The sequence below is a fragment of the Mobula hypostoma genome, chromosome 12 (assembly GCF_963921235.1).
Source record: "Mobula hypostoma chromosome 12, sMobHyp1.1, whole genome shotgun sequence".
Classification (NCBI taxonomy): Eukaryota; Metazoa; Chordata; class Chondrichthyes; order Myliobatiformes; family Myliobatidae; genus Mobula; species Mobula hypostoma.
Window position 1 is genome coordinate 100,553,009 of NC_086108.1, and position 288,358 is coordinate 100,841,366.

The 288,358-nt window shown below is 41.1% G+C and overlaps 2 protein-coding genes across 2 annotated transcripts; one reads left to right on the forward strand and one right to left on the reverse strand.

Moving 5' to 3' along the window:
- Positions 1–17,989: 17,989 nt before the first annotated feature.
- Positions 17,990–186,895, reverse strand: LOC134355034 (heparan sulfate 2-O-sulfotransferase 1). The gene is made up of 7 exons (XM_063064702.1): positions 186,459–186,895; positions 61,626–61,864; positions 60,133–60,218; positions 41,807–41,945; positions 35,997–36,094; positions 23,786–23,943; positions 17,990–21,024 (listed from the first exon to the last, which is right to left on the reverse strand). The coding sequence occupies exons 1-7, from the start codon at positions 186,580–186,582 to the stop codon at positions 20,798–20,800; spliced, it is 1,071 nt and encodes a 356-aa protein (XP_062920772.1). The 5' UTR covers positions 186,583–186,895; the 3' UTR covers positions 17,990–20,797.
- Positions 186,896–187,214: 319 nt separating this feature from the next.
- Positions 187,215–233,620, forward strand: selenof (selenoprotein F). Its single transcript, XM_063064703.1, has 5 exons — positions 187,215–187,369; positions 198,378–198,545; positions 222,437–222,500; positions 229,847–229,896; positions 232,992–233,620. The coding sequence occupies exons 1-5, from the start codon at positions 187,322–187,324 to the stop codon at positions 233,121–233,123; spliced, it is 462 nt and encodes a 153-aa protein (XP_062920773.1). The 5' UTR covers positions 187,215–187,321; the 3' UTR covers positions 233,124–233,620.
- Positions 233,621–288,358: the final 54,738 nt, after the last annotated feature.

Consider the following 288,358-nt stretch of genomic DNA (forward strand, 5'->3'; position numbering starts at 1 on the left):
AAATATCGTTTATATAAAAAAAAAACTAGATGCAGGAATATTGTAAACTGCTTGTAACTGTGCAAATGAGGCAAAGTTTCCATTAATATGTAGGCCATCTACACTACAGATGCCTCTGTTTCCAGGTATAAAAAAAGTATCATTTAGGCCAGGCAAAAAGGAATGATTGTCACAAATCGAAGTGTCAATATAAGTTTTTGGGGCCTTAATGTCTAGTTGAATCTGCTTCCAGATTCTTATAGTGCTGCCAACCACGAAGCTGTTACTAAAATGTGACTTATTAACTGCAATGGGTCTATTAAGAAGAGCTGGTAAGGAAGTCTTCTTACAAAGCATTCGCTCTTTGAGTAACCACGCTGGGCACGAGTCTGAGGTAGAGGGTGGGCCTTTTTTCCACCATGCAAGAATGGATAGGTGGGCAGCCCAGTAATACGTTTTAACATCCGGTAGGGCAAAACCACCTGCTTCCTTGGGCTTTGACAAGTGTTTTTTAGTATTTCTAATGGCTTTATAATTCCAAATGAAGGGTATAATAATTGAATCCAATTTCTTAAAATATGACAGAGGGATAAAACATGGAATTGACTGGAAAAGATGAAGAAATTGTGGCAGTACAATCATCTTGATTGTGTTAACCCTTCCCACCAAAGAAATTGGAAGGGTTTTCCAAAAGTCAATATTGCTTGCTTTTTGAATATGAATTGTCCTCTATGTTAGCACGTAAGATAACAACTAATGTATTACGGATTTTAACTTGCATTCCTAAAGGCCATGAATGCCAGCTTAGGCATACTGGCGCCGGTAGAATGAATTTAATCAAAAGATGTGAAAACTTCAAAGAATTGTCTATACTTGTAACTATGAACTGTCTTTTTTGTTTAGCAAATAAATACCAAGGCGGTTAGACCTATTCTGCCAGGGGTCTCTGCTTGCTGTAACCTTGTTTTGTCGAATAAAGAAACTGCCTTGTACCTACTGGTAACACAACGCTCTGTGATTTCATCCACGCCACAACAATGAAGATCTGGCAATGCTGTTTTCATTTCGGGGGAGCTGCATGCTGCATGGTACAGTATGCGTGTGCAGGCGTGGGTTGGCTCCTTGTTGTGTCATGGTGACCTTTGTGCTATCTCCCACGCTCCCAAGCCACTGCAGTGTGCGCGGTTACACTGCAATCTCCAGCAGCACCGCAGTGAGCCTGCGACAAGGGATGCGCGACTCAACCGTTTTATGTGACCCAGTTCATGAGTCCTCATTTTGGGTAGTCCAAACCAGTTCAGGAAAATACAAGATCGGATTAGACTGTGAGTTTCAACCTGTATTTCCCAATGGAAATGAGTTTCAATAAGCAACTAAACAGATAAATTTTAGAACACTATTCCGAGTTGGTTGTTGAGTTCATGTGATCCACACGCGCTCATAGCCACAACAGTCACATAAATTTGTTGTTGTTCACTAGTCTTTGTTGATGCCACTACTTAGCTTTTGTAACGTAAACTATTTGTTTTTAAATGCATATTTCATTATTTTTTTTCCATTGCAGATAGCAATGAGCAAATAGAGCCAGAGATATTGGACATCATTATGCTTCTGGAAGTGCAAAACATAAAGCAAAGGAAGAAAAAAAAGAAAGAAGAGTTCAACTTGTGATATCAAAAACACGTAAGTTCACAGAATATTTTGATGTTCATGGTGATGGTGGTGTAACGGCTGAAGCTGGAAATATAGGAACAACTAGCACTAGTGCGGCAGAAGGCATGATACAGCAACAGCCAGCATCCACTGAATGCGAAGGAACAAGTGAAAAGAACAAGTACTCTAATGATATTGGTGAATGGCCAAACAATCTAGATGATTGTTATTGTGAATATTGGATAACCAAGGGAAGTGGTGAATGTCAACATGTTTATAGTGACTTCTCTTCATCCATGCGATTGTATGACGATGAAAAGAATCCTCGGTGCTGTCAGAAGTCTTGTATTACATATGTTCATAAACCTACGAACAAGCAACATGCAAGAAATTGGTTATGCTATTCAGAAAGCAAAGGAAGTCTATTCTGTTTCCTATGTAAGGTTATGACTTCAGGATGTTTATCAAAGTTTATTGAAGAGGGGTTTAATGACTGGAAGAATGCAAGCAATCTATTACGTCGACATGAAGAAAGTTCCTCACATAGACAAGCTTTAATTTCACTGTCGATGCACAAAAACAAAGTTAAACGTGTTGATTCCCACGTTGTGAAAGAAATGGAGACTGAACAGAAGTATTGGAGCACACTTGTAGAGCGAATAATTGAAGTTGTAAAGTTTTTAGCAGAACGAGGCCTTTCATTTCATGGTAGTTGTGAAACTGTTGGCTCTCTTCATAATGGAAATTACTTGGGGTTGTTAGAATTACTGGCCAAGTTTGACCCTTTTCTGGCAGAGCATATAAAGGCTCATGTAAACCAAGGAAGGGGACATAAATCATACCTATGTGAGGAATTCATCAATCTGATTGGATCCAGCATACTGGATCATATTACCGGTGAAGTGAAGAAGTACAAGTATTATTCTGTTTCATTGGATTCTACTCCAGATATATCTAATGTGGACCAGCTGACTTTGACTGTGTGCTATGTTTTGCCATCTGGACCAGTTGAAAGATTTGTGAAGTTTTTGGATATGGAAGGTCATAGTGCTGAACAGTTCGCTCAAAGTTTACTTGACTTTTTAAAGGAAAATGACCTTGATATAAAAGACTGCCGTGGTCAAAGTTATGACAATGCCAGCAACATGAGTGGCAAGTATAGTGGCTTACAAGCACGAATTAAAGAGCTGAATGAGTTTGCGGATTACATTCCATGTTTTGCACATTCACTAAATTTGGTTGGAAAATGTGCTGCTGAATGTTGTCAAGAAGCATTAATTTTCTTTCAATTTGTAGAAAGCCTGTACACATTTTTTTCTGCTTCTACTTATCGGTGGGATCTCCTTTCTGCTGCATTATCTGATGGTGGTGCTCATTTGCCCATTATGAAAAGAACATCAGATACCAGGTGGTCAGCTCGTGCAGATGCAACAAAAGCACTTTTACACAGCTTTTCTGCAATAAAACAAGTCTTGGATGACATTTCAAATAACAATGATCAGAAGGCAGAGTGTCGACAACAGGCTCATGGACTACTTTCAACCATGATGAAGTTGGAAACAGGAATAATGGTCATATTGTGGGATCAAGTATTACAGTGTTTTCAAATGACCAGTGCTTTGCAATCTTCTGGACAAGACTTGAACACAGCTTGTGCACTTTATGAATCCTTGCATGGATATATTCAAGCTATGCGGTCTACTTTTTCAGACATTGAGCAAAAAGCCAAGGATCTGACTAAGTGTGAAGATTATCAACAGCAAACTCGAAGAAAGCACAAGCAAAAAATTATTGACAGCTTGCTTTCTGCCCTGTCAAAAAGGCAGAAAGCTTATCTAAAGGTAAAGGTAGTGCACCCGTGGCTGACAAGAGAAATTAGGGATAGTATCAATTCCAAAGAAGTAGCATACAAATTAGCCAGAGAAAGTGGCTCACCTGAGGACTGGGAGAAATTCAGAGTTCAGCAGAGGAGGACAAAGGGCTTAATTAGGAAGGGGAAAAAAGATTATGAGAGAAAACTGGCAGAGGACATAAAAACGGACTGTAAAAGCTTTTATAGATATGTAAAAAGGAAAAGACTGATAAAGACAAATGTAGGTCCCCTGCAAACAGAAACAGGTGAATTGATTATGGGGAGCAAGGACATGGCAGACCAATTGAATAATTACTTTGGTTCTGTCTTCACTAAGGAGGACATAAATAATCTTCCAGAAATAGTAAGGGACAGAGGGTCCAGTGAGATGGAGGAACTGAGCGAAATACATGTTAGTAGGGAAGTGGTGTTAGGTAAATTGAAGGGATTGAAGGCAGATAAATCCCCAGGGCCAGATGGTCTGCATCCCAGAGTGCTTAAGGAAGTGGCCCAAGAAATAGTGGATGCATTAGTGATAATTTTTCAAAACTCGTTAGATTCTGGACTAGTTCCTGAGGATTGGAGGGTGGCTAATGTAACCCCACTTTTTAAAAAAGGAGGGAGAGAGAAACCGGGGAATTATAGGCCGGTTAGCCTAACGTCGGTGGTGGGGAAACTGCTGGAGTCAGTTATCAAGGATGTGATAACAGCACATTTGGAAAGCGGTGAAATGATCGGACAAAGTCAGCATGGATTTGTGAAAGGAAAATCATGTCTGACGAATCTCATAGAATTTTTTGAGGATGTAACTAGTAGAGTGGATAGGGGAGAACCAGTGGATGTGGTATATTTGGATTTTCAAAAGGCTTTTGACAAGGTCCCACACAGGAGATTAGTGTGCAAACTTAAAGCACATGGTATTGGGGGTAAGGTATTGGTGTGGGTGGAGAATTGGTTAGCAGACAGGAAGCAAAGAGTGGGAATAAACGGGACCTTTTCAGAATGGCAGGCGGTGACTAGTGGGGTACCGCAAGGCTCAGTGCTGGGACCCCAGTTGTTTACAATATATATTAATGACTTGGATGAGGGAATTAAATGCAGCATCTCCAAGTTTGCGGATGACACGAAGCTGGGTGGCAGTGTTAGCAGTGAGGAGGATGCTAAGAGGATGCAGGGTGACTTGGATAGGTTGGGTGAGTGGGCAAACTCATGGCAGATGCAATTTAATGTGGATAAATGTGAAGTTATCCACTTTGGTGGCAAAAATAGGAAAACAGATTATTATCTGAATGGTGGCCGATTAGGAAAAGGGGAGGTGCAACGAGACCTGGGTGTCATTATACACCAGTCATTGAAAGTGGGCATGCAGGTACAGCAGGCGGTGAAAAAGGCGAACGGTATGCTGGCATTTATAGCGAGAGGATTCGAGTACAGGAGCAGGGAGGTACTACTGCAGTTGTACAAGGCCTTGGTGAGACCACACCTGGAGTATTGTGTGCAGTTTTGGTCCCCTAATCTGAGGAAAGACATCCTTGCCATAGAGGGAGTACAAAGAAGGTTCACCAGATTGATTCCTGGGATGGCAGGTCTTTCATATGAAGAAAGACTGGATGAACTGGGCTTGTACTCGTTGGAATTTAGAAGATTGAGGGGGGATCTGATTGAAACGTATAAGATCCTAAAGGGATTGGACAGGCTAGATGCGGGAAGATTGTTCCCGATGTTGGGGAGGTCTAGAACGAGGGGTCACAGTTTGAGGATAGAGGGGAAGCCTTTTAGGACCGAGGTTAGGAAAAACTTCTTCACACAGAGAGTGGTGAATCTGTGGAATTCTCTGCCACAGCAAACTGTTGAGGCCAGTTCATTAGCTATGTTTAAAAGGAAGTTAGATATGGCCCTTGTGGCTACAGGGGTCACGGGGTATGGAGGGAAGGCTGGGTTCTGAGTTGGATGATCAGCCATGATCATAATAAATGGTGGTGCAGGCTCGAAGGGCCGAATGGCCTACTCCTGCACCTATTTTCTATGTTTCTATGTTTCTATGTTTTTGAGTTCCTTCATCAGTTACAGCCATTTACACCTGAAGAAATCGTAAAGAGGTCGTCAAATCTTATTAAATCATATTGGGAGGATCTGGAAGGAAGTCTTAATGAAGAACTTAGGGAGTTTACTGAACTGTTGAAAACTGATCTTGCTTCTCATAACAACCAAACAAGACCTTGTAGAGTTACAGTTGTACCGTCTGATAACTGACAATTCTTTGGAGTCATGTTTTCCAAATGTAGAAAATGCCTTGCGCATCTATTTTGTCACTCATAGTTACCAACTGCAATGGAGAACGCTCATTTTCAAAACTGAAAAGGATTAAAAACGAACTAAGGAGCACCAGGGGTCAAAACAGATTGAACAATCTCACTCTAATGAGCATTGAACATGAACTTCTGCGTGAAATAAACATTTCCAGTATCATCAACAAATTTGCTCATGCTAAATCTAGAAAACGTAACTTTTAAATTGTAGTTGTTACTTTTGACATTTGAAATTGATACCTACAAGTAAGTAATATTATTACTGAAGTGTCAGACATTTGTCGTATTATCTGACTGTGTAGCAAATGAAAAAATTGAATTACTTTACTATGCAAGTAAATTTATGTTTTAATACTTATGTGCATTTTTTAAATTTAGGGCCCCTTTATAACATGCGCTTCAGGCCCCGCACTAGCTTAATCCGGCCCTGGAGCCACCATCCTATTTGTGCCCCTCATGATTTTGTTCACTTTTATAAGATCATCCCCACAGCTTCCTATGCTTCATGGAGTAAAATCCTTACCTGCCCAACCTCTCCCTTGAGTCCTGGTAACATTCCTGTAATTAAATTTAGAAATATCAAAACCAACCTAACCTGCAACTATATCTTTAAATGCCTACTTCAGCAAGAAATTAGCGTGGTTAATAATTAGACATTTAAGAGGATTTGCATTATCCACATGAACAGACTGTTCTTTTTGCTGTTGTTTCAATACAAAAGGCTGTTGTCTTTATTCTTATGTCAGGTATAACATATTGATGCAATTACAAAGAAGTCATGCCAGCAGCTATAATTCAGTAGTTGCTTGAGGAGATTTGGTACATCACCTAAGTTTCTAGCAAATTTATACAATCTTTGCGGGTTGAGTTAAGAAACTGCAATGGTAAAAGGACCCTGATCGGAGTAATGTACAAGCCACCCAACAGTAGCTGGAATGTGGACCACAGATTACAAGAGAAAATAGAAAAGGCATGTCAAAAGGGCAATGTTAAGACAGTCATGGGAGAATTCAACATGTAGGCCTATTGGTGAAATCAGGTCGGTAATTGATCTCAAGAGAGTGACTTTGCTGAAAGCCTTTGTAGCCCCCCGGCCAGCCTCAGGGCCGTGCGGCTCGCTGTCGTCTAGGGAAGTAGCCCTCGGCCCTGCCAAACTGGGGAATTCGTTTGTGTGGATGCTGTGTGATGTACCCCACCCCGCCCAAATAACACACAATACACCAGATGCAATTAAATGATTTACAGTTTATAGATATTACTGGAACTATATAATTGATAGAGAATAAAATATAAAAGGAAAATAAAAGGTCCCACACTTATTAAAGTTCAATCTCTTCATGTACATACAGTTGGAGCTCAGGACCCTTCTTCACCCTGCGACCCCTTGGACCACCTCGACCGGCCACCTGGGACCAACAACGGTGGTCGACCAGGCGCTCCACATGAGTCCATCTCCATCTCCTCTCCTCGCCGAACGCCCCGCTCGGGATCCGACCCCCGTTAGCAGACTCACAGCACCTGGTCCATCCTCTGTCTCTCTCTCCCGCCTTCTGCCCCAAAACCCCGTGATTACAATATCTTACAAATACACCAAAAACATAACTACCGCAATTGGTTCATAACATCTTAGCAGTAATGTGATTCAACAAACTACTAGCGGGAAGGACTTTCTCAGCAGTTAACATAACAAAGAAGCCCTTTCAATTATAACATAACAAAGAAGCCATTTTAATTAGACTACGCAGTGACATATAAAAAAAAGAAACCCCTTACACCTTCAAGATGGCTTTTTAGAGCAGTTTGGCATTGAGCCTACTAAGGGATCAGCTATACTGGCTTGGGTGTTGTGTAATGAACTGGAGGTGATAGGGAGCTTAAAGTAAAAGAACCCTTAGAGGACAGTGATCACAATATGATTGAATTCAACTTGAAATTTGATAGGGAGAAAGTAAACTCTGATGTAGCAGTATTTCAGTGCAGTAAAGGAAATTACAGTGGTATGAGAGAGGAGTTGGTCAAAGTAAACTGGAAGGAGATGCTGGCAGGGATAACAGTAGAGCAGCAATGGCAAGAGTTTCTGGGAAAATGAGGAAAGTACAGGATAGATGTATTCCAAAGCAAAGAAATACTCAAATGGCAAAATAGTACTGTCCTGGCTGACAAGGGAAGTCGAAGCTAATGTAAAAGCAAAAGAGAGGGCATACAACAAAGAAAAAGTTAGTGGTAAGACAGAATTGGGAAGCTTTTAAAAAACTACAGAGAGCAACTAAAAGAATCATTAGGAGGGAGAAGATGAAATATGAAAGCAAAGTAGCAAGCAATATCAAAGTGGATAGTAAAAGCTTTTTCAAGTAAGTAAAGAATAAAAGAGAGATGAGAGTGGATATAGTTCCACTAGAAAATGAGGCCAGAGAAGAAATAATAGGGGCCAAGGAAATGGCAGACGAACTAAATTAATATTTTGCATGTCTTCACTGCAGAAGACACCATCAGTGTACCAGATGCTGAAGGGTGCGAGGGAAGAGAAGTTCGTGCAGTTACTATTACAAGGAAGGAAGTGCACAAAAAGCTGGAAGACCTAAAGTTACATAAGTCACCTGGACCTGATGACCTGTGCCCTAGGATTCCGAAAAAGTAATGATCTTTCAAAAACCATTGCAAGAGAAGCAGAAAATTGCACATGTCACCCCATGCTTTAAGAAAGGAGGACGACAGCAAAAAAGGAAATTATAGACCAGTTAGCCTGACCTCAGTGGTTGGGAAGATGTTGGAGTCAATTGTTAAGGATGAGGTGATGGAGTATTTGCTGACACAGGACATGATAGCACAAAGTCAGCATGGTTTCCTTAAGGGAAAATCTTGCCTGATGAACCTGTTGGAATTCTGTGAGAAGGCTACAAGTAGGATAGATAAAGGGGATGAAGCGGATGGTGTATATTTGGACTTTCAGATGGCCTTTGACAAGGTGCCACACATGAGGCTGCTTACTAAGAGCCCATGGTATTACAGGAAAGTTACTAACATGGTTAGAGCATTGGCTGGTAGGAAACTGTGAGTGGGAATAGAAAGATCCTTTTCTGGTTGGTTGCCAGTGACTAGTGGTGTTCCACAGGGGTCGATGTTGGGACCGCTGCTTTCTATGCTGTATAGCAATGATTTGGATGATGGACTAGATGGCTTTGCTGCCAAGTTTTCAGATGGTACAAGGATTATTGGAGGGGTAGGTTGTGTCAAGGAAACAGGTAGGCTGCAGAGGACAGACAGATCAGTAGAATGGGCAAGAAAGTGGCGAAGTGTCATGCAGTTTGTTAGAAGAAATAAATGTGCAGACAATTTTCTAATCTGGGAGAAAATCCAAAAATCTGAGATACAAAAGGACTTGGAAGTCCTTGTGCAGAACATCCTTGCAGGTAGAGCTGATGATGAGGAAGGCATATGCAATGTTAGCATTCATCTCAAGAGGTCTAGAATATAAGAGCAGGGATGAGATGCTGCGGCACTGGTGAAGCGTCGCCTTGAGTATTGTGAACAGTTTTAGGCTCCTCATCTAAGAAAAGATGTGCTGGCATTGGAGAACATTCAGAGGAGGTTCACAAGGATGATTCCAGGAATGAACGGGTTAGTATATGAGGAATGTTTAATAGCTCTGGGCCTGTACTCGCTGGAATTCAGAAGGATTGGGTGGGGTTGGATCTCACTGAAACCTTTCGAATGTTGAAAGGCCTAGACAGAGTAGATGTAGAAAGTATGTTTCCCATGGTGGGGAGTCTAGGACAAGGGGTCACAGCCTCAGGATAGAGGGCCATCCATTTAAAACAGAGAAATTTCTTCAGCCAGTGGGTGGTGAATTTAGATTAGATTAGATTCAATTTTATTGTCATTGCGCCAAGTACAGATACAAAGCCAATGAAAAACAGTTAGCATCTAACCAGAAATGCAAAGAATAGTGTTATTTACAAAATAACTGAGAATAGAAAGTGCTACAGCACACAAGTATAAAAGTACTGATACAGTACAATATGGGTGCAATACTGCTTAGTGCTGTGACGTGAGGTTCAGCAGGGTCACAGCCTCAGGGAGGACGCGCTTCCTGTGCCTGCTGGTGTGGGAGCAGAGGCTCCTGTAGCGCCTACCAGATGGGAGGAGAGTAAAAAGTCCATGGTTAGGGTAAGACGCATCCTTGATAATGCTTTTCGCTCTGCCCAGGCAGTGTTTATGGTAGATGTTTTCAATGGTGGGCAGTTGGTTCTGATAATCCGCTGGGCATTTTTCACCACACGCTGGAGTGCTTTGTGGTCCAATATGGGACAATTGCCATTCCACACCGAGATGTAGTTGGTGAGTATGCTCTCAACGGTACAGCAGTAAAAGTCCATCAGTATCCTGGGACAGAGGTGAGTTTTCTTGATGCTCTGCAGGAAATAAAGGCACTATTGTGCCTTTTTGATCAGGATGGAGTAGTTCAGGGACCAGGTGAGATCCTTGGAAATGTGGACACCAAGGAATTTGAAGCTTGATACATGCTCCACTACAGCTCTGTTGATGTCGATGGGGACATGAATGTGCCTTCTATCATGCCTGAAGTCCACAACTATCTCCTTGGTCTTCTGGGTGTTAAGGGCCAGGTTGTTGTCGGCACACCATGTGGCCAGGTGCTGGACCTCATCCCTGTAGGCCGTCTCGTCATCCCCTCTGATCAGGCCAACGACTGTGGTGTCATCTGCGAACTTCATTATGGAGTTAAAACCATGTACAGGAACGCAGTCATAGGTGAAAAGGGAGTACAGAAGAGGGCTCAGCACACAGCTTTGAGGCACGTCGGTGTTCAGGGTGAGAGTGCAGGAGGAGAAGTTGTCTAACTTAACTGATTGGGGTCTGTTAGTCAGAAAGTCCAAGGTCCAATTGCAGAGGGATGAGCTAATACCAAGCTGGCGAAGTGTGGCGATCAGCTTGGAGGGGATCACAGTATTGAATGCCGAACTAAAGTCAATGAACTGCATTCTGACATAAGAGTTGGAGCTGTCCAGGTGGGTCAGGGCAGAGTGAAGTGCCGTGGAGATGGCGTCCTCTGTTGACCTGTTGGTGCGATAGGCAAATTGATGGGGGTCCAGGGTGGTGGGCAGACAGGATTTCAGATGTGATAGAACCAGTCTCTCAAAGCACTTTGCAATGATGTGGGTGAGCGCAACTGGGCGGAAGTCATTCAGGCCCGTGGCAGTGGAATGCTTCGGCACTGGCACAATGGTGGTAATCTTGAAGCTTGTGGGGACAACTGCCTGGGCCAGCGACAGATTAAAAATGTCCGTGAAGACCCCGGCCAATTGCCCTGCACAGACTCTGAGCACACGGCCAGGTATTCCATCCGGACCAGCTGCCTTCCGTACATTCACCCTGCTCAGGGTGGCGCAAACATCAGAGGTGGAAAGTGAGATAGGCAGTTCACCAGGTGGGAGATCCGCTTTGAGGGTGACCTCCTTGTTCTGTCGGTCAAAACAAGCGTAGAAGTAATTGAGCTCATCAGGGAGGGAAGCAGAGCTGGAAGGGGGCACAGTACTAGGTGGTTTGAAGTCTGTAACAACCTGTATGCCGTGCCACATGCACCGGGGGTCCGAAGAGTTGAAATGCTCCTCGATTCTGGCTGTATATGTGCTTAGCCTGAGAGATTCCCCTCCTCAGGTTGGCCCTGGCTGAGCTGTAAGCCAGGTGGGGGAGGGTAGTGGCTTTGTAAGCATCAGCCACATTTGTGTAGACATGATCCAAGGTTTTATTTCCTCTTATGGTGCATGATACATTTTGGTAAAATCTTGGAAGCACGGTACATAGGTTACAATGATTAAAGCCCCCAGCGACAATAAAGGCTCCATCTGGATGCAATGTCTGCAGCTTGCTAATAGTGACACTGAGGTGTTTCATGGCTACTGTAGCATTAGCATCCGGTGGAACATAAACTACGACAGCAATGATGCATGTAAACTCTCGTGGTTGATAATTGTGGAATTTGTTACCATGGCAGCTGTGGAGGTCAGGATGTTGGGTGTACTTGAGCTGGAGATTGATAGGTTCTTGACAACATGAAAGGCTACTGGGAGAAGGCCGGGCAGTGAGGCTGAGAAGGAGCAAAATAAGATCAGCCATGATTGAATGGCGGAGCATACTCAATGGGCCAAATGGCCTAATTCTGCTCCTATGTCTTGTGGTCTATCATCTTCTGTTCTTCTTCACTTTGCAATATCACCTCCCAGCTTCTGATGCTGTTCCTACACTCTGCATCCCTCCTCTGCCTATCACCCCCTCATCTGTATCCACCTATTGCCTACCAGCTCTTGCTCCACCTTTTCCACTCTATATTTCACTCCAGGTGAAGTATCTCCACCAGAAATATTGAAAGTGCATATCCGTCGATTGATGTTGCCTTACCGAAGTTCCAACAGCATTTTGTATTGCTCTGGATTCCAGCATCTGCAGTCTCTTGCACGGCAAACATTACAAATGTTTCCTTCTTCAAAGTAAGTTTATTATCAAAGTTTATGTCCATCACTTTAGTAGATTCATTTTATTGCAGGCATTCACAGTACAACAAAGAAATACAATAGAATCAGTGAAAAACTACACACACAAACCTAACAAAAAACAGCACAAGACAAACTGTGCCAATACACAAAAATAACTACTGAGAACATGAGTTGTAGAGTCCATGAAAATAAATCCATAGGTTCTGGAATAAGTTCAGTGTTGGGGTGAGTGAAGTTTCCACACTGGTTCTCGAGCCTGATGGTGGTAGGGTAATTACTTCCTGAATGCAGCAGCAAGACCAGCATGGCCTGGATGGTGCAGCCTTCACTTTCAACACTACAAACTTACACACTTCCAGGAAAAAAAACATTCTCAGCTCCTCTGATCTTAAATCTCCCTGATCCTTAAGCATGTAATTCCCAAATCCAAGCACGTCCCTCATGCAGCTTTATTTCTGAATCTTTCCAATTAAGCTGGTGTAATGGGTGCTGATTTTGCACATTTTCAAAGGATACCTTTTCCAGCTGCAGCAGTGAATACATCTTGGAAAAAAGATGATGCAAATATAGACTGTATGCTTTCTTTGGCTGCCTCCTGATAGCGAACGGAAATATCAATTTTCAGGACTTTTCTGACGATTCTTAATGACTTGCATCACTGCTGTTTTATCTCTGTAACCCAGTCCTCGGATCCTCCAAGCCTCAAATTTACTATATATTATGTAACACTTATACTACTGCTATTACAAAGCTCTTAAATAATAACCTGGACTTCTATGCTCATGCCATATCCCTGTCACCTTAACAGTGATAGAGTTCCTCTTATCCTTACCTACCACCCCACCAGCATCCATTTCCAACACATCATTCTTCAAGCTCTGCCATCTCTAAAGAGATTGTACCACTGAATCCCCCTCCCCTACACCCTGCTTTCTGCAGGGATCATTCTAGACCTCTTGAATCTGGTAGGAAAAGAAGATAGTGGATGGAATAAAGGGAGGGAGGTGGGGAAGGGAAGAAATGGTGATGGGGGTCAGATTGAACAGGAGGAAAGAGAAAAGAGAAGTGGGACGGTTGAGTGGGGGAGCAGTTACCAGAAGCTGAAAAATTCAATATTTATGCCTCCAGGTTGCAGACTGCCCAGATGGGAAATGAGGCATTATTACTCTAATTTTTTGTTTAGCCTTAGCTTGACAGTGATGAAGACCAAAGACAGATGTGGAAATTGGAGTGAGAATTTCAATGGTAATCTTGGACAGTATGGAAAGGAAGGTACCTGTTCAGGTTAAAGTGAATGTACAACTGTGCTAGAAAGTCTGAACCCTTTAGAATTTTCTCTATTTCTGCATAAACATGACCTAAAATCTTCACATAACTCCAAAAACTGGATAGAGAACCCACTTAAATAATGAACACAAAAAGCATTATACTTATTTATTGAGAAACATTATCCAATGTTACATGTATTTGTTAGAAAAAGTATGTGAATCTTTGTTTTCAGTAACTGGTGTGACCCCCTTGTACAGCAATAACTTCAACCAAATGTTTCCATTAACTGTTGATCTGTCCTACCCATCGGCTTGAAGGAATCTTAGACCATTCCTCCATACAGAACTGTTTCAGTTCATTAATATTTCTGGGATACCTTGCATGAACAACCCTCTTCAGGTCATGTCACAATATCTCAATCGGGTTAACATCTGGACTCTGACTTGGCCATTTCAAAACATGAATTTGCTTCTCTTTAAACCATTCTGCTGTTGATTTACTTTTATGTATTGGATCATTGCTTTGTGGCACCATCCAACTTCTTCAGCTGATTGACAGCTACCCTGAAACTCTCCTGTAAAATGTCTTGATACAATCTTGAATTCATTGTTCCCTCAATGATTGCAAGCTGTCCAGACCCCTCAGCAGCCCCAAACCGTGATGCTTCTTCCACCTTGCTTCACAGTTGGGATGAAGTCTTGTTGGTGTGTAGTACCCTTTTTCCTCCAAACACAACAAAGTGCATTTCTGCCAAAAAGTTCAACTTTTTTTTTCCCTGCCCACAGAATATTGTCCCAGAAACATTGTGGAACATCCAGGTGGCCTTTGCAAACTTGAGATGTGCAACGATGTGTTTTTTTTGGGAGAGCAGTCATTTCCTCTGTGGTGTCCTTCCATGAACACCATTCTTGTTTAGTACTTATAGTGGACCCATGAACAGATACTTAGCAAGTTCTACAGATTTCTGCAATTCTTTTGATGTTACCCTTGGGTTCTTTTGCACCTCTTTTAGTATTGCACATTGTGTTCTCGGTGTGATCTTTGCTGGATGCCCACTCCAAGGGACAATTTCTCTTTCTGTGGACTGATGAACACTCAGGTCTTTAGAAATGCTTTTTTTTTAAAAAAAAAAAGCCTTTTCCAGCTTCAAGCATCTCTACATTTCTTCTAAGGTCCTCTGAAAGTTGTTTTGATTGAGTCATGGTCTACATAGAGATCTTCCTTGAGAAATGCAGGCTGTCAGTAAAAAAGATATACAACACAGGTTAAAGGGCTGGGCACCTCTACAACTCACACCTCCAATCTCAATTTACTGATTGGAACAAATGGCTCCAAATAGCTTTTGTAGTAGGCATTACCCCAGAGGTTTACATACTCTTTTGAACCTAGGCTGTGATTGTTTAAACAGTGTACTCAGTAATGATAAGAAGTAGTACAATTGAGTGTGTGTTATTAGTTGAGGCAGATTGTGTTTGTCTATAATTGTGACCCAGACCACATTTTATGAGTAATTTATGCAGAAAACCAGGTAATTGCAAAGGGTCCACAGACTTCTTATTGTATCTGCAATCAAGGCAGTTAAAGCTGAGTCCTTATGAAATATCAGATGGCACAAAGGAATTTGGGACTGCTGGAGAAAGAATTGGGCCGAGAACTTTGGGAGGTTTGAGATGCCAGACCAGTGAGGGGAAGCATGTGTTGTTGAAAAGGAGGTGGCAGAGGAGAAAAGTTGAAGGATACAAGCTGCTGGTGGATGGAAGATTTAGGGGTGACATTTTTGCTTCTCAGGGTGATCTTCATATTTATTCCTCTCACATGGACTTACTTGGACAACACTGCTCTAAACCTTTCCTATCCAATTTACCAATTCCTGCTAACCCCTGGAGTGGCATGGTAGCATAGTGGTTAATGCAATGCTTATGGCACCAGTGATCAGGGTTCAATTCCCATTGCAGTCTGTAAGCAGTTTATATGTTTATCACATGACAGTTTGGGCTTCCTCTGGGTGCACAAGATTCCTCCCACATTCCAAAGGTGTATGGGTTAGGGCAGCCTTTCTCAACCTTTTAGCCCTGGAGGAACCCCTGCATAAAAATTATCATATCTACAGCTCACAGTATGTTATCGTGATCAGTAAGTTGTAGCTATAATAATCCTGGAATAATTGTCAATGGTCTTTTGAATAGAGAACAAATTTTTAGCCAACCTGTCTTGGGAAAAAAAAACAGGTAGTTAAGCTTATCTTACCTTTCTTGAAATTAATCTTTCTTTCCCTTTCATAAATTTAACTGGTGTAAGCCAAAAATGGAATTTAATTTTTTTAAAGATAGGCTCAGTAGATTTAAATTTAAAGGTTGTAAATTAGTTTTAGTTAATGCCATTTACAACATGAAAATTTATTGACAATGTTGAATAGTGAAGTTACTAAAAACCATTAAGCCAAAGCAATATGAATAAAAATATAGCCTAAGTTGCAATTTTATATAAGACTTTGAAAAAACATTTTCTTACCAAGTGATTTGATCAGGCTCAAATATAGGCCTAGTGTATGAAACTTCTGCTTGTTTTTTTGCTGCACAAATACTCAATTCTGTGTGAACTTGTGATAAGCAAACACTGGTTTCACCTTCAAATGAAAAGAGACAATTTCTGTTCTTGCTCTTGAACATTGCTAATCAAGAAAAAGCTTGTTTACACATGTAAGAAGCTGAAAACTGCAGCAAAATATTTATTGCTTTCCTATGAATGGCAAGAGACTCTTCTTTCACAGAAATCCGGAATTTATCTCAGGGCAGGTCAGTAAATCTCATTTTCAGTGCACGATCAAACTGCAGCTCACAAAGTCCTTCCTCTTCTCTCAAAGTCAAGTTCTCAGACTGAGCAAAAGATTCAGAGAAAGGGTTTCTCACCTAGTCAATACTTTTGCTGAAAGGGAGGAAAAATACTACTCAATTTTGTTCTGCAGTTCTTCCAGGTGGTTTTCAATAAGACTTGAGACTTTTTGATATCCTTCATCACTCTCAAGCCCATACAGCATTGGAAGTGTTTCAGGATTTCCTTTTGCAATGTGATTTTTTTTTCCTCCAAAAATTCAGTTTCCTTTTAAATCCAAGAATCTTGTCACTTGAAGTCAAAACATTTTCTCCAGGCCCTTGCAGAGACTTCATCAATCGGTTCATATGATGAAAAGTTTCTCCAGCCATTCTTCATCTTCAAAGCACTCAGCAAAATCTAGCCTACTATTTTCTTAAAAGTACTGCAATTCACTTTCCAGCTCAAACACCCTGTTGAGAACTTTTCCTCTGCTAAGCCACTGGATTTCTCTATGTAACAGGAGATTGGTGTTCTTTGCCCAGGTTTTCAGTTTAAAAAAAAATTCTCAAGTTGACTGGACTTGTTTAGTAAAGTCATCCATTTTTTGTAGCATCATCCAGAACTTTCTACATTTCATCGTAGAGTTTTTGACATCAGTACCTCTCTGTGAAGAAAACTGTGTTTAGACAATGTCAGGATTTTCTCCTCCTCTCCCCCCCCCCCACCCCCAAGAGAAACAAAATCTTTCATGGAGCCAACCATTGATGGGGCACCATGCATACAGATGCCAGAACAGTTCCACCAAGAAAGGGCTTCTGTTTCCAGATATGAAGACAAAACATTAGCTAGGTCTTGGCCTTTGCTTGATCCAGACAGCTCTTTGCAACAAAAAAAATTAATTTCACCATCATTTGTATATCTTGCAAATGCTACAACATGAAATGTATTGGTGAAATAAGTAGACTCATCAACCTAGATAGAGAAAGCTGTTGTTTTTTGGTTTATCACACACAACCTCTTCAGCATCAAATGACATGTCATCAGTATGTCAACTTATTGTATTGTATGAGTGTGAAACCTTTTCAATTTCTCATACTGCATCTTGTCCTGGCATTTTACCCACTATAATTTTACACAGTGGTATTAACTGGTTCTTATCAACTGTGTGACTTTCCTGGCTAATAAATTCTGCTACTAAATAACTTGCTTCCTGAACCTTTTTACTCTGTGACATTATTACCAAAAGTTTTACTCTTTTTGAGATTCCAATAGCTGTTTAAAATAATCAGCATTTTTACTTGTCATATGGGTGTGATTTGTAGTTTCTTTTCCTCATAAATGTAGAGACATCATCGTGACCTGTCCCCGTCATTCTACTCTTTAAACTGACCAGCTTTCCTCTAAACTCTCAATCCTGATGCAGTGTTATAACACAAAATGTCACTGTTTGACCTGTTGAATTCCATCAGCATTTGTTTAGTAAAATATTTGTGATAATATTTTCAAAACAAAAAGTGCAGTAAATATTACTCAGAAACCCCTTTAGGAGCTCTTCAGAAGCTGTAGAGTTACTTGCAACAAGTGCACATAAAATAAAATACAACACAAATATTTCAGATGGGTTTATTTATTAGAGCATTTGCTTCAGAAAAACTGAAAAGCTACAACCAAAAAGCCTTACCAAGGAGAAAACATAACGATTACCTCTAAATAATTCTACACAAAATGTCCAGACATTGGTATTGTTTATGATACTCAAATGAAGTAAAAATGTACACTTTTTACACCATGGATTGTGATGAGGAAGGCACTATTCTGCTGCTTGTGTTTTAAACAGTTATATAGAACACAATCCATATTTTCCCAGTATTTACATTCCATACCTTGTTTATTCATGCCTTCAGTTCCAACACTATGCTCTTTGCAAGTTGGGCACAATGCTGGGAATAACACCAATCAGACACTGGTACATAAGTTTAACTCCACCTCTAAATATACAGCAAACATCTAAAAGCTTAAAGTTCTAACACCAAATATTGAGAACCTCAGACCAGGCGTGTGTAAAATTTGAGACTTATTTAGTAGTGGTTAATTCTGAATACCCCCCACTGTTCCATATTCCTGGAAGTGTGCAGGGATTACAGCTGCTGAAAGATCAGTAGTATCATAACAGAGATAATATAATGATGTTTTTGAGGTTCAGCATCTGATTGAACAGGAGAGTCTTCTCAGCATTTAGAAAAGAAATCAAGTTCAGTCTTGGTAACACAGAAAATACAATTTTCCTGCTCCCACACTAACTTTGAAAGGACATTGAATGTTCACCCTTCAGATAAGCCATTTCCTTAATTCACATTTTATAGTGCTGATTAGGTAAAGATCTGAGAGGCTTTCCCTGCATTAAAGGGCAGGACATTCTTACAGCAGGTGTCTTGCAGGAGGTGTAGAAGCCATCACTAATCTGACATCTTTAAAGTCAACCTTGTTTATAAGCCCCATCCAAATTATGGGATGGATAGCTTGAAATAAGGCTACAGAAATAAACCTATTTTTATGTCTTCGTTCTGCTGGCTTACAGGTACATAGCCAAAAATATACCAGCTGAAGCAGAACTATCAAGTTCACTGAAATATTGCAGGGGTGGGGAGGAGCATAGTCATGGTTACTGTTTCCAATGCTCTGCCTCCCTCCCTCCCCCCACCACTATCAGGCTTGATGTAAGATCAGTCATGGTTATGTTAGCAATATGATACTTTTAGAAGATTCTGGCACATTTGTCATTTACTGCTAGTTTTCCCCAAAGTTGCATTGGAGTAGCCACTATTCTACATGGTTTTCTGGTTCATCATAGCAAACTGCTGTCAAACAGCATTACCAAGAGCCCATTCTGCAAATATTTATAGAGATACAGTGGAGTCAGCCCTTCCTGATCACTTTAGTGCTGGCCTAACCACGGGACAATTTACAATAACCAATTAACCTACCAACCCGCACAGCTTTGGACTGTGGGAGAAAACTGGAGCACCTAGACGAAACCCACACAGTCACAGTGAGAACATACAAACTCCTTACAGACCACAGCAGTAATTGAACCTGGGCTGCCTGTAAAGCATTGTGCTAACCACTACACTACCATGCTGCCCCAATATAGAGACCCCAACCACGAATAACAAGATGGATCACAGCAGAGCTTTGTGAGTAAATATCTCACCCTCTGTCCACTGACGTCTTACCACCCATTGCAAAATACAGCCAAGTGAGTCTAATAAATAGTTTTTGCTGTAACAGTTTTTTTTTAAAAATGTCTCCTAATCTTAGAGGCTAGAATGTTTTCAATAGAAACAAAATATAGTGAAGGTATCTGCACAAAAGAGAGTTTCTCTATCACAGATCACTGTGTACAGGGATTGGGGTGGCCACACTCAAATGGCAGCATGCAGTTACAAGGCTAAATATAAGGAATCTTGTTTTTGTGAAATTCAGCAGCACAATGCCCCCCCCTCTGAAAACATAGCAAGTTTATAGGACAAATCATTATTTCTGATAAAAAGTGCAATTAAAATGTATTTAGAAATGTAATACACTAGTCTACATAACTTTTTCAATTGGAGTTGGAAACAGCAATAAAAACCTAACAATACTGTAGGTAATTTCAATCAAACCAGGCTCTTAAACATTCTCCACTGGGGAAGCACATTTAGTTTTTAACTGCAGGTGCATGCAACCAAAGGTGCTAAACAAAAACACCTACAATGCCTTCCCAGTAACTGCCAATTTTCCATAGCACATTTGTACTTGGTTTTTGCAATATTATTTTTTCTTGATACAAATAACTGAGGAATAGTTTAATCTACAAATTCAAATTTACACAAGTATCTAACAAAAAGGATGTACAGCATGTTGAATGTGATGTTTTCAATTCCACCACCTGTAATAAAACTGGTGCAAAATAAATACTTCAAAACCTTTTGTAACTTTTGGTCCAACCACAGAAAAATGTGCAATATGTACAGCACTATTGTTTATCTTACTCTGAAATTACATTACTTTTGAAACACTTTATAAAGCATCCTAGTAAAAATAGTTCTACAGGTAAAAGTTTACAAGACACAGGAATCCCTAAAACATACCACAATTTGATTAGTAATCATGACAGAATGCCATCTACACATTTGGGATACTGTTTGTGTAAATGATTTTACTTGCTCATTTTCCCATTGATTCATGTAATTCTTGGCATTAAACCTTTACAGATTTAAGAGTCTCTTAGCAGATTTGATACAAACTGCAGTTTCCTTTTCTGGACTTATGGAGGGGGGAAATCAAAGGGCAGTTTTTCAAAATTACAACTGAGTCAGCAAAAATTGTTTCTCAATGCAGTTTTTCCAGGTTATTAGAGTAAAAACTGTTCAATTTATTTTCGGATAGATTTTTTCAAACAAAAAGTTCTGGGTAAGGAGGTAAAGTTCGCCATCTTTTTCTCTCACTGCGTGAGCTCTAATAAACTGAAATTGTTCCAGAGCAAACTCATAGAACTCATTTTCCATTTTCCAGATCTCAGACAGCTGTAGTTTAGCTATGGTTTCTTTAGTAGGCATTTTCTTCTCTGCTGTTTTTCTAAGATGAGATTTCTTTCCTGAATGAAGGGAAAGCAAAAAAAAAAGGAAAGGGCAACGTAAGAGCCATTACTTTCCAATATGCAATACATTGATCAACTTTGTAGGTTACACTGTAAAAGGTTTGTTAAACAGCACACAATAAATATTGAGCCATGTCAATAGAGAGGCATTGACTAGTAGGTGACCAGGTCAAAGCAGCAGCATTGCTGAGTGCATGGCCAGGTCAACTCCTACATAACTAGAATTTTTAATTACCAATTCACACAAAATGCTGGAGAAACTCAGCAGGTCAAACAGCATCCATAGAAAATAGTAAACGGTCAATGTTTCAGGCTGAGACCCTTCTTCAGGACGGCGGGGTGCGTGGAGATGTCTGAATTAAAAGGTGGGGGAAGTGAAAGAGGTTAGTTGAAAGGTGAAGCCAGCTGGGTGATTGGATAGCAGAGTGGACCATAGAGGAAGGAGGACGGGACCAAGGGGGAAGTTGTATGCTGGTGAGAAATAAAAGGTCAGAATGGGAAATAGAAGGGAGGGGGAGTGGAGAGGAGAATTTGTTCACCGAAAGGAGAAATTGATACTCATACCATCAGGTTAGAAGGTACTCAGACGGAATATAAGGTTTTGTTCCACCACCTTGAAGGTGGCCTCATTTTAGCACAAGAGGCGGCCATGGATAGACTGATCAGAACAGGAATAGGAATTGGGATTAAAATGTTTCGCCACCAAGATGTTCCTCTTGTGGTGGATGCTGCAGAGGTGCTTGATGAAACTTTCCTCCAATTTACGATGGGCCTCACCAATATAGAGCAGGCTGCATTGGAAGTACTGGACACAATAAATGACCCCAGCAGATTTGAAGGTGAAGTGTTGCCTCACCTGGAAGGACTGCATGGGGCTCTGAATGGAAGTAAGGGAGGAGGTGTATGGGCAGGTGTAGCTCCTAGGCTGCTTGCAGGGATGTGCCTAGAGGGAGGACATTCGCCCCCTCCCCACCAATCTCCAGGGCAGGATATATACAGTGAATGTCAGGGCCCAGGAAATGTTGCAGAACATAGGGTATACAAATTACATAGCTCTCTGAAAGTGGTGACATAGGTAGGCAAGGCAGTGAAACGGGCATATTTTATACTTGCCCAATGGACGGGCCATCGAGGACAAGAGTGGGAAGTGATGTTACTGCTGTAAAAGACGCTGGTGTGATTGTTCTTGGAACATTGTGTTGTTCTGGCTGACATACCATAGGAAGGACGTAATTAAACTAGAGGTGTAGAAAAGTTTGACAGGAATGTTGCCAGGACTAGAAAGCTTCACATAGAGAAAAAAAATAGGCCCTTTGACCTAAATTGTCCATGCTGACCAAGATGTCTATGAGTTAGTTCCATTTGCTATTTGGTCCACATCTCTCTAAATCTTTTCCATTCAGTTTTTGCACCTGCCTCTACAACAAACTTTTGGCAGCTCATTCCTTATACGCACCATCCTCTGGGTGAAAAATGTTGTCCATAGAGTTGCTTTTAAATCTTTCCTCTCTCATCTTAGACCTATGTCATTTAGTTTTACAATGCCTTACCCCAAGAAAAAAAGCATTTACCATCTACCACATACATGTTCCTCGTGAAATTATAAACCCTTACGGTCCCTCTTCAGTCTCCTGCTCTTCAGGGAAACAAAGCTCCAGCCTATCAAGTGTCTCCTTATTTCTCTAGCCCTCTAGTCCTGGTAACATCCTTGTGAATCTTTTCTGCACCCTTTCCAGCTTAATGGCATCCTTCCTATTGCTGGCCAGCCAAAACTGTGGACACTAACCTAATGTGGTTTCACCAAGACTTGTAAATTTGGAACGTGATATAGCACTCTCCTATACTCAATGAAGATAAACCGGCCAAATGGCTTCTTCATCACTCTGGTTTGCGTTAGAAGGAAACACTGGATAGGCTGGAGCTAATTTTTTCCTGCAAGAAGGACAACTGAGGTATGACCTTAGTATGATTTTGTGTATATAAAATCATGAGGGGCATGGATAAGGTGGATGACCACAGCTGTTTTCCCCCATGGTAGGTGAATATAGAGCTAGAGGGCACAGGGTTAAAGTGAGAGGAGGAATAATTTAAAAGTGACTTGAGGAGCAAACTTTTCACACAAGCTGTGGTATATATGGGACAAGTTGCCAGAGGAAGTGATAAGAGGCAGGTACAGTTACAATTCTTAAAAGACATTTGGACTGGTATATGGATAGGAAAGGTTTAGCATGATACAGGTAAGTTAGGCCAAAGGTCTTGTTTCTGCACTTAATAACTATGATTCAGTTATAACTTATTCTGGTACAACATAAGAACTGTTTAAACTACATATCAAGAATCCTGCCCTAGAAATAAAATGGGAGTATATTACTTATCAATAGCTCCAACTTCCACTGCACATCACTTTTTAAAATGCATCTATTCTTCATGACAGAATTTAAAGGGAAAAATTTAAAAATAAACATTGGAAATCCAAAACAAAATCAGAAATTGGTAGAAAAACTCAGTTCAGACATCATCTATAGAAAGAAAAACAGTTAATGTTCCAGGTCAAAGATTATCAGAAATGAGAAAGAGAAAACAAATTAACTGAGTTTTTCTAGCATTTTCTATTTTTTGTTTTCCACCCAGGAAAATTGAGTGTAACAGATGATTTTAAAGCTATCCAAAACAGGGTATTTAAATATACACTAAAATATGAATTTCTCTATATTAACAGATCAGTACACATCCATGCAAAAATCATTTTCTGACTAACCTGTGCGGTACAATTCTGTTGCTCCTCTAAAGAAGCGTGGCAAGACTGCCTCCAGGAGCATTATAAAGTCTTCTAATTCCTCAGTTACTCCGACGAGGAGATACTCATTAACAAGGTTGTATTTGGCTTGCTCCAAAGCCCATTTGCTTCCAACATTCCTACAATGACAAAGAGTAATGATTGCTTGTAGACTACGGACAGAAGGATTTCTGCAGATCCTCACCCACTTTAATTGCAGCTAGAACAGGACAGGTAATTAATCTCATGCTTTTGCTGTCACTAGGTTACAATCTTATTAAAAACAGAGGTGTTTAGGAACTAGGTCACAGGTGCCACTCTTTTCAACAAGGCAAATAACAAGCTTTATTTGCAGCCTTGGACCTTCAAACCAGGCAGGTTTACTGACACTCTACCAAATGATGCTACTGATCATCAGGGAGTCTATAACCTGTACTGGTCTCAGTCAGCTAGTCTTTAGCACTGTCAGTGGAAAAGCGTCAGTACATTCTGCAGGTTTATTATGAGAATATATCCCATGAGAACAGCAATTTCTCAGTTTTCAAAAAAAAAATGCAAGTTATATCCCAATGTACTTTGGAGTTGCACAAAACCCGGCCAAATTAAAAGTATGGAGATTCCTGGCCAGAAGCAAAATGTTACATGCCAGCAACAATAGACCACAGACACAGATTTTAATGTTAAACAAATATATTTTCCAATATCTACCCATAATATAGACAATTAAACAATTACTCCCCTAACCAAAAATTAACCGTGCAATGCATCTTAGCTCACAAATTGTGGCGGTCTGGAAACAGTTCCTCCCAAGTCTTACTCAAACAGAGTCCTAGGATGGCAATCCAGAAGGTTCCGGAATCCACGGGAACCGGCACAGATGTCTGTGAGGAAGGGTTCATAAATCCACATTAAGATGACACAAGGTGACCATCACGGAAAATTCCAGAGGACAAGTGATTGTCACATAACACGCTGGATCCACACAGGGTTAACGAGTGACAGTCACAGAAGATTCCAGAAGTCGAGTGGTCATCACTTGAATACTAGAGCCCACGCAGAGATAACGAAGTGACGCCTAAGTTTCAAAATCCACGGAGGGATATCACAAGGTGACGGTCACAGAATATTCTTTAACACAAATGGTCACCACATAACACACCCGAATCCATGTATGGATTAACAAAAAGTGGTCGCCACAGAATACTCTAGAATTCCGAGTATGGATCATACAAAGTGACAGTCACGTATCCAATATGCACTGTGTGCTGCAAATTATCACAATCTTCTGGACACAGAGAAATACTGGGAACGCCCACTGCTGTAGTGAGCTCTTCAACTAACTTAAGACAAGTCACTCTCTCGCTGGTAGCTCACAGTCCGTTGAATCGCTTAGCTGCAGAAATTTCCAGAAACCTCCCGAATTCCATAGAAAAAAGCCTACACTCGTTTGTTATATGACGCCATCTCCACACCTCGTCCAGGCATATACAAATATCAGATTCCATTCAATCCCAATATTTTCCAGGTAATTCAACACATTCAAGAGGCAATACAAGATATTACGTACAATAATCATCTCACTTCATTATCAAAAGTACATTGTACGCTAAACACCTAGAAAGACAATCTGCAATTATATTATCTCTGCCTTTAATGTGAGTTATCGTAATATCATACTCTTGTAAAATCAAACTCCAATTCAACCTCCTATTTTTGTTGTTCATCTTACTCAAGAACACCAGTGGATTATGATCTGTATATAAAACAAGTGGTTTCTGAGCTGTACAGACATAAACATCAAAATGCTGCAAAGTCAAAAGTCCAGACCTAATCAGTTCCTCTCTACCACCACTCTGCTCCGTCTAGCGGAATTAGTCCTTACTCTTAATAATTTCTCCTTTGGCTCCTCCCACTTCCTCCAAACTAAAGGTGTAGCTATGGGCACCCGTATGAGTCCTAGCTATGCCTGTCTTTTTGTTGGCTTTGTGGAACAATCTATGTTCCGTGCCTATTCTGGTATCTGTCCCTCACTTCTCCTTCGCTACATCGACGACTGCATTGGTGCTGCTTCCTGCACGCATGCAGAACTCGTTGACTTTATTAACTTTGCCTCCAACTTTCACCCTGCCCTCAAGCTTACCTGGTCCATTTCCGACACCTCCCTCCCCTTTCTAGATCTTTCTGTCTCTGTCTCTGGAGACAGCTTATCCACTGATGTCTACTATAAGCCTACTGACTCTCACAGCTATCTGGACTATTCCTCTTCTCACCCTGTCTCTTGCAAAAACGCCATCCCCTTCTCGCAATTCCTCCGTCTCCGCCGCATCTGCTCTCAGGATGAGGCATTTCATTCTAGGATGAGGGAGATGTCTTCCTTTTTTAAAGAAAGGGGCTTCCCTTCCTCCACTATCAACTCTGCTCTTAAACACATCTCCCCCATTTCACATACATCTGTTCTCACTCCATCCTCCCGCCACCCCACTAAGAATAGGTTTCCCCTGGTCCTCACCTACCACCCCACCAGCCTCTGGCTCCAACATATTATTCTCCGTAACTTCCGCCACCTCCAACGGGATCCCACCACTAAGCACATCTTTCCCTCCCCCCCCTCTGCATTCCGCAGGGATCGCTCCCTACGCAACTCCCTTGTCCATTCGTCCCCCCCATCCCTCCCCACTGATCTCCCTCCTGGCACTTATCCATGTAAGCGGAACAAGTGCTACACATGCCCTTACATTTCCTCCCTTACCACCATTCAGGGCCCCAAACAGTCCTTCCAGGTGAGGCAACACTTCACCTGTGAGTCGGCTGGGGTGATATACTGTGACCGGTGCTCCCGATGTGGCCTTTTATATATTGGCGAGACCTGACGCAGACTGGGAGACCGCTTTGCTGAACATCTACGTCTGTCCGCCAGAGAAAGCAGGATCTCCCAGTGGCCACACATTTTAATTCCACATCCCATTCCCATTCTGACATGTCTATCCACGGCCTCTTCTACTGTAAAGATGAAGCCACACTCAGGTTGGAGGAACACCACCTTATATTCCATCTAGGTAGCCTCCAACCTGATGGCATGAACATCGACTTCTCTAACTTCCGCTAATGCCCCACCTCCCCCTCGTACCCCATCTGTTACTTATTTTTATACACACATTCTTTCTCTCACTCTCCTTTTTCTCCCTCTGTCCCTCTGAATATACCCCTTGCCCATCCTCTGGGTCCCCCCCCACCTCCTTGTCTTTCTTCCCGGACCTCCTGTCCCATGATCCTCTCGTATCCCTTTTGCCTATCACCTGTCCAGTTCTTGGCTCCATCCCTTGCCCTCCTGTCTTCTCCTATCATTTTGGATTTCCCCCTCCCCCTCCAACTTTCAAATCCCTTACTCACTTTTCCTTCAGTTAGTCCTGACGAAGGGTCCCGGCCTGAAACATCGACTGCACCTCTTCCTAGAGATGCTGCCTGGCCTGCTGTGTTCACCAGCAACTTTTATGTGTGTTGTTACAATAATTCATTCTCTATTGTGGAATAATTTCTTTGATACTTATTGAATTTCTTTGAAAAGTAAGCCACAGGGTAGCCAATATCATCATGATCATCTCTTTGTAATAACACTGCTCCTGCAGCCTCATTACTGACATCCACTGCTATGGAAATGGTTTTGCAAAGTCAGGTGACCTGAGCACAGGTTGATAACACAAGATAGCCTTCAATTTGTCAAATGCCTTCTGGCAAGGCTCTGTTGAAACAAATTTCTCGCCCTTTTTCAGGGTGTTAGTCAATGGGAGGGCAGTATCAGCAAAGTTCTTACAGAACTTGCGATAATACCCCACCATTCCCAGAAATTGTCTAAGAGCCTTCTTACCAGTTGGAATGGGGAACACAGAGATAGCCTGAACCTTTGCCTGAACAGGAGCCAACCTGCCCTGACCTACAGCATAACCAAGTTAGGTCACAGTGGCATGGCCAAATTTGCTCTTAGCTAAGTTAACAGTGCAGGATGGATAAACGTTAGAATCCACCTTTGGATCATCAGTGATTGGCTTAGTCGTCAACTGCACTGCAAGGACAACTTTGCCACCTGCTAGATAATTCCCTAACAACAAAGGAACACTGTTCACTGGTAAACTGGGTCGTAGTCCTATCTTAACAAGTACTGAAACTAAGTCTGACTTCAAAATTATCTTGTGCAGAGGTACAGAAACAATGTCGCTCCCAATGCCTTGAATAAGATTCACCTCACAGTGGCAGTCTCATCACAAAACTCTAAAACATTGTCCAACAAGAGTGACTGAGAAGCCGCAGTATCTCGAAGAATTTCCACTGGCACAGAGGGTGACACTTCATTCACTGAAAACGATCCCTCTGACACAAAAGGAATGAATTTTTTCCTAACTGGGTCAAACGTCTCAGCCCTTGACAGAGCTTCATCAGGATGTCCAGAACCCTGTGGGTTCATAGGTGTTTCAGAGTTGAACACAGGCATCTGGAACTGCCTCCTTTCCCTTCTTCTTCCTCAGGAGGAAACAATCAGCTATAACATGACGAGGTTTCTTGTAATTGTGACAAATAGGACCAGAATATTTCTCCTTTGGTTACTTTCCTTCATCTTTACCTTTGTCACTATTCTGAGATTTGACTTCTGGTTTACCCTGATTATCCATGCTATTCTTCTGGAAGATCTTATTTGGGGCAAACTTAGACTTGTGGGTTAGAACAAACTCATCTGCTAACTTAGCAGCTTCTTGCAAAGTTGTAGCATCCTTCTCATCTAAATATGTCCTTGTATTAATTACGAATGCACCTTTTAAACTCAATTAAAATCAACTCTTTCAATTTGTTGTAATCATCATTCACATTTTTAGATGTGCATCATCTTTCAAAATACACAGACTTCTCATAAGCAAATTCCACATGAGTCTGGCTCACAGATTTTCTCAAATTCCTAAACCTTTGACCATAGGCCTCTGGAACCAGCTCATAGGCTTTAAGCACAGCCTGTTTTACTGTCTCATAGTCAGCTGCATCTTCAACTGATAGGGTAGAATAAGCCTGCTGAGCCTTACCTTTAATTATACTCTGCAACATGAGAGGCCAATACTCTTTTGGCCACTTCAGGCTCTGAGCAACTTTCTCAAAATGCTGAAAGTATTTATCAACCTCAGCATCAAATGGAGGGATCAATCTAACTTCCGAACTGGCAACAAACCTATCATTAAAGCCAGAAATTTGATTCCCAAGCTTTAACTTCTCTAACTCAAACTGCCTTTGTCTTTCTCTTTCCTCAAACACCTCCTTCATGGTTCTGCCACCTTCTACTACCCATTGTGCTTTCCCCTATTCCTTCTTCACCTTTCCTGCCTATCACCTCCCTGCTTCCCCTCCCCCACCCCTTTATCTTTCCCCTCACTGGTTTTTCACCTGGAACCTAGCTGCCTTCTCCTTCCCACCCTCCCCCCACCTTCTTTATAGGGCCTCTGCCCCCTCCCCCTACAGTCCTGACAAAGGGTCTTGGCCCAAAACGTAACTGTTCATCTCCACGGATGCTGCCCGACCTGCTGAGTTCCTCCAGCATGTTGTGCGTGTTGCTTTGACCCCAGCATCTGCAGAGTATTTTGTGTTTATGATTTGCTACTTCGTTGTGAAGTCTCTTCGAGGTATGCCTACCCTGAAGAAGTTTAAATCTTCCCTTCTACAGGAGTTCAGTGAGACCCTCTCTCACTGCTCCCCCTCTGTGATCTCCACCACTCTCCGACTCTTCGACCACATCCTGACCCAGACCCGCTACCACAGCCACGTCTCCTTCCTTGAACGCGTCTCCGCCGCCATCTGTTACCACAGGGATTCCAGCTCCAGTTCCAGGCCTCCCAGTTTGGACCCGACGTGGATCCCAGGTACCTCCGTTTCAGTGACCGCTGTTCCCACAGGATCTCCACACCACGCTCACTGCCAAGCAGAGATACCTACCGACCTTGTCCCTCTCTCTGCCACCACTCCGGGCCACGCTCTCCACTGTCTGCCATGGACCTCTCCTACACTTCATTCTCCGACAGATTCACGCCTCCAACCGCCGCTTCTTCTCCTCCCTCGCGTCCAAGGAGGACCACAAGCTCGCCCGCCTAGAGCCCACGACAACAACCGGCTCCAGCCTGGACCCCGAACCTTCGGACCTCGACCTCTCAGGCCTTCGGTAGGCTGAAGACCCATCCGCCTCTGACTCTGACCCCGACTGGAACCACAGCCTCCCGGACATGGGCACCAGCACCCGGCAGGCCATAGATTCACTCGCCTCCGACTCAGACCTCAGTTCTGGGGCCCTGCAGGCTACAGGTTCCACCACCCCCAGCTCCGGATCCAGCTCAGACCGAGGTCCCGACCCTCTCCGGACTGGGACCACTCTTACTGCCACTGGGTCCTACCGCTCGTCTTATTCCCCCACTGCCCTCTTTCCTCCCCACAACTCCTAACCTTCCCTCTACCCCTCATTGCCCCTCCATTCCTCTGATCCCTCATCCTCCTCTAACCCCGCTCTCCCTGAACATCCCAACCCCCCCCCCGAGACCTCTCACTCTTCAGCCTCCTCTGACCCCAGCCCTTGCCATGTCTTCACCATCCCCTCTGACCTTCCCCTCTCTGAGGCAGAACGTTCTGTCCTTAGCAAGGGCCTCACCTTTGTCCCCCTCCATTCACACCTCAGTGAGTTCCGTGCCCGCCATGACGCTGAACTCTTCTTCCATTGCCTACGTCTCCAAGCCTACTTCTTTGGCGAGCATTTCCCTCCACCTAATGATGGCCTCTTCTCCCGTTTTCAACCCTCCTCCTCCTGGACACCCCGCCCGGGCCTTCTACCTGCACTCGATCTTTTCATCTCCAACAGTCGCTGAGACATCAACCGTCTCAACTTCACCACTCCTCTCTCCTGTTCCAACCTCAATCCCTCTGAATGCACTGCCCTCCACTCTCTCCGCACTAATCCCAACCTCACCATCAAACCTGCAGACAAAGGTGGTGCCGTAGTAGTCTGGCGGACGGACCTCTACCTCACTGAGGGCTCTCTGACACCTCCTCTTCCTTACCCCTGGAACAGGACCCCACCAAAAAACATCAAGTCATTGTGTTCCGTACTATCACTGCCCTTATCAACTCCGGAGACCTTCTATCCTCAGCCACTAAACTCATAATTCCCACACCCCGCACTGCTCGGTTTTACCTCCTCCCCAAGATCAACAAACCGGACTGTCCCTGTAGATCCACAGTTTCTGCCTGCTCCTGCCCCACCAAACTTGTATCTGCCTACCTGGACTCCATTTTGTCACCCATAGTTCAGCCCCTCTCCACCTACATCCGGGATACATCCCATGCCCTCCACCTCTTCAATAACTTCCAGTTCCCCAGTCCTGACCGCTTCACTACCACTATGGATATCCAATCCTTATACACTTCCATTCCCCATCAAGACGGCCTCAAAGCCCTCCGCTACTTTCTGGACAGTAGACCTCACCAGTTCCCCACCACCACCACCCTCCTCCAGTTGGCGGAACTGGTACTCACACTTAATAACTTCTCTTTTGGCTCTTCCCACTTTCCTCAGACCAAGGATGTAGCATGGGCCCCAGCTATGCCTGCCTTTTCGTTGGTTATGTGGAACAGTCTATGCTCCAAACTTATACTGGTACTGTTCCCCAACTTTTCCTTCGCTACATTGACGACTACATTGGTGCTGCTTCCTGCACCCACACTGAGCTCGTCAATTTCATCCACTTTGCTTCTAACTTCCACCCAGCCCTCAGATTTACCTGGTTCAGCTCGGACCCTGAGTTTGGGCCTCATCATGGCAGTAGAGGAGGCCATATATGGACATAACTGAATGGGAATGTGAAGCAGAGTTGAAGTGGGTGGCAATTGGGAGATCCTGTCTGTTGTGGCAGACGGAGAGGAGGTGCTCGACGAAATAGTCCCCCAATCTGCATCAGGTCTCACCGATGTAGAGGAGGCCGCACTGGAAGCACTGGATGCAATAGACGACCCCAACAGACTCACAAGTGAAGTATTGCCTCACCTGGAAGGACTGTTTGGGGCCCTGAATGGTGGTGAGAGAGAAGGTGTAGGGTCAGGTGTAGCACTTACGCTTGCAGGGATAAGTGCCGGGCGGGAGATCCATGGGGAGGGACGTGTGGACCAGGGAGTCATGGAGGGAACGATCCCTGCACAGGATAATGTGCTGGGTCCGGAGGCTGGTGGGGTGGTAGGTGAGGACAAGGGGAACTCTGTCCCTCTTGTGACAGAAGGATGGGGTGAGGGTCAAAGTGCGGGAAATGGAGGAGATGCGGGTGAGGGCATCATTGGGAGACCACGATCCTTAAAGAAAGAGGACATTTGAGATGTCCTGGAACGGAAAGCCTCATCCTGGGAGCAGGTGCAGCAGAGACGGAGGAACTGGGAACAGGGAATAGGATTTTTGCATGTGGCGGGGTGGAAAAAGGTGTAGTCGAGGTAGTTATGAGAGTCAGTGGGCTTATAGAAGATGACAGTGGACAGTCTGTCTCCAGAGATAGAGACTGAGAGATCGAGAAAGGGGAGAGAAGTGTTCGAGATAGTGAAGTCGTCCAGGAACTGAACGTGAAGCACCTGAGCGAGATTTTCGCTGCAATTGATTAACTAGCCGGCATTGCTTAAACACGTGCCTGTGAGCAGCCATTAGCAAGATGAGTTCTAAGGTATCGGAAAAGCCTAAAAGAGCTCGTAAGGGTGTTACACTTACCGTAAAACTAGACATAATTAAGCGTTTCAATCGTGGTGAATGAAGTAAGGACAAAGTGAGTTTGGCTTGTAGAAGTTGAAGATGATGATGTTGAAGAAGATGATGTTGAAGAGGTTTGGCATCCCATGACCAAGAACCAATAGATGAAGAGCTGATGCAATTGGAAGAGGAAAGGATAACAGTCGCTGCAATTGACAACAATGATTGCAGAAAAGTACGACTTTAATTTTGAAAGGATACGTAGGATTAGGGCAAATTTGCAGGTTGGTTTGAGTGCTTACAAAGAACTGTATGATAGAAAAATGCGCGAGGCTAAGCAGTCAAGCATACTGTCGTTTTTCAAGCCTTCCACATCAGCCACAGAAGACGACGAACCTCAACCTTCGACATTGAGGCAGGCAGATAGATGATGACCTGCCTGCTCTGATGGAAAGACACGATGATGAGATGACACCCCCGTGTCCAACCACCCCAACCCCCGGGCCGCAGACCAATACATTGCCATGGAGAATGCAGCGGTAGCCAGGACGCACCCAACAAATCTTTAAGAAAAAAAGCTGAAATAAACAAGCTAATTAATTAGGTGCCGCCCGGCATGTAAATGTTAACCCAGATCAGAGGCGATTGCCGATTGTCACTCCGCTATTTAAGAAGGAGGCAAGGAAGCAAAAATGAAATTATAGACCTGTTAGCTTGACATCGGTGGTTGGGAAGTGGTTGGAGTCGATTGTCAAGGATGAGGTTACAGAGTACCTGGAGGCATCTGACAAGATAGGCAGAACTCAGCATGGATTCCTTAAAGGAAAATCCTGCCTGACAAACCTATTAGAATTTTTGAGGAAATTACAAGTAGGCTAGACAAGGGAGATGCAGTGGGTGTTGTATATTTGGATTTTCAGAAGGCCTTTGACAAGGTGCCACACATGAGGCAAAGTAACAAGATAAGAGCCCATGGAATTACAGGAAATTTACATACTTGGATAGAGCGTTGTCTGCTTGGCAGGAAACAGGGAGTGGGAATAAAGGGATCCTATTCTGGTTGGCTGCCGGTTACCAGTGGTGTTCCACAGGGGTCAGTGTTGGGGCTGCTTCTTTTTACATTGTACATCAACGATTTGGATTATGGAATAGATGGCTTTGTGGCTAAGTTTGCTGACGATACGAAAATAGGTGGAGGGGCCGGTAGTGCTGAGGAAACAGGGAGTCTGCAGAGAGGCTTGGATAGATTGGAAGACTGGGCAAAGAAGTGGCAAACAAAATACAATGTTGAAAAGTGTATGGTTATGCACTTTGGCAGAAGAAATAAACAGGCAGACTATTATTTAAATGGAGAGAGAATTCAAAGTTCTGAGATGCAACGGAACTTGGAAATACCCTTAACAGGATACCCTTAAGGTTAACCTCCAGGTTGAGTCGGTGGTGAAGAAGGCGAATGCAATGTTGGCATTCATTTCTAGAGGAGTAGAATATAGGAGCAGGGATGTGATGTTGAGGCTCTATAAGGCGCTGGTGTGGGCACGTGGCCAAGTGGTTAAGTCACTGGACTAGCGACCCGAAGGTCGTGAGTTCGAGCCCCAGCCGAGGCAACGTGTGTTGTGTCCTTGAGCAAGGCACTTAATCACACATTGCTCTGCGATGACACTGGTGCCAAGCTGTATGGGTCCTAATGCCCTTCCAGGACAACACTGGTGTCACGGAGAGGGGAGACTTGCAGCATGGGCAACTGCTGGTCTCCCATACAACCTTGCCCAGGCCTGCACCCTGGAGAGTGAAGACTTTCCAGGCGCAGATCCATGGTCTCGCAAGACTAATGGATGCCTCTAAGGTGCTGGTGAGACCTCACTTGGAGTATTGTGGGCAGTTTTGGTCTCCTTATTTAAGAAAGGATGTGCTGACGTTGGAGAGGGTACAGAGAAGATTCACTACAATGATTCCGGGAATGAGAGGGTTAACATACGAGGAATGTTTGTCCGCTCTTTGACTGTAGTCCTTGGAGTTTAGAAGAAGGGGAGACCTCATAGAAACATTTCGAATGTTGAAAGGCATGAACAGAGTGGATGTGGAATTTGTTGCCACGGGCAGCAGTGGAGGCCAAGTCATTGGGTGTATTTAAGGCAGAGGTTGATAGGTATCTGAGTAGCCAGAGCATCAAAGGTTATGGTGAGAAGACAGGAGAGTGGGACTAAATGGGAGAATGGATCAGCTCATGATAAAATGGCGGAGCAGACTCGATGGGCCGAATGGCCGACTTCTACTCCTTTGTCTTATGGTCTTATGTGCTGGGTGCATCCTGGCTACCGCTGCACCACTGCATGCTTTGCGTTTCGGTATCGGTCGGCGGCCTGGAGGTTGGGGACCACTGCACCACCCCAACCTCCGACGACTCAGCCTAACACACCACCATCAGTGTGCTCGGCGCTGTCTTCCCAATTCCGGTAAGTGATACTATACTGTACACACATTATTTCTACTTTATATAGGCTGTCTATTTTTATGTGTTATTTGGTATGATTTGGCAGCTTCATAGCTTAAAGGTTACTGGAGAGAGTGTTTCTGCCAAGAGTGCTTGCGCCCTGTTTCAGCCAAGAGCGCTTCATGAGATTTTGGCTACGGAAAACAGGGCGGCATTGATTGTAGAAAAATATTTCTACTTTATATAGGCAGTGTATTTATCATATCATTCCTGCTTTTACTATATGTTACTGTTATTTTAGGTTTTATGTATAATTTGGCATGATTTGGTAGGTTACTTTTTGGGTCTGCGAACGCTCACAAATTTTTCCCATATAAATAAATGGTAATTGCTTCTTCACTTTACGACATTCCGGTTTCATAGGAACACTCTACCTTCGGATGGCGGGGGAAACCTGTACTCCAGATGTAGCTTCAATACATCCAGAAGACTCAGCTCTTCAGATTTAACAATAACAGAATTAGGGTTATATATGAATGGCTTCCTACCTTAATCCAATCATGCTGGTGTGAACCAAAACTCTTAAAGAACATTAAAAACATAAGACACACTAACAATGTGCATTTCCCACCTTATCTAGCTACATCTGCACTTATCCATCATTACTGATGCCCTAACCTGCCATTTCACCCAGAATCCCCATTGTTCTTTTGTTAGTTTAGCCCCAACCTGTGGATAGCCTTCTGATCCAAGCACATTCTTATAAAATTTATCTGATATCAATATCCCAACCTCCACACAATGAAAACAGAATTCTCAGCATCATTAATCCAGGTTGTAACTCAAACGCTATTCTTTGTAAAATGAAGTTACAATGGATTTTTAAAAACATTTTCCATAAATTAGTATATCTGTAAAGATGTAGTAAACAATGTGTCAAATAAAACATAATAAATAGCAAGAATGCTCTTATTTACATTCATTAAATTTGAAAAATACATTTTTGCCATTGTACCTACCAACATTCTGAGCTGTGGCCACAAAAGAAAGGAATCTGAAGCCAAAGTTTTTCTGGAGCACAATCTGACCCACCAGCTGCAACACATTCATCAAATGTCTGGAGTGGGGGTTGGGGGGGCGGCAGGGGGAAAAAAGAAAAGAAATTGCTTTAAGCCAACAGTAAATCAGAACAGGCAGAAATAAATACAGCCAGTCAATGCAGGACAAGCAGTATTAAGTGCTGCCAGTCAATTCAGACTTTCAAACCAATACTTCAGAAACCTGATGATGTCAAAGTCAGTACTCCAAACTGAAGACATTTTAACACACAATCTTTAACACAATTACATTTCAACATGCTACAACAAACCACACATTGATAAAATCACTGCAATAAATGATTATGGTACCCAAAGCCTTTCAGAATAGAATTTGATTTTTCCCTATTAACTATTATTTAAATTAGAAATGCTAGCTGAAAATACTTCATCAACCTGCTACTCTTTTACAGAACAACAACAGCTTTACTAAACATTTTGGTAAGACTTATTCTAATAAAATTTAGCTTAAGAAATTCAAACACGAGGAAATCTGCAGATGCTGGAATTTCAAACAACACACACAAAAAATGCTGGTGAACACAGCAGGCCAGGCACCATCTATAGGAAGAGGTACAGTTGACGTTTCGGGCCGAGACCCTTCATCAGGACTTGCGTTAGTCCTGTACCTATAGATGCTGCCTGGCCTGCTGCGTTCACCAGCATTTTTTGTGTGTGTAGCTTAAGAAACTGTTGAGTTTATTATTGTACTTCATTTATACTAAGATCGATCATCGTCTTTGGATTACCCACAAGTCTTGGGTATGAAAGTTCAACAATTGTGGAAAAAAAGCTATAATTGTTATAAACTAATTAGTATCTATTCTCAATTATTTTACCTCCATGAAGAACCATCCCAAAATATCTACCCCTTTGCAATTTCCACCAGATCTAACATGACCCCATCAGTCTTCCCCTCATTGCACATCAGAGTCTGTTCACTGTTACCATTTCGTAACATACCAGCAGCAAGAGATGACAAATTGAGTCAGGTTTTAATATTAAAACCACGATATTTATTTACATCTACTCAAAAATATAGAAAAATTATATAAACTACTTCCTTAAACAGAAGTTAACAGTGTTATGCATCTATAGCTCCCTTACAGTCAAACTTATTCTTAACAAATATTACTCAAGCACAGTCTTAAAGTGGCAATTCAGAGAGCCCCAGTAATTCACAAAATAGCTGAGAGGAGAGACTTGCAGATTCACAATGCAGCGACGAGTTCCAAAGATTCCACGGCTAGCGAACGAAGAAACGGTTACCGAAGATCCCAGCCGAGGAATACGTTCCGAAGTCCATGACGAGCGATTTCACTAAGTGACTGTCACAAAATCCACACCCATGGATCAGACGAAGTACAGGCACGTCTCCACAATGCACAGGGTGCTGCTGATTAACCCAATCCATTGGGTATGGGTAAGCATTAGACTTTACCCTTCTCGATCGTAAGCTGTTCCGTGATAGCTCGAAGTGCAATCTTCATTCTCTCTCTCTTTCCTTCGACTCCTCCTCAGCACATTGTCCACATTTCTTTCATACTGTCGGCATACGTTATAAGGTAATGCTCACTGAAACAAAACTGTGGACTCCCAGTAAAACGAAACTGGGGACACGTGACACCCACAGTAAACAAAACTATGGACACGTAACATCACTTTGAGGCTCCCGAGTCTGCCCTTTTGCTCCCACCCTTCACAGTGCTTTCCCATGCAACCAGAGACACAATACATAGAATAGATAGTTATTTTCCAACAGAGGATCACAAGTGGTATAGATTTATGGCGAATGGAAGGAAATTTAAAGGTGAAGTATTTTGTTTACAATCAAGAGTGGCTGATATCTGGAACTCACAGTCAAAGGGAGTGGTGGAGTCAGGTATATCTCAACATTTAAGACATTTAGACAATCACTTTAATAGACATAGAAAGACACAGACTTAATGCTGACAAATGGGTTTAGTGTACATGAGCAAAAAGGTCAGCCTGGATGTGGTGGGGTGAAGGTCCTGTGTCTATGATCCATGACCTGTCTTTTCCCACCTTCGAGGCCCAAACAATTATTCCAGGTGAAGCAGCAATTCACTTTCACCTTTCTTCCAATCTTGTCTCCTCATTTGGGAAACCAGAGTGGGCACGCACTTTCTGGATCACTTGTATTCAGTTTGCAGGGGTGATCCAAGCTTCTTGTTCCATGCCACTTCAATTTTCAATCTTGCTACTGTTCCAACCTGGGCATTTTGCAATCTCCTAGAATGAAGACTGAATTTTCCAACTTCAGGTACACTTTTTTTTATTGTTTCAACATCATCACCTTGTGCTCCATATTACTTGATCAGTCTTAACCAATCTCCATACACCAATCTCTTACATCTCATTCCTCCCTCCAACCTACTCCGGTTCTGAGAAAAAATTCTTGACCCATAGCTTTAACTGGGTTTCTCTTTCCAGATGCTGCTAAGATAGCTAAGTTCCTGCAGCATTTTCTGATTACGGATTCCAGCATGAACAATTTTGTTTGTTTTGCCAAACCTAAAATAGTTCTACAATCTTGCTGTGAGCTAAATAGGGGTGACCTGCTATTTATTGCAAAATACTGGCTTACTTTCAGTACAAGCAGACTGACACTTTGGATATCATATGGTCCCTTTGCATACTGTGCACCAAAACAAGGATTTGTAATTGCTCCTTGTAGTCACTGCCCTGCTAGCAAACAGTTAAGCATTCCAGTTGGTTGTCCTTAAAGTGTTCAGACACAATTTTATTTTCACATAAAATATACAAATGCGTAGATTAGATTAGAACGTTGATTTCACCAATTAAAGCAGCAAAGCTCTTGAACTTCAAAGTGAAGGCTCTCCTTCAATGCAATAATTGAAGGCGGTGGAAAAACATGGGCAACATGATTTTTCAACAATAAATTTTCTAATTAAGGCACTAAGTATCCATCTGCATGAAATGGTGCAGGCTCACACAAAAAAAAACAATTTCTGTTGTGCTTGATTTGGAAAATTGTAGCTAATCCAAAGAAACACACAAAATTCTGGAGAGAATCAGCAGCTCAGGCAATGGAAAAGAGTAAACAGTTGACATTTTGGGCCGAGAGCCTTCTTCAGGACTGAAGGGCAGGGGAGAAGATGACAATAAAAAGGTGGAGGGGAGGGGAGGTGAAGGAAGATAGCTAGGTGTTAGGTGAAGCCAGCTGGGTTGAAAGAGGAAGGAATCTGACAGGAGAGGAGAGTGGACCTTATGAGAAAGGGAATGGGGGGGGGGGAACTGAGGGAAGTGATAGGCAGGTAAGAAGAGGTACAAGGGCAGAGTGGGGAATAGAAGAGGAGTGGAGACGTGGGAAATTTTTTTTACCAGACGAAATCGATATTTATGTCATCAGATAGAAGCCACCCAAGCAGAACATGAGGTGTTGCTCTTCTACTCTGAGGGTGACTTCATTGTGGCACAAAGTAGTTCTACTTTTGGCAGATGGACCAGAGGTGCTTGATGAAGCTAATCAAGCTGAGTCAGTATGGCAAAATGAAGGCTACATTTTGCTAAACAAATCTGTAGACTCTGGACTCAGTGCAGGAGCAGTAAATGGGGTTAAATCACAGTTATGAAATAGGAGCACCTTATCTCAGTGATATACCAAGGGAGCATTACCTTCATTTTGGTTAGAAGTTAAACCAAAATCATACCAGTAACCAGGAGAATCTAAGCTCCTCCACAACCATGGATAAAGAGAAGTGCTCAAGTTGTAATTATAGTGCTAACCAAAAGTAGATTATTCTGTTATTACATCAATAGTGTCATGTGTTCAGCAGCATGCAGAATGGTCCCCATATTACACTGTCTACATGTAAAATATTTTGGTATCAGTGAAGTGCTGTGCCACATTCCTTTGTAAAGAATGACACCAAATTTTACTATTACTGCTTCTTTTTCAGCCATAAGCTTTATCCAGTACCAATGATCATAAACAACCTATTTGACTTAAGTGGGAATCTTGGCCCATTTCAGTGAAAGCCTACAGACACCTTTTGATGGACTCCTTGGGTATCATATCATCGTTTTCTACGTACCAAAATAAAGCTTTTTAAAAGTTACTGCTAGAAAACAGCTACATGATTCCAGTTTCTTGTCCTAGTTAAGCAAAGTGTTCAGCCACAATTCTATTTTCACATGAAACACAGAAATGTATAGACTAGCATTGAATATTGGTTTCACCATCTAGAAGAGCAAAGCTCTTGAACAAAGTGAATGTTCTCCTTCAATGCAATAATTGAAGGTGGTGGAAAAAACAGGGGCAACTTGATTTTTCAACTCAGCAAATTTTCTAATTGAAGTACGTATTACTTTGTACCCATTCTCGTGAAATGGCACAAGCAACTTTCATCCAGAGACTTTCTGGAGAGAGGATTACTAATTTTCCAAACTCTAAATGGGTGCCTTAATGCAAGGAGCAGCATTTTCATCTCTGGCCTGGCAGATACGAGTTAATTCTAAATAAGCAGAGATCAAGTCTGGAACTTTCTGATCTATGTGACTGAACTGTTAGAAGTACTAAAGTCACAGTGCTTTCAAGCAAACCCAAATTTAATTTCCTTAATTTGTAGTAATATCCAAATGGAGTCATAAAACAAGTCATGTATTGCAAAGGAAATTAAAGAAAAACATGTCAAAGTATCAGATTAAGCAAAACATAAATATCTTCACCGTGAATGGATTTCTTCTCTTCAGAATTCCTCTTTACGCAATCAGTTCAGTAGAGAAAGCATAGCAAGCAATGATAGTTATACAAGACACATGATGGAAAAATTACTCTAGAAACAAATTAACTTGAAATTATAACCAGTAACATGATCAATGATACCTCTTAACTGACTGAAATGATTTTCCTTCCCTACAGCTCACTTAAACAAAACAGAAGTAGTTTCCAGGATGTCATTCCAGCAAAGGCAAAAGATAAGTTTATTTTATTGTATTGCATCATTCCCAAGGCCCACATCAGACCTGACTCTCAAGATCAGAACTGAATTTGCAGAGATGTGATCCACAAGATTGGAACAATATTCATTTTCAGTCAAGTGAAAACCATAGAAAGACTGCAGAGGAGATTTACAAGGACGTTGCCTGGATTTGGGAGCATGCCTTATGAGAATAGGTTGAGTGACCTTGGCCTTTTCTTCTTGGAGAAACGGAGGATGAGAGGTGACCTGATAGAGGTGTACAAGATGATGAGAGGCATTGATCTTGTGGATAGTCAGAGGCTTTTTCCCAGGGCTGAAATGGCTAGCACAAGAGGGCACAGTTTTAAGGTACTTGGAAGTAGGTACAGAGGAGATGTCAAGGGTAAGTTGTTTTTTTTTAAACACAGAGAGTGGTGAGTGCGTGGAATGGGCTGCCAGCAATGGTGGTGGAGGCAGATACTATAGGGTGTTTTAAGAGACTCCTGGATAGGTACATGGAGTTTAGAAAAATAGAGGGCTATGGGTAAGCCTAGGTAATTTCTAAGGTAGGGACATGTTTGGCACAGTTTTGTGGACCAAAGGCCCTGTATTGTGCTGTAGGTTTTCTATGTTTCTAAGTAACTAAGTAAATTAAAACATTCTAACAATCAAGTTTGAAAACATCAAGCCACAGTATTCCACTCTTGCCCATTATATTTAGCTTTTAAAAATATCGATCCTCTGTGCTACTGTAAATATTACATTCACTGGCCTAAATAATTTTACCTTTTTATCTCCTTGTTTTCTTCTCTTTAGTCCTGGCCTGTAGTCATCACCAAAGCGTAGAAAATAGTAGTAGGACACTAATCTTTCAATTGGGTCTCGAATTACATTTACATATATGGGCTTCTTTTTCACTCCATACCTGCAAGTAATGTGTAGGAGAAATATTACACTGATAATTCAGTTTTTAATGTGAAGTAAATCTTCTGTACAATGATGAATAGAGAAACCTTCAATATTCCTGATAGGGTATATGGGTTTCATGGTCAACAATTTTATCCTTGTGTAGCTGTACATGATCACAAAATACCACAGGTATACTCTTTAGTTGCTGCCAAATTACCCGATATTGCCTGCAGAACACTACAACTGTTATAATAGTCACCTGATCCCAAGTGATTATAATCCAGGTCAGATTTGCTCATTATACAGCCACAATGATAAAATGTCAAAACAGTTGGGTATCACAAATAAACAATGATTATTTAGTCAAAATATCAGTAGACTGAAAAATTATTTTAAACTAGAATTTTGCATCTTGAAAGTAGACCACAGGCAAGAAAATAAAAACAGGCATTTGCTCACTGATCAGGCAAAATAATCTGAATCTCTCACGGACAATAAATCAGGGCCACTGCAGGCATTTGCTTTGAACGGCATCAATTTCTAGTGTATTAGCAATACTTTCTCAAAGTATTCTAAAATTAGTGCTGCATGCTCCATTATAATTCAAAATACCACTGTACTCCTTCATGGGATTCAAAAATTGTTGGGTCTGTACTTCTAATAAGCATTTCCTGCAGTCTATCAGAAAATAAATTTTAGCAGATTAAAGACGTAATGAACTGATGGAATAATCCAAAGTCAAGTTAAAAAAGCTGCAGAAACAAATTATATGTGGCTCCCTCTGATTATTTTACATAGAAATGGAAAATCTCAAATGCATGCAGCATATAGCATCACAAATATTTCAAGGAAACTATGTGTCTGATACTCATTTCTACTGTATTACCCATCAGTTTTTGTAATCAATCCATCAACTGCAAAAATTGAAAGATATTTCAACTATTTGATGACAATAAGCAATCTGTTCAATAATCTGTTAAAACACTATCATCTACCCCCACTTCTCTACTACTTAACAAATGACTGCCTGCTTCTCCACCTACAATTGAGAAACTGGTCTGTATATATACAGCAGCCCTGTATAAACCTGTGAATAGATACTACACAGTAAATAGCAGAAGTACTTGGAATAGAAAAAACTAGGTTTCTTCCCTGTAGGAAATACAATTCTAAAAGAAAATTTGTGCTATTTTTAGATTTGGAATCCATTTTTGAATTTAAATTAAAACCGATAATTATTCCATTAAAATCAATGTCCAAGATATAGATTAAAAATATTAGATTTACAGAAATGCTGCGCAAGTTAAAGGTGAACTACAAAATCAGAACATTCAAAAAATATTCTGAATTATTAAAGGTAACTAAATCCAAAATGCAATGCTTTAGAAAGCCTAAGGAAAAAAACATTTGTAATAAGTTGGACAATAGTTTTAAAAACTATTGTGACAGATAATTTTAATAAAAACACAAGTTATAGGAACAGAATTGGACCACTTGGCCCATCGAGTCTTCTCCAGTATTCTATCATGGCTGATCAATTATCCCTCACAACCCTATTCACCTTCCTTCTTCTGTAACCTTTGATGTCCTGACTAATCAAGAATCTATCACCTTCCACTTTAAATATACCCAATGTCTTGGCGTCCACAGCTGTCTGTGGCAATGAATTCCACATTAACGAGTCACTAATATGAAGAGTCACTAAAATTACTATTGTCATGTGCTTCAATTAACTTTTTATGATTTTTGGGGTTACATACTTGGAAAATTCAAGAGACAGTTTATCCATTGTGATGACATCAGACCTAAGTAAACATCAATTTACTTTTGAGCTATATCAACTTAAAGCTAATGAACCCCAAGAGGTGGGATAGATTTTCCAACCAACATGCATTTTCTTCAATCATGCTGTATAATCACACTTAGAAGACTCCTGTGCAATTCTAAAGACTGTTCTTAGGGCAAGCCCCTGTTAAATTATCAGATCTACTTCCGAATAGTTTTATTCATGGGAGATTATCTAAAATACATGCAAGTTTAGAAAAAACATTTAAATTAGAAAACTATTTTCTATTTTGAGAAAGTGGCCATATGCATTAACTGGAAGCCTACCTTCTATCAAACTTATACCTACAGATCCCCAAATAATTTTTGCATTCACAGTGAAAGCAGCTACCCATGTTAAAAAAGATATAGTTAGTCTCAACACCAGCTATTTTATAGCTGTACAGGGAGAGTATTGATCAACATCCACTTGGATTGCTTACTAACCATTCCATCTGAAACAGAGCAAGACATTTTACAAGAAAACTGAATTTAAATTACTGTTGACCCAGAATATTTCATTAGTCAGGCGAATTGCACAACAATTCATAGCGACTTTAAAAATTACTATCCTTTACTAGGAAATTGCTTTCATAGGTAAATAATGTCACTTAGAATCACCAACAAAATGCACATTTATGTCCCATTTCTTGTTAGTCAAGAAGGCGGTCTGATATAATATAATGGAATGACAGCCAAGAACAACCACACTGGTTAGAGTCCAAAGTCACTCACCAGAATGAGATAAAGAGATTTGCTTTCTCGAAAACCATCAATGACCCAGATAATCACAATATTAGGAAAACATAGCACACACTTCTCAATTGCTTTCTTATGTACAGAAGTAAATTGACATGACAATATAAAATGATAAGAGTGGTTATGGAAGTAGACTATTTGGCCTGTTGTGCTCCTACTCACCGAGTTCCATGTTAGACAATATCACATTATTCCCTCTCACCAGGCCATGCACATTCTTTCCTTTTAGATTCTTTTGAATGCTATAATTGAAGCTCCACTATACCTCAGTTTGCAGCATCTGCAGATTTGGAAACTGTGTCCAGTAAACCCGAATCCGAACTATGAACAAATAGTACTGATCCAAAGAAACTCCAAATCATATTTCTCTCTGGTCTAAATAAAATCTTTCACTATTGCTATTTCTTGTTTACTCTGCAAATTTGCTGGCCATGTTAATGCTATACTTTTTATTCCGAGGGCTTCACCGTTGATGACAAGCTTTGTATGGGATAGTAAATCAAACACCTGTGGCCATTAACTCATACCCTATCAGCTGCATTTCACTCAATGACCTATTATTTCATCCAAAAAACTCTTACAAAATTAATTAAACACAACCACCAAGTCCATACTATCTGTCTCTAATCAATCCATACTTTGTCCAAACAACGGCCAATTCTGCTGTTGATTACTCTTTGTCTAATTACCACATTAAGGATGAACCAACTGGTCTGTAGTTACAGTATAATCTTATTTTTAACAAATTTTTTTTTACACTTTTTTTGCTCTTTCTGTGCCATCCCTGAATCTTTAAGGTGTGTGGAAGACTGAGTCTCGGCAATTTCCCTTCTATTTCCTGCAGCAACCTAGGATGCACCCCACTTATACTAGATTATTTATTCACTAATGTGTATACATGAACCTAGAAGTGAACGTAGGAGGTATAACTAATAAGTCTACAGACAAGAAAACTTGCGGCCTCAATGTTGTGGAATGCAATCTTTGGCTCCAAAACAGTGAGGAGTTGGTAACATGGGCTGAGCCACTGAAGGTGGAACCTAATCCCGTAAAATTTGAGTTAATGCACTTTGGGAGGATTAATAATAATTTCCACGCTGTAAAATTGAGGTTCAATTCCCACCGCTGTTTGCAAGGGATCAGTACGTTCTCTCTATGATCACGTGGGTTTTCTCCGGATGCTCCAGTTTCCTCTCACATTCCAAAGACGTATGATTGAGGGTTAGTAAATTGTGGGCATGCCATGTTGATGCTAGAAGCATAGTGACACTTGTGGGATGCCTCCAGCACATCCTCAATGCAGTTCACTGTATACTTCAACATACATGTGACAGAGCTAATCTTAAATCTTAATAAAGGTGGACATAGACATTGAGCCAGAATACCACGAGAAACAATGGGACCTTAGTGTACATATCCAAAGATCCCTGAGGGTGGAAGCATAGGAGATTAAGAGGTTAAAATAGCATACAGGAAACAAGGTACAGATACATGAGAAACATTGTGTGACAACTTTAGTCAGGCCACAGTAAGTACTGTGTGCATTTCTGGCTCTTAAGAGTGTTGGAAAGATATGTGTACAGTAGAGAGAGTGCAGAGAAGATTCACCAGATGATGGCTGGGATGAAACAGTTATGAGACAGCACTGGAGAGGTTGAGAATGTTTGCACAGTTAGAGGCAAGCAACACAGAAACATAGACCATGCTGACCATCAAGCACTCTTTTTCACTGATCCAACACTACTTCCATTTCATTCTCCCCATATTCCCAACTCCCCCTCACACCCCCCGCCCCGGATACAAGAGATTCTGCCAATTCTGGAAATTCAGAGCAACACACACAAAATGCTGGAGGAACTCAGCAGGTCAAGCAGCATCTATGGAAATGAATAAACAGTCAACGTTTAGGGCTGAGACCCTTCTTCAGGACTGGAAACAAAGGGGAAAGAATCACAAAAGTGCAGATGCTGGAATCTGAAGCAAAACATATTGCACAAACAACAAATTTAGCCAAGATGCCTTTGGTGCTTTCCTCCAAGTCCTCCATACATATGCCGCCGCAAAACAAATTCCATAAAACATGTGATCCAGTTATTATCAGGATTAATAAACACAATTCTTATAAACTGTAAAGCATTGAGGCCTTCTCAAAAATCCCTGTAACACGTTACTTAAAGTACTTCACCAACCCAAACAAAAACTCATTTATGTCATTCGGTTTCATGCTTGCTAACCAATCTTCCATCCACATTGCTTTGTTTCCTATGCCATGAGCTTTTATACTTTCAAATTATGCTTTGTGTGGCAAGTCCTATTGTAGTTACCAGTTCCTCTTTACCCATACCATTTGTTAACTTTTCCCCAAAGAGCTCCCAATAAAATGGTCAAACATAACTTCCCTTTCACAGAACTATATTGCTCTGTTAAAACACCTAACGATAGCTTTCAGCAGTTCCTTCATGTCCAAAGTTCACAATTGTCAAGAGGGAAGAAAAATCAATTGAACATAAAAAATAGAAACAAGAGTCGGCCACCTGGCCTGTCAAGACTGCTCTGCCATTCACCAGCTGATCTCGCCGTGGACGCAGTTCCACCTTCATGCCTTTTCCCCATACCCCTTAATTCCCCTATCATATGAAAATCTATCTAACTGTCTTAAATATATAATGTGGGAGAAAATATAAATGAGGAGAAAATTCAAACATCAGAGGTACAAAAGGACTTAGGAGTCCTCATGCAAGACTCCCAGGAGATTAATTTACAGGTCGAGTTTGTGGTAAAGAAGGTAAATGCAGTGTTGGCATTCATTTCAAGGGGAATAAACTATAAAAGCAAGGATAAAATGCTAAGCCTTCGTAAGACACTAGTCAGGCCACACATGGAGTATTGTCAACAGCTTTGGGCTCCATATCTCCGAAAGGATGTGTTGTCATTGGAGACAATCCAGAGGAAGTTCATGAGGGGTTAACATATGAGGAATGCTTGGCAGCTTTGGACCTGTACTCACTGGAATTTAGAAGAACACGGGGTCTATCCTATTGAAACCTACCAAATGTTGAAAGGACTAGCTCAGGTGGATTTGGAGAGGATGTTTCCTAAGTTAGGGGTGTCCAGAACTAGAGGGCACAGCCTCAAAATTGAGGGACTTTAGACCCTTTAGAAGAGAATTAAGGATGAAATCTTTTAGCCAGAGAGTAGTGAATCTGTGGAACGCTCTGCTACAGACAGCTGTGGACTGTGGGTATATTTAAAGTGAAAATTGATAGTTTCCTGATTGGTCAGGGCATCAAAGGTTATGGCGAGAAGGTGTATGGGGTTGAGTAGTATCTAGGATCAGCCATGATGGAATAATGGACCAGACTCAATGGGCTGAATGGCCTAATTCTGCTTCTATGTCTTATGGTCTAATGAGCTAGACTTTACTGCTTCTTGAACAGAGGTTTCTATAGATTCATTCTCTGGAAAAACCAGTTCCTCCTCATCTCCATCTCAAATCTTCTCCCCTGAAGCTGTAGTCTCACTGGCTAGCTGACATAACTTTCCAGCCTCTATCTTATCTAACTCTTTTATAATTTTATATTTTTCTATAAGAATCGCTCCCATTCTTCTGAATTCTAGCAAGTATAGTCCCAGGTGACTCAATCACTCCCCATAGACTAACGCCCCCTCATGTCCAGAATGAACCTGGTGAACCTCCTCAGCATCGCCTCCAAAGTCAGTATACCTTTCCTAAAATAAGGAAGCTAGAACTGCATGCAGTACTCCAGGTGAGGCCTCACCAGCACCCCTTGTACAGTAGCAGCATAATAACCCTACTCTTAAATTCAATTCCTCTAGCACTGAAGGCCAACATTCCATTTGCCTTCTTGATAACCTGTTGCACCTGCAAACTAATCTTTGGCAATTCATGCACCAGCACTCAAAAGTACTTCTGCACAACAGCATGCTGTAATCTCCCACCATTTAAATATTAATTCAATCTATTTCTTCTTCCAAAGTGGACGACTTTCACATTAACCAACATTGTATGCCATCTGCCAGACCTTTGCCACCTCACTTAACCTATCTATATCTTTTTGCAGACTGTACACACCTGCTGCACAATTTGCTTTCCCACTCAATTTAGTATCATTGGCAAACTTGGATACACTGCACTCTCTGTGTTCTCTTCAAATCGTTAATGTATATTGTGAAAAGTTCCAGGCCTAGCAGTGGACCCTGCTGCATTCCACTCAGAACTGACCACCAACTAGAGAAATGCCCATTTATCCTAATGCTCCCTACCTTGCACAGGTTAATCAATCCTCTATGTTAATATATTAACCCCAACCCCACAGCATCCTAATCTTATGGATAAGTCTTATGAGGCACCTTTATCGAATATCTCTGGAAATCTAAGTACACAGCATCCACCTGTTCCCCTCTATCTTATGAATTCCTTATGTCTGCAAAAAAGTCAGGTTTGTCACACAGAACTTGCCCTTCCTGAAGGAGTTCTGTGATTACCTGATTGGACTATTTCTATCCAGATGTCTCATTATTTCTTCCTTCGTGATAGCTCCAAGCATTTTCCTGACTACAGACATTAAGCTAATTGGCCTATAACTACCTGCCTTTACCCATGTCCTTTGTTAAGCAGTGGCATGATACTCCTGTCTTCCAATCCACCAGGACCTGCCCAGAATCCAGAGTGTTTTGGTAAATTTGCCTTGAAGAGGTATCCTCCTTGATAAACAGAAGGTCTCACCTTGCAAATAAAGAAATGCAAATAGAATTTTACATTAACACTTTTTGGGAAATGGGACTTCAAAGGACTTGCTCCAGGCCATTGTCAAACTTCATCCCTTCATGAATGTTTACAATAATGACCCTCCTTCTCAAACATCAAGCTCTATAAGACCTACCGATGCTCACCACTAAAATTGAGGCGAGAAGGCTGCAACTAGCGGAACACTGTCTATGCCACCCCGAGCTACGTGCCAGCCTGGTCATCATATGGGAGCCCAAGCACGGGAGGATGAACCCTGGGCGCCCTCTCAAGACTATGGTCAACACACTCCTAGAAGACAGCGGCGTGGCTGATGTAGATGAACTGAACACACTGATGAGGGAGAGGGAGAAGTGGAGAGTCCGTCATCGTGCCTGACGCCGGCCCCCTAGGCCTGAGTAGACGAAGTAGTAGTTCTCAAACACTTAAGCATCTGCTCCTAGAATATCCGATACTAAAAATTACTTTGAGATTTCAGTGATTAATACCTGTAACAATAAAGTGCACATGAAGGACGTTCTTCTTGGAATGAGGCACACATTCCTTCAATATATTTTAACTAAGGATTAGTTTCTCTTAAACATTTCAGCATTCTGCAGCCTACAGCATACAGGTGCACCAGAAATTGCTGATAAAAGATGCTTTCCTTTAAATAATCAAGCGACTAATTTTCTTAATTAAACCTCTCATTATTAAATCATTGAATATTTGGCTGAGTCACAGCAACATAATTTTCTCAAGTTCTTGACCCCAATCAATCGACTATTTACTTTTCATAGATCAGAATCAGGCTTAATATCAACAGTATATTTTGAGAAATTTGTTGACTTTGTGGCTGCAATACAATGCAATATGTAATGATAGAGAAAAAACTGAATTACAGGAAGTATAATATATATATTACACAATTATATAAATATTATATAGATCAACTACAAGATCCAACGGCCAAGAAAGCAGTGCTGCAAAGCTTCATGTAGAGCGAAGGGTGTGACAAGACACAGAAGGCATTATGGCTCTCCACTGCAGCCAAGGAAGTACCCAGTCGTGATGATTTTTTGTACCAAGATTTTGGAGGGAGAGGGAGTGGAACTGCCCCAGTGCAACGGCCTTTTCACTATACAACTCGTCCCACTCAGGTTTTCATCAGCGTCGGAAAATGACAGACAACCAAAACATACACACGTTAAATAGTTAAATTAAATAAGTGGTGCCAAAAATAGAAGTACAAAAGTGGTGAGGTGGTGTCCATGGGTTCAACGTCCATTCAGAAATCAGATGGTAGAGGGGAAGAAGCTGTTCTTGAATCACTGAGTATGTGGCTTCAGGCTCCAGTACCTCCTTCCTGATGGTAGCAATGAGAGCAAGGCATGACCTGGGTGACGGGGGTCCTTCAATGATAGATGATGGATGTCACCTTTTTGAGACCTCGCTCCTTGGATGTCCTGGATACTATGGATGCTAGCTCCGAATCCATGACTGCCACCAGCAAGGATAAAATCTGTATGGTTTTATTGTGGATTTGTTGGGTCGGAAGGGTGCATTACTCTTTTTTGGTTTCATTTAGATATATGGCAAAAATCAAAATGCACAGCAAGCCTCTGTGGCCGGATGTTGACACTGTGGTCCGGTCAATAATCTGACCCCACCATACTAAATATTATTGGTACAGTCCACAAATGGCAGCGTTTCAAGAGGCTGGGTAATAAACCCCCCTTCTCAGGAGCAGGGGAGTGTAACTACTGTTTGGTTCAATGAGGTCAAAGTCCCACCTGATGATTAAGTTCTGCTGTAAATGGCAAACATTCCAAGAGTTCTGCTTCATAACTTAAACTTCTCAAGTATGTCACAGAAATATTTCATAAAGTTCTTAAAAGGGATAAAGAAAAAAAGATCAGACGACATGCACAAAATGCTGATGAACTCAGTTTTACTTTTTGCAAAATGATCAGACAGGTTTTTCTTGGAAGATTTTCAGTGAAATCTATTTTGTTGGTCAGTAAACAGGATCTCCATATAAACACTGATATTTGAGTATGCAGCAAGGGAACTGACTCAGACTTTTCATTACCATGTTCAATTTTATTGGAGCTCTTACACTTGAGCTGTTGGTGTCAATCAGCTCTCATGAACAGATCGGGAATGTCAAAATAGCTGGCTCTTCAAAAGCTACTTTGAACTGGTCACTTCAGCATGATGAAAATGGCTCTAATCACCCAATGACTGTCAAAGCCTGCAGTTCTCAATTACCCTGTCATCAACTGAGCATAGCCTTTAAATAAAGTAATCCTCAGACCTTAGGGCCACAGTAACTTCAAACTCACACACTTTCAGGGCTAAGTAAAGATCTGAACTAGACAAGCCCAGAGTGCTCCAAGGTTGGGTTATTTTTGACCAAATCATTGTGAACCCAACAAATGTAGATAATTCAGCATAATTACCTGTCCGTGGCCAATCCTGAAGCCTCTATTGCTCTTCCTACTGAAGCACTGGGCTGGATGCCGGTTTGATTTCAATATTTAAGAGATTTCCTGATGTGTTATAACAACTATATGCGTTATTACAACACACTATGTGGATTGTTCACAATGCAACCCATGTACAGCGAGGCTTAGGCTAGTACCGTTAATGACAATTGACCAGAATATGGTTGAGTTCCTTGGGCACTGTTGTAGCTGTGGAATATCCTAAAATATCAGCCTCAGCAAATGCATGGCCAATCCATGCATAAATCAGTGTCCATTTTCTAAGTTATGGGGATCCAAGAATTTGAGATATTGATAACAGTGCAATTGTTAGAAATGACCACTGACCAACAATCACGTTGTATATGCTAGTTACTGGCCAAGCCTTGACGTATTCTGGACTTTGCTGCATGCAGATACCGACTTTTTCATCTGTCAAACTGAACCATGCAATCATCACTGGACAACCACATTTCAAAGAGGATATATCATTGAAGCAATTAAAGATTGCTGAACTGGAGATTCGGCTGTAACAAAATTCTTGATTAAAAGATTTTGTTCCTGTATTTCCCTGTAGACCTGATCCTCTCTGACTTCAAGGTGGTTCCAAGTTAATCTGACCATATCAAGGGCAGTGAATCTCATTTCACCTCATGAATCTGTCTTCATGGTCTGCTATTGATGGATTGTATATTCAGCTAGATGGTTGAAAACATCAACCTGGTAAATGTTACAGTACTGGGCTGGGAACCTGGCCTGGGTAATGGCATCATGAAATGGTTCGCTTCAGAGGCTGAAGTAATTACTGAAGTAATGATAATAATGTGGCTAATTCACACAAACAATTGCAGCTTGAGATGTGAAACTGTAAAAATAGATTAATGAGCCAGGTGTCAGTACATGATGAACTTACTGTATGAGGCAGTTTAACATGATTTAGGTAGGATCACTGAGTCTACAGCTCAAAACCAATTAAGGCAGAATAAATTTCCAGTTTAGAGAATAAGAAATAACAAAAATAGCTAAAACTCATAATTTACAAACATGCTAATCAGATTGGCATTATTCTGAAAAGTGTGTAATTGCGTATAGTCATTATCTCGCTAATGTTATGTAATTGATAGTTTTTTAACAATCTACGATCAACAATGTGGTGCAACACTGCCCCCTGCTGGTATGGGAGCATAATACAAACAGTTGAAAGGTCTTCAGAAAGTCATCAGACATCACCTTGTAAACAACAGGAATTCTGCAGATGCTGGAAGTTCAAGCAACACCCATCAAAGTTGCTGGTGAACGCAGCAGGCCAGGCAGCATCTCTAGGAAGAGGTACAGTCGACGTTTCAGGCCGAAACCCTTCGAGACATCATTTTGTGGTGGTTTTGCACATTTTGACAACTATAGGCTATCATTTTATTTTGTTTAGTATTTCGGACAGTTTACATGAACGGTAATCAGAGCAGACTTGTCCTGGAGGTATCCGACCTCTGAATGGGTAGACTCAAACTTGCTTCCAGCTTCTGACAATAATAGAATAGAGATACAAGAAAGAAGTAGTTGAACTAACACCTGGAGCCCTTCCTGCCATTCAAGATGATTATGGCTCAGCTGCCTCAATTATTCTTCTGTGCCAGCTTCTCATAACCCTGTATTCCCTCACCTTTCCAAAATATACCGACCTCAGTTTTAAATACCTTCAATACTATAGCCTCCAAAAGTCTCTGAGGTAGAGAATTTTGTATCTATATCATCTTGTTTAAGATGCTCCCACAAGTGAAAACGTCTCAGCATCTACCATGTCAAGGGACCAACATTCTCACCCTCATTCTAGGATTACACATAAGATAACCTACATTCTTTTAAACTGCAAAAAAAAACAAATACAGATCAAACTATTTTAGCCTCTCATTCCAGGGAATGGCCCAGTGCAGGGGTTCCCAATCTTTTTTATGCCATGGGCCACCACCTTTAACTGAGGGGTTTGTAGACCCCAGGTTGGGAAATTCTGGCCTAGAGAATCCCTGATAAAATGTGACCAATTCCTTTCTTAAAAACAGCATGGCTCACCAACATGTACAACTGTATCATTACTTCTGGTTTCTGGTCCAACCCCTTGACTACACACGTACCCATTTATCCTTCTGATTACCTGCTGCACCTGCAAACTTCGTGATTACAGTCACAGAATCAGTTATAAAACATAAAAACAGGCCCGCTGGCCTAACTCACCCATGCCAATGAAAATACCTGCCTGACCTTGTCCCATATCCCTTAGGGCCTAACTGTTTTTATGCCATGGACCAATACCTTTAAGCAAGAGGTCTGTGGACCACAGGTTGGGAACCCCTGCTCTACACCTTTTCTATTCATGTACCTGCCCAAATATCTTTCAAACATAATAATTGAAATTGCCACTACGGCTCCCTCAAAGTACTTATTGCCCTCTGTGAGGAAAACCCTGCCCCTCTGGACCCCTTTAAATTTTTCCCCTCTCACTTTAAATCTGTCTTTAGTTTTAGATTCCCATGCCTTAGAAAAAGGACTGATTACCCAATCCCCTCAAGACTTTGCATACTTCTGTAAGATCACCCCACAGCTTTCTATGCTCCAGGGCAAAAAGTACCAGCCTATCATCAAGCTTCTTAGAACTCAAGCACTCCAGCCTCAGTAAGATCCTCTGCACCCTTTCCAACTTAATGACATCCTTCCTATAGCTGGGCGACCAGTCTGCACATCATAAGGTTCTGATTTCCTTCAGAACACCCCTTCCCAAAACAGATACTGCACACCCCACTAAGTTCCTCCAGCAGATTTTATATTGTTCCGGATTCCAGCATTTGCAGTCTCCTGTTCCTTCACCAGACTGCTACCAGATACCTTATTTATTCTGGTACCACTTCCGCATGGTTTCCTATACTCCTCCTGCTGTCCTCACTACAAAACTCTGCAGCGAGCTAAACACCTTTTCAAAAAAATTAGCCAAGACGAAAGCTTTCTTCAGGAGATTCCTTTACTTGTGAGAAGCTGTTACTGTAGGGTTAAACTCACCTCAACATGTCTTTTACAGTTGGGATTGCCAACTTTCTCACTCCCAAATAAGGGACAAAAGTAGCAGTCAAATCCTGACGAAGGGTCCCAGCCCGAAACGTTGACTGTACCTCTTCCTATAGATGCTGCCTGGCCTGCTGCATTCACCAGCATTTTTTGTGTGTGTTGACGGGACGCTTGTGTTTACCCCGAGAAAGACTACCACGACCATGAATCCTTGCACAGGCACCTGTGTGCACATGCATGACATGTGTATATGTGACATGCGCATGCGCGTACGTGCTGATTTTTTTCCAAATATTGGTTTTGGCTTAATCTTCCCAACTACACTGTACATACATTATTTCTACTTTATATAGGCTGTGTATTTATATCATTCCTGCTTTTACTATATGTTAGAGTTAGTTTAGGTTTTATGTGTTATTTGGTATGATTTGGTAGGTTATTTTTTGGGTCTGGGAACGCACAAAAATTTTTCCCATATAAATTAATGGTAATTGCTTCTGCGCTTCACGCCATTTCGGCACGAAAGGTTTCACAGGAACACTCTACCTTAGTGAGGGAAATACGGGACAAGGGCGGTACCGTATGGGACAAACCAATTTAGCCTAATATACGGGATGTCCCGGCAAATACGGGTCAGTTGGCAACCCTATGTTCAAGTTCAACAGTGCGTGACAGGGAATGAGGAAAGGTTCAGCTGACTCATATTGTTTCCTCGCGGCCTGGTAGCTCATGCTTTGCGGCCCGGTGGTTGGGGACCACTGCTTTACGCCATTTTGGCACGAAAGGTTTCATAGGAACGCTCTACCTTAGAGGGGAAATAGGGACAAGGGCGGTCCCGTATGGGACAAACCAATTTAGCCTAATATACGGGATGTCCCTGCAAATACGGGACAGTTGGCAACCCTATGTTCAAGTTCAACAGTGCGTGACAGGGAACAAGGAAAGGTGCAGCTGACTCATATCGTTTCCTCGCGGCCCAGTAGTTCATGCTTTGCGGCCCGGTGGTTGGGGATCGCTGATCTATTCCACCAAGTCCTGACTTGTGCTGTCCCTTTCGTAATCAAGGCACAACTGAAAGTATGACATCAAAGGCTTTTGCTTGACCAGTTTGTGGAGCTTCATTCCCAACTTCGTTAGCAGTCACCAGAATTAGCAAGGGACACCGTGCAGGATTGAGTGTACTAAATGCTGCATTTATTAAGTACTGACTTAGAACTGGCTTATTATTGTCACATATACTGAGATACAGTGAAAAGCTTATCTTGCATACTGTTCACACAGATCAATTTGTCACACTGAGATACCACAAGGCAAAACAATAACATATGCAGAACAAAATTTTAGTTGGAGAAAGTGCAGTAGAGGTAGACAATAAAGTGCAAGATCATCATCCCCACAATCCTGATTGAGAAGTTACAGAACCTGAGCCTCTGCACCTTCCTCTGCAATTGGATCCTCGACTTCCTAACCAGAAGACCACAATCTATGTGGATGGGTGATAATTTAGCCTCCTCATTGACAAGTAACACCGGTGTACCTCAGGAGTGTTGTGCTTAGCCCACTGCTCTACTCTCTATATACACATGCCTGTGTGGCTAATCATAGCTCAAATACTATCTATAAACTTGTTGATGATACAACTATTGTTGGTAGAATCTCAGGCGGTACAGGAGTGAGATATGCCAACTAGTGGAGAGGTGCCACAGCAACAACCTGGTACTCAATGTCAGTAAGACAAAATAGCTGGTTGTGGACTTCAGGAAGCGTAAGACGAAGGAACACATACCGATCCTCATAGACAGATCAGAAGTGGAGAGGTGAGCAGTTTCAAGTTCCTGGGTGTCAAGATCTCTGAAGATCTAACCGGGTCACAACATATCGATGTAGATATAAAGAAGGCAAGACAGTGGCTATACTTCATTAGGAGTTTGAAGAGATTTGGCATGTCAACAAATACACTCAAAAACTTCTATAGTTGTACTGTGGAGAGCATTCTGACAGGCTGCATCACTGTCTGGTGTGGTGGGGGGGGGGGGCGCTACTGCACAGGACCGAAAGAAGCTGCAGGAGGTTGTAAATCTAGTCAGCTCCATCTTGAGTACTAGCCTACAAAGTACCCAGGACATTTTCAGGGAGTGGTGTCTCAGAAAGGCAGCGTCCATTATTAAGGACCTCCAGCACCCAGGGCGTGCCCTTTTCTCACTGTTACCATCAGGTAGGAGGTACAGAAGCCTGAAGGCACACACTCAGCAATTCAGGAACAGCTTCTTCCCCTCTGCCATTCCAAAATGGACATTGCATCCTTGAACACTACCTTTTTTAAATATACAATATTTCTGTTTTTTGCATGTTTTTTTAATCTATTCAATATATGCAATTGATTTACTTGTCTATTTATTATTATTTTTATTTTATTTATTTTTTTTTCTCTTCTAGATTATGTATTGCATTGAACTGCTGCTGCTAAGATAACAAATTTCATGTCACATGCCAGTGATAATAAAATTGATTCTGATTCATAACAAGATAGATTGAGAGTCAAGAGTCCATCTTATTATCCTGGGGAACCATTCAATCGTCCTATATTATCCGGGTAGAAGCTGTCTTTGAAGCTGGTGATATGTAATTTGAGGCTTTCGTATCTTGCACCCAGTAAGAGATAGAATATCCGGAGTGAATATCCGAGGCAGCGAGAGATATAGACAGAGTCCAGGGAGTTGAGGCCAGTTTCAGTAATATGCTGAGTTGTATCCACAACGTACCGCACTTTCTTTTAGTCATGGGCATAACCAAGGTGTGATGCATCAAGACAGGATGCTTTCCATGCTGCAGCAATAAAAATTGATAAAGACTGATATGAGGAAATGCCCAAATCCTTTAACCTCTTGACAAAGTAGATTTGGCATCTATGTGGTTGGACAGGACAAGCTATTGGTGATGTTCACTCCAAGGAACTTGAAGCTCTCAACCCTTAGCGCAGTTGATGGAGACAGGAGCATGGGTGCCACCTGCTTTCTGATCACAGTGACCAGCTTTTTTGTTTTGCTGGCATTGAGGGAAAGATTGTCATGACACCATATTCATTGATTGTGGGCTTCGCACCTGTTTGAGGTGGGATTAAACTGCCATCGGGATAGCTGGTGAATTCCTGTGGCCGGTAGTATGGGTGACACTTCACTGTTTGTTATTCTAAGTTGTGTGAGCAGGAGTTCACCCAAACTGTCACATCCAAGCACCCCGAGGTGTTAAGAAGCAGACCCCTCACCTCTAATTTTGCCGAAGATGCAATACAGTCCACCTGGTGAATTGAGAAGCCCTTAGCCTGTAAGCCATGTTTCAGTGATATATAGCACACAACAATCCCTCACTTCCCTTTCAGGTAATTTTCTCCTTAGTTCATCAACGTAGCTCTTGATGGCCTGGACATTAGCTAGTAATATACTGGGGAGGATGATCTTGGACCCATGTTGTTTCAGCCTCACCTTCAGCCCAGCCCTCTTACCACCCTTCCTAAGCAAGTCACTGCTTCTCATTGTTACTGTAAGTCCTTAAGTAGAGCCACTCGGACTGGATAGCAAGTGACTGCTTAAGGACAAACCTGGAGTGGATTCATCTGGCACGTAAGGTAAGTTGTTGTTCACATACAGGTCTGAAGGTCTTGAAAAGGAGGGGCATGTCCCAGTGGGGACATCTAGAGGAGCAGGTCCATACCATTTTTTATTATTTAATACAATTAAATTGCTGTTGAGCTCCCTCAGCTTGTAGTTATAAGTTAACGACACTGATAGCGTTAAATTAGGCACACACAATATTGCTCATCACATCTGGTCTCCCCGAGCATAGATGGCTAACTGGTTCCTGGAAGTCTAGGAAGTGGGTGAGAAATGGATGAACTCTTAAGTTTAGAAGGAGCAGAGGTGGTTTCATTTAAGATATTAAAAATTCTTATCTTTGCTAGACTGAAGCAGGGATGATATCTCATTTGGTTGAGGAATGTAGTATCAGAGTCAGTTTCAAAGAAGAGGTTGGTCATTATGAAGTGGGACGTGAGAATGTTGTTTTAAACAAACCAATGAAACTTTGAAACCAATGGATAGAGTGAATGCTTGCAGACCGTTCCCCCCACAGACTGGGCAAGATGAGAACTAGTGATCACATAGTAGGTTTAATGTGAAAGATGAAATATTTAAGGGGAACTGGAGGGGAAACCTCTTCATTTACAGGGTGGTGAGCATATGAAACAAATGGTAGATGCAAGTTCAATTTAACACTTAAAGGAAGTTTTGATAGGCACGTGGATGAAAAAGGGAAAATAACAGCTATACATAGCCCTGATGTAGGTAGATGAGACAGAATACCAGGCTGGCATGGACTAGATGGTCTGAGGGGCCTATTTCTGTGCTGTAGTGCTCTATGACTATGACTCTGAAATATCTGCTGGAATCTATTAAATAAGTAGGTGCAAGTGATCAGATTAACACTTCAGGTCAATGACCTTCAATTGAACTACAATGTTAATAGGGTGATGAAAAATATCACTAAAAATATCTAATTCAAACAATACTGAAAAAGGAAAATTGTTCGAAATGCATCATTACGTCATGTAATGTAAACAACTGTTCATAGGTGAAAATAAATTAGACTGCCTGAACTGTTTCTTTGATTATAAATCAACGCTGTTTATACACACTATATGCTGGAAGAACTCAGCAGGTCAGGCAGCAATACAGTTTACAACTGTTTGGAGCACATTTCATAAAATATCAATTCTGCATAAACCCAAAGTCACCTACCATCTAAATTTTAAAATACAATGCGCACTAGTCATAATGGCAAAATGCAATAAGTATGGTTTTAAATATCAAATATGCAAAATTCATTTGATACAAAGATTGCTAACTTTCTATACTGGTGGTTTGGAGAGAATACAAAACCATTAAGAAGTAGAATGCACATAAATTTCTTCTATCTTCAAATACCAGCACTCAGAAGTAGAAAGAGACCGATCAGAGGATAACTGACAGTTGAATATTTTCTTCTAGATTACTACACTGATTAACATGCTCATGTATTCTCAATATCAATCTGTCATTAGCACAGTAATGCCCAGGGTACCATTCTAGAAAATGGATGCCAACCACTTTCTGCAGTTTCTTCCACTTATAAATTTATAGTTTATGCTCTGCCTTGAAACAAAACAATTATATTCCATATAAATTAATTGCTCACTTTTTATCTTGTATTGCAAGTGCTTAATCAAAAGATGATAGAGATAGTGAATACATATACTTTAATGGCCCAAAGAGATGAGGCTTGTGAATTGACTCACTTACTTTGTAAAATCCAGATACGCTACGTGTCCATGATAAAATCCTGGCTTCATTTCTTTCCATGTTGTAACATTTTTAACAAATCTTGCCTGCATTAAAACAAGATTATACTTATCAATTAAGTTATTCATATCAAATTAGATTGACAGAGACAGTTGATGAATAAAATCATAGTGGAATTACAAAAATACATGTAACGAGCTGTAACGTTTCACTGCTAATGTGATGGTTTCTCTGTAGCAGCGATGTTTGGGTTATGACTAGAGATAGTGGGGTTTGGAATGTTGGGGCTATCCAACGGGAGAAATGTTGTTCTTTCTTGTGAGTCTGGAAGAGAGATTTTCACGGTCTTTTGCCAGGGAGAGATGAGGAGGAAAGATGCGAATGGAGAGATATGGTAAACCACCGGATGGAATGGACTTGGCACGAGGGTCCAAAGGTCAGCAACAATCGGAGGAGGTTGATGGTGGATGACCAGCTTATCAGTGAGCTCTAACCTTGCTCAATAGACTGTTTCATGAGAATGGGCCATTTTTCTTTATGAATCATATAGTCAAAGTAAGAATTATAAAGCTCAATTGTTTAATCGCATATTTGTACTGTTTGTTATTTTGGGGTACTGATTTGTAACGGGGACACATCGCGCAGCATCCACCCAAACGAAATTTCTTAAGTTTGGCTGGGCCAGGGGCTATCATCCCCTATATTAAACCGCTAGCCAAAGCAAGAGTTACATAATAATTTAAAATTTGATCTTGGGAGTTCATTACTCTCCAGAATGTGAAACAAGGCCAAGATATGCAAGGCTGTATCAATTTACTGCTGAGCTCTGTTTTAGACTGAGGTTAAGTACCTACCTCTAAAGTAAATTAATTGTTTTCATTTACCTTGAATCAGATTACATTATTTAGTTTAAATAACGGTCCTGTAAAACAAAGACGAGCATCAACACTAACAAATATTTATTTAGAGACAAAGCTCTGAACAGGCCCTTCTAGCCCAATAAGCCACATCACTTAATCACGGGACAATTTACAATAACCAATTAACCTACTAATTGGTAAATCTTTGGACTGTGGAGGGAAACCGGAACACCCAGAGGAAACCCAGGCACTCATGGGAAAGACGTGCAAACTTCTTAGACAGTGTTGGAATTAAACTCCGGATCCCGATACCCTGAGCTGCATGAGCATCACGCTAACTGCTACACTACTGTAACAGAATAACAGATGCAAATATCACAACTACAGTCACTGTCCAAGTACTAATTTTTAATCTAATCTGCTGAAAAGTGAAATTTATATCCACACAAACTGAATACCATGCAGACAATTGTGTGGCTCTGTTCATAAATGGTTAAACTAAAAGATCTTTTAGAAAAATCTATCCACTATATACTCGTGCGCATTGGATACTTGTTCACTGGTTTTATTTTGGATATATTAATAAAATAGAAAAGACAACTGTACACCTGGAAGAAAAAAATAAAGACTCACTTGATCTTGTAAAGACATCACAGGATTATTTTTGGTTGTATTGATATGCAGGACATGGTACTTGTTCACTGCACACAGGTCATATGCAATGTTTGTGAACGAAGTGCTGGCTGTTTTAGGTACACGGTTATAAAGGATGATGATGTCATCCATCTCATCTCCTCCTAGGTCTTGCTTCGGGTTATCCATTGTGTGGCGCTGTTCAATCTCTCTGACTTCATGCCTTGCAATTGCCCTCTCTGTAAAAGAAAAATCCAAGATTTGAAGGCTGACTAGCAACTCATCTAAAGACTTTGGTACATAAGGCAATAATTACAAGTTAAAAAGCACCTTGAATTATTACTTCGGAAACAGCAGATTGCTTTTTGAATTATGAATTTCTCCAATGCAACACACACTCAATTTATACTTACTCAAATTGCATTGCCTGAAGATATCAGCACCAGTTATTGTAATTAGATAATTTAATATGTGGTTATGATTTAGAAATTGCTACCACATTATGGAACTGAGACAAATTTTGGGTGCTGGAAACACTCAGTACATCAGACAGGCTCTACGGTCAGCAAAATCGAATTAACAATTCACATACAAGAGCTTTTATTCGAACTGGAAAAAATGAGGTAAATGTGTTTTAGGTTGCAGAAGAGTATAGGTGAGAAAGAACAAAAGAAAACATGAGGAAGAGGCTGACTAACACTGGATGTTTATTGCTTTCAATGTGCAATCTTTGAAACTAACAATCCTTCACACCCTTCAAGTGACATCATCACAAGACGATTTACTCTTCATAGATTCAAATTTCAGAGATATTTCAAGGTCTGAGTATATGAGAAAGGAATTGAAAACTACATTGATAAAAAGGGAAAGCAGATTGGGGATGGGCAAGTGAAGCATTGCAGAAAAAAATGAAATTCATATCCATACTAACTGAACACCATGTACATAGGCAATGCACAGCTCAGTAATCACTGCATAACAATCAAATGTGTGGTTAAGTGGTCAAAATGTCTGCAAAATATTAAGTATGGATAAAATTTCAGTCAGAATATCCAGTCTGGTCTTCAGCCAAATGTGAAATCAAACACAACTGGGCATTATTGCATCGCTTTCCTTACTTGGGCTCAACATTGATCCTGTTGGCCATAGGACTCTTCCTCAGTTGCCTGAACAAAGCTATTCGTAGCTTGGAGAAGCTTTTAAGCAATCACTTCTTTAAAAACATTTGGCAACAAAATCTGCTTTTCATACAAGCACTTACAGCGTCTATTGCTGACTATGAGACACTTATAGAAGTTATTAGTTTTTAATCAAAATTTTTTTGTTTTTGTTTTGAATTTAATTTCAAGAAACTACTGAAGGAATGAGAAGTCATTTAAAATTAAACTGACAACCCGAAGAGATTTCTTAGCAGAAGTTCATGAGTTTCCACATTTGAAAATTCACTCACTCGATTGCAACATAACTTGTTGACATCTGTTTAGCAAGCAACTGGTTGAGAAGTACCACAATTTCACACCATTACATGTATTTTCAGATACATAGCACAGCCTGTGGAGCTGCAGATTAACTCCATCTCTGCTTCACATGTACCATTAATTAAAAAAAATCTCTAATTTTTGAAACAGATGAAACACACCCAGAGTGTGTTCCAAAATCTTCAACAATTTCATTTAAGTAATGCCGGTTATTTGCTTGAATATAATTTAATGATTTTTAAAGACTAGCTTTTTTGTCACATGTACATTGAAGCATATAGTGAAATGTGCTTTTGTGTGTCTATCGCCAATATGGTCTGAGGATTTCATTGAGGACTGGGAACAGTCCACAAGAGTTGTCAGGCCTCCAACACCAACAAAGCATGCCCACAAATCACTAACCATAATATATATATCTTTGGAACGTGGGAGGAAACCAAAGTACCTGAAACCCAAGAAGGCATGGGGAGAACGTACAAACTCCTTACACAGAGCAGCTGGAGATGAACCTGAATCGATGATCGATAACACTTTATAGAGATTGTGTTAACTGCTACACTATCATGCCACCCAGAATAAATTAAAATTTAACAGAATCTTCTACTTGTTACACATGCAACTGGAATCGTTTAACAATCTGACTTTACATTAGGCATACATAGGCTACCACCAGGGCTACAGATTGCCTTGGCCTCCACTGAATTTTCAGGCAATAAGCTGCAAATGCCTCATCCATCTGAAAGCACACATCTGAATATTTCTTAATGAGTGTTCATCAGAATGAGGAAAGGTTAGAAATTGCAAAGATTTAAATTATACAGAAGAAAATGTACATGATGGTGCAGAAATTGAAAGAAAATTGTATCAGTCGGGAGAGTAGGGATGAAGGCAATCTGCTTGCAGGTAAAGAGAATGGACAGAGAATAAAAGAGAAAAGTAAACAAAGCTTGAACTGAGAGATACAAAGTCCAGCAGATGTTGGAAGTCCAGAATTAAGAGAATATTGGACATTCACATATCAGAAATTACCAGTGGAAACTAAAAAAAAACTGAGTTAACATTACAGGTCTATCATTTTATATTAGAATTAGCCAGGTCTAATTTAGAAGCAGGCATTACAGGGAACCTTCAGCAAGTCCATCACACTCACGAAAAGGGGTCAGGCTTGGTGGTTCAGGTCACTGTCTTTGCGTGAAGGAGTGGGGATAGTGGTGCCTGCTATTAAGAAGGTATTGGCTTTGTTCATCTCTGTGAATGCTTCCTGACCTCTATATTTGACAACTACGGTATATTTGAGAGTAAAAATGCAAGACAGTTACATAACCACAGCAATGTAAAATTCTGAAACCAAAGTTATTACTCTTGGATTTCCTTCTTGATTAATTCAAAGATGCAGCATAGTTTAAATAAGCTGGCACATTTACACTTGATTCTTCAAATCTATTTTAAACCGGTATTGCAAGGATGCAAAGCCACATTTTAAATTAATTCACACACATGATTAATTTCAGATTTGGTAGCACCATTTTAAATTACAAAGTACTATTTTAGAGAATGTAGATATAGATACTGGGATTTCTTTATTAAGTAATTGGTTTCAATTAATTAGAGTTTCATGGCCTTGACACAAGAGTATTTCAAATGAACATCTCCAAGCCTTCAATTTTAAGTAAAACAAATTAGTTAATCATCAAGCCAACCCATATTTTTATTGTGATTTCTGAACACTGAATAATATATGGCTTAATAATCATGATGAAATACAGGATTAAAAGCATCAATTTAATTTAGAAGGTTGGTGAGATTTTAAGCAAATGCAATATGGAGCTTCACTAAACATCTGTGCTTCTAAGGTGGCGACAATTTTTTTTAGCCCTAATTACTTAGGTTCCAAATCCTGAATTGCTGATGCCATGAATTTGAATCCTGCCTATGCCAATCTAGCAAGCTTAAAATTAGAAACATTTCTCAGAGGAGAATAAAAGCAGTCTATGTTCTCCTAGTTTCTAGTTCTCCATATTTTGTAACTGGATAATTTCAATGCTATTTATGTAGTCAGTAGCAATCAAGGGATGTGGGCACCACTTGCCAAGCTGGCATTTAATCACCCATCTCTAGTTGCAATCAAGGTGGTAGTGAGCTGCCTTCTTGAACCACACCAGATCTTGAGGTGTGGGTTTGCAGTTAGGGTGAGTTCCAGGATTATGACCCAGCAATGAACAATGATACATTTCCAAATCCGGACAGTGTGTGGCTTAGAAAGCAATTTCCAGGTGGTGATGCTCCCAGGTTTTTACTGCCCTTGTCCTTCTAGCAGCTAAGCATACTGGGCTCGGAAGGTGCTGTCTGAAGAGTCTCCGTGAGATGCTGCAGTGCATCCTGTATAAAGGTAGAAACTCTGAGCAGTGCTGTGGAGTGACTTGATTGTAGTGGTTGGGGATCCTATCAAGCACACTGCAATCCCTGTATGGTATCAAGATTCCTAAGCGCTGCTGAAGCTGCGCTCATCTAGGCAAGAAGAGTATTCTATCACAATCCTGAATAAAGCCTTGTAGATAGTGGACATGATGGTGCAGAAATTGAAAGAAAATTGTATCAGTTGAGAGATAGCTCTGAATTTACAACATCTGCCAAATCTCTTGTGTTTCTACTTCAAAACTGTGTAGAAGATGAGAAGTTAAACCATGGCCAAGGTCCATGTTAGTTCACCCCAATTCCAACAAAAGTTGTAGTCAAAGCAAATTATAGTCAATGATCAATTTCACTGCAGAAGCAAATTTTGGTTAGATTATCACCTCTATCATGCTTACTAGACAAAATTTTTCCAATTTTTACCTCTTTGCTCCAGAAATTTCCAATGATTGCCAGCTTTTTTTTTTAAAATATGGTTGCCCAAAGTCGCAAACCCAGAAAGAGAGTTCATCAAATTCCTTCCTGACTTAATGCTGACCTTGAAAACAATCAACCAAGCAGAATGGTAATTGCACCCATATCTTTCCTTATTGTTAAACCACAGCAGTATGTTAAGGTAACTAAAATCTGCATTATTATGGAGTATAGAAATGCATCATACAAGGCATCAGCTTAACACTGTTCAAATGCAGTTTCAAGGACACTGATAATTCCAGTATTAACTATAAATAATAAACAAAATAATAGATTGCTGATATAATAGTGTCACAAATGATGTAGGTAAATGAAAATGCTGTTTCAGTCAATAAGCAAAATTTCTTACATACTACAATTCACTCAACTGCTATCCATAAATAGAGTCAATGGAGATGTATTTTAAGGATGTACCTTTTTGTGACATTTCAGATTGGATTTCAAAATTTTAACTACAGATCTGGAGTATGGTACTGCATTTTTATGTTACCATTGGCCGGCTGGTGGCGCAGTGACATCAGCGCCGGACTTCGGAGCGAAGGTTCCTGAATTCGATTCCAAATCGGGCCACCCCCCGAGCACGCGTTCCATCTGTGCTGGGTTCAGCGTTGAGCTAGCCACTCAGCCTCGTAAAAAAACAAGGGCCGAGTCAGGAACTTTCATATCGTGACCCAGTTAATCTGAAAGGAGACCAATCCTGACACTACGCACCAGACAAGAATGGCTGTCTGGTGCGACACGCTAGGAAGGAAGGACCATTACATAAGCAGAAACACAACTAATCATGAAAAAGTCTTTTCAGTACCCATCCTGATTCTTTGGTTGAATGATTACTTTATTTCTCCACACCTCCAACCAAGTCCCACCAAAACAAAATCTTAAGAAATGACAATGGGTAAAAATAGTTTGGTCAAATCACGCATTTCTTTTCCGATGCTTATGTGGGCCTTGTCTGAGAAGCCCAGTAAAGAATATGAATAATCAGGGTCCTGCTTCATTGTCCAAATGGAATTGTTATCTCAAATTCTATACAATGTCTTAATCACATTGGTGGCACGCTGAACCTTCACTTTGTTAGTCGAGGAGCAAAATCTAATGGCTGAGTAGTAATAAAATTAAGGATGCTCTGATACAGGAGAGAAAGAAGGTATGGTCTAATTTTAAAACAGGATACTGAAAACCTGTACCGACTAACTGGCTAGAGTGTTCAAGGATATCTTGAACCTTTCACAGCTTCAGTTGGAGGTTCCCACTTGTTTCTAAAGGGCATCAATCATACTGGTGCCCAAGAAACACAGGGCAAGTCGCCTCAATGACTATTGCCCAGTAGCATGCACATCTACTGTGAGGTTGGTGAGAGCTAGGATTAACTCCTGAGCAAGGTCTTGGACTCACTGCAATTTATCTACTGCCACAAGTCTACAGCTGATGCAATCTTACCGGTTCTCCACTGGGGTTTCCACCTAGACAATAGCAATACTTATGTTACGCTGCTGTTTATCAATTACAACTCAGCATTTAACACCATCATCCACCTCCCCCCCCCCATACGAATCAACAAGCATCAAAACCTCTGCCTCTGGATTCTTGATTTCCACAGTGGAAGACCACAGAATTCCTCCCTGACAATCAACACAGGTGCATTTCAAGGAATTTTGCTTAGCCCACAGCTCTAGTCTCTCTACACTCATAAATGTGTGCCTGGACACAGCTCAAACACCAACAATTCTTCAACGATGATGCCACTGCTGTTGGCAAAACCACAGATGGTGAGGAGGAACATGGGAGTGAACAGATTAGTGGGTCAAGTGGTGTCACGACAACAGCCTTGCACTCAAATTCAGGAAGACCAAGAAACTGATTTTAGATTTCAAGAAGGGGAAATTGGGAGAACATACACCAATCCTTATTGAGGGGTCAGCAGTGGAAAGGGTGGACAATTTAAAATTCAGGGCAACAACATCTCAGAGGGTCTCTCCTGGGCCTAGCAAAATGATGCAATCATGACATGGCAAGTCAAAGGGAATACTTCATTAGGAGTTTGAGGAGATTTGATAGATCACCAAAGACACGAGAAAGTTTCTGCAGAAATACCATGGCATTCTCTCTGGCTGCAGCACCATCTAGTATGGAGGCACCAATACATGATGCAAGAGGCATCAGAGGGCCGTAGACTTCTCCAGTGTTTGATCTGTGGAATGACAAGTTGGATTGCATGTGTTTGTCTGTAGACTACTGGGCACTGCACCATCAATTTGTGAGGCATATCACTCAGGGACTTGGCCTATACCTATATATATTTTTTGCATGACTGTATGTTTTCTTGTTATCTTGAATGTGCTGTGCGTGCCTTGTGCTGTGCCGTGCAATGTATGTTTTTCATCATGGCCCCGGAGAAGCACTGTTTCATTCAGCAGTATTTATGCATGGTTGATTGATAATTAAAATTAACTTGAACTCAGACAGTTCCATCATAGACATAAGCGGCTCCACCATTGGGGACATCTTCCAAAAGCAGTGCCTCAAGAAATTGGCACCTTTCATTAAGGACCCTCCCCATCTGAGCCATGCCACCTTCTCATTACTACCATCAGGGAGGAGGTTCAGGAAACTGAAGACCCACACTGTTTTAGGAACAGCTTCTTCTCCTCTGCTATCAGATTTCTGAACAAAGATTCAAAGTACATTATCAAAGAATGTACAAATTAAACAACCTTGAAATTTGTTTGCTCACAGGTAGCCACAAAGCGAGAAACCCAACATAACTCAGTTAAAGATAAATAAGAATAAAAATAAAAGATCAATACCCGATACACAAGATAAAGGAAAAAAAATCTTGCAAACAACATTCCTAACCAGAACTAAGTCCTCTGAGTCTACTCCGGAATGTTCCACAGTTCAGATCTAAGCCTCAATTATCAGATCATCATATTAGTGGGCACGGAGCACAGCAGCTGGGGGTAGTCTTCATAGCCTCAGCGCCATGGAGAGAGGAGTGATCATCGCGGAGAACAAGCAAAATCCAGTCTTACCCAGGATCCTGACATCCAGACTTTTCAGTCTACCTGGGCCAGCTGTTAAATTGACCAAACAACGGAACAGTGAAAGGCTCCAGCGCCCTGCAGAGAGGAGTGAACATCGCGGAGAGAGCACAAAATCAGCTCTCACCTCTGATCTGGGTTAGCGTTTAAATTGTCTAAACAGTGGATCATACCTCGTACTAGGACCCAGATTTCGCCACCTATCCCGAAACCATTCTCAAGCACTTCAGATCAGCACAGTGGCCAGAGCAATCCAACCTCAAACCCAGGCCAGTTGTATAGGCATCAAAATCTCCTCTGCCTGGGCCACGACTTCTGTAGGCACCCAGAGTGATCCAAATTCATACCCAGACCAGTTGTATGGGCAGTGGAACTCCATCTGCAATGATTCTGCAACACACTATTTGGCTCACCACCCCCTCACCCCCCAAATTTCCCTTGCCGTTGCATGCCCCTTCACTGTTTTGTGGCAACAATTTAACACAGTTTACCACAGAAAAGATATTTTTAGTGATTTTTTTTAGTCGGATTTGTTAACTTTTTAACTACCAGAGAGCTGTTGCACGTGTTCAGTAGCACTATCTTAACCAGAAGTTTAAACAGTTAAACAGTCGATGAACCCATGAACACTACCTCACTATCACTCTTTTGCAATATTTAATTCATTATAACTTATTGTAATTTGTTAAGCCTACACTGTACTGTTGCCATAAAGTGAATTTCTCAATTTGTCAGTGACGACAAACCTGATTCTGAAAATCACATTTCAGTAATATTCAAAGCTACCTCTTGTTTCAGTTTTGTGTATGAACAAAGTATTCCAATTTCCCAGTAATTAACCAGGAACTTAATCTAGGAGTCTCCATCCAGTCAAGATGGTGACGAGCACAACTGGAAACCGAGCACTGTAAATTTTATGCCAGCTAACTGAAGAATGTATGCAGTGATTTTTTTATCCATTGTCCCTTTTGGTGCATGCAGATTTTTTCCTCTCCCCAACAGAGAGGCTTAACCTTTCTGGTCTTCGATTAACAAATCAAAGTCCATTAAGGTTAGGAACTGCCAAGTATTTTCAGTTATTACTGAAGATAACATAGCAAGCCTCCTAATCTTTGTTCAATACAAGACATTCTCTCTCTTATTTCATTAATTTACTGGATTATTAGCCTAGAGTAGTGAAAATGCCTCCAGATTTTTTGAGAACTCGAATGTAAAGTCGATCTCTGCCTTTAATATCATCATTCCAAATAAACTGATTCCTAAGCTCCAGAACCTGGGCCTTAGCACTCAGATCTGCAGCTGGATCTTCAACTTCCTCACAGACAGGACCCAGGCTGTAAAAATAGGGGACAAGCTCTCCTCTACAATCACTCTGAGCACCGGTGCCCCACAAGGCTGTGTACTTAGCCCCCTGCTGTACTCACTGTACACCCATGATTGTGTAGCCAAGTTTCCATCAAACTCAATATATAAGTTTGCTGATGACACCACAATTGTAGGCCGTATCTCGGGTAATGATGAGTTTGAGTACAGAGAGGAAATTAAGAACCTGGTGGCATGGTGCGAAGACAATAACCTATCCCTCAACGTCAGCAAGACGAAGGAATTGGCTGTTGACTTCAGAAGGAGTAGCGGACCGCAGGACCCAATTTACATCGGTGGTGTGCAAGTGGACCAGGAACAGGTCAAAAGCTTTAAGTTCCTCAGGGACAATATCACAAATGACCTGACTTGGTCCAACCAAGCACAGTCCATTGCCAAGAAGGCCCACCAGTACCTTTACTTCCTGAGAAAACTAAAGAAATTTGGCCTGTCCCCTAAAACCCTCACTAATTTTTATAGATGCACCGTAGAAAGCATTCTTCTAGGGTGCATCACAACCTGGTATGGAAATTGTCCTGTCCAAGACTGAAAAAAGCTGCAGGAGATTGTGAACATGGCGCAGCACATCACACAAACCAATCTTCCGTCTTTGGACTCACTTTACACCGCACGCTGTCGGAGCAGTGCTGCCAGGATAATCAAGGACATGACCCACCCAGCCAACACACTTTTCGTCCCTCTTCCCTCTGGGAGAAGGCTCAGGAGCTTGAAGACTCGTACGGCCAGATTTGGGAACAGCTTCTTTCCAACTGTGATAAGACTGCTAAACGGATCCGGACCCGGATCTGGGCCATACCCTCCAAATATCCGGACCTGCCTCTCAGTTTTTTTTTTGCACTACTTTACTTCCCATTTTCTATTTTTTATTAATGATTTATAATTTAAATTTTTAATATTTACTATCGATTTGTAATCCAGGGAGTGGGAAGCGCAGAATCAAATATCACTGTGATGATTGTACATTCTAGTATCAATTGTTTGGCGACAATGAAGTATAAAGTATAATTAGTGCTCTTATTATTTGGTGATAAAAGGAGCGTGGCCTAAGTGTGTATGTACTGACTTTCTAAAGCAAGTTTTATAAAGTACTTTTGTGCCTCAGTAATTCTCAGAAATGGTAAAGGAATAAATGAAAAGCTAATCTGCAATAAAGTGCAATAGGACAATGTAATGGATATTTATGTAGTATAAACTGAGAATATGTTGTTGATGCCTTCGTTAGATTCTCATATCTACCTTTACCTCATCAGCTTGCAGTTAAAGGAGAAACCATCAAGCCCTAATGCACACCTGACCCATGAGTTTTTGAATTAGAATGTTAGTTTCATTCTAAATTTAGATTTTACAAAAAAGCAAAGCTGGGGCACTCTCTTAATTTCAAATCAAAATGGTTATGATAACAACTCAAACTAATACTCCGAAACACAACATTCCATTATTTTAAAAGAATTAGTTGGAAGTATGCCGTGGTTGTACATCCCCATGTAATGATTTGAGTTGCAAACAAATATGCATTAGTGTTATGGGTGTTTCATGAAATGACTCCCTGGAGCTATTTGAAAATTCTTAACTTCTGGACATATAGAGGGATTAAATATATAAATTAGTTTTCAACAGGCATACAAGAATAAAAGTAGTACAAACAATCTGCTGCAGCAACTGAGTATATCGAGCAACATTTGTAGAGGAAAAAGGAATTGTCAATGTATTGGGTTGAAACAAATCAGTCGGCAATTACACTCGCCTCGCTGAGTTCCTCCAGCGGGTTGTTGCTTCAGATTCCAGCCTCTGCAGGCATTTGTATTTTCAAGCACGTAAGCAGGTAATTAGGTAATTTAGCCTCTTGAATTGTTTCAATTACATCATGGCTTATCTAAGCCTGAACTTCACTTTAGCGCCTATCAAGGTTTACCATGCATATGCTTATCAACTTCGGTTTGAAAACTTTCAATTGATTTGACATCCAGAAGTTAATGGGAGAACCATATTCCACCACTTTGGGTAAAAAAAAGCACTGATAGTCCAAATAGCCCATTCCCATTCCAACATTTTGGTCTACCACCTCCTCTTCTGACACAATGAGTCCATTCTCAGATTCAGGATTCAAGGTATATATATTCAAAGTATGTATGCCATATACAACACTGAAGTTCGTCTTTCCCAACAGACAGTCATGAAACAAAGAAGAACCAGGGAAACAACTCATTCAAAAATTAAACACCAAACTGTGAGGAACAACAGCTCATATTCCATCGAGGTTACCTCTCATCTGATGGCCTGAACATCTGTTTCTCCAATTTTTGGTAATTTTTCTCCACCTCCCCTCTTCAATTCCCCAATCGGGCATCTTGCTTCTTCTCCTCATCTGCTTATCACCTCCATCTGGTGCCTCCCCTCCTTCCCTTCATCCCATGGTCCACTCTTCTCTCTTATCAGATTCCTTCTTTTCCAGCCATTTACATTTTCCACCCATCACTTCTAAGCTTCTTACTTTATCCCCCCCCCCACACACCTGACCACCTATCACCTAGTTTGTATTCCTTCCCCTCCCCCCACATTCTTCACTTTCTTAATTCTGGCATCTTCACCCTTCATTTCCAATCCTGATACAGGGTCTTGGTCTGAGTCATCATCTGTTTATTCCTTTCCACAGATGCTGCCTGACCAGCTGAGTTTTTCCACGATTTTGAGAGTGTTACTTTGGATTTCCAGCATTGAATCTCTTATGTTTAAGAAAAGTCCAAAGTACTAGATACTTAACAGTACTGTGCAAAAATCTCAGGCAAATATACATAGTTAGGGCGAGCAATATTTGAGCAATACTGCAATTTGAGCAATATTTGAGCAAAACATTTGAGCAATACTGGAGAAATTTTATATATTGTACTGTCACAAAAAAATCTAATTTCATGTGATGTGAGTGATGATAAACCCGATTCTGATATGGGTCTCTACTGTGGACTAAGGGTGCGAAGGGGACAGGGAGAGGAAAATCATGGTTGGGGAAAAGGGGAAGAGAGAGGGGAGGGGGGAAGAGAGAGGGGAGGGGGGAAGAGAGAGGGGAGGGGGGAAGAGAGAGGGGAGGGGGAAGAGAGAGGGGAGGGGGGAAGAGAGAGGGGAGGGGGGAAGAGAGAGGGGAGGGGGGAAGAGAGAGGGGAAGGAGCAGGAGACACCACAGAGACATTCTGTAATGATCAATAAAGGAATCAAATAACCTTGATGTTTCAGCACTAGGTCTGTCTGCACCAGCACCAAGCCCTCCCACCTTGCTCCCCCTTGCCATTCTCAATATCCTTTGCTTACGAATTTTCTCTCCGCTTCACATTAACAAACAGAGTACTGTACAAAAGCCTTAGGCACCCTAGCTATATATGTGTGCCTAAGACTTTTCCATTGTACTTAATATTTTTTCTCAAATAATGTGTTGGTAGATTGTGCTGACCCTGCATGACTTCAGAAAAGGATCAGGTGGTTTCTACAAATGGCAAACAAATTTAATCATTCACTCAAGTAAAAAAACTGCATTCAGCCCATCAAGTCTGCTCCACCATTCAATCATGGGCTGATCCAATTCTTCCAGTCATTCCCACTCCCCTGCCTTCTCCCCATACCCTTTGATGCCCTGGCTAATCAAGAACCCATCTCTACCTTAAATGCATCCAACGACTTGGCCTCCACAGCCGCCTGTAGCAACAAATTCCACAGATTTACCACCCTCTGACTAAAGTAATTTCTCTGCATCTCTGTTCTAAATGGACATCCTTCAATCCTGAAGTCGTGCTATCTTGTCCTAGACTCCCCTACCATGGAAAATAACTTTGCCATATCTAATCTGTTCAAGCCTTTTAACAATTGGAATGTTTCTATAAGATTCCCGCTCATTCTCCTGAACTCCAGGGAATACAGTCCAAGAGCTGCCAAAGGTTCCTCATATGGTAACCCTTTAATTCCTGGAATCATTCTTGTGAATCTTCTCTGAACCCTCTCCAACGTCAGTATGTCCTTTCGAAAATAAGGACCCCAACATTGCACACAATACTCCAAGTGTGGTCTCACGAATGCCTTATAGAGCCTTAACATCACATCCCTGCTCTTATATTCTATACCTCTAGAAATGAGTGTCAACATTGCATTCGCCTTCTTCACCAACAACTCAACCTGGAGGTTAACCTTTAAGATATCCTGCACAAGGACTCCCAAGTCCCTTTGCATCTCTGCATTTTGAATTCTCTCCCCATCCAAATAATAGTCTGCTCATTTATTTCTTACACCAAAGTGCATGGCCATACACTTTCCAACATTGTATTTCATTTGCCACCTCTTTGCCCATTCTCCTAAACTATCTAAGTTTCTCTACAGGCTCTGTTTCCTCAATAGTAACCACTCCTCCACCTACCTTTGTATCATCGGCAAATTTAGCCACATGTCCATTAATCCTATAGTCCAAATCATTGACATACATTGTAAAAAGCAGCGATCCCAACACCCACCCCTGTGGAACTCCACTGATAACCAGCAGCCAGCCAGAATAGGATCCCTTTATTCCCACTCTGTTTTCTGCTGATCAGCCAATACTCCACCCATGCTAGTAACTCCCTTGTAATTCCATGGGATCTTATCTTGCTAAGCACCTTGTCAAAGGCCTTCTGAAAATCTAAGTACACCACATCTACCGCATCTCCTTTCTCTACCCAGCTTGTAATTTCCTCAAAAAATTGGTTCGTCAGGCAGGATTTTCCTTTCAGAAAACGATGCTGGCTTTGGCCTATCTTGTCATGTGCCTCCAGGTACTCCGTAATCTCATCCCTAACAATCGATTCCAACAACTTCCCAACCGCTGATGTCAGGCTAGCAGGTCTATAGTTTCCCTTCTGCTGCCTCCCACATTTCTTAAATCGCGGAGTAACATTTGCAATTTTCCAGTCATCAGGTACAATGCCAGAATCTATCGATACTTGAAAGGTCATTGTTAATGCCTCTGTAATCTCTCCAGCTATTTCCTTCAGAACAGGAGGGTGCATTCCATCTGGTCCAGGAGATTTATCCACCCTCAGACCATTAAGTTTCATGAGCACCTTCTCAGTCATAATTTTCACTGCACATACTTCACTTTCCTGACACTCTTGAATGTTCAGTATAAGGAAGATGTCTTCTACTGTGAAGACTGATGAAAAATATGCACTCAGTTACTATGCCATCTCTGCATCTTTCATTACAATATCTCAAGCATCATTTTCTATTGGTCCTATATCTACCCTCAACTCTTTTACCTTTTTATACTTAAAACCTTTTAGTATCTTCTTTGATATTAATCACCAGCTTCCCTTTCATAATGCATCTTTTCCTTTTAATGACTTTCTTAGTTTCTTTCTGCAAGTTCTTAAAAGCTTCCCGATCCTCTATCTTCCCACTAGCTTTGACTTCCCTGTATGCCCTCTCTTTTGCTTTTACTTTGACTGTAACTTCACTTGTCAGCCACAGTGGTGGCCTTCTTCCATTTGAAAGTTTCTTACTTGGAATACATCTGTCTTGCAGTTCCCTCATTTTTCGCAGAAACTCCAGCCATTGCTGCTCTGCTGTCCTTGCTGCTTATGTCCCTTTCCAGTCAACTTTGGCCAGTTCCCCTCTCATGCCATTGTAATTTCCCATATTCCACTGAAATATCAACACAATTGAACTTACTTTCTCCTTCACAAGTTTCAAAGTGAACTCGATCACATTGTGATCACTGTTCCCCAAGAGTTCCTTAACCTTAAGCTCTCTCAACATCTCTGGATCACTGCACAACACCCAATCCAGCACAGCGGATCCCCTAGTGGGCCCAACAACAAGCTGTTTTAAAAAGCCATCCCTTGGACATCCTATAAATTCTCTCTCTTGAAATCCAGTACTGGTCTGGTTTTCCCCAATCCACTTTTATATTAAAATCCCCAATGATTATCACGACATTGCCCTTCTGACACGCCTTTTCCATCTCCTGCTGTAATTTGTAATCCACATCCCAGCTGCTGTTTGGAGGCCTGTATACAACTGCCATTAGGGTAATTTTACCCTTGCCATTTCTTAACTCAACCCATAGAGACTCTACACCTTCCGATCCTATGTCATCCCTTTCTAATGATTTAGTATTATTTCTTATACACAGGGCCGTACCACTCCCTCTGCCTATTGACCCATCTTTCTGCTACACCTTGGACATTCAGCTCCCAATAGCAGCCATCCTTCAGCTAAGTTTCAGAGATGGCCAACATGTCATACTTGCCAATCTGTAACTGAATTTCAAGATCGTTCCATTTTATTTCTTATGCTGCGTGCATTCAAAAACAAAACTTCCAGTCCAGTATATGTTGCTTTCTGTTTTAACTGCACTATGCCTCTATTGCCCTGTTGTAATCCATCCCACTGGCTGCAATTATGCCTCATCTCCTGCCTGTCCTTTCTATCATCTCTGTTGCATGCTATCTTTGATTTATCTGTTTTCCCCTTCCTCAGCCCTATCACTCTGGTTCCCATACCCCTGCCAAATTAGCTTAAACCCTCCCTAACAGCTCTATTAAACCTGCCTGCTGGGATAGTGGACCCCTTTGGGTTCAGGTGGAACCTGTCCTTCTTGTACATGTCGTGCCTCCCCCATAAGATACCCCAATGATCCAGAAACCCAAAGCCCTGCCCCCTACACCAGTCCCTCAGCCACACATTAATATGCCTGATCATGCTATTCTTGCGCTTGTTAGCACGTGGCACAGGCAGCAATCCCGAGATTACTACCCTGGAGGTCGTGCTTTTCAACTTCCTACCCAACTCCCTGAATTCTCTCTTCAGGACCTCCTCCCTTTTTCTGCCCACGTCATTGGTACCAATGCATACCAAGACTTTGAGCTGTTCACCTTTTCCCTTCAGAATACTCTGCACCCGATCCAAGACATCCTGTATTCTGGCAGCTAGGAGGCAACACACCATATAGGTATCACTATCAGGCTGACAGAACCTCCTGTTTGTTCCTCACACCATGGAATCCCCTATGACTACCGCATTCCTCATCATCTTCTCACCCTTCTGCACCATAGAACCAAGCTCTGTGTCAGAGACCCGGTCGGCATGGTTGTCCTCCATCAGGTCACACCCCTCAACAGCATCCAACACGAGATAACGAGTATTGAGGGGGATGGCCACAGGGGTGCTCTCTGCTATCTGAGTTCTTTCCATCCTTTCCCTGACAGTCACCCACTTATCTAACTCCTGCAGCCTTGGGGTGACTAACTCCTTGTAGCCCCTATCTCCTGCTCACTTTCCCCAATAGGCAGTAGGTCATCAAGCCGCAATTCCAGATCCCTAACACGGTCTCTCAGGAGCTGCATCTCGGTGCACCTGGTACAGATGTGGGCATCTGGGAGACTGGCAGATTCCCAGGATTCCCACATCTGACACCCAGAGCAAAGTACTAACCCTACAGAAATGCTCTTTATTACTCTTAAAAAAAAAATGGAAAGAAATAAAAACGAAGTCCACTCACCCACTTACCTCGCCGAAGCCTGAATGAGCCAAAACCCTACTACTCTGCCTCAGATCTGTCAATGACCGCTCCTTTGATGAGCGCTCCACTAGGCAGTGTCTCCCTTTTATGTTTGAACCTTCCCTACTATCTAACTCACGATTGGTGCTCCGTTTATAGCTGCTGACAGGCCACGTAGAACGCTGTATAATTGCTGTTTGCTTGGTTTATTGCTTGCACAATTTGTTTTAGTTCTGTCTGCACAATGGATGTTTGACAGTATTCTTTTGTTTTTAATGGGTTCTACTGCAGTTCTTTATTTCGTGGCTGCCTGTAAGGAGACGATTCTCAAGGTTGTATAAAGAATACATGATTTGATAATAAATGTTCTTTAAACTATAAATTTGTTTCTGGATTTGTTGGGCTGAATTGACTCCAAAAACTGTAATAACATAATTTAATACAATGCAAAGCACATCTTCTTTTATGGTGCAACATTCAAATTACCTTGGAGGTTGACTGACACCACTGAACCAAATCTGAGTTTGAAATAGTGAATGCTGTCACTAATTTTAACTTCAATCACCAGCAACCGTTCAGTGGTTTAATAATTTTCAGACTTCGTGCAAACAGAAGTGATGCAACAATTTATGTTTTTTTATTAGAAACAGAGAAAACCTACAGCACAATATAGGCCCTTTGGCCCACAAAGCTGTGCTGAACTTATCCTTACTTGAGAAATTACCTAGGGTTACCCATAGCCTTCTAATTTTCTGAGCTCCGTATACCTGTCAAAACATCGTATCGTTTCCACCTCCACCACCGTCACTGGCAGCCCATTCCACATACTCACCACTCTCTGCGTAAAAACTTACCCCTGATATCTCTTCTGTACCTACTTCCAAGCACTTTAAAACTGTGCCCTCTCATATTAGTCATTTCAGCCCTTGAAAAAGCCTCAGACTATCCACACAATCAATGACTCTCATCATCTTATATACCCCTATCAGGTCACCTCTCATCCTCCGTTACTCCAAGGAAAAAAGGCCGAGTTCACAAGGCCATGCTCCCCACCCCAGGCAACATCGTTGTGAATCTCATCTGCACCCTTTCTAGGGTTTCCACATCCTTTCTACAGTGAGGCGACCAGAACTGAGCACAGTACTCCAAGTGGGGTCTGACCAGGGTCCTTTATATAGCTGCAACATTACCTCTCGGCTCTTAAACTCAGTCCCATGGTTGATGAACCCAGTGCACCATATGCTTTCTTAACCACAAAGTCAACCTGCGCAGCAGCTTTGAGTGTCCTCTGGACTCGGACCCCAAGATCCCTCCGATCTTCCACAATGCCAAGAGTCTTACCATTAATACAATATTCTGCCATCATATTTGACCTACCAAAATGAACCACCTCACACTTATCTCGGTTGAACTCCATCTACCACTTCTCAGTCCAGTCTTGCATCCTATCTGTAATCTCTGACAGCCCTGCACACTATCCACAACACCTCCAACCTTTGTGTCATCAGCAAATTTACTAACCCATCCTGCCACTCCTTCATCCAGGTCATTTATAAAAATCACAAAGAGTAGGAGTCCCAGAACAGATCCCTGAGGCACAATACTGGTCACCGACCTCCATGCAGATTATGACCCGTCTACAACCATTCTTTGCTTTCTGTAAGCAAGACAGTTCTGGATCCACAAAGCAATGTCTTCTTGGATTCCATGCCTCCTTACTTTCTCAATAAGCCTTTGATGGGGTACCTTATCAAATGCCTTGCTGAAATCCTTATACACTACATCTACTGCTCTACCATCATCAATGTGTTTAGTCACATCCTCAATAAATTCAATCAGGCTCGTAAGGCACGACCTGCCTTTCACAAAGCCATGCTGACTATTCCTAATCATATTATACCTCTCCAAATGTTCATAAATCCTGTCTCTCAGGATCTTCTCCATCAACTTACCAACCACTGAAGTCAGACTCACTGGTCGATAATTTCTTGGGCTATCTCTACTACATTTCTTGAATAAAGGAACAACATCTGCAACCCTCCAATCCTCCGGAACCTCTCCCGTCCCCATTGGTGATACAAAGATCATCGCCAGAGGCTCAGCAATCTCCTTGCTTGCCTCCCACAGTAGCCTGGGGTACATCTCGTCTGGTCCTGGTGACCTATCCAACTTGATTCTTTCCAAAAGTTCCTGCACATCCTCTTTCTTTATATCTACATGCTCAAGCTTTTCAGTCTGCTGCAAGTCTGCACTACAATTGCCAAGATCCTTTTCCATAGTGAATACTGAAGCAAAGTACTCATTAACCAAAGTACTCTGCTATCTCCTCCAGTTCCATACATATTTTTCCACTGTCACACTTGATTGGTCCTATTCTCTTACGTCTTATCCTCTTGCTTTTAACATACTTGTACAATTCCTTGGAGTTTTCCTTAATCCTGTCCGCCAAGGCCTTCTCATGGCCCCTTCTGGTTCTCCTAATTTCTTTCTTGAGCTCCTTCCTGCTAGCCTTATAATCTTCTAGCTATCATTACCTAGCTTTTTGAACCTTTCGTAAGCTCTTCTTTCCTTGACTAGGTTTACAACAGACTTTGTACACCAGTTTCTGTCCCCTACCATCCTCTCCGTCTGAATGGAACATACCTATGCAGAAATCCACGCAAATATCTCCTGAACATTTGCCACATTTCATCCGCACATTTGCCCAAGAACATCTGTTTCCAATTTATGCTTCCAAGTTCCTGCCTGATAGCCTCATATTTCCCCTCACTCCAATTAAACACTTTCCTAACTTGTCTGTTCCTATCCTTCTCCAATGCTATGGTAAAGGAGATAGCATTGTGATCATTATCTCCAAAATGCTCTCCCACTGAGAGATCTGACACCTGACCAGGTTCATTTCCCAATACCAGATCAAGTACAGCCTCTCCTCTTGTAGGCTTATCTACATATTGTCTCAAGAAACCTTCTTGAACACATCTAACAAACTCCATCCCATCTAAACCCCTCGCTCTAGGGATATGCCAATCAATATTTGGGAAACTTCTCCGTGGATTGTCACCTTGTCGTGGTGGAGAAGCTTGTGTAGTCCTGTGAACCCGAGAGCAATGCCGTCTGGAGCTATGCTCCTGATAGCCATGATGATGACAATTTGGGAAATTAAACTCTCCCACCATGACAACCCTGTTATTATTATACCTTTCCAGAATCTGTCTCCTTAACATCCCTGTTACTATTGGGTGGTCTATAAAAAAACACCCAGTAGAGTTATGGACCCCTTCCTCTTCCTAACTTCCACCCAGAGACTCTGTAGATAATCCCTCCATGTCTTCCTCCTTTTCTGCAGCTGTGACGCGCCCCCTCCCACCCCTTTTGCCTTCCTCCCTGTCCTTTCTGAAACATCTAAAGCCTGGCACTCGAAGTAACCATTCCTGCCCCTGAGCCATCTAAGTCTTTGTAATGGCCACAATATTATAGCTCCAACTATTGATCCATGCTCTAAGCTCATCCGCTTTGTTCATAATACTTCTTCCATAAAATGGACACATCTCAAACCATCGGTCTGAGTGCGTCCCTTCTCTATCATCTGCCTACCCTCCCTCTTGCACTGTCTACAAGCTTTCTCTATTTGTGAGCCAACTGCCTCTTCCTCCGTTTCTTCAGTTTGGTTCCCACCCCCAGCAATCCTAGTTTAAACTCTCCCCAACAGCCTTAGCAAACCTCCCCGCCAGGATATTGGTCCCCCGGGATTCAACTGCAACCCATCCTTTTTGTACAGGTCACTCCTGCCCCAAAAGAGGTCCCAATGATCCAGAAATCTGAATCCTTGGCCCCTGCTCCAATCCCTCAGCCATGCATTTATCCTCCATCTCACTCTATTCCTGTACTCACTGTCGTGTGGCATAGGCAGTATTCCCGAGATGACTACCTCTGTGGTCCTGCTTCTCAACTTCTTTCCTAACTCCCAGTAGTCTGTTTTCAGGACCTCCTCCCTTTTCCTACCTATGTCACTGGTACCAATGTGTACCACGACCTCTGGCTGTTCTCCTTCCCACTTCAGGATATCTTGGATGCAATCAGAAACATCTTGGACCCTGGCACCTGGGAGGCAAACTACCATCCGTGCTTCTTCCCTACACCCACAGAATCACCCGTCTGACCCCCCCACCCCCCATACAGTCCCCTATCAATGCTGCCATCCTCTTCTTTTCTCTACCCTTCTGACCCACAGGGCCAGACTCTGTGTCAGAGGCGCAGCCACTGTTGCTTCCCCCATGTAGGCCATTTCCCCCAACAGTACTCAAACAGGAGGGGTGTATGCGGTGTCAGGGAGGGGTAGCACCTCTGATGGGGGAACATGTCACGTCCTTTTCAGGGTGGTTAGTCCACCTTTGGTCCCCACCTGGCACTCAGCTCTCACCTGTGGCTCCCCGTAGCTGTTTGCATGCGACAGCGGCCACACCCCGGGCAACGGCTTCGACAAGCCGGCTAAACCAGGTGAGGGTAGCCGACGAGTCTCAAACCTTCAGTGTGATAGGGAGTCGTCTATCCCAGCATGTGAAGACAGACTCCGGCGGATTGAGCAGACGAGACCTATGGAAGGTCCAACGGTCAAGAAGGCGGTCTCTGCAAGCGTCGTGGAACGTGTAGAGCAGGACAAGACACAGAAGACGTCCTGGTCATCCACTGTGCCTAGTCCCATCTCCAGCCGTCTAGACTCTGTCCTGCCACTGAATCCAGATGGGAATTGGGAAGAGAGAGTGAGGCTGACGCTGCGCAACTCTCCCTCACTTAAATCCAAATCATGCGCTAGTCTCGACACCATCATAATGGTTTCAAGGTCCTCATCGACGTCAACGATGGACGAACAACCACTCAAACAGGAGTACTTATTGTCAAGGGGTACAGCCACAGGGGTGCTCTCTAGCCTCTGACTCCTGCCCTTCCCTCTCCTGACTGTTATCCACTTATCTGTCTCTCCAGGCCCCGCTGTGACTACCTGCCTATAGGTCTTCTCTATCACCTCCTCACTCTCCCTGACCAGACGAAGGTCATCGAGCTGCAACTCCAGTTCTCTAACATGGTCCCTAAGGAGCTGCAGCTCGACATACCTGTTGCAGATATGGCCGTCTGGGAAGCTGGGAGTATCCCGGACCTCCCACATCTGACAACAAACACAGAAAATCGGCCTCACACACATACTTCCTGTCAGTAATCTACACAGATAAGCTACCTTGCCTCGACCCGTAATCATTGAGCCAAAGCCTTCCTACTCTGTCTCCCTCTACTCTGACGCCCGCTCTATAAGTTGTCTTCTTTTAAACTCTTCTCACTGTTCTCACTGGCTTGCTATCTGTCAGTGTTTGCGTGTAATCTGTCAGTTTCATTTTAATTGCCCAATCATGGGAAAGTGACTCTAACTGCAACTCAGCACTTAATAGACCACATCAAGGGAACATCACAGCATGCTTGCTTTGAAACAGGTTCAAAAGTGCACATCGCATACTTCAGAATAGATCTTGTTTCTGTCAAAAAAAAAAGTTACCAACTTACATTTTGTTTTGGAATGAAGAAACTCCAAATATATCTGCATACTGATCATAAGAAAAAATATTTTTGAAGACAAAGGCTGATTGATAATTCACGTTCCTTCAGGAGTGAGGAAAGGTATTTCCCTTCGTTTTAATCAAAGATTTGGAATTCACAATTTCAGATGCCTGTCTGGGTTCACTGGTTGAATTCATTTAAAACCCAAGGGCACAAGGGAATATAGTATCACCAAGACCTAAGAGATTGCAGATGCTGGACTCGAGCAAAAAACAAACTATGGAAAAACTCAGCAGTTGTGGAGTGGCCATGAGTTTGTGGAGCATTTGTGGAGTGGCCATGAATCAGGATAGAGTGGAGAGGGAAGATAGCCAGAAGAGGAGGAGGTCGTGAGACAGAGACCAGGAGGTGATCTTTCTCCTTCAGAAAACGTGCTTTGGTGTCTGCAGTAGTTAATGTAGTTCTCAAGCATTTCATCAACTTCCTACGCATCTGTTCTCACCACCCACCCACCTTCCTCATCCTCCTCCTGACTTCAGTGGTTGGTTAAGACATTGGAGTCTATCGTTAAGGATGAGTATTCCGGGTATTTGGAAGTTAATAAAGGCCAAAGTTGCCTTAAGGGGAAATCTTGCTTAATAAATATGATGGAATCCTTTTGAGGAAGTAACAAGCAAGCTAGGCAAAGGAGAGTCACTGGATATTATTTACTTGGATTTTCATAAGGCCCTTTACAGAGTACTGCACTTGAGGTTGCTAGAATTACAGGAAAGGTATTAGCATTGATAGAAGTTTGACTGATTGGCAGAAGACAAAGATTGGGAATAAAGGAGGATGCCAGTGGCTAGTGATGTTCCACGGGGTTGGAGTTGGAGTCCACTACTTTTCACATTATATTATGATCGTGTGGATAGTCAGAGGCTTTTTCCCAGGGCTGAAATGGTTGCCACAAGAGGACACAGGTTTAAGGTGCTGGGGAGTAGGTACAGAGATGTCAGGGGTAAGTTTGTTACTCAAAGAGTGGTGAGTGCGTGGAATGGGCTGCCGGCAACGGTGGTGGAGGCGGATACGATAGGGTCTTTTAAGAGACTTTTGGATAGGTACATGGAGCTTAGAAATATAGAGGGCTATAGGAAAGCCTGGTAATTTCTAAGGTAGGGACATGTTCGGCACAACTTAGTGATCTGAAGGGCCCGTATTGTGCTGTAGGCTTTTTATGTTCTGTTTTCTATATGTTAATGATATGGATGATGAATTGATCAATGTTAACAAAACAGAGCTGGTCATTGAGTTCAGGGAGGGGGCAGTGCAAATGTAATGTTTCTGATGGGATAGACTGCAGAAGGAGAAAATGGTCAGATATTATTATGCATGGCAAAAGGGTTTTAATGTGGTAATAAAAGGCACTGAAACTGATCCAAATCGGAAAGACGGAGTGTTTTTAGTAGAATGCAGGAACTGCACAGAATGTTAAGTTACCCAGAAAAATCAAGAGCAAGGATGTTATGATACATAGAAGAGGTTGTGCAGATGCTGAAGTCCAGTGTAACATACAGAAAATTCTGGAGGAACTCAACAAGTCAGGCAGCATCAATGGAAAGGAATAAACAGTCCACATTTCTGGCTGAGATCCTTCATTGGGACAGGAAAGGAAGGGGGAAAAGAATTTAAGAATGTGTTGGGGGAGGGAAAGGAGTACAAACTAGGTGAGAGGTGAAGCCAAGTAGATGGAGAGGAGGGGTGGTATGAAGTGAGAAGCTGGGAGAGGTGATAGGTGGAAAGGGTAAAGGGCTAAAAAAGAAAGAATCTGATAAGAGAGTGGACCATGGGAGAAAGGGATGAAGGAGGGGTGCTGGGGAGGTGATAGTCAGACGGTGAGAAGAGAAGAGGTAACGGGGAGCCAGAGTGGGGAATGGAAGTTATGATACAATGTTATAAAACACTGATTAGGCCATAACTGGAGTAGTGTTCACAGTTCTGATTGCCACACTATAAGAAAGAGATGACTGCACAGATAAGAGTGAATGCACAGGTAATTCACCAGAAAAGTGACAGACAACTTAGACTGGATTTGTTTTATTTGGAGTACACAAGGCCAAGTTTGTTTAGGGTACAGTAGGGCTGATGGAGACACAGACAATTAAGGAGCAAAGCAGAAAGCTTTACACTAATAGAGAATTGTTTTTTCCTAGAAAAGCATTTTATAAAAATTGAAGAAAAATTTAGATGTTACAAAGAAGTCAAGAAACAAAAGAATTCAAATCAATACGTGTTGTGGGTGTGACAATATTTCTACAAGCCACAAGACTGTGGGATATTTAAATACCAAGCACAAGACTCCAATACCTCTCTTTGCTTGCAAATAATAATCAGATCTAAATAAATATTGACTTAAAATAATATTTTCTATACATTTTTGCTACATTTTATCAAGAGTTGCATAAATTGAAAAGTATTCATTTTCATTGTTTTCATCAAGATACTGTGTAGATTTTTTACAAGTTATGTATAAGATTCAGGACTGAATTCAGTAATCCTATCAAAGTGTTTTATTGCTATCACATCTCAACCTAATTCTGACATTTTGCTTTAGGCTTGAGGCAATAGTCCGTATTAGTGTAGTCAGCAATAAACGAACTGCGTTTCCAGCTGCCTACAAACATTTTGTAGGTTTTTTTGAGTTGCAACTTGCAGTTATTGAAGCAAACGAGCAGAATTCCAACCCACATTACAGAATCTGTTGCAGAAAAGCAACCAATTGCCTCTTACAAACAGATGGAGGGATCTCACACCCAAGGTCCAAATCAAGTATAATTAGAAGTTTTAAATCATGTACATCAAGATCACACAACTGAGATGAAATAAGGTGAAGTAAGAAGATGGAATTGAGAGGGAGATAAATTTTTCACCAAAATTCTAAATTTAAGGATTGAGACCGCACATTTGTAGCAATCAATTTTTAGTCAGAGGTGGTTTGGCATTAATTGAAAGTTATCATATTATCACAAATTCACTCAGATGTACACTATTATTACAGATCATTGTATTTCAATAATTAACAGTGCTTAGCTACAAATACTCTACAAATTTAAGGCTGAAATTCAAAATGAATTAGTACCAGGATTTCAAGAAGCCAGAAATGATCTTATTAGTAATTACAATGTTTAAGGGGAACATGAGAGGGAACTCCTTCACTCAGAGGGTTGAGAGAGTATGGGCCTCAAATGCCAATTATTTCTCTTTCCACAGGTACTGCCTGATTTACTGTGTTCTGCATATTCTACTTTAAATTCAGATTCCAGCATTTGCTCCCCCTGCCCCCAATTCTTATTACATAAACTAAAATGGTCTCTGGTGCATATCGACATGCCATCAACCTGTGAACATTGCTGCATTATTCTTTTGCACTATTTATTTTGTTTTGCACTGTTGCTGCCACTGCAAAACAATAAATTTTATGACATTTGAGAGTGATAATAAAACTGTTAGACGCTCCTGATTGTTATTTAATTTAAAAAATCTATATGCAAGTTATTAAAACAGAATTGGGTATGTACTTCAACGTCAAAATCCCTACAAAGAAGTCACAAAGAGGTTGCCAGTCCAAAGAGAAACATAGCACTCCAAATTTTGATAGTGCAATAAACTCAGAGGAAAAAATACAAATAAAACTTAAAGCAGTACAGCACAGGAATGGTGCCTCATTGAACTCATCCCTTCTGCCTGCTTATCATATAGAACATAGAACAGCAGAGCACAACCTTGTCTCTGTAGCATTCGGACCAATGAAACAGTAACAACATTTGTCAGAGTTGAAAAGATTTAGTGCAAATCATACCTGTATTTGCGGGTTTTTTTGTACTTGAGCACAATGAATCATATTTGCACAAGACATTACTCTCTTAAAATAAATCTTCATGGCAAACCCTGAAAAACATGAATCACTTCCTACAACCCAGGCATCACCTCTTGCCAATGGCAGACTTTGATGGTGAAATTCACCATCACTTCCAAAGCATCAGGATAGCTTTCGGCCAAGGGACAGAGTACTTGAAGTATTATCAAAGTATGTATACATTACACAACCTTGAGATTTGTCTCCTAACAGGCAGCCACAAAACAAAGAAACCCAAAAGAACCCATCAAAAAAAAAGACTGAACACTTAATGTGCAGAGAAAAAAAACAAATCATACAAGCAAATAGTGTTCTGAACTATAGTCCACAGAGAGTCTGTCCCCAGACCCTTAGTTCAGCACTGAGCAGAGCAGCAAGCTGAACCGAACCATTCCTCACCTCGGGTCCTGACCCCCTGACCTTTTCAATCTGGCCTGACGCCTAAATTGTTGTCCAAACATCTGGTTCAGTTGCTTCGATATGCTCTGGGGCCTGTACCCAGTTGCCTCAATTCTGCCCATACCTGACTTTTCCGATTTGGTCCAGCACCTAAACTGATCGAGCGTCAGGTCTTCCTTGCTCTCGGCGATGGGCCCACTGCCTCACCTCAGTTCTGCCACACCAAATTGCCTCCAAGTCCAAAGGAAGGTAATGGACTATTGCTTGTGGTGATCATTTACTAGAAAAAGAATGTTTAGTTGTTTTAACATAAGAAATAGGAGCAGGAGTAGGGTACCTGCCCCGATGAGCCTGCTTCGCCATTCAATAAGATCATGTCTGATCTGGCCATGGATTCATCTCCACCTACCTGCCTTTTCCCCATAACCCTTAATTCCCCTATATTTTCCTTGTTTCATTAGCCAGCAATCACTGAGATTCACCAGTGGAATCATAAACTGGGCCATAATTATCAGATAGCATTCATCCCTGCCCACTGACATGCTTTGGAGACCTAGTCAACCTACAGCAGGCATGACAAGGCACAGGAACAAAGGCAAAATTGAAAGAACATCAAAGCTGACTTCACACAATACATACAGGAAGGTAATTCCAGTATGTACTGTCATCCACAAAGTGCTGTTGGAACTCAGCAGGTCAACCACTGATATCCTCTCCGAGGCGAAACACTCAGTCAGCTATTCTGGGCAAGCCATATTGTTCACATGATTCACCCCAGACTCTCAAACTCTATTATAGGTCAGATGAAAAGATCGAAGAAATCTAACATCTACAGTAACTTCTGGGAAATGTTGCCTGATGACTCCTCCAACTGGAGAAGAGACACTCAGCATGGTATTGAGATCAAGACAATGTGTTAAGGAGCACACAGACAGACTGACTTACAAGCTACCTAACACACTGCCTGGCCAACCACCACCTGCCCTATTTGTCTGCAGTTTTCACATTTGGTTCATCAGAATCCTCAAAACCAGAGTGGAAGTCATCCTCAATCCCAAATGTCAGCCAAAAATGATCTTTAGTACTAACTTGTGAGATTCCATTCCCCAAATTTAGAGAGCACGCAGGTACAAAAATACAACTTGCGGGTCAAATTCAGAGTGCCAAGTACTTGAGACATTGATGTGATATGGTCTTACAGGATGTGCATTGTACAATTTCGAGTTTCTTCACAAATACCACAAAATCAATAGGATAGTGAAAACTAATCCATTAATACATTGTTTGAACTGTGAATATGTTTGTCAGTTGTGTTAACTTCAACAAGCTATTTCTTAGCTGAGCTGGCTGACTCTCACAATGCTCATGACATGCACACCAGATCAATATTGTACATATTATGTATCGTTTTAAAAGGTTTGAGATTGTGACAGTTCAGCATCAGCAAGCTGGCGGGAGACAGACTTGTTTTCTGCTTGCAGTCCTACAATAACTAACTCATCAGATGTTATTTTATTAAAAAGGCAACATTTGGAGAATTGAAATAGGCTGATTATTTTTAAAATAATCTCAGCAGGGTGCTTAGAAACCGAGCTGTACACTGGATTACATAATTGCTTTTCACCTTAGATCTGTATTTAAATCCATACTAGTCAGGCAGGATGAAATTCTCTCTGTCTGCAGAGTACAAAGTGGAGACAGGCGCCACAGGATGCTGGTGGTGTAAAGAGAATGAATGCCACATGCAGTAGGGACTTTATGACCTCCACTCTGAGTAATACTGCAACAAAGGAGAAATTATTACTTGGTAACACAAGAGATTCTGCAGATGCTGGAAATCCACAGTAACACAAAATGCTGGAAAAACTCAACAGGTCAGATAGCATCTATGGAGAGGAATAAAGAGTGGACTTTTTGGGCTGAGACCCTCGCTCAGTATTCGACCATGCTACAGATAATTCATCCGAGTGTGCTTCTCCAAATGCTCATCAATCCTGTCCCTAAGTACTCTATCCAATAGTTTGCCCACTACTGACACAAGATTCACTGGTCTATAAAAAGGTAATCTCTACTAACTTTCTTGAACAAGTATGTTGGCCATCCTCGAATACTTTGATATCACTCCTGTGGCCAGGGATGACACATAGATAATTATCAATGCAATGCCCCAGCAATTTCTCAATCTCTTACCTTGCTTCCCATAGTAACCCGAGGTATGAAATGGCTGTCGTAAGAGGGCACAGGTTTAAGGTGCTTGGCAGTACTACAGAGGAGATGTCAGGGGTAAGTTGTTTTTTTTTAAAAAACGCAGAGTGGCGAGTGCATGGAATGGGCTGCCTGCCACGGTGGTGGAGGCAGATACGACAGGGTCTTTTGAAGGACTCCTGAATAGGTACATGGAGCTTCGAAAAGTAGAGGGCTATGGGTATCCCACGGTAATTTCTATAGTAAGGACATGTTTGGCACACCTTTGTGGGCCAAAGGGCCTGTATTGTGCTTTCTATGTTTCCAATGGTACATGGCAGTAATTCTGTGCAAATGATACAAATGGAAGATGATGGTGAAGTATGCTGGTGGTGGATGAAAGGCCAAACAAGTAGGCTGCATTATCATGGATGTCAGCTTACAGCTCAGAGTAAACTTATCAAAGTCACTATATACTACCTTGTATATATATGTGTACATGGCCAAGTGGTTAAGGCATTGGACTAGCGACCTGAAGGTCGTGAGTTTGAGCCCCAGCCGAGGCAACGTGTTGCGTCCTTGAGCAAAGCACTTAGTCACACATTACTCTGCGATGACACTGGTGCCAAGCTGTATGGGTCCTAATGCCCTTCCCTTGGACAACATTGGTGTCGTGGAGAGGGGAGACTTGCAGCATGGGCAACTGCTGGTCTTCCATACAACCTTGCCTGCACCCTGGAGAGTGAAGACTTTCCAGGAGCAGATCCATGGTCTTGCAAGACTAACGGATGCCTTAAAAATACTACCTCGAGATTCATTTTCTTGCAGGCATTTGCAAAATACAAAATTAATGAGAAACTACAAAGACTGACAAATAAACAACCAATGTGCAAAGGATGACAATCTGTACAAATACATAAATAAATAACAAATCCATAGGATGTGGAATAGTTCAGTGTTAAGGTGAGTGAAGTTATCCACACTGGTTCAGGGGCCTGATGGTTGACGAGTTGACAGGTAAAAACTTCTCCTATACCTGGTGGTGTGGTTCCAAAGGCTCCTGTACCTCCTTCCCAATGGCAGCATTGAGAAGAGAGCATGACCTGGATGGTGGGGTTCCTAGATGAACCCCATCATAAGAAGCACTTATGGTAGTGTTTCTTGTAAATGTGCTCAATAGTAGGGAGTGTTTTTCCTGTGATGAGCGGAGTTATATCCACCACTTTTTGTAGACTTTTCTGCTCTCGAGCATTGGCATTTCCATACCAGACCAAGATGCAACCAGTCAAAATACTCTACACAGTGCATCTTGAATTTTGTCAAAGTTTTACACGAAACGTGAATCTGCGCAAACTTCTAAAAGTAGATGCACTGGTGTGCCTTCTTTGTAATGGCACTTGTGTGCTGGTCACAAGACAGATCCTCTGACATGCTAACATCAAGGAATTTAAAGTCACTGACCCTCTCCATCTTTGATTCTCTAATGGCAACTGACTCATAGACTTCTGTTTTTTTACGTCCTGTAGTCAATAATCAGCTCTTTGGTTTTGCTAACATTGAGTGGAAGGGTATCTTGTGATTAGACTCTGGGGAGTCAGATGGTGAATCACTTGCCACATTCACCAGCCTGCAACCTGCTTTTGGAACCACATATTTATGTGGCTGGTGCAGCTTCTGCTCCACGCACATTGCTAATATCTCTGAATGTTAAGGATGAGTGTGGAGACATTCTTTTTACATGTTTAAATATGCACATATATTGCTAATTTTGATTTGTGCATTTGAACCCACAAAGCCCTTTGCTGTTCTACCCCATTTAGACTTCAGGACTCAGCAAATTCTTACACTGTTGACATGAAATTTAAATTTCTGGGATGTTGTAGCAAATTAAAAATGCCCACTGATCCACAAAAGGGATAGATTGTTCACCAGCGCAGAACCAAAATTGTGCAACTTTCCACACAAAGACAAGTTCAGAGGATCAAACAGTAGCCATTCAAATAGGGAATAATACTCATCATTCTACTATTTTTGCTTACATCTGGATTAACTTAAATATCTTCTCTCAGTCTTTTTACTGATAAAAGACTGCAAGGATTTCACAGTTACAAAGATCTTGCTACTTTGAATGAATAAGCAACCATGGTGCAGAGCTCCAACACATGAAGCATCTCAAGATTCAATATTATTTAATGCCACTTACACAAGTCACAGTGCACAAGTGCAAAGGAGAATAAAATAATTGTTACTCCAGATCTGATGCAGCAGAAAATAAACAATATTTTATTAATAAACACAATAAATACAGTACTGTGCAAAAGTCTGAGGCACATATATATAGCTAAGGTGCCTAAGACTTCTGCACAGTATGTGCATGATGATAAACCTGATTCTGATATGGCTCTTTATTGTGGACAGAGTGGGAAGGGGGCAGGGAGAGGGAAATTATGGTTGGGAAAAGGGCAAGGGAGAGGGAAGCACCAAAACATTTTGTAATGATCAATACATCAGCTGTTTGGCATCAAATGACCTTGCCTGATGTCTCAGGGCTGGGTGTGTTTGCACACCACCATCCCTGCCCCACAACCCCACTTCACCATTCCCAACATCCTTTATTCACATCAGATTTACAAAGTCTCTCTCTGCTCCACATTAACAAGTATAGTATTGTGTAAAAGTCTTAGGCATCCTAGCTATACATCTGCCTAAGGCATAGAGTACTGCAAAAATGTAATATAGCTTATATACATAAATTGATGGTATGCCCATAAAGTGACATTATGCAGAGGAGTGTCCGTATACAAGATGACAGACAGGAAATGATGAAGCAGTGGAGGTTGGGGGTGTGGAGGGGTGGGCTAGTGGATGGAGGTGTTGATCAGCCTCACTGCTTGGGGAAAGTAAGTAAGTAACTTATTTATTTATTTGAGTCTGGTAGTCCTGATGTGGATGCTATGTAGTATCCCCTCTTTTGGGAGTGGGACAAGCAGTCCATGAGCAGGGTGGGATCCTTCATTATGTTACTTGCTCTTTTCCAGCACCTTTTTATATATATATATATATATATATGCCCTTGACAATAGGTAGGTTAGTGCCAATGAGGCGCTGGGCAGTGCTGACTATCCATCGTACAGCCTTCCTGTTCGCTGCAGTGCTATTTCTGTACCATGAAATTAGCTTGTTAGGATGCTCTCGATTTACATCTGCAGAAAGATGCGAGTATAGATGTGCATAGTCCAGGCTCTCTTCAGCAAGTAGAGGCATTGGCAAGATTTCTTGATTGCATATAATGCGTTCTGGGATCTCGAGAGGCTGTGCGAAATGTGCAGGGTGTGAGCGATTACTATCTCCTTTGTCTTGTTGATATTGAGGAAGAGGTTATTTGCCGGCAAGAAAGCTTCAGCATCCTCCATCTCCCCTCTGTTAGCCACCTCATCTAATTTACCATTTATTCATCATTTATTTATCTGAAATAAATGAAGCACAAATGTCACCATCAATGGTGACTTTGAAACAATGCAAATTGCTACTGGTGACGTACACTTCCTGCCAGTAGCAAGTCACTACCCATTACACAAGTACATTTTAGACAATATTAAAGAAAATGCACAATCCATGAAATTAAGATAGACTTTACTCATGTTTGAATACAACCCACAAAAGTAAAGTTCAAAGTAACTTTTATTGTCAAAGTACATACATGTCACCATATACAACCCTGAGATTCATTTTCCTGTGGACATACTCGGAAAATCGATGAAATAGTAACTATAACAGGATCAATAAAAGATCAACTTGAGTGCAGAAGACAACAAACTGCAAAAGTAAATACAAATAATGAGAACATGACGTAACAAGATACAGAGTCCTTAAAGTGAGATCACTGGTTGTGGGAACATCTCAATGGATGGGCAAGTGAGTGTAGTTATTCCCTTTGTTCAAGAGCCTGATGGTTGAGGGGTAGGAACTGCTCTTGAACTTGGTGGTGCGTGTGCTGAGGCTCTTTTACCTTCTTCCTGATGGCAGGAGCAAGAAAATAACATGGCCTGGGTGGTAAGGATCTCTGATGGTAACCTCTGATTATGGATGCTGCTTTCCCACAACAGCATTTCATACAGATGTGCTCAATGGTTGGGAGGCCTTTACCCATGATGGACTGGGCCGAATCCACTAACTTTTGTAGGATTAATGCTACAATTTTCCTCTACTTGCCTTCGTCACTTCAGAACTAATCATTGGCTAATGATTAGCAACGAAGAAAAACAGTCATTTGATCGTTTCTTTGAAAAAGCCTCAATCTCACACCCCATGCTTTTCCCCATAAACTTACAATTGGTGATTGATAAGTTCGTGGCCTAAGGCGAGGAGTCAATTTTAGAAAACCTAGCACATCTATTTTTCAACATAGTCCCCTCCTACATTTACACAGTTAGTCTGGCAGTCATGGAGCATACGGATCTTGGACCTTCAGAAAGTGTCCACAGCAACATAACTTATCTCCTTCTACCTTAGGCCACAACCTTATCAATCACCCCTGATGAGTTATTAACTTCAAACTTTCTGCATAATCACTCAAAGAGTTGAACTGCATGTGCATGTAACGAGAGCTGTATAACTCATCTCCTTCTACCTTAGGCCACAAACTTATCAATCACCCCTGCTGTGGACACTTTCTGGAGGTCCAAGATCTGTATGCTCCACGACTGCTGGACTAAGTGTGTAAATGTAGGAGGGGAGTATGTTGAAAAATAGATGTGCTAGGTTTTCTAAAATTGACTCCATAAGACCAAGGAGCCATTCGGCCCATCGAGTCTGCTCCGCCATTTTATCATGAGCTGATCCATTTTATCCTATTTAGTCCCACTGCCCCGCCTTCTCACCATAACCTTTGATGTCCTGGCTACTCAGATACCTATCAATCTCTGCCTTAAGCACACCCAATGACTTGGCCTCCACTGCTGCCCATGGCAACAAATTCCAAAGATTCACCACCCTCTGACTAAAAAAATTTTTTCGCATTTCTGTTCTGAAAGGGCGCCCTTCAATCCTGAAGTCATGCCCTCTCGTACTAGACTCCCCCATCATGGGAAACAACTTTGCCACATCCACTCTGTCCATGCCTTTTAACATTCGAAATGTTTCTATGAGGTCTCCCCTCATTCTTCTAAACTCCAAGGAATACAGTCCAAGAGCAGACAAACGTTTCTCATATGTTAACCCTCTCATTCCCAGAATCATTCTAGTGAATCTTCTCTGTACCCTCTCCAACGTCAGCACATCCTTTCTTAAATAAGGAGACCAAAACTGCCCACAGTACTCCAAGTGAGGTCTCACCAGCGCCTTATAGAGCCTCAACATCACATCCCTGCTCCTATACTCTATTCCTCTAGAAATGAATGCCAACATTGCATTCGCCTTCTTCACTACCGACTCAACCTGGAGGTTAACTTTAAGGGAATCCTGCACGAGGACTCCCAAGTCCCGTTGCATCTCAGAACTTTGAATTCTTTCCCCATTTAAATAATAGTCTGCCCGTTTATTACTTCTGCCAAAGTGCATAACCATACACTTTCCAACATTGTACTTCATTTGCCACTTCTCTGCCCATTCTTCCAATCTATCCAAGTCTCTCTGCAGACTCTCCGTTTCCTCAGCACTACCGGCCCCTCCACCTATCTTCGTATCGTCAGCAAACTTAGCCACAAAGCCATCTATTCCATAATCCAAATCGTTGATGTACAATGTAAAAAGAAGTGGCCCCAACACTGATCCCTGTGGAACACCACTGGTAACCGGCAGCCAACCAGAATAGGATCCCTTTATTCCACTCTCTGTTTCCTGCCAATCAGCCAACGCTCTATCCACGTATGTAACTTTCCCATAATTCCATGGGCTCTTATCTTGTTAAGTAGCCTCATGTGTGGCACCTTGTCAAAGGCCTTCTGAAAATCCAAATATACAACATCCACTGCATCTCCCTTGTCTAGCCTACTGGTAATTTCCTCAAAAAATTGTAATAGGTTTGTCAGGCAGGATTTTCCTTTAAGGAATCCATGCTGAGTTCTGCCTATCTTGTCATATGCCTCCAGGTACACTGTAACCTCATCCTTGACAATCGACTCCAACAACTTCCCAACCACCGACGTCAAGCTAACAGGTCTATAATTTCCTTTTTGCTTCCTTGCCCCCTTCTTAAATAGCAGAGTGACATTTGCAATCTTCCAGCCCTCCGGAACCATGCCAGAACCTATCGACTTTTGAAAGATCATCGCTAATGCCTCCACAATCTCCACAGCTACTTCCTTCAGAACACGAGGGTGCATTCCATCTAGTCCAGGAGATTTATCTACCTTTAGCCTATTCAGCTTCCTGAGTACTTTCTCTATCGTAATTGTGACCGCGCACACTTCTCTTCCCTGCCACCCTTGTGTCCGGTATACTGCTGACTCCTTCTATCTTAGGCCACGAACTTATCAATCACCCCTCATATATGCTGGTCACTCTCAAAAGAGATTTTGTATTGATTCAGTTTCTCATCAAATCCCTTTCCGTCACCTTGAAGGTTATCCATTCTATATGATATGTGTAAAAAAAAACTCTCATTTTCTCGCTACAATTTTTGTTAAGGGTTTTAAATATATTAACCCCAGATATGAAAACATTTAACCGAGCATACTTTCACCTTCACAGTTAAGTTTTGCTAGCAACTTCCTTACTTAAAGTGTATCATATACACGAGTACCTTCCTGTAGCATGTTCTCTACGTGCAGAATATACAATCTCATTTGGCACTTTTTTATCTTACAGCCAACAATTTAGCACCAAGACTACATGATGTCATAACTGTGACCATCAGACTGATAATGCACTCCACCAAAACACTGCAGGAAAAGACACACACAACCAGGATCACGACCCTCAACTAAGCTTTTGAACCAGATGGGACAAGTACACTTGCCTCAAAAACTAAACTAATTCTATAAGCTATAGATTCACTTTTAGGGACTCTACAACTCAAGTTAACAATATTCATTGCTTGTTTATTTATTATTACTTTTTTTGTATTTGTAGTTTGTTGTCTTTTGCACATTGGTTATTAGTCTTTCTTTGGTTTGTTCATTTTCAGTGATTCTATTGTGTTTCTTTATATTTACCATCAATGCTTGCAAGAAAATAAATCTCAGGGTAGTACATAGTGACATATATACTTTGATAATAAACTTACTTTGAACTTTGATGAGTAATGTTAACATGATGAAATCTCAAAAAAGCCTGCTCTTAAGATATCAGTGAATTTATCATTTTTAATCAACATTGGGAAAACACTGTTATTTTTCAAAATTATTGGTGACCAAATGAGTGAAATGTTGTTTTTGTTACATGGATGTTTCAAGTTTATGGAACATTGATTTTCTTTATTCAGTAAAAAAGATAGCCATATCCTTTCTCTTAAGATTAAATAATTTTGCACAGACTAAATAAATCAATTTCCATATTTATTATTCAGCTGAGGATTTAAAAATAAGAAACAAATCAGTAATAGTGTCCTGGGTCTTAGACTTAAGAATTAAAGTGTCAAACTACTACTTCCCCACCCCCAAACAGGATTAGAGTACCCAGTTTGTAACTGCTAATTCAGTCAGTTCACCGGCTCACACTTAAGGATAAAATCTACAGTACATGCAAATACCAAAACCGAGTATTATTCAATTCACCAACGCACAGAAACCTATTATTAAATGTAAATTGCAATAACACTTCCACTCAATAAAGAGAGCTTGTGTGTTTTTATATAAACAAGCATATACTATTTAATGTTCATTTTAAGCATTGACTAGAGAACCACTTAATTCTATTCTGAGTATTCAGTTTCCTAAAATTTTGGTAAGGAAACTGGACTCTAACTTGATTTCACGCAATTTCAGATCACTCATCCCTCTGTTCTTGTGCCTCTGAAATATGCCTAAGTAACTAGGCTTACAGTTCCATCAACCAAATTAATCAACTATTAGTGGCAAAAGAGAGTTGCAGTTTAACAGAACTATAGTTCCATGTGGCAATCTTAAGTACATCAGGAAAAAAAGTGGTGATTGGTAGTTTGGTTGGCTGTTTTCACACAATTCCAGGGCAAATGATAATCAACTTTCAACTTTCCAGATTTAAATGTCCTGTAATATAGAAATACAAATGAAACTGAAAAGTGAACACAGTCGAGAAATAATCCCAAATGATGAATGAGAGAATTTGGATATGGGGCTGCAGTCTCCACCAAAAGTCACCACTTAGGATGTTGCTATATATGCAAATGCAAAACAATTCCAAAATTTAATGGATCACGTCAAATTTACTGATGAAATTTATAACAATTGAAAATAAATGAAACAAACATCTAACTCATTAAAGGCCACACATATCTTCAGGCCTAGAGATTTTATTAAAATAACCCATATTCTAGGATCTAGAAACAAAATTATACCATGTATGATAGCTGTGATTGACACCCATCATTCAAAAACATTAAAATATCATATTTTATAAAATAGTGAGGATAAGAATTGGAAAATTATGAGAAAACGTAATGGAAACACGAGGGTTAAAATAAATATTTTATAGATTTGAACAAGATTGATTTTTAAAAATTTATTCTTTATACAATGACAATACTGTACACACTTCCTGTCACGAGTGGCCTTGTAACAATGAGGCTAGATTTTTCCTTGAAGAAACCATGCTGACTTTGGCCTATTTTATCATGTGCCTCTCAGTACCCTGAAACCTCTTCCTGAATAATGGACCCCAATATCTTCCCAGCCAGAGGTCAGGCTAAATGGCCTATAATTTCCTTTCTTTTCCTCCCTCCCTTCTACTTATTGCTCTACATTAATAATACAAATCATATTAAGTTAGTTTTGGTCCACCAATGCCCAGAAAGATCAAGATTATATCCTGAGAGACAAAGTAATAGCACCCACTATGGGATCTTTTTCTTCAACGTCAGTAAAGTACTTCTAATCACTCTCGTGTCCACAACCCCCATCAGATGTTGATTGCTTTCACGTCAGTATAAAGTGATCAACAGTAGCCAGTTGAGAAAGTATTGAACATTTCTCTGTTCCTTCTCCCTTGACCTCTGCCAAGGTTAAGCCAAGTAAAGCTGAGAGCACTGAGAAGCCTCACTCATCAAGTTAATGAGGATGGCTGGTAGCCTGCCTTCCATCACAGATGTTTCTGCTAATTTCTGACTTGTGAACAGCTCTCACAAGTTCCAAGGTTCAATTTGTTATCAAAGTGTAGATGCAGAAGGCAGCTCTGAGATTCATCTTCTCTAGACAGCCATGAAAAACAGAAAAAACAGTGGAAGTCATTGAAAGAAAAGGCATCATACCCTTTCATATTGTGGGGAGTGCCGGTAATGCAGCATACCTTGTGTCTAAAATCAGGAAGATCCAGCAAACCTGCTGACTTTACCAATACAACTGGATGGAAGTTTGGGACTTCACACCCATTGACAGTTGTGCTCCTGATAATTGTTATCAATGATACACTTAATCTGTCCTTCAAGAGGACAATGCAGACTTTCTCAAATTTCCTAGCTTTTCAGCTATGAAATCTACTACTGAATCTATCTGGTTGGACATGGCATAATTCAGTAGCTCCACTAAAAGCAACAGATAGAAATTGCTGCCAGGAGAATAGAAATTTAATTTCTACTTAATTTAGTTCAGTTGTTATTTAATTACCCATGGGCTTTTCGCATTTAAAGAAAATAAAGGGCAATATGTCAAAGATTCCAGTATTTCACCTCAGTGACAGCGGGTGACCTTGTGGTTGGCATGGGGATGGAAGGAGAATAATGGAGGGTTAGTGTCTGAGCAGAGTTTGCTGGCTATGAGAGGCATTGTAGAAGTGCTACTGAGAAGCCCTGTGTAATGCTGCATTTCAGTTGGAAACTGGGTTCTTATGAAGACCTCACCTGAGAGCAAGTTGGAAGAAACAGCGTGGCTAAATGGCTAGGAAGCTTGGGCAGCTCATCATCAGTGGAAAGCCTTGCCCCCTAAAATTAATTACATTTCCAAATCCTTTATCTGAGGTAACATTAATCTATTTACATAAAATCAGTTCAGCTTTTTCAGGAACAGTGAATATGATAAAAGCTATTAACAAAATGAATAGATATCAGGTAACTAAGCATAACTGTTTCCAAGGGCACTTGTGAACTGTTGCTAGTTTCACTTATTTCTCTTGCTAAAGGCTTAAAGTTTGCATGTCAACAAGTCTGTGGAGAACAGTACACCAGGCAGTGGAATATCTGTGTTCAATTAAGATGCACAAAAATTGCAGCTGCTCCAGATTTCACAAAGAAATAGCAGCAAATGATGAATTTTACTGTCATTACATTTCTAAAAATCTATCCCAAAGACATGTTCAACAGTAGTTTTCCCATAAACTCTCACCAAATAAACTAACTGTTATATTAATGTTTCATCTGATGTATTAATAAAAGTAATTAGAACCTTAATCATTTCCATTCTCTAGATTAATTTATTGCAACTAATTGGATGGCTAAATTCCCCTTGTAACTTGTCTATTTTAACTTAGTTGAATAATTAGAAGTGCTCTACTTCGCTAATAATCAATTAATTTACTAAGCTTACCTTTTGCTCTGCAGAAATGCTATTAAAACTTATTAGAATAGATCAGATAGAACATAGTGCAGTGCAGGCCCTTCGAACAATAATGTTGTGCTGACCTATATAAATTTACTCCACGGTCAATCCAATTGTACCTCCTACACTGCCCATAATGCTCCATGTTCCTTACATTCATGTGTCTAGAATATAAGAACATATGAAATAGGAGCAGGAGTAGGCCATCCAGCCCATTGAGCCTGCCCCGCCATTCAATAAGATCATGGCTGATCTGTCCATAAGCTCAGCTCCATCCATTTGCCTTTTCCCCATAACCCTTAATTCCCTTACTATGTAAAACACCTCTCTAACAGTATCTTAGACATATTTACTGAAGAAGCCTCAACTGCTTCGCTAGACAGAGAATTCCACAGATTCACCACTCTCTGGGAAAAACTGTTTTTCCTCATCTCAGTCCTAAATCTTCTCCCCTGAATCTTGAGGCAATATCCCTTATTGCCTCACCTACCAATGGAAACAACTTTCCTACTTCTATCTTATCTATCCCTTTCAAAATTTTGTATACTTCTATAAGATCCCCTCTCATTCTTCAGAGTTCCAGAGTTATAGTTCCAGGACTCAATCTCTCCTCATAGGTTAACCCCTTCATCCCTGGAATCAACCTGGTGAACCTCCTCTGCACTGCCTCCAAAGCCAGCATACCCTTCCTCAAGTATGGAGACCAGAACTGCACACAGTACTCCAGGTGCGGCCTCACCAGTACCCTGTATAGTTGCAGCACGGCCTCCCTGCTCTTGAATTCAATCCCTCTAGCAATGAAAGCCAACATTCCATTTGCCTTAATAACCTTTTGTACCTGCAAGCCAACTTTTAGCGATTCATGCATAAGCACTCCTAAGTCCCTCTGCACAACAGCATGCTGCAATTTTTCACCATTTAAATAATAATCTGCTCTTCTATTATTCCTTCCAAAGTGGATGATCTCGCATTTACCAACGTTGTATTCCATCTGCTAGACCTTGGCCCACTCACTTAACCCATCTATACCCCTCTGCAGACTCTCCACATCCTCTGTACAATTTCTCTTTCCACTCAGTTTAGCGCCATCAGCAAATTTTGCTATGCTACACTCAGTCTCCTCTTCTAAATCATCAATGTAATGGTAAACAGCTGCGGGCCCAGCAATGACCCCTGCAGCACCCCACTCACCACCGACTGCCAACTAGAGAAACACCCATTTATACTAACTTTCTGCCTTCTGTTGGTTAACCAATCCACTATCCATGCCAATGCACTTCCTCTGACTCCATGCATCCATATTTTATTTATAAGTCTCTTGTGCGGCACCTTATCGAATGCTTTCTAGAAATCCAAGTTTACAACATCCACCTGTTCCCCTCTACCCACTGCACTCATTATGTCCTCAACGACCTTCAGTAAGTTTGTCAAACAGGACCTGCCCTTTCTGAATCCACGCTGCATCTGTCTAATGGAACTACTCCTTTGTAGAAGTTTCACTATTCGTCTATCTAGGGGTCTTTTAAATATCCCGATTGCATCAGTTTCTACCACCACCCCAAGCAGTACATTGTAGACAGTCACCACACTCTATGTAAAAAAAACATACCCTGACATCTCCCCTAAACATTCCTCCATTCACTTTAAACAGATATAATTGTATCAGCTATTGCCATCCTGGGAAAAAGGTGCTGCTATCTATGCTACCTTTGCCTCAATCTTGTACACCACTACCAAGTTGCCTCTCACCCTCCGTCACTCTAAAATTCAAAAGCCTAGCCTCAGAAGATGTTTTTTAATCCAGGCAGCAACCTGGTAAACCTCCTCTGCCCCCTCTCTTAAACTTAAACATCCATCCTATAAGGTGACCACAGTTGAACACAATATTCAGGTATGATCTCACCAGTGTTTTGAACTCAATCCTCCGTATCAACTTGTGTGGCAACTTTGAGGAATCTATGGACGTGGACCCCAAGAGCCCTCAATTCCTCCTCACTAACTTTGTACTGTTTTCATGTCTAATTTTCCAAAGTGCATCACAACACCTTTCCAGATATAATACCATCTGCCACTTCTCAGCCCAACTCTGCATCTTATCTATATCCTATTGTAACCTATGACAACATGGGTTATCTGCATATTTACTAATGCACTCTTCCAATTCCTCATCCAAGTCATTTATAAAAATCACAATGGTCAATGGTCCCAGAAGAGATACATGCAGAGCACCACCAGTCACCAACCTCCAGGCAGAATACACTCCATCTATGACTACCCTCTAGCCTTCTGTGGACAAGCCAATTCCAAATTCATGCTGCCAAGTTTCCATACATCCCATGCTTCAACATTTTCTGGATAAGCCTACCATGGGGGAACCTTATCAAAGGCCTTACAAAAATCTATATACACCACCTCTACCAATCCACCCTCATCAATCCGCTTTGTCACCTCCTCGAAAGATTATCAGGCTCATGAGGCATGACCTGCACCTCAGAAAGCCTTGCTGGCTATGAAACGACTGTACTTCTCCAAATGCTCATAAATCCTGTCCCTAAGTATCCTATCCAATAGTTTGCCCACCACTGACACAAGATTCACTAGCCTATAAAAAGTTCATCTCTACTAGCTTTCTTGAACAAGTATGATGGCCATCCTCGAATACTTTGATATCACTTCTGTGGCCAGGGATGACGCATAGATAATTATCAATGCAATGCCCCAGCAACCTCTTACCTTGCTTCCCATAGTAACCTGAGGTATGAAATGGCTGCCACAAGAGGGCACAGGTTTAAGGTGCTTGGGAGTAGCTACAGAGGAGATGTCAGGGGTAAATTGTTGTTGTTCGTTTTTTTTTAAAAAAAGCAGAGAGTGGTGAGTGCGTGGAATGGGCTGTCGGTAACGGTGGTGGAGGCGGTTATGATAGGGTCTTATAAAGAGACTTTCGGATAGGTACATGGGGCTTAGAAATATAGAGGGCTACGGATAACCCATAGTAATTTCTAAGGTAGGGACATGTTCAGCACAACTTTGTGGGCCGAAGAGCCTGTATTGTGCTGTAGGTTTTCTATGTTTCTATGTATATCCTGCTCAGCCACAGGACCTTATCTATCCTAATGCCTTTAAGATGATCTAATACTGCTACTTTCTTAGCCTCAAGATGTTCCAGCACATTAGTCTGTTCTGCACTGACCTCACACTCAAAATTCTTCTCCAGGGTGAATACTGAAGACAGGCATTCATTAAGACATGTTTCTCCTTTTAGCACTGAGCAGCCCTATCCTCACTCTAGACATCACCCCTGGTGTAGAATACCTTGGGGCCTAATCTTAATCCTACTAACCAAAGCCTTCTCATGTTGTCTCCTAGCTTTCTCACTTCCCTCCTTAAGATCCTTTCTGGCTACCTTGTAATTTTCAAAAGCCTTGTCTGAGTTTTGTTTCCTAAACCTTAGGTATGCTTCCTCCTTCTTCTTCATTTAGTCCATGCCAAGCTAGTAATCTGCATAGTCCCATTGACCTGCACCCAGGCCATAGCCCTCCAAAGTTCAAAGTAAATTCATTATAGAAATATACACATACATACACACACATGTATGTGTCACATTATACATCCTTGAGATTCATTTTCTTGTACAAACACTCAAGAAATCCAATAACCATAATAAATTTAATGAAAGGTAGGGAGGTCAACAGGTGTGCAAAAGTCAAACTTAGCAAATACAAAAAGAAACAATAATGATGAACAAATTGAGGTTTCTGCTCTCCCACCTTGTTGCCATCAAACTCTAGTTCTTACTTAGAGCGAGACCTTTGTCTTTGTTAAAATTCTTTTCCTCTAGTTTTATTTCAATGGCTTCCTTTACCAGGTGGTCCCAAACACCATTGGCGTGACACTGTAGTTTGTGCTGGCAAAGTCAATCCTATGACCACTGCGAATGCAGTGTTCTGCTACTGCCAGTTTCTCCAGGTAACCCAAATGGATACTCCTCCTGTGCTCCTTGATGAAGATTTCCACCGTGCGTCCCATCTGGCCAATTTACACTGCTTCGCATCCAAAGGAAATCCTGTAAATGCCAGCTGACGCAAGTCCCAGGTCATCTTTGACCTGCATAAGCTGTGACTTGAGCTTCCTTACAGGTTTGTGGATGGCATTAATCCAGTATTTCTTCAGGATCCTGGCGATCCTCCAGAAAACGTTCTTCTGTCAGCCCTTTTAAGAGCCCAATTGATTTCCGTCACCTTGTACCTATTCTGCAGGAACATCTTGCGTAATCATCTTATTACTTCAAAGAGAATCTCTAGGTCTGAAATAGTTTTCACACAGTTGTCAGCAAGATTAAGAAGCTGATTATTGACTTCAGGCGGAAAATAGAAGTTCACTAGAAGTTCTCATCAGGATATCAGATGTGGAGAGGGTGAGCAACTTCAAATTCCACGGTGTTATTATTTCAGAGGACCTGTAACATACAACCCCCCCACCCTGCACCCCACCCTCCATCCATGTACCTACCTAAATTTCTCTTAAATGCTGAAATCAAACTCGCATCAACCACTTCTGCTGGCAGTTCATTCAATGGATTAATGGTTCAATGGTTCCATTTAATGCAAGAGTATATCTACAACCTGAAATTCTAGCTCTCTGCAGACATCTTCAAAACACTCTCCACACTCTTGCCATCTAAGTGAAGAAGTTAAGAAGTTTTCTTTTTGATTATAGTGGTTCCTTTACCCTACCATCCTTTCGTGGTTTCAGTGGGACAAACCTATCCACAATCCCATACAATTAGTCACTAAATAACCTTCACATTTCTGCTGTGCAAATGTCATTCATTTTCTCTGTTGTAATCCATGCTTTCATTAATACAGTCTATGGATACTCAAAAATTCAAATTAAGAATTCTCTTAAAACTGATGCTTCCACAACACTTATCCAAAAGCACAACAGATACTCAAAGGGTAATGCTGCCTGAGTACCAAAACATAATACAAGGGATCACAAGCAGTATACTTCCTCTGCAAAGAACTCACGGAGTGTGGCGCAATCTACAAAAATAATCTGCACCAAAAATCTCCTGAGTTGAAATATTTAGCATCACCTTCTCAATGTGCAATTTGAGGCGATGAAAACCCAATGGCTTCCAATCTATAGCATTCATGCTCACTTCTTTCAGATTGTTATTAAACAGTAGGAAAGGAAAGGTACTTCGCATCCGGAGTTCCTCCGGTTAGCGGATGACTTCCCTCCACGCCTCTCTGACGTAGTGAGGCAAGTTTCAGCAGTGGTTTGCCATTGCCTTCTGCCGGGTGAATTTCCAAAGAGATCACCAGCTCGTAACCCAGCCGGGTCTTATTAAACAGTATCAATAGAAAACTGCAGTAAATGGCCTGCCCCAGTAAAGGATTTGGAACTGCATTTATTGGTTTGTCAAGAATCAAGAGAGAAATTCTCGTCTAGTTGTGTGCAACAAATCACAAAAACACATCTCTGTACAAACTGCCGTAGAGAAAGGAGCCCCTTTTCAACCATTTTTTCCCTTGAATTCTCTATTTAAAGCTCACACCAATCTGGCAATGAACACTGGATACTATTGTTACAAAAATCTGTCATCTGCTAAATTATGGAAGAGTCATACATCTTGCCTTGGGGTCAAGCAATGAAGTGCAAGGTATTGCAGAAAAATGGAATATTTTAAAATCAAATTGCAAAGAACTTCAGTGTCACATAATATCATATCAATATAATGTGTGTGTATGTGTATATATATATTTATTATGTATATAAAAAATAAAATTCTGTGATTTATTGTTGAACCCAAAAGAAGGAGCAATCAAAAATCTACTGGTGAAGTTTGTTAAGAATGTCTACTCTGGAACTGGAAAATAAAGGAAATAGGCCAGGCAATACTGAAGCTGAAACGGTACTGACTTATTATTGTCTAGACAATCAGCATAAAAATGGTAGGAAACAAGTTACACATACAAAATGCTGGAGGAACTCAGCAGGCCAGGCAGCATCAATGGAAAAAAAGTACAGTCGACGTTTCAGGCCAAGACCCTTCAGCAGGACTGGAGGAAAAAAAATGAAGTAGATTTAAAAGGTGCTGGAGGAAAGAGAAACACAAGGTCTGTGTAAACATGTGGTCAAAAATATCGACAGTGCTTTTTCCCCCAGTAAAACCAGATTTTTCTCTTGTGAAAGGAAATATGTTACAATGCTTTAAGATGTCAAAAAAAGGAAAAGCCACTTAGCCACAATGAGAATTAGAAGATACATCCAAAGAATTTATAATGTTAAAGCTTATCCTTTCAACTTAGAAACACAGATTTAGGGAAAGCATTTCAGAGAGAACCCAGATTACTGAGTTCAGTAGCTATCATGAAAGGATAAAATCTTTTAAACAAATTTGGAAATTAAACATGCCTAAGATTTCAAACTATTGATATAGTCTCCCTCCTGGCACTTATCCTTGCACCTCCCTACTGATCTCCCTCCTGGCATTTGTTCCACTTGCAAAGACAAGTGCTACACCTACCCCTACACTTCCTCCCTCACTACCATTCAGGGCCCCAAACAGTCCTTCCAGGTGAAGCGACACTTCACATGCGAGTCCGTTGGGGCCATGACTGCATCTGGTGGTCCCAGTGTGGCCTCCTATATATCAGTGAGACCCGACTTAGATTGGGAGACCACTTCGCTGAGCATCTATGCTCCATCCACCAGAAAAAAAACAGGATCTCCTAGTGGCTACCCTTTTTAATTCCATTTCCCATTCTGATTTGTCTATCCATGGCCCCCTCCACAGTCCTGATGAGGCTACACTTAGTTTGGAGGAACAACACCTTATATTCCATCTGGGTAGCCTCCACCTTGAAGGCATGAACATCGATATCGCGAACTTCCAGTAATGTCCCCACCCCCTTCATCATGCCCCATCCCCTTTTCCATCTCTCAACTTATCTCCTCCCCCTTTCTTTATCACCTCTCTATGGTGTTCCTCCCCCCTTTTCTTCCTTCCATGGCCTTCTGTCCTCTTCTATCAGACTTCCTCTTCTTCAACCCTGTATCCCTTTCACCAATCAACTTCCAGCTCTTTACTTCATCCCTTCCCCCTTCAGGTTTCATCTATCCCCTTGTATTTCTCTCTCTCCTTCCCCCAACCCATAAATCTACTCCTCAGCTTTTTTTCCCTCCAGTCCTGCCGAAGGGTCTCTGCCGAAACAGCGACTGTACTCCTTTCCATAGATGCTGCCTGACCTGCTGAGTTCCTCCAGCATTTTGTGTGTGTTTATTGATGTAGTTGAGTGAGGCAAGGAAAGACTTAGGAGATAACTACTTATACTGTACAGTGAATTCCACTTTCTATTTATTTACTTACTGCGATACAGAGTGGCCCTTCCAACCCTGAGCTTCACTGCCCAGCAACCCCTGATTTAACCAGAGTCTAATCACAGGACAATTTACAATGACCATTTAACCTACCAACCGGCAAGTCTCTGGAATATGGGAGGAAACCTAATCACCTGGAGAACATACAAACTCCTTACAGGCAGCGGCTGGAATGGAACCTGGATCACCTGTACTATAAAGAATCGTGCTAACCATTATGCTACCGTGCCACTCTTAATTGGGCCAACCGCTTATTTGGAAAAACGCTTAAAGGACAGAAAATAATTGAAAAAATAGCCAGGATTCCCTCTGTTTATTTGGGAGGCTATGCTGCTTAATTGGGCCAAGAGATAGTTGCCAACTAGCATTAGTCATGTGTACTTGTGTGGCCATTAGAAACTACATCATGCTTAGAGCGAACAGCTTTTACATAGCATCAGTTGCATGTGTTTGTGTTCAAAAAGTGACAGATTTTTGTCATTGATGGTTAGCGAGAAATAAGCAGCAAGACAATTCAGAACTGTTTTGCTTACTCTAGTTTCAAGCATTCAGGCTTGGAGATGCCAGAAACATCAGGGAGTGTAACAAAATAATTGCAATACTTCAGCAAGTTAGGAGCTACAAAGAATTTCAAGGCATCAACAATCATCTTGAAGGCTATAATGAAAATGAAGATTTGGAGGATGCAGCTGTTGAAAGCATTGTATGAAGGCAGTCCATTAATTGCCAAAGGTACCTGTGATGATTTTACTAATTTACAGTCAAAGGAACATGGCAGCACACACTGGACAAATTCCTCCATTGATAGCTATTAGGAACAAATACAATTTTATAGTATCATAGTATTAGTAGTATTCTAATTTGTTCTATATTTCATTTAAAAACTTAGTTTGTTACTCAATTAAAATTAATTTGCCATTTTTATACCTTTTTAACTACTTCCATTAAACCTCAACTAATTGGGACAGCTGCTTAATTGGGCCAAAATGTACTGGTCCCAATGTGTCCAACTAACCAGAATTCACTGTGCTCTGAAAGATTGGAATAGAATAGACTTACATGGTCATTAACCAGAAAAGCAAACAGGAGGACTGCAAAGCCAAATAACACCATAGAGAAAAAAAAACATGTGGCATAATAATAGGTACAGTGGATATAAACTGTGAATTAGAAAAAATAATTTTAATGAGGTGAGTGCTATAAATAGAAAATCACAAAGAGGACGAGGAGAATAAAACATTTAAGAATACAGTAAATTTGGAACGAGAAATTTGACAGTCGCCCAATATGCACACAGGCTTAGATGCAACATATTAAGGGAAGATAAACAGCAAACTGAAAAGATGGATAGGGCTGAATAAAGTGTCTTGAGCACTATGCTGAGAATGGTAGCTTGAAGGAGTGAACAACAAGGGAAGAAAAATATTGGCTAGCATGTGGAACAAAAATATCTGAGCAGACAGGAAAAGGGAATCAAGGGACCTAAAAATATTTCTGCTGCGCCTTTCTCATTTTCAGTACAACTCAAAGCCTTTCACAGCCATTGAAGTAATATGTGAAGAACAGTCATCAATTATCAATGGATACAATACTGCAACATCTAAAGAGCATCACTAATGAAATTCAGAATTCCATCAGAATAATACTGGTGTCAGCTTGGTTTACGTACATATTAACGTATCACGTGACATTCTGACCCAAAATGTTAACAGTGCAGATGTACTTAGTAAATCAGCGCTGAGCATTGAGCATGTCTAACAGTTTAATAAAGGAAATAATGGAATTCACACAAAGCAAAAATCACAGAACACATCAACACCATCTTAAATCAGCAATTCCATTATCTACCCTCCCCTTTTCCTCTATTCCCCACTCTGACTTTTCACTTCGTCATCAACCTATTGCTTCCGCTGGCTCTCCTCTTCCTTCCCTTTCTCCTATGGTCCACTCCTCTACCAGATTCCTTCTTCTCCAGCCCCTAACCTTTCCCGCCTACCTGGCTTCACCTATCACCTTCCCCTCCTATCTTTTTATTCTAGTGTCTTCCCCCTTTCTTCTCAGTCTTGAAGGGCATCAGCCTGAAATGTCAACTATCAATTCATTTCCAGAGATACTGCCCGACCTGCTGAGTTCCTCCAGTATTTTGTGTGTTGTTTTTCATTATCTTTTAATCGTATTAGTTTTGCTGTTAAGTTTAAAAATTGTGAGGTTGGTAAACACAATATTGACAATGCTTACCAAAAGCAAGGACCTACATGAATCTAAAATAAAAGCTATCAAAGTTGCCTGTTCTCATAAAAACTGATCGGTGTTGAAACCTGAGGCCTGTACTATGCTTTGTTGGCAGATGCTCTCCACAAGCCCACATTGTGCTTCTCTGGTACAGTGCAAAAGGGCAAGGTCAGAATAGAAGTGATAGGCAAAATGGAGGCTCAAGGTCACCCCCATGTTATACAAAGGTCACCCAATTTGTGTTTTTGGTTTCTTCAATGTGGAGACCCCATTAAGAGCACCAAATGAAACAGTCGTTCTTCAATTTGTAGATGGGTTGCTTCCCTGAAAAACTCAAGCAAAAATTCATGAGCTTTTAAAATAAAGTAAAATGCACTGAATATTTTAGTAGCATATTCCCATGCATGGAATAATATGCTCTTTGTCAGAGCAAAAAAAGCTCTACAAACCAACATCTCCCAGTTCAACAGAGTGATGGTAAAAGATTTGCATATTGAACACCTGCAAATCAGTGAATCATTGGAATTGATGTTTACATGGAAAAAAGCTTGTGTCCACGAACAGTAGGATGACAATTGGGTAGGGTGCCTATCTCCAGCAGTTGTGTGGGAAATTGCTGTAAGAGGCAGTGTGGGTTTTAGTGCAGATGGAATATTGAACCAGCAAGTCATAGAAGGAATGGTCTCTTCAGAATAGTAGATGGGGTTTTCAATGTATTCATTCTATTTTCTGTACTTCAGGCTATGTCCACACTAGACCGGATAATTTTGAAAATGCCGGTTTCGAGTAAAAATGGCAGGAGTCCACACTAGGCATTTTTCAAAATATCTCTGTCCACATTAAAACGGATATTTGGGCGAATCTACTCCTACTGGGCATGCGCAGACACATCTACAGAAAACAAGTGAAGAGGAAACAGTAGAATATTTACGTTTCCACGGTGGTGTTGTGTTATTTCCATTGGTCAAAAACTAGAGTACCAATAACAACAGCAAAAGAAAGTTTTCAACAATGTCTTCGAGGAATACAAAGAAAACCTCTGCTGGAAAAAGCAGACCGGACTTCTTCGTTTAGACAATGAAGTCGAGCCGTTTCTGCGAGTTACAAATGACTACAAAGTCAGCAAAGCAGTGGAGAACGTGGAGATGTTCAAATCCCAACAAGCTATTAACATAGATAATAAAGTAAACACACGCATGAAGCCGTCCTCTACCCAAGATCAACAAGAGAGTGGAATCTTCTGCCACAAGACCTGCACAGTATTTCTGACATTAATATTTTTAAAGATAGACTCAATCAAATCAATTTAGGGGATCTCGTCAGAAAAGCTCACTTTACAATTTAACTCTCACGCCATTCACACTGATTGCTTGTTATAACAGCCATCAGGCAGTGCTTGCGCAGTACCAAGCAGAAGCAGAAAAAGCATTGTTGCTGTGGTGTTGTCATGACAGCGTTTTTAAATATCTCCGTTTACCCCGTCCACACTACAACGTGCAACAGTCGTTTTTAAATTTACACACTCTAGAGAGTGTTTTAGAAAAGCTCCATTTTCGGGGGATGAAAATGCCGTTTCAACGTGGATGGAGGGTCAAAACGAAGAGAAAAAGTTTTGTTTTCAAAATTATCTGGCATAGTGTGGATGTAGCCTCAGTCTTCTTTCCATTCCCCCAATCTCTTTGCCTTTATTTACATCACAATAGCCTCCTCATTCCACAGTCTTCTTTACAATTCCACATTGCCCTCTCTCACTCAGCAGTCCAAAAGGAACTGTTCCCTCCAACCTATCTCACTCTTCCATCTCCACTAATGCCCATTCCATGTCTCACGACAACACCTCATACAACCTCAAGAGTTGCAATACCTATCCTTTTGCCAACTTCTTTCCCACTATCATGGGAACCAGGCAAAGCAATGTTTTAGTTCTGTTCAAATTTGGCATACTGCATTTCATATTCACAACACTGTTCCCAACATTGGAGAAACAAAACATAGATTGGGTGACTGTTCAGTCCAATAACTCTGTTCAGCTGTGATGCCAAACCAAGTTATCGGGCGATTGATGCTAATGAGAGAGATAAGAGAGACAATGGAGAAACGTTCAAAATGCTAATGAGAGAGGAGAGAGAGAGAGATTAACGGAAAAGAAACACAATTCAGAATATTGACAGACCGGTTGCTTTGAACCTGAACTGTTTGAAGTTTGATGGACAGGCGATACCCCAGCAGGGGGATAAAAAGAGCAAGTTCGCTAGGCACGTGACACACCACGAGATCACGAGATAACGAGACCCTGGAAAAAGCAGTGTGCCCCCACAAGTTGGTGAGAGTTTGGAGGTCCGGTTCGCGGAAACCGACCACAGACTCACAAGGTGTAAACGTACGATTGGTGGGAACCTGGTGTGTGTGTCCACCCTTGCCAGGGTGGCGGGTTCACCGCGGAAGAACGGTTGTATCCGGAATGGAGGGGTCACAGTCGGTGACCACAGCGGGATAGAAGACATAAAAGGGTCCGCCCGAAACCAACTGTGAAGACATCAAAGGTCTGCCTGAATCAAATTGCATCCCCCTCCCCACCCTCTCTCCAACGGCACAACAGCGATTACTAGCTGAACTGAACTCTGCGTCACTTAAGACTGATCATTTTACCCCTAGACTGCGATAGAGCTTGGCTTGATTCCCATCACCCTAGTTCTGTGTACATGTGTGTATTATCATTGCTAAGCTATTGCATTTATATCCTTACGATTAGAGTACTGTGTTACTAATTTCTTTAATAAAACTTTCAGTTCCTAGTAATCCAGACTCCAACGAGTGGTCCATTTCTGCTGGTTTGGCAACCCAGTTACAGGGTACATAACACAGCCAACAAGCTTTCTTCGTCTATTACCTTAATTTGCCGTCCCAGTCTGACCCCGACCTCCTACACCATTCCAATAAAGCTCAAGAAACAGCATGTGAATTTCCAGCAGGGCATGTTACAGACTTTGGGTATAACACTGAATTCAACTATTTCAGATCACCATCCTTTCCCATCTAGATTTCAATAAAAGTCATCTGTATGAAACTTTAACTCTGGCTGTCACTATTCACAAATGTATGATGACCTGTTGGTATTTTCCAAAATTCTTTTTTATTTCAGATTTCTAGCAACTGCAATGCTCTATTCCACAGTTTTAATATTGTTTTTATTGCACTCTCCTGACTTCGTTCATATCCAGTTACATTCCTACAGAACAGCTGTGATTAACAAGCTTTTACAAACTTATACCACGCCTTTTCTCACTCATTTCACAACTAATACCTTCATTTTCTCCATTCTCCCCTTTCCACTGTAAACAAACTTTAATTTCTATTTTTTCCTCATTCTGATGAAAGGCCATTGACCCGAAATGTTCACCATTTTTTCTCCACAGATGCAGTCCGAATTGAAGTCACTCTATTTTCAACTTTTTAAATATTTGATTCCCTACACTAGGCAAGAGTGTACAGAATGAGAGCTCAGTCCAAGTTTGATTAACATATTTTGAATAGTTCTGAGCCAGCAGCAAATTTAACACAGAACTTAAAACATGCTAATTATTAGTACTTTTATAATCAATAGAAACACACTGCAGGAAACAACTTCGGTCTCAAATGATACACTTAACAGTATATAATCTCTTAGCAAATAAATAACTAATTTTTTGCTAAACATTTAGCAAAAAAGTTTCAAACATATTAAAGTGCAATGGAGCACAATGGTTTTTTTTCATATGAAACATTATTAAAGTGTTCCATTAATGATGTTCGAGAGTAACAAACTTGTTATCCATTGTTTAACACAATTTTGTTAAGATCATCATACCTTGACAAAGACAATTTCTTTTGCATCCAGTTTACCTTGGAGATGAACTCCAACTTTTGGGACAGTTGTCATGTGGAGTTTGTTAAAGATCGTATTAAACTCAAAGAACAAGCCCATAAGACATTGGAGCAAAATTAGGACATTCTGCCCATCAACTCTGCTCTGCCATTTCAACATGGTTGATCAAAGTACATTTATTATCAGAATATGCATACTTCATACAACCTTGAGATTCGTCTTCTTATAGGCAGCTACAAAACAAAGAAACCCAACAGATTCCATTAAAACAAAAGAAGAACGTCAAACACCCAATTTGTAAAGAAAAAACTTACAAACAATAAAAGCAAGCAAACAGCATTCAGAACTGAAATTCACAAAAGTGAGTCCACACTGTGATAGTTTGCAGGTCACAGCCACAGTTCAGCGGAGAGATGAGTACATCTGGTGGAGTAATAAATTGAAGTTCAGTGCAGAGATGAATAAACCTTGTGAAGCAGTGATCTGAACTGGCCCGTGCCTCAGACACCCTGTCCTTTTCAATCCTAAACTGTTCGGACCCCCGCTTCGATACGCTCTCTGTGCTCCACCACCTCAATTCTGCTCGTACCTAACTTTTCCAATTCAGCTCGGCACTAGAAATCGTTCAAACCTCGGGGCTTCCCTCACTCTCAGATATCCACTCCACTCGCCTTGGTTCTATCGAACTGAATTGCTAAGTTCACTCTAGGGATGGCCAAACATTGGCTTATTCTCCGCTCTCCGGCTCGGACCCCACCACCTTGAATCAGCCCATGCACACCATCCTGAGCCTTCGCGACTCCAGTTCCCACTGCAAAAAATGTTAGGTCATACAAGCTGTTCAAAACGCTCAAGACTGTTACAGTCTATTGTTTGTGGTGATCATTTAGCAGAAAAAGTGTAATTAAGTATTTTAGTTGTTTTCTTCAATTTATTTGGCACCAGCAAGCAGTCACTGAGCTTCTTCTAGCACCATCTTAAACAGGAAGTGACGATTACCCTCTCAACCCCATTCTCCCGTACCCCCCTCTCTCTCTAACCTTTCATGCTCGCTCTAATCAAGAACCTATCAACCTCTGCCTTAAAAACACCCAATGATCTTTCTATCACAGCTGTCTTTGGCAACAAATTCCAGATTCAGATTCCCCGGTGAAAGAAATTCCTCATCTCCATTCTAAATGGAGGTCCCTCTATTCTGGGGCTGTTCCCTCTGGTCTTATACTCCCCTACCAAAGGACACATCCGGTCCATCTGGGCATTTCAACATTTGATAGGTTTCATTGAGAACGTCCCCTCATTCTTCTAAATTCTATGAGCAAGGCCCAGAGCCAACAAATCGCTTCTCATACGATAGCATTTCATTCCCGGAATCATGCTCATGATCCTCCTGTGGACCTCTCCAATATCAGCACATCCCTTATCACTACTACTACTACTGCGTCGACTCAGGCCTAGGGGGCCGGCATCTGATACGACGACAGACTCTCCACTTCTCCCTCTCCCTCATCAGTGTGTTCAGTTCATCTACATTAGCCGCGCCGCTGTCTTCTAGGAGTGTGTTGACCATAGTCATTCTCATGATCCTCCTGTGGACCTCTCCAACATCAGCACATCCCTTATCAGATAATCACAAATACAACTTATTTTCAGCATCTTAATTAGCACCATTAAATTTTAAGTTACTTCCCTACATCCAACTGTGACTCTTGGTATAGTCCAAATGTTTTGCAGTCAATTCCAATTTTTGATAATTGTTACAAGTTTAAACTAATACTCTTAAAATAAAATCCAAAAGAACAATCAACAATTCTCAATTCTTCACAGTTTTAACAGGGTCAGAAGGCCTGGAATCAATGCACATACTTGATGCTAATGAGAACAGCTATAACAAAATAATCACTCAATTACCAGTTATACTGAAAAATAACATATTACATCAATTTTGCAATATGTGGAAGATTACCAAACTTCAATACATTTGTCCTGCATAAAGGAGGAATGCATACATCGCTGGTTACTTTATTTGATACAGAAGTAGAACCCAATGTGGTTTTCTGCTGCTGTCTCCCATCCACTTCAATGGGTGGTTCCATGTGTTGCGTATTCAGAAATGCTCTTCAGCATGCCACTGTTGTAATGCGTGGTTATGGAAGATACTGTCGCATTCCTAGCAGCTTGAACTAGTACGGCCATTCTCCTCTGACCTCTCTCATTCAACAAGGTATTTTCACCCACAGAATTGCCACAGTTTTTTTTTGGTTTTTCCCCGCAATTCTCCATGAACACTAGAGATCGTGTATCAAAATTCCAGGAGATCAGCAGTTTCTGAGATACTCAAACCACCCTATATAATTCCAAACAATTCCACAGAAACAATAATTCCAAGGTCAAAGTCACATTTCTTCCTCAGTCTAATGTTTGGTCTGAACAACCTCTTAACCACGTCCGCATACTTTTACGCATTGAGTTGCGGCCACATGATTGGCTGATTAGATATTTGTATCAATGAGCAGGTGTATCTAGCAAAGCGGCCATAGAGTTCGTTCTGTTTCTGTAACAGGACAAGATTTAAGATTTAAAAAATTAAGTAGAATAAATTAACACTACACTGAATCCTCATCAGTGCATAAACTGATACAATTCTGTATGTTTTAATTGCATTGAGAAATTATCCACTTCCACTTTCAAGTGTATAATTGGAATTCTCATTACTAAACAAACTGCTTAATCCTTTTATACGTATTATAATTCAACAAAATTTTTCCTCATGAACTTAGAATCACTATTAATGAAGCTTGATGATTAATCTCATTCCTGCATGAAGTAAATAAATATAAATAGTTCGTGGCGCAGAAATTCATCTACTCCAAACGATGAAACTTAATATCCACCAACTGATTGCATCTCATCTTTGAGCCTTTTGATGGAGAGGTGTTCAGTTATTTTTGGTTGGATGAAACCACATCTGTAAACTCATGCACTAATTGATCGGTATTAATTGGAAGAAGAATTGTGATATGAAGAAAGCTGACAACATGCTAAATTCATATGTGACAATACTGATCTAAGACACCCAAATACACTCACTTTTCCTTTGTGAAACCCAGAAGCATACCGGGTGCCGAATGCAGTGAACACTTCACACGTGAAAGATACTCATACCTTAATAGCTTGACAGAATCATTATTTGCTAATATTGCTAAATTTATTTTCTAGGTTCATGTAATTTAGTGGTACAACAATAAAATCTGAAATAATTGTGCTAATTTTCCAAATTACTGCCATGTACAATTTCAATCTCTTTCCTATTCTCTGACCACTTCAGTGGTATATATATTCAATGCAACATTAAACAGTTAGGTGTGTCAACAACACCACTCTCAAGCAACCCAATGCAGATTTAATAGTTGAAATGAACAGCTTATAAGCCATATTACTGAATCATGGAACAGGAAAGCAAGTACTCATATTTATAATTAGTATTCCAAGACTTTCAACCTCGTGTTCTATTACATACTATCTGTTAGTCTGGCAATGCCTACTTTTTAAAAAATCCTCAACTTAATTTCAAATTTCATGACTTTCTTGTTAACCTTCAAACTACAATCAGATCTCTGCATGCTCAGTAACATTGGCAATTACCTATACACTTCAAGCTCTAAAATTTTTTCTCAAAACCTAAGTATATTACAACATCGAGGAGAACATCTGTTTTCAATGCCTTTATAAGTAGCTTTGACATGTTCCAGTAAACCTTTTTCACAGCCCTTGCATTTTGTCTACCTTTCTCTAACACTATATTTGACATTCTGGTCATCTTTCACTACCTTGATGGAATGTATGAAATGTTCTATATGGATGGCATGCAAACAAATGCGCTTCACTATCTATATACCATGGCAATAATAAACCAATTACAATGTCCACTTGTAAAATTTAGTCTTCCTTCTACAGATGCTGTTTGGTTTGCTGTGTAGACCTAGTAGTTATCTCGTTTCATATGCGCAGCATCTACAGATTTCAGCTTTCCAACTAAAAAGTTGAAAATTATATTTGTATCCAACAAACACCTTGATTAAAGCTATTTTTCAGTTTACATGCAGAAATCAATTTGATTATTGTCTACGTGAGGAATCAGAACACTATATGTGGCATCCTTAAAATTACAATTTTTATCCAAGGTAATTAATTAAGACAGACATTTAATTACATCAACTATTCCAGCATAGAAAGGGCTGGATATAACCAGGTGTAACTAATTCACAAGATTTAAAATCATACCCAAAATCTCCCCAGTTACAAATGAGAATACAATTTTCAAAATAAGTTTAAGAGTAAATTATTTGATCTTCATTTTATTCGTAGAGTCAACTGCCAACATGTAGACATTCTGCTCTTATAACTGAAGGTACTTATCAAGTAATCCTAAATTTCTCCACACATTAACTCTATGACTACGTCTACACTACGCTGGGTAATTTTGAAAACACCGGTTTCGAGTAAAAACGACAGGCGTCCACACTTAGCATTTTTCAAAATATCTCTGTCCACGTTAGACGGATATTTGGGCAAATCTCCTCCTACTGGGCATGCGCAGGACACACAGAAAACAAGTGAAGAGGAAACGGTATACTTGGTGTGCATTTGTCCAGTTACAGAGTAGAAAAACTTAAAAGGAATTGCTCTTGGCTCTCACACAGGAGAACTTAAAACTGAAAAAACAAATACTGGAGCGTATGGAGGCAACCGACAGGGAGTTCACGGACAGTATGACCCGGCTGACGACGAACATTGAAAAACTAACTAACTCTGTTGCATTAATAAAGCACCTTGTTAAATGTATAAAACATGTCTGCATCAGTGTTATCTTGCATTTCCATACAATGTTACATTAGGCTGTTACACATCTATTGTCAGATAAGTACTTGCATAAATAGGTAAACCACCTTGGTTCTTGATCCTCCAAAATATTCCACATGGAATTTAAACTGGAGGTGGCGGAGGGTGTTTTCTGTTCTTACCTTCATACAAGCAAGGACAGAAAACAGGGCAAAGTGAGAATACTTATTTATTCAGTAAGCTATGGGTCAAAGTATTTGGTGAGTACATTTCTAACTCTTCTGGCTTCAGTCTTGTTGCCGTCTGTTCTGAAATTGTTAGGTTCTGCGAAGCGCAGAATCAAATATCGCTGTGATGATTGTACGCTCTAGTATCAATTGTTTGGCGACAAAGTAATAATAAGAAGAAGAAGAAGACAACAATGAAATGCCGTGCTGCCGCCACCTGCTGCAGCACGTCATGACAGTGGTTTTAAAAATCACCGTTTACCATGTCCACACTGCAACGGATATTCGGCGTTTTCAGATTTATTCACTCTGGAGACCGTTTCTGAAAATCTCCATTTTCGGGGGATGAAAACGCCATTTTAGAGTGAACAGAGGGTCAAAACGAAGAGAAAAAGCTTTGTTTTCAAAATTATCTGGCGTAGTGTAGACGTAGCCTATGACTGCACAAAATGCAAATGTTTCAGGAATGTAGCCGGGGGTTCAAGTGCTGCTGCAGTATTGTTTAAAATGGGATGTGAGATTAAAACAATAGGCCAATTATTACAATTTTGGTGGTGAAAGTCCATGACTGAAATCCATTCTAATGGATGGTATAAATCTTGCAGAAAGACAAAAATAATCAGAGTTAACATGGATTATTCCAGGGGGGCGGGGGTGGGAAATCAGGTTTGGCCGATGATTACATTCTAAAAAAATTAACTAGAAGAGTTGAACAAGGCAGTACACATGACGTAATGCACGTGCTTTTGACAGTGCCCCATAAAGCAGACTATTACACAAAGATTTCAGTGCACAGTCTGTGATGCTTACAGGGGACTTGAACATCCATCACAAAGTCTGGCTGGGCAGCTGAACAACTGACAATGCTGGCTGGCACACACTACAACTAGCTGATTGTCTTGGTCTGCAGCATGTTGTGTTAGACCCAACAAGGGGGGAGTATATCCTTGATCTTGTTATGACGGACCTACCCGCTAAGGCAACAACCATGGTTCAAGTGGGTTCTTCAGACTATAACTCCATGCTAGTGAAGTTGGATGTTCCAGTTTACCATGACCAGCCATACAAGAGTAAAGTTTGGTGTTACGACAAAGCCATCTTTTGGGATATGCGTGGTCATCTTTCAGCAACTGACTGGTCTAGCATTCTCAAAGACAAGGACTCTGAGAAGGCTTGCACCAAGCTTACTTAAGTTATATATGTGAGACTATGGACATTCACATTCCCAGCTAAATTGTTACTAAGAAGACTGGTGATAAAGTATGGTTTGATGACAAGTGCAGATGAGCAGCAAAGAAGAAACGTCATCTCTACCACCATCTAAAGAAGTGCAACACCCCTGCTAATAAGGAGAAGTTTGCACAGGCTAGGCAGTCATACAATCGAGCAGAGAGACAGGCCAGAAGAAACCATAACATCAAACTCAAAAATGACTTAACCAGTGGTAACCTTAGCAGCAAGTGGTGGAACGTTGTGAACTCCCTCTCTGGAAGAACAGGCCACTCTGACATCCCTGTCATTGAGCACAATGGGTCTGTACATACAACAGCAAAGGATAAGGTCAATGCTTTCTGTCAGGCTTTTGCAGATAAATGTCGGCTCACAAATGCTAGTGACCAGCCACCAGATGTCAAGCAGCTTACTACCACCACCTCGCTGAACAAAATCATCTTCAAACCTAAAGATATCATGAAAATTATGCAACAGTTTCAGCCTGATAAAGCATCTGGCCCTGACCAAATTCCAACTAGGGTCTTAAAGGAATGCAGTGCAGAACTTGCAAGTCCTCCCTGCCACCTCTTCCAGCTACGATTCTCGAGTGGTGCATTCCCGGAACAACGGAAAATAGCATCAGTAACACCAGTACACAAGCAGGAATCTAGAGCTGATCCTACAAATCACTGCCCCAAATCCTTACTCAGTGTCATCAGCAAGGTAATGGAAGCAGCAGTCCACAAACAAGTTCAGAACTACCTACTCCGTAACAACTTAATTTCAAGTAGGCAGTATGGATTTAGACTTGATCACAGTACAGCTGATCTCCTCACCACCTTATCTCAAACGTGCAACATCTTCTTAGACAAAGGTGGAGAAGTATGTGTTTGGATATCAAAGGACCAAAGGAGCATTTGACAAGGTCTGGCATAATGGACTCTGTGTTAAGCTGAGATCCAAAGTAATATCTGGAAAGCTGCTTAGATAGCTACCGAGCTACCTTCATGGACGGACCATCAAAGTTGTTATCTCTGGTCAGGCTTCTGATTCTTCAACCATCAATGCATCTGTACCACAGAGTTCAATACTTGGGCCACTTCTGTTTTCCATCTTTATTGACAACTTGGTTGATGCATGCGGTAACAAGCGTTACTTGTACGCTGACGACTCCACACTATCTGCACCAATTAGAGCAGGAGAGAGTAATACAGTGGCAACAAGCCTGAATAGGGATCTTGACAGGATGAAAGCCTGGGCAGACGACTGACGGGTCACCTTTCAGCCTACTAAGTGCAAGGCGATGGTGATGTCTAGGAAGAGGAATCCATCTAACCCCGACCTGTATTCTGGGAACTGCAAGCTGGATTTAAAGAAGGAGCTAGTAATCCTTGGTGTTAATATTGACAGCAAGTTGGTGTGGGATAAACACCTTTCTACTATTTCAAACAAGGCTGGACAAAGGCTTGGAGCTCTGCGGAAAGTAGCATCCAAACTAGACAAAGAGGGCAGAGCCATGGTTTACAAAGCCCAGGTACAAAGTATCATGGAGTGTGCCTGCTTATCATGGATGAATGCCTCACAGAGTGTCCTCAGCCAGCTTGAGTCCATTCAAAGAAAGGCTCTCAGTATTATAGGTGTAGATGAGGCCACAGCTCGTAAGAAACTAGCCATCAGTACCACAGACAACAGGTTGCTGCAGCTGTGCTATACAAAATGCACACCAGTCACGGCCCTTCACGCCATGCTGCCTTCAACTTATGAGAGATGGCACACCACACGATCAAGTTTATCTATGCCTGCTCATGCTGTTTCTATGCCTGATGCGAGAACCTCCACACTGGATAGAAGCTTCCTTCACTGTGCTATCAGAATTTGGAACAGCCTTCCAGATGCTGTGGTTGGAAACATCTGCAACAATGGGGTCCAAGCCTTCAAGAGTTAAGTGCACAAACACCTATCACCTCTAGGAGGGAAGTCACATGCTTCTTCATAAGCTATCATTAAGGGGACCAGGATGGTAATGCTTGGTTGTTGGTAGATAGGGTTAATACCCGACTTTCAAGAGCACTTGTGTGTTATGTTCCGGCTGGACTTAGTCCTTAAACTGCTGGAGAACAGAGCGGAAAGAAGAGGTGCTGGTTTCTCCTGGTAAGGATTAGATTTTAGTTCCAAGTGCTCCTGCCACGTTTTGTCACCCTGCAACCTTATCCTTCAATCTCTTTGAATTATGGAGGACAGCATGTGTATAAATGTTTCTCTCCAGCAGACTTCATCATGATCATCACGACTCCAGTATTTCTATTTTTTAATGTTTCGTAATTGTACATATGATTTTTTTGTGTTCTATCGCTGAGCAGCAGTGAACCATCTGATTGGCCTATCAGAGTTCTCTTTGGGAACTAGTTGACGATCAGCATTTCTGATCTGGCTATTGTTCACGATTGCACTTAATAAAAAAAAGTAAAAGCACATGGTATCCGAGAGTGACATACTGGATTCTAGAGGCAGGAACTACAAGGGAAGGACTGTGGCACAGAAGGTTGGGCAGCTTCAATGACTCAGGTGCAAGCATAACACAAGTTCTCCACATCCAAGAGTTCTTCCTCCCAATCATGCTGTCATCCCACTGCCACCCTACCCAAACATGAAATATTAGCTCGACTGCAAGCTGGTAGCTGGAAAATTTGGTGGCATAGGAGTAGCTGATGGACAAATAAGAGAGAAAAGATTACAGGGAAATATGGGAGAATGGGATTGATGATTAAATGAAAGAATGAAATGGCCTTCTCTGCCTTGCCGGTTTAAGAATGGCTTTTCCACTGGAAAGCCCTTATCAAAACAAGTTTCAACAGGGCTTCAACAAGTCAATTCCTTGCTTTTTGTAATTTAGATGAATAATTTAAACCAAAATGAACGTAATGCAAAAGAAACTGATTGTGTACTCGAGAGCAAGAAGGAAAGCTTGTACAGTAGGCAGACGGATGATCCGATTAGTTTGATCAGAGGAATGGCCAATAAGATTCAAGTTTCAAACACCTGGAGAGATACAACAAGGCTACGTAATATGCACAAAATCTCATCTGTTGGTGATTGAGTGGTCTGGACAAACCTGTGGACATTGCAGTACAGGTTTCCTCCGCCATCCGAAGGTAGAGCGTTCCCATGAAACAGTTCGTAAACCGGAATGTTGTAAAGTGAAGAAGCAATTACCATTTATTTATATAGGAAAATTTTGTGAGCATTCGCAGACCCAAAAATAACCTACCAAATCATGCCAAATAACACATAAAACCTAAAATAACAGTAACATATAGTAAAAGCAGGAATGATATGACAAATACACAGCCTATATAAAGTAGAAATACTTTTCCACGATCATTGCTGGCACTGTTCTCCGTAAAGAAAATCTCACACAAGCGCTCGCGGCAAAAACACTCTCTCCAGTAACCTTTAAGCTATGTAGCTGCCAAATCATACCAAATAACACAAAAATACACAGCCTATATAACAGTAGAAATAATGTATGTATAGTGTAATATCACTTACGGGAATCGGGAAGACAGCTTGCCAAGCACTGATGATGGTGTGTTAGACTGAGTCATCGGAGTTTGGATGGTGCAGTGGCCCCCACCCTCCGGGCCACCAACAGATACCGATCCGCGAAGAATACAGGGGTACAGCGGTAGCCAGGAGGCACACATCACATCTTTAAGAAAAAAGCCAAAATAAACATGCTAATTAATTAGGTGCCGCCTGGCACGTAACTGTCGGCCAGATCGGAGGCGACGCAATCGGCAATTGCCTCTGATCTGGGCCAACATTTACATGCCGGGCTGCACCTAATTAATTAGCATGTTTATTTCGGCTTTTTTCTTAAAGATGTGCTGTGTGCCCCCCGGCTACCGCTGCATTCTCCACGAATCGATATCTGTCCGCGGCCCGGGGTTTGGGGTGGTGGGACAATGTTGTGTCATCTCATCGTCGTCTGTTTCCATTAGGGCAGGCAGGTCATCTTCTTCTATCTCTGCCTGACTCGACCTCGAAGGCCAAGGTTCATTGTCTGTGTGGCTGATGTGGAAGTCTTGCTTGACTGCTGAGCCTCATGCATTTTTCTATCATACAGTTCTTTATAAGCACTCAAACCATCTTGCAAATACTGTATGCCCTAAACCAACATACCCTTTCAAAATTAAAGTCGTACTTTATCATTGCAGCGAAAATCTCACGTAGTTGCCTCACGTTCAGTTCCTGGATGGCTTCACTTTTGGTCCGTTTGCTACTGTATTTGGTTTCGATTATTATCCTTTCCTCTTCCAATTGCATCAGCTCTTCATCTATCAGTTCTTGGTCATGGGATGCCAAAACCTCTTCAACATCATCTTCGTCAACTTCCACAAGCCAAACTCACTTTGTCACTTCGTTCACCACAATCGAAACGCTTAATTATGTCTAGTTTTACGCTAAGTGTAACACCCTTACGAGCTCTTTCAGGCTTTTCCGATACCTTAGAACTCATCTTGCAGACGGCTGCTCACAGGCATATGCTTAAGCGATGCCGGCGAGAATGCCATTCCGAATCCGGGGGAGAGCAGCTGCTCGGAGTGCGTGCTGATTTTTTTTTATCGCGCACTGCTTTTCCCCGCGCACTGCCTTTCTTCGTAACAGTGAAAACACCTTCTGTTAGCAAAAACAGGGAACGAATGCAGGTCTTTCCTAACAGTGAGGTTTTGTAAAGCGAACGTTCGAAAAGCGAGGGACACCTGTACATTCAGAGTTATAAAGGTAGGAGGCAGGTCAACAAGGTGAGTTAAAAATAGAAAAGTGAACACTATCCTTCACTAAGTCAAGGTATAGAACACAAATGAGGCAGATTATATTTAAACTTCTCAGCACCAAAATAAAAATAGAAAATACTGGGAGTATTCAGCAAGGTCAGATTTAATTTTCATTTTGGTTACCTCACAGTTCATGTGCTACATATAGTTCTCATCAACACTATACAGTAAAGATGTGGTTGCATCTAGTCTCACTAATTTTCTTTTATGGCTATAGAATAATGTTCATTGAGAACCAGCATTAATGTTTATCGCAAACAACTCCTGCATTCAGCAGCTTGTGGACAATTTCAGCAGGCAAGTGAAAGTTAATCATGGTTTTTACTCTGGCCACACATAAATAAGAACAATCATTTCCCCAAAGGATCTTACTGAATCAGTGATACCAGCTTTATTAAATTCATTTTTTTGCATGACTGTAAAAATATATTCCACTATTATTCTCTGGGCCCAACATATCCTTCACCACAACATTAAGTCAATGCATTCTTTCACCTCAGCACATTCAGTTTGCCAGCAGCTCTTGGCATACTTAGCAGAGTGGTAAAGCCACAGGATGCTAAAGAACGGAAGCAAATACCACAGGGTAAGTCAAGTCCTCTCATGCTAGTCCTGCAGACCAAATTTCAAAATCTTGGCAAATCTAAGTGTGCACCATGCTGGGAAATAAACTATCAAAGTAGGAAATCAACCCCATTATTATCTGCATACTGAATTCTAGAGCCCGTTTCTAACAAGTAGTTTCAGGCAACCAGCGTGTTGTTCCACACATGTTGTTATTCAGTCACTTCACATGCTTCCCAGTAACAGCTGAGTACTCAAGATACAGCAGTTTACTGAACCCAACAGCTGAGCTGTAGAGAAAGCCTGTGCCTCCAGAATGCACTTCCAGTCAAGATGTTGCAAAAACAGATATAATAATGCCATCTTTCAAATCACCTATTTATACCCTACCCACCAAATGTAGGATACATCCAAATTAGCAAATCCATCTTTTATTGAGCATCAGCATATCAATTAACCTGCTCACTTAGACTTCTACCAGGTCTAGATTTTCAACCCTTCTCCAGCTTTGACCGAAAAGAGGTTATTTGTAATTATTGCATGAGAGATCTCTCTCATAGGCAAGATAAAATCTAACAGGGTGTGGCACCAAGGATCTGCAACAAAATCTGGTAGTCAACAGAAATCAAGGGAAAAACTCTCCACTGGATGGTGCCATATTTACAACAAAGGAAGATGATCTTAGTTGTTGCAGACCAATAACCTTTGGCTCAGGCATGTTTTACATCAATTATCTTCAGTTGTCTCCGCCGGCTGGGCCACGTACACCGCATGTCAGACAGGAGATCCCAAAAGACCTGCTGTATGGGGAACTGGCCTCCGGCAAGAGAGCACAAGGGTGGCCCCATCTTCGTTCAAAGACGTTTGCAACAGAGACATGAAGTCACTGAAAATGAACATCAAGAGCTGGGAGGACATCGCAAACGATCGCTCTCACTGGAGGCTGGAACTACGCAGAGGTCTAAAAAGAGAAGAGAAGCAGAGGCTTGCTGCGGAAGAAAAGTGCACTTGACTGAAAAACAGCACCAAGACAACACTGGAGGACAGTGCCTTCAAGTGCAGTCGCTGCAGCGGAGACTGTCACTCCCATGTGGGCCTCTACAGCCACAACAGACGCTGCTCTACCAACACAGACTGAAGCAAGACTTTCCAGGCGCAGATCCATGGTCTCGCCAGACTAACAGATGCCACTACCATTCTATCAACAGGACAGAATTGGATATGATTACAAATCCAGCACACAATGAAGTGGCACATATCCTACTGCAGAGCTACCACACAGAACAAGCTTTGGGCAATAACATTCCCATTAAGGGGCAAGTAGCATTCACACTATCAAAAATATGAGCAATAGCCATCTCTAATAGAAAGATAATTTTGCAATCATGTATCTGTAGCAAGTGGCTCATCCAAACTCCCCAGAATGTTCCCATTTTTCTACATGCAATGGGGTAGGATTGAATTCCTAGAACAATATCAATAATCACAATTTTCATAACACAAAACCACAGCATCTGTGCATGTATCAAGAATTGAAAATAAATTGTTTTCCACCACCCCCTGCTGCAAATTTGGTGAGTTTTTATTCCATATCTCCTATTTTTGTAGTGATTTTACAAATCCACATAGGAGAATTTGTTAACTAAGCTACTATAACACAGGGCTTGCCTGTAAAAATTGATAACATTCAATAGCTGGTCAATCTCTAAAACAGTGCCTCTTTCACCCTACGCAGTTAAGGAAGTTTGGTATGGGTCCCCAAATCCTAAGGAAGTTTCTACAGGGGTACAATTGAGAGCATACTGACTAGCTGCATCACTACCTGGAATGGGAACTGTACCTCTCTTAATCACAGGATTCTGCAGAGAGTGGTGTAGACAGCCCAGTGCATCTGCAGTTGTGAACTTCCCATGATTCAGGACATTTACAAGGACAGGTGTGAAAAGAAGGCCCGAAGGATCATCGGGAGCCCAAGTCACCCCAACTGCAAACTATTCCAGCTGCTACCATCTGGGAAACAGTAGAGCAGCATAAAAGCCAGGACCATCAGGCTCCAGGACAGCTTCTTCCACTAGGCCATCACACTGATTTGAGTGGTCAGCTCAACAGCCTTGGGCAAACGCAGGTGGAGATTCTAAGTAAGAAAGCAAGTTTCTAGAATGTTTTTCTTCCTGTTAGTAGATAGCTAGCAAGCTGAGAATGGATCCAAAGGTAATGGAATGTTTGTTGTGTGAGAAGTGGGAAATTTGGGAGACCTCCAGTCTCCAGGATAACTACATCTGCACAAAGTGCATCGAGCAGCAGCTCCCGAGAAAAAATGTCAGAAAATTGGAGATGCAGATGGATGACCTTTACTTCACAAGGGAAAATGAAGAGGTGATAGATAGGAGCAACAGGGTAGTAGTCACCCATAAGTTGCATGAGGCAGGGTGACTGTCAGGAGAGGAAAAGGGAATAGGCAGCCAGTGCAGAGTGCTCCTGTGGCCGATCCCCTCTATCATAGGTATACCACTTTGGATTCTGTCGAGTGGGGGGGTAGAAATGACCTACCAGGAGAAAGAAGCAGTGACCAGGTCTCTGGCACTGAGTATAGCTCTGGGGCTCAGATGAGAAGGGGAAAGAAGAGAAGTGCGGTAGTGTCAAGAAGCAGATAGGGGATTCTGTGGATGTCAAAGAGACACCTAGAAAGTATGTTGTTTCCAAGCTGCAATGGTCAGGAATGTCACAGAATGGGTCCAGTGCATTCTAAAGGGAGAGGGTGAACAGTCAGAGGTCATGGTATATAAGACCATAAGACAAAGGAGCAGAAGTCGGCCATTCAGCCTATCGAGTCTGCTCCACCATTTTATCATGAGCTGATCCATTCTCCCATTTAGTCCCACTCCCCTGCCTTTTCACCATAACCTTTGATGCCCTGGCTACTCAGATACCTATCAATCTCTGCCTTAAATACACCCAATGACTTGGCCTCCACTGCTGCCCGTGGCAACAAATTCCATAGATTCACCACCCTCTGGCTAAAAAAATTTCTTCACATTTCTGTTCTGAATGGGCACCCTTCAATCCTTAAATCATGCCCTCTCGTACTAGACTCCCCCATCATGGGAAACAACTTTGCCACATCCACTCTGTCCATGCCTTTCAACATTCGAAATGTTTCTATAAGGTCTCCCCTCATTCTTCTAAACTCCAAGGAATACAGTCCAACAGCAGACAAACGTTCCTCATATGTTAACCCCCTCATTCCCGGAATCATTCTAGTGAATCTTCTCTGTACCCGCTCCAATGTCAGCACGTCCTTTCTTAAATAAGGAGACCAAAACTGCCCACAGTACTCCAAGCGAGGTCTCACCAGCGCCTTATAGAGCCTCAACATCACATCCCTGCTCCTATACTCTATTCCTCTGGAAATGAATGCCAACATTGCATTCGCCTTCTTCACTACCCACTCAACCTGGAGGTTAACCTTAAGGGTATCCTGTACGAGGACTCCCAAGTCCCGTTGCATCTCAGAATTTTGAATTCTTTCCCCATTTAAATAATAGTCTGCCCGTTTATTACTTCTGCCAAAGTGCATAACCATACACTTTCCAACATTGTACTTCATTTGCCACTTCTCTGCCCATTCTTCCAATCTATCCAAGTCTCTCTGCAGACTCTGTTTCCTCAGCACTACCAGCCCCTCCACCTATCTTCATATCGTCAGCAAACTTAGCCACAAAGCCATCTATTCCATAATCCAAATCGTTGATGTACAATGTAAAAAGAAGCAGCCCCAACACGGACCCCTGTGGAACACCACTGGTGACCGGCAGCCAACCAGAATAGGATCCATTTATTCCCTGCCAATCAGCCAATGCTCTATCCATGTATGTAACTTTCCTGTAATTCCATGGGCTCTTATCTTGTTAAGTAGCCTCATGTGTGGCACGTTGTCAAAGGCCTTCTGAAAATCCAAATATACATAGATATCAATGACATAGGTAGGAAAAGGGAGGATATACTAAAGAGAGAATATGTGGAGTTAAGCAGAAAGCTGAAAAACAGGACGTTGAGGGTAACACTTTCTGGATTACTGCCTGTACTATGCGTCAGTAAAGATTAAGAATAGGATGATTTGGCAGATGAATACATAGTTGATGAATTGGTGTAGAGGGCAGGGTTTCAGATTTTTGGATCAGTATGATCTCTTCTGGGGAAGATAGGACATGTATAAAAAGGACTGGTTACACCTGAACCAGAGGGCTGCCAATATCCTTGCAGACAGGTTTACTAAAGCTGATGGGGAGGGTTTAAACTAATTTGGCAAGGAGTTGGGAACTAGAGTGATAAGGGCTGAGGATGGGGCAGTTAGTATAAAACTAGATGCAGTGTATAGTGAGACTCTGAAGAAGAACAGGCAGATGATAGGTCAAAATTGCAATCAGTGGAATGAGTTAAAACATAACTGGGCCAAAATTGAAAAGGGTGACGAATACAGGACTGAACATGTTATATTTGAATGCACACAGCATACGGATTAAGGTAAATGATCTTCTGGAGCACTGAAGAGATTGCTAGGTATGATGTTGTGGGCTTTCAAGTCACATCTGAAAGATCATAGTTGAAAGTTTAACATTCAAGGATGCACATTGTATTAAAAGGACAGGCAGGCAGAGGGGATGGGGTGGCTCTGTTGATTGAAAAAATGAAATCAAATCCTCAGAAAGACATGTCATAGGATCAGAAGATGTAGAATCCTTTGGGGTAGAGTTTAGAAATTGCAAGGGTAAAAAGACACTGATGAGAGTTATAAACATGCCTCCAAACAGTACCCGGGATGTGGGCAACAAATTACAACACAAGATAGAAAATGTATTTTTAAAAAAAGGCAATCATGGGGATTTCAGTATGCAGGTGGATTGGGAAAATCTGCTTGATGCTGGATCCCAATGGAGGGAATTTGTAGATTATTTATGAGATGCCTTTTACTTTTAAAAGCAGCTTGTGGCTGAGCCCACGAGGAGAATGGTAATTCTCGATTGGGTGTTATGTAATGACTTAGATTTGATTAGGAAGCTTAAGTAAAGGAAACCTTAGGAGACAGTGATCATAATGATAAAATTCATCCTGCAGTTCGAGAAGGAGAAGATAAAAATCAAATTACAGAGGCATGAGGGGGGACCTGACCATAGTCGATTGGAAGGAAACTCCAGTAGAGATGATGGCAGAACAGTAACAACTGGAGTTTCTGGAAACAATTTAGAAGGCACAGGGAAGATACATCCCAAAGATGTAGTATTCTAAAGAGGATGAGGCAACTGTGGCTGACAAAGGAAGTCAAAGATAGTATAAAAGCAAAAGGCTGGATTAGAAAGCTTTTAAAAACCAACAGAAGGGAACTAAAAACCCATAGAGAAGAGAAAAGATGAAATATGAAGGTAAGCTACCAATAATATAAAAGAGGATATAAAAAGTTGCTTTTTTCAGATATAAAGAATAAAAGAGAGATGAGTGGATATCGGTTCACTGGAAAATGACGCTGGAGAGGTAGCAACGGCTGACAATAAAATGGCAGAGGAACTTAAGTATTTTAAATCATTCTTCACTGTGAAGTACACTAGCAGAATGCCAGAAATGTGTGAGTGTCAAGGGACAAAAGTGAGTGTCTTTGCTATTACAAGGAGAAAGTGTTTGAGAAGCTGAAAGTCAAAGTTAGATAAGTCACCTGAACCCAGTGGGTAAAACAACCCAGATCTTTCTGAGAGAGGTAGCTGAAGAGACTGTGGAAGTATTAATAATAACCTTTCAAGAATCACAAACATTCTGAAATAGTTCCCAAGGAGTGGAAAATTGCAAATGCACTCCGTTCTTTAAGAAGGGAGGAAGGCAGAAGAAAGGAAATTATAGGCCAGTTAGCCTCACTTCAGTGGTCGGAAAGACACTGCAGCCTATTATTAAGGATGAGGTTTCTGGGTACATTATAAAATAGTCCAAGGTCAGCATGGCTTTCTAAAGAGGAAATCTTACCTTACAAATCTGTTGGAATTCTTTTGAGGAAAAATATTGGAACAGGCAGGATTGACAAAGGAGAGTTTAACAAATATAACATGTTCAGTCCTGTATTCGTCACCCTTTTCAAGAGTGGGAATAAAGGGGGCATTTTTTGGTTGGCTTCCAGTGACTAGTAGTATGCTGCAGGGGTGGGTGTTAGGACCACTTCATTTCATGTCATATGTCAATTTGCAGGAAGGAATTGAGAAATTTGTGGCCAAATTTGTGGACAATTCGAAGATAGATGGAGGCTGGTAGTGCTCAGGAAGCAGTACATCTGCAGAAGGACTTGGTCAGAATGGGAGAATGGGCAAAGTAGTAGTGGATGGAATATAATGTAGGAAAATGCAATACTAGCATTCATTTCGAGAAGGCAATACAAAAGGATGTAATACTGAAACTTTATAAGGCATTGATCAATCGGCATTTGGAGTACTGTGAACACTTTTGAGCCTCTTATTTAAGAAAAGATGTACTGGAATTGGAAAGAGTTCAGATGAAGTTCATGGGAATGATCCCCAGAATGAAAGGTTTAACATATGAGGAGCAATTGATAGCTCTGGGTCTGTACTCACTAGAATTTAGAAGAATATCGGTGGGGGGGGGCAGGGGGGGAGCTTCTCATTGAAATCTGTATAAAGTGAATGCAGAGAAGATGCTTCGTATAGTGGGTGAGTCTAGGACCACAGAGCACACCTCAGAATTGAGGGGCATCCATTTTGAACAGAGATGAGGAACAATTTACTTAACCAAAGGGTGGTGAATCTGTGGAATTCGTTGCCACAGACAGATGCGAAGGCAAAGTCACTGGGTATATACACAAGTTGGAGGTCAACAAGTTCTTGATTAATTAGGGTATCAAAAGGTAAAGGGAGAAGGCAGGAAAATGGGGTTGAGAGGGATAATAAATCAACCATGATGGAATGGTGCAGCAGGATTGATAGGTCAAATGGCCAATCCTGCTCATATTTATTTACTTATTTATTGAGATACTGTGCATAGTAGGTCCTTCGACCCACACCACCCAGCAACTTTTGACCATAGCCTAATCACAAGACAATTTACAATAACCAATTAACCTACCAACCGGTAAGTCTTTGGACTGTGAGAAGAAACCAGAGCACTCGGAGAAAACCTACGCAGTCACGGGAACAACATACAGGTAGCAGCGGGAATATGTTTTATGTTCCTTAACAAGCTGTGGCACATCTAAACATCTATGAAACTGGACTGTGTATTTCATTATCTTTCAATTTAGCTCCTTTCAGCTTCAATATTATTTGTATAATTAAACTAGATACAACAGATTCACTGCTAATAATACATCTTACCCGTTATCAACCCAAGCATAAGGTCATATAACAAGAGCATTTAGTATAACTTCAGCTAAATGAATTTTAAAATTCAAGATATTGAGAGCAAAAAAATGTTCCTATTTTTTTTTCAATTAAGTAGTCATAGTAACTTTCCTATGAATTTAATTATTTTGCTGCTTGTCTGCTAGAAAATTTCTGGATGGTTTTCACTCCACATGTTACCAGTGAAATGTGTATACAAATGTCAATATTGACTCATGCACATGCAACAACTCTGACTTTTGTTTTCATACGAAGAAAGCATAAACAATTCTGATCAAAAAGTTTGGAAAATAAGCCTAATCACAGAATGTTTTTATTCACTGAAAGAACTAAGCAAGGTACAATAGTAGACCTTACTAAAATCTGAGTACAATACCATAAAGTAGTTTTCAATATCATACTTTGGATGAGAGTACAGAATAAAAAATGTGGTCAAGAGATTTGTACATCTGACAGAACCCACTGAAAGCACATATACTTTGAATATCTAAAGGGAATAGGCTTGTTTGAAAAGTTACATAATTTATCAAAAAACATGTTTAAAACACTACTTGACCTTTGACAATATCAGAATACTATTTTATTCCAATATACAGTAGCAAAAATCTAATGCCCACTGTAACTGGTTTTCCTTATTGAACAGTCACAATTAGAACAAAGATGCCCACTAAGCTCACTGCACATTGAGTCAACTAAATAACATTTTCCAAATCAAGAACTAAGATATCCAGTGTACAATGAAAAGTTAATCAGTGTACTTCTAACCAATCATTGTTGATGTTCACAAAAAAACAAATTAGGATATCACATTTGTGCTTTTATAAACAACTTGCATAAAAAGAAAAAAAGAAAAAAAAGAAAAAAGCAATGTCCCAAATGATCTATTTGTCAGTGATTTTTTTTATATAGGTGGTAAATAAGTAAAAAGAGAACTGAGAAAAATACATTCCTCATTCTTCTTTCCAAGAAATTGTGATTAGAAATGTGTGTAATTGCATTTACAGGTATAGCCGATAAATCCATACACTTAATGATTCCAGCAAGAATAAAATGATAACTCTACATACAATCAAAGCATATAACATTCACAAGCTCTGGTATACAAAGTTAAATTAATGCATCACATATTTTGTGTCCAATTAATTTTTTTTTGAAAGAACAGTTGTCTTTTCGAGGATAATGACCATTCAACACAGATGGCAATCAACAATCATTTTGGTATGTGTTACTTATAAACAGTTATGATATCATAATTTTGATATTAGTAGAGGCAATACCGATTACAGAATACTTGTTTGGATGAAAACGACTATGTTCACTTCAACTTTTAAGAATAGAGAAGTCCACCACTCAAACTTTGGTAACTTCCTTCACAATGAAACTCAAAAGGTTTCGAGCTTCTCTTGGAAATTTCCCTCACTTAACATTCTGCACCTGACCTGAAATGTCCTTGATGAATGGGAATGAGCAAGATTAAAGAGAATCCCATGGCATTTTATACATACATTAAAAACAATAGGGTATGACCACTCAAGGGTAAAGAGTGAATTTATGCCTGGAGTTTGAGGAAGTGGGCGAGGTACTAAATGAGTGCTTTGCAGCAGTATTCACCAAAGAAAATGACACGGATAATAGGAAGATCAGGGAAGTATGTCCTTAGATTTAAAAGACACGAACATAGCACAGCATAGTATAGGCCCTTCGGGTCTTCATGCTGTCCTTTTAACCTACCCCAATATCAATCCCTCCCACATAGCCTCCCAATTTTCTTTCATCCGTGTGCCTGAATCTGTATTGTATCTGCCTTTACCACCAGCCCAGCATTACATTCCATGAACATACCATTCTGTGAAAAACAAACTACCTCTGACATCCACTCCCCCATATTTTCCTCCAAGCACCTTAAAATTATGTCCTCTTATTACCCATTGCCACTCTTTCTCTTCACCATTTACACCTCGGACTTCAACTACTGCACAGAGTCTTGTCATCTTCGTAAGTTTTCGGATGACTCTGCCATAGTTGGATGCATCAGCAAGGGAGATGAGGCTAAGTACAGGGCTACTGTAGGAAACTTTGTCACATGGTGTGAGCAGAATTATCTGCAGCTTAATGTGAAAAAGACTAAGGAGCTGGTGGTAGACCTGAGGAGAGCTAAGGTACCGGCGACCCCTGTTTCCATCCAGGAGGAGGATTACAAATACCTGGGGATACGAATTGACAATAAACTGGACTGGTCAAAGAACACTGAGGCTGTCTACAAGAAGGGTCAGAGCTGTCTCCATTCCCTGAGGAGACTGAGGTCCTTTAACATCTGCCGGATGATGCTGAGGATGTTCTACGAGTCTGTGGTGACCAGTGCGATCATGTTTGCTGTTGTGTGCTGGGGCAGCAGGCTGAGGGTAGCAGACACCAACAGAATCAACAAACTCATTCCTAAGGCCAGTGATGTTGTGGGGATGGAACTGGACTCTCTCACAGTGGTGTCTGAAAAGAGGATGCTGTCCAAGTTGCATGCCATCTTGGACAATGTCTCCCATCCACTACATAATGTACTGGTTGGGCACAGGAGTACATTCAGCCAGAGACTCATTCCACCGAGATGCAACACAGAGCATCGTAGGAGGTCATTCCTGCTTGTGGCCATCAAACTTTACAACTCCTCCCTTGGAGGGTCAGACACCCTGAGCCAATAGGCTGGTCCTGGACTTATTTCCTGGCATAATTTACATATTACTATTTAACTATTTATGGTTTTATTACTATTTAATTATTTATGGTGCAACTGTAACGAAAACCAGTTTCCCCCAGGATCAATAAAGTATCACTATGACTATATGCTGCTAGCTGCCCACTGATCTATGACTCTCTTGAAGAGCATTTAGATGCATTGGTCCCCAAGGTCTGATGGCATCAATCCCAGCTGCCAAGAGAGGCAAAAGAGGCATAGGTGGGATCAGCTAATTACAGTTAGGTAAATAGGCAGTCTTTTCTCCAGAATAGAAATTCAGGTCTTCATGGCATTTTAAGATGGGGCGAGGGAGTGAGGGGGTTTAGAAGCAAGCAACGTTTAAGAGACATGACAGGCACATGTGCAGGCAAGGAATTGAGTGATAAAAACCACATGCAGGCAAGTGTGCAGTTTAAATTGGCAACATGATTGGCAAAGACATCACAAGCTGAACAGCTTGTCCTTGAGATATACTGTTCTACTTCTTAAATCTCTTTAAAGAAAAGCAACAATGCTCCGGAGATTAAAGTAACGTCATTTAGTCAAATAATAGTGTATCAAATATAAAATGCATTAGCAAATTACAAAAGACTGCAGCCAGTTACAAGAAAATATTCTGGTCCAACAATATAAAATCAAGAGGCAAAAATTCCATGTTTGACACACTTCACAATAAAGCTGTATTTATGCTAGTACTTCAACACCATAAAATGATACAAATCATAGGAGGAATCTACCTCACTTTGGGCTTCAACTTAATAATCTCAAACAGAAGTTCACTAGAAATACACAAAAGAAAGGCAGTGGGGGCAATGTGTATCTATCTAAGCCCTAATTAAACTTTTAAGTGGAGCTATCTCACCAGAATGAAAGGAAAATTCATCCCACAATTAGTCACAATAAATGAAGTACAAACTAAGGAATCAATAAAACACAGCACATCTTCCAAGATCAGGTGTCATAGAGCCAATTACAGAATAAAGTACCTTCCAACCTTTTCCAGCACAGAATTGCATTTTCCACATCAATGTGGCAGTTTCTCTGAATAAGATTAAATACTTGTGCAAATGTAGAGTAACACACACTTCCAGCAACTGCACAATCTCTTGTGTTAATATTTGTGCAACTTATCACTTTTTAACCACAAAGTAGTCTTTTATCAAACTTTTCCCCAGATGATTCCAGTATCATTTCCACTACTAACATGAACAGCTTTAAAATATGTTGAAACTGCAATTCGAGCGAACTAAAACAGGTTCTGCAATAATAGACCTCTGTGGCAAAGAGCTGTACTGAATGCCAGACTTTGTTCTATTCTGAACATCCAGCCAAACAGTTGTACAAGTATAAATAATTGAGGCACATGGACTAAAGGTCAGAGCTCAGTGACCAGTAGGAGGAGAAAAAGCGTTGGTCAAGAGTTTTCAATGCGAAGAGCAGTTGGCAAGTTGATAGGATCTGTTCCTTGAACTAGATCCATCCGTGTCTCCCAAGCCCAGTTGTTGGTGGGTGTCAAACAGCTACTTCCCATCAAATCAGTGTTGAAGGAAGCTTTATTCCGCCGTAGAAACTTCATTTTGCAGGATCTGACCATAACTACTAAGTGAGCATTTATTGCCATCCATAACTGTCCTTGAATTGAGTACCTTGCTGGGGTATAAAGATGGCTGAAGGTTGGCTTTTACATGCAAAGTAGTTTTACAGTCATCTTTAAAATCTAGCTTTTCCCTTTTTTTAAAACCCAAATCATTAACAGAATTTAATTTCACTGCTGGGTTTTGAATTCGGGTCTCTGGATTGTTACTTCAGCCCTCTATGTTACTAATCTGGCAATTTAACTACTGTACAACCATAGTACTCAGAGATTAAGTGAACAAAGGGTAGGCAGTAATATACTTGGACAAAGAGCTAGGAGTTTATATTCAGATAACTGGTGACTTGGGAGGTTGTGAAATTGTTTGAAAAACATAGTAGATCACCTTATAAATAAAGCACAATGCAGAAGAGTAAAGGGCTTCAAAAAACTAACAACAATTGAAATATGGGTCCAATTCGGAATATCCCATTTTGAGAAGGTTCTACAAGAGATTCATGGAAGGATTACAAGGATGAGGGGATTTGCTGTCTGGAAGCACTGTTGAAGCTAAGATTGTTCTCCTTGGAACTGAGGTGATCTGATGTACAATTAGAATTAGTAAACATAATGGTAGAGTTCATAGCAAAACTGTTCCCACTGACATTTGGGTCAAGAATAAGAGGATATTCAATGAGGATAATTTCTAAAAGAACAAAAACATAAGGAGAAAAAAAATGAAATTTATGTTTGTGCGCATGTGCACAAACACACAGTAATTATAGTCAAGAATATATTGCCACAAGTAGAAAGAGCAGATTCAGAAGTTGGATAAAGGTCCAAAAAGTAAAGAACATGCAGCTATGAGGATAGAACAGAAGAATGAGAAACTAGTGTTACATACTCTGTAACGGGTTAAAGAACCAGCAGAAATGGAAAACACCTTGGAGTCTGGTACTGCTGTTAACTAATGCTCGTTTATTAGTAACTACACAATACAGTAATATAAATTCAGACATATCAAACAGGTTAGCAATGATTATGTATACAAGTGTGGAAATATATAAAAATCAAGCTTCTTCAAGCCTGGGGGTAAACGGATACAGTCTTACGGTGATGGATAAATGAAATCAGTTCAGTTCTTGGTACTGAGTTGAGTAGTGATGAAGAGAGAGAGCGGTGCCTAGTTCTTTAGGTGAGCTGATGCTGTCGATCTCGCTGTTGTCCTCCAAGACTTCCAAGTTAGCCAAACTCGACTACTTAAGAGATCCCTCTTCAAGTGATAGTCTACCAACCCAGACAAAGGTTAGACACACGGGTAGACTCCACAGGGTTGCTCTTTCACGCACCAATCATCACAGATCGATCCCTCACGATCGATCCTCAGTCCCACACTCGTGGACACCTGAACAGGATAGCGGTAACTTCACCACACCTTAGTGCATCTGCGTGTCCTGCGAAACAAGCAATTACGCTAGTTTAAACATTGTTGTGCTGAACACCAGCTGTCCATCAAGTAGCTCCTCCCTTCTCTCTCTGTAGGAACTCAGAAGGTGGCAGTGTCCTTGCAGAAATCCCAAACAGTGAGCAGTCTCAGTCTCTCTCTCTCTCTCTCTCTCTCTCTCAATAACAAGTTGTTTGTGCTGTACAGCTGCATGCACTCTCTCTTTTTAAAAACACAGTGAATAAAACATAATGAATAACTCAGGGCATCGTCACACTGGATTCCTCACATGTACTTCCAGTCCTTAATGCAGACAACACAGTAGCCACACAGCAAAGTATAGTAAGTTTTTAGAAAATGGTATAAAAAGTTTCCACTTCCAGGGAGCCAATATCACAGACAACCCCTGCAGCACCTCTCATTGAATATGATGGAAAACATTAAATTTTCTTGTTTTATCCTGTTACAGCAGAGAACCATAACTGCATCTATGATGCGTACAACTGAAGTTCTAATGCTACTGAATGATCTATCGTTGCTTAAAACCGATGGAAATACACCGGACTGCGGCCAGCACACCACCCCTTTAAGAAGTTGCTGGCAAAAGAGGGGTCGATGTACTGGTCTGTTGAAAAATAAACAAGGTTTTTGACTCCCAGTACCAACTATCTTGCTGGCAAACAAAATTGACAAGGAGACATGGGATCCAAGGGGACACTGGTTTGTGGATCCAGAACTGGCTTGCCCAGTCATCTGGGTTGAACTCCATCCAAGAAACAATTCCAGAAAAGGTTGGAGGCAACACTAGATGCACGTCAACTCTGCCAGGGATTGCAGGCTGCTCCACGAGGTGAGGGAAGAGAGTGCTGAGCCTCTGGCTAGGATCTTTATGTCCTCGTTGTCCATGGGAATGGTACCGGAGGATTGGAGGGAGGTGAATGTTGTCCCCTTGTTCAAAAAAGGTAGTAGGGATAGTCCGGGTAATTATAGACCAGTCAGCCTTATGTCTGTGGTGGGAAAGCTGTTGGAAAAGATTCTTAGAGATAGGATCTATGGGCATTTAGAGAATCGTGGTCTGATCAGAGACAGTCAGCATGGCTTTGTGAAGGGCAGATTGTGTCTAACAAGCCTGATAGAGTTCTTTGAGGAGATGACCAGGCATATAGATGAGGGTAGTGCAGTGGATGTAACCTACATGGATTTTAGTAAGGCATTTGACAAGGTTCCACACGGTAGGCTTATTCAGAAAGTCAGAAGGTATAGGATCCAGGGAAGTTTGGCCAGGTGGATTCAGAATTGGCTTGCCTGCAGAAGGCAGAGGGTGGTGGTGGAGGGAGTACATTTGGATTGGAGGATTGACTAGTGGTGTCCCACAAGGATCAGTTCTGAGACTTCTACTTTTCCTGATTTTTATTAACGACTTGGATATGGGGGTAGAAGGGTGGGTTGGCAAGTTTGCAGATGACACAAAGGTTGGTGGTGATGTGGATAGTGTAGAGGATTGTCGAAGTTTGCAGAGAGATATTGATAGGATTCAGAAGTGGGCTGAGAAGTGGCAGATGGAGTTCAACCCAGAGAAGTGTGAGGTGGTACACTTTGGAAGGACAAACTCCAAGGCAGAGTACAAAGTAAATGGCAGGATACTTGGTAGTGTGGAGGAGCAGAGGGATCTGGGGGTACATGTCCACAGATCCCTGAAAGTTGCCTCACAGGTGGATAGGGTACTTAAGAAAGCTTATGGGGTGTTAGCTTTCATAAGTCGAAGGATAGAGTTTAAGAGTCGCGATGTAATGATGCAGCTCTATAAAACTCTGGTTAGGCCGCACTTGGAGTACTGTGTCCAGTTCTGGTCCCATCACTATAGGAAGGATGTGGAAGCACTGGAAAGGGTACAGAGGAGATTTACCAGGATGCTGCCTGGTTTAGAGAGGATGCATTATGATCAGAGATTAGGGGAGCTAGGGCTTTACTCTTTGGAGAGGAGGATGATGAGAGGAGACGACAGAGGTATTCAAGATATTAATAGATAGAGTGGACAGCCAGCACCTCTTCCCCAGGGCACCACTGCTCAATACAAGAGGACATGGCTTTAAGCTAAGGGGTGGGAAGTTCAAGGGGATATTAGAGGAAGATTTTTTACTCAGAGAGTGGCTGGTGCATGGAATGCACTGCCTGAGTCAGTGGTGGAGGCAGATACACTAGTGGAATTTAAGAGATTACTGGACGGGTATATGGAGGAATTTAAGGTGGGGGGTTATATGGCAGTCAGGGTTTAAGGGTCGGCACAACATTGTGGGCTGAAGGGCCTGTACTGTGCAGTACTATTCTATGTTCTATTCCTTTCTACAAAGCAAAACCCAGAGCGAAAAAAATAATACAAAGCAAAGCTGCACCCATTTCTTTGCAGTGAGAATTTTGGTATAGTAAGCTGATACTACAGTACAGCCTAATGTATAATTAAAAAGGCTTTAAAATTAGATACAAAACCACAATACAATATTTTCTGCCAAAAAATATACTTTAAATTCCATTATTGCACAACAGTTGTGATCTCAGAATATTATTATCGACAAGTTTTCAGTTTGGTGAACAGAAAATTAATCTCAGGTTAATATATCGTGATATACATGTCCTACGATAATACATTTACCTTGAACTTTGATAATTCTTAAAGGGAAACTGCACTCTCAATAAGGGTCTGCAGTTCAGAGTCTACTGATTTTGAGGAATAATAGATTTTTAAAATGTCTTAAAATAATATTAACTGTAGATTTCAGCTACAGTAGTCTTAATGGAAATATATGATGATTTCCTTCAGAGCTACATGCCAAGAATTATCACTTTCCAGCCCACTACCCAGGACATGCCTGTTTCTCATTGCTACAATCAAAATGGTACAGGTTTCCCCCACCATCCGAACGGTTTGTAAGCCGGAATGTTGTAAAGCGAAGAAGCAATTACCATTTACTTATATGGGAAAAATATGTGAGCGTTCACAGACCCAAAAACAACCTACCAAATCATGCCAAATAACATATAAAACCTAAAATAACAGTACATATAGTAAAAGCAAGAATAATATGATGAATACACAGCCTAAATAAAGTAGAAATACTTTTTCACAATAATTGCCTGCACTGTTCTCCGTAGCGAAAATCTCATGCAAGCGCTCTTGGCAGAAACACGGCGCAAGCGCTCTCCAGTAACCTTTAAGCTATGAAGCTGCCAAATCATACCATATGACACGTAAAAATACACAGCCGATATAAAGTAGAAATAATGTATGTACAGTGTAGTATCACTTACAGGAATCAGGAAGACAGCACCGAGCACACTGATGATGGTGAGTTAGGCTGAGTCGTCGGAGGTTGGGGTGGTGCAGTGGCCCCACCCTCCGGGCAGCGAACCGATACCGATCCGCAAAGAATACAGGGCTCCAGCGGTAGCCAGGACGCATTCAGCACATCTTTAAGAAAAAAGCCGAAATAAACAAGCTATCTGTCCGCGGCTCGGGGTGGTGGGACACTGGGGTGTCATCTCGTCGTTTTTTTCCGCGCGCAACCTTTTTTTGTAACAGTGAAAACCCGTTCTGTTAGCGAAAACAGGTAACTAATGTAGGTCTTTCGTAACAGTGAGGTTTCATAAAGCAAACATTCGAATAACGGGGGACACCTGTACAAGAACTGAAGAATCATACTCAATGTTTTAGGAACAGTTTCTTCCCCTCTACCTTCAGATTTCTGAATGGACACTGAACCCATGAATACCACCTCAATATTTTTGCTATCTTTTAACAATACTTATTTAATGTGATTTTTTTTATATATATATGCACTCAGTGGCCACTTTGTTAAATACAGGAGTAGAAACCGATGTTGTCACCTGCTGCTATAGCCCATCCACTTCAATGTGAGATTCGACGTGTTGTGTTCAGAAAGGTTCTTCTGCACACCATTGTTGAAATGCTTGGGTACTTGAGTTACTATCGCCTTCTTATCAGCTTGAACCAGTCGAGCCATTCACCTCTGACCTCTCAAGGCATTTTCACTCACAGAATCGTCACTCACTAGCTGTTTCTTCGTTCACTGTAAAATCTAGAGAATGTTGTACATGAAAATCCCAGGAGATGAACACGGCAGGTAAAATGGCCAGCACCTAAGGTTACATTCAACCACCCTGTGTGGTACCAACTATTACTCCATGATCAAAGTCACTTAGATCAAATTTCTTCCCATTTGGTATTTGGTCTGAACAATGTCTGAACCTCTTGACCAAGTCTGCATGTTTTTAGGCATTTGAGTTGCTGCCACATGATTGGGTGATTAGATATTTGCATAAACAGGTGTACCTAATAAAGTGGTCACAGAGTATATATTTCATATTCTATAAATTATAAGAAATATGTATTGCACTATACTAGTGCCACAAAACAACACATTTCATGACACGTCAGTGGTAATAAACCTGGTAACTCTAGTAGCTTTAAGAACTGTAGTAAATAAGATTCCTGGTCTTGGAAGTAGGGATATTGACTAAATTGTAGATTTTACAAAGTCATCAATGCAGTAACAGCAATTACAGTTTTCCCTTAAAAAATATGCATGTAGCATATTGAGTCATAATACGCTATTTTAAGCACAATGCCATTAACATGATTAACTTGCAGATTGAATATTTTTAAAAATACAGACTGGACACCAGCTTAACAATTTTTTCCTAAGATTTTCATGGATTGCTAGGAACCATTATGCATTAAAACTTCTGAACTGCTGCTTGAAGCAGTCCTGCCAAATGAAGTAAAATGACACCATGACCACAGGAAATACATTCAGTACAATGAATACTTCCAGCTATGAATGCAAAAAAAAAGGGACAATAAAATGACAAAACATAGCAAAGCCCTGCTTGCACTTTGTTTTTTGAAATCTTGGAGAACATCCAACCAGCAGTCTTTTAGGATTGTGCTTTCATCAACTCCTAAATGTAGTTCAAGTTCTTTCCAAATAGTAATAATTAGTAACTCAAGAACTTGTGGATAGTTATTCAGAGTTACTAAGAGATAGTTACTTTAGCATTAAAAGTATTATGCTATTTCTAAAAATTTAACAATGTCTACTGAAGTCGAGTAGTAATAACCAAAATATCTGTTAATATTTGAATAGGCTCATTTCCTTTCTATCTCCTAATTTTATGTGAAGAGCACCTCTTGCACAAAGCAATGAACTGAAAAAGAACGGAGAAAAAGTCAGTATCAATTCTTTTTGTTCTGTACTACAATCAACAAGTTTAGAAGCAGTAATTCCTGCAATAATTCTCAAAAACATTTGTCTTCAATTGCCTACTGAAGTACTCAAACAAGTGCCATGAAGTCTACCAGATCATCGTTAGATTCAATGAACATTGGAATCGGGATATTCAAAAGTGTGCTACATAGCAGTAATGCAATCAGAGTTCTCTGAAGAGGTCAAACTCAAAGTGCACAACAATTGAAGAATGCGAGGAGAATGCAGACTGGGTTTCAGGTTTATAATTTAATGTGGTAGCTTTTACACTAAAGCAAACCTGTAACTTTGAACTGCAGGAATTTAAAATATGTAAAAATTGCATAAGTAGTCAATACTAATTAATGGTCTTTAGAAAGACAGATTGCAAACAAGAGTCAAAAAAAATGTCTTAACTTTTTGCTGCAGGCAAGCCCCATGTTACTGGGGATAGCGGTGGGATTGTGTTTCATCTGTTTGTACACGAAAGCCTTCGACACTGTCTGCCGACAAGGCCTGTGGTGGATCATGTCAAAGTTTGGCTGCCCTGCTAAATTCATTCAGATGGTACGCCAGTTCCATGATGGCATGATGGCATGATGGCCAGAGTGCTGGACGGCGGAGAATCCTCTGAGGCGTTCCCAGTCACCAATGGCATCAAACAGGGCTGTGTGCTCGCACCCACACTGTTCAGCATGATGTTTACTGCCATGTTGAATGATGCCTTCCAGGACAGTGATGCTGGAATCAGCCTCAAGTACAGAGTGGATGAGAAGCTCTTCAACCTGAGGAGGCTTCAAGCTATTACCAAAGTGAAGGAGACTGTTTTGAGAGACTTCCTCTTTGCCGATGACTGCGTCCTGTAAGCTGGCTTGGAGCCAGAGATGCAAGTCAATATGGACAAATTCTCCACTGCTTGTGACAACTTTGGACTCACCATCAACATGAAAAAGTCCGAAGTCATGCACCAGCCTGCCCCTCATGCACCATACACAGAACCCAAAATCACAATCAAAGGACAGAAACTACATCCAGTGGACCAGTTTACTTACCTTGGCAGCACCCTCTCCCGAGCAGTGACTATTGATACAGAAGTTAACTGCAGAATAGCAAAGGCAAGTTCTGCTATCGGTAGACTGCGCTCCACTGTATGGGAATGTCGAGGAATCAGTCTAGCATCAAAACTGGAGGTCTACAGAGCCGTGATACTCACTATCCTCCTGTATGCCTGTGAAACGTGGACTGTGTATCGAAGGCATGAAAGACAGCTCAACCATTTCCACATGACTTGTCTTTGCAGAATATTAGGCATCAGATGGCAAGATAAAGTACCAGACACTGAAGTTCTCTCTAGAGCAAGTCTACCATCAGTCCACACACTGCTGATGAGAGAACAGACCCGGTGGGCAGGTCACGTCATCTGCATGCTAGATGAGCGCACACCCGAGCATCTCCTTTTTGGGGAGCTCTCTTCTGGAAGATGCTCAAATGGAAGGCAGAAGAAACGTTACAAAGACACGCTAAAGGCCTCCCTGAAGTCATTTGACATAGACACGACCTCTTGGGAAACACTGGCACAAAACCGCCCTACCTGGCGCAGCCTCATCCACAAGGGCTGTCAAGCTTACGAGGCAAGGCGCACTGCTGAAGCACAACATAAGCGTGAGCTGCACAAGTCCAGAGCCACCAGCGCAACAACTGCAGTGCCTACACATATCTGCCCAACATGTGCCAGGACATTCTGTGCCTGACTTGGCCTGACCAGTCATCTTCGGACACACCGCATCCAGTCTCAAAGTGACTGATGGTGTCCAGGTCTTCAGCAACGACAATGGACGAACCATATGAAGAACAGATTAAGAGAAAAATTGTCTTTACTTCTCCACATGAATTTTGTGAGTGATTTTTTTTAGGAAGTGATTTATGAATTTTAAAAGAGCAAATTCCTGTCATTTACATGGCCATAAGACAAGAATTGCCTGTATTTGCATATTATGTCTGTGAACTTTACAATAGCCATGAACTCTGATTTAATCAGAATACTTCAATGGAATAGCAAGCTAGAATGCAAATCAACTATCCTACTTCAAAGTAATTAAACTTGTCCATTAATATATAAATTTCCTAATTTAGCATACATTCACCACGTCAAATATGTTGTACATGTTGGACTGTGAAGTTTTAATTTTTTTTCATCTCAAAGGCGAAATATCCAAAAGTTAGGGAATATATTCATTAAGAATGGCTATGAAACTCATGATGAAATTAATAATAATAAAAACCAAATGCAATTAAAAATAAAAATAATCATATTGATTTTAAGCTGCCTAAAATAGGATTGTAAAGTATTAATTTACAACTCCATAATGAAATAACATAGCTTAATAGCTTCACTAAATGTCCTATCTGAATGTCTGTAAAAATGAAATTTAAAGTTGTATATGGCACACATAATTTGATAATAAATTTTCTTCAAACTTGAACTTAGTAAGGTATTTTAACTGTATTTTGCTTAAAACTGCAATGCTGCTTGCTAACAATAAATCAATAAATCTAAGCATGCATGTTGCATATAATTTCCCTGGATGTAACATGATTTAGTATAACATACACCAGATGAAAAATCTGGTTTGTTTTTTTGCTTAAAGCAAAAGTTAAAATAAAAGGCCGACACATAAGACTGCACATGCTGGAACTTGAAGCAACAATCTTTGAGAGCAATTCTGCAGTTGAGCAACATCCGGAGCAGAGTGGGGCAAGGAATTGTCAGTAAGTCACAGTCTGCATCAGAGCTGAATGGAGATGGAACCCCTAATATTTTCCATTATTACCTTCCTTATTTATCAGATTCTAACACGAGTAGTCTTTGCCTCATCCTACAAGTGCTTATCTCCAAATCAGAATGATCATCATCACTGTTTTACATGATGTACGGCTCCGAGTCGTGTGTCACCTACCGTCACCACCTACGACTCCTTGAGTGTTTCCACCAGCGCTGTCTCCGCACCATCCTCAACATCCACTGGAGTGACTTTGTCACCGACATCGAAGTCCTCGAACAGGCGGAGATCACCAGCATTGAAGCCATGTTGGTGAAGACGCAGCTGCACTGGGCAGGGCATGTCTCCAGGATGGAGGATCATCGCCTGCCCAAGATTGTGCTGTATGGCGGACTCTCCACTGGCCACCGTGACAGAGGGACACCGAAGAAGAGGTACAAGGACTCTCTGAAGAAATCCCTTGGTGCCTGTCACATTGACTGTCGCCAGTGGCCTAATCTAGCCTCCGATCGCGAGGCCTGGTGACACACCATTCACCAGTCTGTCTTCTCCTTCGAGAACACGCAGGGCTGGCATTGAGGACAAAAGGAGGAGAAAGAACTGTGACACAGCAGCACCAAACCCAGAACAGAATTTCCCTTGCAGTCGCTGTGGCCGGGCTTGCCTGTCCCATATTGGCCTCATCAGCCACCAGCGAGCCTGCAGCAGACGTGGGCAGCCCCCTTCCTGAATCTTCGTTTGCGAAGCCAAACCATAAACGTGATGTGAAATATGTTGCTTTGTGGCAGCAGTAGAGTGCAAAAATATAAAATTATAAAATACAAAATAAGTAAATACTGAAAAATAAAAAGGAACAGTGAGGTAACCTTTGAGAGCTGTTCAAGCATTTGATAAGCTATTCCTGAATTGTTAAGTGTAGGTCTTCAAGCTGCTGTACCTCTTCTTGACAACAGTTGTGTCATAGATGGTGGATGCTATCTTCTTCAAACACTGCCTCTTGAAGATGTCCTCGAGAGAGAGGAGGGTTGTGCCCGTGATGGAGCTGACTACATCCTCTGTAGCCTCATGATCCTGTGCACTGAAGCCTCCTTATCATTGTGAGGCAACCAGTTAGAATGCTCCCCACTGTACATCAATAGAAATTTGCAAGAGTCTTTGGCGACATACAAAATCTCTCTAATCTCCTAACCAAGTGCCTTCTTTGTGGCTGCATCAATGCATTAGGCCCAGGACAGATTCTCGGAGATGTTGACACCCAGGGCCCTAAAGCTACTCACCATAAGACCACAATCTGTGTGGACTGGTAATAGCATCTCCTCCTCACTGACAATCAATACTGGCACATTTCAGGGCTGTGTGCTTAGCCCACTGCTCTACTCTCTCTATACCCGTGACTGTGTAGCAATCTATAAATTGTGTGTTTCCAGTATCTTGAGATGTCTGCTCAGCCCAAGCCTCATAGTCTTCTTACCAATTGGTGTGGACTTGACTCCAGAGAAGTCTCTCAGCCTACAATAACTTCAGCTCTCCACAGGTATACTTCTGCATTTATCAATCAGTGAAGTAATAGCCAAGATCGGCTCAGTTTTGTCAACCAATAAAGGACCTATTAGACCTTTCACATTACACAACTCTTTTCCCTCACATCGCAGAAATGGGAACGGTTTGTCTTTAAAGTCTTCACCCTCTGCTACATGCCCCTCCCCTTCTCTAAAAAAAATGGACTACCCATGGCCCTGCCTCTCCAACATCTCCCAACCAATCAGGCAGCGTGACTTCAGTCATGTAGCAGCTAGTCTGGACTAACACAACATCCTTACCAGCCAACTAGTCAAAACGCCATACAATCAGCGCAACTTTCCCCCAAAACTGTTACATAACTTAGCACTCTGAATAACAGTTCATTGGGAATTCAGACATCCAGTCCACTCGAAACACAAGCATTTGTGGATAATCTCTGAATCACACCAAATCTTAATCCCTGTGGCATCCATAATAAAACACATCAATCACTTCCCCAACACTAGTTTAAACACAGGCTTAAACATACAAACCATTTATTCAATTCTTAACAGCAATTACACAACATTCGGCAAGTCCCTGGATGATAACCCCCACTACTGTAACATAAGTAACCCCCTCACTGGGCTCGTGTGCAAATTTTGCTCATTAGCTGGCTCTGCTAACAGCCACGGGACTCAGCGGTGAGAAGGCCAGCTTTCGTAAGTATACATCTAGGGTTGCTAATTATTTGGGGTTCAACCAAACAAGAACGTTGTGACATTCTGATTAAAGAAACCTTGATTTGAGTGAATGTAAATACTACCTATACACAATTGTCAGTTGGCAGGAAAAAACAGACTGTATGCCACATAAAATTATGTTTACAAATTTCAGCTTTATCGAACAGTTAGTAGGAAAAAGAAAAGAACAAAACTAAAAGGGCCTAATACAGTTAAACCAGTCACATGCTGGACCTATGGTCTGCGTGAAAGCACACATCACATTCCCAACTTTGCTCAAAATACATCTCGAACAAATGAGCTCCCTCTCAGGAGTATTGGCCCTTCTTCCTTAGAACCATTCATCTACACAAAGCATTTCGTACAATGGGGACATCCCATCCCATGGCATTCTCAGCCATCTTCCCTCCTGTCCTCTCTGCAGCTCCCACCAAAAAGACCATGAACCCCACCAGCGTCCCTTACAAATCTCTCTGATTCCAACATCTGATTGGCTGACACAACATTCCCAAATTGAGCAGCAGGGCTTCTAACCTTTAGGCTAAAGCAAAGCACTTTACCAGCAGGATGCACTGCTTTTGCAGAAGCTGCCAAAATGAAATAGCTACAGCATAACAGTAGAAATCTTAACCATGGCATTACACTGTTTTTAAATGTTAATCCAGCAGCCTACAGACTTCAACAAATTTAACATTTAATTGTTTAAGATGGTCAAAATGGATTTGATCTAAAGACCACTGAACTGCTGGTAGCATTACAGAATTTGCAAATTAGCAGTTAGAGACAAGCCCTCTGTTACTGGGAGGTGAAACTGCATTCCCAGAAAACCTATCTCTATCGAAGCCACACCACCTGCAAATGCATCAAGAAGCAGCTGAAAATAAAATGAAAGTTAACACGAGAGCACGTTTTATTCCACAAATCAGATTTTTTGGGGTAGAAATCGTAATTTCCTTAATGGTGTTTTCCCATTACTGAAACAGCCATAATATAAAGGTCAGCTGCATATTGAATGTTTCAATTCAAGCTCCGTGAATTTCCCATCCTTTAATGCACATTAGAAAACTGTCTTCACATAAGGATATTCTTTTCATCTGTACTCTGTTTAATCACTCTCGTTTATTTTTCCATTAAAATATTGTACAACATAAAATTAAAATTCACGGCACATCTTACTCTTAAACTTTAAAAGGAGAGATGCTCACATTGATAATGCATTCAAAAAAGCAAAAATGATTTGTTTATTTATTTGTTTGTTTGTTTTACAAACAATTCCTGCAGGTACAGGTGATTCCCAGGTAACAAATGGGTTCTGTTTTCAGATGTCCTTAAGTTAGAACATACACGAAAATAGCTCATTATGATAACAAAACTACATTATTATAATGACTGGCATCAAAAGACCATTACTCAATTGGAAAGAGGAAGAAAATTAGTTTGGTGTTTTAGGGACAAACATGTTTGTACTTCGGACTTTAAAATATTATAGGAGTTTGTATGTCATGGTGTCCGTGGGCATTCTTAACCAGAGGACAGCCAATACTATTTTTTAATTGCAGCCTCCAAAGCCATATTGGGAAGGAAGCAGCCAACACATACAGAAATCTTCAAACACAAATGCAACACCAATATTTTTGCAATGCCCATTCAGGGATAAATATCAGAGCATAACAATCAATTCCCCGCTTGTCCTATAAAGGCAATTATGAAAAGCACCAAAATATTTTAAAATGCAACCTTACTACTATTCAGCCTTAGGGAAGTGGTAGATACACAAAGGCTCCTGGAAACAGGCTTTAAAAAAAATGTTGTACTGAATTGAGGTTACACACTTACCCTCTTGCTCAAGAAAAATCCTTCTTTCCAGAATTAGCTTACATTGCAGCATTATTGAATCACTGAAACAGAATTCTGCAGCCTTTTGCTACGGAGAGGCATGATGAAATAAGGAAGCAATTTAAAAAACATGTGGTCACACTTCTTTAGGTGTTTAATACCTACTTGATGAATTCTCTAAAGCAATATTAACAGATTGCATTTTTCTAAGTTAATACGGTGGATTCTGGTTAACTGGGATACATCGGTACCAGTATATTTTGGCCCAATTAAGCAGCAGTCCCAATTAGCCAGTTTCATGGAAGTAGTTAAAAAAAGACAAGTAATCATTTTACTAAATATGATTTACGTATTTAAATGAAATATACAACAAATTAGAATACTACCAATACCTCTACAGTACTATAAAACTGTATTAGTTCCTAATAGTTAGAGGGAAAATTCATCCAGTATGTGCTGCTATGTTCTTTTGATTGACTGTCAATGAACAAAACCAACACAGGCACCTAGTACAGATAATGATGTGCCTTTGTGCAATGCTTTTGATGACTGCATCCATCAAACATTCATTTTATTGTAACAATCAAGATGATGGTCGATAGTATCAAATTCTTTGTAGTTCCTAACTTGAAGTAGTGAAATTGTTTCATTTTCAGTCCTGGTCATTTCTGACATCTTCAAGCTTGAAACACAGTGTGCAAAACAATTCCAAGTTGTCTTACTGATTTTTTCTTCTCACCTACTATCAGTAACAAAAAGTTGCCGCTTTTTGAACACAAACACATGCAAGTAACACTATTCAAAAACTGTTTGCTCGAAGCATGGTGCAGTAACTGATGGCCCCACGTGCACACGACTGACACCAGTTAGAAACTGTTTGACAACAGTCTCGTCCCAATTAAGTGGCACAATGTCCTAAATAAAGGAAGGCAATCTCAGCTATTTTCTCACAATTAGTTTTTGATCTTTAAGAATTATTCCAAGTAAGTAGAGGTCACGATTAACCGACGGCCAAATTTACTGGAACCCACTGCATTATGACATGACTCATTACTTCAAATATTTCAATTATTCAGCCATAAAAAAAACTGCTGGAGCCAGTCGGCTGGTCAATTGAGTGTTTCCTGCATTTATCACTTTTATTTCACATTTCCAACAGCTGCAGTTTCTGAATTTTTCATCAAATATCCAGGCATTATTAGCAGCACAGATTAGCAGTATGTAATTTGCTGTTATTAAATGTGCAAAGACACACATCAGAATAATGCAAACAATTATTTTATCATTGTCTTCATTAGGACAGATTAGAAATTACAGTACCATTAGGGTACTGTGCTTCAAGTAATTCTAAGAGGAGGCCGTGTCACTATTTGCAGTCTTAAAAAACAGGCAAGCACTTGCATGCAAGTAAAGTGGTCTGCCAAGGGCTTCAACTGCCCTATTTAATCTTTTTCTCCATCAGAATTACTACTGAACTCCCAAGAATTAAGCAAACTTCTGGTTGATTAGGCTTTCAAAATAGGCATGAATGAATGATCTTGACTTGTCATTTTTATGTCAATTGAAATATAACGGAAGCAACAATTTGAGAAACATAGCCTTTGTCACTTGCTGGTTGGGTCAAAACCACCAACAGATTTGAGGCAAACCTTTCAAATTAAATTTAAGTCTCAGGGAGACAACTGCACTGGCAGAGTTATTATTGTATGCCTGTGTGACAATAGTTGAAAAGCTCAAAATGCATGTACATAATCTGACCTTATCAAGGAATCCATCTAATAATCTCTGAGACATGTATAATTGTTTGCTTACAGCCTCAGTTCAAATCCTATTGTAAACCACCAACAGCCACAGGCAAGATAATTCTACCATCCAAATTTGTATCCCATTCATATTAAATTTGGAAATACATGCAAAATGAAGAACATTATTTTCCAAGTTTACTCATGTACTTCAAGTGCTTCATTAATAGAATTTGAGAAAACCTGGAACTAGATTTTATTTGTTTTTCTTCTTTTAAAGTTCTAGGCAACTATTAAAGTTGATATACAGTTGCAAGAAAAAGTTTGTGAACCCTTTATAATTATCCAGTTTTCTGTATTACTGACTTTGTGCATCTTTTTTTATAGGGCAATGCACCTCTACAACCCACACCTCCAATCTCATCTCACTGATTGGAACACCAGACTCCAAATAACCTTTGTAGAAGGCATTACCCCAAAGGTTAACATACTTTTTTGAATCTAGACTGTGATTGTTCAAATGGTGTATTCGGTCTTAACAAGAACAAATACAATTGTTTGTGTGCTATTAGTTTGGGCAGATTGTGTTTGTCTATTATTGTGACTCAGATGAAGATCAAACCACATTATATGCAAATTAATGCAGAAAAACAAGGTAATTGCAAAGGTACATTTGATGTCCCACAAAAGCATACAAGATTCAAAGGAGTATAGAAAATTGGATCCAAAACTGAGACAGTAACAAGAAGACACACCAAGACCAGAAGTCTGCTAACAGGGGCTTCCACAGGGGTGCTCTTTGTACAATAATTTAGATCTAAATCTAAGAGAAAATATGCAAGAAACTGGTTGTGGGATTGATAGAAGCTTTTGATTGCAGGAGGAAAAAGATGGCTTGGTCATTTGAGCATCAAAATAACAAATGGAACTTAATACAAAAAAATTTACACATTTACAGAAGTGCACAAAATGTGAGAAAATATGACAAATGGAAGATTATTGAGTAAAGTATACAAACAGAATGCTATTGTTTCTGAGCAGAGGTACGTAATAAGACCATAAGACAAAGGAGCAGAATTAGGTCACCTGGCCCATCGAGTCTGCTCTGACATTCAATCATGGCTAATGCTTTTTTTTAAATCTCCTCCTCAACCCCTACTCCCCCCCAACCTTTGATGCCATGTGCAATCAAGAACCTAACAATCCCTGCCTTAAATACACCCAATGACTTGGCCTCCACAGCTGCATGTGGCAACAAATTCCACAAATTCACCACCTTTTGGCTAAAGAAATTTCTCCGCATCTCTGTTTTGAAAGGGCACCCCTCTATCCTGGGAGGCTAAGCCCTCTTGTCCTAGACTCTCCCAACATGGGAAACATCTTTTCCACATCTACTCTGTCTAGGACTTTCAACATTTGAACGGTTTCAATACGATTCCCCCTCATCCTTCTGAATTCCAGTGAGTACAGACACAGAGCCATCAAACATTACTCGTATGATAACCCTTTCATTCCTGGAATCATCCTTGTGAACCTCCTCTGGACCCTCTCCAATGCCAACACATCTTTTCTAAGATGAGGGGCCCAAAACTGTTCACAATACTCAAGGTGAGGCCTCACCAGTGTCTTATAAAGCCTCAGCATCACATCCTTGCTCTTGTATTCTAGACCTCTTGAAATGAATACTAACATGGCATTTGCCTTCCTCACCACTGACTCAACCTGCAAGTTAACCTTTGGGGTGCTCTGCCAAGTCTCTCTGTATCTCAGATTCCTGGATTTTCTCCCCATTATAAAAAGAAATGGTTCCAACACCGACCCCTGCAGAACACCACTAGTCACTGGCAGCCAACCAGAAAAGGATCCTTTTATTTCCACTCGCTGCCTCTTACTTATTAGCCAATGCTCTAACCATGTTAGTAACTTTCCTGTAATACCATGGGCTCTTAACTTGGTAAGCGGCCTCATATGTGCCACCTTGGCAAAGGCTTTCTGAAAGGCCAAATATACAACATCCACTGCATCCCCCTTTATCTTCCTACTTGGAATCTCCTCAAAAGTACTCCAACAGGTTCATATGGCAGGATTTTCCATGAAGGAAACCATGCTGATTTTGTACTATCTTGTCCTGTGTCACCAAGTACTCCAGCACCTCATCCTTAACAGTTGACTCCAACATCTTCCCAACCACTGAGGTCAAGCTAACTGGTCTATAATTTGCTTTCTGCTGCTTTCCTTCTTTCTTACTTTTCCAGACCTCTGGCACCATGATTTTTGAAAGATCGTTTCTAATGCCACCACAACAATCTAACGCTACCGCTTTCAGAACCCTAGGGTGCAGTTCCTCTAGTCTGGGTGACTTATGTACCTTTAGGTCTTTTAACTTTTTCAGCACCTTCTCTCTTGTAACAGTAACTGCACCCACTTCTCTTCCTTCACACACATCAGGCATACCGCTAATAGAGGCAGGAGGAGAAGACGGTGGCACGACACAGCTCGCAGCGGCCACTCCGGTGGTGATGTCTGCTATTTGTCAAGTAGGGTGCCGTGCACAATCCTGATTTGATGGAGACTGACGTGACAGCACAGAGGAACATCTGGTGAAACTTCTGAAATGCCTGCTTCGTTGCTGCTGCTACTGTATGGTCCAGAATCCCCGAATTAAAAGGCCCCGAGTCCTCGGCTTTGCTGTTGCTTGGCGGCCGGGAAAGGGTTGAAGCGCTCAGCAGAGGATGGTGCTTGGAGAGGATGTGTCGGAGAGGCTGGTCGGAAGTTCAAAGATTTTGGATGGACTCAGAGTTCGCTGCGGTCGGGTACTTCCAATGGTGCTGCATCAGCAAGTTGGCGGCGCTTGGAGGTTCATGGCAGGGAGAGTTTCTCCCTTCTGCCGCCTGCGTGAGATGATAAGTCTATCGGGACTTTGAGACTTTTTTTTACCGTGCCCATGGTCTACTCTTTATCAAATTATGGTATTGCTTTGCACTGTTGTAACTATATGTTATAATTATGTGGTTTGTCAGTTTTAGTCTTGGCTTGTCCTGTGTTTTCTTGTGGTATCATTCTGGAGGAACGTTGTATCATTTTTTAAAGCATGCATTTCTAAATGACAATAAACGAGGACTGAGTGTCCTCATAAGCTAATTTAATCTAATGTCTTCCGCAGTGAAGACTGACACAAAATACTCATTTAGCTCATCAGTCATTTCTTTGTCCCCCATTATTATTTCTCCTACCTCATTTTCTAGCGGTCCTATATCCACTCTCATTTCTCTTTTATTTTTAACATACTTGGAAAAAACTTCTTCTATCCATTTTGATATTATTTGCTAGCTTGGTTTCATATTTCATCTTTTCCCTGCTAATGATTATTTTAGTTGGTCTCTGTAGGTTTTTAAAAACTTCCCAATCCTCTACCTTCCCACTAATTTTTCCTTTGTTTTATGCCCTTTCTTTTGCTTTTACAATAGCTTTGACTTCCGTGTCAGCATGGTTGTACTATTTTACCATTTGAGTATTTCTTCATTTTTGAAGTACACATGTCCTGCACCTTCTTCATTTTTCCCCAGATACCCACACCATTGCTGCTCTGCTGACAGCCCTGCCACAATACATGAAAAATGTGGTTGTACAAGGGAAAAATCAGAAATTATTCACAAAGATCATGATGTAACCGAAAAGCTCCAGCAGTGAAAAGCAGTTCTGCATAAAGTGGACTATGAGCTGGCAAAAATAAAAACACAGCTTCATTAATCTTGACTTGGTCCCTCCTTGATTCTTCCCCTCCAGAGAAGCAATAGAATATTCCTCTGGAGCCAAATACAAAATGTGATGAATACCATTCTGATTTATGATGGATTTAACAATATTTATTTGCCCCAGGGCAGGAATGCAAGAGTTTGGACTAATTCTTACCAAGCTGTGAGTGGTCAAATCAGCAGCCCTTTGAGATAAACCCTTTGAGATAATACATATTTACACACACACACAAACACACACACACATGAATCCAGCAAGCTAATATTGGGAATGCCACCAGCAAGTAGATTCAATTTGTACAATAATTGATTACAACAGGAATGAGGAAAACATGGCAGCTCAGTAACAGTAAAAATTGCATTTTGTTATTACTGTGCATACTGTTATTTCTAATTAAGGTTAACTCTTTCATAAATTATAAACAGTAAAACTTGGAGAATAATTAAATACATCACCATAAAGAATTGTAAGAGGTAAAATTTACAAGAACCAATAGATAGGCAGAGGAAATCAGCATTACAAAGTTTTGGTAAATTATAACTTCCACATTAAGTTTTAATTATCACACAATGGAAGAGGTTTGCATAAAATTACAAGGTCTCTGAAATACATTAAAAGAGCTGCGGAAATAAATTATGCAATTTTGTCAATTATTTTGCATATATTAAAACCAAGCACCCGTTTTGGAGCTTTAAATCATAAAAAGTGCTACCAAAAGAAAATTCAAAATCATCCTGTCAATACAAGTTTCCTATCACTCTTGAGAATTATTTTCCTACGTGCGTTCTATACCTGGAATTTCAAAATGCCAGATTTCTTCCATCAAGTGGATTAAGTCCTTCTGTAGTGCCAGCAAGAGTTTTCCCAGTTCTTATTAGTAATGAAAAGAAAAGACAGTAGCCGACAGTGGTAAGGAAAAAGACAGAATAATCTGTTCAGTGGTCTAAACTTTCTTTTTATCAGATTCTGCTAAAAAAAATTTTGACAGTCAAATCAACACTTTTGCATTCATAATCAACATAACCTAATGGTGTGATAGGGGCAGCCCGCAAGTCTCACTACACATTCTGGCACCAACAAAGCATGCCACCAATGCTCGGCAGAACAACACAGAACACAAAAAAGCAACAGCAAAACAAGCCCCGTTCCTCCCTCCCACTCATGCATGCACGTACGCATTCCTCCAACCCAGGACTGGCCATCTTCAGCCTCCAGCGGACTTGCGGAGTCGCAAACACTTCCTTCCCAGAATCTAAAATATAACTCTTCTGAGATTTATGTTGGGCCAGAGATGTAGTGGTTTAATTAAGTCTAATCCCTATCACGTTTTCCTATGCTTGCTTGTTGGACTTTTCTTCAGAAGTCCACAACGACAGCTCTGCCTTTTCTGCACAATCAACCATCTCATTAAATGTGCAGAAAACAAAGATGCTGTAATAAACTGGGTTTTCTGTTTGCTTCCAATATCTTATAGAAATGCTAGGTACGGCTTAAAATTTGATCTACCCCACTCTTCCACTTACTTGAGGACTCTTTCTTCTGAAAAACCATTTACATTTAAAGAATGAGTGCACTATTTGATAGTAAATACAAGCACTGAGAGTGCATGAAAAAATTATGATCCTTCATTTCTCTTGAACAAGAATATCAAATGAAGAACAGTGAAGTAGGATGTTTAATAGCATCTAAGACAAAGCAGCAGTTACGCCCTGCACCAATAACATTCAGTGCCTGAAGCTTTTACTGAGCACAAAATACACTGCGCTAAATGACCAAGACTACTTCAACATCACATCCTGAACATGTGACCTTGACCTCCAAGAACATCCTTAGAAGTAATGGGAACACCTCGAACTACATATTCCCCTCCAAACTGCATAAAATCCTAACTTAGAAATTTATTGCCATTTTCTCAAGGGCATTTACGAATGTACGATAAAATGTTGCTTACACCAAGGTACCAAAAGATTAAAGTTTTTAAAAAGCTAGTCCTTAAACTTTGTATAATGGCTTAATTCGATGATTTATATAGATTGCAAAGAGGGAGCCAGTGACCAACAGCGGCATTTTGCAGATAGCTTACAAGACTACAGGATACTCCCGAGAAAACAGAAAATCTACAGCATATTACAAGCCTTTCGGCTCACAATTTTGTACCAACTACGTAGCTTATTCTAGAAGCGGCCTAGAGTTTCCCTACCGCATAACCCTCTATTTTTCTAAGCTCCACCTGGGCTGGCAGTGCATCCCACGCGCCCACCACTCTGTGTGAAAAATTTACCTCTGACATCCTCCTTTTACCTTCTTCCAAGTACCTTAAAGCTATGGCCCTTTGTGTTAGCCATTTCAGCCCTGGGAAAAATCCTCTGGCTATCCACTGATCAGGGCCTCTCATCATCTTATACACCTCTATCAGGTCCACTCTCATCCTCTGTCGCTCCAAGGGGAAAAGGCCAAGTTCACTCAACCTATTCTCATAAGGCATGCTCTCTAATCCAGGCAACACCTTTGTAAATCTCTTCTGCACTCTCTCTATAGCATCCATATCCTTCCTATAATGAGATGACCAGTTCTGAACACAGTGCTCCAAGTGGGGTCTAACTAAGGTCTTATATAGCTGTAACATTACCTCACAGCTCAAGCTCAATCCCACGACTGAAGGCCCACACACCATACGCCTTCTTAACAACACTGTCAACTTGTGCAGCAGCTTTGACTGTCATACGGACACAGAGCCTAAGATCTCACTGATACTCCAAACTCCAAGACACTTATCATCATCATGGTTAGTACATTGGCTGATTGGTAAGAAGCAGCAAGTGGGAATAAAAGGATCCTTTTCTGGTTGGCTGCTAGTGAGTAGTAGTGTTCCGCAGGGGCCGGTGTTGGGACCACTTATTTTTACGCTGTATATAAATGATTTAGATGCTGGAATAGATGGCTTTGTTACCAAGTTTGCAGATGACACGAAGATTGGTGGAGGGGCAGGTAGTGTCAAGGGAGCAGGTAGGAAGCAGAAGGACTTAGACAGATTAGAAGAATGGGCAAGAAAGTTACAAATGAAATACAATGTTGGAAAATACCTGGTCATGTTCTTTGGTAGTAGAAGTAAATGTGCGGACTATTTTCTAAATGGGGAGAAAATCCAGGAATCTGAGATGCAGAGGAACTTGGGAGCCCTTGTGCAGAACACCCTGAAGGTTAACTTGCAGGTTTATTTGGTGGTGAAGAAGGCAAATGCCATGTTAGCATTCACTTCAAGAGGTCTAGAATACAAGAGCAAGGATGTGATGCTGAGGCTTTATAAGACAGTGGTGAGGCCTCACCTTGAGTATTGTGAACAGTTTTGGGCCCCCCATCTTAGAAAAGATGTGCTAGCATTGGAGAGGGTCCAGAGGAGGTTTACAAGGATGATTCGAAGAATGAAATAATTATCATACGAGGAACATTTGATGGCTTTGTGTCTGTACTTACTGGAATTCAGAAGGATGAAAGGGGACCTCATTGAAACCTTTCAAATGTTGAAAGACCTGGACAGAGTAGGTGTGGAAAGGATGTTTCCCTTGGTGGGAGGGTCTAGGAAAAGAGAGCACAGCCTCAGGTTAGAGGGGCAACCTATCAAAACAAATGTGGAGGAGTTATACGGTTGCAGAGGCAAAGTTGTTGGGTGTACTTAAGGCAGAGATTGACATGTTTTTGATCGGACATGGCATCAAAGGTTACGGAGAGAAGGCCGGGAAGTGGGGTTGAGGAGATTTTAAAAAAAGGATCAGCCATGATTGAATGGCCGAGCAGACTCGATGGGTCAGATGGCCTAATTCTGCTCCTATGTCTTACAGTCTCATTATGTACCTCTGCTCAGGAACAAATTCATTCTGTTTGTATATCAACCAGTTTCTTATATATTTTCCATTAGATTTAGATCTAAATTATTGTACAAAAACCAACCCTGTGGAAGCCCATGCTAACAGACTTCTGGTCATTGTGTCTTCCTGTCACTGTCTCAGTTTTAGATCCAATTTTCCATACTCCTTTGGATCTTGTATACTTTGTGGGATATCAAACGTACCTTTGCAATTACCTGGTTTTCTGCATTAATTACTCATATAATATGGTTTGATCTTCATCTGAGTTGGGTTAGGTGTACTTAAGGCAGAGAATGATAGGATCGTGATTGGACATGGCATCAAAGGTTACGGGGAGAAGGCCGGGAACTGGGGTTGAGGAGGAGATAAGAAAAAAGGATCAGCCATGATTGAATAGTGGAGCAGACTCAATGGGCCATATGGCCTAATTCTGCTCCTACGTCTTATGGTTTTATTATTATATTGTCTTCAAATTTGACCGACCGAAATGAACCACTTCACACTTATCTGCATTGACTCCATCTGCCACTTCTCAGCCCAGTTCTGCAACTACTGATGTCCTGCTGTAACCTCTGACAACTCTTCCAACTATCCACAACACCCCCAATTTTTGTATTGTCAGCAAACTTACTAACCCACCCTTCTACTTCCGCATCCAGGTCATTTATAAAAAAATCACAAAGCGAAGGGGTCCTAGAACAGATGCCTGTGGAACACACTGGTCACCATCCTCCATGCAGAATACGAGCCATCCACAACCACCCTTTGCCTTGTGTGGTTGAGCCAATTCTGGATCCACAAAGGTCTCCTTGGGTCCCATGCCTCATTACTTTCTGAATGAGTCTCACATGGGAAACTTTATCAAATGCCTTACTGAAATCCATATACACTATATCCACTGCTTTACCTTCATCAATGTGTTTTGTTACATTGTCAAAGAATTCAATAAGGTTCGTAAGACATGACCTGCCCTTGACAAAGCCATGCTGACTATCCCTAATCAGATTATGTCTCTCTAAATGCTCATAAATCCTGCCTCTCAGGATGTTCTACAACAATTTGCCCACTCCCGAAGAAAGACTCACTGGTCTACAATTTCCTGGGTTATCTCTACTACTTTTCTTTAACAAGGGAACAACATTTGCAACCTTCCAATCCTCTGATACTTCTCCCATCCCCACTGATGATGCAAAGATCATTACCAGAGGCTCAGCAATCTCCTTCCTTGCCTCCCACAGTAGCCTGGGGAATATCTCATCCGGTCCCGGCAACTTATCCAACTTACCTAAAGGCTCCAGCACATCCTCTTTCTTAATGTCTATACACTCAAGTATTTCAGTCCACTTTAAGTCATCTCCACAATTGCCAAGGTCCTTTTCACTGGTGAATACCGAAGCAAAGTATTCATTAAGTACCTCTGCTGATTGGTCCTATTCTCATACAGCTGATCCTCTTGCTCTTCACATACTTGCAGAATGTCTTGGGGGTTTCCTTAATCTTGCTCGCCAAGGCCTTTTCGTAATTTCATTCTTGAGCTCCTTCCTGGCACCCTTGTAATTTTCTAGAGCTATAACAGTACCTAGCTTTCCAAACCTTTCTTAACTAGATTTTCTACATCCTTTGTACACCATAATTCTTTTACCCTATGATCCTTTTCCTGCATCAATGGAATATACCTATGCAGAATGCCTTGCAAATGTTCTCTGAACATGTGCCACGTTTCTGCCGTGCATTTCCCTGAGAACATCTGCTTCCAAGTTCCTCCCTAATAGTATCATATTTCCCCCTACCCCAATTAAATGCTTTCCCAAATTATCTGCTCCTATCCCTCTCCAGCGCTATGTTAAAAGGAGATAAGAGTTGTGATCACTACCTTTAAAATGCTTTCCCACCGAGAGATCTGACCCCTGACCAGGTTCATTTCCCAATACCAGATCAAATACAGCCTCTCCTCTAGTTGGCTTATCTACATATTGCATCAGAAAATCTTCCTGAACACGCCTAACAAACCCCACCCTATCTAAACCCCTTGCTCTAAGGAAATGCTAGTCAATATTAAGAAATATCACCCATCACAACAACCCTTCTTTGAGATTGTACTACTTCTGAACTGCAACTGATTGTAGCCTGTAATATCCCTTTTAAGAATGTATTTTTGGGCCAACTGAAACGATCTGGCTCTTCAGTGACCTCCTGGGGGATTCATCATGGAGTGCAGCTATGGCCATCGTTTTTTTTTTTGGGGGGGGTAGAGACACATCGATTATTAATGGCAGAATGCAAATCCGTGGTTGGCTCCATTACTCCACTGAGCAAAGTATTGAGCAAGATTAAAATCAATGAGGATGAGAGTGGAAAACAAACGGGTGCTCAGTGCCATCTGCCTGGTCTCCCTCTTGCTGTGGTTTGATTTTAATGCCATCAACGTTGAATGTGCTTTACTATTTGCGGAAGTTGATCCAACTGGATCGGTAGCCGTAGCCTGCAGATATCAACTGCACTGAACTGAGTGACTCAGTGGCTGTGGCCACAATTATCTATTCCTGAACGGGCTTCACTTGACTCAGTGGTTCATGTTTGCAAACTCACTTCTGGGGGCTCTACAGTTTGACGTTCAATGTTTTGTGTGTATTTGTTCGCTTTTCACTGATTTGTTCTTTTCTCGCACATCATACATGGCGGTTTTCTTAAATGGGTTCTACGGTGTTTCTTTGTTTTGTGGCTGCCTGCAATAAGACGAATCTCATGGGTGTATACTGTATATATACCTTGATAATAAAAGTTCTTTGAAAATGGGAAAATTACAGAATAGATTATTGGAACTAATATTACTTTTTTTTTTATCCTGCAGTACCTATGGCGTAATTTTGACGCAGAAGTATAATTGGGCTGTAGGTGTAGCACTTATTCCGCTTGCAAGGATAAGTGTCAGGAGAGAAATTAGTCGGGAGAGATGAATCAACAAGGGAGTCGTGTAGGGAGCAATCCCTACCAAAAGAAGAAAGTGGGAGTGAGGAAAAGATGTGCTCGCTGGTGGGATACTGTTGGAGATGGCGGAAGTTCCGGAGAATTATGTGCTGGGTGCAGAGGCTGGTGGGGTAGTAGGTAAGGACAAGAGGGACCCTAACCTGGTAGAGTGGCAGGCAGATGGGGTAAGAACAGATGTGCATGAAATGAAAGATGCTGTTGAGGGCAGCATTGATGGTGGAGGAAGGGAAGCCCCTTTCTTTGAAAAAGGAGGTCATCTCCCTCGTTTTAGAATGAAAGCCTCATCCTGAGAGCAGATGTGACAGAGACGGAGGAATTGAGGGAAGGAGATGGCATTTTTACAAGTAACAGGGTGGGAAGAGGTATAGTCCAGGTAACAGTGAGTGTCTGTAGGTTTATAATAGCAATCAGTAGATAAACTGTCTCCAGAGATTGAGACAGTGAGATTGAGAAAGGGGAGGGAGGTGTCTGAAATGGACCAGATAAATTTGAGGGCAGGGTGAAAGTTGGAGGCAAAGTTAATGAAGTCTACGAATTCCACATGGGTGCAGGAAGCTGCACCAATGCAGTCATCGATGTAGCGTTGGAAAAGTGGGGGTTGGACACCAGTGTGGGCTTGAAACAGACTGTTCCATGTAGCTGACAAAAAGGCAGGCATAGCTGAGACCCATGCAAGTGCCTGTGGCTACACCTTTTGTTTGAAGGAAGTGGGTGGAGCCAAAGGAGAAAGTATTAAGAGTGAGAACAAGTTCAACTAGATGAGTAAAGGAGAGTGGTGGTGGAGGCGAACTGGTTGGGTCTGGTGTCCAAAAAGAAAAGGAGAGCTTTGAGGTCTTCCTGGTGGGGGATGGAGGTGTACAAGGACTAGACATCCATAGTAAAAATAAGATGATGGGGTGCAGGGAACAAGGGGCAGGTGAGAGCATCAGAAGGCAGCTCTAAGCACTTTGCTTCTGCCCTGATCCAGTAACCACAGAGTTGATTTGGCCTGGCACTATGATCAATATTGTTCTGAAAAGCCAAAACTAAGTTATCAATACAAACATAGTCTACTAAAATGTTCCCTGAGCTCATTAACCATTTATCTAAACATGTATAATGCCAATACATTTTAACTCAATGAGAATGGCATGAACCAAAGATTGATAATTTCACTTCCACATTCAGGCTATGAACTAAATTCAATAATAAGTTAGAATTAAAGTCTTTCCTTTATCCAAGAAAACTGTTAAAAAAGAACATAACATTGAATCCAAGAACACGCTGTTGGTTCTGGTGTTTTGGGGAAAGCCAACTTTCTCTTATCTGTAACAAGGATAATAAAGGACAATGAAATGATGTAACAATCAATAATAAACTATTTCAGTAGTGTGTATAAATTAAAGAGCATATTAATCCAATTAATTGTTTGCAAGTTGAGGAAGGATTGATTTAATACTGGGGCAATATATGTATTTGCCAATGATAGAAGATCAAATGCATTTATCAATAATAGAAGCTCTGATAGTATTTACCAGACTAGAAAACCAATGCAACACCAATGTTGATTAAGCAAATGTTTTAACAGCTTAAACAGATTTTGATTCAGATTTTGTATTGAAGTTCACAAAACTATGATTTGTCATTAAAAGAGCAAAGTAATTTGAATTATATTTTTTCAACTATGACTTTGAGACACTGATGGAATTTATTTATAAACTCTCCAGGCTGTTTGGGGCTTTCAAAATAATTTGTGCACAAATGTACCACCCACCCCAATAACAGCAACCTGGACCATAGGTCAATATTAGTAAATTTAATATGTTGTTGATTTTCCTAAAGAATAGTAAGTTAATGATCATCTAAATACCAGTCTATTACTCCTTTAAGTCGAAGGAAACAGGCTATATAAAAAAAAATTAAAATTTACTTCTTCCTATAGATGCTGCCTGGCCTGCTGCGTTCCACCAGCATTTTGTGTGCGTTGCTTAAAATTTCCACCCATTGGTTGCTTAGAAAGCCTCATTTAAAAAATAAATTTGAGTATCAAGCATGTCAATCAACCCTGTTCTGGAATCATTTTCAAACAAAAGAAAATCTGCAGATGTTGGAAATCCAAGCAACACACAATATGCTGGAGAATCTCAAAAGGCCAGGCAGCATCTATAAAGAGTAAACAGTTGACATTTCGGGCCCAGACTCTTCATCAAGACTGGCCTTAAATGTCGACTGGAATCATTTTGTTGGGTGTAATGACATTGTCTTGCCAACCTCTTTGCTGTTTTTTCCTGAAAAATGTCTATGCTTCTGCTTGGTACTGTGCAAGCACTGCCGGACGGCTGTTATAACGCACAGTCAGTGTGAACAGCATGGGGGTTAAATTGTAAAGTAAGCTTTTTTGACTAGATCCCCTAAATTGATTTGATTGAGTATATCTTTAAAAATATTAATGTCAGAAATACTGCAGAAGATTCTACTCTCTTGTTGATCCTGGGTAGAGGGAGTACTGGTAGCAAATCTCATTGAATGAAGGAGTTTCCAATATGTGAGGTCCAGTTTGCTGTCGAGTTGAACTGACCCTGCGACGAATTTGGATGTTTGATGGAGTGATGTTGTGAACTTCTTTGAAAATGAAAATTAACCGTAGTTTAATATGTCAGTTTTCAAGTGGTTCCCAGTGAAGGTTAGAGAGCATGTTGGTGACACTGGATTTCTTGCTGTAATCATTTAACACAAAGCGAGCAGCACAGCGTTGGATTTTTTCGATGGACTTCTTATTGTTAGCTTGATGGGGATCCCGTATGGCCGCGGAATACTCAAGTTTTGGACGGACAAGTGGCTTATATGCCATATCCTTGACGGATTTACTACGAGTGGAGGGTTCTTCTCAGGATACGCAGCATTTTACATCAAAGTTGCTGGTGAACGCAGCAGGCCAGGCAGTATCAGTCGACATTTCGGGCCGAGACCCTTCATCAGGGTCTCGGCCCGAAACGTCGACTGTACCTCTTCCTAGAGATGCTGCCTGGCCTGCTGCATTCACCAGCAACTTTGATGTGTGTTGCTTGAATTTCCAGCATCTGCAGAATTCCTCATATTTACCCAGCATTTTATCTGCTTTGGCTGTAATCTGATTGATGTGGCATGCCCAGTTAAGATCCTTGCTAATTTCAACACCAAGATATGGGTGGTGGGTGACTGTTTCAAGAACCTGTCCATTCATGTCATATGTCGTGTTGGTTGGTTTAACTTTGTGGCCGACATGCATAGCATAACAGTTAGATGAGTTGAAGGACATTTGCCATTGAGAGTCCAATTGACATAATGAATCAAATATCGTTTTGCAGCAGCTGAGCATCTTGGTAATTTTTTATCTCACAGTAGATTATGCAGTCATCTACAAAAAGTCTGACTTTGGACTTGACTATATTTGGCAAGTCGTTGATGTAAATGAGAAAAAGTAAGGGTTCCAAATCCAATGTTCCCTCAAATTTTTAGTAGTCAGTGTGCACAAAAATCTTATGTTGTGCAAATTTTTTTCCTGTGACAAAAGAATGTGCTCACTGAATGCACACATGGCACAGTTTATGTAGGTTGACAAAATATTTGACATAAAACTGTACAGAATAACAACAAAATAACATACATACTTAAGTCACTCAGTTATTTTTTCCCTCTGTCTTTGGCATTTACCCATTCTTTGTAATCTCTAGCTAGACTAATAGAACTTCCATCCAATTCATAGCTTTTGATTCTCATTAACATATCCAAATGACATTCACCTAAATGGTTCTTCAGCTTGTTTTTGAGTTGATTCATTAGGCTAAAACCTCGCTCACAGTCCGCACTAGATGCAAGAAAGGTTCCCCCAATGTCCATCAACTGTGCAAGGTCACAAAACTGTTTATTTTGAAGTACAAATGCCACCATTTGAGCAAAGTTTGAAATCAGTTTGGATTTAATTTTTCCTTGCATGGAAAATTTGAAATCATTAAACTGCCTAACTATTACAGTATTTTCAGCTAGAAAATCATGATATTTTAGACATAAGGCATTAACTTGTTCATCGCCGAATGTGAAGTCACAATCTGCAATTGCGGAGAAATCAAAAGTTGACCATTCTTGTACCTCATCTTCAGGAAACCTTTCTTCTAAATGAACACAAAGACAATTTATAAAAGTCAACAGCGCACTTGTATCTACTATGACGTTTTCTTCACGATGTTGGCTTAGCAAAACTTTAACTTTACCACTCCATAAAACGTTGTCTCCCAGATATTGCTTTCTTATCTTGTTAATTTTGCCTCGCGCAAAATGAAGTGAATCAATCGGTGTCAGGCCACTCTTTTGCAGAATCTTGCACAGTGCAGCCAGTTCATCAAAGACATCACTTAAAATCCGTAAAGCTACTTTGTATGTGATGTTTATCAATTTGTTGTGACAGTATTTAGCCACAGGGTTATTTGACTAATCTTTTTCAATAAAAACTTAGTAAGCTATCTACAGGATTTGAAACAGATCTTTGTAAACTTTATGATATGAACACTGTCCGCCAAAGATGGCTGCCGCCGTGATGCAGCTGTACAAACCGGAACAGGAAAGGTGAGGTGACATAAATTAGTGACGTGCATTGTGGTGTTTGAAAAACTGACTAACTAGTTAACAGAAACATTTAGCTAAAAGATTATTTTCAGTAAGTATTAATTACTACATTATTTTTAGGTAACTAACCTTTTGTACGCACATTAATTTCCTTTGTGCGCTGGTTGGAAAACGTGTGTGCAGGCACACAGCTTAGAGGGAACACAGGTCCCAGCACAGTCCCCTGGGGCACTCCTGATGTTACTGGAGATTCAGGGGACTCTGCTCCCACAAGAAGCACACGTTGCTGTCTGTTGGTAAGGAACATGTTTAACCAATGTACAAGGCTGTTGTTAATGCCCACATGTTCAAGCTTACGTAGCAATCTCTGGTGGGGGACCGTGTCAAATGCCTTACTGAAGTCGACTGTGATCAAGTCTGCTTGGCTTCTATTGTCAAGGATCTTTGCTAAGTCGTTGATCAACCCTGCAAGTTGCGTGTCACAAGATCTGCCCTGTCGGAATCCAAGTTGATGGTGAGTAAGAGCATTGTGCCTGTCTAGATGGTCCATAATGTGACGGCGAATAATATGTTCAAGGATTTTACAAGGGATGGAAGTGAGTGAAACCTGTCTGTAATTTCCCAGGTTTGTACGCTTGCCCTTCTTATAAATGGAATGACATTCGCTTTCAACCAATCGTCCGGTAACGTCCCAGTATCAAAAGACTTCTGGAATATCTTTTGCAAAACGGGAGCTAGACTGGAAGCACAATTCTTTAGAATCATAGCTGGTATTTGATCAAGTCCTGGTGCTTTCTTAGGCTGTAATTCCTCGAGAAGCTTGTTACAGTTATAATGAGATCTGGCAAGTCTGGGGTATTGCAGGGCTCTAAAGTGGGGAGTTCATTCAAATTTTCCCTTGTAAACACAGAGCAAAACTGCTGGTTAAGTGCCTGTGCTTTGTCTGCAGCAAGAGATACAACGCAGCCCCCGGATGAGAGCGAAGAAATTCCAAAAACATCTTGCCTTGTAGGTTTAATAAAGCTCCAGAAGGGTTTGGTGTTGTCACTCTTTAAGCTCTCACCTATTACCTCATTAACATACTGATGGTAAGCTTTCCTGATGTTTCTATTAATAAGTCAGCGCAAGGATTTAAACTTTTGCCAGTCTTCAATCTGACTGGATTTCCTAGCTTTATTACAGAGTCTTTGCTTTCTACGTATCGCACGCCGGGTGGACTGGTTTACCCCTGGTGAGTTGAACCTGGAAGAGCTATGTATGCTCATGTGGCTCAGATTTTCAGACCTTTTCTCTCTGCTCGCTCTTCCTTTATGCTCAGCTGCACTTGAAATTTTCCTCTACTTCTCATTCTTTCTATTTATGCTTTTTCCAGATACTTCCGTCAAATGTTCTTATATACAACAATCTCAAACACATTCCTCAATTCTTTTCAATTCTATGTCTTTCCTCTGAATCTTCAAGCCAGCTATATCATCCTTAACTGTTAAAGCAGTGGGAAACTATTAAAGATGATATATTCAATATATTATTTATTTAGAGTTAGTGCATAGAATTAGGGCCCTTACTTCCAACAAGCCCACACCACCCAATTACACCCACGTGACCAATTAATCAACTAACCTGTATATCTTTGGAACATGGGAGGAAACCAGAACACCTGAAGGATACCCACACAGAAATAAAAGAATGTACAATGATGTCAAATTAAACAGAGGAGCAAGATGAGAGGGAATGGAGAACGTGTTCATAATACAACGGAAGAGACCCACAATACTACAGGAGGGAACATGAAGTGGAGAGACAGAACAAAGCATGAGGAAGATAATCCTTTGTAGAAACAAAAAATTTCCAATAATCAAAGTCAATACCAGTGAATAAAATGCTACCCAATCCTTGCTCAGACAAAAATCGCCACGTGAATAAAATTTTAAAAGTCTCATTGCCAACTATTAAAATAATGCTGTTTCTGAGAATTAACTGAAAGCAAACTGGCTACTGTGTTTCCTACAATAGCGAGGCAACTTCAAAAGTTCTTTATAGATGCAAAGCATTTTAGGCCATTCAGAACAGGTGCTGCACAAATCCACATTATTTCTTCTAACAAAGAATCAGAATCGCCTCGCTTATTATTATGGCCTTACATGATGTGAAGTGTTGTTTTACGTCAGGGAATTTTTAAAAAGACAAAGAATTAGAAAGTCATAGGTATTCAGAAGTATTACTGTACATTGCAAATACTTCAGAAATACATTTCCAATTAAAGTTTGAAAAGGTAGCAATGCATTTACTTTATTTGACAAAACAAAGTGAACATTAACAATACAAGTTTCATCTTTGCAGAAATGTGATCACTTTCAAAATCATTTGCTTTGATTTAGTTCTTTTCAATACATCTTAAAAACTCAATTTATTGCTTATATTGACTATAGTCTAGATCAGGGGTGGTCAGCCTTTTACATTCCAAGCGTCAATTTTTTCTCGCACAAGTTCAGATGCGCCATGCAACTCTTGTACCCCCATTCAATTCTTGTAAAAATGTTAATATAGACATATTTAGCATTTTTACATGATATATTGATTTAATATAAAAACAAGATAATTACTTACCTTAATGAGACTTTTGAGTCTGTTTTGATTTCGCCAAGCTTTTAATGTTTGGAGTTAATTTAGTTACTGAGAGCAGCAGAGAATTCTTCAAATTTGAATCAGTCAATCGCGACTTTGTTTTGTTTTTAATAATTCATGGCTGAAAATGTTTTCACAAACAATGCACAACGGTTTTCCTGACGTACCCACTATAAATAAGAACGCATTTTCCCACTGTTCATTGAATTCACACTTACGATCACTTTCTGCTTTTCTTTTGCTTATTTTCTTTTGCACTGTGATGGGTAACTGAAAGTAAAAACAAGGCTTAATTTTTGAAAAAGTACAAAACTGCAAATGTTCGCAAAGGACGAACAAAGCACAACTCCGTAGCACACGAGTGTCAATTGTAAACTGACTGGCAAAAACCTGCGACGCACCGCTGGTGCAGACGCCTGGCACCTCAGGATCAAACAAGTATCAAACGTGTATTGAACAGTTATGGAACGACTGCAGAACAGAAGTCCTTTTTTCCTAGTTTGACTTATGGAACATTTTTAAAAATTTTAAACAGATTAATGTGAAAGAAGATAACATTCGCCAAAAGATGTGCACGAAATAATAAAATTGCTACGTTTTAAGATTTATGCTCAGTAAAACCCATTTCTAGCTCTAAGCAACTTGAATTCCCATTATAGATTTTTTTTATATACAAATCGGTTTTTGGTTAATACTTTTTGCATGAGTAGGCTTACTTTTTTTTAAATTATCACTGGGGTGCAATGCACCACTTCGAATCATCCAATGTGCCACTTTTGCTACATGCACCATAAGTTGGCCATCCCTGGTCTATATTTATCTAAGAAAATGACAGCAAGAGCTAAATTAAATTCTTTCTCCCCCTTCCCCATCTCTGATGGGACATTTGGGGATGTGCAGTTTGTATTTTCTTCACCCTTCCAGAATAAAACCAGGTTCCTAGCTCAGAATTCACAACAATAACAGCCAAGGAACCACTGGTCTCAATGTCAATTTTGACAAGGACTTCTGCTATATTGCATGCATAGTTAAATATGAAAATTCAGGCAGCTGCTGTCATTGATATTCTGTAGTTCCACAAACTTCACAGATGCAATTAACACAGAATCAGCAAGAAATAAAAATCAAGTGTTTTTCTAAAACAAGCACATTTTTATCACTGTAAAAACCACAAGCTTGTAAATGACAAAGCCAGAAGGAGAGAATGCAGATTGCAAGGAGTATGCGGAGATGCTCCAACCTGACTTAGACAAGTTGGGTGCATGGGTAAATACCTGATAGCTGCAGGTTAGCATGAATAAGTGAGGTTAGCATGAATAAGTGAGGTCAGCAACTTTCTTTAATAGCAAAACTTTAGATTGGGAAAATGGAAAATGCAATAAGACTTGTGTGCCCTGGCATGCCAGCAGCTAAAAAGCAAGTATTCATGTGAAAATAGTGATTAGGAAGGTGACAGGCATGTTGGCTTTCATTACAAGACTATCATGTTGCAGATTTATAGGGCCTTTATAAAACTGCATCTGGAGTACTGTTTTGGACTTTTCATCTGAGGAAGGAGATGCTTGCCATGGAAGCAGTGAAATGAAAATTGACCAAGATCCACCAAAAGCCGTGGACGAACCAGGAGGTACATCATCTGCTGAAGGCTAGATCTGTGGCATTCAAGTCTGGCGACCCAGGTCTACACCAGGAAACCAGGTAGGATTTGCGGAGGGCTATTACAGGGCAAAGAGACAATTTCGAATGAGATTGGAGGCAACATCAGATGCACGGCAACTCTGGCAGGGTCACCAAGACATTATTTCCTACAAAGTGAAACCTAATAGCTTGAATGGCAGTGACACAGCACTACCAGATGAACTCAACGCCTTCTATGCACGTTTTGAAAGGGAGAACACAATTACAGCTGTGAAGATCCCTGCTGCACCTGATGACCCTGTGATCTGTGTCTCAGAGGTCGATATTAGGACGTCTTTAAAGAGAGTGAAACCTCGCAAGGTGGAAGGTCCCGATGGAGTACCTGGTAAGGCTCTGAAAACCTGCACCAACCAACTAGCAGGAGTAGTCAAGGACATTTTCACCTCTCACTGCTACGGGTGGAAGTTCCCTCTTGCCTCAGAAAGGCAACAACTATAACAGTACCCAAGAATAATAATGTGGGCTGCCTTAATGACTATCACCCAGTAGCACTCACATCGACAGTGATGAAATGCTTTGAGAGGTTGGTCATGACTAGACTGAACTCCTGCCTCAGCAAAGACCTGGACACACTGCAATTTGCCTTTCACCACAATAGGTCAATGGCAGATGCAATCTCAATGGCTCTCCACATGGCTTTAGACAATCTGGACAACACAAACACCCATGTCAGGATGCTGTTCATTGACTATAGCTCAGCATTTAATACCATCATTCCCACAATCCTGATTGAGAAGTTGCAGAACCTGGGCCTCTGTACCTCCGTCTGCAATTGTTTCCTCGACTTCCTAACTGGAAAACCACAATCTCTGCCGATTGGTGATAATATATCTTCCTCACTGGTACACCAATTTGGCAGGAGTCTTCTGTCCGAATTAAGTGGCATAGTGTCCCAAGTAAACAAAAAGAATCTCGGCTATTTGTTCTACCCTATGGTGAATATATTTTCTGTAATTAATTTGTTTAACCCTATTAGAATTATATACAGTAGATTTCTATGAGATCCCTTTGTTCTTCTAAGTTTGAGTGAATATGGGCATAACCTGCTTATGCAATACATAATCTAGCCAAGAAAGATAATAAATAAAATCAAAAATAAGTCAATTACAGTATATGCATATTGAATAGATTTTAAAAAACATGCAAAAAACAGAAATAAGGTATATTTTAGAAAAGTGAGGTAGTGTCCAAAGATTCAATGTCCATTTAGGAATCGGATGGCAGAGGGGAAGAAGCTGTTCCTAAATCACTGAGTGTGTGCCTTCAGGTTTCTGTACCTCCTACCTGATGGTAACAGTGAGAAAATGACATGCCCTGGGTGCTAGAGGTCCTTAATAATGGACGCTGCCTTTCTGAGACACCACTTCCTGAAGATGTCCTGGGTACTTTGTAGGCTAGTACCCAAGATGTGGCTGACTAGATTTACAACCCTCTGCAGCTTCTTTCTGTCCTGTGCAGTAGCACCCCCCACCATACCAGACAGTGATGCAGCCTGTCAGAATGCTCTCCACAGTACAACTACAGAAGTTTTTGAGTGTATTTACTGACATGCCAAATCTCTTCAAACTCCTAAAGTATAGCCACTGTCTTGCCTTCTTTATATCTACATCGATATGTTGGGATCAGGTTAGATCCTCAGAGATCTTGACACCCAGGAACATGCTCACGCTCTCCACCTGATCCCTCTATGAGGATTGGTATGTGTTCCTTTGTCTTACCCTTCCTGAAGTCCACAATCAGCTCTTTCATCTTACTGACATTGAGCATCAGGTTGTCGCTGCTGCACCACTCCACTAGTTGGCATATCTCGCTCCTGTACGCCCTCTCGTCATGAGTATAATGAATATTGATCAAGACATGGGGGATAATGTCACTGAACTTGTCAAAATAGTCCAATGCTGTTTGTCCATTTTAACCTGGCCTTGTTTGACACCTTTTGAAAAAGGCAGCATTTCCAACTGTGTAACATTGATGTATTTCTTGAGAAATCTGTGAACTGGGCCAAAAAATAAACTGTCAAACTCTTTAGTTTTGTAAAAATTAAGGTTTAAAAACTTTAAAATTATATATATATAAAAAAACTAATATTTCAACATATTGGGTTGCCTACTGTACAGTTAGCATAATCTTTTGCAAAACATTAAAGCATTATAAAATTGAGTGTTTTTAAACTCTCCTTGGGATAACACAACAGCATAGCGGTTAGCACAATGCCTGTGTACAATACTCCTTCAGTCAACATTTTCTGGATAGATCATGAAACCATTTATTTCACTTCTTTTATGTCTTTTACATTTGTTTTTCATCTTGGATTGATTCTGGAACAGTTGCAGCCTGTGATTTGCTATTTGGAGATTGTTCGGGTGTTTCAGCGCTCCTCAGTCTCTTGAGGGGATTCCAGGAGGCAGAGGCAGCATTTGGGAACCTCGTGGCGAAAAAGCTGCGGGATGGGCCACAAGCCAATGTTCAACTCCATTTCTCTGATTAAAGCAATGAGGGAGATTGAAACATCAAGGTGAATGCAGAAGTTTGGAGATCATTTGGGTGCTTCAGCACTTTGCAGCCTGAGAGGCTTCCAGGATAGAGGCAATGTGCACAAACCTTGTGGTGGGCAGGCTGAGGGATGGGGACGGGGGTGCAAGCCAATGTTTGATTCAATTTCACCAATTAAAGCTTCCGTTATGCGTCAATTAAAGCAACAAGGGAGATTGAATCATCAAGGCAAGTATGGAGGGTGAGCACCAGCTGCCTGTCTTTTGATCGCTCTGCTACCGGAGAGGGGAGAGCCTGCCGCCATACCCAAAGAGTGTTGCATTTTGGATGTGGACTTAAACTAGTTTTTTTCCCAGTCTTATATACATTCTGTGTTTTTCCACCCAATCTTTCTCGTTTTTTGTACAGAGAGGGGGATATGGGGGCCAATGTGCCTGCTCTGTTTTGCTTGTTTTTTGTGTGTGGGAGGAGGAATTTAGGAGTTGGTGTGCCTGCTCCTTTTTTGTTTGTTTTCTTTGAGTGGGAGGAGAGATTTGGGTTGATGATCATGCTGCCTTTCCTTTCTCCTTGGTTTCATTGCTAACCCAGTGAATTTCAGAGTTGTATATTTCGATAATAAATGAACCTCTGAACCTTACAGTATCATCAATTCCTGCTGCTGCCTGTAAGGAGTTTGTATGTTCTCCCTGTGACTGTGAGGATTTCCTCCTGGTTCTCAGTTTTCCCTCACACATTCCAAAGGCTTATGGGTTAGGGTTAGTTAGCTGTGGGCATGCTATATCGGCACTGGAAGCATGGTGATACTTGCGAGATACCCAGCAAAATCCTCACTGATTTGACACAAACAACACATTTCATTGTATGTTTCAATATACATGTGACAAATAAAGCAAATCTTAAATCTCCGTTTGTTGGCAAAAGAATTGCTTAATATGATTGTCTGTTGCTATATTGATGAAATTGTTACTCCATGCCACAAATGCCCTACAGATGGTGCCAAACTGCACATCACATTGGAAAAAAATGTGTATATGAAAGTTAATGGGGCAAAACTTCTGCCAGGATCTATGACAGCTCTTCTCGCGAACAAATATACTGTACTTATAAGTAAGCGTTGCAACTTTCTACTCAAAGTATCGGCCAGTAACTTCTGCGCTACCTGGTTGGACTTCTCTCAGTCTAATGAAGCAGCAAGAATTTTTGGACATTCTTCCAGATTTCAGAGAGAAAATTCACCACTAAGTGCCTATCACATTAAACAGCAGCCAGTCTAGCAGACCCATTCTAATGAATATGATAAATCAGTTGTGAGGAAAAAGTCACATAGAGCTTATAATAGGATTTATGTTAATTTGCATATTTTAATTATTTTTAAGTCTATGCATTTTCAGTCATTTAAGATTTGAAATATAATAACAACTTTAATTTTATAATTAAGATGACACACTGGAAGTTAATCTCCCAGAAGAAATTTGAACCTCAGCTGTGATCGGAAAATGTATTTCAAGGTGTCCCAGTGATCCTCGCCGACCCCATTGCATACTGAGAGATAAAATCCGTAACTTTACAATCATCCTTAATACTTGCACTTGCCGGTCCATAATCAAATCAACCGATGCAAGAGGAACATTTCAAACTACAGGAACACATACTGAGGGATACTTTGAAGTTCAACACTACCACAACAAAGGCTCTGTGGGGAAGGACAACAGCCTAGATTACTGCTGCCACTGAGCACTGAAGGACTGGGCCCCTGTGTAAAAGCCTTCAGAGGTCAATTGTTTGAGGAGACATCAGCTACTTTGACATACTGCAAGAGAATGCATTGAACTGACTGTACAATGAATATACAGAAAGATTTGTACCAATGTTTACTGTATATATAATGAATATAGTTTAAATACATCAATGCTTTTGAAAATGGGTACAATTTAGCTTAAAATCTTTCAACTGATGCAAATCAATTTCTTGCAGTATTGTCACTATGTTGTATACAATGAAGTAGAAAGGTGGATGTTTGCAGCAGGTCTGCTTGGTTTTGAATTACCAGTCCAGATCTCTGTACTCTTCCAATGCTATCACACCTTCATTTATTTAGAGAAGCAGCGTGGAACATGCTTATCCGGCCCAACAAGCCACACCGCCCAACATTCCACCTATTGAACCCTAGCCTAATCACAGGACAATTTACAATGACCAATTAACTTAAGCAGCTCTTCTTTGGACTGTGAGATGAATCCTGAGCACCCAGAGGAAACCCACCCGGTCACACGATGAACATACAAACTTCTTACAAAGAGCACAAGAATTGAAGACCAAACTCCAATGTCCCGAGCTGAAATAGCATTGTACTAACTGCTGTACTACCGGGCAGAAACTTTCTTCTGGCAAAGATTCACATTGCCATTTGCAATTAACACAAACATTCTCCTGCCCTTTTTTACTGCTTTTGATTATATCCAATCAAAGAATATATAGCCTTATTCCCCTTGCCATATAAAAATGCGTATTATCGAGGACCAGTCAATGAGATTGGTATTTGGAAAGGTATTTCGACAAGTTCAAATTTATAAAGAGTGCAGGTGGAAGACTGGCTGGAACATCAAAAATAGACAAATCAAAAGCTAAGAAAGGTAATAATGAACATCTAGTAGAGGATCACAGGCAATGGCAGAAACTGCAGATGCTATAGAGAAGGATGGAGCATACAAGGGAAGAAGCAACCCTCAAGGTTAATTATCAGTACAAAAGCAAAATACTCCTACTGTTGGAAGACAGAAAGATGATCAGAAAATCCTGGAAATACTTCAGAATTTTCTTAAGTATAGATTTTATCCTTTCCACTTTAACACCTAACATTAATTTTGAGATGAACACTATTAATATGATATATTTTGGGAGGTTGCTCCCAATGTAACTGAAGAAACGGCATATTCCAGGATGTAGATATCCAGCGTTCTTGAAAATCATTAAAAGTGAACCATTACTCTTATCCAAAGCTGCATCAGCTTCAAAAAGGGGGCTAATCGAGCTTAACAGATACTGCACAACTTCTTCCTGCATAATCACCAAGTTGACTACAATTACAGAAAGCTGAGGATGTTTCTGGCTGTTAAAAATTCCTTGATTTTAAAATTTCCATTCAAGAACTCTGTAAAGCTTTGAGCGACACTGTTCAGTGTATAAAGGTGACAATTTTCATGCGCCCACTACTTCAATTTCCCATTGCACTCTGCCCTATCTGTTAAGTTCCCAATTTTGACAATCCCAACATAAATTTAAGGGAAGCATCTTTTACCCTACAGACAACAACAGCTCAACAAGGCTTTTTTTCTTCCCCAGCTCTGACAAAGGGTCTTCAACCTGCTCAGAATTTCTTGACTTGCACAGTATTTGCAGCGTATATTTATTTTAGATTTCCAACATCCTCATTTTCTAGGCTTTTCACTTAGGCAGTAGCAGTTTCTGACTAGGTATTAATTCAACAATTTGAAATAATTAGTGTTTTCAGTGTACATCAGAGCTGAACACTTTTGATGCAAAATCATCTACTTGTAATGCTACCTGTCTCTCTCCACAGATGCTGCTTAACTTGCTGGGAATTTCCAACATTCTATTTTACATATCCAGCAACTATTACATTCTGCATTTCGTAGTTCCATTTTTCCTTGATAACCTACTTGATCTATCTTTACTCACTTTCCTCCAGACCAGGGTTTCCCAATCATTCTTATGTCATGGATCCTTACCATTAACTGAGGGGTCCATGAACCTCTCGTTGACAACCCCTGCTCCAGATTAGCCACCAGCATGCATCACCATCTCCTTTAACCATCAACACTGAACTCCACTCAATTACAGATGTTCTTTTAGTCTTGAAGTATCTTGTGCAGCAATGATTTGTGCAAAGCTATCAAGGCTGTGAAACAATACATGGACAAGATTGCGTCAAGATTCACAACGAATAGCATACGTGACTTGTGGTGAGGGTTACATACCATCGCAGACTTCAAAGCCAAACATAGTGGTGCCGCCAACATTGCGGCCTCTCTCCCAGATGAGCTCAATCATTTTTACACTCGGTTCGATGTTGCTAACTCTGAGCCTCCAAGGAAAGCCACTGTTTCACCCTGCAACCTGGTCAAGTCTGAGGCTAAGGTATGCAGATGCTTCCAATGAACGGACAATCTCAACACTGCGGGACCCAGGGCGAGTACTCAGGATGTGCGTAGCACAACTGGCAGGTGTGTTTACAAACATTTTTAAACTGTCCGTCTCTCAGTGTAGTGTGCCCTCCTGCTTCAAAATATCCACCATTGTCCCTGTATGTAAAAAGACCAAGGTAACATGTCTGAACGACTGGCGCCCTGTCGCACTCACCTCAATAATAAGCAAATGCTTTGAGAGGGTGGTCAAGGATTATACCTGCAGCTTGCTACCGCCCAAACTGATGTAGTCCAAGGGAAGGGCAAACGCTGATACAACTTGGCACTAGTATCATCACAGAGGGTGCCAGAGTGAAGTTGTAAACAACATCAAACTGCCTCCAGGACCCCGGATCCGGATTTCTTCCTCAGGATTTACTCCTGAAGCCTTTCCCATGGGTGAGTATGGCCACAAGGCAGCGGAGGTTTAAAATCAGAGTTTTCCTTCTCCTTGGTGATCTGCTGGCCAAGGCTTTCGAGCCCCACCTGCCTGAACACGGAATATACCCTGTTCTCAGTAATGGTGGTGGTGGTACAGGAGCCTGAATACACATTCAACATTTCAGGAACAGCTTCCTCCCCTCCACCAGCAGATTTCTGAATGGACAATGAACCCATGTACACTATCTCACTACTTTTTCCTTGGTGTTCTTTTTTTGCTCTTTTTGAACTACTTAATCTTTTATAATTTCTTATTGTAATTTATAGCTTATTATGTAATGCCATATGCTGCTGCAAAACACCAAATTTTACATGTGCCAATGGTATTAAACCCAATTCTGATTCTTTAACTCAAATTGTTAGCTCCAGGTAAAAAAAAACTACTTATGCAGCTTTAAGTGCTGATGAAGGGTCTCGACCTGAAATGTCAACTGTTTACTCTTTTCGATAGATGCTACCTGGCCTGCTGAGTTCCTGCAGCATTTTGTGTGTTGTTTATGAAATTTTACCTATACCAGAATGGGGAAGAAATGTGATCTAAGTGACTTTGTGGAATCTCAAGCACGAGAAAATCTGCAGATGCTGGAAATCCAAGCAACACACACAAAATGAAGGAGGAACCCAGCAGGCCAGGCAGCATCTATGGAAAAAGTAAACAGTTGACGTTTCAGGCCAAAGCCCCTCATCAGGATCTTGAGTCCTGAAGAAGGGTCTCGGCCCAAGACATTGATTGTTGAATGTGGAATGATTTTTGCTGCCAAATGGGGTATTTTAAGTATCTCAGAAACTGCTGATCCCCTGGGATTTATTTATTAATATACACAGTCTCTATAAAGTTTACAAAAAAATGTTCCAATAAAACAAAAAACATCCAGTGAGTGGCAGTTTTGTGGACAAAATGCCTTGTTAATGAGAAAGGTCAAGAGGACAATGGCCAGATAGGTTCAAGCTGATAGGAAGATGACAGCAAGTCAAAAAAAAAAGACATTACAACAGTGGTGTGCAGAAGAGCATCTCCTAATGCACAACATGTTGAACTTTTAAGTAGATGGGCTACAACAGCAGAAGACCACATTAGGTTCTACTCTTGCACCTATAAAGTGGCCACTCATCGTATAATATAAATAATATTTATATACAGTGGATTCTGGTTAATTGGTCTATCAGTTAATAGGGGCAGCCACTTATTTGGGACAACACTTTAAAAAAGACAAACACTAATTGAGAAAACAGCCGGATTCCCTCATTTATTTGAGATGCTATGCCTCTTAATTGGGACAGGAGACTTGTTGCTGAACAGTTTCTAACTAGCTTTAGTCACGTGAACTTGTGTGGTCATTAGACACTACACTGCCTTTAAAGCAAACAGATTTTAAATAGTATCATTTGTATGTGTTTCTGTTCAAAAGGCAAGTGATTTTTGTCACTGACAGTTGGCAAGAAATAAGCAGAAAGAAAATTTAGAATCCTTTTGCTCACTGCGGTGTTAAGCATTCAGTCTTGGGGATGCCAGAAAAAGCCAGGAGTGAAAATTAAACAATTTCACTACTTCAACAATTTAGGAACTACAAAGAATTTGAAGATATGAATAATCATCTTGAATGTTACAATGAAAATGAAGATTTGGAGGTTACAATTGTCAAAAGCATTGTATGAAGACAGTCCATTATCTGCACTAAAGTTTCTGCACTGGTTTTGCTCACTTACAGTAAATCAAAAGAGCACTGTGGCATGTTGGTTGCCTGCTATATCTGATGATTACAGTGAAACCTGGGCAGAAGAGATTTTAAAATACACCGTTGCACTGAGACAGTCCCACTCTCTTGACCTCAGAAGTCCGGGTCCAGTGGTATGAGTAGTCACCACAAACTGAAGTCTTCCTTGGTTGCAGTGGACAACCATAACTTCTGTGCTTTATCATGCCCATCACTCTCCACAAAGCATTGCAGAACCACCTTCTTGGCCATTGGATCTCATCCGTCTCAGACAGGCATGTCCCTATTTTACCAGGTTTGAGGCCTGCTGGCTACCCTCACCTGGTTTAGCCCACCTGTCGAAGCTATATACCAGCCACTGTCCCATGCAAACAGCTATTTGGAGCCACAAGAAAGCTGAGTATCTGTTGTGAACAAAAGATCAGTGAGCAAGCTGACCCAGAATGGGCAGGACAAGACCAGAGGTGCTACACCTCCCTGTCACCCATTCACAACAGCGTACACTGGATGAACTCCTCCATCAATCACTATTCAGAACTAACACGGTTTTATAATCCTGTATTGGCATTGGTAGTGTTCTAATTTGTTCTAGGTTTAAATACATAACTTGTTATACAATTAAAAAATAGTTTGTTCTTTTTTTTAAATATACCAGAAAGTTAAACCAGAAGGTTTTACAATTTTCAGAATGGATCAAATCTCAAATTCTGGTAAGGAAAAAGGTGGCAGTGTATGCTTTATAGTTAATTCTCGTTGGTGCACAGATGTTGGGGTTACGTCAACTTCTTGCTCCCCTGACTTAGAACAACTAATGATTAATGTAGACCACTTTACTTACCTTGAGAGTTCTCATCCGTGATCCTGACCACAGTTTGCACACCACCAGTGGCCGATTATAAGCAAGCACTTGTGAAACTGCACAATGCTGTCTGTAAACAAGAAATGGCCCAACTCGGTGCACTTTAAATTATAGTCAGCGACTTTAACCAGGCCCCTTTGAAGAAAACCCTGCCTAATTATCACCAGCGTGCAACTTGTTGCATCAGAGGTCCCAACACACAAGACCACCGCTACACTATGATCAAGAATGCTTATCGTTCCTTCCTGAAACCACATTTTGGCAAGTCGGATCACTTGGCTGTTCTTCTACGACCTGCATAGACAGGGTCTAAACAGCAAGGCTCCAGAGATCAAGACAGCTAAGAGGTGGCTGTGGGAGGCTGAGGAACGGTGACAGGATTTTCTTGGGTTAGTGAACTGGGCCATGTTCAAGAACTCCTCTGAGGACCTAAATGACTACACCAGGGTGATACAGACGTCATTAAAACAGCTGTGGATGAGCATGACTCACAAGATCGTTCAGGTTTTCCCCAATCAGAAATCCGGACCCTGCTGAGAGCCAGATCAGAGGCATTCAAATCTGGAGATCAAGAATGCTATAAGAGGTGCAGATGGAAAGCCATCTCCCTGGTGAAGTGGAGATTCCAGACTAGACTAGAATCAACAAGGGATGCTCAACAGTTGTGGCAGGGTTTGAATGCCATAATCTCCTACAAAGTTAAATCTTCTGGTGTAGGGGACAGCAGAGCTTTGCTTCCAGATGGCTTCTATGTTCATTTTGACCACCAAAACAGGGAGGAACCATCTTGCACCCCTACGTCTACTGATGCTCCTTTTATTTCAATTATCTGAAGATGACGTGCAGGCTGTTTTCAATTATCTGAAGATGACGTGCAGGCTGTCTTCAAGAGAATGACTTCAAGGAAAGCATCCGGTCCGGGTGGAGTACCTGGTGGGGTACTGAAGACCTGTGCTGACCAACTGGCTGGTATATGCACACCCGTTCCGGCAGTGAATGGTACCCACCTGCTTCAAGCAGGCTTCAATCATACCTGTGCTCAAGAGTGTAGTAAGCTGTCAAAGTGACTATCATCCAGTGACACTACATCCACAGTGATGAAGTGTTTACAGAGGCTGGTGTTGAAACACATCAGCTCCTGTCTGAATGGCAACTTGGATCCATTCCAATTTGACTACCTAAACATCTGCTGTAGACCTGTTACTTTCTCGTTGGCTCTTGACCCTGGAAGATCTGGACAGCAAAGATTCTTGTATCAGGATGCTCTTTATCAAATACAGTTTGGCACCATCATCACCTCAAAACTAATCAGTAAACTTCAAGAACTGGGCCTTAATACGCCCATTTAGATCCTGGATTTTCTCACTTGTAGTTAGTTCGGAATGGCAAAAACATCTTCACGATCTCACACAAAATGCTGGAGGAATTTCAGCAGGCCAGGCAGCATCTAGGAAAAGTGTACAGTCAACTTTTTGAGGCTGGTCTGCCGAGTTCCTCCAGCATTTTGTGTATGTTGTCAGATTTCTAGCATCTGCAGACTTTCTCTTGTTTGTTCCTCCACAATCTCTATCAACCCTCAAACACCACAGGGATGTGCACTTAGCCATACTGTCACAGGTGTAAAGCAAGTAAAGCAGAGGGCCAAGTACAGCTCCAACACCATATACAAGTTTGCTGATGACACCAGTGTTGTGGGCTCTATCAAAGGGGGTGATGAATCCGCATACAGGAGGGAGATTGAAAACTTGGTTGAGAGGAGTAATAACAATCTCTTAATGTCAATAAGACCAAGGAGCTGATTGTAGACATCAGGAGAGGGAAACCAGATGTCCTTAAGCCAGTAATCATCGAAGGATCAGAGGTGGAGAGGGTCAGTAACTTTAAATTCCTGGGTTTACTATCTCAGAGGATCTGTCCTGGACCCATCAGATAAATATATTTGTGAAGAAAGCACAATAGTGCCTCTACTTCCTCAGGAGTCAGTGGAAGTTCAGTATGTCATCGAAAACCTTGTCAAATTTCTATAGAAGTGTGGTGGAATGCGAGCTGACTGGCTGCATTAGGGCCTGGTATGGGAACACCAGTATCTTTTAGCGGAAAATCCCGTAAAAGGTAGTGGATTCGGCCCAGTACATCACGGGTAAAGCCCTCTCAGCTATTGAGCACATCGACATGAAATATTGCCATAGAATAGCAGCACCCAAATATCCTCACCACTCAGGCCATGCTCTTTTCTCACTGCTGCCACCAGGTAGAAGGTACAGGTGCCTCAGGACTCTCACCACCAGGTTCAAGAACAGTTACTACCTCTCAACCATCAGGCTCCTGAACAAAAGGGGATAGCTACACTCATTTAAGGACTCTGCAATATTGTTATTTCATGCTCGTTATTTATATCTCCATTTTGTTTACAGTAAATGTTCTATAGATTTACTAAGATCAAGTATACCTGCAGAAAAAGAAGGTGACTCTCAGGTTTGTATGTTGTGACATGTATGTATACTGATGATACACCTCACTTTGAAATTTCCATGAAACTCCGCTATTTGGCGCAGCTGCTTAATTTGGCCAAAATGTACTGGACTTAATGTGTCCCATTTATCCAGAATCCAGTGAGACTGTGTGTGGCTGTGTCTGTGTGGACAGAGCAGATTGAAGGGTGTACAAATGAAAAATTTAAAAGCCCAGAACAAGTTTTGTCAACTTCACTGCAAAGAACCCAAAATAAGACACTATGCATACTGGAAAACTATAAAAATAGGAAACGCTGTAAATAACTCTACGACCAAAGAAAAGCAGTTAACACTATCAAAATAATGTAAGTTTAACAATTCAAAGGAAGTACATAAAGAAACAAAGAGGAGGGGGATTGGTAAAGATGGTATGAGACAAGTACAGAGGAAAGAGAAATAAAAGTCAGAATAACAAAGTACATGTCTGGCCGAAGTACAAAAAAAAATGTGAAATTAAGGTGGTTGAGACAAAAACTGAATGTTGGAAATGCAAAACACAAGGCTAAAATGGATAATTCTCTGAAAATTAAATTTAACAATTTCAAATAATCAATCATTCCAGCCTTGTATCTCAGATCCAGCGTTCAACTTTTCTACTCTCTGGGCAATTTCTTATCTCATTCTTTTCTTAATTTTTAACCCAGCTTCCACCTCCTGAAGCCTTGGTTGCAAGTCAGCAAGTTCCAGCACAGCAGGTAGATGGCTTGTTCCTGTTTCTTTTAAGAATGGGAAGAGTAACTAGTCTGCAGTAGGAGGCAGGGTGTGAAATATGCAACTGATTAAAATTCCCTCCTTGAAGCTCAGCTACTTACAGTGATCCAACTTGTGCTGTTGTGTCATTGAGCAATTGCGCCTATTTCGCAAGCTACAATATTTAAACCATTCTGATTTCCTAGGTCACTGGTCTTTCACATTTTAATGTTGATAGAATATCTACACCATCAATGAACAGATAATCACGCTAATTGCAAGATCTGAAAATTTTTAAAGGGAATCTATCATAACAAATTTGCTTCTAAATTTGTCAGTTTGAGACAACTAAATGTCACTGCTTCTCCACTAGGCATTCCTTTTTTCTCGGCTTGGGAGCCCAGAACACAGTAAAGATGTTTCACAGAATTTGTTTTGCCTTACACGAACATTTTTAAAACAGTGTACTTCATACAATTACAGTACTAATAAGCCTAATTGTGAAGCGGATTTCACGTACCGTTCACAATGCTAGAGGCAATTTTATATTTTTTGGTGTACTAACACCACTATAGGAAATGCAGCATTCAACAGACACAGCAAGCTCACATATGCATTCGCGACAAAAAAATGTTCGTTTGAGAAAAAAATACTGATTAAGATGACAAGGATAACGCTTATTCTTCATGGTATCTGTTTTATATTGACTCAGAAGTACCTGTTTACTACTTCATCGAAAAGTTTGCATATCCAGCAATGTAATATTTCCTTAAGTAATGCGCAGGCTGTCGGTAAGTCCCTTAAATGGAACACAACGCCACTTTCTAACAAAATCAAATGGAACTTCCCCACTTTTATATATAAAACATAAAACCATGATGTGCAATATATGCAGCAAGTTTGCTAGGTACAGAACAAGTTACATCGCATACACCAATGCTTTTCCATTCAAATGGCACATACATACACCAACCCTAAAGCAATATAAATGAGCACATTTTCAAAATATTGGTCAACTATTTAGCAGAGGCCCAGCTTCTAGTTTACCAATGGAGGGGCGCAAATCAAGGATAAGGATTGTTAAAAGTTGCTACCTCAGAACACAAAGGTGATGACAGAGAGATTAACATAGATTTTTTTCTAGATAGGAAATACAATTTTGAAAGGGGATTGCCAGTTCCAGGCTGTATTAGCACAAAACTCGGGTATACATCGATGCCTTTTAGCCCACAATGTGCTGACTTACCCAGCTTTCCCCGAGACTCCTCCAGCTTCTGAATCTGCCTCTCCAAGAAAAGCACGGCGACCACAAATGCCACAACCACAAGCAGCTGCAATTTAGGCGGCATGATAATTCTTAAAAGCCCCATGAAATTATCAAGACATAACGCGAGTCTTCAAAAAAAACAATAAAATTACAAAAGGTGGAAGAGGTGGCGAGGAGTAAAATCGCACGACGGACACAGCTTGGAACTCGTGGGAAATCCCAGGCGCCGAGAAAACATGGAGAATTTCGCCAAATGCGTTGACACGCCAATGCTGAAGGCTAACAAGTGTTTTTTTTGGTCAAAGACACCGATTTACAGCGCTCCTCGCCAGCCAGCGTCTCCTCTCGCTGCCTCACCCCGACGGCCCTCCCACTAGCACCAGGGTCAGCCTCCCTCCGCGCGCTGCGTCCAAACACCAGACGCCGCCTCTCGCGCACCCCAGCGACGCTCTCTTCCCCCAGGTGAAAACGTGCAGAGACTGCGAGGTGCTCCCGCCCCCTTCCCCCTCCCATTCGACGTTCACCCTTTGACTGACGCGCGCTCCCGACCCGTTGTCTGCTAGACCCCTGTTTTGATTGAACACTTCGCCTGCCAATCTTCTTCGAGACAAAATGTTCCCGCAACGCCCTTTTCGCGACCAGCTCTGTTCCTTTGGGACAATACATTTTAGTGGTCTGCTTAATCCGCCTGTAAACCAAAAACAACCATAAAACAACCAGGACATGACTATATTATTAATTTAATTAATTTATAAAAATATATTGACTCTGCTATTTAATCCCATGCTGTAATTTATCGTCTGGCGATAAAAGTCCCCATATAGGGGCTTTGGCTAGCTAAGATGGCGGTGGAGACGTATTTCTTGTGGTTCTTCTCCTTGCTAAATGCGGTAATTATTGAATATTTGTTATTCGCATTCTGCTCAGCTTCTCAGTGATTTGTGCCATTTTAGTGAATTAATTCATTTGGATTTTTGATAGAATTTCTTAGTTCTGAATGGGGCAGGCCTCAATAGAAGAGGTGCAGCTCCGCCAGGATATGTTTTGGTGACGTGGTCAATGACAGTGGTGGCCATTAAAATAGGAAATAGTCTAGAAAACTTCACGAAAAATTTATTTTGTATTTCAGTTGCCTGTTTTGGTTCAACTCATCTAGAAAGTCATTTTTTCTAAATTCAACTGATCCTAAAACAGTCTCATAGTTTTAATTTATTTGTAATGAATACAAAAGTTCGCCAATATCGAGCTTTTAAAACTTCGTGGTTACAGAGGAAAACAGGTGTTTGGTTGAACATAAAAGTAAGTGTTAGATTTCAAGAAAAATAACAGATTCGTGTGGATAACATGGTGGTTTGGGGACTTCAAATACACACATTTCATCTAATGTGGATGCATTGAGTACCAAAACAGATCGGTATATTTCAAGGAAAAACATTCATTTTACTGTGTACTGTTTAAAATAAATCTTTTCTCGAGGATGTTTCTTGCAAGAAGATCTAACTTTTTTTTAACCTCATGGGAATGTACCAGAAACATGCCTTCTATAAAAGTTTCCAATTGTTCTTGTAAATTTTAGTCTGTCATGTCTTGATACTAATTTGCCCACATCAGATCTCTTCTGATCTTATCAAAACCAGCCGTTCTCCCTTTGACTGTTTTTATCTTGAATTGATCCACATCCCTAACCATAGCTGTTTTAACTCTTGCAATATTATGATCACTGTTTCCTAGGTGGTGCTCGACTAGTGCTGATTTCTGCTGACCTGTCTCATTTCCCAAAATTAAATCCAGCAACGCTGTCTTCTTTGATGGACAAGAAACATGTTGTTCAGAAAGTTGTGCTAAAAACATTTCAGAAATTCCACCTGTTCTTGTTCCGTTATGTTGTTGTTCTACCTGGACAATTAATGTCTTCTATTATCACTACTCTGTGACTTTTGCACACATCTGCAAGTAACTTGCAAATTTGCGTCTCAATATATTTTCTGTATCATCAGATGCTTTAGTGAACAGTGGTGTCATTTCTTACTTCTAAACAGGGATTCGGTTCTTAATTATTCCATGACATCCCTTCTGCAGTAACACAATATTTTCCTTAATCTACTCTAACATACCCCTTCCTTAAGAATAAGAGATTTTGCAGATGATGGAAATTTTGATCTCTCTCTGACACTGGAAGGCAGTATTTGTGAAGGGGAATAAACTGGAAGATTTGGGCTGAGACCCTTAATTGGGATTGGAAAGGAAGCAGGAAGAAGCCAGTATAAGGTGGTCAGTGGGGGAAGGAGTACATTTTGGCAAGTGATAGGTGATGAAGAAGGTGGGGAGGGAGAATGAAGTAAGAAGAAGGGATAGTGGAAAAGATTGAAAAATAAGGATTCTAATAGTGGGCAGTGGACTATGGAAGAAAAGAAGGGAGGAGGGAACCAGAGGGAGCTAATAGGCCAATGAGGTAAAGAGAAGGGGTGAGAAGATAACCAGAAGGGGGTAATGGAAAAAGAGAGAAGGTGGAGTAATTACTGGAGGTTAGAAAAATTGATGTTACCATAGAAAAACTACAGCACAGAAACAGGCCTTTTGACCCTTCTTGGCTGTGCCGAACCATTTTCCGCCTAGTCCCACTGACCTGCACACGGACCATATCCCTCCATACACCTCCCATCCATGTATCTGTCCAGTTTATTCTCAAATGTTAAAAAAGAACCCGCATTTACCACCTCGTCTGGCAGCTCATTCCACACTCCCACCACTCTGTGTGTGAAGAAGCCCCCCCAATGTTCCCTTTAAGCATTTCCCCCTTCACCCTTACCCATGTCCTCTGGTTTTTTTCTCCCCTGGCCTCAGTGGAAAAAGCCTGCTTGCATTCACTCTATCTATACCCATCATAATTTTATATACCTCTGTCAAATCTCCCCTCATTCTTCTACGCTCCAGGGAATAAAGTCATAACCTATTCAACCTTTCTCTGTAACTGAGTTTCTCAAGTCCCAGCAACAACCTTGTAAACCTTCTCTGCACTCTTTCAACCTTATTAATATCCTTCCTGTAATTTGGTGACCAAAACTGAACACAATACTCCAAATTCAGCCTCACCAATGCCTTATACAACCTCATTATAACATTGCAACTCTTATACTCAATACTTTGATTAATAATGTTCATGCCATCAATTTGGAGACTACCCAGGTGGAATATAGAGCATTGTTCTCCTCATCTAGGTGGTAGAGAATAGGAATGGGAGGTGAAACTGAAATAGGTAGCCACTGCCTTTTATGATGAGCAGTACAAAGGTGGTTGATGAAGTGGTTGTCCAATTGGCGTCGGTCTCACCGAATGTAGAGGAGGCCACCCCGAGAGCACCAGGTAAAATGGATGACCCTGAAAGACTTGCAGTTGGTGTTGCCTCATCTAGGACTGCTTGTGGCCTTGAATAGGGGTGAGGGAAGCGGTGTAAGGGCAGGTGTAGCACTTGTCAAGCGTGCAGGGATAAGTGCCAGGAGGGAGATCAGTGGAGAGTTAAGTAAAGAAGGGAGCTGTGTAAGGAAAGCAGAGGTAGGGGTGTGGGAAAGATGTGCATGTGATGGGATCCCATTGGAGATGGTGGAAATTACAGAGAATGATGTGTTGGATACGGAGACTGACGGTATGAACAAGAGGGGCCCTATGCATATTATGACAGTGGAAAGATGGGTGAGAAATGGAGGAGATGCAGGTGAAGGCTGCATTGGTGGTATTTGAAGGGAAACCCCATTCTTTGAAAACAATGGCATCTCATGTTCTGGAGTGGAAAGCTTCATCCTGATGTGGTAGAGATGGAGGAACTCTCAGAAGGGATTAGCATTTTTATAAGTGACAGGGTGGACAGAGATACAGTCAAAATAACTGTGAGAATCAGTAGGTTCCCTTCTCTGTTTTTCTTGAAAATCATGTATCCAAGCATTTGGAAGTCACTCCTGCCCTCTTATTGGCCAGGTTTCTGTTGTTGGTGCATTCTTGCTATCCAAGTCATTAATCATGCCCGTTGCTGATCAAATGTATTAAATATACTTCTTGTATTTGCTTGCATGTACTGTGATCCGAGCTTAGGTCTTGAATTCTCTTATCTGTTTCAGTCTAAAAGATTTCCATTTCTTGTTCTGGTGATATTTATCTCTCCCAATCCTTTTTGGCCCAAAACCATTACAAACTTGTTTGAACTTCCTTTCCCCCACCCCCACAGCATGAGTAAATTTTCAAGTCAGTGGACCCAGGTGTGTTGAGATGCCATCCATCTAGTCTGAACATGTCCCACCTCCCTGAATGTTGTTTGTGCCAGTCTCCTATGTACAAGTTGGCCACCACTTTTACTACTCTGCAGAAGTGTGTCCATGTATTATAAAAAATATACTTTGGCTGGAATGTGCTCTATGGTACACTGAGATATTGTACAAATGCATCTTTGCAAACCTTAAAAGCATTTCACATGCAATGAAGTCAAATATTCAAAAAACAAAGATCATAAATGGCTTGACAGGTTATCTGGTCTAGGAGACAACAGAAAATTAATCAGCAAATATCTAGAAGATGTTACTACTGCAATTATAAAGTTGATAATGACTTTGACCCAATCAAAAATTCGAAGACAGTGCAAAAATGCTACTTACTTTTAATGACATTCAAAGATATAAATGGTTTATTGACACTACTGTGCAAAAGTCTTAGACATATCTATATATTGAGGATGCCTAAGATTTTTTATACAGTACTGTAATTTTATGTATTGCACAGTTCTGCAGCAAAAAAAAATCATGACATACATAAGTAATGATAGACCCGATTCTAATATGAGTCTCCATTGTGGACTGAGAGTGGGAAGGAGTAGGAAGAGGGAAACACATAAAAGTTGCTGGTGAACGCAGCAGGCCAGGCAGCATCTCTAGGAAGAGGTACAGTCGACGTTTCAGGCCGAGACCCTTCGTCAGGACTAACTGAAGGAAGAGTAGTAAGAGATTTGAGAGGGGGAGGGGGAGATCCGAAATGATAGGAGAAGACAGGAGGGGGAGGGATGGAGCCAAGAGCTGGACAGGTGATCGGCCAAAGGGATATGAGAGGATCATGGGACAGGAGGCCCAGGGAGAAGGAAAACCGGGGGGGGGGGGCCCGAGGATGGGCAAGGGGTATAGTCAGAGGGATAGAGGGAGAAAAAGGAGAGAGAGAGAGAAAGAATGTGTGTACGTAAATAAATAACGGATGGGGTACGAGGGGGAGGTGGGGCATTAGCGGAAGTTAGAGAAGTCAATGTTCATGCCATCAGGTTGGAGGCTACCCAGACGGAATATAAGGTGTTGTTCCTCCAATCTGAGTGTGGCTTCATCTTTACAGTAGAGGAGGCTGTGGATAGACATGTCAGAATGGGAATGGGATGTGGAATTAAAATGTGTGGCCACTGGGAGATCCTGCTTTCTCTGGTGGACAGAGCGTAGGTGTTCAGCAAAACACCATTATTTATTTATATAACCCCACCTCCCCCTCGTACCCCATCCATTATTTATTTATATAACCCCACCCCACCCCCGTACTCCATCTGTTACTTATTTATATAACGCTAATGCCCCACCTCCCCCTCGTACCCCATCCGTTATTTATTTATATACACACGTTCTTTCTCTCTCTCTCCTTTTTCTCCCTCTGTCCCTCTGACTATACCCCTTGCCCATCCTCTGGGTTTCCCCCCCCCTTTTCCTTCTCCCTGAGCCTCCTGTCCCATGATCCTCTCATATCCCTTTTGCCAATCACCTGTCCAGCTCTTGGCTCCATCCCTCCCCCTCCTGTCTTCTCCTATCATTTTGGATCTCCCCCTCCCCCTCCCACTTTCAAATCTCTTACTACTCTTCCTTCAGTTAGTCCTGACGAAGGGTCTCGGCCTGAAACGTCGACTGTAACTCTTCCTAGAGATGCTGCCTGGCCTGCTGCGTTCACCAGCAACTTTGATGTGTGTTGCTTAAATTTCCAGCATCTGCAGAATTCCTCGTCTTTGAGGAAGAGGGAAATCCTGGTTGGGGAAAAAGGGGAGGGAGTGGGAACATTCTGTAATGTTCAATTAACCATTGTTTAGAATCAACTGATCTTGCCTGGTGTCTCAGGGCTGAGTGTGTATGCATCTGCAGCACCCTCCCCCCATCTCCACCAGCACTCTGCCACCTGTCCCACACCCCTCCCTGCAGCACTCCACCCTTGCCATTCACAACATCCTTTGCTGCTGCCAGACTTACAAACTTGCTGTCTGCTCCACATTGACAAATACAGTACTGTGCAAAAGTCTCAGGCACCCTAGCTATATGTACCTAAGAATTTTACACATTACTGTACAAATATTCTACTGGTGCCTTTGAAATTATATTATACTCTGTGTGAATTTGGCAGTAAAAGAAAGCTTTATAAAAAGTCAGGTGGAGAATTATAAAATTAGGGTTGGGTCATGTTCCTCCTTTGCCACTAAGAAGTTGAGTGTTAGTTCCAGTACATTGAGAAGATGTTATATTAAAGAGATATATTTCTTATATTAAAGAGAAAAACTATCCTGTGGTCAACTGTGTTGATTTTATACCAGTGATTTCTACAAAGATGGGTGGAGGGGCAGGTAATATTGAGAAAGCAGGGAGTGTATGAAAGGATATAGACAGATTAGGTAAATGGGCAAAGAAATGGCAGATGGAATATAGTGTTGTGTAGTGGATGGTCATGCAAAATTTCAGAGATTGGAGAAAGGGACATGGGAGTCCTCTGCAGGATTTCCTGAAGGTTAAATTGCAATTTCAGTCATTGGTAAAGAAGTTTTGCACTAGACTGAATAATTGTTATTTTCTTTGTAGTTTACCTTTTTTAAGCTTGTTTTTATTTTTATATAGTTACCTATTTGTATGTAATTGTTTAGTGTGTTTTTCAATGGCTGCAATTCCTCTGTATTTTTTCTGGAAGTTTCACAGTTTCAGTGGCAGGTATCACATTACTTGAATGGGGGCTATCTTACTGATTGATTCAAGCAATGGAATTTATTGCTATTAGCAAATCGGTACAAGAAGACCAGGCCACCTTGTTTTATTGCACCTTCAGCTTCCTCTCACTACTCAGCTCTGCTTTTGCTATTTACCTTTCCTAATTCCTTTGTTTTTTTAATACTTAATAAAAATGGATGCAAGGAACAAGTTGTATGCCTCATTTTTGACTTCTGAAGAACCTTGAATCAAAAACATTACAATCCAACAGAAGGCAAATGTAATGTTAGGCAAAGATAAAATGCTATGGCTGTATAAAGCATTGGTCAGACCACACTTGGAGTATTGTGAGCAGTTTTTGGCCTGTTATCTAAGAAAAGATATGCTGGCATTGGAGAGGGTCCAGAGGAGGTTCATGAGAATGATTCAGGGAATGAAAGGGTTAATGTAATCAGGTCATGTGATGTCTCCGGGCCTGTACTTGTGGAGTTTAGAAGACTGAGGGGCAGTTTTATTCAAACCTGTTGAATATTGAAAGCATAGATGTGGATGCGGAAAGGATGTTTCCTATTGCGGAGTTTCTGGGATCAGAAGGCACAGTCTCTAAATACATGGATGTCCCTTTACAACAGAAATGAGAAGGGATTTCTTTAACCAGAGAGTGGTGAATCTGTGGAATTCATTGCCACAGACAGATGTGGAGGCTGAGTCATTGGATATATTTAAAGCATTGGTAATAGGTTCTCATTTAGTCAGAGCGTTATAGGTTATGGGGAGAAGACAGAAGAATGAGGTTGAGAGGGATAATAAATTGGCATGGAATGGTGGAGCGGACTTGATGGGCCGAATGACCTAATTCTACTCCCATGTCTTAATGTCTTAAATACTCTTGTGACTGGCATGACAGCAATATGAAGTATATGCAAAGCAATTTTGCAAAATCAGAAAGAAGCTAAAATTAAGCTGTTCTCGTGCCAAACATAGTGACGCCTATTTAAATGCAGTTTATGTTTTGATTTCCGTCACTTAATACCTTAAATTTTTTTTAGTTTTAAGGGATAAAGGCTGAAACTATTTGTATTCACAAAGTGTCGTATTATAGCATTTGGTCAGTAACACTTCAGCAAATAAAAACTTAGTACGTAGTACATAGCAGTGTAAAAAAAATTGATACAGATGGCCCGAGCTTGGTCAAGAACTGTGTTTGAAGGAGAATCTTGAGCAGGCTGGTTTACAGAGGGAATTCCCAGAATTTAATGAAGATTTTAAAAAATGGCAGAAGTTGGAAGTCTGAAATAAAAACAGAAAATGCTGGAAACATTCAGCAGGTCAGACAGAATCTGTGGAAAGAGAAATTGACTAGATATTTCAACTAGAAGACCCTTCATCAAAACCTAAGGCTTTGGCAGCTGAGGTCATGTTTAAAAGTGATGAAGCAATTAAATGTGGAGAGGTTGAAGTATGCCAAATTCAAGGTGAAGACCTCCAAGGCTTTTGTGGCTGGGAAAAAAATAATATGGTAAAAGGAGCAAATCCTCTGGAGAACTTGAAAATCAAAATCAGAATTGTCAAACTGAGACATTGCTCAAAGAGTCTGCATAGCCCATTGGACACATTGAAGGATAGAAAGAAAGTAAATAAATGATTGAATAAATCAAAGCAATTTTCAATTACAGGCTTGTGTCATTGACCTGCCACACCATTAGCAGTAAATGACCAACAGCTATTATTTGAAAAGTTCTCATTCTTTTCAAGGAAAAAAGAAATCCCACAAATACAGAATATCTTCCTTAACTTCTGGTTATCAGCAAATGTATTGGATCCACTGAAATAGTTGTGTTCCCAGTATTATGTATTTTCACATAAAGTTTATTTTTTTTAAATATGTTAATGATCATAGAACAAATTCAAATTTCAGTAATCTCTGTTGAATTATTCTCATATCCTAATGTTAAAAATTCTCTATATACAAGCACGGAAAGAGCAACTTGATGTGCTCAGGGTTTTTAAATAGCAATATGAAGCAAATGTGATTTATTGGTACAAGGAAAACTAAGGACAGTGCAAAAACCAAACTGTGCCAAGTTGTCTTATCTTAGCATTCTTGTTTTAATTTGTCTGCATATGTAGAACTTCGATGGATTAAAAAATGTCAAGCTATTCACCAGATATGTGCTGTAAAATATATTGAAAGTGGACTTTTTATGCAGCACAGGGACAAAATGCAATATATATTCATGTGGTGATAGAGTGCCATTGAAGGACCTTATTTTTATCTTCAATAGTTTGGGTCTGTTATTGCCAATCCAGGATTCTGAGAATATTATAACTTTGTGCTTGGCTGAATATTATTTTGATTTGAAGATTGAAAGTATCTCCTTTTTATGTATTGAAAGTCTAAGCGTGAAGTACTAGCTGTAAGAGTAACACTGTTCCATGATTCATTTGCTGCCTAAGAAAAGCCAATCTTGTGTTGGATTCTGATGATTTTGATCCAAGGTTCTCTCAGAAGCCAGGAAAGAGGCACAAAACCTGTTGCTTCACAATTGTTTTATTAAGAGTTGATAGAACAAAAAAAGTTGGAACAGTGACAGAGTTCTACTAAACAGAGAGAGTGACAAAGGAATTAAGATAGTGCCTTGTATAGAACAGCTATTATTATTTGACAGAGGTAAGAAAAATCCCATTTTAAATTTATGTATAAGAATTAACCAATTAGAAAGCTATTCAAATACAGAAGTATCAAGTTAACAAATGGGAAAGCACTTATTCAAATAATACAGAACAAAAGATATTCCAGAGCTTTCCGGAATTATACTTCGTACAGCTACTAAAGGCATATTGAACTGTTATATGTATATATGAACTACGTAAAATACAAGCAAATACACTTGTAGGGTTCAAAGGATGCTCTGCTGCTTTTTTCAATAATTAAGAATGAAAATTGCCATTTGGCAATTCTCTTCATTCATTCAAAAACAATCAGGGTGATTGTCAATGATGGTGGACAAAGTGTCAACTGCCCTGTGCTGGATGTTATAGTATTTATGTTACTGCATACTATTAAAGTAGGAAACATTCCATAATCATTTGCTATGTTGCAATAAGAGTATTTTGGCCATTACTGGGTGATCCATACGTTGCAGGATTCCAAACCCCAGTCAGGCTCTGGTAGCCTCAGCACTCGAGTGACAGCGACCATGTGAATGTCTCAAATTGACAGCGTTAATGCCCTTGATTGTTGACCACTTTATTTTTAAATGGTCAATTATCGACCAGAACTGGAATATTTTCTAGGCTTGGTTGAAGAAGTGTAATTCATAACACATACAATTGAAGTCAGAAGTTTACATACACCTTAGCCAAGTACATTTAAGCTCAGTTTTTCGCAATTCCTGACATTTAATCCAAGAAAACATACCCTGTTTTAGGTCAGTTAGGATCACTACATTATTTTAAGAATGTGAAATGTCAGAATAATAGTAGAGAGAATGATTTATTTCAGCTTTTATTTCTTTAATCACTTTCCCAGTGGGTCAGAAGTTTACATACACTTTGTTAGTATTTGGTAGCATTGCCTTTAAATTGTTTAACTTGGGTCAAACGTTTTGGTTAGCCTTCCACAAGCTTCTCACAGTAAGTTGCTGGAATTTTGTTCCATTCCTCCAGACAGGACTGGTGTAACTGAGTCAGGTTTGTAGGCCTCCTTGCTCACACACGCTTTTTCAGTTCTGCCCACAAATTTTCTATTGGATTGAGGTCAGGGCTTTGTGATGGCCACTCCAATGCCTTGACTTTGTTGTCCTTAAGCAATTTTGCCACGACTTTGGAGGTATGCTTGGGGTCATTGTCCATTTGGAAGACCCATTTGCGACCGAGCTTTAACTTCCTGGCTGATGTCTTGAGATGTTGCTTCAATATATCCACATAATTTTCCTTCCTCATGATGCCATCTATTTTGTGAAGTGCATCAGTCCTCCTGCAGCAAAGCACCCCCACAACATGATGCTGCCACCCCCATGCTTCGTGGTTGGGATGGTGTTCTTCAGCTTGCAAGCCTCACCCTTTTTCCTCCAAACATAATGATGGTTATTATGGCCAAACAGTTCAATTTTTGTTTCATCAGACCAGAGGACATTTCTCCAAAAAGTAAAATCTTCGTCCCCATGTGCACTTGCAAACTGTAGTCTGCCTTTTTTATGGCAGTTTTGGAGCAGTGGCTTCTTCCTTGCTGAGCAGCCTTTCAAGTTATGTCGATATATGACTCATTTTACTGTGGATATAGATACTTGTCTACCTGTTTCCTCCAGCATCTTCACAAGGTCCTTTGCTGTTGTTCTGGAATTGATTTGCACTTTTCGCCCCATCTCTAAGAGACAGAATGCATCTCTTTCCTGAGCGGTATGACAGCTGCGTGGTCCCATGGTGTTTATACTTGCGTACTGTTGTTTGTACAGATGAATATGGTACCTTCAGGTATTTGGAAATTGCTCCCAAGGATGAACCAGACGACATCACTTTCTGACCTCAATCCGATAGAAAATGTATTTAGCTAAGGTGTATGTAAACTTCTGACTTCAACTGTACCAGTGATCACATCATGTTGATCAGTTGGAAAAAATAGATTTACTATGTGTCTTTCAATTATATCACTTTAATTCAAGTCTGGAATCTAGTCTGTTTATTTTTGGGTCTGAAATCTACTTTGTTTGCTTTCATAATACTCATTCATTTCCTGTTGACTGATCATATCATTAGTTACAAACACAAGGGGTTCTGCTGATGTTGGAAATCCAGAGTAACACACAAAATGCTGGCAGAACTCAGCAGGTGAGGCAGCATCTATGGAGAGGTATAAATAGTCAATTTTTCAGGACAAGACCCTTCAATGGAACTATCATTAATCATTGTTTTCTGATTTCAGATAGCTACAAGTAGTGCAAGTCTATCATCTGAAGCCTGCCGAGAACTTGGCTTTTCCAGTAACTTACTCTGCAGTTCTTGTGAACTCCTTGGTCAATTTGGGCTGAACCAACTAGATCCAGACTGCAGACAATGCTGTCAAGAGGAAGCCCAGCTGGAGCAGAAGAAGGTGCCAATTCTTCTTTATTTAAGATCAAGTACACAAGTAATTCTCTGTCAAGCTCAGTAGGATTTTCAACTTTCAGATTCTCTGTTGGCATTTTCAACTTTCAGATTCTACTTTCAGTAGAATTAGTATCTTTTAAGTGATTTGTGATGTACTGTATTTTGCAAACCATTGTGAAAGTGCGCTGATTACATAGGCATGTTTTGTTTTAAATTAGTGAAACATTCACAAGGTCTTCACAAGTTTTATTTATACTGAGCCATTTTAATTAATGGATATTTAATTAAGATTTTTTTGGTATTGCATCATTTTTATTTTTACATTGTTACTTTAGACAGTAAAAATTGCTACTTTTCTTGCAGTCAAATAGGTGGTTTGTTCTTCTTCATGTGCCTTGCGCGTTACACGCTTGGGCGATCATGGCTCTCCACATCGAACGATCCCTCGCAGCATCAATGATATCTCGCACACTTGGATCTGTTAGTTCTTTACAGTGTCCATATATTTTCTTCTTTGCCTTCCTGTACTGTGTTTCCCAGGCATATGTCCTTGTAATGTAAGGCATTCTATTTCTCCCTTTCTGATGACATGGCCCAGGAATTTAAGTTTCCTCTCATTTAATATTCTCATTAAAGATCTTTTTGTATGGGCACGTTGAAGTACTGTCTCATTAGATACCCTATCTCTATATGATATTTTCAGCATTCTTCTAAGAAACCACATCTCTGTTGCTTCTAAGTTTCTTGTTCTGGTGTTATAGTCCATGTTTCGGAAGCATACAGCAAGATTGACCAGATGTAGCATTTTAGTAGCCTAAGCCTTGTTGTCATAGAAATGTGTCTGTTGGTAAAAATGGGTTTTATTTTTTGGAAGTTGGTTTTGGCAATGGCAATTCTTCTTTTTATTTCTACTTTACTTCTAGCATCTTGTGATTAAAAAAAATACCAAGGTAATTAAAGCTGGTCTTTTGTTCAATCTCTTGGTTACCGATGTACAATTGGCAGTTGGGAGTATCCTACTGTTTTGATATTACCATACATTTTGTGTTTTTACAGTTGATGGTTAGACCAAAATCTGTACTTGTTTCTACCACTTTGTCTAGGAGGATTTGTAGGTCTTCTGCAGCACTTGCTATTAAGGTGGTATCGTCTGCATATCTTATATTGTTGATGTTAACACCTCCAATTTTTATCCCATCTAGGTCTTCTATTTCTCTCAGAATCATTTCACTATAGATATTAAATAATTCCGGTGAGGCAACACATCCCTGTCTAACTCCTCTTTGAATTTTAGTCCAACTGCTTATATTATCATCAAGTTTTACCGCCGCCATTTGATTCCAATATAAATTTTGTAGCATTTGTTGATCCCTTCCGTCTGTTTAGTTTAGCGAGAATTTGAAATATTTGAATACTTAAGCAACAATTCAAAACAGCTGTATAAGAACACCTCATCAAAAACAAAACAACACCTATTTGGGACAGATTTAAATATGCCATACAGCAATCAGCAGAGAAGGTAATCCCAGTACGAGAAACCCAACACACCAACAAGGGGTGGATAACCCAAGAAATTTTAGATCTGTTGGAACAAAGAAGGTTAGTGAAGAATAATGAAGTGCAATACAGAGAGCTAGACAGACAGACCAGACAATTGCGCAATATTGCAAAGGAAGAATGGCTGAATCAAAGATGCAATGAAGTAGAAGGCCATATTAACAGCAGCAAGGAAATGCACAAGAAAATTAAGGTGGTTTGTTAGTGATATTATGTTCTATAAAGACATTTGGACAATTACATGCCTAGCGAAGGTTTAGAGTAGGGATTCCCAACCTGGGGTCCATGGACCCTTTGGTTAATGGTATTGATCCATGTCACAGACAAGGTTGAATTGAATTGACTTTATTACTTACATCCTTCATATACATAAATCCCCTGGTTTAGAGGGGCATGGGCTAGTTGCAGGCAAATAAGACTAGCTTGGTTAGACATATTGTTCAGCATGGAAACATGCTCGACTGTAACAGTCTTGTGGAAAATGTATCAGACAATAGAGGTGGAGAGGGTGGAAAATGTGCGAGTGGCAATGTGAAGCATTCATCATGCAGAGTTTAACATTAGCACTCTGGGATGGTAATGAAACTGGTTTGCTATTAGATGGAATTAAACACAAGGCCACAACCGAGGAATCATTCAAAGTCCCTACATCCTACAGGTGCTGACTACCTCTTGATAAGCTCTCCCATCTTTGACTCTGTGCTGTGTGGGCCAGAGATTGTTTTGACATCGCTGAAGAACTTGCGTATGTTGTGGTTAACTGCAAGTTGGAGACCTTCTCCATATTCTCCACCCTCATCTGTTCTTTAAATCACACCCTTTTTGTCAGACTTTGGCCTTCATGAGGTATAGGAGCAGCATTAGCACTTTCAGCCCATTGAAACAACTTTCATTCAATGATTTATTATTGCCTGTCCACTCAATTCTGCTTTCTTTTCATAACCTTTGACACCCTTACAAATCAAGAACCTATCAAACTTCATTTTAAGTTTGCCCAGTGTCTTGGCCTCTGCAGCTGTTTGTGGCAATGAATTCCTCTGGCAATGAATTTCTCCTCATCTCTGCTCTTTGTCCTTGAATTCTGAGGCTGCTCCCTCTCCACGTCTCTATGGCTTTCAAAGTTTGCAAGGTTTTATTGAGATGTCCCCACCACCATTGTTCTAAATCCAGTGAGTACAGGCCCATAGTCATCCCTAGGATTATTCTCGTAAACAACCTCTGGATTCTCTCCAACATCACTAAATCCTTCCTTTGATATGGAGTCCAGAGCTGCTCACAATACTCCAAATGTGGTCTGACCAATGCCTTATAAAGCCTCTGCATCACATCCTTGTTTTTGTATTCCAGTCCTCTTGAAATGAATTTTAACATTGCATAGCCCTTCCTTGCCACCAACTCAACCTGCAAGTTAACCTACAGGGAATCCTGCATGAGGATTCCCAAGTCCCTTTGCACTGCTGATTTCTGAATTCTCTCACCATTTGGCCTCTACCTTATCCCTTCTACCAAAGTGCAGGACCGTATGCTGTATTCCATCTGCCACTTCTGTGCCCATTCTCTGTGCAGATTCCCTTCTTCCTCAGAACTGTCTGCCCCCCCACTTACCTTTGTATCATCGACAGACTTAGCCACAAAGCCATCTGTTCTATCTTGCATATCATTGACACAAAGTATGAAAAGTAACATTCCCCACACCAACTGCTGCAGAACACCACTAGTCACCGGCAGCCAATCAGAAAAGGACCTCTTTATTTCCTTTCTTTGCCTTGTCAGTCAATCAATCTTGTATCCATACTAATACCTTCCTTGTAATGCTATGGGCTCCTATTTTGTTTCACAGCCTTATATGCAGCGGCGATGTTTCCTTTCTCCTGTGGCATGATAGAATTTCATATTCATAATGGCTGTCTAAGCCCTAATTTCTAAAGTTCCTTCTGCTTCTTAACTATTGTATATTTGTTATATCCTTTTAATGCTAACATGATAAAAGGTCATATATCAGAATTTTTGCACATGGTATTCTCTTGATTTCCAACTTTGTTCAGAGAGGAAGGGTATAGATTTAGATTTCATAGTGATTTAGCAATTAATTTCATTTGAAATTGTACCTGAGGTCACTCAGCTATGGTACATAACAGCCTAAGTGCTGAATTTGATGGATTTACAGTATTATATGTTCAAATAATAAATTTCATAATAATTACATTTTTCAATTATTGCCTTTTTGTGTTCATATCCAATATTTAACTTTTCTTTGAAAGCTACTTGACTGAAAATAGTTACTTTCTGGTTAATGGTTAGATATTTAGTTTTGCCAAACATCAATTTAATAATTCTACCTTGAATAATTTAGAAATGAATTTACAAATAATATCTAGGAAAGGATATTCTTCCACAGAATGTCAAATATGGCTTCTCATGCTTTGTTAATGACTTGGATGAGTGTGGGGGATATGAATAGTAAGTTTGTAGATGATGACACAAAAACTGCTGGAGTCATCAGTATCAAAGAAGTTTGATTAAAGATGCAGTGGGATATAGATTTACTGGAAAATTGGGCGGAGTATCAGTGGATGGATTTTAAACCAGACAAGTATGAGATAATGCACTTTGCGAGGTCAGATTCTTTTGGGACATATAGAGGAAATAGCAGGTGCCTTGGGGGAATTGATGTACAAGAACAAGAGATTCTGCAGATGCTGGAAATCTAAAACAACACACACAAAATGCCTGAGGAACTTGGCAGGTCAGGCAGCATCTATGGAAATGAATAAACAGTCCACATTTAAGACCAAGACCCTTCTTCAGGGCTGAGTCTCTGCCTGAAACGTCAACTGTTTAATCATTTCCATAGATGCTGCCTGACCTGCTGAGTTCCTCCAGCATTTTGTGTAATGTACACAAAAAGTCCTCTGGGTGCAAATACTTAACTCCCTGAAAGCGGTGACATGGGTGCATAGGGTAGTGAAAGGGGCAGTGAGTATACAAATTGGGAAATCAATGTTCTTCTTGCTGTTTTTGGCTATTGAAAAGCTTGTACCCATTATGGTAATCACATCCTTTTTTCTAGCTATAATGCCTTGCTGAATGAGCTCTATGAGATGCCCCCTCTTGGTGCAGCAATGGCATTCTTCCAAATCAATAATGCAACATTCCCACCTCTTTTCCATCCTTCTCGGTCATGTCCAATATGTGTGTAGAGCTCCCAGTCTTGCCCTTCTTTTAAACAAGTTTCTGTGTAATCAAATATCTGAGTTCCTGGCTCTAGGTTCATCTGCCTTATCCAATATACTTGTATTAAAATAAATACACTTCAGACTATCTTTCCTACCTTCCAAACGAGAAAAAGATTAGTCTTATTTGTCAATTTACATCAAAACATACAGTGAAAGATAGTTTTCTATCAGTGACCAACACAGTCCAATGATTGTGCTGGTGGCAACTCAAGTGTCGCCATGCATCTGGTGCTGACGTAGCTTGTCCACAACTCATTAACCCAACCTGAAGTGTACATCTTTGAAACATGGGAGGAAACTGGAGCACCCAGAGGAAGCCCATGTGGTCACAGGGAGAATGTGCAAACTCTTTAACAGACAGTGACAGGAATCGAGCTCCAATCGGTAACTGCACTGTAAAGTGATTATGTTAACTAATATACTATGTTGCTGGACTTAACCACTTGTCCTCAATCTCTCCATCTGGTGTTCTGCTGGCCGGCGGCACGGTAGTCTAGCAATTTGTGTAACACTAAAACTGCACCAGTAGTAAGAACCAGTTTCAATTCCTGCTGCTGTCTGTAAAGAACCCTTGATCACAAAGGTTCCTCTGGGTGCGCTTGGTTCCTCCTATATTCCTAAGAAGTACAGTTAGGGTTAGTAAGTTGTGGGCATGCTATGCTGATGCCAGGTGTATGGCACTATTTGTGGACTGCCCAGAACAATCCTCACCAATTTGATTTGACGCAAATAACACATATTTACTGTTTTCTTTCCCATCTCCTTTTGCAATTTGAGTTTGAATCCTCTTGAGTAGTTCTAGCAAACCTCCCTGCCAGGATATTGATGTACTTCCAGTTTAGCTGCAACCTGTCCTTCATGTACAGGACTCTGCTTGAGAAGAGATCTCAGTCATCCCGGTATCTGAAGCTCTCCTTCCTACAGCAGCTCTTTAGCCATGCATTCAGTGTAGTACCGTCCTATTTTCATGCCTCACTAGCACTTGGCACAGGTACAACTCCAGTGGTCCTGCTTTTTAACTTTCTACCCAACTCCCTAAAGTCTTAATGCAGGATCTCTTCCCTTCTTCAGAATCAGAATCACTTTATTGCCAGTATGTGAACCATACCATAATTGATTATGGTTCCTTGGCAAGCATAAAACACAGGGCAGTACCATAACAGACAACGCAATAGCAACCAACAATTTACAAAACAATAGTGCAAACAGCCATGAGCAATCAACAATTAGCAGAATGGTCACATGCACAAATGTCAATAATCTAATTTAAATAAATGTGAACATATGAGCAGACTAGAGATCAACAGAACAAGGACAGCAGGAAGACCATTTAATGGATGTTATACAGGGACAGTCAGGATATTGAGAAGCTGGATAGCTACAGGAAATAAGCTTGAGATTACATATAGTCCTGGTGATGATGGACTTGTAGTGTCTCCCACTTAGCAATCTGATGAATAAGTGACCACTATGGTGGATGGACTCAGCAGTAATTGCCTATATTGTTAGTTTCAATATGGCTCACGACACTTAACTGCTCACCCTGCCCCTTCAGAATGCTCAGAGACATCCATAACTCTGGTACCAGGGAAAAACAAACTGCCCTGGAATCGCACTTGTGCTCACAGACATATATACATGTGCCCCTGACTATAGAATCTTCTGTCACTAGCCTCTTCCAGTTTCTTCTGTGTGCTGTACCTCAGTGGTACTATCTGATAACAGTAAAAATTTACTTGCATATGGTTACAATGCTAATTCTTCCTCACTGCTGCGTTAAGCAACCCCCCCCCCCCAATGTATTGGTAGTTAGACCAGAAGACCATAAGATATAGGAGCGGAATTATGCCATTTGACCCAGTGAATCTGCTCCACCATTTCATCATGGCTGATCCATTTTTCCCCTCAGCCCAATCCCTTGCCTTCTCCCCATATTCCTTCATGCCCTGACCAATCAAGAATCCATCAACCTCTACCTTAAATATAGATAAAGTCTTGGCCTCCACAGCTGACTGTAGTAACAAATTCCACAGATTCACCACCCACTGGCTAAAGAAATGTCTCATCTCTGTCATCTGGTCCTAGACTATCCCACTATAGGAAACATCCTCTCCGCTTCCACACTATCGAGGCCTTTCAACATTCGATGGTTTTCACTAAGTCACCTCTCATTCTTCTGCATTTTGGTGGATACAGGCCCAGAACCATCAAATGTTTTTCATATGACAAGCTGTTGAATCCTGGAATCATTTCTGTGAACCTCCTTTGAACCCTCTCCAGTGTCGGCAGATCTTTCCTAAGATAAGGGGTCCAAAACTGCTCACAATACTCCAAGTGAGGCCTCACCAGTGCTTTATAAAGTCTCAACATTACATCCTTGTTTTTATATTCTAGTCCTCTTGAAATGAACACTAACATCACATTTGCCTGTTGACTTGTTGTCTTGTTGGATATAGTTGACTTGTTCTATATCCATTACTGAATGACAGGAATACCAAACAGCTTCTTGATTTTATAGATAATATGATCTAAACACCAGGCCGATTTGACTGAAAAGGTCAGCTATTGGCCAGAATGTGGTGACAAGGTCTAGGCCCAGAGCATATGAATGCGAATGGGTCTTAGAGCGAGGAATAATACGATGTTCAGATAATTTAAACACAGGGCTGGATTGATTGAAAAGACATGGTGTCAGGACCGGAGGTGAGGGTCAGGCAGTTCTGCTCTGGGCTCTTTGTCTGCGAGCTGTGTAATGTTTTGGTTTGCAGTGTGATGAACTGAGACTGTGGGTCTGCTCTAGTAGTTCTATATAAATGTACTTTGAACTTTGAACCTTTTCAGTAAGATGTCTTATTTCTATCATCACTGAATTCAACCTTGCTTTAATCTAGGTGTGCTGAAACCCTCATCCACCACTAATGTTACTTAGAGATGACATGCACTTGATTAACCTTCCACATTCTTCCTTCCATTACATTGAAATCATCTGCTATTCTGCTATCTATGTGCTCTAAAGCCTAAAGCTGACAACTGCAATGTCTCAAATTTACATTTGTAGCTACAGATTTATCATTAACATATTTAAAGCCAAATCTGATTAAAACAGATACATTGATCTATTTAATAGTTGTCATTTCTTCCTGAAATTACACCCTTTTTCAGATATGATTAACATTTCGCCATTAGGATATTGATATTTCATTTTAATTGAAGAGTTTATGAAATACATTTTTTTAAAATATTGGGGTTCAGTGCTTATTGCCTTGAATATGCTGAAACAATGTTTTTCCTGTTCCATGAGCTTGTATCTTCTCATGCTACATGTACAATGCCGGCATCTACTGAATTCATTCAGCCAATCTGAAAAGCAAGACTATAAAGGATGAATCGTTTGTGGCTTAAGTCCTGTGCTGGCAGAGAAACAGCAATGTGCCTGGAGCCAAGAAAACTTGGATGCTTTCCAAAATATGGCTTTTTACTTAATAGCTTTCAGCTTCAGCAGCATGACTGCCGTCCTAAGGGGTGCAGAAAGAAATACGGTGAGCTGTCTATTTTCTTTAGGCTTTGTTTTCTGGCTCCGAACATTTCCACATTCTATGCTGCATATTCCTCATGAAGGTATTGTCACTCATTTCTTTTCTATAATTGTGGAGTAACTTGTAATCTTGCAAAGAATGGTGTGAATACAAATAGAAATGTATGTCCACTAAAAAGAAAATTTAATACCTGGATGAACAAATAAATAAATAGACTTTGGAAAAGTTTGGGTGGAGGAAAAAGGGAGAGATTTATGTGGAAATATTAATAACCTGTATGAGCATGTGTGACTGGAACACTTCTTTGTGTGCTATATTTGTACACATTCATATGTAAGAATTTATTCCAATAAAATCCAATTTTGCTGAAATTGTTTTTAATCATTAGCTTTTCCCATAAGTCTTGACATCCTCATTAATTATCAATCAACCTATCTCTTCCTTAAATACACTTAATGACTGTAGCCCCACAGACCTCTGTAGCAAATAGTTCCAAAGACTTGTGTAGCACTCTGAGGGGAGCAATTCTTCCTCGACTCAGTCTGATACCCTTTATTCTGAGATCATACTCTCTGATATTGAACTTTCCCATGATAGAAAATATCATCTCTGCAGTTACCCTGTCTAAACATCTAAGAATCTTATATATTTCAAGAGCATGGTCTCTCATTCTTTGACACTCTGGTGACAAGAGTTCCAACTTGCCCTTGTTCCCTTCCTGCAAGTCATTAATGTATATTGTAACTAATTGTGGTCCCAGAATTGCTCACAGGATTCCACCCTCCTGTTAACAATATGCTGCTCTTTCAGCTTAATACCCTTCTTAACTTCCTTGGGTTGCCATCCCTCCCTTAGGATCATTCCTCTTTACATTTTGACTGAATATCATGAATGACTTCTTTAAGGGTCTGTTGACTTCTGTCTTCTCTGATAATTTGTCAACTAAGTCTGTTTCAGCAAACGTATTCCTTCCATTGTAATACCCTTTAACAACTGTCTTAACTTTTCCCCCTGAAACTGAATGCAACATTCTATCATACAATGATCCCTGCTTCCTAGGGAATATTTCACTCTGAGGTCATTTATTAAAACTGCAAAATTGCCCACTACCTGATTCAAAATGGCCTTTTCTCTGGTTGGTCCCAGGAAACTATCTGTAATGCACTCTATGAATTCATAATGAAGCAGAAGATGATTGGACCCAGAGCATTGCTCTGAGGGACTCAGGCAATTTCCTACAGCTCCAGATCATAGAAACATACAGCTAAGAAACAGGCCCTTTCGGCCTACTTCATCGATGTTGACCATGGTGCCTATCTTTACTGATACAATTTGCAGGCATTAAACCCTTATCCTCCTCCACCTTTTCTATCCAAAGACCAGTCCAAATGTCTTTTAAACATTGTAACTGTATCTTCCCAGGTATGCACCTAGGGCATGCCCTCTTCTCTTTGTTACCATCAGGTAGGAGGTACAGAAGCCTGAAGGCACACACTCAGCAATTTAGGAACAGCTTCTTCCCCTCTGCCTTCCGATTCCTAAATGGACATTGAACCCATGAATACTACCTCACTTTTTAATCTATATTTCTGTTTTTGCATGATTTCTAATCTATTCAATCTACATTTACTTTAATTGATGTACAGGTTTCCCCCGCCATCCGGAGGTAGAGCGTTCCTATGAAACGGTTCGTAAGCCAGAATGTTGTAAAGCAAAGAAGCAATTACCATTTATTTATATGGGAAAAATTTGTGAGCTTTCGCAGACCCAAAATAACCTACCAAATCATGCCAAATAACACATAAAACCTAAGATAACTAACATATAGTAAAAGCAGGAATGATATGATAAATACACCTCCTATAAAAAGTAGAAATACTTCTCTACAATCATTGCCGCACTGTTCTCCGTAGTGAAAATCTCACGCAAGTGCTCTCAGCAGAAAATCTCACGCAAGCGTTCTCGGCAAAAACACTCTCCAGTAACCTTTAAGCTATGAAGTTGCCAAATCATACCAAATAACGCATAAAAGTATACAGCCTATATAAAGTAGAAGGTGGTGGGACACTGGGGTGTCATCTCGTCATTGTCTATTTCCATCAGGGAGGCAGGTCACCTTCTTCTATGGCTGCCTGCCTCGGTGTCGAAGGTCGAGGTTCGTCGTCTGCTGTGGCTGATTGGAAGGCTTGCTTGACTGCTTAGCCTCGCGCATTTTTCTATCATACAGTTCTTTGTAAGCACTCAAACCATCCTGCAAATATGCCCTAAACCGACGTACCATTTGAAAATTAAAGTCATACTTTATCATTGCAGCGAAAATCTCATGCAGTTGCTTCACATTCAGTTCCTGGACAACTTCACTTTCGGTCCATTCGCTACTGCATTGAGTTTCGAATGTTATCCTTTTCTCTTCCAATTGCATCAGCTCTTCATCTATCAGTTCTTGGTCATGGGATGCCAAAACCTCTTCATCATCTTTGTCAACTTCCACAAGCCAAACTGACTTTGTCCTTACTTTGTTCACCACGATCGAAACGCTTAATTATGTCTAGTTTTACACTAAGTATAACACCCTTACGAGCTCTCTTAGGCTTTTCTGATACCTTAGAACTCATCTTGCAAACAGCTGCTCACAGGCATGTGTTTAAGCAATGCCGGCTAGAATGCAGTTCTGGGGGAGAGCGGCTGCTCGGGGCGCGCGCTGCCCTTTTTCGTAACAGTGAAAACACCTTCTGTTAGCGAAAACAGGTAAGTAATGTAGGTCTCGTGAGTGTTTCAAACAGTGAGGTTTCGTAAAGTGAATGTTCGAAAAGTGGGGGACACCTGTACTTGTTTATTTTTTTCTATATTATGTATTGCACTGAACTGCTGCTACATTAACAAATTTCACGACACAGGCCAGTGATAATAAACTTGTTTCTGATTCTGATTCCTTTACACCTTCTCTGGCAGTTCATTCCATATATTCACCACCCTCTGTGTGGAAAATATACCTAATAGATCGCCTTCAAATTTATCCCCTCTCACCTAAAACTGGTGCCATTTAGACAGTCCTGCCCTGGGAAATAGATTTTGACTCTCTATCCCATTTATACCATTCATCTTTTTATATGTCTCTATCAGGTCACCCCTCAGCCTCCAATGAGAATAAACCCTACAAGAAAATGAATCTCAGGATAGTATATGGTGACATATAGGTACTTCGCCCATCCAATTTTTCCTTATAGCCACAGCCCTCCATTCCACCCACATCCTGATGAATTGCTTTAGGACACTCTATTGCCACGATATCTTCCCTGTTGTGTAACAGCCAGAACTATACACAATACTTTAAATTTGACAAGTAAAAAATTGGTAAATAGTTTGCTATTGTCACATATTGAAGTACAGGGAAGAACTTTGTTTTGCATGCCATCCATGTTGTATCTTTTCAGTACAACTGTACATTGAGGTAGTACAAGGAAAATCAATAACAGTGCCAGAATAAAGTGTTACTGTTACAAACAATGCAGCGCAGCACAGGTAAACAATAACACACACAAAATGCTGGAAGAACTCAGCAGGTCAAGCAGCATCTATGGAAATGAATGAATAGTCAACGTTTCAGTCCGAGACCCTTCAGAACTGAGAGGGATGGGGGAAGATGCCATAATAAAAGGGGTGGGGGTGAGGCTAGGTGGGTGAAAAAGGTCAAGAGCTTGAGAAGAAGGAATCTGAAGAGAGTGGACACTAGGAGAAAGGGAAGGAGGAGAGGACCCGGGGGAGGTGATAGGTGCTGAGAAGAGATGAATGGTCAGAGTGGGGAATAGAGGAGGAGGGGAGGGATTTGTTTTTTTACCAGAAGGAGAAATCAATGTTCATACAATCAGGTTGGATGCTACCTAGACAGAATATTAAGTTTTTCTCCTTCACTGTGAAGGTGGTCTCAACTTGGCACAAGAGGAGGCCATGGACTTGGAATAAGTTGTAAGGACATCATGAGGTAGATTGAGGTCACAACTGCTGTTCAATACTCAATAACAGTGGGATAAAAGCTGTCTTTGAGTCTGGTTGTGCGCGCTTTCAGGTGTATGTAGCTTGTGCATGATGGAAGGGCAGAGAAGAGTATGAATGCTTTGTTGTATGAGATATAACAATCTGTGGAAAGTTTCCTATTGGTTTCGATTTTATTAGGTTGCGTGATTTGACATACAATCAGATATTGACATTAATGCTGCCTGTAGCCACTTTGCATTACAGCTGTTTCGTCCATGTTTGGACCAAGGTTACAATGAAGGCTGGGGCCACCTGATCCTGGCCAAAGTTAAACTGTGCTTTGATGAACTTGTTATTGTTGAGTAAGTGCTTCTTGATGCAGCGTTTCGTGATTTACCATTGGTTAATTATATATGTAATCTAATTATCCATTCATTATGTTTATTCCTTCTCTAATTGGAATGATGCAGGCTGAGCTAACATTGTTTCACAAAGCTGAATATTCTGAAGCATTATGAAGAACTTTTCAATATCAAAACAAAGTAACCCCTATCCATACACAACCGGTAGTAGTCAACAGAATAGATGAAGTGCAGTATAGATACTTTCAATTGGTGTGGTCATTAAAAAGTATAGATATGCTAGGGTAGATTGTGCGTAAAATAGAAAGTCAAAGTGAAGTCAGAGTAAATTCATCATCAAGGTACCTTTATGTCACCATGTACTACCCCGGGATTTTTTTTTTATGTGGGCATTCACAGTAAACACAAAGAAATACAATAAAATCAATGAAAAACTGCACACAGCAAGGGCGGACAAACAACCAATGTGCAAATACAAAAAAAGTTGGGGGGGGGAACAAAATAATAATAATAATAAATATCGAGAACATGAATTGTGGTGTCCTTGAAAGTGAGTCCATGGGTTGTGAAATCTGTTCGATGTTGGATATGTGAAGTTGTGCCCTCTGGTTCAAGATCCTGATATTTGAGGGAAAATAACTGTTCCTGAATCTGATGGCGTGGTACCTGAAGCTGTTGTACCACTTTCTTGATGGCAGCAGTGAGAAGAGAGCATGGGCTGGGTGGTGGGTGTCCTTGATGATGGATGCTGCTTTTCCTGTGACAGTGCCCCTTGTAGATTTGCTCAATGGTTTGGAGGCCTTTGCCCACGATGGAATGGACGTATCCACTACTTAATGTAGCAATTTCCACAATTGCCATTCAAAGGCATTGGTGTTTCCCTACCAGGATGTGATGCAGCCAGTCAATATACTCTCCACCATTCATCCATAGAAGTTTGTCAGCGTTTTGGATGACATGCCAAATCTTTGCAAACTTCTAAGAAAGTAGAGGCATTGCTGTGCCTTCTTCGTAATGGCAGTTGCATGTAGGACAGATCCTCTGAAATGATAATGCAGAGGAAGTTAACATTGCTGATACTGTCTACTTCTGATCCCCTGATGAGTTCTGCCTCATGGACCTCTGGTTTCTTCCTCCTATAGTCAATTATCAGCTCTTATTATCAGTGTGTTGACATTGAGTGAGAGGCAGTTGTTGTGACACCATTCAGCCAGATTTTCAATCTCCCTCTATTCTGCTGATTTGTCACTACCTTTGATTTGGCCAATGACAGTGGTATCATCAGCAAACTTTGATATGGCATTCGAGCAGTACTTAGCTGCACAGTCATAAGTGTAAAGTGAGTACAGCAGGGAACTAAGCACATAGCCTTGTGGTGTATCTCTGCTGATGGAGATTTGTGGAGGAGATGTTGTTACCAATCCAAAAAGATTGGGGTCTGCAAATAAAGAAATTAAGGATCCAGTTGCATAAATTGGTAATGTCTTAAAGCTTATTGATTAGTTTTGATGGGATGATAGTATTGAATGCAAAACTGCAGTCAATCATGGTTAAATATTTTTTAAATAGTGTAAATGTTTAATCTAATATAGTTCATTTGCCCTAGAATGAATAATTAGTAATGTCAGTGTTCCATATGTTTTCATAAATCACCCAGATGGAAACAGGCTATTCAGCCCATTTGGAATGTACTGGCCATTGAGTATCTTTATATATAGATCAGGTTTTCCAGCCTTTCATGTGTTACAAATGTTCGTCTAAATACTTCCTAAGTGTTGCAGTGTGCCTGCTTCCGTCACTACATTAGGAAGTGTGTTGTAGGTTTCAACTATCCTCTGGGTGAAAAGAAATTCTTCCTCATGTGCTCTTAAATTTCTTATAATTTACTTTAATCCTATACATTCTACTCATGGACACGTATTGAAAAAATGTCCCTTATCTACTGCTTTATCAATCTTCCTCATAGTTTTGTATACCTCAATCAAATGATTGCTCTGGCCTTCTCTGCTTGAATGAAAACAAGCCCATTCTACTCAGTCGCTCCTCAATTGAATCTCAACAACCTGACATATGTCCTCTACATCTGCTCTGGTGTAAACACATCCGTCCTATAGTATGTTGACTAGAGCGTCTACAGGGAGTGCTGCCATGGGAAAGCAGCATCCATCATCAAGACCTCCACCATTCAGAGCATGCTTTTTTCTCATTGCTACCATTGGGAAGGAGGTACAGGAGCTTTAGATTCCACACCACCAGGTTCAGGAACAGTTCACTTCAACTATCAGGCTTCTGAACCATAGAGTCATACATAGAGAAGTACAGCACAGAAACAAGCCCTTTGGCTCATCTAGTCCATGCCAAAACTATTTAACCTGCCTACTCCCATGAATCTGCACTGTGACCACAGCCCTCCATACCCCTACCATTCATGTACCTATCGAAAATTCACTTAAACATTGAAATCGAGCTCACATGCATGACTTGCGCTGGCAGCTCATTCCACATTCTCACCACCCTCTGAGTGAAGAAGTTTCCTGTCATGTCCCCTTTAAACTTTTCACCTTTCACCCTTAACCTATGAGCTCCGGTTATATTCCCACTCAACGTCAGTGGAAAACCAGTTTGGATAACTTCACACACTTCAATACTGAATTGATTCCACGACCTGTGGACTCAGATTCAAGTATTTTTTTTGTATTTGCATAGTTTGTCTTATTTTGTATATTGTTTGTTTATTAGTCTTTGTGTGTAGTTTTTCATTGATTCTATTGTACTACTTCGGTCCACTATGAATGCCTATAAGAACATAAATCTCGGGACTGTATATGGTGACATATACATACTTCATTAATAAATTTTCTATGAATGTTGAACTTTGCACTGCTTCAACTGTGATCTAACTAATATTTTGTATATTTGTGCTGATTCCTCTTTTATTCTGTGCCTGTCTAACAAATGTAAGTATGCACACATTTAAAGTAAAGATGCCCTTTGTAAAGTTTATCTAATTGTCTTGCAAATTATCACCTTGATGCAAATAGTACTAAATTCTCACTCTATGGTGTTAAATGGTAACTGAAATTATTGGCTAATTTAAATTAATTCTAGCAATGAATATACAATTGGGAATAAGCCATGATATTTATTATACACAATTTCAGATAGGATAGAGAAATAATTAATGATATAATAAAAAATATTGCTCCACCTCTTGCTGCTGCAGATCTTTTGCATGCAATATCTACTGTGGTTATCCTTTATGCAAACTTACCTGACGTAGTTGCCAAGGCCCTTTAACACTTTGTAATCACCAGAACACGAGTGACATGGCCAAAATAGCAAAGAAAGTTTTTAAATGTCTCCAGGGTACATAATTCAGAATGTCATTAGTTTAAGCCCCGCTGAATCAACTCCATTATAGCCACTTCAATTACAACTGAACAAGGGTCATATATGAGCAAATGTATATAAATCCGGATTGATGTGATTCATTTGTTGGTATTCATTTGTGATGACTAGAATATAAAAGTTAGAAGGTAATGGTGAGGCTTTATAAGCATTGATTAGACCCCATTTGGATTACTGTGAGCAGCTTTGGCTCCCTTATCTAAGAACAGATGTGCTGGCAAGGGAGAGGGACCAGGGCACGTTCATCAGAATGATCCCTGGAATAAAAGGGTTAATGTATGAGGAGCATTTGATGGCTTTGGGCCTGTACTTGCTGGAGTTTAGAAGAATATTTAAAGACTGGATATGGAGCAGATTTTTTCCTCTTGTTGGGGTGTCTATGACCATAGGGTACAGACTCAGAATAGAAGGACGTCCCTTCAGAATAGATGAGGAGGAATTTCTTTAGCCAGAGGGTGGAATATCTAAGGAATTGCCACAGATGGCTATGGAGGCCAAAGTCATTTGGTATATTTAATGTGGAGGTTGATAGGTTCTTAATTAGTCAGGGCAGCAAAGGTTACGGGAAGAAGACAAGAGAATGTGGTTCAGGGATAATAATCCTTGTGAACTTCCAATGGCAGTACATTTTTTCCAAGATGAGGGGCCCAAAGCTGTTCACAGTACTTAAGGTGAGACCTCACCTGTGCCTTATAAAGCCTCAGCATCACATCCTTGCTCTTATATTCTAGACCTTTTAAAATGAATGCTAACATGACATTTGCCTTCCTCGCCATTTTATTGGAACCTTTCCAGAAATTAGCAACTTTTGGAATATGATGATCAATGCATCCACTGCCTCTGCAGATACTCTGGAATATTAGGATGTAGGTCATTTAGGCCCAGGGTATTTGTCAGTGCTTTGTTCTATTAGTTTGCCTTGCATTTCTCTGTTTTTATTAATTGCTGTAGGTTCCTTTACTTTCTTTTGTCTGTTAGCTACCTATCATTTCTGATGTGTTTTCAGTATATTCCACTGTGAAAATGGGTAGAAAATATATGAATGGTGCTGTTCTGACGAGGGGCCTCGGCCAGAAATGTCGACTGTTCCATAGATGCTGCCTGACCTACTGATTTCCTCCAGCATTTCATGTATAGCGTAGTAATCCAAAGATTTAGTTTAACAGTCCAGGAATATCAGTTCAGTTCACATCATAGAGTTCAAGTTCAACTAATCTAGAACTAAAAGAAAAATAGTTATAGGAATTTTGATCTTGAAACTTAAATATATGGTTAAACTATGCCCTTCAGAGGAGAAAATCCACTCAATCTGGACTATATGGAACTCCAGACCTGTAAGTCTTAAAAATGTCTTCTGAAATGGTCCAATGAATTTGAAACAAGGATAAGTAAGCCTTAATCTTATTGAATGGCAGAACAGGCTTGAAAAACATGTGGTCTACTCCTGTTTCTATGTCCTTCTGTTGCTCCTATACTCAAATCATATTGCAGTGAATACTGATGTACAATTTGCCTTCATAACTGCTTGCTGCACCCATGTGTACAAGGACAGCAGATTACTTGCGAATCAACATTTTCCAATTCACTGCTAGTTAAAAAATACTCTTGCCTTTCTTCTTTTTCTCAAATCTTGACTTCATTTATCTGCACCATATTGCATCTACTATTTACTTACCTATCCACTAACCTCATTCAAATTGCCTCAGGTTTTTTTGCTATACGTTTCCTGCTGAAGTACGTCTTGCAGGTCAAAGTTTATTTCAAAATTTGTGTTTTAATTGGCCAAACCCTACTGCCGTTTTCATTTTTTTTTCTAGCCTTCAGTAATGTTAGCTGATCCCTTTACTATTATGCAATCCTTTTCTTCAGAAAATCAGCCAAACTGGGATGCTGCATACAGCTGTCAGCTGGCTGCTGTATTCATTTTATTAATGTGCAGTCAAGTAAATTTTCCCGCAGAGCATCAAATTGCTCCTGGCTCATAGCTAAAACTGTACTTAATATAATAGAAAAATAGCCATTTCTGACATTATCAAGATATTAACACTTATTGTATTGGTGACACTGCTAATTAATTAAGGAACTTTTACTGTATTCAACCCCATATGGATTGACTTTGGAACAATGTAAAAACAACTCCTGCAGGTCAGCTATCCTGAAGTGCATTCTACAAATAGAACTTGAATTTCTGTTCCACTTTGTCACTTCTGTGAAGAAATACTGAAGATTCAGCATTGGGCTATTTTCCAATGCAATAGTTACCAGGAATAAATATAACTTTCTAGTATCTTAGCCTCACAATTTCTTTAATAAATCATATTAAAATTTGCAACAATTACCCTTTTGAAGTACTGTATTTCATTGCTCTACTATTGAAGAAAAACATGATAATATTTAATTTCTCATCAATCCACCTTCATTTGACATTACACCTGGTGAAATGTGGGTGCACAGTATATACTAAAACAGTTTTGAATTAACCAGATGTTTCATTTTTCCAGTCAGTTAAACAAGATGTACTGGAAATGTTATCAACTATGAATGGAAAAACTTCAGAAGAAATTGCCCAAAAAATTTCTAGTTGCTGAAAGTATAGATAGTATTTTGCATAATTTTAATATGTTTTGAATAAATTCTACATATGTACTTGCCTAAGTGAGGGACTTGTGTGTGGTTAAGTTAGCAGTTCAATCCAGCTTTCTCTTTAAGATCAAGACAGCCTTCTCATCTGGTATCCAAGAACAACATACTTATGACATGGCTGTAGCAATAAACTCATCTATGTTCTCATTACTATCTGAAAATTTGACTGCCCGCTCACAGAATTGAAGTGCTCAGAGCACAGACATTATGGCTTGTGTAGTCTGGTGACACGCTCACTTAAGTGGCGAGAGTCCAGAGACACTGCCAGGGCTACCAGTATAGCTACACACAATTTAGCCTTTGAAATAAGTGCTGAATCAATGTCTGAAAGAATTTGCAGTCCTATAATGAGATTGTGAGATAGTGACACTAAGAATGTTGCTCTTGTGTAGAGCCAGCACGGAGATGACAGCCCAAAAGGCCTCTTCCATAGTCTCGTGTTTCTTGTTTATTTGTGTGTAAATGTACTTACCTAAAGAGAAGTTATACATTTCTTTGGATTACTGGTTCAAAGGTTAATTTTATTATCTTTGTATGTATGCAGAATGCAACTCTGAAATTTGTCTTCTCCAGATAGCCATAGAATACAGAAAATCATTTAAGTAGTTGAAAGAAAGACATCAGTTCCCCTCCCTGCACAAAGAGAAAAAGAAACAAAACCTCGCAAATCCCAAATATCCCAACCTGTCCCTTGCACAAAAACTTAACAGATCAACCAAATATGCCATATATGTGGTGCCATATATGTTTCCGTTCTTCCTCCTGTTTTGTGCACAATATATAAATTTGCTAACCATTACCTTTTTTTTGTCATGAGTACTTCTTAAACAGGACTTTTATCTTTGTGTCAAGGAATAAGAGAGCTTTGCACACAGTTCGGAGAACATAGTAAATAGAATATTATATCAACATATCCTGGGTGTGACAGAGGATGAGAGACGATTTGATAGAATTGTATAAGATTGTGAGGCATAGATAGATTGGACAGTCAACATCTCTTTCCCAGGGTGGCAATGGCCCATGTGCATGATATATTATTTATTATATATTATGTAGGTCATTGGTATTTGGAAAGTATAGAAATCTAAGAAGAAAAGGTAAAGGAAGCTTTGATCTGTAGTATTTAGTTTTCTTTATGTCTACTTCCTTCACCAAAAAGTTGCTTGTTATTAAGTTTTATCTGTTATTCATAGATCACTTACATTATTTTGAATGTATACCTTAACAATCTTTTTTATAAAGGATACAGCTGAAGAAGGGCCTTGGCCCTAATCTTTGACTGTTTATTCACTTCCATGGATGTTGCCTCACCTTATGAGTTCCTCCAGCATTTTGTTTGTCTTGCTAAAGAATAGTTCTCTTTATTTTAAAACGCTCTTGAAATTAGTTGTAAACACTTAGTGAAGCTTCGCTTAATTTATTAGTTAAAACTGAGCAGCTGGCAACTATATACTGCCACTGTTTCGTGTGAGTGTTGCCCAGAAAACTTTTAAAACGTAAATTCACAACTGTTGCATTGTTGGAATGCAGTAAACAACTAGTAAGCTCTACATATGTCCCTCTCACATCAGATACAGTGTTGAGTATAAATTAGTCATTTGTATTTCAAATATAAGAAGTACATAGAACAGCTGTGCTTCAACACAGGATGTATTGAAACCTTACTGCAGTATCACAGTGCAACTTGAACGCGGAGTATAAAAAGTAATGACCTATACCCTAGACTTGGAAAGGTATTTGTTCAAGGCTGATTGAGATGTTTAATGCTAAAATAGTTTTTTTTTAATCATGCATTTCACACTGTTGAAATGTGATCTGTATTCTACATGTTTATTTTATACTTTTGATAATAAATGATCACACACTGATTTATAGCCATAGATATATACTGTAATCAAAGAACCCCTCCATCCAGGCCATACTCTGTTCTTGCTGCTGCCATCAGAAAGGAGGTACAGGAGGCTTAGCTCCCATACTACTGTGCTCAGGAACAGCTATTCCCCTTCAACCATCAGGATTCTGAACCAGTGTGAATAAAGTCACTCACCTCAACTCTGAACTGATTCCACCATCTATGGACTCACTTTCAAGGACTCCACAACTCATTATTTTAGTAATATTTCTTTACTTAAAAAAATTCACTGATTGTCTTCTTTTTCACATTGGCTGTTTGTCACTGCGTGTAATTTTAAATTGAATCTATTTTATTTTGCTGTGAATGCCTGCAAGAATATGAATTTCAAGGTGGTGTATAGTAATATGTATACTTTGAGTACTGTCGCATTAAACATATTGGTTACTCCCTTCACTAATTTCTACAGTTAGGCCCAACACCCTTGTTAGATTTTAATTTATTCTGAAACTTCTTTGAGGTTATGCATTTGAACAGCACATTCCCCTTAATTGGGGGCCGTTTCTTTTATTTCCCCTGGTAAATAATTACTGCTTTTATTTTGACGATTTAATGAACAGCACACTTATAATTTGTTGATCACTGCAGAGTGCTGCGTTGAAGGCATTCAATAAAATGAGAACAATACCTTCTTGTTTAGTAGCTAACCCATGGACAGTCACAAATAGTTGAGAATAGATGTTATATTGTTCAATTGAATTGTCTGTAATTACCATTCTGTATTATGTGTTTCATTCCACATTTTTTTTCCTTCCCAATTGTTATAGCATTAAATCTGATGGGGAAACTTAGTTTTCTTTGTCTGGGATAATTGGATTTTTGTCTGTTTAGCAGCTATCTATTGATGGGCAGAGAAGACGTGATAGGGATAGGAAGGTACCAGTTTAAACAAAAAAAAATGAAATTCATGCAATTGCACAGTATCTGCAATATCTAATTGCTTCCAGCTGCATCTGGGAAATGACTGTCCAGTGGCCATTGGTAATGGAGAAAAAAATGTGCTGTATAATTAGAAGTTAGACAGTAAATCTTTTATTATTTGTCCCAGAGTCCCACATTCCTTGGAAGAAATTCATCAATATGATACAGTGTTCTCTTCAAAAACATGAGAGGACCTTTATATTCACAGCTCCTCGTCATAGAATTCACACTTCATGGGCATATGTGACACATTAATCTGCACTTTGAAATTGCATCTCTCAAAATCCACAGATCTACACGGTTGCATATTTGTTTGGGTTACTGAATGGAAAAAAATATTTAAAAAACACTGCAGTTGTTGAATATCTGAAATAAAAATAGAAAGTACTGGAAACATTGAGCAGATCAAGTAGCATATGTTGAAAGAGACATTATGTTGCCATTTCTGGTTGTAGACCCTTCTTCAGACCCTTAGTAACTCTTCACTAAGCTGGAGTGTTTATTGTTGGCTGTTCCTGTACAGAGGTATTGATTATAATGGTACCTCTGAATATAATGGATTTCCAGCTTTCTCATCTTATAAGGTGTCTTTCATCTGCTTTAAAGCAGCACCTATTGGCAGAATTTTCCTAACTTAAAGTGTGATGTGCTAAGAAGAAAAATAATTTTAAATCATCTTTGCTTATAGCCTTTTGAATAAGTATGCAACAGATAGGATCTGCTAGTGCCAAAAATCTAGGTGAACAGCAGAAACTATACAGCAAAAGTGCAAACTGCTGGTGGAACTTGGTAGGTCAGTCAGTGTGTGCAGAAGGATATCTCCAGCACCTTGTTTAGTTGCTCTAGATTCCACCATCTACAGTCTTTTTGTGTCTCCTGAAAATGTATTTTACCATAAGATTTCCCTTCCCCACCTACATGATCATATATTTGTGATGTTCCTTTATGTGCATGAGCTTGACAACATGTGCCTAACCAGATTATAAATAAAAAGAGGTTTGTGAAGCACTGTCAGGTTCCATAGTTCAGATCAATTGTAGAAATGCATCCCTGAATCTAAACCTTTGCCTCATTTTGATGACACAAAGGTTGAGGGTGTTGTGGATAGTGTGGAGGGCTGTCAGAGATAACAGCGGGACATTGATAGGATGCAAAACTGAGCTGAGAAGTGGCAGATGGAGTTCAACCCAGATAAGTGTGAGGTGGTTCATTTTGGTAGGTCAAATATGATGGCAGAATATAGTATTAATGGTAAGACTCTTGGCAGTGTGGAAGATCAGAGGGCTGTTGGGGTCTGAATCCATAGGACACTCAAAGCTGCTGCGCAGGTTGACTGTGTGGTTAAGAAGGCATATGGTGTATTGGCCTTCATCAATCGTGGGGTTGAGTTTAAGAGCCAAGAAGTAATGTTACAGCTTTATAGGCCCCTGGTCAGACCCCACTGGAGTACTGTGCTCAGTTCTGGTTGCCTCACTCCAGGAAGGACGTGGAAACTATAGGAAGGGTGCAGAGGAGATTTACAAGGATGTTGCTTGGATTGGGGAGCATGCCCTATGAGAATAGGTTGAGTGAACTTGGCCTTTTCTCCTTGGAGTGACAGAAGATGAGAGGTGAACTGATAGAGGTGTGTATGATGAGGGGCATTGATCGTGTGGATGGTCAGAGGCTTTTTCCCAGGGCTGAAATGGTTAACATGAGAGGGCACAGTTTTAAGGTACTTGGAAGTAGGTACAGAGGAAATGTCGGGGTAAGTTTTTTACCCAGAGGGTGGTGAGTGCTTGGTGGTGGAGGCGGATACAATAGGGTCTTTTAAGAGACTCCTGGATAGATACATGGAGTTTAGAAAAATAGAGAGCTATGGGTAACCCTAGGTAATTTCTAAAGTAAGTACATGTTCAGCACGGCATCGTGGGCCGCAGGGCCTGTATTGTGCTGTAGGTTTTCTATGTTTCTATTTTGATGCAGTATCTATAAAAGTCCTTCATGTAGTTTTATAACTTCAACGTCTACTTATTGAACGGCTTTTACCTTTGGACTAATGGGTTGATCATCACAGGCACAATGACATGATTTTAGACAGACTCACAAAAGTCTGGAGCAGTTCTTTGGACCTTTATTAATAACATACCTACGTTAGAACTGAATACGGGTCACACTACTTCCTGGAGGGACTGAGGTAGTTCCATTCTTAAAGGTGAATTATTCAGGAATATTATTTTGAATAATTAAAACATGATTAAATCATTAAATAATCTTGTGTTAATCGTGTAGATTACAGAGTCTTGAGGACCTTGCATAATTTGCTTTTTGATATAGACTACCATTTGTTTATTTTCTTTTATCAGTTGTATGCTGGAGCTGTCCTTGAAGTATGTGGATGAAAATTGGGCAGGTTCCCTCAAGTCCAGGGTAAGTTTATAAAACCTTTCTTGAAAAATAATCTTAGTTTTAGTACAACTAAACCTTCATAACTGAAAGTCAAAGCATGTATAACTTGCAATGTTGCTCCATGGAAATCTTCTATCGGTCTGGTAGATAGGATATGCTAAACTATAATGCCTTCTTAGATAAGTGATAACAATTTTACCTCAGATTTATATGATTGTGGATTATAATCCCATTTCAGTGCCTGAGCACAGAAATCCAATTACCCAGTATCTTGAGTAATATTATTCTATGACTCTGTGACTCAGAATCAGAATGGAAATAGATTTGAAAATTAAAATGACTGATACTGGAAGTTAAGCATTGGTCTCATGAACTGAATGAAGGTGTTATGCAAACCATGTATCCAATTTGTTTAAGGCATCGCCAGTCTGGAGAAGACCACATTATGGGCACCAAATTCAATACAATAAATAGGAAGAAGTGCAAATGAAGCATTGCAGCCTCTGGAAGAAATGTTCAAATCAGTGGAGAGTGGGAAGGGAGCCAGTAGAAAGGCCAGGTGTCACAGTCACAATCATTTCTGTGCCTCTTAAGTAATTGACTTTTTTATGATGGGTGTTCCATGTTAGGTAGGACAATTAAACAAGTCTTCAGAAATTGAGAGGTAATGGAGATAAGGGATTGTAAAACCTTGCAATTTTTTAAGTTGTGTGTAGACATTCCATGGGCTAAATTTACTTAATCTTATTTAAAACCAAATGTTCAGATTGTTTATTTTAGAATTGAGATTATCCAAAGGTCAAAGAAAAAAATCAACAGCTTCTCAAGTGGCATTTTTAGGTGGTATTGAGCTGTATTAATCTGTCATTAATTATTCTTTCAACGCACTTCTTAATTGTGATCTGATTTTGGTATCTAATGACTCCCACTAGGTTATTTATTTCTTTTAGTATTCACACAGAGTCAGCATATTGGTGTACCACTGGTGTGAAAGCGATGGAATAACAGGTTACATTAAAAGCTTTTGTAACTGACCTTGAAGTCTTTGTTTTTCAGCTGCATTTTTATTGATCATTTCTGTTTCTATTGTTTTCTTTAACAACTTTGTCTGCAGTAAAAGGAAATATAAGTTTGTGAAGTTTGACTACTCAATACAGACTGTACGAGGTTGCAATCCAGATCCTGAAGCAAAAGCAACAGCATCACTTTTGCCAGATGCAGATCAAACTTGGGACTGATTTTGAGAACCTTTTCTTTTGATAAAAACATAATCTGATCTTGAGAGAAGAAAGTTGAATACTTCTGCTATATATTATTTTTGGAAATCTTTTGGTATCAAAGTTCAGTTATAACTATTTTGTGTCATAGAAACATAGAAAATAGGTGCAGGAGTAGGCCATTCGGCCCTTCGAGCCTGCACCACCATTTATTATGATCATGGCTGATCATCCAACTCAGAACCCCGCCCCAGCCTTCCCCCATACCCCCTGACCCCCGTAGCCACAAGGGCCATATCTAACTCCCTCTTAAATATAGCCAATGAACTGGGCTCAACTGTTTCCTGTGGCAGAGAATTCCACAGATTCACCACTCTCTGTGTGAAGAAGTTTTTCCTAATCTCGGTCCTAAAAGGCTTCCCCTCTATCCTCAAACTGTGGCCCCTCGTTCTGGACTTCCCCAACATCGGGAACAATCTTCCTGCATCTAGCCTATCCAATCCCTTTAGGATTTTATACGTTTCAATCAGATCCCCCCTCAATCTTCTAAATTCCAACGAGTACAAGCCCAGTTCATCCAGTCTTTCTTCATATGAAAGTCCTGCCATCCCAGGAATCAATCTGGTGAACCTTCTTTGTACTCCCTCTATGGCAAGGATGTCTTTCCTCAGATTAGGGGACCAAAACTGCACACAATACTCCAGGTGTGGTCTCACCAAGGCCTTGTACAACTGCAGTAGTATCTCCCTGTTCCTGTACTCGAATCCTCTCGCTATAAATGCCAGCATACCATTCGCCTTTTTCACCGCCTGCTGTACCTGCATGCCCACTTTCAATGACTGGTGTATAATGACACCCAGGTCTCGTTGCACCTCCCCTTTTCCTAATCGGCCACCATTCAGATAATGATCTGTTTTCCTATTTTTGCCACCAAAGTGGATAACTTCACATTTATCCACATTAAATTGCATCTGCCATGAATTTGCCCACTCGCCCAACCTATCCAAGTCACTCTGCATCCTCTTAGCTTCCTCCTCACAGCTAACACTGCCACCCAGCTTCATGTCATCCGCAAACTTGGAGATGCTGCATTTACTTCCCTCATCCAAGTCATTAATATATATTGTAAACAACTGGGGTCCCAGCACTGAGCCTTGCGGTACCCCACTAGTCACCGCCTGCCATTCTGAAAAGGTCCCGTTTATTCCCACTCTTTGCTTCCTGTCTGCTATCATGTAAGTAGTCCTCCTGTCAACATAATTTGTCAAGCCTAGCATTTCCATCTTAATTGACATCTCCCTGGCCCATTAACTACAAATGTCAAACTCACCACAGTTTTTTATAAATTTTTTGTATTTCTTTACTTTCCTGTAAATGTCTGCAAAAAAATGAATATCAAGCAAGTGTATGGTGAAAACTGTACGTACCTTGATAACAATTTTACCTCGACTTGACTTGACACTTGCATCATTTAGTCTCTTGGCTTCTGCATTTTTGTTGATCTTTTTCTCTCCCTCCCCTTTTTTTACAACTTAAACATATTCTAGACCTACTGCTTCTTATGAAATGCGATCTCCATTATCTGTTGCTTATTTCCCGCATTTTCTGTTTTAGTTTAAAGTACATAAGTGTTTTGTTTTCATGTTTTCATCTGTTGACTACTCCCATTAAAATATCCTTGATTCACAATTAATTATAAGATTGAGTATTATATATAAACTTCAGATAGTTTGGGAAAAAATATTACACTTCTTTGCAGATTTTTATCCCATCTTCTATCTGGCAGAGTCCCTCATTTCATTCAGAATACTGACATAGGAATGTGAATGAAGTGGAACTGAGTACATACGCCAGATTCACACAATTAAGTAAAAGTGAATTCTTTGCAAAGAGTAATATCAATGCACACTTTGGTCATGCATCTGCGCATGGAGCTAATCTAAAAATGATCAAGAAAGTCTTGCAAAAACCGAATGTCTTCTATTGCAGGTTCATGGCCAACTGGCTGTTTCAGAATTTTATGCAAGTGGTGATTTTAATCAATGGCATTTCATGTATAGGCACTGATTTTGCAGTTGCAATTCTCCGCACAGAAGGCTTTACCTTGTTAGGTTATGAATGGAGTAGTGACCTGGCTGAATCCAAATGTGAATATTATCCCAGTGGTGAGGTGCCCAACAGCATTTGGACCTCCCATTTGTACTGAATATATCTTGATGATGCTGGAAACTTCATACCCACCTGATCTGGTTGATTCTGAACCTCACAGGTTCTTAGTTTTACCAAGACTACAAGAGTCAAACAGAAAACAAATAAAATTGGAGTAGCCTCCGGCCACAACATGAATTCCAGATTCTCAATGTAGGTTCACAAGCATCTGGGCCTGCATGTCTAAATTGGAAGAGCAGCTGTACAGACCAGTCAGGCAATAGCCTTGCATTGTCCATAAGGTATGCCGTTGTGAATAAAATTGTGCCACACACCTCAATTGCTATACTTGGATATATCCAGTCCCACTGATAAGGAAGCCCCTCCAGAGGGCCTGTGCAGTGGCATACAAGTAGGAAGTAGTTGTATTAGAAGTCCTCAATGTTGGCTCCAAATCAACACACGCAAAATGCTGGAGGAACTCAGCAGGCCAGGCAGCATATATAGAAATGAAAAAACAGTCAACATTTCAGGCTGAGACCTTTCTTCAGAACTGGAAAGGAAGGGGGAAGATACCAGAATAAAACGGAGTTCGGGGGAGGGGAAGGAAGATAGCTAGAAAGTGATAGGTGAAGCCAGGTGGTTAAGAAAGATAAAGAGGCTGGAGAGGAGAGTGGATAATGGAAGAAAGGGAATGATGAGGGGACCCAGTGGGAGGAAGTGGGGAAGTGAGAAGGGGAAGAGGCCAGAGTGGAGAATAGAAGAATAGGGGAGGAGGAGGGAATATTTTTTTAACCAGAAGGAGAAATCGATATTCGTGCCGTCAAGTTGGAGGCTACCCAGACAGAATATAAAGTGTTTCTCCTCCACCCTAGGGAGCCCTTATCTTGGCACAAGAGGAGATCATGGATAGACATGTGTCGGAATGGGAATTGGAATTAAAATGTTTGGCTGCCAGGAAGTTCCATGTATGGCAGATGGAGCAAAGGTGTGGATTTGTCTCCAAATTCCACAAAGTTGTATGGCAACATGGGCAAGGAAACCTACTGATTTCTTCCTCTCAGTACTCCTTCATGTTGAGCAATACTGAAATTAGCAAGGACACACAGTGTTGTCTGGTTGGGGAATTTCAAAATGTTCATCACTGAGTGGCTTGGTCGCATCACCACTGACCAAGGAGGTGAAGTTCTAAAGGACATTTGCAGCGGTCTGGGAACTGCAAAAGACAGTGAACCAACATAAAAGAGAAACCTAGTTGTCACCAATTACTCCATGGTGGATCTTTATTGGCATTTGTGCAAGTGACTACTACCCTGCCTTAGTGCAGGAAAAGACATGTTTTCATACTGATGACACCTTCCATTTTACAAATAATAACTCTATTTCTAAATGTCAGTGTGAACATCAAGCAAGGTCCATGGCTTCCTTAGCACTAGGTGAGAAGGTTGTGCAGTTTTTCAAAGTATCTCTCCTGCGCATTAGATTGTGATCTGTTCGTATTGATCCAACATTTCATTTTGTGTCAATAGAGAATTTGTAAATTAGTCTCAGTGAAAGACTGACTATTTTCATTCCTGGTAACAGTGCTTTGTTAGATTCCCACTACCATCAATTTATTTGCCATAGTTTTATGTAAATTTTATTGCAATAATTTTGTAAACCCTCTTGGTTACAAACCCAGCAACTAGATCTGTAATGTGTTGTCTTCTTCCTATCAAGCAGGATAATTCACTATTTCCCAATATTGTAATATTTTAATGGAGCAGATTTCCATGTATTACACTATTGCAGTGGAGGTACATAATATCTGAACATAATGGCTTTTTTATTTCCATTTTAGATTTTTGGTATGACTTTCTGTTATGAGATGAGTAATTTTATCCAGATCTTGCCCAGTCTAGTCTGTGCATTAGAAGGCACAAAACATGAAATGGATGTATAGGCTCGATCTTTATAAGTTGATTTTGTCTCTTTCCTATCTTAAAAGAATATTTATAATGAAAGTGAGTTAATACGTTATTAAAGAAGTCCATCTCTTCAAAGTGCTGATCATTTTTTGTCTCAAGTCTTCAAGCTAATGTGCTAGGCAAAGGTAAATTGAAATATAATGTTATTGTCTTAGAACATAAGACTTTGGAGCTGACTTAGGCCATTTGACCCATCAAGCCTCCTCTGCCATTCAATCATGGCTATTTTTCTAAATTTCTCAGGCCTATTCTCTCCCTTCTCCCTGTAGCCCTTAGGCCCCTTACCGATCGTGAACCTATTAATCTCTGCCTTAAATGCACCCAGAGACATGTTATCCACTGCCCTCTGTGGCAATGAATTCCACAGATTCACCCCCCCCCCAGCTGAAGAAATTCCTCCTCATCTCAGTTTTAAAGGGATATCACTTTATCCTGAGGCTGTGCCCTCAAATCCTCGACTCTCCTACTAATGGAAACATCCTCCCCATCTCTATTCCTTGCAGTTTCCTATTGTACATATAATATAGTTGAAACATAAGTCTTGAGAAAGGGCCAGTGTGAAGAATAGGGGTTGGGGTTTGTGGGAGTGAATCTCTTGTCTCCCTCCATCTTGAATTATCCTCAATGGGCCAGTATAGTCCGTGTACTATGACAAGAGAAGCATAGAACTGACGTGAAAATTAACTCCTGTAACCATAGCTGTACTATGAAATTGGCATTAAATAAATGAAAGAGGAAAGTGAATATAATATGTGTGCCATTACCCAGTCCTGAAATCTGATCATTAAGCTTTAAAGGCAACACTGCAGGTCATTCAGAAAAAAAAATCATAAAAGCCAATTTTTCCCCTGAAAGCTCAGCTGTTCACATTTCAATCTCCAGATGGTAAGTATGTTCTAATGCCCTAAAATCTCAAAATTAGGACCGGTTTGCTCCTTGTTTGCATCAAAAGCCACTTTCTACCACACTATCAGCTATAATTTCATTTCATGTACCTCTTTCAATTTGAATAAAATCTGAGAGGAACTCGAGGCAGAGGTAGTAATTCAAAGAATTCTGCAATGCATTCTGTGTGTCACAAGAAGACTTGAGTTGAATTATTAACACCAATTCTTCAGCTGTACTCTTTATGCTGAATTGCTGCTTTTAAGGATTTGCCCTGTGTATTTCTGGACACAGCCAATAGACTCTTATTTTTTTGAGGAGCGCTACCATCCTGTATCAGAGACAGGCAACTTTCCACTCATTTACAGCAAGGCGTGTGCAATATGAGACCATTAACAATACAATCCCAGCCACTCTTTGATTGTATTACAGCAGCAGTTGCTAACTCCCATGTCATTGCAGGTCTCTTGATTTTTAGATGGCTCCAGCACATTTCAATGTGCTGTATTATTTTCAAATTTTTATAAATAAAAATATAATCCTAAATTTGGAAGTGTCCGCACTTGAACTCGGATGTTCCGATGTGTGTCTGTTCATTGGTCACCTATGCATAATTATAACAAGAATTACTTGGCTAATATAAAGGGGCATATTTCTAAGGTGATTGGAGGAAAGTATAGGGGGGATGTCAGTGGTAAATTCTTTACACAGAGAGTGGTGGGTGCATGGAAAACCTTACCAGGGTAGTGATAGAAGCAGATACATTAGGGACATTTAAAAGACTCTTAGATAAGTGAATACATGATACAAAAATGGAGGGCTATGTAAGAAGGAAGAGTTAGATTGATCTTAGAGTAGGTTAAACTGTTGTGGGCCACAGGGCCTATACCGTGCTGTAATATTCTGTTCTATGAATTGTGGTCACTTGCATAGAATTAAACTTGTGGATTTTGTACTGCTTTCTGTACAGTTGGAGAAGAATCTAGTTCAAAATATTTGATAATGGGTGAATTTTATTGTTCGGCTGTTGTGTGCAGTGGGAGACAACAGTACTGAATTTCAGTGAGGTAATTAAGTATTGATATTATAGTAAACTAATCTGAGTAAGAAATGAAAATTCACTAACTTATTATTGAAAAATCTTTTCCAGCTTTTGTCAGAAGTGATAAGCCTAAGATGTTCAAGGGTCTACAGATCAAGGTAATTTCAGGAAAAAAAAGTTCTATAATGTGCTTTTTAAGTAGTTCATTTTATAAAAATGAAAGTTTTGTTCTTACAGGATCCACCACATTTAATGTTAACCATAGACTTTTTGCAAGCTTGCCATTCCACCACACAGTTCTGCTAATTCTGCAGATGTATCAAGTTCATTGGGTATCTTTGAACAGGTCTCACAACAGCAAACATTTTCAGTTAATGCCCTAGGAAGATGCAATGTTTTAAACTTCGAACAAATTAGATAGACAGCAAATTTGCCAAACATGTTTTATTTCTCATAAGCCCATGTTGAGTAGATTTGATTATATTCAGCATTCCTAATGATTAATATTTTCTTCTTAATTATTGACTGTAGCATCGGGGGATTGTTGGGAGATGCAGCTTGAAGGGCTGGAAGGGTCTATTCTGCTCAGCATTTCAATAAATAATTTTTTAAAAATAATAAGGCAGAGATGCTAATTTGCAGTAAATCTAATTTTCTTTTGGGGTTCTTTGGCTAATCAGGTGAAATTCATAATCTTTTGTGACATTCACAGCTGTTTTGTCCTCTGTCCAATTATTTGAAGCTGTCAATGTTCTTCCAGTGGCGATGGCCTTTGTTTTGTAGATGACTTAGTACATTGCAATATTGTGTGATAGGACAGAACAAGAGTTGATAGTCTGTTAATTATCCAGCATCCAATTGCTGTATATGGTTTTCCTTATTCCCTTTCTTTGAATCTGTTCTCCTTAGATGTAGCTCTGTAGGTGTTTGCAACAACATCATCAAGACTCCACAATGTCCTTCCTTCTTACGATCAGCAACTGAGGGTGCATTCCATCCAGACCAAGAGGTTGAGTCATGGAGTTATACGGCACAAAAACAGGCCCTTCTGCCATTATGTTCATATCAGTCATTGTACTTATCCACATTAATCCCATTTTCCAGATTCCATCCACCTCTGGAGAGGAAAAACAGTCACATGATTTCAGTTGAATTGAATCACTTACCTCTTCTTTATCAACTTTTATTAACTTCTTCCCTAATAAGAACTGATTTCAAGTACTCCATAAGTATTTCAGACATTCGGTCTTTCTCTGCGAATTAATTTACCCTTTGGTCTCTGATTAGACCTATTTCTTACAATTTTTTCCTAATTCACATGCCTACAGAATTTTTTGTTTGGGATCCCCTTTCATTTGCTTTCAGACTTCTCCTTGCTGTCTCTTCTTTCCATTTTCACTTTACTCTGAACTTTATATAGTCTGGCTGGTTCTCACTTCTGTTAACAACTGTCTTGTGCTCCTCTGCTAATGTTGTTCTGTTGTTTTCAAAAGGCATAAACCAGAAAATTATATTTAACTCTCTCACCGGGCTCATAACAAACTCGGCCTGTTAGCTAACTCTAGCTAATGCATGGGTATTGGTGAGAAGGCCACCTCCAATAAGAATACACGTCTAGGGTTGGTATGATTTGGGTTCAACCAAACAGGAAAGTTGGAATATTCCAATGAGAGAAATTAAAAGTCCTTGCTAGTTCAGCAAAAATTAAACTGCTAGAACAGCTCAGCAGATCAAGTAGCATCTGTATAGGCAAAGGGATGGTATACATTTTGGGTTAAGCTCCTGTCAGCATCAGGAAAGAGTCTTCACTTGAAACATTGACTATCCCTTTGCCTCTGCAGATGCTGCTTGGCCCACTGAGTTCTTACTTCATTTGACCTACCAGCACGTCTGCCACAAAAACAGTTTCTCAATGGCCCCTTAAATAACTGCAAAAGCTGATAGCACTGATGACCAGTTTGGTCAAAGAGAGAATAAAAGGAGTGTGCTGAAGAAGAAAAGAGAGTGCAGGAATTCCAAAGGTTTAATTGTCGATAAAGTAATTAAATTTGGGTTTGATCAAGAGAATATTAGATCACATTCAGAATTACTAAATTTAATCTAAAAGAAAGACAGGCTGGGTTTGTTAAAGGAATTCTGTGTTTAACTGATTTGATTTATAAAACGTTAATGCACAGGGTTAGAGAGGATAGTGTAATTGATGTAATACCGTCTAACAGGCTTGTTTTAGGAAAATTTGACAAAATTGACAAAGTGCAGAAAGCAGAGAATGCTAATAAGTGGGTAATTATCAAACATATAGCTTTCCTCATATAATACAGTGTGAATGTTATCTAACATTGTTTGATGTCATGGAAGTTCAGTAATATGCATTGTAGTTTTAGATTTTCTGAAATATAATTTACCTGTACCATAATGCCAATTTTCCTATGATAAAATGGACTCTATTGTATGCATAGAGTAAACCTGTTGCTAAATAGTTTGTCATATGTTCATAAACCACGATTTAAAATTCAAGGATTTTCCCTGAAATAAGAAGATGCTGCAGTAATTATACATTTAGCAGTAAAACCTGCCACTAGTTTGGCATGGAGGTGGGTGGGGGAGGAACATAAAGCACATAAATTACCTTAGCTGTGAATTGAAGGAGCTGGCACAGCAAGATAACACTAATTGTTGCAGTAAAAAGTACGTGGCCAAAAATGTCATGGGAAATTGATGCTGAGTAGCTGTGTAAATGTAAAATTGTTTCATTAAGATGTTGGCAGTAAGTAAATTAATAAGCCTATACCATTTTATATATAAAAGGACTTAAATTTTCAGAACTGAGTGTGTAAAAATTATGTTATTTGTATAGACAGAAGAAAAGTCGGTGTACATTATTGTGAGAGATTAATTTATTGAGATAGAATGCGGACTAAGCCCTTCGAGCTGTGCTGCCCTGCAACCCCACAATTTAACCGTAGCCTAATCATGGGACAGTTTACAACGACCAATTGTACATCTGGACTGTGGGAGGAAACTGGAGCACTCGGAGGAAGCCCACAGGGAGAATGTACAAATTCCTTGCAGGCATCGGCGGAATTTGAATGCAGTCGCTGGTACTGTAAGGTGTTGAGCTAACCACTACACTACACTGCCGCTCTCTTATCTCTTATTTAAGAGAACAGAATTAATAACGACTTGGCTCAGTTTATAAGCTGTTACTTACAATAAATGACTTGGATATTCATTATGTGCTTTTGTTTTCTAGTATGTGCGTGGCTCTGACCCTGTACTAAAGCTTCTGGATGACAAAGGGGACATTGCTGAAGAACTAAGCATTCTCAAATGGAACACAGATAGTGTGGAAGAGTTCCTCAGTGAAAAGTTAGAGCGTTTATAAATTACAAATTGTTACAGGTCAGGTTTCCATTTTGTAAATCAGTTTAATATTTCAAGGACTCCCTGGTCATACTAGTTAATTGATGATTCAAAATGATCATGTTTAATCTCACATTGCACTGAGTAGATTTATTACCCTGACTATCAATAGAATTTTCTGGATTTGGTTAGTCAGTTTCTTTCCAGCATAAATGAATGTGTTGTTGACCATTAAATTTGTAATGTACTGTATATTTGTACTTTCTTGGGTCCATGGTAACATGCTTTTGGCTCCAAATGGCTTTTATTGGTAGTATGGTGCTTGCAGTTTACTACAGTAGACAAGATACATTAAGGAGTTGCACTTTTGTGAAAGCTAAACATGAAACCTGTTTGAGGATGTGTATAGCCAGATGTTTTGTGCACTGACTGGTGTTCTGCTCTGCTGAAGTAAAAACAGCTTGGAAAGGTGGTATTGTTTGAAACTGGAATGTTGGAATAATAAAAGCTGTTTCTGAACCATTATGTTTGATGTTTCTTTCAGCATGGAGGTTAGCACAATGTTTTACAGTGCCAGCGATTGGAGTTCAACTTCCGGCACTCTGTTAGGAGTTTGTGACTTGGGTTCTGCAACATTCCAAAGACATAAGGGTGAGGGCTCGTAAGTTGTGGGCATTCTATATTGGCGATGGAAGCATGGCAACACTCAGAGTGCTGCCCCCCGCACACAGCCTCAGATTGTATTGGTCATTGGCCTATATTGTATTCTAGGTTCAAGCACTCATTTCTTGAAAACTGTCAGCAACTCCTTAAACCATTCCACCAGTCTTTCAGGTTGGAGCATTCAGCTCAGGGCTAACAACCCTAACTGGAAAAACAAAATTGTCATGGAAACAGCAATGAAGAATCCTACATCTGAGTGTGGTGGTATTTCTGCGTCTCCACCCAGCACTTGCATAACTGATGGTATGAAAACAGAGAGGAAGTTACTGATAAGATGAAGGAAGGCTGAACACCACCAGAGATGGAGGACCTTCATTGCTGCCCTAAATGCCAGCAGCATGAGGGGCAGTAAGTGAGTGATAAATTATGTATCTAAATGAAACACAGAACAAATTAAAACACTACCAATACTGCTACAGTACTAGAAAACTGCATTAGTTCCTAATATTTATCAACAGACGAATTCATCCAGTATATGCTGCCCTGTTCTTTGATTGTAAATGAACAATAGTGTAGGTAGTACAGATAGTGTACTGCCTTTAAACAATTCTTTAGACAATTGCATCCTCCAAATTTTCATTTTTATTGTAACTGTTGTGTGAATGAAGTCACCAGAGAACAGTACTGATAGATATGAAGCAGCTTTTTCATTTGAATAAACGAAGTGCAGCAAGCATTATATGGGAATGCTTTCCTTCGAAAGGTCTGCCTATGCCCGGCACTACACACATTTTATGTGCTAAAGATCAAAGAAAATTCAGGAGAAGTCAAATAAATCCATATTTACAATCTTCCCACCATCACATCCAAAACAAGTGTTAATCACTGTCACATCCATGCAGTGGAATGTTGATTGGACTCAAGCAGGCACAGACAATCAGCTAAATGCCTGTTTCTGGGTCTGCCTAGTCTGTGAACCTATTGTTCAGAGCTGCATTAAAATCAAATCCACAATTCAGATCTGAAGACTAGTGGCCAAAGTTATCTGCTAAATGTGCTAAACCCAAAAATCACTCTAAGAGTAACATTCAGTATGTATGTCAATACCTTCAAATCCTTCAGACTTGCTAACTTGTTGAAGTAGTAAAATGGTTTCGTTTTCACTCCTGACCTTTTCTGGCATCTCCAAGCCTGAATGCTTGAAACCACAGTGAGCAAGCATCGTTCTGAATTGTCTTACTGCTTATTCCTTGCATTTAGTGGCAAGAATAACTGCTTTTTGAACACAAACACATGCAACTAATGCCATTTAAAAACTTTGCTCTACCAGCCACACAAGTGCACGCAACCGACACTAGTTAGAAGTTGTGGACAACAATCTCCTGTCCCAATTAAATGGTATAGTGTCCCAAATAAACATAGGGAATGCTGGCCCTTTTCTGGATTAGCTTTTGTTCTTTAAGAGTTGTCCCAAATAAGTGGCTGATGCAATTAACTGGAAACCACTGTACATGTGTATACCATATTACAACATTTGAGTGCGAATAGGTTCCCTATTATTCCCATCACCAAATTTGGGCTTATCAAGTTTCTAATTTCCAAAGTGCTCTTTACTGCATTGCCTCTGCAATTGGTAAATTTACATTAGAAAATTGATTTATTATTGGCACACCTACCAAGATACAGTGAAAGACTTTGTTTTGCATGCTGTCCATACAAATCATTTAATTGCAACAATGCACCAAGGTAATACAAGAGAAAATGAACAGAGTGCAGTATAAAGTGTTACAATACAAAGGAAATGTAGTCTGGGTAGACAGTATGATTCAAGGTCACAATGAGGTAGATAAGACCATGAAACATAGGGGTAGAATTAAGCCATTCAGCCCCTCAAGTTTGCTCTGCCATTCCATCATGGCTGATCCTGGATCCCACTCAACCCATACACCTGCCTTCTCGCCGTATCCTTTGATGCCCTGACCGATCAGGAAACGATCAACATCTACTTTAAATATACCCACAGACTTGGCCTCTGCCCCATTCTGCAGCAGAGCATTCCACAGATTCACTACTCTCTAGTTAAAAACATTCCTCCTTACCTTTGTTCTATATGGTTGCCCCTCAATTTTGAGGCTATGCCCTCTAGTTCTGGATACCTCCACCATAGGAAACATCCTCTCCACATCCACCTTATCTAGTCCTTTCAACATTCGGCAGGCTTCAATAAAATCCCCCGGCATTCTCCTAAATTCCAGTGAGTACAAGCCCAAAGCTCCCAAATGCTCCTCATATGTTAACCCCTTCATTCCCAGAATCATCCTCATGAACCTCCTCAGGGCTCTCACCAATGACAGCACATAATTTTTGAGATATGGGGCCCTAAACTGTTGACAATACTCCAAGTACAGCCTGACTAGTGTCTTGCAAAGCCTCAGCATTATCTCCTTGCTTTTATATTCTATCCCCCTGAAATAAACACCAACATTATAATTGCCTTCTTTACCACGGATTAAACCCGTAAATTAACTTTCTGGGAGGCTTGCACAAGGATTCCTAAATTCCTCTGCATCTCTGAAGTTTGAATTTTCTCCCCATTTTGGATAATAGTCTGCACTATTGTTCTTCTTATCAAATGCATTATCATACATTTCCCAAAACTATATTCCATCTGCCACTTTTTTGCCTATTCATCCATTTGTCTAAGTCGTGCTGGAATCCTCAGCACTACCCACACCTCCACCTACATATCATCCACAAACATTGTGAAAAGTCGCGGTCTGAGGAACACCACTAGTCACTGGCAGCCAACCAGAAAAGGCCCCCTTTAATTCACTGTCACTCACTGTCTCCTGCCTGTCAGCCATTCCTCCATCCATGTCAGTATCTTTCCAGTACCACCATAGGCTTTTATCTTGTTAAGCATCCTGATGTGTGGCACCTTATCAAATGCCTTCTGAAAATCCAAGTAACTGACATCCACTGCCTCTTCTTTGTCCACCCTGCTGGTTACTTCCTTGAAGAATTCTAACAGACTTGTTAGGCAAGATTTCTCTTTTACAGAAACCATGCTGACTTTGACTTATTTTATCATTAGTCTCCAAGTACCCGAAACCTCATCCTTAATAATAGACTCCCAACACTTTCCCAGCCACTGAGGTTAGACTAACAGGCGTATAATTTACTTTCTTTTGCCTTTCTCCCTTAAAGAGTGGAGTGACATTTGCAATTTTCCAGTCCTCTGGGACCATGCCAGAATCAAGTGATTCTTGAAAGATCATGACCAATGCATCCGTTATCTCGTTCAGGACTCTGGGATGTAGTCCATCAGGTCCTGATGGCTTATCCACTTTAAGTCCTTTGAGTTTGCCTCGCACTTCTTCCTTTGTAACAGCAATAGTACTCACTCCTGCTCCCTGACACTCTGGCACACTGCTAGTGTCTTCCGCAGTGAAGATTGATGCAAAGTACTCATTAAATTCATCTGCCATTTCTTTGTCTCCCATTGCTACCTCACCAGCATCATTTTCCGGCAGTCCAATATCAACTCTCACCAGCCTTTCACTCTTAATATAATTGAAAAAGCTTTTACTATCCTGAAGGGTCTCGGCCTGAAACGTCGACTGCGCCTCTTCCTATAGATGCTGCTTGGCCTGCTGCGTTCACCAGCAATTTTGATGTGTGTTGCTTGAATTTCCAGCATCTGCAGAATTCCTGTTGTTTGCTTTATATTGTTGGCTAGTTTGCCCTCATTTTTCATCTTTTCCCTTCTTATAGCGTTTTTAGGTGCCTTTTGTTGGATTTTAAAAGCTTCCCAATCATCCAACTTCCCATTTACATTTGCTACCTTTTATCATAGAAATCTACAGCATATTACAGGCCCTTCGGCCCACAATGTTGTGCTGACCATGTAACCTACTCTAGAAACTGCCTAGAATTTCTCTACCACATAGCACTCTATTTTTCTAAGCTCCATGTACCTACCAAGGAATCTCCTAAAAGACCCTATTGTATCTGCCTCTACCACTGTCACTGGCAGTGCATCCCACACACCTACCACTCTCTGTAAAAAAAACTTACCTCTGACATCTCCCTCGTATCTACTTCCTACCACCTTAAAACTATGCCCTCTCATGTTAGCCATTTCAGCCCTGGGAAAAGGCCCCTGGATATCCACACGATCAATGCTTCTCTTCATCTTATACATGTAAGGGTTTTTTTTTTGTCACTGTGTAGTCTAAATAAAATGGCTTCTTTGTTATGTTATAATTGAAAGGGCTTCTTTGTTATGTTAACTGCTGAAAAAGTGCTCCCACTAGCAGTTTGTTTGGATCACGTTACTGATAGGAAGGTGTTACAAACCAGTTGGGATAGTTGTTATGTTTTTGGTGTGTCTGTAAGATACAGTATGCGCGGGGTTTTGGGGGAGAAGGCGGGAGGGAGAGAGACAGAGGATGGACCAGGTGCTGTGAGTCCGCTAACGGGGTCGGACCCCGAGCAGGGTGTTCGGCGAGGAGAGGAGACGGAGACGGACTCATGTGGAGCGTCTGGTCGACCGCCGTTGTTGGTCCCAGGCAGCCGGTCAAGGTGGTTCGAGGGGTTGCAGGGTGAAGAAGAAGGGTCCAGAGCTCCAACTGTTTGTGCACGAAGAGATTGAACTTTGATAAGTGTGGCACCTTTTATTTTCCTTTTATATTTTATTTTCTATTAATTATATAGTTCCAGTAGTATCTATAAACTGTAAACCATTTAATCGTATGTGGTGTATTGTCTGTTATTTGGGCGGGGTGGGGTACATCACACAGCATCCACACAAACTTATTACCCAGTTTGGCAGGACCGAGGGCTGTTTCCCTAGACGACAGCAAGCTGAGCGACCCTGAGGCTGGCCAGGGGGGCTACATACACGTCTATCAGGTCACCTCTCTTCCTCCATCGCTCCAAGGAGAAAAGGCCAAGTTCACTCAACATATTCTTATAAGGCATGATCTCCAATCCAGGCAACATCCTTGTAAATTTCCTCTGCACTCCCCCACACGAAACCACCGCAGTAGCCTTCACAGCTGAACAGGTGAGAAGACAGCTGAAACATCTCAACCCAAGCAAGGCTGCAGGACCGGATGGTGTCAGTACCAGGGTGCTCAAAGCCTGTGCCCCTCAGCAATGTGGAGTACTTCGCCATGTATTCAACCTGAGCCTGAGGCTCCGGAGGGTTCCTGTACTGTGGAAGATGTCCTGCCTCGTCCCTGTGCCGAAGACGCCGCGCCCCAGCGGCCTCAATGACTACAGACCGGTGGCATTGACCTCCCACATCATGAAGACCCTGGAGAGACTTGTTCTGGAGCTGCTCCAGCCTATGGTCAGGCCACACTTAGATCCCCTCCAGTTCGCCTACCAGCCCCGACTAGGAGTTGAGGATGCCATCGTCTACCTGCTGAACCGTGTCTACGCCCGCCCGGACAAGCCAGCTAGCACTGTGAGGGTCATGTTTTTTGACTTCTCCAGTGCGTCAACACCATCCGCCCTGCTCTGCTGGGGGAGAAGCTGACAGCGATGCAGGTGGATGCTTCCCCGGTATCATGGATTCTTGATTACCTGACCGGCAGACTACAGTACGTGTGCTTGCAACACCATGTGTCCGACAGGGTGATCAGCAGCACTGGGGCTCCACGGGGCACTGTCTTGTCTCCCTTTCTCTTCACCATTTACACCTCGGACTTCAATTACTGCACAGAGTCTTGTCATCTTCAGAAGTTTTCGGATGACTCTGCCATAGTTGGATGCATCAGCAAGGGAGATGAGATTGAGTACAGGTCTACGGTAGGAAACTTTGTCACATGATGTGAGCAGAATTATCTGCAGCTTAATGTGAAAAAGACTAAGGAACTGGTGGTAGACCTGAGTAGATCTAAGGTACCAGTGACCCCTGTTTCCATCCGGGGGTCAGTGTGGACATGGTGGAGGATTACAAATACCTGGGGATACAAATTGACAATAAACTGGACTGGTCAAAGAACACTGAGGCTGTCTACAAGAAGGGTCAGAGCCGTCTCTATTTCCTGAGGAGACTGAGGTCCTTTAACATCTGCCGGACGATGCTGAGGATGTTCCAGGAGTCTGTGGTGGCCAGCGCGATCATGTTTGCTGTTGTGTGCTGGGGCAACAGGCTGAGGGTAGCAGACACCAACAGAATCAGCAAACTCATCCGTAAGGCCAGTGATGTTGTGGGAATGGAACTGGACTCTCTCACGGTGGTGTCTAAAAAGAGGATGCTGTCTAAGTTGAATGCCATCTTGGTCAATGTTTCCCATCCACTACATAATGTACTGGGTGGGCACAGGAGTACATTCAGCCAGAGACTCATTCCACCGAGGTGCAGCACAGAGCGTCATAAGAAGTCATTCCTGCCTGTGGCCATCAAACTTTACAACTTCTCCCTTGGAGGGTCAGACACCCTGAGCCAATAGGCTGGTCCTGGACTTATTTCATAATTTACTGGCATAATTTACATACTACTATTTAACTATTTATGGTTCTATTACTATTTATTATTTATGGTGCAACTGCAACGAAAACCAATTTCCCCCGGGATCAATAAAGTATGACTATGACTATTATGCCCAAGTATACATATGTCTTTTCCTTGGCTCTTATGCAGTTCTTAACTTCCCTTGTCAGAAACGGCTACCTGCCCCTGCCATTTGAGAATAACCTCTGTGAGACATATCTATCTTGCACCTTGTGAGCTATTCTCAGAAATTTCAGCCACCTCTGCTCTGCTGTCATCCCCACTAGTATCCTCCAATCCACCTGGACAAGCTCCTCTCTCATGCTTCTGTAATTCCCTTTATTTCGTATACTGATACATGTGAGTTATGCTTCTTCCTCTCAAATTGCAGTATGTATTCAATCATATTATGATCACTGTTTCCTAACGGTTCCTTTACGTTAAGTTCCTAATAAGATCTGGGTTATTACACAACACCCAATCTGAGATAGCCTTTCCCCTCGTAGGCTTAAGCACAAGCTGCTCTAAAAAGCCATCTCGTAGGCATTCAACAAATTCCCTCTCTTGTGATCTGACACCAACCTAATTTTCCCAATCCCCTTGCATATTGAAGTACCCCATTACATTTATGACATTACCCTTATTACATGCCTTTTCCAGCAACCTTTGTAATCTCAACCCCACATCTTGGCTGCTGTTTGGAGGCCTATATATGATTCCCATACTGGTTTTTTGTCCCTTGCAGTTTCTTAACTCCACCCAGAAAGATTCAACATTCTCTGAACGTATGTCACCTCTTTCTAAAGAAGTAATTCCATCTCTTACCAACAGAGCCATGCCACTGCCAATGCCTTCAAGCCTGCCCTTTCGATACAAAGTATATCCTTTGAATTTAAGCTCTCAACCTGGCCTTCTTTCAGCCATGACTCAGTGATGCCCGCAACGTCATACCGACAAATCTGTCCACCTTATTCTGAATGCTATGCACACTTAAATACAGCAACTTCAGTCCTGCATTCTTCGCCCTTTTGAATTTTGCCTCTATGGTACAATTTAACTCTTTGCTCTGACTGCATCTGTACCCAATCATTGGCTTGTCCGTCCGTATATTTATGTTAAATCCATCATCTACTTGTAAACCTGCTGGCTCATCCTCAGCTCTATCATTATTGCCTCCCATCCCCCTGCCATACTAGCTTAAACCACTCCAACAGCTCTAGTAAAGCTGCCTGCAAGATTTTGGTCACCCTCGGATTCAAGTGCAACCCATCCCTTTCATACAGGTCACACCTGCCCCAGAAGAGTTCCCAGATATCCAGAAATCTGAATCCCCGTCCCGTGCTTCAGTTCTTCAGCCAACACATTTATCTGCAACCTCATTGTATTCCTATCCTCACTGTCATGTGGCACATGCAGCAAGCCCAAGATTACTACACTTGAGGTCCTGCTTCTCAGCTTCCTTCCCTTGTAATCTGTTTTCAGAACCTCTTCCCTTTTTCTATCTATATTGTTGGTACCAATATGTATCTCGACATCTGGCTGCTCATCCTCCCTTTTCAGGATATTGTGGACGTGTTCAGAAACATCGCAGACCCTGGCATCTGGGAGGTAAACAGAATTGCCATCTGTCCCCGTAACTATAGAGTCCCCTATTACTGCTGCTATCCTGTTCAATTCCCTACCCTTCATAGCCACAGGGCCAGACTCAGTGCCAGAGACATGCCCACTGTTGCTTACCCCAGGTAGGTTGTACCCCCAACATTTAGAAACATAGAAAACCTACAGCACAATACAGGCCCCTTGGCCCACAAAGCTGCACCGAACATGTCCTTACCTTAGAACTACCTAGGCTTACCCATAGCCCTCCTTTTTTCTAAGCTCCATGTATCCATCCAGGAGTGTCTTAAAAGACCCTATCGTTTCCGCCTCCACTGTCGCTGCTGGCAGCCCATTCCACTCACTCACCACTCTCTACGTAAAAAACGTGTCAAAATAGTGTACTAATTGTTGAAAGGGACGCCCATAGGGATGCTCTCTTCTATCTGACATTCTCCCTTCCCCTTCCTGACAGTCATCCAATTATTTGTCTCCTGTAGCTTTGGGATGACTACCTCCCTGTAGCTCCTGTTTATCACCTCTTCACTTCCCCTAACAAGCTGAAGGTTATCATGCTAGAGCTTCAATTCCTTATAACGGTCTCTAAGGAGCTGCATCTCGATGCACGTGGTGCAGATGTGGCCAATGGGGAGGCTGGTAGTCTCTCAGAAATCCATTTGACACCCAGAACAGAAAGCTGGCCCTGTAGACATACTCCCTATTCTCAGGAGTTAAATAAGAAATGAGGAATTTACTTACCTACTTACCATGCCTCCGCCTGTTTGTACCAAAGCCCTGTTGAGCCAAAGCCTACCACTCTGACGACGACCATTCCCACAATGACCGCTCCACTAGGTGGTACCCCTCTTTTATGGAGATTGTTTTTTTAAAGCCCTTCACTGGACTTGCCCGGGAATGCTGCTACTGCATTTGCTCCATACTGCAATCAAAGATTGTGAGGTCGAGAGTCCATTTTATTGTCCAAGGGAAATATTCAATAGAACCCAAGATAGAAACTGTCCTTGAGTCTGGTGGCATAGAAACATAGAAAACCTACAGCACAATACAGACCTTTCAGCCCACAAAGCTGTCCTTACCTTAGAACTACCTAGGCTTACCCATAGCCCTCCATTTTTCTAAGCTCCATGTACCTATCCAGGAGTCTCTTAAAAGACCCTATCTTTTTCGCCTCCACCACTGCCGCCAGCAGCCCATTCCATGCACTCACTATTCTCTGTGTAAAAAACTCACCCCTCCCATCTCTGTACCTACTTCCAAGCACCTTAAAACTATGCCCTCTCATGCTAGCCATTTCAGCCCTGGGAAAAAGCCTCTGACTATCCACACGATCAATGTCTCTCATTATCTTGTACACCTCCATCAGGTCACCTCTCATCCTCCATCGCTCCAAGGAGAAAAGGCCGAGTTCACTCAACCTATTCTCATAAGGGATGCTCCCCAATCCGGGCAACATCATTGTAAATCTCCTCTGCACCCTTTCTATGATTTCCACATCCTTCCTGTTGTGAGGTGACCAGAATTGAGCACAGTACTCCAAGTGAGGTCTGACCAGGGTCCTATATAGCTGCAATATTACCTCTCGGCTCTTAAACTCAATCCCACGGTTGATGAAGGCCAATGCTCCACATGCTTTCTTAACCAGAGAGTTAACCTGCGTAGCAGCATTGAGTGTCTTATGGACTTGGACCCCAAGATCCCTCTGATCCTCCACACTGCCGAGTCTTGCCATTAATGCTATACTCTGCCATCATATTTGACCTACCAAAATGAACCACCTCACACTTATCTGGGTTGAACTCCATCTGCCACTTCTCAGCCCGGTTTTGCATCCTATCAATGTCCCGCTGTAACCTCTGACAGCCCTCCACATTATCACAACACCCCCAACCTTTGTGTCATCAGCAAATTTACTAACCCATCCCTCTACTTCCTCATTCAGGTCATTTATAAAAAACACCAAGAGTAAGGGTCCCAGAACAGATCCCTTGAGGCACACCACTGGTCACCGGCCTCCATGCAGAATATGACCCGTCTACAACCACTCGTTGCCTTCTGAGGACAAGCCAGTTTGGATCCACAAAGCAATTTCCCATTGGATCCCATGCCTCCTTACTTTCTCAATAAGTCTTGCATGGGTTACCTTGTCAAATGCCTTGCTAAAATCCATATACACTACATCTACTGCTCTTCCCTCATCAATGTGTTTAGTCACATCCTCAAAAATTTCAATCAGGCTCGTAAGGCATGACCTGCCTTTCCCAAAGCCATGCTAACTATTCATACTATCATCCTTACATCCTTCAGAGTTCAGCACTAGATAATCATATTTTGCCTCTCCAAATGTTCATAAATCCTGCCTCTCATGTTTTTTTTTCAGGGTTTTGCCCCTTCTATCCAGTAGAAGAGAGTAGAAGGAGAAAGTGTCTGGAGAGTCCACAACACAGATCTTACTAGTTGACAACACTAAAGCATTAATACATTATGGGAACATTGTACAATGTAAAGCTATCCTTAAATATGAGTAGTGCTTATGTTCCTGTTTATTTAAATACCACTTGGCGAATTTCACCTTTTCGCTGATAATAGTAGAAATTAGGTCTTTAATAGGTCAGAGGAGCATGTTGGTGTCAATGAACAACTTAGCCACCTGCTCTCTTGCTGGTATCTAGGAAAAAAATGATGAGAATTAATAAACTATACATAGTAGAAATGTGAAGAACTGTGTTTTACCACAGGTCATCCATAAGTAAATTATCCAAATTGACCAAACATTTCCTTTTGCTGGAATTTAACAGACTGAGCAATGGGAAAGAAGGTGAAATTCTGGTTTCGGACCAGCATTTTATTTGTAATTTTAAAGACAGTGACTCATATTTGCTAAGGCGGTTTCCATAGGTTCTGCCATGCACCAGTAATCTGCCAAGATGATCACACTTCAAATACATATCTAGACAATGATTGTACTGCTTTATTTGCCAGCCATTGACTAAGGCTGCATATTAAGGCAAGTTAAGGCAAAAACATTGTATCATTTCTTAATGCATGCATTATTAAATGACAATAAAAGAGGACTACATGTCCTCATAATCTAATCTAATCTAATTATGTTCCTTGTCTTCCCCTGATATGGACCCTGTTCCTATTTAAGGAAGAAATTCCTTTGGGATTGATATTTTAGTTTTTAGCATTAATGCATCCTCCACATCCATTGTAGGTTTTCCTTTGATCTTGAGCTTTTTGGAAATGAAGGGCAGGAGTTTTAATTTTCTTCAAGTAATTGAACTAAAATTTGTGTGTTCTCTATCTTAACCTATGTCAGAGGTTCAGTAAAGCTGAGAAACCTGCTGGGTCATTTAATGGTTAATCTTTAGGTTCCTTAAGGTTGCTATAGCCGGGGGTGGTATTGGGGACAAGCTCCCACTACTTATTAAATGCTCCCAATGGCATGCATCTCAAGTAGCCTCTGACAACCAAGTCTAGCTCCTGGCCTTCACATGTGGCTTACTGGTGGAACCATTTCTACTGATAGGAGAAGGGGCAAAGGCAGGTTACTGGCACTTTAAAACCAGTCACTTTGGGCAGATGGGGCTCGTTAGCCGTGGTTGGCAGCTCATCTAGGAGAAGGAAATCTCTGATCTCAAACCAACTCTGCCTTGAGGCTATACCCACTCATGGAGAAGGCTTCGGGAGTAAACCCCGAGGGAAAGCTCCAGAGCTGGAGACACTAAGGTAGTCCTACATTAAGTTCAATGATGACTGGCAATTCCTGCAATGCTCCTGGTACTAAACTGTGTCAGTCTCTGTCATTCCTTTGGGTTCATCAGATGCATGGAGAGGGAGAGCTTGCTACATGGTCAGCAGCTTGCTCTCCATATCGTACTGTCCAGGTTTGTATATCTAGACAGCTAGGATGCAATATCCATGATTAACTCTGACCAATGGAAGCCCTCACTTCACTTTAGTGTGAGCCTTGAGCACCTGATAAGCTAGCTAACAATGGCAGGTTTCCTTTCTCAAGAAACAATAATGAGCCAGATAGTATAATGGCCAGTGTTAATGAGGCTTTTTTATTAACTGAATTTATATTCTAGAGCCGTTATGTATTTGACCTTGCTCCTGGATGACAATCCAAACCCATCCAGTAATGTGACCATGGTGTCACTATTTACAGTGTGGAATCATCCACAAAATATATTACAACAGCACCCTTACCCAGAACCTGGTGAATCTACTACCAAGAAGGCATAACGATGGGGGACATTTAGATTTTCCACCACCTGCAAGTTTCTCTCCAAGACTCACATCCTGACTTGGGGGGAGCGGGGGTAGTAAAAACTGTGATACCTTAATTGTTCCTTGATCAAAATGCTGAAACTTACTAACAGCACGATGGAGTATTTTCACAGACTGAAGAATTGCTCAGCTCCAGCTTTGCAGGGGTAATTAAAGATGGTAGCCTTGCAACAATCCTTATATAAAAGATGCTTAGTTGTTTTGAATGAAAGAGTTCTCTCATTTTCAGCCCTGTTGTCAATAATTTCCAAAGCAAATTTTAATTTCAAAAGTTAACAATGCAAAACTGTCCTAAAGCAATTACTATTCAGTGTCTCTTTGCAAGAGCACAATCTTGCTGCACTATTCTTTGGAATGGAGAGGCTAAATGATTTTACTATTTTGGGCATTGAGAGATTGCAGAAGGAGGTTCTTAAGATGATACTCCAGGCTTGAAATTAATTTTATGTTTTCAATTTCGTGGGCTTTCCTTTTTTACTGTTGACATAAACTCAGTTTAATTAAAATTAATTTAATAAGTGCTATCTCTGTTTTTCAGTTCACTGAAGTTATCCAGTATCATGACTAATAAAGCTAATATTTAGGTTTAGCATCTACCAGAACTTTGTATATGAACATAATGCATTAAGACTGGGATAACAATGGCCTAATTTCCAGTGGCACAGGAGTGACCACCATCAAAATGGTGGAAATTGGAAAGCAGAGAGCATTCTGTTGAAGGGTCCCTAAACTGAAACATTAGTCATAGTCATAGTCAACTTTATTGATCCCGGGGGAAATTGGTTTTTGTTACAGTTGCACCATAAATAATTAAATAGTAATAAAACCTTAAATACTTAAATAGTAATATGTAAATTATGCCAGGAAATAAGTCCAGGACCAGCCTATTGGCTCAGGGTGTCTGACCCTCCAAGGGAGGAGTTGGAAAGTTTGATGGCCACAGGCAGGAATGACTTCCTATGACGCTCTGTGTTGCATCTCGGTGGAATGAGTCTCTGTCTGAATGTACTCCTCTGCCCACCCAGTACATTATGTAGTGGATGGGAGACATTGTCCAAGATGGCATGCAACTTAGACAGCATCCTCTTTTCAGACACCACTGTCAGAGAATCCAGTTCCAACCCCACAACATCACTGGCCTTAGGAATGAGCTTGTTGATTCTGTTGGTGTCCACTACCCTCAGCCTGCTGCCCCAGCACACAACAGCAAACATGATAGCACTGGCCACCACAGACTCCTAGAACATCCTCAGCATCGTCCGGCAGGTGTTAAAGGACCTCAGTCTCCTCAGGAAATAGAGACGGCTCTGACCCTTCTTGTAGACAGCCTCAGTGTTTTTTGACCAGTCCAGCTTATTGCCAATTCGTATCCTCAGGTATTTGTAATCCTTCACCATGTCCACACTGACCCGCTGGATGGAAAGAGGGGTACCTTAGCTCTCCTCAGGTCTACCACCAACTCCTTAGTCTTTTTCACATTAAGCTGCAGATAATTCTGCTCACACCATGTGACAAGGTTTCCTACCGTAGCCCTGTACTCAGCCTCATCTCCCTTGCTGATGCATCCAACTATGGCACAGTAAACTCTGGTTCTGCCTCCACAGGTGCTGCCTGATCTGAGAAGTATTTCTAATAGTTTCAGTTTTATTTTTCAATTTCCATCTTTTGCAGTTTATCAACACCTGCAATTTTATCTTTGATTTGGAGAGGACAAGAGAGAGAGTCACTGTTGCAAAGCTTTTCTACTTTGCAACCAACTTCCAGTTGTTGGCTTTACTGGAAAGTAGAGTGGGACTCAGTACTAACCAGGAGAATCATGTTCAGAGTACAGTCTCAGGATATCTACACCATAAATTCCAACAAAGACTCTTACATTCTTTAGAGTTCAGCACTAGAAATTTCCTTTTAATTGACTGACATATACAAAATGCTGAAGGATCTGAGTAAGCCAGGCAGCATCTGCAAAGGGGAATTAGTGGTCAACGTTTGGGCTGAGACCCTTCACCAGAATTGGAAAGGAAAGGGAGGGGGCAGAAGCTAGAATGAGAAGGTGTGGGAGGGGAAGGAGTACAAGCAGGCCGGTGATAGGTGAGACCAGGTGGGGGCGGGGAGGATGAAGTAAGAAACTGGGAGATAGGTAGGTGGAAGAGGTAAAGCGCTGAAAAAGAAGAAAAGGGAGGGCTATGTACCATGAAATCAAGGGAAGGAGGAGGGGAACCAGAGGGTGGTGACGGGCAGATGAGGAGGAAAAAAAGGGTAAAAGGGTAATCAGATTGGAGAATAGAAAAAGAGAGAAGAAGGGAGGGGTGGAGTAATTTCCAGAAGGAAAAATGGATGGTCATGCCATCAGGTTGGAGACTACCCAGATGGAATGTAGGATGTTGCTCCTCCAACCTTAGTTCAGCCTCATTGTGACAGTACAGGATGCCATGGACAGACATGTCAGAATGTGACTGGGAATTCGAATTGAACTTCCTTTTACTTTGATAATTATGGATTAACTCTGAAAAGATTTGACACACAACTCTTCCCTTCTGTGTCTCCCTTCTGCACCTTGCTGCTTTGTCTTCTTTCTGTGCTTCCATGCCATCTTGCTGCTCTGTGATCTCACCTTAAGGCTGCAGCACAAATTGTAACAAGAAGAGTGAAGACCACCAACCAGAAATGTTAACTCTGCTTCGGTTTCCACAGATGCTGCCTGACCTCCAGAATATCAGCAGCATTTGCTATGTCAAGAGAAAAAAAACAGTGTTTAAAATCAAACCAGACACAACTATTATCACCCTTCAACATCATAATAAAATAATCATTGAAACAAAATTACAGGCTTTTTTCTGTGGTAAGAACATTACTGCAGAGCTCATCATTAACATTGTAGTCATGACTGCTTTAGAAGAACAGCTGAACCAGGTGAAAGCTGCCAAATATAATCCTAACCAGGAAGTCTAGGCTGTCTAATAAATATATTACAAAGAATTATGAGCTGCCCTCTCTCCAGACTGACTGAAGAATTCAGGTTAGACACAGCTGTTGATCGAACCTTTAAATAGATTTCCAGGATGTTGGTCATGTATAATTTTCGTTCCAACCATAATGAGCAAAGTCTGATTGTTGGCAATTAACATTTTGACTAGCTAGCTTTTGGACACACTACCTGGCCAATTGACATACATCAATAGCTGACGAACAATACCTTAAGTCATCTGGCTTTTTTTTACACGTACAGATGCATACCAGGTTGCATAATGTATAGTAACACACACAATGCTGAAGGAACTCAGCAGATCAGAGAGCATCTACTACAGTAAGGCAGGGACAAGCACTGAAACCGTCATCTGAGTGGACAGAGTCAGACTGGTGATCTTGAGCCTTCAGCCAAAGAAGGCAAAGAAAAGAAAAGCTCTAGGTTAAGTTTCTTTCCTTCTCTATATCTGCTCAGCTAGGATAGTAGAGATCCCTAGCAGGATAGTTGAATGCTGCTCTTGCGAGATGTGGGAAGGCAGGGAGATTCCCTGTGTCCCTGACGACTACTACTGTGAGAAAAGCATCTAGCTGCAGTTTCTAACAATCCACGTTAAGGAGTTGGAGCTGGAACTGGATGAACTCTAGATCATTTGGGAGGCTGAAGGGATGATAGATAGGACATATGGAGAGGGAGTTACACCCAAGGTACAGGATGCAGGAAACTGGCTGACAGTCAGGAAGGGGAAAGGAGTTAAACAGCCAGTGCAGAGTATCCCTGTGGCCACCCCCTTCAACAACAGGTATATCACTTTAGATACTGTTGGGAGGATGACCTAACAGAGAAAAGTCGCAGTGGTTGGGTTTCTGGCACTGAGTCTGCCTCTGTGACACAGAAGGAAAGGGGAAAGAAGAAGAAGGGGGGAGGGGAATGGACAGGAGGTTCTGTGGGCAAGAACAAGATGTCTCGGATCCAGTCCTCAGCATTCTTAAGTGGAAGGGTGAACAGCCAGAAGTTGTGGTCCATATAGATACCAATAACATGGGTAGGACGAGTGATGAAGTTCTGCTTAGGGAGTTAGAAACATAGAAACATAGAAACATAGAAAATAGGTGCAGGAGTAGGCCATTCGGCCCTTCGAGCATGCACCGCCATTTATTATGATCATGGCTGATCATCCAACTCATCCGCCCCAGCCTTCCCTCCATACCCCCTGATCCCCATAGCCACAAGGGCCATATCTAACTCCCTCTTAAATATAGCCAATGAACTGGCCTCAACTGTTTCCTGTGGCAGAGAATTCCACAGATTCACCACTCTCTGTGTGAAGAAGTTTTTCCTAATCTCAGTTCTAAAAGGCTTCCCCTTTATCCTCAAACTGTGGCCCCTTGTTCTGGACTTCCCCAACATCGGGAACAATCTTCCTGCATCTAGCCTGTCCAATCCCTTTAGGATTTTATACGTTTCAATCAGATCCCCCCTCAATCTTCTAAATTCCAACGAGTACAAGCCCAGTTCATCCAGTCTTTCTTCATATGAAAGTCCTGCCATCCCAGGAATCAATCTGGTGAACCTTCTTTGTACTCCCTCTATGGCAAGGATGTCTTTCCTCAGATTAGGGGACCAAAACTGCACACAATACTCCAGGTGTGGTCTCACCAAGGCCTTGTACAACTGCAGTAGTACCTCCCTGCTCCTGTAATCGAATCCTCTCGCTATAAATGCCAGCATACCATTCGCCTTTTTCACCGCCTGCTGTACCTGCATGCCCACTTTCAATGACTGGTGTATAATGACACCCAGGTCTCGTTGCACCTCCCCTTTTCCTAATCGGCCACCATTCAGATAATAATCTGTTTTCCTATTTTTGCCACCAAAGTGGATAACTTCACATTTATCCACATTAAATTGCATCTGCCATGAATTTGCCCACTCACCCAACCTATCCAAGTCACTCTGCATTCTCTTAGCATCCTCCTCACAGCTAACACTGCCACCCAGCTTCGTGTCATCCGCAAACTTGGAGATGCTGCATTTAATTCCCTCATCCAAGTCATTAATATATATTGTAAACAACTGGGGTCCCAGCACTGAGCCTTGCGGTACCCCACTAGTCACTGCCTGCCATTCTGAAAAGGTCCCATTTATTCCCACTCTTTGCTTCCTGTCTGCTAACCAATTCTCCATCCACATCAATACCTTAACCCCAATACCGTGTGCTTTAAGTTTGCACACTAATCTCCTGTGTGGGACCTTGTCAAAAGCCTTTTGAAAATCCAAATATACCACATCCACTGGTTCTCCCCTATCCACTCTACTGGTTACATCCTCAAAAAATTCTATGAGATTCGTCAGACATGATTTTCCTTTCACAAATCCATGCTGACTTTGTCCGATGATTTCACCGCTTTCCAAATGTGCTGTTATCACATCTTTGATAACTGACTCCAGCAGTTTCCCCACCACCGACGTTAGGCTAACCGGTCTATAATTCCCCAGTTTCTCTCTCCCTCCTTTTTTAAAAAGTGGGGTTACATTAGCCACCCTCCAATCCTCAGGAACTAGTCCAGAATCTAACGAGTTTTGAAAAATTATCACTAATGCATCCATTATTTCTTGGGCTACTTCCTTAAGCACTCTAGGATGCAGACCATCTAGCCCTGGGGATTTATCTGCCTTCAATCCCTTCAATTTACCTAACACCACTTCCCTACTAACAAGTATTTCGCTCAGTTCCTCCATCTCACTGGACCCTCTGTCCCCTACTATTTCTGGAAGATTATTTATGTCCTCCTTAGTGAAGACAGAACCAAAGTAATTATTCAATTGGTCTGCCATGTCCTTGCTCCCCATAATCAATTCACCTGTTTCTGTCTGTAGGGGACCTACATTTGTCTTTACCAGTCTTTTCCTTTTTACATATCTATAAAAGCTTTTACAGTCGGTTTTTATGTTCCCTGACAGTTTTCTCTCATAATCTTTTTTCCCCTTCCTAATTAAGCCCCTTGTCCTCCTCTGCTGAACTCTGAATTTCTCCCAGTCCTCAGGTGAGCCACTTTCTCTGGCTAATTTGTATGCTTCTTCTTTGGAATTGATACTATCCCTAATTTCTCTTGTCAGCCACGGGTGCACTACCTTCCTTGATTTATTCTTTTGCCAAACTGGGTGCTAAGTTAAATGACAGGACCTCCAGGGTTGTGTGCTCAGGATTGCTACCCATGCCACGTGCTAATGAGGCCAGAAATAGGGACATTATACAGTTTAATATGTGCCTAAGGAGTAGGAGGGAGGGTATAAGATTTTTGGATACTTGGGCTCTCTTCCAGGGAAGGTTGAACCTGTACAGAAGAGATGGTTTGCACCTGAACTGGTGGAGGACTGGTATCCTAATGGGAAGTTTGTTAATGCACACTGTGTGGGTTAAACTAGAGTTGCAGGGCGATGGGAACCAGAGTGCCAGAAAAGTTAGTGGAGAGGTTGTGGAGGCACATGATGGTAAGACCTCAAACTAAGTTAGGAATCAAAACGTTGAGCATGGTGTGGCTGAGCTACATACATTTCAAGGCAAGAAGTATCGTAGGAAAGGTGGATACTAGTGCTGAAGATAAGGTAGCTGGCCTACAAACAGAGGCAATGTGTTGTGAGGAGAGGCTCTCGATAGGTCAAAATTGCAGTCAACAGGATGAGTTGCAATGTGAAAGGTGGACAAAATCAAAAAGAGTGAATACAGGACTGAAAGTGTTCTGTTTGAATGTGCACAGAATATGGAATAAGGTAAATGAACTTGCAGCACAGTTGCAGATTGGCAGGCATGATGTCGTAAGCATCACTGAATAATGGCTGAAAGAAGATTATAGCTGGTAGCTCAATGTCCAAGGATATATATTGTATTGAAAGGACAGGCGGGAAGGCAAAGGGAGTGGCATTGCTCTGTTGGTTAAAAATGAAACAAAATCATTAGAAAGAGGTGACATAGGGTCAGAAGATGTTGACTCATTGTGGATAGAGCTAAGGAACCGCAAGGGTAAAAATTCCCTGATGAGAGTTGTAAACAGACACCCCAAACAGTAGTAAGGATGTGGCCTACAAATTACAATGGGAGTTAGAAAATGCATGCCAAAAGGGCAATATTCCAGTGGTCATGGGGGACTTCAAAATGCAGGTAGATTGGGAAAATCAGGTTGGTGCTGGATCACAGGAGGGGAAATTTCTAGAGTGTCTATGAGATGGCTTTTTAGAGCAGCTCATGGTTGAGCCCACTAGAGGATCAGCTATTCTGGGTTGGGTGTTGTGCAGTGAATCAGAATTAATTAGAGAGCTTAAGATAACAGAATCCTTAGGGGCAAGTGATCATAACATAATTGAATTCAGCCTGAAATTTGAGGAGAATCTAAAGTCAGATATATCAGTATTACAATAGAGTAAAGGGAATTACAGAGGAGTTAGCCAGAATTGATTGAAAAGAACACTGGCAGGATTGATATGCAGAGCAGCAATGGCTGGAATTTCTGGAAACAATTCGGAAGGCACAGGATATATAAAGAGGAAGAAGTATTCTAAAGGAAAGATGACACAACCATGGCTAATAAGAGAAGTCAAAGCCAACATAAAAGCCAAAGAAAGGATATATAATAGAGCAAAAATTAGTGAGAAGCTAAAGGTTCAGGAGGCTTTTAAAAACCAACAGGAGGCAACTAAAAAGTCATTAAGAAAGTAAAGATGGAATGCAAAAGTAAGCTAGCCAATAATGTTAAAAATGATACCAAAAGTTTCTACAGATACATAAAGGGTAAATGAGAGGCAAGAGTGGATATCGGACAGCTGGAAAATGATGCTGGAGAGTCAAGTAATCCTGTTGACTGCAATTTTGACCTACCAAGAGGTAGTAATGGGGGCCAACATAATGGCAGATGAATTGAATGAGTATTTCGCATCAGTGTTCACTGTGGAAGATGGTGGAAGTACCAGGTGTCAGAGGTCATGAAGTGTGTAAAATTACCATAACTTGAGAGACATTTCTTGGGAACCTGAAAGGTTTGAAGGTAGCTAAGTCACTGGTACCAGATAGTGTACACTCCAGCGTTCTGAAAGAGGTGGCTAAAGAGATTATGGAGACATTAGTAATGATCTTTCAAGAATCACTAAATTCTGGAAAGGTTCCAGAAGAATGGAAAATTTCAAATGACATTCCACTCTTCAAGAAAGGAGAGAGGCAGTAGAAAGGAAACCACGGGCCAATTCGTTTAACTTCAGTGGTTGGGAAGATGTTGGAGTCAATTGTCAAGGATGAGGTGTCAGGGTACTGAGGTACATGATAAAATAGGTTGTAGTCAGCATGGTTTCCTCAAGGGAAAATCTTACCTGACAAATCTGTTGGAATTCTTTGACAAAATAACAACTAGGATAGGCAAAGGAGAATCGGTTGATGTGTACTTGGATTTTCAGAAGGCCTTTGACAAGGTGTCACATGTAAGGCTGTTTAACAAACTACTAGTCCATGGAGTTACAGGAAAGATTCTAGCATGGATAAAGCAGTGGTTGACTGGCAAGAGGCAAAGAGTGGGAATTAAGGGAACATTTTCTGGTTGGCTGCCAGTGACTAGTGGTATTCTACTGGGGTCTGTGTAGGGACCAGTTATTTTTATGTTTATGTCAATGATTTGGATGATGGAATTGATGGCTTTGTTGCAAAGCTTGCGGATGATATGAAGATAGGTGGAGGGGCAGGTCATTTTGAGGAAGTAGTGAGGCTACAGAACTTAGATAAATTAAGAGAATGGGCAAGGAAATGGCAGTTGGAATATAGTGTCTGGAAGTATATGGTCATACAGTTTAGTAGAAAAAATGAAAGATTGACTATTTTCAAAATGGAGAGAAAATACAAAAAAAAACAGAGGCACAAAGGGAATTGAGAGGACTTGTGCAGGGTTACCTAAAGGTTAATCCGCAGGTTGAGTCTGTGGTGAGGAAGGCAAATACAAAGTTTGCATTCATTTCAAAAGGACTAGAATATAAAAGCAAGGATGTAATATTGAGACCTTATAAATCACTGGTGAGGTTTCACTTGGAGTATTGTGAGCCATTCTGGATCCCTTATCATAGAAATGGAGAAGGTTCAAAGGAGGTTCATGTAAATGATTCCAGAATTAAAGGCTTGTCATATGAAAGGCGTTTGATGGCTCTGGGCCTGTATACACTAGAATTTAGAAGAATAAGGGGTGACCTCATTGAAACCCATCAAATGGTGAAAGGTCTTGATAAAATGTATGTAGAGCGGGAGTTTCCTATGATGGAAGAGTCTAGGACCAGAGGACATAGCCTCAGAATAGAGGGGTGTCCCTTTAGAATGGGAATGAGGAGGAATTCCTTTAGCCAGAGAATGGTGAATCTATGGAATTCTTTGTCACAGGCTGTCATGGAGGCCAGGTCTTTATGTATATTTAAGGCAGAGATTGATAGATTCTTGGTTGTTCAGAACATGAAGGGATATGGGGAGAAGGCAGGAGACTGGGGCTGAGATGGAAAATGCATCTCCCTGATTGAAAAGGTGGAGCAGATTTGATTGGCCAAATAGCCTAATTCTTGTTCCTATATCTTATGGTCTTATAGGAATAAACAGCCGATTGTCCTGATGAAGGCTCTCAGTACAAAACATCGACCCTTTATTCCTGTCCTTAGATGCTGCCTGACCTGTTGAGTTCCTCCAGCATTTTGTTTGTGATACTCTGTATTTCCAGCATCTGTGGAATCTCTTGTGTTTATGTATAATGTATATTGTATCTGCTGCAGTGTATTGAGCACTTCTTTGTGGTGGATTTAGCTGTCTATATACTGTAAAAAACTGTAAAAAAAAAAAAAAAATCCGGTTATCCAAATCCCTTCTGGACAAAATTACTTCATTTTTGTTAGTTTTGAAAAAATTACCTTGCAAAGTTTTTTCAATTCTCTATTGTCCTGAAGGCTTTAATTGATTGCTAGCCCAGAGCTCTAAATGTAGATGTTACCCTCTCCTCAAGGCTCGTCAGAATATTATCAGTGATGAGTGAATTTGGATTTATATAACGCCTTTCTTAGTATCAGTATGTTCCAATGTGATTTAAATCTCATGAAATCAGTGTTGTGGAACAGCCAAACAGCAGGCAGATTGTGTACAAGCTTCCACTAATAGTAATATCATCATAGGAACGTTATTGGAAAGGACAGGATTAAATTGCATTTAGAAAGAGAGATTAATTTAGAACTGCCAACATGGTTTTGATAAGGTGTAATCCTGTATGACTAATGTGACTGAATTTTTCTAAATTCTAAGGAAGTGTGTTGATGAATTGAGGTGGACTTCACTAAGGCCTTTGATACGTTCCCACATGAGAGACTGGTCCAGAAAGCAAGTGCCCATATAATCTGAGCAAGTTGATAACTGGATCCAAAATTGGCTTGGTGATAGGAGGCAGAAGGTAATGATTGAGGCTTGCTATTGCATTGGAAGTCTGTGACCAGTAGCTAGCATACCACAGGGATTAGCAGTTTGATTCGTGGTAACTGTTATTCGAATGTTAATGGGGGGAATGATTAGTAAGTCAATGGCACAGAAATTGGTGATGCTGTTGATGATGAGAAGAGTAGACTTTGATTTCCATCATGTTGGTTCTGGAATAATTAAACTTTAGAAGAATGGACACTCAGCACTGCATCCTCCCTTGTACATAGTCAATGGAGTGTCTTGTGCATCTCCTGGCTGAGACATTAGACTTCCACCAACAGAGCCACAGCTCACATTGGAGCTACTTATGGAGATAATGACATTAGTGATAAATACAGAACCTCATTTTATTATCGTCTCAAATCTCCACGTGCACTAACGTTCAGAGAGGGAGCCTGTTTTGCGTGTGGTTATCTCCCTCTGTTCCTTATATCTTGCTTCCTTAATCAAAAGGCGCTTGAATGCAGTTGCATCCCTGATGATCCCATGGCTTTCAATGTAGATAGCATTCTAACCGGTTGCATCACTGTCTGGTATGGAGGGGCCACTGCGCGGAATCGGAAAAAGCTGCGGAAAGTCATAAACTGAGCCAGCTCCATCGTGTGCACCAGCCTCCCAGTACCGACACCTTTGAAAGGTGATGCCTTACAAAAGGGCAGTGTCCGTCCTTAAGGACCCTGTCACCCAGGACATACCCTCTTCTCATTGCTACAATCAAGGAGGAGTACAGGAACCTAAAGACACACACTCTACATTTTAGGAACAGATTTCTAAATGGACAATGAATCCATGAACACGACCTCAGCATTTTCCCCCTCTTTCTGCACTACTTTTTAAAATTAATTTTTATATCTACTTCTTATTGTATACGACATAATTTATTGTTATGTATTGCAATGTACTGATGTGCAAGACAATGAATTTCATGACATATGCCGGTGATATTAACACTGTTTCTGATTTAGAGCAAAGGTCAAACTGTCATCTCCTGCACAGAGGGACTTAGTCACCTGTTATGTCTAAGGTATCAGAGGTAATGAGGTTTGGGGTCAATAAGTTTTCTAAAATGAAAATTAATTACTCAAGACTTTCAAACTGGTCCCACAGTTACTGCATTATATATTGGAAAACTCCTTCAACTTACAACATAAATTATGAACTATTTAATTAAAGCAATAACATTGTGCACTAAAGCATTTTTTTGAAGACACAATTATCAGTCAAGCTTGCATGCAAAGCTAAATGTGCAAATCCTTAAACTGTTTCTTCATTGATTAAACCTTTAATTATATTTGTTGATATTTATAATAGAATATTGCAGAGGATCTTATTCTTAAATAAAGTCTGGTGGTATTTTATTGCCCTGTTTCCATCCTTTTAACTGTTCAGAGCTGATGATTTGGTAAGAGTGGTGATTTTTTATTTGGTATAATTGAAGATTCATTGCATTAACGCTCAATATATTTGATGGAACAAGTTGTAAGTGTGCATCCTTTGGATAAAAGCTGCTAAACCCTGTTCACTTTCCCCTTTAGCTTGTCTTTGGCTTCACAAGCTTACACATTTTATTTCACGTACGTATTTTCTACATATAGTTCAGACAAGGGCAGAATTCTAGGCAATAGACAGAAGAGTAGTTCTGAACAATACATTGCTAGCCATTCACAGCATGATCTTAATTTTACCACACAAAATGTAGGTTCCTACGTACAAAAGGACATAAAGTGTAGAACACTACAGCACAAAACCACGCCTTCAGTCCACAATGTCCATGTGGTCCTGATGTCAACTGAAACTAATCTCATCTGCCTTCACATGATCCATACAGAGTCGCAGAGAGGTACAGTACAGAACCAGACTCTTCAGCCCATCTGGTCAGTGCCAGACCGTTTAAACGGCCTACTTCCATCAACCTCCACTGGGACTATAGACCTCCATACCCCTACCATCCATGTACCTATCCAAATACCTTTAAAAGTTGTAATCAAACTTGCATGTACCATTTATGCTGGCAGCTCTCATAACTCTAAGTAAGCAAGTTTCCCCTTATGGTCCCCTTAAACTTTTCACCTTTCACCCTTAACCGATGACCTCTGGTTGTAGTTCCACCTAACCTTAGAGGGAAAATGCCTGCTTGCATTTACTCTATCTATACCCTTCATAATTTTGTATGCCTTTAACAAATCTCTTCTTTATCTTCTACATTCCAAGGAATACAGTCCTAAACTATTCAAACACGAGGAAATGTGCAGATGCTGGAATTTCAAGCAACACAGATAAAAGTTGCTGGTGAACGCAGCAGGCCAGGCAGCATCTATAGGAAGAGGTACAGTCGACGTTTCAGGCCGAGACCCTTCGTCAGGACTAACTGAAGGAAGAGCTAGTAAGAGATTTGAAAGTGGGAGGGGGAGGGGGAGATCCAAAATGATAGGAGAACCCAGGAGGGGGAAGAGATGGAGCTAAGAGCTGGACAGGTGATTGGCAAAAGGGATAGGAAAGGATCATGGGATGGACGGGAGGTTTAGGGAGAAAGAAGGGGGGGGGAGCCCAGAGGATGGGCAAGGAGTATGGTGAGAGGGACAGAGGGAGAAAAAGGAGAGAGAGAAAAAAAATTATTAATAAAAATAAAAGATAAATAAATAACGGATGGGGTACGAAGGGGAGGTGGGGCATTAATTGAAGTTAGAGAAGTCAATGTTCATGCCATCAGGTTGGAGGCTACCCAGACGGAATATAAGGCGTTGTTCCTCCAACCTGAGTGTGGCTTCATCTTGACAGTAAAGGAGGCTGTGGATAGACATATCAGAATGGGAATGGGACGTGGAATTAAGATGTGTGGCCACTGGGAGATCCTGCTTTCTCTGTCTGCCACGGCCTCCTCTACTGTCAAGATGAGCCATCTTCTGGGCTCCCCCCCCCCGTCCCCTTTCTTTCTCCCTAGGCCTCCTGTCCATCCCATGATCGTCTCATAAACCTTTTGCCAATCAACCTTCCAGCTCTTAGCTCCACCCCTTCCCCTTCCTGTCTTCTCCTATCATTTTAGATCTCCCCCTCCCCCTCCCACTTTCCAATCTCTTACTATCTCTTCTTTCAGTTAGTCCTGATGAAGGGTCTTGGCCCGAAACGTCAACTGTACCTCTTCCTATAGATGCTGCCTGGCCTGCAGCGTTCACCAGCAATTTTTATGTGTGTTGCTAAACTATTCAATCTTTCCTCATAACTCAGGCCCTACATATCCCTCCATTCTCTTCACATTCCCATGTCTAATTGCCTCTTAAATGCCACTGCATTCCGCCACCACCCCTAGCAGCACTTTCAAGACACCCACCACTCTCTGTGTAAGAAATTTGCCCCACACATCTTCCTTAAACTTTCCCCCTCTCACCTTAAAGCTATTTTAAAGACATTTCTACCCTGGGAAAGAGACTACCTATCTTATCTCTGTTTCTATCATTTTATAAACCTCTATCAGGAAATAAACTTTGATCAGCTAAACATTCTACAAGCAAAAGCAGAGAAGGAAGTTCTTCCACAGCAGTCTTTCCTTCACTTGGGGCAATAACATCACATGTGTTTTGGGTCAGAATATGCCTGATGATATCAAACTGGGTGGCAGTGCAGATTGTGAGGAGCACCCTCTATCCAAAAGGGCCTTGGAGTTCAGTCATTGGGAGCTATATTTTTGGTATTAAGGGAAATCAGTAGTTTAAAGATTAATGCAGGAAAGTGGATGCCCAGGTGAAAGATCAGCCATATTCTTAGAACATAGAACACAGAGTAAGAGTAAGAACTTCAGGTTGTATGTTGTATACATTCTCTGATATTAACTGGAACCATTGAACACTACAGCTCAGTATGGGCCATTTCAGCCACTGATGGTGTGCTGACCTTTTAACCTACTCCAAAATCAGTCTAACGCTTTCCATGTCCTGCATGGCCATAATTTTTTCTATCATCCAAGTGCCTATCTAACAGCTTTTTAAATGTGCCTAATGTATCTACTTCCACCACCCATGGAAGTGCATGCCATGCACCTACCAATCTCTGCATTAAAAAAAATCTCTGACATCCCCTTATACATTTCTCCAATCATCTTAAAATTATGCTGTCTTAGCTAGGAGAATGTCTCTGGCTGTTCAATCTACCTCTGCCTCACATCATCTTCTACACATCAATCAAGGCACTTTGCATCCTCCTTTACTTCAAAGAGAAAAGCCCTAGCTTGGTCAAACTATCCTCAAAAGGACATGTCTCTAGTGAAATCAGCATCGTGGTAAACCTCCTCTGCACCTTCTCTAAGGATGCATTAATGGAAGTTAGGCAAATAACTGAAGGAAGAGCTAGTAAGAGATGAGGAAATAATATTCTTATTGGTTGATGGAGCAAGAGCACAAGAACATAAGAACATTAGAAATAGGAGCAGGAGTAGGCCATTTGGCCCGTCAATAAAGTCATGGCTGATTTGGTCATGGACTCATCTCCACCTATCTGCCTTTTGCCTATAACCCTTAATTCCCCTACTGTGCAAAAATCTATTCAACCTTGTCTTAAATATATTTACTGAGGTAGCTTCCACTGCTTCATTGGGCAGAGAATTCCACAGATTCACCACTCTTTGGGAAAAGCAGTTCTTCCTCATCTCTGTACTAAATCTACTCCTCCCAAATCTTGAGGCTATGTCCCCTAGTTCTAGTCTTACCTACCAGTGGAAATAACTTTCTTGCCTCGATCTTATCTATCCCTTTCATAATTTTATATGTTTCTATAAGATCTCCTCTTGTTCTTTGAATTCCAGTGAATACAGTCCCAGGCGACTCAATCTCTCCTCATAGTCTAATCCCCTCATCTCTGGAATCAACCTGGTGAACCTCCTCTGCACCACCTCCAAAGCCAGTATATCCTTCCTCAAGTAAGAAGACCAGAATTGCATACAGTACTCCAGGTGCAGCCTCACCAGTACCCTGTACAGTTGCAGCATAACCTCCCTGCATTTAAATTCAATCCCTCTAACAATGAAGGCCAACATTCCATTTACCTTCTTGATAGCCTGTTGCACCTGCAAACCAATCTTTTGTGTTTCATGCACAAGCACTCTCAAGTCCCTCTGCACAGCAGCATGTTGCAATTTTTAACCATCTAACTAATAATCTGCTCTTTCATTTTTCCTTCCAAAGTGGATGAGCTTGCATTTACCAACATTGCACTCCATCTGCCAGACTCTTGCCCTTTCGCTTAACCTACCTATATGTCTGCAGACTCTCCATACCTTCTGCACAATTTGCTATCCACTCAATTTAGTATCATCAGTAAACTTAGATACACTACACTCAGTCTCCTCTTCCAGATTGTTAATGTATATCATGAACAGTTGTGGCCCTGAACCCTGCAGCACACTGCTCACCCCTGATTGCCAACCAGAGTAACACCCTTGTATCCCAACTCTCTGCTCTCTATTGGTTAACTAATCCTCTATCCATGCTAATTTTCTATGCATCCTTATCTTATGGATAAGTCTTTAATGCAGCATCTTATCGAACGCCTTCTGGAAATCTAAGTAAATAACATCCATCTATTCCCCTATATCCATTGCGCTCATTATATTCTCAAAGAACTGCAGTGAGCTTGTCAAACAGGACCTGCCTTTACTGAATCCATGCTGCATCTCCCTGATGGACCCATTTCTTTCTAGATGCCTCGCTATTTCTTCTTTAATGATAGATTCAAGCATTTCCCCAAAAACAAATGTTAAACCTATAGTTACCTGCCTTTTGCTTACATCCTATTTTGAACAGTGGCATGATATTCATTGTCTTCCAGTCCACCGGGACCTGCCCAGAGTCCAGAGAACTTTGGTAAATTATCACCAAAGCCTCTACTGTAACTTCTGCCATTTCTTTCAGTACCCTGGGATGCATTCCATCAGGACCAGGGGACTTGTCTATCTTCACGCCCACAAGTTTGCTCAGTACTACCTCTTCAGTGATAGATATTGTATTGAGATCTTCACCTCCCATCACATCCATAAAATCTCTCTTTGGCATGTCAGATGTGTCCTCCACCGTGAAAACCAATACAAAATAGTCATTCAAAGCTTCGGACATTTCCTCATTACCCAATATCAATTCCCTTTTCTCATTCTCCAAGGGACCTACGTTGACTTTAGCCACACTTTTTTCTTTATATAATTAGACAAATTTTTACTATCATTTTTATATTTTGTGCTAGTTTATTTTCATAATATTGCTTCTCTTTCTTTATTACTGTGGTTCTTTTTTGCTTTTTAAAGTTTTCCCCATCTTCCAGTTTCCCATTACTCTTGGTGACTTTGTATGCATGAGCTTTTAGTTTGATGGCTTCTTTTATTTCCTTAGTTATCCAAGGCTGGCGCTCCCCATCCTTACTGTTCTTGCTTTTAATTGGAATATACTTTTGTTGAGCACTGTGAAAAATCTCTTTGAAAGTCTTCCACTGTTCCTTAATTGTCCCACCATATAGCCTGTGTTCCCAGTCTACACTAGCCAAATCACCCCTCATCCCATTGTAGTCTCCATTGCTTAGGCATAATACAGTGGTTTTCACTCTAGCTATTGCATCCTCCATTTGTATGAGAAACTCAAGCATACTGTGATCACTCTTTCCTAACTACAAGATCACTAATGTAACCTGTCTCACTGCAAAAGACCAGATCTAAGATAGCACGTTCCCTTGTAGGTTCAGTAACAAACTGTTCAAGAAAGCCATCATGGATGCATTCTATGAAGTCTTCTTCAAGACTGCCTCAACCAATTTGATTCACCCAATCTATGTGCAAGTTAAAGTCCCCCATGATAATTGCTGTTCCATTCTTACATGCCTCAGCAATTTCTCTGTTTATTCCCTGTGCCATTGTAATGTTATTATTCAGTGGCTGATAAGCAACTCCCACCTGTGATTTTTTCCGTTATATTCTTAATCTCTACCCAGATGGATTCAACATTCTGCTCGTTAGATCTTGTATCGTCTCTCATATTGTCAAAGGCGGGAGGAGAAGAGAGCAGCACACCGCGCGCGCGCAGCTCTCCGGTGAAAATGATATTGTATCCGTTAAATAGGGGCCGTGGATAATTCTGATTTGATGGAGCCAGACGTGAAAGCACAGAGGAACATCTGGAGAAATTTCTGAAACGCCGGTTCACTGCCACTGTTACTGGGCGATCGAGAATCTTCCGGAGAGAAGGCCCCAAAATCCCCGGCTTCGCCTGCTGCTGGTGACCGAGATTGAGGTCGAATCGTTCGGATAGAGATGGTGCTCGGTACTCAGTGTCGGAGGACTGATCAGAGATCGAAGTTTTCGTACGACTCAAAGTTGGACTGTGGTCAGGCATGGCAGGGAGAGTTTTCTTCCTTCTCCCGTCTGCGTGAGATGTGGGACATTCAAAGAAAGTTTGAACTTTTTTACTGTGCCATGCCTGTTCTTCATCAAGTTACGGTATTGTTGCACTCTTGTAACTATATGTTATAATTGTGTGGTTTTGTGAGTTTTCTCAGTCTTGGTCTGTCCTGTGTTTTTGTGATATCACAATGGAGGAATAGTGTATCATTTCTTAATGCATGCATTACTAAATGACAATAAAAGAGGACGTGTCCTCATAATCTAAATTTTCTCCTTCTATTTCATATGCTTCTAAAATTTGCAGTAATGTAACCATCTCAGTATGTATAGGGCTCGTGGACGTTAGAGAGGGAGGGATCTCTGAGACCGGACAACTGTTTAGCACTGAATCCAGTCACTATGAGGGCAGCATGGGTGTGTAGTGGTTAGCGTAACATTGTACAGCACCATTAACTTGTGTCTGATTCCGCCGCTGCTTGTAAGAAGTTTGTATGTTCTGATACTGTGGCTGTTTCCTTCCACATTCCAATGATGTAAAGGTTAGTAAGTTAATTGATTACGTGTGTAATTAGCTGATGCGGGCTCATTGGCCTGTAACCGTGCTGTATCTCTAAGTAAATAAATAGAAGTGAAAGCAAACTGCAATGTAAAATAAACACAAGAGATTCTGCAAATAATAGATATAAAGAGTAGCACACATAAAATGCTGGAGGAACTCAGCAGGTCAGGCAGTATCTACTGAGGGGCATAAAGAGTCAACATTTCGGGCTGAGATCCTTCATCAGGACTGGAAAGGAAGGGGGAGAAAAACAGAATAAGAAGGCAGGGGAAGGGAAGGAGTACAAGCTACAAGGTAATAGGTAAAGCCAGGTGAGCGGGAAGGTAGGTAGGTAGGGGAGGGGGGGATAAAGTGAGAGGCTGGAAAATGATAGGTGGAAGAGGTAAAGGGCTGAAGAAGGAGGAATCTGATAGCACAGGGAGTGTACCATGGGAGAACGGGAAGGAGGAGGGACACCTGAGGGAGGTTATAGGCAGGTGAGGAGAAGAAAAGAGGTAAGGGGGAGCCAGAATGTAGAATGGAAAAAGAAAAGGAGGAGGAGAGGAGAAATTAGTGGAAGTTGGAGAAATCGATGTTCATGCCATCAGGTTGGATGCTACCCAAATGGAATAAGATGTTTTGCTCCTCTAACCTCATTGTGGCGGAAGAGGAGGCCATGGACCGATACATAGAATGAGAATCGGGATAGGAATTGAGATCGTTGGCCACAGGGAAATCCTGCGTGTTGCAATGGAGCAAAGGTGTTCGCCAGTCAATGCCGTGTCTCACCGACGTAGAGGAGACCTAACTAGGTGCTCAAGATACAGCAGACGATCCCAACAGTTTCATAGGTGATGGGTTGCCTCACCTGGAAGGACAGTTTGGGGCCCTCAGTGGAGGAGAATGGGAAGGTGTAGCTCTTCTTCTGCTTGCAGGGTTAAGTGCTGGGATTAGTGGAGGGGGGGGGAAGAGTGGAAAACAAAAGGATGAGGGAATCATGCAGAGAACAATCCATATGGAAAGTGGAGAGTGTGAGGTGGGGGTAAAGAGTTTGGTGGTAGGATCAATGCTACTGTTGAATAAAATATAATCCATGGACAGATCACCACTTACTAATTATTGCCAAACATTTGTACTGAAAAACAAATCCAAACATAGGAGAAATTAAATAGAAAATATTTTTCAGATGCTGGGCTCAAAGCAACACGCACAAAACGCTGGAGAAACTCAGCAAGTCGGGCAGCATCCGTGGAAATGAACAGTCAATGTTTCTGGCCGAGACCCTTCATCAGGACTGAAGAGGTAGGGGGCAGAGGCCCTATAAAGAAGGTGGGGGGAGGGTGGGGAGGAGAAGACTGGTAGGTTCCAGGTGAAAAACCAGTAAGGGGGAAGATAAAGGGGTGGGGGAAGGGAAGCAGGGAGGTGATAGACATGAAAGCTGAAGAAGGAATGGAGGAAAGCACAATGGGTAGTAGAAGGAGGCGGAACCATGAGGGAGGTGATAGGCGGCTGGGGGAGGGGGCAGAGTGACATAGGGATAGGGGAAGGGAGGGGGAGGGAATTACTGGAAGCTGGAGAATTCTATGTTCATACCAAGGGGCTGGAGACTACCTAGACGGTATATGAGGTGTTGCTGCTCCAACCTGAGTTTGGCCTCATCATGGCAGTAGAGGAGGCCATGTATAGACATATCTGAATGGGAGTGGGAAGCAGAGTTGAAGTAGGTGGCAACCGGGAGATCCTGTCTCTTGTGGCGGATGGAGCGGAGGTTCTCGACGAAGCGGTCTCTGTGTCGGGTCTCACCGATGTAGAGGAAGCCACACCGGGAGTACCGGATGCAATAGATGACCCCAACAGACTCACAAGTGAAGTGTAGGAAGGACTGTTTGGGGCCCTGAATGGTGGTGAGAGAGGAGGTGTAGGGACAGGTGTAGCCCTTACGCTTACAGGGATAAGTGCCAGGTGGGAGATCCGTGGGGAGGGACGTGTGGACCAGGGAGTCGTGGAGGGAACAATCCCTGCGGAAAGCAGAGAGGTGTAGAGAGGCAAAGATGTGCTTAGTGGTGGGGTCCTGTTGAAGGTGGCGGAAGTTGCGGAGGATAATGTACTGGATCCGGATGCTGGTGGGGTGGTAGGTGAAATTAAACACAAGAGATTCTCCTGATCCAGAGCAACACATACAAATTGCTGGAGGAACTCAGCGTGTCAGAGAAATTTAAGAGTGCTCGTTCTTAAAAGGACTGCTCCTCCCTTCAATAAGTGTTCAAACATGTTTTCTGCCAGAATGTTTTATCATGGTCACCTCCTGTAACCAAAATATAATGAGTTGTCTGTTTCAGCATGTATCACAGCTGCATTTGTATATGCTAATATTCAAGTTGATTATTTCATCAAATTCCATAGCTGTGATTGATATATTCTGCATTAAACCAATATAAATCTTTACATTTAAAAAGTATGCATTGACTACAGTTTGCTGTGATTTTATTTGGAACAGTACATTGACTCTTATTAATCATGATTTACTTTTGACATTAGAAATGTCTAAGGCTTTCTCTTAACTATCTCGCCCAGTTCACTCCCCTGATAGTTTATTTGCTAAGGCATAAATGCAAGTTGTGCCACGTTGACCAAAAGATCAAAGATTCCCGTTCCAGTCAGTGCTGACTTAACCACTCACGCAGAGTAGTGTAGGAACGGCGATTGACAGTGCCCTTGGGGCTTGGGAGGTTCTGGCGCGTGATCTTGAAACGTTGACGTTTGATGAGAAAAGCACATGCGACCATGTTTATATGTACATTGGACCAGTTGTGGTGACCTCCCCACCACTGCAATCGGATAGCACTTCAGAAGACAGATTGCTGGGAGCAGCCCAGAGGGCACCATGCACCTGCGAAATCAGAGGAGAGTGCAGATAAAAAAAATTCCTGTGGTTAATCAGTAACTGTGAAAATATTACCACTTGCTTTTTTTAAATCCTAGATTAATCATCCTAATTATACCTGTTCTTTATGTCTAGCACTGAAATCATTAAACAGGAAAATTATTATTTTCAAATTAATCACCCCATAACTTTAATTTGCAAAATCCATGCACTTTCATCCACTGTGTTAAAAAATTAATACCTCAAACTCATAAACAATAATTTCACAAATTATATTAACATATGGATTCTCATTACAGGAAGGATGTGGCAGCTTCAGAGAGGGTGCAGTGAACATTTATCAGATGCTATCTGCTTATAGAACATGTCTTATGAGGATACTTTTATTTATTGAAATACAGCACAGAAAAGGTCCTTCTGGCCCTTCGAGTTGTACCGCCCAACAATCCCCTGATTTAACCCTAGCCTAATCATGGGACGATTTACAATGACCAATTACATTGGTAATATCGAAACAGCAAGCCATTGACCTCCTCTGTCGTTGTGGCAGGAGCAATATCTTCTCTCTCTCCTTCGCTAGTGAGAGAGACAGAGAGAGTCTGTCTGAGATGTTGAAGTGTTGTGATAGACAATAGTTTTTGATGGACTCTAGATCATGGTCTCTGATGGTCATAGTCTATTGCTTGCATGATGATGGTAGGAGGTTGATACATTTTGTTGGAGCAAGTGGGGGGAGGACTGATGATTTTGTTGGATCAAGGGGGGAGGGTTGATGATTTTGCTGGAGTGAGGGGGGAGGGTTGATGATTTTGTTGGAGCAAGGGGGGGAGGGTTGATGATTTTGCTGGAGCAATGGGGGGAGGGTTGATGATTTTGCTGGAGCAATGGGGGAAGGGTTGATGATTTTGCTGGAGCAATTGGGGGAGGGTTGATGATTTTGCTGGAGCAGGGGGGGAGGGTTGATGATTTTGCTGGAGCAATGGGGGGAGGGTTGATGATTTTGCTGGAGCAAGGGGGGGAGGGTTGATGATTTTGCTGCTGCCTATGCGTGGGAGGTGGAGGGGTCTTTGGGATTCTAATGTTTTCTGTCACTTATTCTTTGGTGTTTTTTCTCTGATTTGTGGATGTCTGCAAAGAGTAAGAATTTCAGGTTGTATACTGTATATATTCTCTGGTATTAAATGGAACCATTGAACCGTTGACTTGATAGAGGTGTCTAAGATGAAAAGGGTGAACAGCCAGAGACTTTGGCTAATATGAGGGGCATAACTTAATGGAGGAAACTATAGGAGGGAGGTAGGATTTCTACACATTGAGTGGTAGGTGTGTGAAACGTGTTTCCAGGAGTTGTGGTAGAGGCAGATAGATTAGAGACATTTAAGAGACTCTTGGAAAGGCACATGGATGATAGAAAGATAGAGGGCTTTGTGGGAATGTAAGATTAGATTCATTTTAGCGTAGGTTAGAGTTGGCACTACATGGTGGGTTGAAGGGCCAGTACTGTGCTGCACTGTTCTATTTTCTGTTTAGTTCCATTATTCAGAATCAGATTTATTATTACTGACTTAGATGATGCAAAATTTGTAATTTGTGTCATGGTACAGTGCCGTATATATTTAAAATTTCTATTTTAAATGAAATTTTCCAACCTCAAATGTGTAAACTTAAAGTGAAACATAAACCTTTTCTTGAAGGGTCGTTGACTTGAAAGTGAAAATGCATAGGTACTTATGCTCTCCCTAAGTGAACAGGAGAAACTAATCTCTCTGAGAGAAACCCAAGAACTCTTTTTCAGTTCCTGCCTAGAATTGATTTCCTATTGGGTCAAAAATACTTCTGACGCCTCCGTAGAGTTCTTTTTTTTTTGTAAATCTTGCTACTTCCCTTTTAAAGTCCTTTTAGGAGTCAGAAAGCTGACCTAATCTTCGTTGGTGGTTAATATTTTAGTTTCGCTTTTTTTTAAACAGTAACTTAAACTGAGAGAGATCCACAGTTGTTCTGGAAATCTATTAACACACATCAAAGTTGCTGGTGAACGCAGCAGGCCAAGCAGCATCTATAGGAAGAGGCGCAGTCGACGTTCACTGCTGCGTTCACCAGCAACTTTGATGTGTGTTGCTTGAATTTCCAGCATCTGCAGAATTCCTGTTGTTTGCCTGGAAATCTATTGGTCATTTTTCAAATGCGGATGACTTAGAGCTGATTGTCTTTTTGGCTGCTTTCTTGACATTCATTATTCACGTTTTTGAAGATTATTGAATGAAAGAGGTAATAAAATTCTGAACCTGAGCAGATGGAATATTTCACTTGTGTCATGCTTCACAGCACAAAGGCCTCTCTGGAAAGCTCTCTGCTCTTTATTACCTGCATTTAACAAAAGGTAACCACACAGAAGTGGTAATATGTATTATTGACACCCTAGGAGCAATCTAATAAGTATGTATGTGTATCTATTTAGTTCTATTTGTAGTTAAAAGAGCCACCTCCATTATGTTTACAGCAATGTGCATTGGTTTTAAAATAGCGCTTAGCAAATGCACAGTCAAAAGCTGCATTAAGCAAAGAGCATAGCTGTATGAAAGGCTATCTTTCCATTAGCATTTTTCAGGTTTTTGTGGAGCAGCTCGGTTCAAGTTCAAGTTTCTTGCCATCCAGATGTACATACGTATATTGCCAAATGAAACAATGCTCCTCTGGACCAAGGTGCACAACACAGAACATATAATCCCACACACATAATATTGTGTGCAAACAACACAATATTATCACAAATAAATTAACCATTAATCTACAACTAGAGATCATGGGTTAAGGGGGAAAGGTGAAAAGTTTAAGGGGAACATGAGAGGAAACTTCTTCACTCTGAGGGTCAAGAGAGTGTGGAACGAGTTGCCAGTGCAAGTGGTGTATGCAAGCTTGATTTCAACACTTAAGAGATGTTTGGATAGGTACATGGATGGTAGGGGTATGGGGGGGGGGCGCGCTAAGGTCCTGGTGCGGGCCAATGGGAGTAGGAAGTTTAAATGTAAGGACTAAATGGGCTGAAGGACCTGTTCTGTTTTGCTCTTTTCTCTTACTCTATGACTCTATGAATAATAAGGTACATTTACGACCCAAGTTAAAAATGTAAACCGTATGTAGGGTTCTCAGTAATGTTAACTGCTAAGGCTAATAAAATGGCTTCTCTGTAGTGTTATATGAAATGGCTTCTCTGTAATGTTAAATGATGAGGTAATGTTTCTCTGTAGCTGCGATGTTTGGGTTATTCGTGAGCTCCAACGAATTATATTTTGTGCACAAGACTGATAAAATTACTGATTGGTACCTTTGTGTTATTTGTTTCTACTAACCACACCACCTAAAAGAGTCATAAAGTGTTATCATTTAATCATACATTGTGTACTGTCTGATATTTTACATTGTGGGTTTGTACCGGGGTGAGTTACACAGCATCTACGCAAACGTGGACACAGTTTGACGGGCAGATGGCAGTTTCCCCTAGACGAACATGAGTTGATAAAGCTGAGTGTTACACGTATAATGGCACTGGCACTTAGACTCAAGTTTCAAGACCCAAGATTATTAATTGTCATCCTTCAGTACACAAGTGTAAAGGAGAATAAAATGATTATTTCGCCAAATCCAATGCAGCACAGCTCCTCAGCAACCTTCATTCTCCCCATGTGCTGCCACTTTACATTTACACTCCACATCTGCCCCGAGATGCCCTAAGATTAGATTATACTGTACAGTATACATAGACTGGTTGCCTGTATATAAAGTGACATTGGGTGCAGAAATATCTGAACACAAGGTGACTCTGACAGGAAATGATAAAGTGACGAAGTGACTCATGGCAAGAGGAACTCCTCTGGGTAGCAGCATGGGCATATGAAAACACAGCAGGAGAGTGACTGTATCAGAATAAATAGTTAAATGTATGCTGCTGTCGGAAGAAGGCACCTCTCCCCCTCTCTCTCTCTCTCTCTGTCTCTCTCTCCCTCTCTCTCTCACTCTCTCTCTCTCACCTCTCATTCTCTCTCTCACTCCCTCTCTGTCTCTCCCCCTCACCCTCTCTCTCTCTGTTTCTCTCTCCCTCTCTCTCTCCCCTCTCTCTCCCTCTCTCACTCTCTCCCTCTCTCTGTCTCTCTCCTTCTCTCTCTCACCCCCTCTGTCTGTCTTTCTCTCACTCTCACTCTCTCCCTCCCACTCTGTCTCTCTCTGTCTCTCCCTCGCCCTCTCTCTCTCTCTCTCTCACTTTTTCACTCTCACTCTCAATCTCACTCTCTCTCTCTCTCACTCTCTCACTCTCACTCTCAATCTCACTCTCTCTCTCTCACACTCTTTCGCTCAGCTTTGCTATCGCTTGCCTGGGGGGAGAGGAGGTCAGTGCTGTTACTGGAGCAAGTCGGGTGAGGTGGAGGGGGAGGGTCGATGCCTTTGCTGCTGGGAGGGGAGTGGTTTGGGGCTCTAACATTTCTGTCATTCATTCTTTGGGATTTTTTTCTGTTTTGTGGATATCTGTGCAGAGTAAGAATTTCAAGTTGTATACCGTATACATTGAGTAATACTATGAACATGAGTTGTGAAACCCTTGAAAGTGAGTCCACAGATTGGGGAGCGGAGTTGAGTGAAGTTAACCATACTGGTTCAGGAGCCTGATGGTTTGTAGGGTAATAAGACCATAAGATACAGGAGCAGAATTAGACCGGTTTGCCCATCAAGTCTGCTCTGCCACTCAGTCACGGCCAATCCTTTTTCTCCCTCCTCAGCCCCACTCCCCGGGCTTCTCCCTGTAATTTTTGATGCCGAGTCTGGTCAAGAACTGTTTCTGAACCTGATGATGTGGGATATAGGCTCCTGTACCTCCTGCCTGATGGCAGCAGTGAGAAGAGAGCATGCCTGGATGGTGAGGGTCATTGATGATTGATGCCTTCTCCTGTGGCTCTGCTTCTTGTAGATGTGCTCAGTTGGATAGTCTGATACATCAATTATTTAACTGACTAAGCCCATCATAATCAATCACAATTATCTTTGTCATTGTCAAAGGTTCAAAATTCATTTAATATTGATGAAGAATGCGACTTTCTGTGAATGCTGTTGACCTGATGTATTCAGGAGAAGTGCATGCTCGTCTATTTTCTTCTGATTCAGTGTCTCATAAAGAATATAGAGCATTTTTCCCATGGACTGGCTTGTCGGTTTTTTAAATAATGTGCCAGTCAGCAAGAGGGATGGGGGCTCCGAGAATGCGCAAAGTCCTGCGTTTGCTTGCTTAAAAGTTGTCATAGAGAAAACCATAGCTTTTTAAAATTAAGTCCAACTGAGAAACTTTGTTTTCTGTTTGTTACTGTTCACCCACTGTCCACGTTTAATGACTGAAAGATAAGAAGATTAGTTTTATTTGTGAAATGTACATCAAAATAGCTTGTTCTATTTTCCCCTTTGATAGAAATAAAAAATTCAGATGGAAGGTGGTGAATCTGTGGAATTTGTTGCCACAGGTGGTTGTGGAGGCAAAATCATTAGGGTATATTTAAAGCAGAGGCTGATAGATTCTTGATTAGTCAGGACATGAAGCGATACGGGGAGAAGGCAGGAAACTGGGGATGAGAGGAGAATAGATCAGACATGATGAAATGGCAGATAAAATTCGATAGGCCATACGGCCTAGTTCTGCTCCTATATCTTATGGTCTTATGGAAATGTAGAGTGAAATACTTCGATTGCATGAAATCAAATCATCAAGGATTGCTCTGGGCAGTCCACAAGTATCACCATAACATGCCACAACTTACTAGCGCTAATTGTACATCTTTAGAATGTGGGAGGAAACCGGAGCCCCCAGAAGAAACCCATACGGTCACAGGAAGAATGTACAAACTCCTTACAGACAGCACAGGGGAGTGAACCACGATCGAGGATTATGTTACGCACTGTAAAGCAATTGCTCTAACTGATACACTATTGTGCCACCTGAGTTTCGCTTTAGCAAAACTTTATTTCCCAATAATGCAACACTAATTAAAAATCCCGATTCTGTGCACAGGGTATGAAAGTACTGTTACAATGACTAAATCTAGCTTTCATTTAGACCGTAAGGCATACTGTAGGAGCAGAATAGGCCATTTGGCCCATCATGTCTGCTCTTCATTTCAGCATAGCTGACTTAAATATTATTCCTCTCAATCCCAATGCCTCATCTTCTCCTTATAACTGTTGATGCCCTGACTAATCCTGGTAATGAATTCCAGAGATTCATTATCCTTGGCAAAAGAAAATCCTCCACATCTCTATTCTCAATTGACATCCCTCTAATCTGAGGCTGTGCCCTCTGGTCCTAGACTCCCTCACTGTATGAAACATCCTCTCCGTATCCACTCTATATAGGGCTTTCAATATTCGATAGGGTTCAATGAGATCCCCTCTCACTCTTCTTAACCCCTGGCAAGTACAGGCCCAGAGCCATCAGATGCTCCTCATCTTTCATTCCCGACACTGTTGTCATGAACCTCCTCTGACCCTCTCTAATGCCAGCATGTCCAATTACAAAGATATGACAGCAGCTGTATTTCATCAGGAGTTTGAGGAGAATCGGTATATCACCAAAGGCACGCATAAATTTCTACAGATATACCACGGAGAGCATTCTAATTGGTTCCATCATCATCTGCTATGGATGGGGCACTGCACAGGATTGGAATAATCTGTAGAAAGCTGTAAACTCAGTCAGCTCCATCATGGGCACTAGGCTCCCCAGCATCAAGGATATCTTCAAAAGGCAATGCCTGACAAAGGCGGCATCCATCATTAAGGACCCCATTACCAAGGACATTGCTACTATCAAGAAGGAGGTACAGAATCCTGAAGACACATAACTCAGCATTTTAGGTACAGCTTCTTCCCCTCTGGCATCAGAAAAGTACCACTTCCGCTGTCCATTTTTCCTCTCTTTTGCACTACTCATTTAATTTATTTTCTATACTTATTGTAATTTATAGCTTTTATTACTATGAATTGTAATGTACTGCTCTCTCAAAACAACAAATGTCACAACATATGCCAGTGATATTAAACCAGATTCTGTTCTGAATCAGCCTCCTGACACTCGTGAATTTCCTGCATACTGCTCATGTCTTCCACAGTGAGCACTAATGCAAAATAGTTCTTCAGTTCCTCCGCCACATGAGAGTCTGATATCCACTCTCGTCTCTCTTTTACTCCTTATATATCTGAAAAAACTTTTCGTACCCTCTTTTATATTATTGGCCAGCTTACCTTCATATTTCATCTTTTCTCTCTTTACGGCTTTTTTAGTTGCCTTCTGTTGCTTTTTAAAAGCTTCCCAATCCTCTACCTTCACACTAATTTTTGTTATATCATATGTCCTCTCTTTTCCTTTAATACTGTCTTTGACTTCCCTTGTCACCCATGGTTGCCTCATCCTCCTTTAGAATACTCCTTCATCTTTGGGATGTATTTATCCTGTGCCTTCCCAATCCCCCTCAAAAACTCCAGCCACTGCTGTGCTGCCATCACCCCGCTTGTCTCTCCTTCCAATCAACTTTGGCCAGCTCCTCTCTCATGGCTCTGTAATTCCCTTTACTCCACTGTAATACTGTTACATCTGCCTTTATCTCCCTCTCAAACAGCAGGATGAATTCCATCTTATTGTGAACACCCCCCCCCCAAATGTTTCTTTTCCTTAAGCTCCCTAATCAAATCTCAATCACTGAACATCAAATTCAGAATTGCCCTTTTCCTAGCGGGCTCAACAACAGGCTGCTCTAAAAAGCCATTTCGTAGGCATTCTACAAATTCCCTCCCTTGGGATTCAGCACATAAATGATTTTCCCAATCTACTTGTACTTTGAAACCCCTTATGATAGTGTAACATTGCCCTTATTACATGATTTTCCTATCTCCTGTTAAAATGCATATCCCACATCCTGGCTACTGTTTGGAGGCCTGTATGTAACTCCCATCAGGGTCTTTTCACCCTGGCAGTTTCTTAACGCTACCCACAAGGATTCTAAACCTTCCAGTCCTGTGACACATCTTTCTAAGGATTTGATTTCATTTTTTATCAACAGAGCCACCTTAACCGCCTCAGTCTACCTGCCTGTCCCTTCGATGCAATGTGTATCTTTGATGTTAACCTTTCAACTATATCTTCTTTTAACCATGACTCAGTGATGCTGAGGAAGCAATGCGATTGCAGCAGGACGTAGACAAATTGGAAGAATGGACAAAAAAGTGGCAGATGGAATAGAGTGTTAGGAAATGTATGATAATGCATCTTGGTAAAAGGAACAATAGTGCAGACTATTATCTAAATGGGGAGAAAATTCAAACATCAGAGGTACAGAGGGACTTTGGAGTTCCCATGCAATATTCCCAGAAGGTTAATTTACAGGTTGAGTCTGTGGTAAAGAAGGAAAACGCAATGTCGGCATTTACTTTAAGGTGAATAGAATATAAAAGCAAGGAGATAATGCTGAGGCTTTATAAGACACTAGTCAAGCTGCACTTGGAGTATTGTCAACAGTTTTAGGCCCCAGATCTCAGAAGGAATGTGTTATCATTGGGGAGAATCCAGCAGAGGCTCACAAGGATGATTGCAGGAATGAAGTGGTTAACATATGAGTAGCATTTGGCAGCTTTGGGCCTGCATTCACTGGAATTTAGAAGAATGCGGGGTGACCTTATTGAAACCGACAGAATGTTGAAAGAACTAGGTGGATGTGGAGATTATGTTCCCTCTTGTGGGGGTATCCAGAACTAGAGGGCACAGCTTCAAATCTGACGGGCAAAATTTTATAACAGAAGTAAGGAGGAATTTTTTTAGCGAGAGAGTAGCGAATCTGTGGAACATTCTGCCACAAACAGCTGTAATGCCAAAACTGTGGGTATATTTAAAACAAAAATTGGTAGTTTCCTGATTGGTATGAAAGGTTATGGTGAGAACGCAGGTGTATGGGGTGGAGTGAGATCTGGATCAGCCATGATGGAATGGCGGAGCAGACAATGGGCTGAATGGCCTAATTCTGCTCCTATGTATTATGGTCTTAATGCTCAAGAAGATGACCATCTAAACTAGTCCCATTTCAGAGTAAAGTTATTATCAAACTATGGTGTGGTGTGGGATCTAAGGCTCCTGTATCTCATTCCTGATGGTAGCAGCAAGAAGAGAGCATATCCTGGATGATGCAGATCCTTGATAGATGTTGCTTTTTTGTAGCAAGGCTTCTTGTAGGTGGTAGGGAGGGCTTTTCCTGTGATGGGCTGTGAATGGAAAAGCCAACAGAAAGGAGTGGATCAAAGGCATTGGTGTTTCCATATCAGCCCATGTGGCAACCAGTCAGAATTCTCTCTACAGAAGTCTGTAAACACTTTTAGATGACATTCCAAATCTGCGCAAGCATCTAGGAAAGTAGAGGCCTACTTCGTATAGTACTTACTGTATGTGCTGGTCCCAGGACAGATCCTCTGAAATGATAACGCTGACCTTCTTCACTAATGATTCTTAATGACAACTGGGTCGTAGACCCCCAGTTTTTTTGCTCTGTTTATTAATAATCATTTGTTTGCTTTTGCAGATGTTTGCCCCACCATTTGGGTCATGTCCCTCTTTTGGCAGGAAAAGGCACAGTTTATTTATTATAGGATAGAAAGTCCATTTAAAGGATTACTCAGTGATGCAGAAACTGTAAAATAAAACATGAGGTAAAACTCAAACCCTTTATACCTAATTTCTGAATATTATCCAGTGTAAGTATTCCAATTCCAAATCCCTTGTGGGAGTGGACATGTTAGTATGGAAGTGGTGTTGGGTAAATTGAAGGGATTGAAGGCAGATAAATCCCCAGGGCCAGATGGTCTGCATCCCAGAGTACTTAAAGGAAATAGCCCAAGAAACAGTGGATACATTAGTGATAATTTTTCAAAAATCTTTAGATTCTGGATTAGGTCCTGAGGATTGGAGGGTGGCTAATGTAATTGCACTTTTTAAAAAAGGAGGGAGAGAGAAACCGGGGAATTATAGACCGGTAAGCCTGACATCAGTGGTGGGGAAAATGCTAGGGTCAGTTATCAAAGATGTGATAACCGCACATTTGGAAAGCGGTGAGATCATCGGACAAAGACAGCATGGATTTGTGAAAGGAAAAGTCTGACAAATCTCATAGAATTTTTTGAGGACGTAACGAGTAGAGTGGTTAGGGAAGAACCAGTGGATGTGGCATATTTGGATTTTCAAAAGGCTTTTGACAAATCCCACACAGGAGATTAGTGTGCAAACTTAAAGCACATGGTATTGATGCGGGTATAGAATTGGTTGGCAGACAGGAAGCAAAGAATGGGAATAAACGGGACCTTTTCAGAATGGCAGGCAGTGACTAGTGGGGTACCGCAAGGCTCAGTGCTGGGACCCCAGTTGTTTACAATATATATTAATGACTTAGACGAGGGAATTAAATACAGCATCTCCAAGCTTGCGGATGACACCAAGCTGGGCAACAGTGTTAGCTGTGAGGAGGATGCCAAGAGGATGCAGGGTGACTTGGATAGGTTAGGTGAGTGGGCAAATTCATGGCAGATGCAATTTAACGTGGATAAATGTGAGGTTATCCACTTTGGTGGCAAGAACAGGAAAACAGATTATTATCTGAATGGTGGCCGATTAGGAAAAGGGGAGGTGCAACGAGACCTGGGTGTCATTGTACACCAGTCATTGATAGTGGGCATACAGGTACAGCAGGCGGTGAAAAAGGCGAATGGTATGCTGGCATTTATAGCAAGAGGATTCGAGTGCAGGAGCAGGGAGGTACTACTGCAGTTGTACAAGGCCTCGGTAAGACCACACCTGGAGTACTGTGTGCAGTTTTGGTCCCCTAATTTGAGGAAAGACATTCTTGCCATAGAGGGGGTACAAAGAAGGTTCACCAGATTGATTCCTGGGATGGCAGGACTTTCATATGATGAAAGACTGGATCGACTAAGCTTATGCTCTCTGGAATTTAGAAGATTGAGGGGGGATCTGATTGAAACATATAAAATTCTAAAGGGATTGGACAGGCTAGATGCAGGAAGATTGTTCCCGATGTTGGGGAAGTCCAGAAGGAGGGGTCACAGTTTGAGGATAAAGGGGAAGCCTTTTAGGACTGAGATGAGGAGAAACTTCTTCACACAGAGAGTGGTGAATCTGTGGAATTCTCTGCCACAGGAAACAGTTGAGCTGAGTTCATTGGCTATATTTAAGAGGGAGTTAGATAAGGCCCTTGTGGCTAAAGGGATCGGGGGTATGGAGAGAAGGCAGGTACAGTTTTCTGAGTTGGATGATCAGCCATGATCATACTGAATGGCAGTGTAGGCTCGAAGGGCCGAATGGCCTACTCCTGCACCTATTTTCTATGTTTCTATGTTTCTATGGACAGATCTCCAACTGAATTATATGTCTAGACGGAGAAAGGAGGCATAGTTGTTCACTGTCTCACAAAGATTTAAACAAAATATCCAAGGTAATTCTTGTGTATTTAATACAGTCATTGAGTCATAGAGAAGTACAGCACTAAAACAAGCCATTTGGTCCTTCTAGTCCATGCTAAAACCACTTAGACTGTGTTGCCTAGAAGAAACTGCAGTCTGATCAAGGACAGGGGAAGCAGACGAGCCAGTTGTCTTTGTTTCCTCCATTTTGTGGACTCTGAACAGTTTCTTGCTCTTGGATAATCTAATCAGAGCAACTGAATGTGGACACAGGAAGCTTCAGATCTGCTAAACCTGAGACCGTTCTCAAACAAATAGCCATTTGTTATTTGAAGCAGGGGACTCTGAACTGATCCTTGCTCTGGGACAATCTAATCAGGGCAATATACCTGAGACCATTCTCGGAGGAGTAGCTACTTGTTATGTAAATTGCCAGACCTGCAATTGGTAATCTTGTTAGCCTCATTTAACTGGTCTGGACCAGTCAGAGTGTAAAGACACAAATACACAAGGCTGGGGTGGGCACAGCCATGAAACAATGTTGGCTGTAACCCTGTACAATGACCAGAAAGAAGGTGACCCAGGTAGGTCAGGTGACCTTGAGCCAGTGGGGTGGAGATCCAATGGTTCAATTGATGAGGAATGGTATAAGACTCAGGAGCTCCAAATACACAGGGGTGATAACTCTCCAGCAGCCAGAGACCAACCATGGCGGATAAGGAGGACCAATGGACACGTGGAGATCGGGACCACGAGGAACGCCCGGCCAGAGTAGACTCTTTGCCCGGGTAACATCCTTTTCTCTTCATTGACTGTTCATGGACTGTCAGGGAATTCTAGTTGGGTGTACACAGACAGTTTGTAAACCCACGTGCTTTTAGTTGAAACAATAAAAATTACTTGTCGGTAACTACAGATTCACTGTGCCTCACTGACCATTATTAGAAGGGGTGATTCTTGTAACAACTGCCTACTCCCATTGACCTGCCCTGGGATCTCAGCCTTCCATACCCCTTCTATACATGTTCCTATCCAAACTTCTCTTAAATTGATCTCGTATGCACCACTCATGCTGGCAGCTCATTCCCCACTCTCAAGATGACCCTCTGAGTGAAGAAGTTTCCCCTCTTGTTCTCCTTAAACTTCTCACCTTTCACCCTTAACCCATAACCTCTGATTGTAGTCCCACCCAACCAATGGAAAATGCCTGCTTGCACTTACCCTGTCTATATCCCTCATAATTTTGTATACCTCTATCAAATCCCTTCTCAATTTTCCACATTCTTAAGAATACAGTCCTAGCCTATTCAATCTTTCCTTATAACTCAGGTCCTCCAGGCCCAGCAATCCTTGTAAATTTCCTTTGTATTCTTTCAGTCTTGTTTAAATCCTTCCTTCCTGTAGGTAGGTGACTAAAACTGCACATAATACTCCAAATTAAGCCTCACCAATGTCTTATACAACTTCAACATTGATTTATGAAGACTAATGTGCCAAAAGCTTTTTTTATGAGCTAATCTATCATTGACACCACTTTCAGTAAATTATTCACCTGTATTCCTTGATTCCTTTGTTCTACCACACTCCTGTAAGACCTACCCTGGTTGCAAAACCTCGCACTTGTCTGCATTAAATTCCATCTGCCATTTTTCAGCCCATTTTGATACAGATCTCTCTGCAAGCTATGATAACCTGCCTCACTGTGCACTACACCCTCAAACTTGGTGTCATCCGCAAATCTGCTGATCCAGTGAACCACATTATGATCCAGATCATAGATGCAGATGACAAACAACAAAGGACCCAGCGCCGATCCCTGTGGCACACTACTTGTTAGGCCTCCCGTCAGAGAGGCAACTTCTCTGGCTTCTCCCACAAAGCCAATGTCTAATCCAATTTACTACCTCATCCTGAATGCTGAGCCACTGAACCTTCTTGACCAGCCTACTATGTGAGACCTTGTCAAATGTTTTACTAAAGTCCATGCCATGCCTTCATCCAATCTCCTCAAAAAACTCTGTAAGATTGGTTTGACATGAACTACCATGCAAAAAGCCATGCTGACTATCCTTAATCACTCCATGTCTATCCAAATTCTTAAACGTATATCCTGTCCCTTAGAATGCTTTCCAATAACTTGCACACAGTGAAGGACTCACCAGCCTGGTTTCTGTTTAGAGCCTTTTTAAAACTCAGAACAACATTGACTATCTTCTAATCCTCTGGTACCTCCTGTTGCTAAGGATGATTTAAATATCTCTGCTTGGGCCCTGGCAATTTCTGCACATGCCTCCTGTAGGGTCCGAGGGAACACCTTGTCAGGCCCTGGGGATTTATTCACTCTGATTTGACTCAGGGTATAAATACATCCTCCATATTTCAGTGTATTTATATATATATATATATAATATATGTATAATGAAGGTACATCGGTATTTCTGGACTCTCTTGCGTTCCTTTGAATTAATTTAAAGTTTTGAAGTTACAAAACATACAGTAATATCAGATCAAGTGTGGTGTGAATGTTGCAACTGATATCATTGTTAAAATTACTTCATTATCCTAAATGAAGAATCTTAATCATTTCAGAAAAAAGAACCATTACCAATCCATTGCCTTATTGTTTAACGTCCCCTGCACACGCCAGTATTAGGCTACTGAGCTCAGCACATTATGGGATCCAGCTTCCCCTCCACGGACTCTGTCTGCACTTCGCATTTCCCCATTGAGGCAGTCAGCTCAAACAAAAGTCCCGCCCAGTCTGGACGGTCTCTCTTCTCCCTCCCTCCCATCAGGCAGAGGATAAAAAAGCCTGAAAGCACGTACTATGAGGCTCAAGAGCAGCTTCTACTTCACCGTTTTTTTATAAATGACTATTGAATGATTCCTTAGTACAATAAGTTAGATTCTTGACCTCAAATTCTACCTTATCATGACTTTGCACCTTATTGTCTACTGCACTGCACTCTTTCTCTTCTCTCCCCTCCACTGGGCAGAAGATACCAATCCTAAATGCAGGTAACTCCAAGCTCAAGGACAGCTTCTATCCTGCTTTATGAGCAGACATCATGTTCAATAAGGTGGATTCTTGAACTCACAATCAACCTCATCACAGCCTTGAACCTTATTGTCTATCTGCCCTGTAGCTGTAATACTTTATGCTGCACTCTGTTATTGATTTACCTTTGTCCTACCTCAATGCATCGTTGTAATGAATTGATCTGTGTGCGTGGTGCGAGACAAGTTTTTCACTGTACATGCGTCAATAATTCTGGGTGCCACAGTAGCATAGCGGTTAGCGTGACGCTATTAAAATTTGGGGCATCGGAGTATGGAGTTCAGTTCTGACGTCCTATGTAAGCAAGTTCGTATGTCAGATTCATGGAAAAGTACAGCACATGTACAGACGCTTCAGCCCACCTAGCCCGTGCTGAACCATTTAAAGTGTCTGCACCAGGACCATAGCCCTCCATACCCCTACCATCCATGTACCTATCCAAACTCCTCATAAACATTGAAATCGATCTTGCATGCACCACATGCACCGGCAGCTCATTCCACACTCTCTCCACGCTCTGAGTGAAGAGGATTTTCCTCATGTCCCCCTTAAACTTTTCACCTTTCACCCTTAGCCCATGAACCCTAGTTGTAGTCCCACCCAACCTCAGTGGAAAAACAAGTCAAAGTTGCTGGTGAACGCAGCAGGCCAGGCAGCATCTCTAGGAAGAGGTATCTGCAGAATTCCTCGTGCCTCAGTGGAAAAAGCCTGCTCACATTTACCCTATCCATACCCCTCATAATTTTGTGTGCCTCTGTTAACTCTTCTCTCAATCTTCGAGATCCCAAAGAATGAAGTCTCATGTTGTTCCTGCGTGTGCGTGAGTTCCCTTCGGGCACTCCGGTCTCCTCCCATATTCCAAAGACATACCAATTAATTAGTCATTGTAATTATTCCATGATTAGGCTAGGGTTAAATTGATGGGTTAGCCGGCCAGTGGCATCAGCACCAGATTTCGAAGTGAATAGTTTCAGGTTCGAATCCGGCTGGCTCCTTTCTCCCTTTCCATCCCGTGCTGGATTGAGCAAGGAGCTAGCAACTTGGCCTCATAAAAACCAGACAAATGTGAAACAAATGGCAAGGTTACAGCCCGATGTGCTACAGTGCACGGAGAGGATCAGAAAATCAGTGGGTTGCTGGGTGAAGCGACTCCAAGGGCTGTTCTGTGGGGTATCTCTAAATAAAGCAAAATAAATTTATCAATTTACTGAGGAACTGGTGACTAGAGAAAGATTTTCTTACTGCTTGAATGACACATGCTTGTTGAATTAATGATCATGTTGTTATCAAGAATTAACAAACGGCTTTTATTTGCAGTGTAGAATGGTTATTTTTCACTTCCATTTACCTCCAAGCATGTAGCTCTGATTAAACGTGACATACAGTATAAAATATGAGACAATCTTTATTATGTATTGTGCATCTCTTTCTAATCCAATATGATCAGTGGTGTCAGTCTGATGTGCATCCTGGTTAACGTTTTCCATGAATATTCAGAGTCGAAGTCAGATTCCCTTTCCAAATTATATGGCAGGGATTGTTTCTGAAGCATCTCTGAGAATGGTAGCGTAGTGGTTAGCTCGGGGTGTTGGAGTTCAGAGTTCACCTCCAGCACTGTCTCTAAGGAGTTTGTACGTCATTCCCATGAGCGTGTGGGTTTCCTCTGGGTGCTCCAGTTTGCTCACAGAGTCCAAAGACGTATCAGTTAGTAGGTTAATTGGTCTTTGCAAATTATCCTGTGATTAGGCTAAGGTTAAATCGAGGGTTTTAGGCCGCCTGCCTCATTGGGCCATATCTCTAACTAAATAAATAAACAAACGTAAGTGCCAGGATGAAAACTTAGTATTGCTCACGTTCTCATTGATGCGAGGTTGCAAGCAAAATGTTACAGCACATGTAACAGGTACACGATCAGTTTGTGCATCACCACCTGGTACAGAGGTGCCAATGCGCAGGATTGGAAAGTGTTGCAAAAGGGCTGTAGATACAGCCAGCTCTACCATTGGCACACCATCGAGGCCATCTCCAAAAGGTCATGCCTCAAGAAGATGGCATCCATCACTAAAGACCCTCACCATCTGGGCCAGGCCCTCTTCTCATTATTACCAGAGCCTGAAGACTCACACTCCACATTTTAGGAGCAGTTTCTTCCCCTCCACCATTGAATTTCTGAACAGTCCATGAACCCATAACACCACCTCACTATTTTGATAAGATTCAGGTGAATGCATTAAATCACTATTATGCTCTTTTTTTGCACTATTTAATTTTTTTTGTATATTTCTTATTGTAACTTCTAGTAATATATTATGTATTGCTTGGTACGGATGCCACAGAGCAACAAGTTTCACAGCACATGTCCCTGATAATAAACACAATTCTGATTTGGATTCAGACTCAGAGTAGATTATTGTCATACACACACCAGAGAGCAATGAAATTCCATGCTTGTGATAAACTGGCAGAGTAAACAGTGTACATTGTCATAATAATGCAATAAATACAGTGATGAGCACAAAACAACTGAACGGTGTAAAGCAACACATACAAAATACTGGAGGGACTCAGCAGATCAGGCAGCATCTATGGTGAGGAATAAGCATTTGATGTTTTGGGGCCCTTTTTCAGGACCAAAAAACCAGAGTGGATAATTCTATTCACCCCTACACTGAAATGATTCCACAACCTATGGACTCACTTTCCAAGGACTCTACAACTCATGTTCTCAATAGTTATTATTTATTTATTATTGTTATTATTTTGCTTTTTTATTTTTTTGTATTTGCGCATTGGTTGTTCATTAATATTTGTTATGGGCAGTTTTTCATTGATTATATTGTGATTCTTTTTATTTACTGTGAATGCCTGCAAAAAATGAATCTCTCAGGGTTGTATATTGTGACATATATAAAGACTTTGATAATAAATTTAGCTTGAAATTTATTTTGAACTGTGATAGAAGCTTACAAAATTATGAGGCATAGACAGATTACACTGCCTGAATCTTGTTCCTAGGGTCAAATATTCATGAATAGAGGGCATGCACTTAAGTCAGGAGGGGGGGCATTTAAAGGAGATGTGTGGGGAAGGACTTTACACAGAGAGTGGTGGGTGTTTGGAATGAGCTGCCAGGGGGGTTGGAGGCAGAACCAGGAGAAGCATTTAAGAGGCTCTTACGCACATGAATGCCTCAGTGATCTGGAGAGCTATGCTAGCTGGAGTCAGGGATTTATGCTTTGGCTCTTGGTAGGGTTGCCCATGTCAAACAGGTCAAAGGGTAGAGGTCAGACTGAGAGTGGTCCACAGTCCTCCAGGTTCAGGGGTTCAGCTCAGGGTTAACAACCCTGACTGGTAAAACATAATTGTTATGGAAATAGCAATGAAGAATCTTTCTGCATCTGAGTGTGACGGTATTCCTGGGTATGACTGACAGCAGTGAAAGCCAAGCTGTTGACACAATGAAGGAAGCCCTGACCACCCCTAGAGATGGAGGAACTTCACGGCTGCCCTAAATGCCAGCGGTGTAAGAGGCAGTAGAGAGAGGCACATGAATATTCAGAAAATGGGGCATAAGGGATAGATAGCATTAGCTCAGCACAACATTGTGGGCCAAAGGGCCTGTTCCTGTGCTGTACTGCTCTGGTTTCTACATTCTATGTGGCCTCCCCAATGCTCTATGTAACTACCCATAACATCTCCTGCTCTGAAATCCATCACAATGGCAATAACATTCTCTTATCTTTCCTAATTGTTTGCTGTTCCCTGTGTACTAGCTTTTTGAGAATGAAACACTTGGACACCCGGCTCCCTCTGCGTCTCACAGCATTACAATCTCTCACAGTGTAAATAACATGCTGCACTTAAGTGTGAGAAAAATCTGCCAGGGCAGGAGGTGAGGGGAAAACTGACAACAGAGATAAAAGATACGACAGACAATGAACTGGGAGGTGCTCTCAGCTGTAAGTGTGACATTGATTCTATAGCACTTAATCTCCAGTCTGATTTCAAACGGTGTAATTCTTCTCTTGGGATTTTGGCTGGACAGGTCTGGATTGTGAGTAACACATACAATACGGTACAGTAGTGCGAAGCTACTACAGCTTGGGGTGTCAGAGCTTGTGTCCATTTAGAACAGAGATGAGGAGGGATTTCTTTAGTCAGAGAGTGGTGAACCTGCAGAATTTGTTGCCACAGGTGGCTATTCATTGGGTACATTTAAGGCAGAGTTTGACAGATTCCTGGTTTGTCAGGCTTGAAGGGATATGGGGAGAAGGCAGGAGTCTGGGACTGAGAGGGAAATGGATCAGCCATGATGAAATGGCGGAGCAGACTCGATGGGTGAATGGCCTGATGCCAACTGTAAAGACTTTGCATATTCCTCCCCAGGATACATGGATTTCATTTGGATACTCTGATTTCCTCCACAGTCCAAAGATTTATTGGTGAAGAAGGGAGAAAGGCAAAAGAAAGGAAATTATAGACTAGTTAGCCTAAACTTAATAGTTGGGAAAATGTTGGAGTCCACTATTAAAGATGAGGTTTCGGGTATGGATTTCATTTGAGAACTCTGATTTTCTCCACAGTCCAAAGATTTATTGGTTAATAGGTTAGAAAGGAATAAACAGTCAATGTTTCTGGCTGAGACCCTTCGTCAAGAAAGCCAAAAATAACCTACCTAATCATGCCAAATAACACATAAAACCTGAAATAACAGTAACATATAGCAAAAGCAGGAATGATATGATAAATACACAGCTTATATAAAGTAGAAATACTTTTCCACAAGCATTGCCTGAACTGTTTTCCGTAGCGAAAATCTCACGCAAGCGCCGTCTGCAAAAACACCGCGCAAGCGCTGTTGGCAGAAAATCTCACGCAAGCGCTGTTGGCAAAAACACTCTCTCCAGTAACCTTTAAGATATGAAGCTGCCAAATCATACCAAATAACACGTAAAAATACACAGCCGATATAAAGTAGAAATAATATATGTACAGTGTAGTATCACTTACCGGAATTGGGAAAGCCTGGAGCACACTGATGGTGGTGTGTTAGGCTGAGTCGTCGGAGTTTGGGTGGTGCAGTGGTCCCCACCCTCCAGGCAGCAACCCGATACCGATCCGCGAAGCATGCTGCGGTAGCCCGGAGGCACACAGCTCATTTTTAAGAAAAAAGCCGAAATAAACAAGCTAATTATTTAGGTGCCGCCTGGCACATAATTGTCGGCCCAGATCAGTGCTGATTGCCGATTGCATCGCCTCTGATCTGGGCCGACAATTACGTGTCAGGCGGCACCTAAATAATTAACATATGAAAACACCTTCTGTTAACAAAAACAGGGTACTAATGTAGGTCTTTCGTAACAGTGCGGTTTTGTAAAGCGAACGTTTGAAAAGTGGGGGACATCTGTATAATAAAAAATAAGATAATCAATTCTCCTCTTATCATTTCATAAAAAGAAAAAAAAGAGGAAGAAACTTTTATAATTTTTATATATATAAAAAAAACCACGATTCTCTATAAACAAAAACAAAAAAAAAGCAAAAGGGAAAAAAGGGAACTGGGCAGCCCATACTGAGAGTAAAAGCAAGAAAAAAGAGAAACTTTTTGATCACATCCAATGTTTCGAGAAAGTAACTGGAAGAGCAATAAATCAAACCATATGAAAATATTGAATAAAAGGTCGCCAGGTTTCTTCAAATTTAAAGGATGTATCAATTGTCCGACTTCTTATTTTCTCTAAACTTAGACAGGACGTAATGGAAGAAAGCCAATAAAAAACAGTAGGTGGATTAGATTCCTTCCATTTAAGCAAAATGGCTCTCTGAGCCAATAAAGTTGTAAAAGCTATCATCCATATACTTTATACTTTATTGTCGCCAAACAATTGATACTACAAACACAAAATAATCTGCAGATGCTGTTGTCAAAGGAACACTCACAATGCGCTGGAGGAACTCAGCAGGTCAGTCAGCATCAGTTGAAAAGATTAGTCGACGTTTCGGGCCGAAACCCTTCATCAGGACTGAAGGAAGAACTTTGGGGAGGGTTTGAAGAATGCTGGTAGTTGAAAAAAATAGTAATTTGAAAGACAAGAGGGTGGGGCAGGGGAAGCAAGGAGGTGATTGGCAGGAGAACAATGCGCAGTAGTGAAAAAAACAATAATTTCCTGTGCATTGTTCTCCTGACAATCACCTCCTTGCTTCCCCTCCCCCACCCCTTTGTCTTTCAAATTACTGTTTTTTTCAATACCAGCATTCTTCAAACCCTCCCCAAAGTTCTTCCTTCAGTCCTGACGAAAGGTTTCAGCCCGAAACGTCGACTAATCTTTTCAACTGATGCTGACTGACCTGCTGAATTGATACTACAATGTACAATCATCACAGCGATATTTGATTCT

What these genes read in the sequence shown, in the direction of transcription:
- LOC134355034 (XM_063064702.1), bottom strand. Translation starts at nt 186,582, where the DNA reads ATGGGGCTTTTAAGAATTATCATGCCGCCTAAATTGCAGCTGCTTGTG. An exon ending in GGAGTCTCGGGGAAAGCTGG is followed by an intron (nt 61,865 to 186,458) that starts GTAAGTCAGCAC and finishes TTTCTTTTACAG; the next exon opens with AGAGGGCAATTGCAAGGCAT. An exon ending in GAAAACAAGGAGATAAAAAG is followed by an intron (nt 36,095 to 41,806) that starts GTAAAATTATTT and finishes CCCCCACTCCAG; the next exon opens with ACATTTGATGAATGTGTTGC.